Raw genomic sequence first — 288358 nt, forward strand, 5'->3', positions numbered from 1 at the left:
CATCTCTGACCCATAACTCATCTGACCTCAAGAAGTCCTGGGAACAGTGTCCTGCCCCAATTACAGAAACCAGAGTGTGGCTGAGGTCAGTCCCAGGCCATCCTTGCCGGGCCTACTGCCCTGCGGAGGATTCCTGGGGTTGACCACAGTTTAGTTCATGGGCTTCTTCAGATTTTATGAGTATCACTGAAGTAAGTCCAGGCTGTAATGCTCCACAGGTCATGTAACTCCCTCACTCTCACCCCAAGTGGCTTGCTAATTCTTAGATTTGTCTGATGCAGTTACTAAGAAAACCTCATTGGACTGCAGTGGTTCTCCAATGCTTGTCAGAAAACCTTCATTTTGTCCTTACCTTGTCTATATACTTCCCCTCGGTGACCACAGGTATTATGGCCTGGTTAATGTTGAATATTTTGAGCGTCTGGCAAGAGACTATGGTCTGGGGTATAGGTTTCCACCAGTTCGGGTTTTATGGTTAACTCCCAATAAACTAAAAATGTGCCAGGGCTGTTTAACGCCCAAACATTGCCAAATAACAGGCCCTCTTAAACACCTAAAGTGCGTAGAATTTGACTTATCCCACTGTGACCCTGACTTTTTGCAATGAGATAGAGCACCCCAGAGTTTACAGAGATACCACACCCACTATGAAATACTGTGGCCTCAAGGTACACTGTAGATCAGTTTTACAATTTATTGTGCATATGAATCACCTGGGGATTTTTGTAGAAATGTAGATTCTGATCCAGTATATCCGGATGGGACCTGAGATTCTGCATTTCTAGAAAGTTCCAAAGTGATATTAATGCTGTTGTTCTGAGGACCACACTTGGAGTAGCAAGACTCTGAAAGAAGCAGAGCAGGTGGAAAATATTCCAGAACATAATTCTGAATTGTGTCCTTTTATGGACAATTTTCTTGCAGCTGGAAAGGAAGTCAGCTTTAAGACAGACGGAAATGGCCTTCATCCAGTTGGCCACTTTTCCCAGACAGATGATAGTTCTTTGTGAGCAAGCGGAGATAAGGGAGCAGATTAGTGTCAAAAGGAATCCAACCATATGTGAGGCACTTCCACACCACCACACATATACCTCCTCAAATTCAACCTAAACACACCCCATTCCTCACCTACCCACCTAGTGATTCAGCTCTTTAGGCCCTAGGACAGGGCAGAAGAGATGATGTGAAATTGCTCAGTGACTGGATAATGGTTAGTTCTGACAGCTGGCATTTTCAGAGAGGTAACGGGCTTCTTTTTGATCTCCACCTGCTCTCCAGGTGGTGGATGGCAGCTTGCTGGGCACTAGGGGGATCAGAAATAAATTAAGACTATGCCTTGCTCTCTAGACACTTGCCGTTGAGTGAGGAAGACACATTTGGACAAATAACAGTGGAATGATGTGTTAAGGCTTGAGAAGTCTCATGACAAATATCTGTTTTGATCATATTTGGTGAGAAGGTGAGGCTAAGGTTTGGGAAAGGACTCAAAAAAGGCTTCACAGAAGAGTGGCTGGGGAGCTAGGACTTTTCCAGGTGCAGAAGGAAGCACGGGAGGGTAGTCTAACCAGACTATCCTGACAGCCCATCTTGAAAGGAAGGCTAGCATGAGAGGCCATCTCCAAAGAGGAATCCCCAGGACCCAGGTTTTCCAAAGCACACAACGTAGTGAAGGCTCTTGCTTAGTATCAGAAAAATATTTGGTCAGATAGAATTCCTACTGAGGTATGAGGGTTTTCTCTTTTCATTTAAAGGTTTCTCTGAGTGATTTTAGAAGTATTTCCAGTGAAGTTAAAAGTAGATAAGAGTCGGTTGCTGTAATGAAAGGGTATTTATAAGCTTCTCTGAAATCTTTGCCCCAGAAAGATATGCAAGTCAGAACTCGGTGCTCCAGAGACAGGCCTGTTGTCCAGGGCCAGCTGCAACACTGAAGGTGGGGGTGGAATTGTCACCTAGTGGCCCAAACCACAAGTGTGAGCTCAACTGAGGTATCGGGAGTTGCTTCAGGTGTGGAATCATGTCCTCTACAAGTCCTATAGCCTAACCTCCTCTATCCACTTTCAGGGCCTGAACCTTAGTTTGGTTAATGGAGAATATCGATCCAACTCTGAAAATGTCAAATGGGCCATATACACAAAAAATTAATTCATGGTAAAGTGTAAAGAATCACTGAAAAAATGTTGGTGACGGATGCTGCACCTGTGTCTAATTTGATGGAGGAGAGGAATTGTTGGCCAAACCGTGGAGAGTAGGAAAAGCAGGGGTGGGGGTGGGGCAGTGGGTCGTCACTGAGAGAAGAAACAAATACAGGAAGAGGCTGCTGGAGCAGCAGCTGCCTTTGATTTTACTTGTTTACCTTCTCCTGGGATGGGGCAAACAGGAGCTGCTCATGATATTATTTTTAGAGCTATTTTCAAACAGTGTGGCTAGAGAGGGTTGTGCTGTTGTTTGGCTATGAAGAATGTTTAGCCTAATCTCCTTACAGAAGGGCTTTGTTCCCAGGTGCACCAGCATGTTAAATTAAACATCCTGAAGAAAGAATCCTATATTAGTGCTCCCAAATGATGTTTGGTGACTCCTCTAGCACCATGAGGGGCCCTGCCATAGTCTTATTCTGGTGCCAGCTGGGGGCAGTCTGACTTGCTGTTTCCCCCAGGCTCCACTTCTCCAGGGTCCCTTACTATTTGCCAAATTCTTACATTACTCAGAGAGAGCCCAGGGGCTCCTTTTAGCTTGGGAAAAGGGTAATTTCGGATAAGGAGGCTGTAGTGAGGCAGAGCCATTACAGAGCAGGTGAGAGCAAGGCTAGGGAGGCTGCAACAAGGAAGCAGAAGGGCCAGGGACTGGGGATTTGACAGCCAGGCAGACCCCATTCTCATCCTGGCTTCTTGTGACCTGTGTGACCACTTGGGCAAATTAGCTCATCTCTCTGACCTTAGTTTCCTCTTTTAAAAACCGGAGATGAAAAACAGTGAATGTTATTGTGAAGATTTAAAAGAGAAGAATATAAAGCCTAGAACCTAGCACCTAGAGTGTACTCCATCATTTCCTTTCAATGCCTACCTTCAAATCTCCCTTCTCATCGCCCCATTTCCTTCACTATTTGTCTCCACTTCTTGTTGGAAGGGTTCCTCAGTCTCCAGCATTGCATCAAGATCCCTGTCTTCTGCTGCTGCTGCTGCTAAGTCGCTTCAGTCGTGTCCTACTCTGTGCGACCCCAGAGACGGCAGCCCACCAGGCTCCCCCGTCCCTGGGATTCTCCAGGCAAGAACACTGGAATGGGTTGCCATTTCCTTCTCCAATGCATGGAAGTGAAAAGTGAAAGCGAAGTTGCTCAGTCGTGTCCAACTCTTCACGACCCCATGGACTGCGGCCTACCAGGCTACTCCACCTATGGGATTTTCCAGGCAAGAGTACTGAGTGGGGGGCCATTGCCTTCTCCACCCTGTCTTCTAGGAGTTCTTATTTGGTGTGAAACAAAAAGATATGTTACAGCTGAAACTTCTGAGTGCCTCCAGGTGGAGGCTTTCTCCTTTTAGAATGCTCAGCTCCTCTCTGGAATCACTTCCTCCCTCCCAGGCTCTGGGGCTTTCAGGGGCCCCTCAACAAAAAGGGTGGGTGGCTTAGGCTGAGAAACAGATGCTCTTTCTCAGGGCCCTGATTCTTTGGTGCCATTTCCAAATGACCTCTTTTCACCTTCTGAGTGTTCAAACCTCGAGGGTCTAGGTTAAGCATCTTGACTTGAGGGAAAGGTCCCAGACAGATCCTCAGCTACTTTTAGTTTGAGCTGGGATTTCTCATATTTAAGTAAGGTATAGCGCCCCAAGGAAGGGCACTCCCCCACCCTTTCTTGTTGTTCAGTTGCTAAGTAGTGTCTGACTCTTTGTGACCTCATGGACTACAGCATGCCAGTCCTCCCTGTCCTTCAGTATCTCCCAGAGTTTTCTCAATCTCATGTCCATTGAGTCAGTGACGCCATCCAACCATCTCATCCTCTGTCACCCTTTTCTCACCTTGCCCTTAATCTTTCCCAGCATCAGGGTCTTTTCCAGTGAGTTGGCTCTTTGTATCAGGTGGCCAAAGTGTTGGAGCTTCAGCTTCAGCATCAATCTTTCCAATGAATATTCAAGACTCATTTCTTTTAGGATTGACTGGTTTTATCTCCTTGCAGTCCAAGGGATTCTCAAGAGTCTTCTCTAGCACCACAGTTTGAAAGCATCAATTCTTCGCTGCTCAGCTTTCTTTGTGATCTAACTCTCACATCCGTACATGATTACTAGGAAAAGCACAGCTTTGACTATATTGACCTATATTGGCAAAGTGATGTCTCTGCTTTTTAAAACGCTATCTAGGTTTGCCATAGCTTTCCTTCCAAGGAGCAAGCCTCTTTTAATCATGTCTGCAGTCACCATCTGCAGTGATTTTGGAGCCCAAGAAAATAAAATCTGTCACTGTTTTCACTTTTTCTCCATTTGCCATGAAGTGATGGGACCAGATGCCATGATCTTACTTTTCTGAATGTTGAGTTTTAAGCCAGCTTTTTCACTCTCCTCTTTTACCTTCATTAAGAGATTCTTTATTCCTCTTCACTTTCTGCCATTAGAATGGTATCATCTGTATATCTGAGGTTTTTGATATTTCTCCCTGCAATTTTGATTCCAGCTTGTGATTCATCCAGCTTGGCATTTCTCATGATGTACTCTGTGTATAAGTTAAATAAGCAGGGTGATAATATATAGCCTTGATGTGCTTCTTTCCCAATTTTGAACCAGTCCATTGTTCCATGTCCAGTTCTAACTGTTGATTCTTGACCTGCATACAGATTTCTCAGGAGACAGGTAAGGGGATCTGGTATTCCTATCTCTTTCAGAATTTTCCAGTTTCTTGTGATCCACACTGTCAAAGGATTTAGCGTAGTCAATGAAGCAGATGTTTTTGGAATTCATTTGCTTTTTCTGTAATCCAATGGATGTTGGCAATTTGATTTCTGGTTCCTCTGCCTTTTCTAAATCCAACTTATACATCTGGAAGTTCTCGGTTCATATACTATTGAAGACTAGCTTGAAGAATTTTGAGCATTACCTTGCTAGCATGTGAAATGAGTGCAACTGTGTGATAGTTTGAACATTCTTTGGCATTGCCCTTCTTTGGGATTAGAATGAAACGTGACCTTTTCCAGTCCTGTGGCCACGGCTGACTTTTCCAAATTTGCTGGCATATTGAGTATAGCACTTTAACAGCATTATTTTCTGGGATTTTAAATAGCTCAGGTGATGGAATTCCATCACCTCTATCAGCTTTGTTTGTAAGACTGCTTCCTGAGGCCCACTTGACTTCACCCTCTAGGATGTCTGGCTCTAAGTGAGTGACCACATCATCATGGTTATCTGGGTCATTAAGACCTTTTTTGTATAGTTCTTCTGTGTATTCTTGCCAGGTCTTCTTAATCTCTTCTGTATGTTAGGTCCTCACTGTTTCTGTCCTTATTGTGCCCATCTTTGCATGAAATGTTCCCTTACTCTCTTACTGTCTTTAATTTGGTAAAATAGCAATAACATAAAATCTACCATTTAAACCGTTTTAAGTGTTAAATTCAGTAGCAGTAAATGCATTCATATTTTTGTGCAACCATCACCACATTCCTCTCCAGAACTTTCTCATCACCTCAAACTGAAATTTCCTACCCATTAAATAGTAGCTCCCCATTCCTTTTCTTACAGTCCCTCCTAACACTATTCTACTTTCTGTCTCTATAATTGGATTATTCTAGGCACCTCAGATAAGCATGAAAGCATTAGTTACTCAGTCATGTCCAGCTCTTTATGACGCCATGGACTGTGGTTCACTAGGTCCTTCTGACCATGGAATTCTCCAGGCAACAATAGCGGAGTGGATAGCCATTCCCTTCCCCAGGGGATCTTCCTGATCCAGGAATTGAATCTGGGTCTCCTGCATTACAGGTGGAATCTTTACCGTCTACTGTCTAAGCATCATAAGTGGAATTATAAAATATTTGTCCTTTTGTGTATGTACAGGCCTCTTTTAATGAAAAATGATACGTTACAGATTTACTCTGTTGCCTGTTCTGATGTTTCAAACACACACACATGCACACGCACACATACATATATGTATGTGTAAAAGCAGGTATAGAATTGTATGTGTACAGCTCTATTTACAGGTTAGACAATTAGAAAACCAAATCTAAAAATCCACAAAATTTTATATAATTAAATATAATATGAAAGATGATATTCTGCTAAAACAAAACCCCAAAGTTGTTTAAAAATAGAAAAATTTTGGTTTTGGCTCTGTTTAGATTTTTTCTGCATTTTGACTTTATCTTAATACAGAAAATAACTGTTTGCCTAAGTATGTTATAGGGAATGTCACTAGTAACATCAAAGCTTAGTTTGATAGTTCAGAATAATCAGACCACACACTTCACAATAATGATGCCAACAATCAAGTCTTGAAGACCAATTTTAATGAAGTTTTACTGATAATAATGTAAAATTATCTTTTCTTAGAGATAAGATTAACATTGTGATGTTATTGAAATCTGAATTAAAGGAGGCATCTAATCTAACTCTTAGAGTTGGGAACCAAAAAAAATAACTTGTAATTACCTACTATACTTGAAGCTAAAGAACTGTTGCAACTTGGTACATACAAAGATAAGCTCTGAGCAGTAGAATCTGAATATGAAATCATCTGCTCTGGCAAGGACCTCTTGAATCTAGTATGCTTTTAAAACTGTTTCAATCATCTATTGCTACAAAATAAGCTGCTTCCCTGGTGGCTCAGGGGTAAACAATCTGTCTGCAAATGCAGGAGACACAGGTTCAGTCCCTGGGTTGGGAAGATCCCCTGCAGAAGGGAGTGGTAACCCACTCTAGTATTCTTGCTTGGAAAATTCCATGGACAGAGGAGCCTGGCAGGCTACAGTCCATGGGGTTGCAGAGAGTTGGACATGACTGGGCACGTATATAAGTCATCCTTAAATTAGTGGCTTAAGACAGCAGCATTTATTTTGCTTAGAAATCTTTGATTTGGGTTGAGGCTTGGGGAGAGCTTGTGTCTGTACCCTACGACTTACCTGGATTGGCTTGAAGACCAGGGGCTGGAATCATATAATGAAGAGAATGGTAAACCTTTTCTGTAAAAGATCAGATAGTTAATTATTTTTACCTTTGCAGACCACAGAATTTCTGTTATAACTACTAAAGTCTGTCATAGACAAAGAAATAAGACATAGAAATAAACCATTGACAAATAAGTGAGCATGGTTGTGTTCTAATAAAACATAAAAACAGTCAATAAGTCATATTTGGTCTACAGGTCAAAAATCTGCCAATCCCTGATCTGAAAATTTGTTCACTCACATGCCTGGAACTTGACGCTGGCTTCTGACTCTTATCTGAGTCTTTCAGCCAGAATGCCGACATGTGGCCTCTCCATGGGGTCTGAACTGTGTTCCAAAGGCAAGTGTTCAGAAAGCAAGAGCCAGGAAGAAGCTCTATCGTTTTTATGACCTAGCCTGGGAAGCCGTGCAGCATCACTCTGACCACATTCTATTAGTTGAAGCAGTCACAAAGGCCACTGAAGCTAAAGGGGAGGAAGCATAGACTCCACCTCTAGAGGGGACAGAGGCAAGGTTCTGAAAGAGCACGTGAGATCAGGACCACCCGCCATGTGATGATCCGATTCTCCCCCTAGTTTTCTAGGTTTTTTGTTTTCTGTTTTTACATTCAAACCATTTCAAAATCCTCACTTATACAATAAACCCTGATGTCATTTGGGCTTCATTTGTTATGAAAATATTCACTAGCACAACCTTTGGTACTGAAATTTCATGGAGCATTCTAAAAGTCATCCAGATGATTCAGAACAAGCTAAAATTTATATTATCACTAAAATAAAGAGCCAAATTTAAAAAAAAAATCTCAAAGAGATCTTGCGGTTTTCTGAGAATATCTTCTCCATTTGAGAAACACTAATCCAAGACTTAGGCCACAGGGGAAAACAAATTCCTCCCAGCCTTTACAGGATCCAGTCCAACTTCCCAGAATGAAGGTCAAAAGTCCTGTAATCATAAGCTATGTGCATTTGCTGCAAAAGTCCTCTCCCCAGAACTCCCGAGGGAGGCTGCAGTCCAAGGATTTGGTGGTGTTCCCTCAGATACACTGCTAACAAGCCCCTCATTGTTTTTAACCATTTTCACTAGCACTGTGGTGTTTCAGCGGCCTCTTCACAGCAGCGTGGGAAAAAGGTTCTCTCCTTTAATATCAGTTGGAATCTGGATAGATATGCCTCAGCTTTCTGGATCATCTTCCAAAAGTCTTTCTTCAGGTTTTCTTGGTGTCCAACCTGGAGGACTAGACACCTGCTGCAGGTGGTAGAGAAAGCATGGGGACTCTTTCCTGCTTAACCATCTGACTTCTCTTTCTTGATGATCTGAATAAACAGATCTTAATACCACTGCCCATTCTGACAAAGCCTTGCTGAGATCTTCATTCAACAATTTCAGTGGTGGAAGAAGACATGGGAAGCATGTCTTCAGGTCTGGAAAACCCCGTTCAGGGAATCCGAGGTGGGTGGACTGAGATGCCATATCTGAAGTCCATAATAGACCTTAGTGAGCATCAGGCAAGATGGCGGTAACAGCTCATACATCTCCATGTATCTTCATTCTGGGTTGTTGGATGTTGAGCTTTTCACAGTTGGTCCAGGGACTGAGGAAGAGAGGCCCAGTTGGTGTGGGGCTTTGGAGACCTTTACCAAGCATCTGGAAGGGAAGTAGCAGCATATCCTGAAGGTGAGGAGATATTTGCTGCTGCTGCTAAGTCAACTTCAGTTGGGTTTGACTCTTTGTGACCCCATGGACTGTATCCCACCAGGCTCCTCTGTCCATGGGATTCTCCAGGCAAGAATACTGGAGTGGGTTGCCAGGTCCTCCTCCAGGAGATCTTTCTGACCCAGAGATCAAACTTGGATCTCTTAGGTCTCCTTCATTGGCAGGTGTGTTCTTTACCACTGGTGCCACCTGGGAAGCCTGGGGAGATACTTGGTTAAAACTAATTTGCTGTTTCTATTGCATTTGGTACCTGGGAGGCTTAGCTGTGGGCCCTCCCTTTCTCCTGTATGTCTCAGTAAGGGGTCTCTATCTGAAGATGCTTTCCCTCTTTCCTGCTGCTCAATCCCCTACTGAGAGTCAGACCTTCTTTCTGTGACTCATGTAGTTGCTGTAGAGATAATTCTGATGTCAGAAGCAGAGGCCATTGATTTGAGAGGAGGAAAGCAAAGACTATTCAGAAAGAAGTCTCCTCTCATCAAGCAAATACCCCTAATTAAGAAAGCCGGACAGATTCTGTGTCATGGAAACATAATTTCCTTTGACTCAGGGAGTTCCAAGAATTGCTGCAGGCTATCAACATTTCATGATTTTTAGGGGTAAATGTTCTCATCTTTGCTTTGAGTTTTCTTGAACAAAAGTGAATTCAATCTGACATTTGTGAAATACCTCATATGTTCCAGGAGTGGTCCTAGTGACTTTAGAAATAGGTATGAACAACAGAGTTCCTACTCTCAAGAAATTTGCAATGGAACAAATTAATCTTTAAGTGGCAACCCTGGATGCTCTGTGGATCCTGGTAGAAAGCCGAAAACTTTGGATGCTGTTATGGGTTGAATTGGGCTTCTTAGAAGGCACTAGTGGTAAAGAACCCTCCTGCCAATGTAGGAGCCATTCTCTGAATGTCTTTATGTTCTGAGACATAAGAGACATGAGTTTGATCCCGGGGTAGGGGAGATCCCCTGGAGGAGGGCATGGCAACCCACTCCAGTATTCTTGCTGGAGAATCCCATGGACAGAGTAGCCTGGTCGGCTACAGTTCATAGGGTCACAAAAAGTCAGACACGACTCAAGTGACTCAGCATGCGCACATGCATATGTTGAACTGTGTTACTCCAAAATTTGTATCTTGAAGTCCTAACCCCCAGTACCTCATATGTGACCTCATCCGGAGATAGAATCTTTACAAAGGGAATTAAGTTACAGGGAGGTCATTAGGGTGCACACCAGGGAGAGAGGCCTGGAATGGATCTGTCACAGCTCTCAGAAGGAATCAATCTTGCTGACATCCTCATTTTAGACTTCTAGTCTCCAGAACAGAGACAATAAGTTTCTGTTTTTTAAGTCACCCAATCTGTGATACTTTGTTATCACAGCCCTAGCAAAATAATATAGATACTCAGTGACCCCTTTCTGCTTTTGTACAAGCTGGTGAGGAAAACCCTGGATGGATGTGAATTAAATGTTTATAGAGATTGCATTTAACAGACATTTGATAAATTCATTCATTCATTTATTTATTCATCCATTTCTTATCTCTTTACCCCTCAGTTTATTTATTTTTTATTACACTTACCACTATCTGAGAAATTTTACCTTTTGTTGACTTGTTTACTGTTTCTCCATCTGCTTCATGATAGAGGTGCAATAAATATTTGTTGAATAAGAACTTGCCCTCTCTTGTTCCCTTTCCTCTTACTTTCCATTAATACTAAAGCACCTCTTACATCTACTGTGTACACAGCTTTCCATGCTCATCCCTGTCAAAACATAAAGACATTCAGAGAATGGCTCTTGTCTTTGAGGAGTTTGTAATTTCAGATTCTTCAGAGGTGAAGAATATCCACATGAGGGGCTGCACTCCTCACACAGGTGAGTGTAAGCTGGGCGACTGTGGGATCACTGCTGGAGCAGACAGCGGGTGCCATGGGCTGAGATGTAAGGGAAAGCTTCCCAGAGGAGGAGGGACCCACCCACAGGAGATGAAGGGATAGAAAAGGAGAGAGTAGGGAAAAAGAGAATATCTATAATTCATCTATGTTCCTAACCTGTATACTTAGGAAGGAGTCAGATTACTCCAGGACAGGAGTTGCACAGATCATAAGGATGCTCAGCTGGTAAAGAATCCGCCTGCAATGTGGGAGACCTGGGTTCAATCCCTGGGTTGGGAAGATCCCCTGGAGAAGGAAAAGACTACTCACTCCTGTATTCTGGCCTGGAGAATTCCACGGACTTGTACAGTCCATGGGGCCACAGAGAGTCAGACACGACTGAGAGACTTTCACTTTCACTTTCTTTCAAGGATAGAGATGGTGGCAGGACCCAGAAGCTTCTTTCTGGTATGGAGATCAGAGTCAAAACCTGGGTGCTCTCAGCTCTGGCTGCACAAGAAAATTACTTTGGGAACTTAAATACTAATGTCAGACCCTCCCTTGCTCCGAGATATCCTGGAAGTTACAGGCAGGGCTTCAGAGGAAAGAAATCCTTTTAGAATGTGGATGGACAGCAGTGGCTTCTGCATTCACGACCCAGGTCACTAGACCCCGTCACGATACTCCCGTGGTCCCAGAGTGACAGGCATAGCTGCTGGAAATACAACAGCTGGCTGCATTCTCTGGTAGGACCTCTTTTCCTGAGTGTAAACGTACCTGCTTGTGACATCAGAAGACTCCGTTGACAGACCTGCATGTTGTTTCCAGTTCTCCACTATATTTTATGGTGGGAACAGTAGCAACAACAGTAGAAACAATCTGGCTTCCCTCTTTTTTTAGGACCCTCCAGCTTCCTGTAGGTGTTCATAGATGGGAACCATCCAGAGGAGAGGTTTTCGCTGTTGCTGATTTTTGTTTGTTTGTCTGTTTTGAGGATGCTGGGGAAATTGCATCCAGAGTTTTCAGGGATCTTACTACTTGGGTCCTGTTAGCTTAATTTCTTCCAGCATTATCTGCAAGGTTCTATCATAATGCTTGGAATATAGTGGACTCTCTCAACTAACGAGACAGCACAGATCTTCTGCAATGCTAAACTTCAAGTACAGTCTGAGGGAAAAAAAGCTGCCAAATTCCTTTTTGTTTGTTCAAGATCCACTTGATACAAACAAAGGTGAGAACAAAGAGTGAGTTTATCAGTTTTCAAAATAAACCTAGAAATGCTGATTGAGATCTCTGAGGCATTGGGCACTGTGCAAGATGTTGTGGGCATGTGATGATAAATCAGACATGGCTTTGACGTCTGATAACCTAGTTGGAGAGGCAATAAATGAACGTGTGAAAAGTTAACAGTGAAGGACTTATAGAACTGCCCAAGATAATAAATTCTGAGACCAGCTGGAACTGGTCAGGGGAACAAGAGGTCACTTCAGGCTGGGGTGCATAGAAGGAGGGAGAGAGGGGCTGGTATGAACAAAAGTGAGTGTTGAGGAGGGTGCTGGCAAGCTCTGCTTACCATATAGTAAATCCATTTGGTGGGAGACAGGAGGAGAGATTTAAGCAAGTTGAGAATGGGGGAAGGTAGAGCTCCATAAGGGAGGGCCTTGAATCCCAAACCAAGGTGAGAGCTCATCTTGCAGGAAGTGGGAGCAATGAAAGTTTTTCAGCAGAGTGGAGGCTTGGGTTGAAGAGATTGCATGGCCCATTCCCAGTCTCCCCAGAAGCCCTGTGGTCTGCATGCCTTCTAGTCATCATGGGGTTTTCTGCAATCCTTGTCCAGCATCATCTTTTTCTGTCACTTAGAATGCACAACTCTTAAGAAAAAACTTTCAGTCTGGAGGACTGGGTTTGGTCTTTCTAAACAAGGGATTGGCTTATTTTCAGTATCATGTGTGTTTGGCATTGAACTTCCTGAAGCGGGCAAAAGTGACCGGGTAGCTTTAGAAACTTCCCTTCCAGCCTTCAAGATCCTGTTCAATGACTCAGCAATGGAGGGTTTTGCAATAGGCTTACAGAACCAGACAAGCTTGCTTTCCCTAAGGAAACCTTGGTGTCCTAAGAGAACCTCAGCCTAGGTCCCTGCCCTGCCGGGTTGAAATTCCTTCTGTCTTCTCGTAGCATGCATGGAGCACATGCTCTGGGGCATCCAAAAAGGACTCTGGAATCAAATCAGATTTCAGTTAAACTTTGGCTCCATCTCTAACCAGCTAAGTTACTTTGGCTAAGTTACCTAACCTCTCCAAGTTACAGTTTCTCATCTGTAAAACAGAAATCATTAACTACTCTGTAGAGCTGTTTTAAGTCTTAATGAGAGAAGTATTAGTGACACAAAGTTTTACTGTTGTTGTTCAGTCACCAAGTCATGTGTGACTCTTTGTGACCCCATGGACTGCAACACACCAGGTTTCCCTGTCATGTAATAGGTTCCTTGACACATACTAGGCTCCCTACATATTTTTTTCTATTATAAAGGGCATAATATTCTGTAAATGAAAATAGCTGTCTTTTGGCTCCACCCTAATAAAATTCGACTTCCTGACTTTGAACTGAAACTTTCGCTAGGCCTGCTCTAATATTGGAGTCCTGCAGGTGAATGTGTTCCCCACACACAGAGTCTGACCTGGAAGGGGTTCAGGGAGAACTTTCTGTTGTCCTAGAAGTGGGCTGAACCAAAGGGCCATCCTTACGTTCCCAGATCTTTTTAGAAGACCCTTCCATCAGGAACAAATTGAACACAGGAATGGGGATTTTGGTATAAAGCAAGAAAACATATAGAGGCTTTTAAAATATAAAGCTGTATTTCCCAAACAACATTCAAAGACACACATTTATGTAATGTTTACTAGGTGCCAGGCATAGTTCGAATCAATAATTAATATTAATTTATTTAACCCTCAAATCAATAATTAATATTAATTTATTTAACCCTCATATTTATGTGAGGTAGGTGTTATTATCCCAGTTTACAGTTGGGGAAACTGAGCCACAAAGAAGTTAACCAACTTGCTGAAAGTCACACAGTCCCATGGATGACTCTAAGCCCTGGTAGATCATGGGGAAATTTACTGTACAAAATTAGTGGAGAGCCTATTTAAAGGACTTCTTTTGAAAAAGGGTCCAGGCATCATCACAAAGCATTTAAACTTCAGTGAATCAACAGCACGGTTGTTTACTCCAGTTGAGATATCTAAGCCCTGCTTCCCAGGTGACCTTGGCTCTTATGCATGGCCTCCCTGGGGTCCCCCTTGAGACAGTTCTGGCGAGGCCACTCTTGTCTTGATTTCTTTTGACAAACACCTGCTGAGCATCAATGCATGCACCACAGTGCTGGGTGCTGGGGACACGAAGATAATTACAAGTGGCAGGCAGGTAGCTCACAATCTAGTACAGAAATGAATCCATGGTTATGTATCCACTGAAGAAAGGGCTCTGCAAGGATTTCCTGGCCTTCTTCATAGAAGTGGGCCCCACTTTTGCTCAGTTCAGACCAGAGCAGCTTGTTCACTTACAAGAGAGGCAAGATCTATAGACCAAGCTAAGCAGGTACCTCTTGTTCTTTACTTTCTTCCCTCCTTCACCCACTCCAGTATTCTTGCCTGGAGAATCCCATGGATAGAAGAGCCTGGCAGTCACAGGCTGCCAGGGGTCAGTCACAAAGAGTTGGACCTGACTGAAGTGACTTAGCACACATGCTTCTTCGCCGTATCTCCCTCATCTCTCTCTGTTTTCTGGACTTCCTGTCCTCCTGCCCTCCAGACCTTTTCAAGGCCTTTCCCAAGTACTTATTCTCTGAGCTTACATGTCTTGCTAGTATATTTAGACATCCAAAGGTAAGTCAAAGAATGAAAAGGGTTGGAGAGTATTGACCCAGATCTTGTCAAGGGCATAACAGATTATTTTGCATTACGACACTGGCATTTCTTCTCTTTATGACCTCCATGGTGAACTGAACATCCCAAGAAGTTCCCTTAATCAAATGCAGTTTGGCAGGGGGATGCTAACAGCAGAAATAATTTAGGGAGAAAGAGAGAAGAGTGGGTACTGGAGGTGAAGAAGAGCAAAGTTTGAGGGCAATGAGTAACCTCTCTCCTGCTTTCAGTCCCCAAGTTGCCACCTCTGCATTAGACTTCCCTTAACAAAGCCCAGATAGTGTTCCTGGGAAGAGTGCAGCAGCCAGAGAGAACAGAGACACTGTTTTGTTTGGGGCTCTGAGAAAGGGGGAGATGATGCTGAGAAAAATGAGCAGATCTGTCCTCCTGCTAATACTGCATGTAACTTAGTTACAAGCATGGGAGGAAAGCACCTTTAAGAGAACACCTTTATTACAACAACCTTGTTTCTCTTCCATTAACTCTTGTCTCTTTACCTCCCCTACCCTTAAGAGATTTAAAGTACTGTCGTTTTCAGAATTCAGTCACCTCCGTGTCTTTCAGTGATGTTTCTTGCTCTCACCTCATTGAAAAGCAGTGAAGCCAGATGGCCCTGCCTCCCTTTCTGCTGCATCGCAAGATCCATTACAGGTTTTTTGCCTTCCTTTGTTTCCTTGCTTTCCTTGGTTTCATCCATTTATCTGCCCAGAAATCCATCCATCAAACATTTATTGGGTTCATAATTTGTGCAAAGCTCTCTGATGGCTACTCTAGAGGATACGAAGATGCAGAAGACACACTTAGAGCTTTTAGGAAATTGCAGTCTGTGAAGGAGACACATCTAAATATAATAAATACAGACAGAGAAGAGATTTTTGTGCAACCTGCGTTGACTTTTCTCTTTACCACTTTACAAGTGATACAGTTTGGTAAAAACATGCCTCTGACATCTGATGCCACTGTTTCCCCATCTATTTGCCATGAAGTGATGAGATCAGATGCCATGATCTTAGTTTTCTGAATGTTGAGCTATAAGCCAACTTTTTCACTCTCCTCTTTTATTTTCATCAAGAGGTTCTTTAGTTCTTCACTTTCTGCCATAAGGGTGGTGTCAACTGCAATACTTTGGCCACCTGATGCAAAGAGCTGACTCATTTGAAAAGACCCTGATGCTGGGAAAGATTGAGGGCAGGAGGAGAAGGGGATGACAGAGGATGAGATGGTTGGATGACATCACCTACTCAATGGACATGAGTTTGGGTGGACTCCTGGAGTTGGTGATGGACAGGGAGGCCTGGTGTGCTGCAGTCCATGGGGTTGCAAAGAGTCGGACATGACTGAGCGACGGAACTGAACTGACATCTGATGCTCTGTTTTCCTGAGCTCCAGGGAGGCCACTCTGATCCTTTAAGGAAAGAGTGTTTGACCTGGGCCAGGGAAAGGGGCAGACTTTGGGACTGGGATGGACACCTTCAGCCTCAAGATTTCAATCAGCAAAGCAACCTTTCTTAATTAGGTAAGAAACAGGCTGGCTCCATGTCAGATCTTGAGACCAATAGAGACAGGCATAGTCCCAAAGACAGCAGCAGAGGCAGTGTTTCCTTCTCCAGGATTTCTTTGCACCAAGTTTCTGCTCTCTTCAGGACTGTAACAATCAAGAGTTGGCCCAAAGTCATGGCACATACATCCCTTTAAGACCTTCACTGGGTTAGCTGGTCTTGAGTAAAAGGTCCAGGGAAGGAGCTGGTGAGGAGCGTGGGTAGAGGTGGCACACAGAGTAAACAGATTTGGAGAGGGTATTTGGGGGCAGGTAGTTGTGTGCTAGGCACACAGTTTTCCAGCCAAATGATAAATAAGGAAATTAGGATAGATTCTCCATCTTTTCAACAAAGTCTAGCAAGTGTTACAAAGTCAGTCTAGGTAAAATGTATGATAGAAGCTTCTTTACAACCAAGTTTGAAACATGGGCCCCAAAACACCTTTCTTCATTTAACTGGGGGATGTTGTTTTTACCTGAAGGATGCTCAGGAAAGGCTGAGGAGAGAGTGAATGCTCTACCTGAGCCTTGAGGGATGAGTAATTCACAAGGTGCACAAAACAGAGAGGAATTCTAGATAGAAGAGGCATGGAGATATAGATGGGCTGGGCTGGGGGAACTGAGGGTGTAGGAGTGGACAGAGTGAGAGGACTCATATCACACACTACAGAATAGTAGGCTGCTAGTGGTGACGCGCTGAGGGGAAAGGAGCTGAAGGAGGTGAAGCCCAAGCACAGGACCCCCAGTGGGTGGGAAGAGTCAAGGGTCCAGTCTCCTCTACTCACGGGTGTTCCTGGGATAGGAAGCTGCACATGGAGATGTAAGAGGAATCTTACCAGCGGAAGTGTGGTGGGAAATGCACTTGGATCCCACGGTAAGCCAACAGCAACTCTAAGTGCTGCTTTGTTTCCACTCCTTTGGGTGCTTCAGTCTTGTCTGTACCCCTCCTTCCCAGCCCCAAACTACAATTTCTTTTTTTTTTTTTTCCAAACTACCATTTCTGAAGAGACTTGCCTTGAGAGCCATTTCTTTTATTAAGGCATCACTTGGACAGCATACAAATAGCACAAGCAGAAACTTCAAGCCCACACGCAGAATAAATTATGATATTTGTATTTAAAAGTGGACAACAGAAGAAGCTGTGTTGCCAGGAGGGCCTCCTGGTCCAGTGTCTGGAGACTCACAAGGTGTCAGCAGCCAATGAGAGTCCATGATAACATCTTCTGCAAGACTTTTAGAGCCAAATGCTCCCCTCTGGACGTATCTAATTAGGCCCATGCTCCTGCACAAAAGCATGTATACACATGCGGATACACACCCAGGTTAGAGGCAGGGAATAGCCTGTAAACAACTAACTCAGCAACAAATGAAGTGGACCCAGCTGTGTTTTCTCTGTGGCTCTGGCAGCCGACAAGACCCTGGTACTTATCTCTCACCAGCTCCCCGGCTGCTGTGGGAGGTGTGGGTGGGCTCCCAAGGCAGTGAGGCAGTGACGGGCTGCTTACTGAGGCGAGGAGCCCAGTTTTGTCATCCTGGACTGCAGGTTGAGCACACCACAGCTTCCCATGCTACCTTTGCTGTCCAGCCTGCCACACTCTGCCTGCCACTCCCAGAGGAACAAGTGAAGAGATGTGCCCCAGGGAAGTATATGTACTTGGAATCCTGTGAGCTGTGGCCAACTCCCACATGGGCCCCTCTCCAGCACTGTGATGCTGTGGAAACCACCTCCATCCTCTTAAGCCTCATAATCCCCACCTGTAAAATGGGGATGAGAGTACCAACTTCATGGGGTTATCATAAGCAATTACTGATATTTGATATTTCCAAGTGCCATGCTAGACTCAAGGTAAATGTGCAAAATCTGTTTTTTTCCTTATCTTCCCCATTTCTTCCTTTCTATTTTCCTGTTTTCTATTTCCAGGTCAATGTAGCCATCAGTGGTCATGTTGGCCCAGCTGGCACCCTCTTGACCACTAGGGCCTCTCCAACCTCAACAGGGATTGCCAATACATACTTCCCACTACCACAAAACTGCACCACTGGCAGGATCAAAGAAGGGGGTGCCATCCAATGGCACCGGTGCCTCAGGTGCCATCCGAGCCCAGGAGAGAGATCCGGGCTGTCTGACTGTCTCATCAATGATGGTGAGGTGCCACAATGGTGTGAGGACATGAACACAAACTAGAGATGCACAGGTGGCTCTGAGATGAGTCTGACTGGAAGCTGGGACTGAGAGGTGGTGCTGTTCACAAACTTGAGCAGAAACAAACCACCCCCTGCCGAGAGTGGACCACCCAAGCCCATAGGAGATATTTTCCTAGCAGGTTGGCCACCAAAAACCCAATTTGATGAATTACAGTCCACAACTCTGGTTCTGCAGAAATCTTCTTTCCACTTCTCCATCTGTCTGTCCACCCAGCCATCCATCTAGTATATGTAGAGTTTTGTACATTACAGGCTGACCAGAAGACCCTTTGTGCTCATTTAGCACCTTTTTATCTAAAGGGTATCTTTTATGGGCACTCAGCTGGAGTCTCTTACAGGAACGCTGTGAGGTAGTAACAAAACAGGCAATATCCCTCTTTGTGTATATCAGGAAGTGCTAAAGGTACCATGGTGCTCAAATGAGCGCACGGACGCGGAAAGGGCACTGGACTGTTCCCTGAAGGCCACAGCAGGCCACGCTATGGCTTATCCCTACAGAGCCCTAGGTCCAGACTCGCTCTGCTGTTCACACCAGTGTGGGTTTCAAATCATCTTTGAAGTTCACGACAGGCTTCGAGCGGGCCCACAGCTTTTCCCAGGAAGCCCGCGCCCCCGCAGGCTCCGGGTCGGTGTCTGACGAGCCACTGTCACTGGACTCAGAGGAGCTCTGGAAGCAGATCTCGCAGTAGGGCCGGTGGCAGCGGCAGAAGAGCTCGTCTGAGCTGCTGGATTCGGTGTCAAGGTAGCTACTAGGAGAAGACAGGGAGGGGCAGCCTGGGGACCCTGGGGGCTGCCGCTGCCCAGGCAGGTCGGGGGAGGCCCTGGATGGGCGTGGGGCAGCGGGACACAGCTTCCGGCCAGAGCCAGAAGACTTTTGGGGAAAGGATTCGAGGCTCCGTTCGGCTCCCCGGGGCTCTGCCTGGCGCTGTGTGTGGCCCTCTAGGGTGCCTGGCTTGCCTCGAGGAGCAGGGAGTACTAAAGGATTCCCAGAAGAGGGTCTTGCTACCCTGGGATCAGCAGTTTGGGGGTCCAGGCAGGGGCTGTCCTGTACATTTTGCCCAGAAATGGCCCTGTTTACCCGATGCCCCACATAGGAGGGTGCAGCGCCTAGAAAGTGTGAGCGAGCCCGCTGTGCCGCCCGCCTTCTCCTCACCATGGACGGGCTGAAGCCTGGCTCCTTGGAGAGGGGCACCTTCTGGGGGCTGTGGGCAGCGATGCTCTTCCAGGGCTGCTGGGGACAAGACAAGGAAGAGGGGAGGGGAGCCCCAGGGCCCAGGCCCAGATCTTGGAGGACTTCCTGAAGTTTCTCCCTGATCACTGAATTGACTCTTGACCCCAGTTGCTCTGGGGGCCCCTCTGAGTTCTCTACCTGCCCGTGTCTCTGGGGAACAGAGCCTTCTTCACTTTCTATGAGACACTGGTGGAGGGCCATGGGTACCAGGTCTCTTCTTTCTGCAGTCTGGCTTTGCTCAGCCCATGGCTTCTGGCTGCAGCCCAAATGTAAAGGATTAGAAAGGTCTTTCAAGTCAGAAAATTTCTGCTTCTGCCCTGTGGAGGGGCTGGTATCCTTCACAGGCCCCCTGAGGCCTTGTACACTTGAGGCCAGCACTGAGGTGCTCTGGGAGTCCTGGGTGGCCGCACTGGTATCATTCTGAGAGTCAGAGAGACATTCTGAAGGCCCTTGAGGTGCCAGGCTATGGGCAGAGGCTGTGGCCATGATGTCCTTGTGGTGGGAAGAGGCAGGTGGCACAGCCTCCTCTGGGAGGTCAGAGGAGCACCCTGCTGACATCAGTCTCACTAGCTTCTCTCTGGCATTGTTTACTTGTTCTTGCAGGCTTTCAATCACAGCATTTTTCTATAAAACAAAAGCAAAACCATCAACAAAAGATGTTTTCACAGTGTCTCCCATGGAGGAGAGATCTCAGTTTAAATCCATTTCTCCAATACTAGCTGGTGATCTTAAGGTCCTGAGGAGGCACCTTCTTGAAGTGAAATGAGATGATGCATATAAAGGGTTTAGCACAATAAACTGATATATGTTCTCAGTGAAGATTAACTATCCTTTATTGTTATATGATCTTAATCCCCCCATATGTCCCCAAACTGTAGCACTGTCTGCAATAAGAGAGATTGCGGGGAGTGGGGGTGGGGCACAGTCTAGCTGCCTGCTGGCTGCTGCAGACCCTCTCAGGACTGAGGAGGGTGTGAGGTCGCTCTGCAGAACCGCAGTCTAAACAGTGTTTGGGATGGCCCATCTCTGGGTATATCAATCACACTTTTGCAAAATACAGATGACTTTGAGGCATTTGTGAAGGGAATGAAGGACTGGGGAAACAAGCATCCTACCTCTTGCTAAATAGCCTAGAAAATGGGGAGAATATGGAAATGATAGATTCCTGGGCCAGTGTGACAAGACTGGAGCCAGGGGTGGAGCTGGGGTTTAGGGTGGAGTGAGAATATCAGGTTGGTGTTATCACCTGCCTCGGCTGACACATGGGGGTGGGAGGCCAACACTATCATGTGACACTATCAGCTGTTGGTATCACCCAAAGAAGTGCAAGCATCAGAATTACTGGAGAAGCTGAGCTGCCTACCTGCTGCGTGGCTGTTAGTTGATAAATAGGCTGTGCCTAGGATGCTGGCAGGTGACAGCTACAGAGATATGCCATTCTAACTGCAGGACCATGGGGCACAAAGTAGGAGGAGGAGTGTGTGTGCCCTGAGAACCTTCTGGTGCTACAGCAGCTGTGTGCCTAGTTCAGACCTGATGTCCACCTTCTGAAATTTCTGTTTGAAGGCAGTGGAGCAGGAAAGAGATCATCATGGGGAACTGATGGTCTTGGGGCAGATGACACGGTTGAGGGTTTGCGGAAGGGTTTGTGGAAAATTCTTCAAGAGATGGGAATACCAGACCACCTGATCTGCCTCTTGAGAAATTTGTATGCAGGTCAGGAAGCAACAGTTAGAACTGGACATGGAACAACAGACTGGTTCCAAACAGGAAAAGGAGTACATCAAGGATGTATATTGTCACCCTGCTTATTTAACTTATATGCAGAGTACATCATGAGAAACACTGGGCTGGAGGAAGCACAAGATGGAATCAAGATTGCCGGGAGAAATATCAATCACCTCAGATATGCAGATGACACCACCCTTATGGCAGAAAGTGAAGAAGAACTAAAGACCCTCTTGGTGAAAGTGAAAGAGGAGAGTGAAAAAGTTGGCTGAAAACTCAACATTCAGAAAATGAAGATCATGGCATCTGGTCCCATCACTTTGTGGCAAATAGATGGGGAAACAGTGGAAACAGTGGCTGACTTTATTTTTCTGGGCTCCAAAATCACCGCAGATGGTGATTGCAGCCATGAAATTAAAAGACGCTTACTCCTTGGAAGGAAAATTATGACCAACCTAGACAGCATGTTAAAAAGCAGAGACATTACTTTGTCAACAAAGGTCTGTCTAGTCAAGGCTATAGTTTTTCAAGTGGTCATGTATGGATGTGAGAGTTGGACTATAAAGAAAGCTGAGTGCCGAAGAACTGATGCATTTGAACTGTGGTGTTGGAGAAGACTCTTGAGAGTCCCTTGGACTGCAAGGAGATCCAACCAGTCCATCCTAAAGGAGATCAGTCCTGGCGTTCATTGGAAGGACTGATTTTGAAGCTGAAACTCCAATACTTTGGCCACCTGATGTGAAGAGCTGACTCATTGGAAAAGACTCTGATGCTGGGAAAGATTGAGGGCAGGAGAAGGGGACGGCAGAGGATGAGATGGTTGGATGGCATCACCGACTTAATGGACATGGGTTTGGGTGGACTCTGGGAGTTGGTGATGGACAGGGAGGCCTGGCGTGCTGCAATTCATGGGGTCACAGAGTCAGACATGACTGAGCGACTGAACTGAACTGAACTGAACTCCTTGGAAGGAAAGTTATGACCAACCTAGACAGCATATTAAAAAGCAGAGACATTACTTTGCCAACAAAGGTCTGTCTAGTCAAGGCTATGGTTTTTCCAGTGGTCATGTATGGATGTGAGAGTTGGACTATAAAGAAAGCTGAGTGCCGAAGAACTGATGCATTTGAACTGTGGTGTTGGAGAAGACTCTTGAGAGTCCCTTGGAATGCAAGGAGGTCCAACCAGTCCGTCCTAAAGGAGATCAGTCCTGGCGTTCATTGGAAGGACTGATTTTGAAGCTGAAACTCCAATACTTTGGCCATCTGATGCGAAGAGCTGACTCATTTTAAAAGACCCTGATGCTGGGAAAGATTGAGGGCAGGAGGAGAAGGGGACGGCAGAGGATGAGATGGTTGGATGGCATCACCGACTCAATGGACATGGGTTTGGGTGGACTCCAGGAGTTGGTGATGGACAGGGAGGCCTGGTGTGCTGCGGTTCATGGGGTTGCAAAGAGTCGGACACGACTGAGTGACTGAACTGACTGAACTGTTGCCATCCCCTTTAGAAGTTCAGGGTGAGTATTTAGATGTCCATTTATTGCAAGCATGGGTATCCCTGGTGGCTCAGCTGGTAAAGAATCTGCCTGCAATGTGGGAAATCTGGGTACAGTCCCTGGGTTGGGAAGATCCTCTGGAGAAGGGAATGGTTACCCACTCCAGTATTCTGGCCTGGTGAATTCCATGGACCATATAGTCCATGGGGTTGCAAAGAGTTGGACACGACTGAGTGACTTTTACTTTATTGCAAGCATGCTCAGTTACTCAGTCAAGTCTGACTCTTTGAGACCCCATGGACTGTAGCCCACCAGGCTCCTCTGTCCATGGGATTCTCAATGCAAGAATACTGGAGTGGGTTGCCATGCCCTTCTCCAGGGGATCTTCCCAACCCAGGGATCGAACCTGTGTTTCCTGCGACTCCTGCACTGCAAGCAGATTCTTTACCCACTGAGCCACCTGAGAAGCCTATTCATTTGTTATGCCCTAGAAATAAAAGGGTGTTTTCCTTCTTTAGGATTCCTGACACAAGTCACCTATGGACACCTGTGGTCTCTTCTAGAGTAGATATGGAAGAGTTAACTACTGTATAGCACAGGGAATGCTACTCAGTGCTCTGTAGTGACCTAAATGGGAATGAAATCTAAAAAAGCAGGGATATATGTATACATATAGCAGATTCACTTTGTTGTATGGAAGAAACTAACACAACATTATATAGCAACTGTACTCCAATAAAAATTAATTAAGAAAGATATGGAAGAGTTGCCCAGAAGTGACTCTTTGAGGGAACAGTAAATTAAGTAAACTAGTCTGACAGTAGTCTTCTGGCAGCAACTCCAAGAGTGCTTGGACTTATAAGCCTGGAGGTGACTTATAAGCAGGAGGTGATTTTTCTGACTATGGTACTCCCAGTTTCATCCTGATTTAGTCTGCTTCTCTTATCCTCGGGAGAGAGTCCTGGGACCAGTGAGCAACCGGTGAATAAGCGGAAGGACTTCCAGCAGAGCGCCTGCCTGCCTGTTCACCCTTCTCAGGCGCAGAGCAGGGAAGACTGGGCGTTGTCAGGGAAACATAGGTGATTCAAGGACTTGCCAGGAGCAGAGTGGGTGAGTCACAGGAAGAATTCACTCAGGCTCTTCGATAACTGGGTGGTGCCAGGTATCTCTCTGAGTGGGTGGCTGTGCTGGCTGCACTGGAGGTACCCCAACTCTCTTTTCGCCAGCCCTTACTTGTGAAGCCCACCTTCCACATTCTCAGGCTGGCTTCAGGAGGCCTCTGCCGTCTCACAGAATTGGGAGGGAGCCATCAGCTGATGACAACTGCCCCAGCAAGCAAACTGTGCTGCCTTCTTGTGCCTTATTTACAAATTTCTCAGTGTATGGTGTGGCGTGCGCATGCTCAGTTGTGTCCTACTCTTTGTGACCCCATGGACTACAGCCCACCAGGCTCCTCTGTCCATAAGATTTTCCAGGCAAGAAATACTGGAGTGGGTCGTCATTTCCTTCTCCAGGGGATCTTCCCACCTCAGGGATCGAACCCATGTCTGTGGATATCTCCTGCACTGACAGGCGGATTCTTTACCACTTGTGCCACCTGGGAAGCCTGTCACATTATAAGAAAACAGTATACACATTTGATCGGGAGGAATACTCTTCTCCAGCAAACCAAACATCTGAAGCTGGCTGGTGACAGATTTAGAAACAGTCAGCCTAATCAGTAAATCTCCCTTCTTACAGAAAAGGAAGTGGAACTTTGTTTTCACCGTGACTGCATACTAATCAGAGGCGTGGTTTGCCATTGTGAGACCAAAATCTGACAGACCATGGCGGCTGCATTGAAATGAGCTTATTAACAATTACTTTAGGCACACCCAGGGAAGCAAAACATCTGTGGGGATGTTTCATAGGCTGCAGGCCACAAGGAGAAATGGAATATCTTGTTTCTGTGCTTCAAGGAAGAAAAGTAATAGGTGAATTTCCTCTGCTACAGAATGTACAGGGAAGTCCCTCCAGCTCTGGGAGGGTTTTACCTGCTGGCTTCCACACAGCCTGGGAACTAAGGGTGGATGCTGCCCCAAACAGCCTCTGGGGACCCCAGCCACAGGGAAAGGGGGGAAGAATGAGAAAATGAACCACCTAGACCATGGGAAAGTAGGAGGACACCAGGGTGGCAGAGGGGCTGCAGAGGAGGGAAGTGCAGCCAAGAAGCTGGACTCAGGGAGGCAAGAGAGACTCCTGTGTTTATGTCCTGGGCAGGGCTGGAGGTGGGGATGCAGATGCTGGAGCCTCTCCTGGCCTGCCACAGGGCCCTGGGATGGGCTGCTGGTTCTCAGGCCTGTTCTGGAAATATGTTCCAGGTGTGGGGAGTAGGGGGCAGGAGGCCAGCATTTTACTGCCTAAGCATCTGCTCCCTATTATGGCTCTTCCTCTGCAGACTCGAGGCATCTTTCTGGACACAGCAGATTCAGTCACTGCGTGGGAAACAGGGTAGCATGGCAGGAGTACAAAAAGCACATCACAAATTACCATAAGGCTAAAGAGTCAGGCCACTTGGCTGTTCCAACATGAGCTGATTGTGAATGAAAACCATGCTGGGTGTTCTCGCCAAGTTTCTGGCCTTCTGTTTAGCTGGGGGGAGAGGAAAAAAAAAAGCTTCTTTGAAGACTTCAGAGTATCAATGGCAATGCTACTGCCTTGCCAGGTGGGAAGAAATCTGGCTTTGAAAAAAGGTCCTGACTGCTTCATAAATAGTAAAGACATGAAGTATACTCTGATGGATAAAAATGGTCCAGAACAGAGGTAATAGTATGAAAGACTGAGGGGGACCTGGGGAGCTGAATTCTTTCACAGGTTGCATTTTGTAGGTCCCCATCACACCATCCTTTTGCACAGGGACTATTGATACCCAAGTGTCAGTCTAATACAAAAAAGTGTAGTTTCCCAAATAGCATTACCCAGGTATGTTCTGTACTAAAAAAATTATATAGAATATAATTTAGTTAGTATGAAAAAAACTACTAATTCCTCTGGGCCCCATGCCTCCTCAAGTTTTCCCATGTGCTTTCTTCAAGCCCACACCACTCTGCCCAGTTCTGGGAGAGGTGCCAACTTTGGCTCAAGATCAAAAGAAAGAAGGACTAGGGGCTGCCCTGTTCCCTGCTTAGTGCTACTATGATATTCAAAGGCTCTATTCATTCTCTTCCCCATATTTAGATACTTTTTAATTTTCTGGGTTGGTGGGATGACAACGATTTCTAGTTGGTACCTGGAAAAGATAGTAAAGGACCCCAGAGGATCTTGGAAACAAGGGCACCATGCTACGTAAAGAAAGAATGTATCCTACAGAAGACGGTAGCACCTACTACTACTCAGGGACTTTACAATGCTGTTCCCCACACTTGGAATGCTTTTCCCTGCAGTCTTTGCTTGGTCAATCTATAGTTAACTTCAGCTCTCAGCTCAGTGAGTCTTTTCTGACCGCTCTAAATTGGATTCTCCTGTCCTCACCACTCACTACTCTTTCTTCCCACTCTGTTTCTTGCCTTCATAATTCTTATCACCATTTATACCTGTATGGCTACTTGATCAGTCTCTATTTCCTCCACTACACCATGAGCTTCATGAAGGCAGAGACTGTTTTGTTCCTCAGCACTTAGCACAACGCCTGGCACACATCTGTGCAATGAATGAATGAAGTGGGTGAGGGTCAGCAACAGGAACAGTGGCTGGGGAAACACTGAGGTTTTGCTTGTTGCTAAGGGAACCTTATTAAAAAGCAGAGACATTACTTTGGCAACAAAGGTCCGTCTAGTCAAGGCTATGGTTTTTACAGTAGTCATGTATGTGTTAGGTAGGTAGAATAGGGAAAAGGAGTCCAAAATGGCGGTGGCTAAAAGACAAGGAAGGTCAAAGGACGGCCCGAGGACCAGAGTGAAGACTTCAGGCAGAACAAACAGAACAAACAGCACTCCTGGCTAAGCCCAATTTGCATAGGGCAGGACCAGGTGGAAGAAAAAACATATAAAAGGAGGAGCCAAAGCGCTTTCTCTGGGACTCTATCTCCCGCGTGCACGCACACTCTCTCTCTCTCTCTCTCTCACTCTCCTGCTATCTTCTAAATAAAATGGAGCTGTAACACTGATTTGCCTAAGAGCTGTAACACGGTTTGTCCAAGACCCGAGAGCTGTGATACGCCAAGGGCTTTAATGTCCGTTGCTCCAAATCTTTGTTGTGACGAGACAAAGAACCGAGGAACATACACTCGCATGACATATGGATGTGAGAGTTGGACTATAAAGAAAGCTGAGTGCCAAAGAATTGATGCTTTTGAACTGTGGTGTTGGAGAAGACTCTTGAGAGTCCCTTGGACCACAAGGAGATCCAACCAGTCCATCCTAAAGGAAATCAGTCCTGAATGTTCATTGGAAGGACTGATTTTGAAGCTGAAACTCCAATACTTTGGCCATCTGATGCGAAGAGCTGTCTCATTTGAAAAGACCCTGATGCTGGGAAAGATTGAGGGCAGGAGGAGAAGGGGATGACCTTCTCCTTAGATGGTTGGATGGCATCACCGACTCTATGGACATGAGTTTCAGTAAATTCCAGGAGTCTGTGATGGACAGGGAGGCCTGGTGTGCTGCAGTCCATGGGGTTGCAAAGAGTCAGACATGACTGAGTGACTGAACTGAACTGAAGGGAAACCTTGTGCACACCAAGACCCAGGAGAAAGGAGCAGTGACCCCACAAGAGACTAACCAGACTTGCCCGTGAGTGTCCAGAAGTCCCCAGCAGAGGCATGGGTTGGTGGTGGCCTGCTGCAGGGTTGGGAGCACTGAGGGCAGCAGTGCTTGCACGGGACCTTTTGAAGGAAGTCACTATTCTCTTCATTACCTCCACCATAGTTTGGCCTCAGGTCAAACAACAGGGAGGGAACACAGCCCCACCATCAACAGAAAATTGGATTAAAGATTTAGAGAGCATGGCCCTGCCCATCAGAACAAGACCCAGTTTCCCCCTCAGTTAGTCTCTCCCATCAGGAAGCTTCCATAAGCCTCTTATCCTAATCCATCAGAGGGCAGATAGAATGAAAACCAAGATCACAGAAAACTAATCAAATTGACCACATGGGCCACAGCCTTGTCTAACTCAATGAAACTATGAGCCCTGCCTTGTAGGGCCATTCGAGATGGATGGGTCATGGTGGAGAGTTCTGACAAAACGTGGTCCACTGGAAAAGGGAATGGCAAACCACTTCAGTATTCTTGCCTTGAGAACCCATTGAACAGTATGAAAAGGCAAAAAGATAGGACACTGAAAGATAAACTCCCCACGTCGGTAGGTGCCCAATATGCTACTGGAAAACAGTGGAGAAATAATTCCAGAAAGAATGAACAGACGGAGCCAAAGCAAAAACAACACCCAGTTGTGGATGTGACTGGTGATAGAAGTAAAATCCAATGCTATAAAGAACAATACTGCATAGGAACCTAGAATGTCAGGTCCATGAATCTAGGTAAATTGCAAGTAGTCAAACAAGAGATCGACATTTTAGGATCGGCGAACTAAGATGGACTGGAATGGGTGAATTTAACTCAGATGACCATTATATCTACTACTGTGGGCAGGAATCCCTTAGAAGAAATGGAGTAGCCTTCAAAGTCAACAAAAGAGTCTGAAATACAGTACTTGGAGGCAATCTCAAAAATAACAGAATGATCTCTGTTTCCAAGGCAAACCATTCAATATCACAGTAATCCAAGTCTATGCCCCAACCAGTAATGCAGAAGAAGCTGAGTACAAAACGAAGCAGGTCAAAGGCTAACAGAGTTTTGCCAAGAGAATGCACTGGTCATAGCAAACACCCTCTTCCAACAACACAAGAGAAGACTCTACACATGGACATCACCAGATGGTCAATATTGAAATCAGATTGATTATATTCTTTGCAGGCAAAGATGGAGAAGCTCTATACAGTCAGCAAAAACAAGACCAGGAGCTGACTATGGCTCAGATCATGAACTCCTTATTGCCAAATTCAGACTGAAATTGAAGAAAGTAGGGAAAACCACTAGACCATTCCGGTATGATCTAAATCAAATTTCTTATGATTATACAGCAGAAGTGACAAATAGATTCAAGGGATTAGATCCTATAGAGTGCCTGAAGAACTATGGACAGAGGCTTATGACATTGTACAGGAGGCAGGGATAAAGACCATTCCCAAGAAAAAGAAATGCAAAAAGGCAAAATGGTTGTCTGATGGGGCCTTTAAAATAGCTGAGAAAAGAAGAGAAGAGAAAGGCAAAGGAGAAAAGGAAAGATATACCCATTTGAATACAGAGTTCCAAAGGATAGCAAGGAGAGATAAGAAAGACTTCCTCAGTGATCAATGCAAAGAAATAGAGAAGACCAATAGAATGGGAAAAACTAAAGATCTCTTCTAGAAAATGAGAGATACCAAGGGAACATTTCATGCAAAGATGGGCTCAATAAAGGACAGAAATCGTATGGACCTAACAGAAGCAGAAGAGTTTAAGAAGAGGTGGCAAGAATACACAAAAGAACTATACAAAAAAGATCTTCATGACCCAAATAACCACAATGGTGTGATCACTCACCTTGAGCCAGATATCCTGGAATGTGATGTCAAGTGGGCCTTAGGAAGCATCAGTACGAACAAAGCTAGTGGAGGTGATGGAATTCCAGTTGAGCTATTTCAAATCCTAAAAGATGATGCTGTTAAAGTGTTGCACTCAATATGCCAGCAAATTTGGAAGACTCAGCAGTGGCCACAGGACTGGAAAAGGTCAGTTTTCATTCCAATCCCTAAGAAAGGCAATGCCAAAGAATGTTCAAACTACCATACAATTGCACTCATCTCACACGCTAGCAAAGTAATGCTCAAAATTCTCCAAGCCAGGCTTCAACAGAATGTGAACTGTGGACTTCTAGAAAGTTCAAGCTGGATTTAGAGAAGGCAGAAGATATCCGTTGGATCATACAAAAAGGAAGAGAATTCCAGAAAAACATCTACTTCTGCTTTATTGACTATGTCAAAGCCTTTGACAGTGTAGATCATAACAAACTGTGGAAAATTCTTCAAGAGATGGGAATACCAGACCACCTGATGTGCCTCCTGAGAAATCCGTATGCTGGTCAAGAAGCAACAGTTAGAACTGGACATGGAACTTCAGACTGGTTCCAAATTGGGAAAGGAATACATCAAGGCTGTAGACTGTCACCCTGCTTATTTAACTTATATGCAGAGTACATCGTGCTAAATGCTAGGCTGGATGAAGCACAAGCTGGAATCAAGATTGCTGGGAGAGATATCAATAACCTCAGATATGCAGATTACACCACCCTTATGCAGAAAGTGAAGAAGCACTAAAGAGCCTCTTGATGAAAATGAAAGAAAAGAGTAAAAAAGTTGGCTGAAAAGTCAACATTCAGAAAATTAAGATCATGGCATCTGGTCCCATCGCTTCATGGCAAATAGATGGGGAAACAGTGGAAACAGTGAGAGACTTTATTTTTGGGGGCTCCAAAATCACTGCAGATGGTGATTGCAGCCATGAAATTAAAAGACACTTGCTCCTTGGAAGAAAAGCTATGACCAACCTAGACAGCATATTATAAAGCAAAGACATTACTTTGCCAACAAAGGGCTGTCTAGTCAAAGCTATGTTTTTTCCAGTGATCATGTATGGATGTGAGAGTTGGACTATAAAGAAAGCTGAGCACCGAAGAATTGATGCTTTTGAACTGTGGTGTTGGAGAAGACTCTTGAGAGTCCCTTGGACTGCAAGGAAATCCAATGGGTCCATCCTAAAGGAAATCAGTCCTGAATATTCATTGGAAGGACTGATGCTGAAGCTGAAACTCCAATAGTTTGGCCACCTGATGCGAAGAACTGACTCATCTGAAAAGACCCTGATGCTGGGAAAGAATGAAGGCAGGAGGAGAAGGGGACAACAGAGGATGAGATGGTTGGATGGCATCACCGACTCGATGGACATGAGTTTGAATAAGCTCTGGGATTTGGTGATGGACAGGGAGGCCTGGCATGCTGCAGTCCATGGGGTCGCAAAGACTCAGACACGACTGAGGAACTGAATTGACCTGAAGGGAGACCAGGATGGCCAGGAAGTGGAGAAATGGAAAGAGAAGGAATGTTAGCGATGAGGCAACTGGGGCCCACCAATGCATGACTGGAGTTCTTTCTAGAGAAGCCAGTAGGCAGGGGTCTGGCTTACTTCTGTGAGGAGTCTCTCCATGGAGTTTTTCTCTCCTCTAATGTGGCAATTCTGCTCCTCACCATACTGGGTGTGCAAGCTTTTGCTGGGAGTGCTGAAATATTTGGCCATGCGTCTGATTGTTTGGTTTTCCTCTTCAAATGCCTTCCATTGCTTCAGCTGTTAGAGAAAAGAACACATGTTATTTATTTAATTACACACCCAGAAACACATTCTCTTACTGTTTCTCAAAAACACCAAGGAATGACAGTGTCACGGATACACAAATGGACAAATTATTCTCTCCTCAGAGTGTACTTTATTCTAGAAAGTTCACAAACAGCAATAACAGAAGGTTTAGAGAATGTTAAGGTTATAGTGTTTAAGAAATGCCAAAGGAAGATGATGACAGGTTGGTGAAACAGAACAATCTCTGCTGGACCCATCAACTGACCCACTGCTGGACTGTCAGAGAAAACCAGGGCTGAGGCATACTTCTGGGGCCACATTCTTAAGCCAAAGTTCAGGAGCTATAACAAGATTAAGCAAGCTAAACACCATAGGTTTCAAATGAAGCTGGTTTTAGTTGTATGTAGCTGTTCTTCATTATTCTTATTTGTTGAGTGACTGTGCTTACTGCCACTGAAAGCCCAGTTCCCTCTGCTGCTGCTGCTGCTAAGTCGCTTCAGTTGTGTCCGACTCTGTGCAACCCCACAGACAGTAGTCCACCAGGCTCCTCTGTCCCTGGGATTCTCCAGGCAAGAATACTGGAGTGGGTTGCCATTTCCTTCTCCACTAGTTCCCTCTAGAGGACTTCTAACCCAAATTAGTAATCAAAGCTCACACAAAGAGAAAACCACAAATGTCAGTAAAAATCAATAAAAATGACAACATTAGGTCTGTGATCTGACCATCTTTTTTCCTTGACTAATCAAGAAAGACTCAGAAGGAGTTTGACTTGTTTAGGTCCACATGGCTACACTTAGTAGCAGAGTCACGGCTGTAACCAGGTTGCTGTGCCACGTTGCACATTCTCAATGCAGCTGATGAAGACAGATGGTCAACTGTGAGGGTCCTGGGGAATGTTTTCCAGAAGATACTGGTTTTCAGAACTGGTCTACGGATGCACAGGTTGGTTTAGTTTAACAGGCATGGGGCTGAAGAGGACATTCGCTAAGAGGGCTATGCTTCTGAGCCTTGGAGACACTCCTGGTGAATGCCAGTGACATGATGCCAGGGGAGGCCACAGGGCTGGAGGCATCTCCTTTTCCCCTAGGAATTCTCATAACGAAGAGCCCCAGTGATGGGCTCTGGACACTTTGGCACGTTAGCTCTAGAAAGGATGCTGAGGGGTCTGCAGGTTGGCTCTCAGGGATCCTGGGATGTCTTTTCTCGCTCATCAGACATTTACTGAGCTCTGACTTTGGAAGGTAGGTAAGTTTCATAAGTCTCAGATAGGATTCTAAATCCCACCATCAATTTCAATACGATGTTCTCCGTAAGTCCTCTTGGGTCCCCTGTTAACTCAGCATGAGTCCTTCATGGTATCAGAAGTCTATGTGACCTGTGCTGGGTCAGGCCAGGAACCTGCCCTGTCAGATGCCCTTCGTGAATGTCCCCTTCCTAGGGCACTGTCGTCTCACCACTCAGCTCAGGAGTTACTGGAGCCCAGCACTGCAGGGTCACCCTATGGCTGTGGGTGGGTGTCACTGACCTCCAGCGCTGCTCTCCGAGCACTGGCCCTGGCAGTGTCACAGTGTCTCTGTGGCCCCTCAGGGCCCCTCATCTCCCTAGCTTTTCCTTTCTCTCCCCCCAGCACCTCCAGCCCAAGCCTTCCCTGCAGAGCTGCTGGAGGAGCCGCTCAACATTTGTGTAAGGATACTTGCAAGACTTTTGATATGTCTATCCTAAAGGAGATCAGTCCTGGGTGTTCATTGGAAGGACTGTTGTTGAAGCTGAAACTCTAATACTTTGGTCACCTGATGCGAAGAGCTGACTCATTTGAAAAGACCCTAATGCTGGGAAAGATTGAGGGCAGGAGGAGAAGGGGACGACAGAGGATGAGATGGTTGGATGGCATCACTGACTCGATGGACATGAGTTTGGGTGAACTCTGGGAGTGGGTGATGGACAGGGAGGCCTGGCGTGCTGCGGTTCATGGGGTCGCAAAGAGCTGGACACGACTCAGCAACTGAATTGAACTGAACTGAACACCCTAAGCTGGCTGGGTGAAGTCAGGGTGCCCCTGACTAAAGGCCCCTGTCCCTCCAATCTCATCCCCCTTAATCCCCCATTTGTGAAGGTCCTAGTCCTTAAGACCTGAGGATTTCTGAAGTATGGCTATAAATAACCCTTAGGTCACAATTTCAGGACCTCTCCATGGCCCTTCCTTCAGGACAGGCAGTCTTGTTTTCTCAGCATCTGGGCTCTGTGGGTGTGGTAGGAAGAAAATGGCTCCTCAAAGATGTTTCCTTTCCAATCCCAGGCAGTTGTGAATATGTTATCTTACATGGAAAAAGGAATTTTGCAAGTGTTATTGAGTTTAAAATTGTGAGATGAGATTCCGGATCATCCAGGTGGGCCCAATGTAATCACTAAAGTCCTTACAAGAGGGAGGCAGGAGGGGAGATGTGACAACAGAAAGAGATACCTAAATTTGCTGTGCTGTGGCTCTGAAGATGAAGGGAAGAGCTGCAAGTTGAAGAACTCAGGAAAAGGCCTGGAAACAGATTCTCCTCCAAAGCCTCTAGAAGCAGAGCAGACCCACTGGCACTTTGATTCCAGCCAGATAAGACCCATGTCAGATCTCTGACCACCAGAACTATCAGATATTAAATCTGTGTGCCTTAAGGCCCTCAGTTTGTAGGAGTTTGTTATAACAGCAATAGGAAACCAAAATAGTGGGATTAAGCCTCAGGTCTTCAACTGGGTGCCTTTGGACATTCACCCCATGTGCCTCTCTCATTTCCTGCCACTTTACCCTTGTTTGAATTTGTGCTTTGAAAAGAGCAAAGACTTGTGGATTCCAAACACCTCTTCTCTCTTACACCTCGCTGCCTCTGTCACAGGGTTTCCTCCTTGGAAGTGCCACCCACTACCTTCCCCAGTCTGCTCTGTGAACTCCTCTCCTCCTCCAAGAGAGGCCCAAGCACATCATTTTCTGAGGCGGTGTCACCGAGTTCTCAAGACAGCCTGGGGCACCCCTTCCTTGGCATCCAGTAACATCCTTCAACACTTAACTCATGTGTTATTAATCATTTCACATCTGCTCCCAACTAGACCTAGACTGAGGCCATGTTTAACTGCATGTTCCCAACAGTTAATACATGGATGGACAGATATGTGAACAAACAAAGGAAGCTCTCCTTTAAAAAGCTCATCTGTCTGCTAAGGGTGCTGAGACATTTACAGAAGACTGTGAGGCAGAGTAGAAAGTTGTGAGTAACTTCCTGGAGGAGCAGATGAAACACTCTGTGGGTCTAGAAGATAAAATAATGTCCTATCTCAGGACCCGCCTGCCTCTCAAAAGGTGGAGGGAGGGGACAGGGGTGGTTGGAAGGATGGGTCACGTTTAAGTCACAAAAGCAGAGGCTGGCTCACCACTGGTGATGACCTCAGCGTTTGGCATAAACACTCAGGCATTTCCTGAGGGCCTGTGGAGAACGCTACTTGGTCCACTTGCCTCTTCAGTCAGGTCATCCAGCTTTCTAGCATCACCTATCTGCCCTTGAGGAGCCTGTGGCTCTGCCCTCATAAATCCTGATCTCAGGTGGCCTCAGCCTGCAACGGCTTGGAGCAGAGCTTGGGCTCCCAGCCAGAGACTGAGGCTGGACTGCAGCAGTGAAGCACCAGATCCTGGCCATTAGATCAGTGGTCAGTGACAAGGGCCCTGGTCCTTTGGCTTTGTAAAAAAGAATTTCCACAAAGACAGAAAGTAGTGAAGTATTTATTAAGGGAAAAAGAGTACAGTACATGTGGACAGAGACATAGGCAGACTCAGAGGGAGAGTCCCTGAGTTGCACCCTCATGGCAGTTTGAGTTACTTTTATGGGGTATTTCTTCCAGGTTCCCTCTGGCCAATCATTTTGATTTGCCTGGTTCACAGTCTGCATCTGGTATATCTTCCATCACAGTCTAGGCTCAAGGCTCAGGAGCAAGGAGGAAGCTTTCCTATTCCCTCCCTCCGCCTCCCATGTGGCTCTCCTTGAACACTTCTCCAAATTTGCTCAGCCATCCTATGGTCCTGGGAATATCCAGTCTCAGGTCTCACAGGTAGAATCTTCAACCAAAGGCCACCAAGTCAGAAGTGAAGTGAAGTGAAAGTCACTCAGTCATGTCTGACTCTTTGCGACCCCATGGACTATACAGTTTATGGAATTCTCTAGGCCAGAATACTGGAATGGGTAGCCTTTCCCTTCTCCAGGGGATCTTCCCAACCCAGGGATCGAACCCAGGTCTCCCTCATTGCAGGCGGATTCTTTAGCAGCTGAGCCACAAGGGAAGCCCAAGAATACTGGAGTGGGTAGCCTATCCCTTCTCCAGTGGATCTTCCCAACCCAGGAATCAAACAGGGGTCTCCTGCATTGCAAGCAGATTCTTTACCAACTGAGCTATCAGGGAAGCCCCCACCAAGTCAGAGGGGAAGATCAATTCAGGGCACATAAAAATCCCGAAAAACCTCATTACTTTTAGTTCTTTGGCCCACATTTCTCCAAAGAAGACATACAGATGGCTCACAAACACATGAAAAGATGCTCAACATCACTCATTATCAGAGAAATGCAAATCAAAACCACTATGAGGTACCATTTCACACCAGTCAGAATGGCTGCGATCCAAAAGTCTACAAGCAATAAATGCTGGAGAGGGTGTGGAGAAAAGGGAACCCTCTTGCACTGTTGGTGGGAATGCAAACTAGTACAGCCACTATGGAGAACAGTGTGGAGATTCCTTAAAAAACTGGAAACAGAACTGCCTTATGATCCAGCAATCCCACTGCTGGGCATACACACTGAGGAAACCAGAAGGGAAAGAGACACGTGTACCCCAATGTTCATCGCAGCACTGTTTATAATAGCCAGGACATGGAAGCAACCTAGATGTCCATCAGCAGATGAATGGATAAGAAAGCTGTGGTACATACACACAATGGACTATCACTCAGCCATTAAAAAGAATACATTTGAATCAGTTCTAATGAGGTGGATGAAACTGCAGCCTATTATACAGAGTGAAGTAAGCCAGAAAGAAAAACACCAATACAGTATACTAACGCATATATATGGAATTTAGAAAGATGGTAACAATAACCCTGTGTACGAGAGAGCAAAAGAGACACTGATGTATAGAACAGTCTTATGGACTCTGAGAGAGGGAGAGGGTGGGAAGATTTGGGAGAATGGCATTGAAACATGTAAAATAGCATGTATGAAACGAGTTGCCAGTCCAGGTTCGATGCACGATACTGGATGCTTGGGGCTGGTGCACTGGGACGACCCAGAGGGATGGAATGGGTAGGGAGGAGGGAGGAGGGTTCAGGATGGGGAACACGTGTATACCTGTGGCAGATTCATTTTGATATTTGGCAAAACTAATACAATTATGTAAAGTTTAAAAATAAAATAAAATTAGAAAAAAAACAAAACCTCATTACTTTTATATTTTGAGAAACAATTTACGTCCTAAACCTAAAATACAATAGACTATAAAATGTATTTTCTAGTTTCAGATCGTGCTCAGTTCAAGAGGAGGAAAAAGCATGAGAGAGAAAGTAGAAAAGATAGAATATGAGAAAGGAAGCTCAAGACAGTGAGAAGGACTGAGATAGAGAAGGAAAGAGAAAGGCCAACACGGTCCATCTGCCCAGCTCTGGTTCACCTGCCCCAATAATTCCATTTCCACTTCCACTTCAACAAATCAAGCGCTTGTTCTTAGTTTAAACCTGGAAGTCCGATTCCAAACTGAACTTCATCCCGCATTTTTATGTCTGTGTATGAGATTGAAGTGCACCTCTATATCACTGTGTTCCTAGGGGTTGAAGATTTAAACACTGAGGAACGTGGAAATCTTGTGTCTGAGGCTTAGGATGCAAGAGGAGCAGAGGCGAGTGTAGAGAGAGAAACCTAAGTAGGGCCTCATTAGGGAGGTTACTGATTCAGTTTTCAGATGGAGGTTTTGTTTTAGAACAGGAAGGCTTTTTTCTAATAGTTCCCTGGTGATTACTTCTGCTCTAAATTATCTTGTTCTCTTTCAGAGACTCCTATTAGCTCTAAATCATATTTCTAGATCTGCTCTCCATATTTTTCTTATCTAGTCTCTCATTTTTTTCCTGTGTCCTTGTTTTTTGTTTCCTTAAGTTAAGCCACTAATTCATTATTTTGCCATGCCCTATTGCCTATTCAGTGCTTCTACTGGGGTTTTTGATTTAACACAATCCTTTTCATCCTTATTTAATATTTCATGATCTAAGATTATGTCCTTTTCATGATGATTTGCTTTAGTCAAAGACAGACAATATTATTTGAATCTTACTGACAAGACTAATCAGATACCCTCTAAAAGCTTTCTATTTTACTTCAGAGGAAGGCAGCTTCTCTAAATCTTCAGAAATTTGTGGTCCTCTTTTTGTGACCTGCAGAATCTCTTCATAGATTCCTTCCTCCTTACAGTCTTACATGGGGAGAGCTATAGTTTTCTGGTATACTAATACATTCTCTTGGCTTTTCCCTCATTATCACCAGATGGCTGCCATAGCACCAAGCATCACAAACATTCAAGGTAGGAAGAAGGCAGAAGAGAGGTGATGCTTCAACACCCATAGCTTTTTTAGGAAAGCAAAATCTTTCTCAGAAGCCTCCCAGAAAATCTTTAGTGTTCAAAACTGTGTTGCATGGGCACACCTAGCTATAAGGGAGGCTGGCAAAGTAAGTGTTTAGTTCTTTCAGCCTATTGAGTAGAGGCGATCAAGGAAGAAAGGGTTTGGCAATGGATGGATGGGTTACCCGTCAACAATGTTGACCAGAGGGCCTAAGGGATAGGCTTTCTAAAAGTCTCCCCATTCTTTTACCCATGTCACAAGGAGGAACAGCCCTGGCTTTTCAAAGCCCTTTTCTGCTACATCCCAGACAAATAAGACCCAGGTCTCAATGGGTTCCTTCAGTCTAGTTCTGATAACATTAAGATTCAGCAAAAGTTCCTCCAGTTTCTTGCTCAGAAGCAATGCCCATCCTTGACTTTTAGTGCTACTGCTATAGATTTTTCCATATTTGTTTATTCTCTTGAGTATTTTAATGAGAATTTATGAAAGGGAAGAAGAGCAAAGGGCCTCTGCCTGTTTCACATTATCATGTCTCAAAGTGCATGCTTCCCTTTTATAAATACACTGTAACCCTGCATCAGCCAACACTTTCATTACCAGTTAGCTCCCTCATGGAGAAGTCATTCATGGACAACTGGAAGCTGCAAAGGGCATCAGGATGGGATCCTGAGGGAGTTGTGGGATGAGGGAGGCCTCAGGAGGAAGAGAACCAGAAGGGACACAGGAAAAGTGCCTAATGCCAAGTTCATTAACGTCAATGAGCGTGGCTCAGTGGTACCCTGGGGCATAACGTGAGTAATTTAACATCACTTTCCTTTCACAGCCTACGGATTCCTTCATCTTTCTCTCTCTGACTCCTTTTCTTTCTCTTTGCCCTCTGGATATTTCTCCTTCTATCTTCCTCCCTTGTTTGATTTTTTTCTTAATCCTCATAATAAGAAACACATTTTTAATTCTGTTTTTATTTTTCCTTACTGTAAAAAGAAAAGGAATGTTCTGTATTTTCCTCTAATAAAATGAAAGAAAAGGCATTTTAAATTGCATAAAGATCCAAATGTGCTTTTCTTGGTGAATGTGCAATTGCAAACAGGAAAGAAGGAAAGGTTCCTCATTTCCAAGCTAGTATAAGAAATGACATCATCAAGATGAAGGGAGGGTGGCATTAGCTTGGCTCAGTGGTGATGAAGGGAGGACTGGGGCTGCATGAAGTGGCCTGGAGGGTGGGTAGAAAGGCAAGTCTGTGAGGCAGCCCCTCACATGAAAATGGTGCCACTGCTTGGCTACCCTGGTCCGCCCTCCTTGCCCACTGGGGAGGGAAGAACAGAGGGAGCCAGCTCACTAGGATCCCCACCTTCCCTCTGCCTCTCTAATCAAAAGCACCTAAAAACTCTCACTAGGAAACAAAGTAAACAATCTGTCATGCCCAGTGAAATCTCTGGAATGAGGGGGTGAACTGGTCCTCCAAATTCTCCCTAAAGCATACCTGGGGAATGAAGATGAAGCAGTTGATTGTGGTTGTGCAAACAAAGATACCTCCAGACGTGAGTCCGAAGACCAGGTTGGGCCAGGAGTACAAGTATCTGGTGACCACAAAAAGCAGCCCAGCAGCCAGTACCACGAGGTTGACCCCAACCATGATGGTTAAAGACTGATTTACAGGAGGAGAGCTGACGTGGTCAGTCAGGCCAGCCAGGTAGGCCCCATATAGCAGCAGCAGGCCCTGGAGATGGACAGAAGAACCAGGGGTTCAGAGAAGTGAAATACCAGGCTTGGGGCCAAGAGCAATAGGATTGGGACCCATTTCCTCACCTGTCAAAAAGGAATAATAATAACTACCTTAAAGCATTGCTGTGAGGAGAACTGACTAAGATAACCCAAGGGACTACTCTTAGAGTGCTTAACAGCACCACCACTACCTCTTGGTGCTTAATAAATTTCGTTTTCCTCTCCTTCTCTGAGAATTAGTTTATCGGAGGTCAGCAAGTCAACTATCAGACGGGACTCTTCCAGGATGAGGTATAAGACAGGGTGGTACAGGTGGGTAGGAGCCCCACAGAACCAGCTGCCAGGCACTGGGAGGGCAGTGGGTGCACCATGCTACATCCGCTGTGTGGCTCTGCACTGCATGGAGCTGAGAGGCGTGCAGAGGCTGACCTAGCCCTGTGGTCCACTTGTCAAGCATGTGCCATGGCAGGGGCAGCACCAAAGGAAGGGGCTGTTTTTTCTAATTTTCCCAAAGGCACCATCTGCTTGCCAAGCTCTGCACCTGCAAGACTGCATCTGCCCAGAGGGATGCCTTTTTCTGATTTACACAAAGGATCTCTATAGGCTACTAGCAGCTCTGTGCCAGTGGGTGTTTATGGGAGATGGAGAGTGAAAAAAGAAGAGAACAAAGGCTGGCTGGGACCTGGACAGGACCGGGAGACAGGCACAGGCAGCAACAGCCTCATCTATACCCTTCACCCTCTTTGTGACATTCCCTGCCCCGCCCCCAGGAGCCCAGGGCCCTACTCTTTCTTCTTTGTCATGAATGCAAACCTGTTCTCAGATTTCTCATTTGTACTACACAGAAAATGGCTCATAGCTTCTTAAAGTGCTGCTTCTCCTAGAAGGAGCTACATTTAAATAGAAATCAAAGCTTTAATCAATAATATATGACATAAAGATTCAATAATATGTAATATATAGATTCAATATATAGATTTGCTTGATTAGGGGCAAAGCTCCATGCTAGGGGTAGCTGTAGGGAGGGAAATGGTGTTGCCAAGTGGAAGTCATGGTTCTAGCTTTTGAGAAGTTCAGTGTGGTTGAGAGATTTAAGGCAAGCATACAAATACCCATGTTTTTCTTGTTGTGTATTATTTTTGTTTTTTGGCCATGCCATGAGGCATGCAGAATCTTACTTCCCTGACCAGGGACTGAATTCGTGCCCCCTACATTGGAAGCTCAGAGTCTTAAACACTGGACTGCCAGGGAATATCCATGTTTTATGATATAGAATGTGAAGATGCCATGGGGGAGGAAGTGGGTGGGGATGATGGGGATTTAAAGGGAGAACTAATAATAAAAGTAAGGTCAGGTATCAGCAGGCTACCTGCCAGGGACCCTGAAATCACACAATCTGACCACCTCCATCTGTAGGGATGGCCCTAAGACAACTGCTTAGAGGACTGGCTGTGCCTGCTGTGAAGGAGTCAGCTCAGTAGAGATGTCATCTGGTGCCCAAAATGCTCAGTGTCCAAAGGGGGCCAGAGCCCCAATCATGGCCACCCTGAGATCTTCAATGACTAGAGGACACACTAGTCAGCAGGCCAGTAGGGCCTGACTTCTGGATAACTGACATTATCAGGTGGCATTTGGCAGAGTTATACCATTAGCAATTTAATCAAAGGTTAGTAAAATTAACTCTATGGTTTTGAAATGTTCAATCTGATTTTATTAAAATGTTTTAACTCTATTAAAATTCTTGACAAAAAATGAGGTATGAATAAAGCATCTATATGTGCAGGACTTGTGTTTGAGTGACTCACATCCGATATTTGTGTCATTTGCTCTCACTGCTGAGAAGTGTGGGGTAGGGGGCAGTTGGCAGGCTCGGGTGGGGGGTTGGGGGACTTAATATACAGATTTGTGGTCCTCCACTGGAACTGCTTGTCGACCAGGGAGCCCATGGGGTCCTGGCTTAGTCAGCTTCCTGATGCTCAGCACTCTTTTCTCCTTTCTTTCTTTGTCCTATAGAAATATACTGCAGTAAAATAAAATGGAAATGGGATTACATAAAAGGCATTGGAGAAATAAATCAAGTTGAGTCGCAGAGGGAGTTGCTATGGGGGAAGAGCTGAGTTTCTGTGCCAGGGAGGATGTGCTCTTCCACAGGGGCTCAAAGAACGAGAGAGGCACTGTGCTTTCAGAACCGCTGGGGGTTGCAGGGGCAGTGGAAGAATAATAATAAAACATCTACTCATTTATTAAGCTCTACTATGGGCCAGGAGTGGTTGAAAACGCAACATGCATCAACCCTTTCAAAACTCACAACCGTTCTGAGATGATGGTACATCATCCTCGTTTTACATATGCGGGAACCAAGACTCAAAGAGGTTAAATGAGGTTCAGGGTCAGCTAGGAAGGGACTGAGTCAGACTTCGCAGGAATCCCCTCATTAACTCCTGTAATTCCTCTTCATATCCATTTATTGGTAACAGAGAGATAGTATCCTAAGGAGATAAGGTTACCAACCTTGCATCCCAAAATGAGAGCAATCCAGACATCGGAGTACCGGGAAGCACAGAAGTGTGTGCTGGTCAGAGAGCAGGACACGTCTCTCCCTGTCACCTAGGAGGGACATAGGGTCAGGAGGGCACCCACAGTTACATAGCCGATCTTTGTACACATTCTGGAACACACATACACAGCCGATCTTTGTACACATTCTGGATTGTGAGCTCCTCTACAGCTCCTTTAATATGTAAAAACTAATTTAGGTGACTCCATTAGAATCTAAATGAGAGTAACTATGAATTAGAGGAAAAGACAACCAAGTTGGGCTGACATGTGGATGCCTGGGGCCAGGAGGGCTTACTCCTCTTATGTGCTTTACTACCATAGTGATTCAAATCCGTGCATAAAAATTACAAATTATTTCACATCCTGCTCCTGCTATTTGTTAATAGTTGAAACTTCAATATTGAATCTGCATGTCAAGATCCCACTGTATTCTTCAGCCCCTTTGTGAGGCTGAAGACATAATGCTTCCTATTAATTAAACACTATGTTCTGAGCACAGCTGAATTCTGTACCTGTACTGTTTCACTTAATCTTCATCACAGCCCTATGAAATAGGTAGTAGTAGTATTATTACCTCTATTTTACTTATGAGGAAATAGAAACTTAGAGAGGTTAAATAACTTTCCCAAGGACACATGGCTGGTAAGTGGTAGAGCTGGGATTTGAACCAGGGTTGACTGACTCCAAAGAACCCTTCAGAATCCTTTACCTTTCAACAATTGGGTAAGGCAACTCTGTAAGTTCTCATTATTGATAATGTGGAAGTGGAGTTAACTGCCAGGCAGATTCCTGTGTGCTGACATCTCAGCGGATGCCGCAGAACACTTGGGGCAGGAGGAGTAGCGGGAGTAGCAGCAGACCCTGCAGACAAGGGGCGGGTGTTCAGGGCAGCCACAACTCCCGACTTGCCATCCTCTTGGGGTCATTTATCTTCTTGTTGGGAGGATGTCCACACAGTGAATGATCCTGGGAGAATGACCTCTGTGTACTCACAGAAGCCAGTCCCTTCAGTTCAGGAACTAGATTCTCCAGGGGTTGGGTCTCTCACCGTCATACTGACACCAAGAATCTGAAGACACTGGATGGGATCAGTCAGCACCCAAGTCATGAGCAGGATCACATCAGCTATCACCAGGGCTGCCACCAACCCCAGAAGCTGCAGGTCTTTGATTATCTGCAAAAGAGTTAAGGTCATAACTTTCCTTTGCTCACTGGCTATACAACATGGAGTCTAGAGTGTTCTGTGTGCTCTGAGCTAAAGGCTCCTGGGTTAATCTTCCAAATGGACTTCAAAGCCAGCCATCAAAGATGATACAGACATGAAGTGTACTCAGTGATTCTATGTTTGTATAATCATTTTCATTTCTTTGCCCTTTCCATATCCTGACTTTCCCACAAAGGATTCAAGGAATATTATTAAAAAAATACACTATTATTTCTAAATATGTTTATACAAGCACATACAGAGATGCAGAAACTTTCATATACAGAGATGTGGAAACTTTCATATAAAACTATGAACAACCATTAACCTGGAGGGTCAGATTGAGAGACAATGGTGGTGGAGGAGAGACTACTAGCATTTCCTTCAAACATATGTGAATCATTTGATTTAATACAAAGAGACTGTTATTTTTGTGGTTAGAAAAATAAAATTTTAAAAATGTATATAGCAATAGGATGAAAAATATTAGGGAAAATAGATAATAAGGAGAATTATGATGAATGCTCTGGTGAGGAGAGCACATAGCATTCAAGAACTGGGGCAGAAACGCAATTCTGCATTTTTGACAACCAATGAAAAGAAAGAAGCACAACTAGTTACATGATTCATGGTTTTTATAAGGAAAACGAATCAGTTGCTGAATTAAAATGCTCCAAACTAGTGATAAGGAGAAAAATTTCAAATTAACCAGCAAAAAATGACACAGCATGTATAGAAGAAAAAAAATAAGGAAGACATCAGATTTCTCATCAGACACAAGGTCAAGTGAGAAAACAGTGGAAATCTTCAAAAGTACTCAAGAAAAAAAAATTCAACCTAGAATCTTATACTCAGAAAAAGTAACTTTCAAAAACAAAGGTGAAATAAAGACTTTTTCAGATAAAAGCTGAAAGAATTCAGTATTAGCACACCTGAATGAGAATGTGAGATAACTTTGAAGCAAAAGGAAAAAATATCAGATGAATATAGGTATCTATACAAGGAAATCAAGAGCTCTGGAAATGTTAACTTCATAGAAAAATATATGACTGATATTTACTATTTAAATATCCTTAAAATGTAATGGATTGTTTAAACAAAAATTAATAACAAGTGTCTGGGGCTTGTAACATATGTAAAAGTAAAAACAACACAAAGATTGGAAGATGGGGAAATGGAAGCATCCACTGTAAAATACTTATGCTATAAGTAAATGCCAATTACATAATTATACACAAACTCTTCCAGAAATTGAATTGGAGGGAATACTTCCCAATTTATTCTACAAATACTCTGTTACCAAAATCAGGTGAAGATTTTATAAGAAAAGAAAGCTACAGAGCAACATACCTTAAGAAATGAATATAAATATTATAAACAGAATTTTATGAAACTGAATCTAACAACGTAAAAGGATAATACATAATGACCAAGTGGAGCTTGTTTCAGGGATGCAAGATTGGTTTGAGATCCTAAAATTATTTAATATAATTCACCATATGAGCAAAGAAAAAACCATATGGTTAATAGATACAAAAAACACATTTGACAAAATCTAACATAATTCTTTATAGAAACTCAATAAAATAGGAATTGAGGAGAACTTCCCCAATTAGGTAAAGAGCATTATGATAAAACTACAGCTAACATCTAACATAAAGCTAACATTGTGATAAAACAAAATTAACATTAGTTTTGACTAAGATGAATGTTTTCCCCATATGATCAAGAACAACTCAAGGCACTTCTATTAAACACTATACTAGTGTTTCTAGTCAGTGCCATCATAGAGATTGGAAAGTAAATGTCTTTTATAGAAGATATGGTCATCTATGCAGAAAATCTGATAGAATCTACACAAAAGCCACTAGAACTAATAAGTAATTTAGCAAGATTGCAGCAGGTAAGATCAGCTTAAAAATCAATTGTATTACTATTATATACATATATTAGCAACAAAAATTGTAAAGTGAAATGAAAAACAGTAACATGTATAATATCACAAAAATATAAAATACTTAGACATAAATGTGACAAAAGATATGAAAGACCTTCACTGAAAGCTGCAAAAAAAATTGCTGAGAGAAATTAGAAAAGACCTAAATAAACGAAGAAATATATTGTGTTTATGGGTTAAAAGATACAACATTGTTAAGAAGTCAGTTGTCCACAATTTTATCTACAAATTCAATATAATCTCAATCAAAATCTCTGCTGAAACTTGAAGAAATTGGCAAAGTGATTCAAACATTTATATGGAAATTCAAAGAACCCAGATTAGCCAAAACAACATTGAGAGAGAACTAATACTCCCTGACTCAAGATTTAATATAAAGCTACAATAATATGGTATTGGTGTCAAACAATGACATCAATGAGACAGAGTCTAGTAGTAGTTATACACATCTACGGACAAATAGTTTTCAATAAAGGTGCAAAGGTAATTCAGTGAAGAAAGGAGTCTTTTCAACAAATGGTGCCAGAACAACTGGATATCCATACACAAAAAATGGACTTCAATCACATCATATTTCAAAATTAACTCAAAATGAATCATAGACCTGCATGTAAAAAAAAAAAAAAACTCTTAAAACTTCTAGAAGTAAATAGAGAAACTTTTGAGGCCTTGGGTTAGACAAGTTTCTTAAGTCTGATACCCAAAACATGATCCATGAAAGAACAAAGTAGGAAACTGAACTTCATCAAAATTAGAAATATCTTCTGTTTGAAAGACATTCTTAAGTGAATGCAAAGTCATAAACTAGAAGCAAATCTTTGCAAATCAGATGATTTCCTTGTATAGATACCTATATTCATTTGATAAAGGACTATATCCAGAATGTAAAAAGAACCCTCAAAGCTCAATAATAAGAAGAAAATCAACTAAATTAAAAAACAGGTGATTGATTTGAGCAGATACTTCACCAAAGAAGATATATGGATGGCAAATAAGCATATAAAAAGATAGTCAACATTGCATCAGGGAAACGAAATTAAAATACAATGAGATTCTACTACACATACTTATTAGAATGACTGACACACATACCAACAAAGTCTAATGTTGGGAAGGAAGTAGAGGAAAGGGACTCACATAGTATTGATGGGAACATAAAATTGTACAACCACTTTGTAAAACAGTCATGCAATTTTTTTAAAAGTTAAACATATACTTACTATATGATCTAATCACTCTATGCTTGGCTTTTTTAAAACCTTTCTATTTTATATTGGAGTACAGTTGATTAACAATATTGTGATAGTTTCAAGTGGACATCAAAGGGACTCAGTCATACATGTATGTGTATCTGTTCTCCACCAAACTCCCTTCCCATCCAGGCTGCCACATTATGCTTAGGTTTTTAACCAACAGAAATGAAAGTAAGATATGTCTGCACAAAGATTCATACACAAATGTTCACAGAAGTTTTATTTTTAATAGCCCCAAACTAGAAACAAATCCAAACACCTACCAATAGGTAAATGGATAAACCAACGGCAGTTTTATCTACACACTGAAAAATTACTCAGCAATAGTAAGGAAAGAACCACTGATGCAAGTAACAACATAGATGAATCTCAAAATAATTAGGCCAAGTAGAAGAAAGATAAAAATACACACTGTATAATTCCATTTATATAAAATTCTGGAAAATTCAAACTAATCTACAGTGACAGAAAGCAGGTCAATGGTTGCCTGGGTACAGGAATAGGGGATATAAGAATTCGACAAGAGAGGAAGATGACAAGGGTGTATGAGGAGACTTGCAGATTATAACCCATGTTTCATAGTATATACACATGTCAAAATATATCAAATCATACACTTTAAATATATGCGGTTCATTGCATGTCAATTATCTCTAAATAAAGTTATTTATCACCAGATGTGAAGACCTGACTCATTGGAAAAGACCTTGATGCTGGGAAAGATTGAGGGCAGGAGGAAAAAGTGGTGATAGAGGATGAGATGGTTGGATGGTATCGCCATCCAATGGACATGAGTTTAAGCAAACTCCAGGAGACAGTGGACAGGGAAGCCTGGATGCTACAGTCCATGGTGTTGTAAAGAGTTGGATACGACTTAGCGACTGAATAACAACAACAAAGCTATTTTTAAAAAGAGGAATTAGTGTTCTAGAGGCATGGATGTCCTTTAGGCAATGTTTCTCATATGTATGGTTATTCACAGCAGAGTTTTTGATAAATATTCACCACAAAAGATTTGCTAAAAGAAAATCTTGTCAGTCCAGAGAAGTAAACTCCAACTGAATAATATGTTGGATTTGGACAGGATCGATACGGACCAAGGGTTTGATGATCAGCCTTTGAGGTTTGGGCAGCTCCATCAGGAAACAGGATAAAATGAGGGAATGTGGTTAGGATGACACCTGATGTCAGGGACACATAGGTAATCTGGCTGCTGCATAGCTGCTAGGGTTGATTCTGTCTGAATGGATATGTTCTTTCTTGCTTGTTGTTTCAGGCCCATCCTTTTTAGTACAGAGCATGGCCTTCTTGTATGGAAAAGGACTGGCCTCCAAAGACGGGAATAATTGCTTACTTGCTATAGCTTCTCTGTAATCGCTATCCCTCTGCCCACTTTTCAGCTCACACCTGTGCCAAGCAACAGCCCCTCTGGGCATCTTGCTCTCCTTCAGGCTGGTGCCAGATAAGGGCCAGCTCACACATCCCCCAGAGTAGTACCTGGGCCTGGGATGCATATGAAGCAGAACTTTGGTTTAAAGACCTGTCTCCCAATAGCACTGACAAACAGCTTTCCAGCCTTGGAATTTATGAGGCCAAATGACCCCAAGGTTTGAAGTATGGGCAGGAACTTCAGATCATCATAAAAGAGCCAGACCCAGTAATTTGGTACAAGTTTCTCTAGCTTTTAATCAATAATGGAGCTACTGTCTGTGAACAAGCAATGTGTACTTGCTACCTACTTACCACTCTCTTGTCCGGAACCCTCTGGGTAAACACCTTGTAGAGTCGCCAGCTCTTCCCAAGAATGGGGCCAAACACCAGGGAGGTTCCAATGCACAACATGGAGAGTCTTATCTACAGATGGAAATGGACATAAGAAAGAGGCATGAGAGAAACCTTTGTGGTTCTCCATACATTCTGATCTGCAAAGCTTCAGTCCACAGAGGACCTGGGGCAGAAAGTGGACCTCACTAACTCAGGGTTCCAGGGTTTGCCTCTGAAAGAGCCCACACCAAGGACAAAGGTAACCAACACCCACAGGAGCAGATGATTTTAAAAATTACCAAAACTTGCATGATATTCAAAATAAAATTGAAGATTTCACCTACCTGAATGAGACTTTCCATTGAGCTTCCCACTAAAGCACCTTGATTGTGAATCCCAAAGAGGTAAGCACTACTGTAAGTCAGACAACTGCCCAATAAGGTCACAATGTTCAGATTGGGACTGGACATCTTCACAATCCTATGGGAAACCAGGAAGAAAAACACCTACAGTCATGACATTTGTCCTGGGAGTGTACAAAGTTTCCCTGCCAGCAAAATCTCCAGTGCGGTCTCAGAGTAAAAGGTCACTGGGAAGACTGCTTTACAACCCTGTGAAAAATTGTTATGATTTATTTAAATTTATTTTCAGAAAGAATTACATTCTAGCATTTCTTGCTTATATAACTCCAAGTCTTAAAAGAAGGCCAACTTCCCCCAAACAGGTGGTATCACAGAAGAGTTAGAATTTTTCCCTAAAGTTTACGGTTGCTAAGAGACTGCTCTATGCAGCCTAGTGAGTGAATAACTAGCAGGTAGATTCCTAAGGAGATACAGTTTGGAACCTTTAAAAGTGAGCTGTAAGGTAAACTATTAGAAAAAAAAAGCAGACAAAGATACCACAAAAAAAGAGAAAATTATAGGCCAATATCAATGATAAACATAGGTGCAAAAATCCTTAACAAAATACTAGCAAATCAAATCCAACAATACATTAAAAGGATCATACACCATGATCAAGGGGGACTTATCCCAGGGGTGCGAGGATTTTTCAATATCTGCAAATCCATACACATTAACAAACTGAAGAATAAAAACCATACAATCATCTTAATAGCTGCAGAAAAAGCTTCTGACAAAATTCAACATCCATTTATGATAAAAACGTTCCAAAAAGTGGGCATTGAGGGAAACTACCTCAACAAAATAAAGGTCACAAATGACAAACCCACAGCTAACATTATACTCAGTGGTGAAAAGCTGAAAGCATTTTCTCTAAAATCAGACAAGGATGGCTGCTCTTACTTTTTTTATTCAACAATGCCTTGTCAGTCCTAGCCACAGCAATCAGAGAAGAAAAAGAAATAAAATGAATCCAAGCTGGAAGAGAAGTAAAACTGTCACTATTTGTTCATGACATTATACTCTACACAGAAAATCCTAAAGATGCTACCAGAAAACTACTAGAGCTCATCAATGAATTGGGTAAGGTTACAGGATACAAAATTAATACAAAATTAATACATTTCTTTTTTTTTTAATTTGTATTTATTTATTTTTGTCTGTGCTGGGTCTTTGTTGCTTTGCATGGGTTTTCTCTAGTTGCAGTGAGTAGGGGTTACCCTTAGTTGCCGTGCTTGGGCTTCTCATTATGGTGGCTTCTCTTGTTGCAGAGCACAGGCTCAAAGGAAGCAAGAATATACAACAGAAAAAACACAGTCTCTTCAAAGTGCGGTACTGGGAAAATTGGACAGCTACATGTAAAAGAATGAAATTAGAACATTCTATAACACCATATACAATATTAAACTCAAAATGGATTAAAGACCTAAATGTAAAACCAGATACCATAAAACTCCTAGAGGAAAACAGTCAGAATACTCTGATATAAATTGTAGCAATATCTTTTGGGATTCATCTTCTAGAGTGATGAAAAGAAAAAGAAAAATAAACAAACTGGATCTAATTAAACTAAAAAGATTTTTCACAACAAAGGAAACCATAAACAAGACAATTCAGAATGGAAGAAAATATTTGCAAATGGTATAACTGATAAGAGATTAATCTCCAAAATATATAATAGTTCATAAAGCTCAATAACAAAAAAAGCACCCACTCAGAAAATGGGCAGAAGGCCTAAATAGACATTTTTTCCAGAGAAAACATAGGGATGATCAAAAAGCACATGAAAAGATGCTCAACACTGCTAATTATTAGAGTGATGCAAATCAAAACTACAATGAATTATCACCTCACACTAGTCAGAGCGGCCATCATCAAAAAGTCTACAAAAAAAAATTCTGGACAGGAAATTGAGAAAAAGGAACCCTCCTACACCATTGGTGGGAATGTAAACTGGTACAGAAATATGGAGAATAGTGTGGAAGTTCCTTAAAGAACAAAAAAATAGAATTGCCATATGAGCCAGCAATCCAACTCCTGGGCATATACCTGAAGAAAAGCATAATTTGAAAAGATATATGCATCCTAATGCTCACTGCATAGGCTATGGTTTTTCCTGTGGTCATGTATGGATGTGAGAGTTGGACTGTGAAGAAGGCAGAGTGCCAAAGAATTGATGCTTTTGAACTGTGGTGTTGGAGAAGACTCTTGAGAGTCCCTTGGACTGCAAGGAGATCCAACCAGTCCATCCTAAAGGAGATCAGTCCTGGGTGTTCACTGGAAGGACTGATGCTGAGGCTGAAACTCCAATACTTTGGCCACCTCATGTGAAGAGTTGACTCATTGGAAAAGACCCTGATGCTGGGAGGGATTGGGGGCAGGAGGAGAAGGGGACGACAGAGGATAAGATGGCTGGATGGCATCACTGACTCGATGGACGTGAGTCTGAGTGAACTCCAGGAGTTGGTGATGGACAGGGAGGCCTGGCATGCTGCAATTCATGGGGTCGCAAAGAGTCAGACACGACTGAGCGAATGAACTGAACTGAATGCTCACTGCAGCACTATTTATAATAGCCAAGACATGGAAACAACCTAAATGTCCATTGATAGCTGAATCGATAAAGAAGATGTGGTTGTATATACAATGGAATATTAATCAGTCTTAAAAAAGAATGAAATAATGCCATTTGCAGCAACATGGCTGGACCTAAATTATCTCACTAAGTCAAATAAACCAGAGAAAGACAAATATCAGAAGATACAACTTATATGTGGACTCTAATTAAAAATGATGCAAATTCACTTAGATATAAAACAGAAATAGACCCATAGAAATATAAAACAATCTTATGGTTACCAAAAGGGAAAGGAGGGAGGGATAAATTAGGAGTTCAAGATTAATATATATACACCATTATATATAAAATGAGCTTCCCAGGTGGCTCAGCGGTAAAGAATTTGCCTGCAATGAAGGAGACGCAGGAGACATGGAATCGGTCCCTGGATCAGGATGATCCCCTGGAGGACGGCATGGAAATCCACTCCAGCATTTTTGTCTGGAGAATCCCATGGACAGAGGAGCTTAGCAGGCTACATACAGTCCATAGGATCTCAAAGAGCTGGACAGGACTGAAGCGATTTGAGCACACACACACGCATATATAAAATAAATAACCAACAAGGACCTACTGTATAGCATAGAGAACTACACTCAGTATTTTACAATAACCTATAAGGGAAAAGAATCTGAGAACAAATATGTGTAATACATATATATGTGTATGTGTGTGTGTGTGTATATATATATATGTATTTCAGTTCAGTTCAGTTCAGTTCAGTCGCTCAGTCGTGTCTGACTCTTTGCGACGCAGCACGCCAGGCCTCCCTGTCCATTACCAACTCCCAGAGTCCACCCAAACCCATGTCCATTGAGTCGGTGATGCCATCCAACCATCTCATCCTCTGCCGTCCCCTTCTCCTCCTGCCCTCAATCTTTCCCAGCATCAGGGTCTTTTCAAATGAGTCAGCTCTTCGCATCAGGTGGCCAAAATATTGGAGTTTCAGCTTCACAATCAGTCCTTCCAATGAACACCCAGGACTGATCTCCTTTAGGATGGACTGGTTGGATCTCATTGCAGTCCAAGGGACTCTCAAGAGTCTTCTCCAACACCACAGTTCAAAAGCATCAATTCTTTGGCACTCAGCTTTCTTTATAGTCCGACTCTAACATCCATACATGACCACTGGAAAAACCACAGCCTTGATTAGAAGGACCTTTGTGGACAAAGTAATGTCTCTGCTTTTTAATATGCTATCTAGGTTGGTCATAACTTTCCTTCTAAGGAGTAAGCGTTTTTAATATCATGGCTGCAATCATCATTTGCGGTGATTTTGGAGCCCCCCAAAATAAAGTCAGCCACTGTTTCCACTGTTTCCCCATCTATTTCCCATGAAGTGATGGGACCGGATGCCATGATCTTCGTTTTCTGAACGTTGAGCTTTAAGCCAACTTTTTCACTCTCCTCTTTCACTTTCATCAAGAGGCTCTTTAGTTCTTCTTCACTTTCTGCCATAAGGGTGGTGTCATCTGCATATCTGAGTTTATTGATATTTCTCCCGGAAATTTTGATTCCAGCTTGTGCTTCCTCCATCCCAGCATTTCTCATGATGTACTCTGCATATAAGTTAAATAAGCAGGGTGACAATATACATCCTTGACGTACTCCTTTTCCTATTTGGAACCAGTCTGTTGTTCCATATATATATGTACATGTATGTATAACTGAATCACTTTACTGTATACCTGAAACTAACACAACACTGTAAATCAACTATGAAAGTGAAGTGAAAGTGAAAGCTGCTCAGTCGTGTCTGACGCTTTGCAAGCCCATGGACTATTGCCTGCCAAGCTCCTCTCTCCATGGAATTCTCCAGGCCAGAATACCAAAGTGGGTAGCTGTTCCCTTCTCCAGGGCATCTTTCTGACCCAGATATCAAACCCCAGGTCTCCCGCCTTGCAGGTGGATTCTTTATCATCTGAGCCACCAAGGAAGCCCAATCAACTACACTTCAATAAAAAATTACATTAAAAACAAAATGAGCTTTACAGTAAAATGCTACTTGAAATACAGGACTTCCCTGGTGGCTCAGACAGTAAAGCATCTGTCTACAATGCGGGAGACCTGGGTTCAATCCCTGGGTCGGGAAGATCTGCTGGAGAAGGAAATGGCAATCCACTCCAGTACTATTGCCTGGAAAATCCCATGGACAGAGGAACCTGGTAGGCTACAGTCCATGGGGTCGCAAAGAGTCTGACACAACTGAGACTTCACTTCACTTCACTACTTGAAAAATGTCTGGAGAGTTTTTCATGCACTATTTACTTTATTTGACATGTAAACTGTTTTCCTCTCTCTGTTTGACCAAGAAGGGAAAGAAAGAGAAAGAAAGCAGGAACTGAAAGCAGGAAATTTGGGAAGGACTACTTCTCGAGTGATTAAAAAAAAAAAAAATCTTATTTATATATTTATTTTTGGCTGTGTTGGGTCTTAGTTACTGCAAGGGCTTTCTCTAGTTGTGGAGTGGGGGTTCCTCTTCATTGCAGTGCACAGGCTTCTCACTGTGGTGACTTCTCTTGTCATGGTATAGTGGTGCTAGGCTGCTCAGGCTTCAGGCGTTGTGGCTTGTGGGCTCAGAAGTTAGGGCTCCCAGTCTCTAGAGCACAGGCTCAAAAGTAGTGGCACATGGGCTTAGTTGCCCCATGGTACGTGGGATCTTCCCAGAGCAGGCATTGAACCCTTGTCTCCTGTATTGGCAGGTGAATTCTTTACCACTGAGCCACTAGGGAAGACCCTTTAGTGATTTTTGAGGTTTCAGAGCATTTTGAAGATTATAGGGAAAGGTAGACTGAGTCTGAGACATACTCTCAGCACCAATAGAGGTTGTAGAGAAGGTACAAATGAGTGAACTGGTAAACCTAAGGGGAAAACCAGACTTAAACTGGACTGTGATTGATAACAATTAAGAAATAAAAATAACTACTAACAATTAAGAAGTAATGCAATACTTAAGGGTTTTAGTCTAAATAATGTATTCCGTTGTTCAGTCATTCAGTTGTGTCCGACTTTTTGTGACTCCATGGACTGCAGCACACCAGGCTTCCTGTCCTTCACCATCTTCCGGAGTTTGCTCAAACTCACGTCCATTGAGTCGGTGATGCCATCAACCATCTCATCCTCTGCCGACCCCTTCTACTTGTGCCTTCAGTCTTTTCCAGCATCGAGGTCTTTTCCAATGAGTTAGCTCTTCCCGTCAAGTGGCCAAGTACTGGAGCTTCAGCTTCAGCACCAATCCTTCCAGTGAATATTCAGGGTTGATTTCCTTTAGTACTGACTGGTTGAATCTCCTTGCAATCCAAGGGACTCTCAAGAGTCTTCTCCAACATTACAGTCTGAAAGCATCAGTTCTTCAGTGCTCAGCCTTCTTTATGGCCCAACTCTCACATCCATACATGACTACTGGGAAAACCATAGCTTTGACTATATGGACCTTTGTTGGCAAAGTAATGTCTCTGTTTTTTAAAAATGGTGTCTATGTTTGTCATAGCTTTTCATAGTATATTCTGCATAAACACAGTATTTATACTACTAGTCCTTTGGTAATTTTACACTTATTACACTTATAATACTTATTATACTCAGTTGCTCAGTTGTGTCCAATTCTTTGAGACCCCATGGACTTTAGCCTGCCAGGCTCTTCTATCCATAGAATTCTTCAGGCAAGAATACTGGAGGGGGTAGTCATTCCCTTCTTCAGGGGATCTTCCTGACCCAGGGATTGAACCTGAGTCTCCTTCACTGCAGGAAGATTCTTTACTGAGTACTTATACCTTTATTTTAAAATAATTACTGAGGGGGAAAGCATTCTTATCTATGTACCTGGATTCCCTGACTGACCACCTTGAAGACCAGAGCCAAGGCAAAACCAGCTACATACTAGAGCCTATTTTAAAGACAGGCAAAGTATTTATCTGGGAGGCATTAAAAAAACAGTTTAGCAGTGCAGGACTTAAAAACCGTCACAACTACCACCAGCCCAGCTTGATTATTTCATACTCAGCAACATAATTACGCACACACACAAGAACACCAAAACTGCCTGCGACTCAAGCCCCAAGTATAGTCACCATAGGCCAATGACTCTGGTTGAGCTTTACCTAGTCTTAGAGTAAAAACCTTAATTTTTTTTTTCTTCCTCCAAATGTGAAAACAACCTTCATGTATTCCCCTTGTAAATAGGGGATAATAATAATACACACTCTCCTCCTCCCAAACCAAAGAGTTGTGAGGGCTGAGGATTCAATGAGGCAATACAGCCAAGTGTGTGGTAGCATGGACAGGCCCCAGCATGTAGCAAGCATGTTACAAATATAGCTGATAATGTTATTAATCTCATCATCTTCCAGGCTTTAGAAACCTGGGAATCACCTTTTGCTTCTTCCTTTTCCTTCTCCACTTCTTTATCACCTCTACTCAATCGCTGCGTTTCTTTCAGTTGTTATTTCAAAATCTCTCTGAGCTGTCCCTCACGTGCTATTCCTACTGCTGTCACGTTTATCCAGATTACAGTCATGTTAGGAGAAATGGAACTTGAGTCAGGTGTGAGATGGGAATCCTGGCTCAGCCAATCACAGCTATGTGACTTTCATTGAGTCATTTAACTAGTCTAGGTTCCTGTTTCCTCATTTGTGAAATAAAGATAATATCCCCTTTCTTATGTACCTACAGGGTATTGTGAGGATCAAATGAGGTTAGTGCTAAAACTCCTTGAATACTCTAATGCAATGCAAAAACATTAATTGTTAGGTTTTTTGGTATAAGCTTCAGCTCTCTGTAACACCAGTTCTTCCCTGTCCTAATATATCTTGTACATTATTTTCACATTTATCTTCTTAAAATATCACCTTCATCACTTAGCAAGAGAGCTACATGTATAAAGAACAATTTTCTGTTGTTCACCTTAAGTCTCCTGTATCCCCATTTAAGATTTAACCTTATCCTACCTATCCACTTTCTAATAGGTCTACATCCTCAGTCATCATGTCTTTAAACTGTGGGCTGAAAGAGAGTAATTGTCCCTAGTTTCTTTGTCTTTTCCCATAAGGGGGAATATGTAGTGAATGTGCGTGTATGCTAAAGTTGCTTTAGTTGTGTCCTACTCTTTGCGACCCAGTGGACTGTAGCCCTCCAGGCTCCTCTGGCCATGGGATTCTCTAGGCAAGAATACTGGAGTGGGTTGCCATGCCCTCCTCCAGCAGACCTTCTCCACTCAGGGACTGAACCCATGTCTCTTATGTTTCCTGCATTGGCAGCTGGGTTCTTTACCACCAGCACCACCCAGGAAGCTCATGTGATGAATACTGACTACCAAAGTAACAATGATTATCAGCAGCTCCACAAAGCATTTGTTAAGAAAAGCAATACATCAGAGAGACCAGTTCTGACACTGACTTAGAAAACAGAGCACTGTTGGCCAGGACTGACCACGCAGTGCAGCCAGTAGCCTGGGCAGTGGTACAACCACTGGGTGGTCTCCTGCAAGACCAAGAAATGAGGCTGTTCTTCCCCATAGCCTCTTACAATCTCCTAGGCATCAGCCATGAATATCTGACGAGGAGATTTTCACCAAGCCAATGTCCAGCTTTCACAGCCAAACGTATGTGTTGTCTAGATCACTCACTGATTGGTAGGTTTCTTTCTTAACTCGTCTCTGGACCATTTTACGTGAACACCACTGTACAATCAGGTCTCTTCTGTGTAGTTCAGTACTGTATGAATCCTGATTTAGAATTCCTCCCCCTCTTGATTTAGTTAGGAGGAACTCATTTTAGTGTTTTGCTTTAAAACAAAATATACATTACATAGTCTTCACATCTCAAAAGTTGATGCAAATTGATTTTCAAATGGACATGTTATGGACTTATATATGTATGTTTTGATAATTTTCCTAGTTTTACTGAAAACTTACCTCAGGAAAAAAAAAATGAATGGAAGACAATTTATCTGTTTTGTTTGGCCAAGTTAACACCTGTGAAGTCGCTGAAAGGTGAATCAGCTCCAATTCAGCAGGTGAATTATGTAAGTCTGGAGAATGTCTTTGATACTTTAATAGGAATTCAACCACTAATGTCATTTATATTTTTCTATTGAACTAAAAGATAAAGCCTGCATATGCTGAATATTTTAATCAACCACAAACATTAATTTCTGCACGGCAAGAAGATTTAAATATTATCTACCTATAAACAGCCAGTCTCATCTAGATTACCTGTGTTTCATTTATAAAGATATAAAAAGCCCAGATGGGGTTCCTGACAGAAACAATGTGGGAATTTTTTTAAAGGATTTTATAACTATCTCATTACCTTTTTTTTTTCATTTATTAGTTGGAAGTACAAGGGAAGAGTTTTCTCAGTTCTCAAGTAAGGTCTCAGTGCTGCTGCTGCTGCTGCTTCTAAGTCACTTCAGTTGTGTCTGACTCTGTGCGACCCCATAGACGGCAGACCACCAGGCTCCCCCGTCCCTGGGATTCTCCAGGCAAGAACACTGGAGTGGGTTGCCATTTCCTTCTCCAATGCAGGAAAGTGAAAAGTGGAAGTGAAGTTGCTCAGTCATGCCCAACTTGTAGCGACCCCATGGACCGCAGCCCACCAGGCTCCTCTGTCCATGGGATTTTCCAGGCAAGAATACTGGAGTGGGTTGCCATTGCCTTCTCCGAAGGTCTCAGTACATAGAGGTAAATATCCATCTATATCTGTAGAACCTGTATAAACCTGAATTACCATTTCAATAATCTTTAATGAATTTAGATGTATAAACAGCATTCACCAGCTCAGAATATGATGTTTTAAAAATCTTAATCAAATATCCGTGTCTGACCTTGGAGTTTCATTATACTTGGCATTATGGAGACTGATTGGTCATCCTGAGGTTTCTTCTTACTGATGCTAAGGACAGAGTTTGGAAAAATGGCCTGTGAAAGGAGCTAACATTACTTCTGAGCTTGCTGTGATGATCAGAAAACCTTCCTATAATGTCACAGGGCCATGCTTTCTAAAATGCTACATGAATTTACATAAATGGTTTAACTATATCTAAAACCAAATATGAGTATCTTTCCAAAAAGCTTTTTAACAAAACAATTAAGATTAAATTGTGAAATTTATTGAATGTTTTTTTAATCCACTGTTTTTGATCCATGCTACAATGAGATTATAAATCTAACTCATCTGGGTATGTTCCAAGTGACTTTATCATAGTTTTATCTGTTATGTTTCAGCAAATGTGATTGTTTATCTCTAATGTATTAAGCTTAAAATCTGAACCCATGTTCAAACTAATGTCAAACTAATATTTATGTGACTTGTAGCTATTTATAGTCAAACTTTGTATCATAAGGGTGAGAGCAGCCTGGCCCTTATTCTTTCTCTCCTGCTTGGGCCACCATCCTAGGAGACCACCCTAAGAGATATCATTAACCTTTCAATTTTAAGAATTTAAATTCTTTAATTATAACAACTGCATTTTATTCCACTTTCAGATACCCATCCCCAAGGGTCACACCCTGGGTCTTAAGATCATTCAAAATTGTTCCACTTCAGAAAATTTAAACACCAATACTCCACTCTCTGATCTCAATGAGTCCAAAATTTAACTCCTAGTTTTCCTTTCAACCTGTTCTTACATTCTTCCCCATCCCGTTCAGATAATGGCAACTTCATCTTTATATCTGCTTGGACTAAAAATTCTGGAGTCATACTTAACTCTAGCTCACCTCCCACATCCAATCTGTCATGAAATCCTATTAGCTATATCCCTAAAACATATCCAGAATCCAACTATTTCTCACCACCTCTGTTGCCATCACCCTTATCAAACTCTGATTTTGCAATTTGGATTATTGCAACAACCTCCTAACTGGACTCCCACTGATTCTACTCTGGATCCTCCCGAAGTCTATTTTCAACACAGCAGCTATACCGATCATGTCACTTCTCTGCTCAAAACCCTGCAATGGCTTTCTATCTCACTCAGAGGAAAAGCCAAAGTCTTTACCAGTGTCTACAATGCCTTCACATTTGGTCCCTGCTCTCTCTCTACCTCATTTCCTACTTCTTCCCCTTGCCCATCCAATGCCACATACCTCCTTGCTATTCCATGAAAACACCAGGCATTCTCACACTTTAAGGCTTCAAAGTGATGTTCTCCCTGCCTGGAATATTTTAATTCATGTATGTGTGTGGTTCATTCCCACTCTCCTTTCATGTCTTTAAATGTCACCCTCTCAACCTGGCCTATGATGATAATCCCACTTAAAATCACACTCTTACACCAGACTCCAAATCCTTCTTGTCCCACTCCATTCTCTCCAACCCATCCCACCATAGTCGTTTTCACCTTCTAACATGTTACATAATTTACATATTACAACTCTTCTTATTTAACATCTTCTCTTGCCAATTAGGTCTTCCCTGTAGCTCAAACAGTAAAGAATCTGCCTGCAATGCAGGAGACCTGGGTTCGATCCCTGGGTTGGGAAGATCCTTTGGAGAAGGGAATGGCAGGCAATCCACTCCAGTATTCTTGACTGGAGAATCCTATGGACAGAGGACTCTGGCGGGCTACAGTCCATGGGGTCACAAAGAGACACGACTTCGTGACTAACACTACCACTTGCCAATTAGAACAGCTCGTGATGTACTCCCAGCACTGTAACACTACCTCACATACTGAAATTACTCAATAAATACTTGATGAATGAACAAGTGAGTCTCTTGTCCTCAGCCTTCTACTCTCATAAGCTTACATCTAATACATTTGCCCACTGAAGCCTCTGGGCTGCCAGTTCCTTGGTTCCTTAGCTTCCTCACAGTCTCTCTTCCTTTCTCAATTTCAAACCTCTGATTAGTTATCTGAACTGGCTCTCAACAACACTCAATTCCCTTTCCAAATAGGACCTTTTGGTGCAACCTGCTCAACAAAACTCGCATCAAGAGTACAATCCACTGATGTTACTCAGCCATAAAAAGAATGAAATACTGCCATTTACAACAACATGGGTGGACCTAGAGATTATCATACTAAGTGAAGTAAGTCATACAGAGAGAGACAAATACCATATATCATGTATATGTAGAATCTAAAATATGACACAAATGAACCTATCAATGAAACAGAAACAGACTCACAGACACAGAAAACAAATATATGGTTACTAAAGGGGAAAGTGGGGGAGGGATAAATTAGGAGTATGGGATTAACAGATATGCACCACTATATACAAAACAGATAAACAACAAGGATTTACTGTATAGCATAAGGAAATGTATTCAATGTCTTGTAATGACTTATAATGCAGCAGAAACTGAAGCTGTACACTGGAAACTAACACAAATTGTAAATCAAGTATAGTTAAATTAAAAAATTACAATCCATTGTTTTATATCTAGGCAGCTGACTGCTGGGGGAGAATATTGTTTAACCTTGTAGACTGTTGGCACCAAAATCAATCAGCCAAGCTTATTGGACTACCAGTCAATCCTTTTATTTGTTCTATGAGGTATTTCTTCATATTTCCTTTGTGAGTGACTCACTTCACTGGACTCAAAGGAATAAGAGCACGTGCCTGTCTGGATGATGCCCTCAGTCTAGGCTTGGTCCCCTCCTCTTTGTCCTTATACTACCCCAGGATATATGTACACCAACACAATTGTCATATTATATTACTTTTTTGTTTGTTCCACTAGACAATTTCTATTCCTCAAAAGCCAGGCTGTTTCTTATTTGTCTGTATCTCAGTCCCTAGGACAGGCTTTGGAAAAACGGCAAGTATTCCATAACCATTTGTTAGACAAATGAATGAATTCACTGATGGACATGGAAAGTCCATTGTCCTCTTCCTTCATCTCATTTTTCCCTGGCATTTCTCTCCTCTGTTAAGTGGGTGGATGAGGCTCTCATCTGTCTGAAAGTGAGTCAAATGGCTATATAGCAGCAGAGATCCCTGATAGTCAGAGGGAGAGTCTAGAGCTGCTTCAATGTTTGTATGCTAAGATAAGAAGAGTACATTCTGGGTAAAGGTAGGAGTTTTAGGGGGATCCCCTTAGTCCTTCCTGCTGCTGCTGCTGCTGCTAAGTCGCTTCAGTCGTGTCCGACTCTGTGCGACCCGATGGACTGCAGCCTACTAGTCCCTCCTAGAATGGCTGAAAACTCTCTGGCATTACTGAACACAAAAGGGACAAGATATTTTAGGTGCTATGGACTTCCACAGACAGGGTTTTAACCGCTTGGCAAATCCCAGATACCAAACCCTCATGGAAAAGCCTAGTCATCTGGGTGAGCCCCTCCTCAGCTTTCCCTCTCAGTATGATGCTGAGGGAGTCTAAAAATAAATGAGAGAAAGGATCCTAATGGGGTGCTTATAAAGCTTTTTGCTCTCCCATTCTTTGTTTCTAGGAAAGTGTAGCATCTTGGAGGTGTGTATACGCACACAGGCACACACATGTGTGTTCACTTGTCTCCAATGAAATCAGGCCACCTGAAAGATTCCTTTCCATTGGCTGACTTCCCCCAGGAAATGCTTTTGTCCGATATATCTCTTACATCATGTGTCGAGAGCCATGTAGGCCCAGTGATGTGATGATAGCCCTTGTCGAGCAATTGATGGATAAGACCTCATCTTCATGACCACACAGACTTACAGGATCTCAGCTGACATCTGCTCAGAGGTTAACAACACGCATACCATTCTGACTTCAGAAAATCTGCTGATCTTGATTTGCTGCTGTTTCTAGCTAGGCTGCAATGCATGCCTTCTCTTTACATCCTTGCAGGCAGTCAAGGGTGTTTTGTCATGAACTGAAACACTCAGCCCTGCTGCTTCTCCTGAGTAAGCCTGGCCTCCCTAAATCTGCCTGCTTTCCTGTAGTCATAAGTGCTTCCAAGCCTTGTTTCACACAGAGAGAGCAAACTCCCTACCGATGATTCTGTCAATTCAGCCCTGTATTCAGCACTGAAGCTAGAGAGGAACTGGATAAATAAGGACATCCTGCCTGCAGAAGAGCTAAATGGTTAGCAGTGCTTCAATTTGATGAAATCTAAGGCCCTTTCCAGTTCTTCCTTCTCAACTTATTCCAGAAGCAAACTTCTTTTCCCTGCTTCTGGCTTATTAACATATCCAGTCATACTTTGCATTTCTGCTTCTCTACCTTAAGTAGGAAAAATAGGCTGACCTGGTTACCAAAGATGCATTAGAATTTACGTCTCAGTCAACCAATCAAAATATTTAGCTATTAAGTGCAAAAGAAAACTTGGTAAATATCCTGCCCCCAAATTTTCCTTTAACAGATGACCTTAGTGTCTCCATGTTTTATTCATTATTATCTTCTTAATGAACTTTCTGCATCAGACACTTATTCAACAATTCTTAAATATCTACTTGTCAAGGTATGAAGAAGAATTGGAGACAAGAAAGCAAATGAGATGTAATTTCTGTCCTCAGCTCATTAGGACTCCACCTCTCTGGTTTCTAATGCTTTCACTGCAAAGACAATTTTCATATTCTGTCATCTTTTAAAATAGAATAAGAATTTAATAGTATCAGTTATTTTCTCAGTATAGATTGGGACATTTACAAAACCTATGTATATGAACACATGCTTATTATGGATATTTTTATGTACTATGAATATAAATTTCTAGAATACAAATTTCATAATGCATAGCTCTCTGGGACTATAAACAGGCCTAAAGATTAATTTTAAAATACAACCTTACAAACATTTTTAAAGCTGAAATGTGGATTTTAGATATAAGACTCAATGTCTGTTAAGTACTTCATTATACCAGCTCAAGTTTAGGTCAGTGGTGAAAATGCATACTGATAAATTCAAGGTAAGTTGGTGATGAGAGGAAAAAAGGGTACCAAAAAGTATCCTTACTAGAAGGGAGCTTGAGTGGCTTTAATTAGGAGTATCATGGCCACATCACGTAGGTTTTAAAAAAAATTAGTTTCCATGTCTCATGTAGTTATAATATATTTAAAATGTATTTTTAAATGCCACGGAGGCAGGGAACACTAGAAACACAAAAAATTCTCTTCTGTCAAATACCTCAGACTTGAAAGGGTAGGCATGTGTTATAATTTATGAAGCAGAGATTTCAGCTTCCTATCTCCCCTTAGCTGTGGGAAAGGTCTTGAGCAATTCCTAGCAGAAGACTTGTAGCACTTCTCAAAGGACAGAGCAGATGCCCTGATTTTAAGTAGAGCAAAAAGCACAAGCAGAGTTGGCCACATGAAACACCAATCACAGGGCATCTGCTGTGAACCAGAGTATTATCATTTACCAGGTGACATGTAAATTGATCTCTCTGAGGCAGACTCACCTGCACTGCTTGGGAGTTTTCTCTTCCCTCCTCCCCTTCTTTCTAATCCTCAGGTTTGTGGTATGAGAACTTTGGGCCTTAGTGAATCTGAGCAAAATCCCCACTACAACTGCTAGAATCAACCCTGCTGGGCCAAGATCTGGGAATTCATGATGCTGGGCTGGGGTTTTACTCAGCTTTGCCTCTAGCACTGTTTATAGAGCTCTGAACCAAGTAGAACCCTACTAAATGTCTGTTATTCTGGATAAATCATGAGTCTTGTAAGGGTACTCCAAAAAGAAAAAAAAGGAGACTTCTAGAGGCAAGACTTGCTGCTCCCCACCACCACCACCACCCCAAATTGCTTAGGACAGGTTTTGAGTCTCAGGGTTCTAAGGAACATGGCTTAAATTAATGAGTGAACCCAATTCCTTCATTTTAAGATGAAGGGATCTCTATACAATTTTACAGCCAAATAGGGACCACACAGAAACAGCTAATCCAGAAGTCCTGATTCTTGGCTTCTTCCAGTGATCTTTCACTTACCTTCAGTCTATCCCAGCCACCTGGGCCCTGAGGCCCTCCTACTGATCAACAAAGTTCTCCTAGGGCCTTCTTGACCCTGATTTCAAAGGTCCTGCAGGAGCTCTGGCTGCCCCAGGGTTTTCACCTGTCTTCTCACCTTCAGCTGGAATTTACCATACAGAGGAGACAGAGCGGAAGTCTGAGCCCCTTGGAATGCCTTCAGCTGGGGCACTGCCTGCATCTTCCAATTCTGATTGCTGGCCTGGACCTTGAGCCTTGGCAGGGTTCCCTTATGACTCCTGGCTCGACCTACTGGCTGGAACCCCAGACTGAATTCTTTTGACAGCTGGCTTTGGGCTCTTGGTTTCCATCATTGTCTAGTGTCTCCAAGTCTTGGCCCCAGCAATGGCCTGGAAGTGTTTGCCCTAGGCTGTGACAGGAGTTGCATTTTCTGTCCTGTAATCTGATGTGAAAGGAACAACTGTTAGATAGGCTGTGTGTGTGTTTAAGCAGCTTTCATGGATTCACACTAAGGTTAATACCAAGGTAACATAATGTTGTGGAAAAGGCTTGGAAATCAGACTGACTAGATGGACTAGTTATGTGTGACGGGTGATCTGTTAACCAAGGTGGGGTGGCTTCTTCATGTCATCTGGTGAAAATAATGCTTATCCTTCTGAGTGCTATAAGGGTTAGAGATAATGTATCTAAAGTAAAAAGCAGATAAGAAACCAGTGATAGAAAGTAAAAACTATTATTTTTATGTTAAATTATCTGACTAAATGCTGATTTCATGTTTGAAGTACTGAAGGATCATGAAGCACCTCACCTCTGAATCATCAAAAATTACATTATGGTCAGAATCATCTGAATACATATTTTCTCTACTTCTTAGAACATTGATAATTATACAGAATAATATTAAAAAGAGTAGGCAATATCAATTATATATTTAATATGTGCTAGGCTGTGCTCACTCTATACTACCTAATGCAATCTTCACAGCATTCTGAGATACATAGTATCATTACCCTATTTAAAATATTTTTAAAAACTTATTTTCATTTTTTGTCCATGTCACCCAACATGAGGGATCTTAGTTCCCTGACCAGGGAACTGCACCCCCTGCAATGGAAGTACATAATCTTAACCACTGGACCACCAGGGACGTTCTAGAGGTCAACATTTCTTAATCCCACTCTCCATTTCCCCACCTAGGTCTATTGAGGAAAGATTTTCCTCCCACCCTCCTTGGGTCCGAAACTGCTGAGGAATAAGCTTTCACCTCCCTCTCCACCCCAGTACTGACTCTTCCCCAAGCAAGCAGGAGTCCATAGTCAGGCTGGAGAGAAGCGAACAGGCCCAGGCCATGTTCTATCAAGTGGTCTCGAAGGCAATTTCCACTTCACATCCCTCCTTTCCCATCTCTACTGGGCAGTGAACTCTCTTTCCTCCCTGGGTCCCACTTTAGTGTTGTGTCAAGCTTTCTAATTTAGCTTTCACCAGAAATCCCTGAATTTCTTTTTCTCAAAAGACTTTTTCTCTTGAAATTATTTGACTCACAGGGAATTGCAAAACAACAGAATTTCTGTGTACCCTTCCCCCAGCCTTCTCCAAAGATAACATATTATATTACTAGAGTATATTATCAAAATTAGGAAATTGACACCGGTGCAATACTATCAACTAAACTATACACCTTATTTGAATTTTACTAGTGTTTACACGCACTCTGTGTGTGTGTGTGTATCTATGAAATTGATTACATGTATAGATTAATGTATTTACCACCATAATTAGGATACAAAATTGTTTCAATATGCAAACAAAACCAAACCTCCTTCCAACTACCCTGTTTAGAGTCACACCCTTCCTCCAACCAGAACCCATGCAACTTCTAATCTGTTCTTCACTACTATAAATTCATCTCTTGAGAATACAATATAAATAGATTCTTACAGTATGTAACATCTTTAGATTGGCTTTTTTTCTCTTGGCATAACGCCCTTGGGGTCCATCAACACAGTTGTTGCATGTGTTAACAGCTTGTTCCCCTTTATTGTTGGGTAGTGATCCACTACATGGGTGTACCACAATTTGTTTATCCATTCACCTGTTGAAGGATGTGTGGGTTGTTTCTAGCTTTTGATTATTACAAATAAAGGTGCTATAAACATCTGTGTACAGGTTTTTGTGTGAAGATAAGTTTTGATTTCTCTAGTAAATACCCAGGAGTATGACTGCTGAATTACGTAGTTAGTGTATGTTTGATTAAGTAATAGTGCCATTTTACCCACTAGCAATGTATGAGACATCCAGTTTCTTTGCATCCTTGCTGACTCTCGCTCTTGTCAGTATGTGTGCTTTGGGCACATGCGTGGCACATGTCAGCCTTTAGAGTAGAAACTCTGGACACCTTCTGAATATCAGTGCTGTGTGTCTCTAGGCACTCTTAACTGGACTGAATCCTGGAGGGGAGTAGAATATATTTTAGGTTCTGAATTCTTATCAAGCATCTTCTGTATGCCAGACACTGTGGCAGGTGCTAGGAAATAAACAAAAATTTTGTATTTGAATTTGAGAGCTCAGTATGAAGCAGAGGATATAGATAAGTGAATAAGTAAATAAGATCATGAAACAATGTAGTTAAGTACTAAGAGTACAGGCAAAGTGCTTCAGGCATTGATAAAGGAATTGTGCCTTAGAACAGTGGTTCTGGAAATTTTAGAATGGATAAGAATCACTTAAAAGAGTTTGTTTAAAGTACAGTACTGGTCATCATCCTCCTGAGTGTCAGATTTAGTAGGGTCTATGGTAGGGCCCCAAGAATTTATATTTCTAACAAGTTCCCAGATGCTACTGATAATGCTGGTCCAGGCCCACATTTTGTTGGACTAGAGTTTGTCTTAAAGAATGAAAAGGAGTTTATCAGGTGAAAAACGAGAAGAGTCATGAAATAAGGAAGAGCATGAGCAAAGGCCAGGTGATGAAAATGTAACCCTATTTAAAAGGAATAAACAGAAATTGTAGATTAAAGCTGGATTACAAAAAAAATGCTTACCTTAGGAGTTAAGTAGGCAATAGAGTCTATGTTTGAAAAAATGCTGACAAGGGGGCAGAAGTTGAATTGGAAATGGACAAGACCAGTTAGAGGGCTACTGCAAGAATTTAGATAAAAAGGAGATCAGGACTACATGTGAGCAATGGAGATGGATAATAGGAGGCCAATTTGAGAGACATTTCAGAGATTAAATGTCTAAGACCTGGAGACTAACTGGATTGCATAGGGAGACAAGGAAATCCAGAAAGAGGAATGGATGGATAGTAGTGTGATTAATTGAGATAAGAAAGACATGGAGGTAGAAAAAGATTAGTGGTAAGGTGTGAATCTGGTTTTTGGTCACCGAATCTGAATTGACTGAGGAACATCCATCTGACAATATCAACTATGAAGTTAGAATGTGGGGTTTGAAAAAGGCAGGGGCTAGGGATATGTCATTGGAGAAGGCGCTGACACCCCACTCCAGCACTCTTGCCTGGAAAATTCCAGGGACGGGGGAGCCTGGTGGGCTGCCGTCTATGGGGTCGCACAGAGTCGGACATGACTGAAGCGACTTAGCAGCAGCAGCAGCAGGGATATGTCATAAGAGGGATTAAGGCCAGGTGAGGAGTAGAGCATAAGAAGTAAGACTGATACACAGGATGATGGGCTTCCCAGGTGGCGCAGTGGTAAAGAAACTGCCTGCCAATGTAAGAGATGCAGGTTCGATCCCTAGTTGAGAAGATCCCCTGGAATAGGAATTGGCAACCCACTCCAGGATTCTTGCCTGGAAAATTTCATAGACAGAGGAGCCTGGCAGGCTGCAGTCCATGGGATCCCAAAGAGTTGGACATGACTGAATGCATGCACACACACCCAGGATGATAGCAATCGTGAATGGGTAGGTAGAATACAGGAGCCAGTGACAACACCTGGTAAGAAGCAGAGAGGTAAAACCAGGACAATTAGGTATGGTAAAGTTAACAACAGAGAAGGTTTCAGAGGAACAGAGGAGATAGTTAAGTGTTATGTGGCTTGAGGCTAAACAGGATGATGTCTAAAAAGAAATAAGTTGATATAACGACCTTGTCAAGGGTCATTTCAGTGGAATTAGGACATGGGTTGAAGAAAGAACTGGAGATAAGGAACTGGAGGCACCTAGTGAAGACCACTCTTTTAAGAAGCTTGGTGGAAATAGGAGGGAGAGGGCTGGGGCAATAGCTTCAGAGAAAGGCATGACCAAGAGGAAAATTTCTTCTGGAGGCCTTTAAAAGCCTCAAGAGGAATGTCAACTGTTCCCTGTGGCTAATCAATATTTATTTGTCTACCTGACCTGAAATACACAAAATACAGAAAACTATTTGATCAACTACTACTGGTCCATTTACAGGAGGCAATTTGAGTGTAGTAAGCACTCTGGTATCTTTCTCAATAAATTCAGAGGCACGTAATTAGTTTAGACTTATTGTTTTTGGTCTCTGAGCACTCTCTGTGCCCCATTATTAACAGCAAAAGATCTGACTGTTATTCAAGCTCTTTCCTTTTAATAGATTTAAATAATCCCTTTATGTGTTTTGGACTCTCTTCAAAGGTGCTTCTCAAAGTCTTTTTTCCTATTTTGTACCTAACCAGACACTCTGTGGGCTCCCTGATCTCCTCTGGGTAGCTTTTTACATTCTTTGAGAGATGTCTTTTTCCCTCCACAATAGCCACTATGACTGTCACATTTTTTAAGTGCTTAGATTTTTTCTTTTTTTAATTCTCAGTTACTCTTTTCCTACACTTCTAATAAAATCTCTTAAAATAGTCTCCAATCTTCTTATGACTTTTCAAAAGCCCACTTTTCAATTTTCTCCTAGCTAATACCTCAAATTTTGTCAGTTTCCCTTTGAACCCTGGATAATTGAGACACTTTTTTTGGCTTATGGATTGAATGTGTCATGATAACTCATAATAATTGGCTCACACATGGTTACTTCCTAAAACCAACACCTGGTCACAAGACAAGAACCAGAGCCAGGACATTCTTCTAACTGTAGGTGGTTTGAATTCTTCTGTTATAGTAAAGTTCATTCCAGCAAAAATATTTGTTAAAAAGCTCTCTTCTATCTCTTGACCTGATTAAGCTTTATAATTCACATTTAGTTCAGTTTTTAATATCTGGCATAATTTCTAAGTTTCTAAATCTTTACCATTTCTATATTGGTATCAACGGCTTGGTTACCTCGTCTTAGGCACTGGTTTTCAAACACTGAAATCATCTGGAAAGTTGGAAAAAACTGCTGCTACTGTCCCACCCCTAGACATTCTCATTTAACTAGTCTAGGGTGCAGCCTGGGCATCAAGATTTTTAAAAGCTCCCTAGGAGATTCTAATATATTCCAATCACTGGTTTAAGTACATTCCTAAGACAAATAATCTAATTTTAAAAATAGTGAAAGGATTTGAATGGACATTTCCCCAAAGAAGATGCACAAATGATCAATAAATACATGAAAAGACGCTCAACATTATTAGCCATCAGAGAAATGCAAATCAAAACCACTTTTTACACGCTAGGATGGCTAGAGGTAAAGAAGAGAGATAATAACAAGTGTCAGCAATGATGTGGAGGGAACTGGAACCCTCAAAAATTGCTAGTGAGATTGTAATAAGCTACTCTGGAAAACAGCTTAGCACTTATGTAAACATAGAGCCACCATATGGCCCAGAAATTCTACTCCTAGATATACACCTAAGATAAAGGAAAACACAATGTCCACACAAAAACTTATACATGAATGTTCATAGCAGCATACTATTCATAATAGCCAAAAAGGGAAATAACCAAATATCTATCAACTGATGAAGGGATAAACAAACTGTGGAACAGCCATACAACAGAACATTATTTAGCCATAGAAAGGAAGGACGTGCTGCTTCATACTACAATATGGATGAACCTTGTAATAATTATGCTTAGATTATGCTAAGTGAAAGAAGCCAGATACAAAGGGCTACATATTGTATGACTTCATGTATATGTATTGTCCAGATCAGGCAAAATTCATAGAGATAGAAGGTAGACTAATAGTTGCTAGAGGCTAGGGGAGGGAAGAAATAAGGAAGAACTGCTAACAGGCATGAGGCTTCTTCTCAGGGTAATGAAATTATTCTGGAATTAGATAGTGATGATTATTCAACCTGTGAATGAACTAAAAACTACTGAACTGTACACTTTAAAAAGATGAATTTCATGGTATGTGAATTATATCTCAAAAGAATAAGTACAGTCTTATTGTTATGTGTTTGAGGAATTCTTACCCATGGAGTAAATCCTCTCCTTGCCAATAACATTTCTATGTTCCTATTGTTTGTTGTATATCTCACACCTCCTTCCCTTTCTGGTGAGAATCAAAAGCCAAGGTAAAGTCTCACAGATTGCCAGAACAAAACATCTGGCGTTGGTCACCATTACTAAAGAAGGATATGAGAAAAATAAAATCTGGGGAAGGAAAGCCGAATGGCAGAGTCTCTACAGAATGAGGACAGACCATTCTGCAGTCTGCAGAGGGAAGACCAATGGGGATGTGATTTAAACCTATTTAATCACAAAGAGATCTCGTGTAAAGTGGAGGGAAATTCTGGAGTACTTGAAAGAGAGTACCATTTAAAGTTTCAGACATGCAAAATTAGGACATGAAAATAAAGTGACAACTTCACAAAACAGGTAGTGATCTAAGGAAGATACTTCTCACTATTCCCCTGAGAGATACTCTGGGCAATAAAATACAGTTTTAAAGAAATGGTCCCATAATAGCATATTTTATCAAAATAAGTCACTACTAATAGGAACTTTTACTTTTTGGCTTAAAATTTAGAAAATTTTTAATTATGTTAAAATGGAAATAAAATTACACACAATAAAACAACATAAAAGTTATCATCTTAACCATGTTTAAAGTGGTTTAACCATGTTTAAAAGATGTTTAAACATCTTTAACCATGTTTAAAGCTCAGTAGTATGGAGAAGGCAATGGCAACCCACTCCAGTACTCTTGCCTGGAAAATCCCATGGACAGAGGAGCCTGGTAAGCTGCAGTCCATGGGGTCGCTAAGGAGTCGGACACGACTGAGCAACTTCACTTTCACTTTTCACTTTCATGCATTGGAGAAGGAAATGGCAACCCACTCCAGTGTTCTTGCCTGGAGAATCCCAGGGATGGGGGAGCCTGGTGGGCTGCCATCTCGGGGTCGCACAGAGTTGGACACAACTGAAGCAACTTAGCAGCAGTATTAATTATATTGATGTTATATAAAAATCTCCAGAACTTTTTCATCTTGCAAAACTGAAACTCTATATCCATCAAACAACAATCTCCCATTTCTCCCTCCCTTCACTCAGCCCCTAGCAACAATCGTTCTATTTTCTATTTCTATGAGTTTGATTACCCTTAATATCTCTATGAGTAGATGCACATAGCATTTGTCTTTTTTGAGTGGCTTGTTTTACTTCATGTCCTCAAGATACATCTGTGTTGTAACACAGGTCAATTTACTTCCTTTTTAAGCTGACTAATACTCGATTGCATGTATATTTCATGTTTTGTTTATCAATTCATCTGTCAATGGACACTTGGATGGCTTGTTTTTTTGGGTGAGGAGTTCGGGGTGGAAGATGGAGCCAAACACTAAAGTTGATATCCAGAGGATTAACCTGTCTTCTAATAAGGTGCTTAGTATCACTATCAGAGACAGAAAGATGGTCAGAATTGGGGCTCAAATGGTGGCCAAAAGTCAGACCAGAAGAATTTGAATTCAGGAATCTAGGCAGATGTATAAGCTTAAGACACATAAACCAGATACTGGGAACATGAAAGGAAGAACAAGCAATAACTTAGGGATTGAACATGTAAGAATGTCTAAAATCAGAAGAACATTTTGAGGAAGATAAATACAGAAAAAGTCAACAAAATAGTGAGCTGTGCATGAGACTCAAAGTCAGTCAAGCCAAGTCAGGAAGTTCAGAAAATTAGGAGAGGACCCAGTGAGTGAGGGGTGGTACCAAAAAGGGAGGGTATACTGCAGGCTAGTGCAGGTATCTATGGGAGAGGTCTAGGATTCTGGCTAGCAGTGCACCACCAGAGAGGAATGAACAGATTATGAACAGGAACAGGCTGCTCCCCCTTGGCCTCTGCTCTAGGGTATGCTGATTTGATAGAGAGATGGGGAAAATGAAAATAGATAAGCCAGACCCAGTAAATTCTGGAACTGACTTCCAGCATCCAAAATGGTGTGGCTACTCTGATTTCCATTCAGGCTGGTGCAAATATTGGGTTGGATTTGTTGAGGCTTTAGGGATATCTAAAGGACGGCAAGAAGTGCAAGCGCAGCCGCAAGAAGAGCTACTCTGTGTACGTGTACAAGGTGCTGAAGCAAGTCCATTCGGACACTGGCATCTTGTCCAAGGCCATGGGAATCATGAACTCCTTCGTCAATGACATTTTCGAGCGCATCGCTGGCGAGGCATCGCGCCTGGCGCATTACAACAAGCGCTCAATTATCACATCCAGGGAGATCCAGACCGCCCTGCGCTTGCTGCTACCTGGGGAGCTGACCAAGCATGCCATGTCCGAGGGCCCTAAGGCTGTCACCAAGTATACCAGCTCCAAGTAAATATAACGGAGAAGGCAATGGCACCCCCACTCCAGTACTCTTGCCTGGAAAATCCCATGGACGGAGGGCCTGGTGGGCTGTAGTCCATGGGGTCGCTAAGAGTCAGACACGACTGAGCAACTTCACTTTCACTTTCTTTCACTTTAGGGATATCTACACACTGGGGTTTCTTGGACTTCAGATACTGTTAGTTACAATCTGAAAGCTGTTAGTGGAAGCTGCTATAACACGAACTTGGTATTAATCTAGAGCACTTATTTTCTTGTGCCTAGACTCAAAGATTGCCTAGATTCCAGGGCTAGGAACAAATTCAAAGTAAAGGGCGGGGGGGTGGGGGAGGGCGCGGGGGGGTGGACAGTTACAAAAAGAAGGGTACAGAAGTTAGAAGACAATCAGTTCTTTGCAATCCTACGAGCTCTATGGTCACGTTACTGGTCCACTGTGAAATTTCTCAGGATGAGACATAATTGTTCAAATGTTACATAAACAATATTACCAGTTTGTTTTTCTTTTCTCTCTGTCTTCTTCTTTTAAAGAGTTTAGCGAATATAAGTAAGATGTGCAGAAAAATACATGTTTCTATAAAACGATATTCAGAGATAAGCTTTTTAAATTTGCCAGTTCTTCTCTGCTGAGGCATGTTTTCCAGCAAACAAAATACATTAATAAATCTATCAGGGGCAGAGAGGCAGTGGGGGACAGCTGCAGCCGCAGCATCCAGGAGTGACAATGATTAATTCCTACATCTGCTCAGCCAGATAGAAACAAAGGTCACTGTGCATAGATTAGCATCCTGATCACCACTTCCTCCCAACACGTGCCCACACACATGCGCGCTGGAAAGTGGCATCTTTTTTCATTGATCATGGCAAAATTCAAAATTCCTAAAAAATGCTTACTATCTGAAAATCTCCCTCCCCTCAGAAAGCAAGCTCTTTAGTAGGAAAGAGTGGAATAGAATAGGATCAGCAACTGATTAATGTCAGATTACTGTCTAATCTTATTAACATCCAAATTAAGTGAAAATCTGATGCTCAGCTACATTTATGAAAGCAAAGAGAACAGGAAGTTTAAGAACAAATCCTGATGCAGTAATTTGATCAAAGTAAGAAAGGCTATTATGGTGAAACAGTTGAACACATGTGGACATCTGGCCTTATGGAAGGAAGCTGATTCATTGTCCTCCTGTTCAACATTCCCCTGAAGACACTGCCACTTCCTATTCGTGACTCCTACACTTGTAGATCCCTGAAAGGTTGACTTTTTAAAAAAAATAATCTTGGGCTAGGAAAGGTATTTTTTAAGTGCACATGTTATAAATGTTTAGCTTAGTGAATTATCATAAAAGACATCTATGTAACTATCATCCAAGTCAAGAAGAACATCTTAATACCTCAAAATCTTCACTCATAATTATTACTCTTTCATTCCTCCCTAAAAGTAAACCACTGTCCTGCCTTTTTTCTTCACTAGCTTGACTTTTAATACTATAGTTATGCCTGCTTTTAAACTTTATTTAAGGGGAATCATAAAAGAATACATGTTCTTTTGTGGCTGGCTTTGTTTGTGAGATTTGGCTACGTTTCTGGGTGTTATTCATTTTCATTGCTGAATAGTATTTCATTGCAAGAAAATACTATAACTTACTTATTTCTTTTAATACTAAAGGACGGTTAGGGTGACTATAAAATAATGCTACTGTGAATTTCTTTATACAACCTTTTGCATAAATGTGCATACATTTCTCATGGGAATACTTTTGACTGGATTTTCTGGGTCACAAGGTATATGAATTGCTAATTTTAGAAGATACACCATGTAAGAAAGGTTCTAGAGATATAATGTACAACAAAATAAATATAATTAACACTGCTATGTTACATGTGAAAGTTGTTAACAGAATGACTCCTAGGAGTTTTCATCACAAGGGAAAAGTCTTTTTCTATTTCTTTAATTTTTTATCTATACGAGATGATGGAAAGTGCTATACAACTTATACAGTGATGTATGTCAAATATATCTCAATAAAACTGGAAGAAATGATATTTGGCAAATCTAATACAGTTATGTAAAGTTTAAAAATAAAATAAAATTAAAAAAAAAAAAGAATTAAAAAGTAAAAAAAAAAAAAAATAAATAAAGTAAATGTAAGATAAAAAAAAAAAAAAAAAAAACTTTTCATAGGAAAAAAAAAAAAGACATGCCAAACTACTTTCCAAAGCAGTTGTACCAGTTTGCATTCTCATCATAATCAGATAAGAATTTCATAGCTTCACATCTTTATCTTAACATTATCTTTAAAAATTTAAGGCATTTGATGTGTATCTCAATTTTAATTTTCTTTTCTCCAGCCACAGGCAACCACTAATATACTTTCTGTCTCTATACATTTGCCTGTTCTAAATATTTTATATAATGGAATCATAAAATATATGTTCCTTTTCTCAAGAAGAGAAAGAAATCCAAACATAACATTAAAGAGAGTCTTCAAATCAAAAGGGAAGTGAACAAAAGAAAAAGGAACAAATTTAACTAAAAACCCCCAAAACAGTTAACAAAATGGCAATAAGTGCATACCTATCAATAATTACTTTAAATGAAAATGGACAAATGATCCAATCAAAAGACAGACTGGCTGAATGGATACAAAAACAACACCTGTATATATACTGTCTATAAGAGACTCACTTTAGATATAAAGACACATACAACTGAAAATAGGGGTGGAGAAAAGGTATCCCATGCAAATATAAAGTAAACAAAAGTTGGGACAGGAATACTTATATCCAAAAAAAAATAGACTTTAAAACAAAAACTGTAGCAAGAGACAAAGGAGGTCATTATATAATCAAGGGATTTATCTAAGAAGAAAGTATAACAATTATAAATATATATGTGCCCAACATAGGAACACATATAAAAGATTTTATATAATATATACAATAAGACATTATAAGACATATATATATATATATATATATATATATAATAAGACATTCCATTTCAAATCAGCACAATACACAATCTTTTCAAGGGCACATGGACTATCTCCAGGATAGATCATTTGCTAAGCCACAAAACAAGTCTCAGTAAATTTACTTGATAAGAAAACTGAAGTCATATCAAGCATCTTTTCTGACCATAATACTATGAGAATAGGAATCAATTATAAGAAAATAACTGAAAAATACATAAATATGTAGACTCTACACATATACTGCTAAACAACCAATGTATCACTGAAGAAATCAAAGAAGAAATTTTTAAAAACCTGAAAACAAAAGAAAATGAAAACACAACAATAAAAAAAAACTATGGGTTGCAGAAAAAGCATTTCTAAGAGGGAAGTTTATAGCAACACAAGCTACTTTAGGAAACAAAAAAATCTTCAACAAACAACGTAACATTATACCTAAAAGAACTAGAAAAAGAAGAAGAAATAAAATCCATGTTAGTAGAAGGAAATAAATCATAAAAGATCAGAGAAGAAATAAATGGAATAGAGATTGAAAAACAATACAAAAGATCAATGAAACTAACACCTCATTCTTTGAAAAGATAAACAAAATTGATAAATCTGCTGCCGTCCGTGGGGTTATACAGAGTCGGACATGACTGAAGTGACTTAGCAGCAGCCAGACTCATCAAGAAAAAAGGAGGGCCCAAATCAATAATATCAGAAAAGAAAAATGAGAAATTACAACTGACACCACAGAAATACAAAGGATAAGTGACTATTATAGGAAACTATTTTTATGCCAGTAAACAGACAACCTAGAAGAAATGGACAAATTCTTAGAAATGTATACTCTCCCAACACTGAACCAGGAAGAAATAGAAAATAGGAACAGAACAATTACCAGTAATAAAATCGAATCAGTAATTTTAAAACTCTCAACAAGCAAAAGTCCAGGACCAGATGGCCTCATAGGTGAATTCTTTGCATTTTGAGAAGAGTTGACACCCATCCTTCTGAAACTATTCCCCAAAATTGCAGAGGAAGAAACACTTCTGAACTCATCCTGTGAGGCCAGCATCAGTCTGATACCAAAAACCAGACAGATACCACAAGAAAAAAAAAATTACAGGCCAATAATACTGATGAACATAGATATAAAAATTCTCAACAAAATACTGTGCTTAGTTGTTCAGTCGTGTCCGACTCTTTGAGACCCCATGGACTGTAGCCCACCAGGCTCCTCTGTCCATGGGATTCTCCAGGCAAGAAAACTGGGGTGGGTTGCCATGCCCTCCTCCAGGGGATCTTCCCAACCCAGGGATTGAACCCATGTCTCTGGCACTGCAGGTGGATTCTTTACCATCTGAGCCACCAGGGAAGCCCCAATAAAATACTAGCACCAAATTCAATAATACATTGAAATGAACATACATGATCAAATGGGATTTATACTACTTTTAAATGTAGTGAAATCCATAAAAATTTTGAATCACTATTTTGTACACCTGAAACTAATATTATAAAAGAAAAGTGCATATAAGTATACAATTCAGAGAATTTTTGGAAACTTGACACACTTGTGTGAACAGTATGCAAGTCAAGAAATGAACACTACTAGTGTGCTAGAAGTCCTCTTGCTCCTTTCTGTGACTATGCTCCCCTAACTCTCCCTTCAACCTCCAGAGCTATCACTATCCTGATTTCTAACATCATAAGGTTGTTTTTTTAGAATAAAGAAGTAATATTTATATTCCATAACTAAGAGATTTTTTTGTATTTAGCCATTTTTAATTGTGCTAATTACATTCACAATGTTATGCAGCCACTTCTACTATCTATTTCCAAAATGGTTTAACCCTTAAAATTTTTTTATTGGAGGGGAGGGAGACAGAGGGCAAAAAAATTTTTATTGGAGTATATTTCATTTACAATGCTGTGTTACTTTCTGCTGTAAAGCAAAGTATATCACTTAGACATATATCTACTCTTTTTTAGATTTTTTTTCTCATACAGGTCCAGAGATTGGTTTTGCCTGATTTCATATTTCACATTAAGTGGAATCATATAGGGTACAATCCTTGTGCGTGGCTACTTTTGCTCAACATTATTTTTGTAAAAGTCATCCATATTGTTGCATGTAACTATAGATTATTGATTCTCATGGTTGCTTATAGTTAAGCAGTGAATATACCATGATGCATTTAGACAACTGTTGATGAACAGCTCAGTAGTTTCCAGTTGGGGCCTATTAGAAATAGTGCTGATAAGAACATTCTAGCATACGTATTTTGGTGAGTCAGTTTAGTTCAGTTCAGTCACTCAGTTGCGTCTGACTCTTTGCAACCCCATGGACTGCAGCACGCCAGGCTTCCCTGTCCATCACCAACTCATGGAGCTTGCTCAAACTCATGTACATCGAGTCTGTGATGCCATTCAACCATCTCATCCTCTGTCATCCGCTTCTCTTCCTGCCTTCAATCTTTCCCAGCATCAGGGTCTTTTCAAATGAGTCAGTTCTTTGCATCAGGTGGCCAAAGTATTGGAGTTTCAGCTTCAGCATCAGTCCTTCCAATGAATATTCAGGACTGAATTCCTTTAGGATCAATGGGTTTGGTCTCCTTGCTGTCCAAGGGACTCTCAAGAGTCTTCTCCAACACCACAATTCAAAAGCATCAATCCTTTGGCACTCAGCTTTCTTTATGGTCAAACTCTCACATCCATACACGACTACTGGAAAAACCACAGCTTTGACTAGATGGACCTTTGTCGGCAAAGGTCTGCTTTTTAATATGCTGTCTAGGTTTGTCATAACTTTTCTTCCAAGGAGCAAGCATCTTTTCATTTCATTGCTGCAGTCACCATCTGCAGTGATTTTGGAGCCCATAAAAGTAAAGTCTCTCACTGTTTCCATTGCTTCCCCATCTATCTGCCATGAAGTGATGGGACCAGATACCATGATCTTAGTTTCCTGAATGTTGAATTTTAAGCCAGCTTTTTCACTCTTCTCTTTCACTTTCATCAAGAGGCTCTTCAGTTCCTCTTCATTTTCTGCCATAAGGGTGGTGTCATCTGCATATCTGAGGTTATTGATATTTCTCCCTGCAATCTTGATTCCAGTTTGTACTTCATTCAGCCCAGCATTTTACATGATGTACTCTGCATATAAGTTAAATAAACAGGGTGACAATATACAGCCTTGAGTACTCCTTTCCCAGTTTGAAACCAGTCCATTGTTCCATGTCTGGTTCTAACTGTTGCTTCTTGAGGCAGATAAGGTGCTCTGGTATTCCCAACTCTTATAGAATTTTCCACAGTTTGTTGTGATCCACACAGTCAAAGGCTTTAGTGTAGTCAATGAAGCAGATGTTTTTCTAGAATACTCTTGCTTTTTTGATGATCCAACAGATGTTGGCAATTTGATCTCTGGTTCCTCTGCCTTTTCTAAATCCAGCTTGAATATCTGGAAGTTCTCAGTTCATGTACTGTTGAAGCCTAGCTTGGAGAATTTTGAGCATTACTTTGCTAGCATGTGAGATGAGTACAGTTATGCAGTAGTTTGAATACTCTTTGGCATTACCTTTCTTTGGGATTGGAATGGAAATTGACCTTTTCCAATCCTGGGGCCACTGCTGAGTTTTACAAATTTGTTGGCATATTGAGTGCAGTACTTCAACAGCATCATCTTTTAGCATTTTGGTGAAAACATATATGTAATTTTTGCTAGAATTGCTGTGACAAAGGACATGATTATGTTCATGTTTGGTAGATTCTGAAGAGCTTTCTAAAGTCATTATAACAATGTGTAAATTCTTACAACAATGCATAAGACTTCCAGCTGCTCTCCATCCTTCCCAACACTCGTGTTTTCAGTCTTTTTAAAATTGTAGACATTCAAGTGAGTATACAGTGTTATCTCATTTTGCCTTTACTTTGCATTTCCCAAATGACTAAAGAGGTAGAGCACTTTTCATTTGTACATTGGCTGCCTTGATGTAATCTATTTTGAAGTGGCCACTATTTATATCTTTGCTCATTTAAAAGTTGTTTTCTCTGTGTTTTTCTTATTGATCACAGTTTTTTATTCTGGATAAAAATCTTCTGATGATATACACATTATGAATATATTCTCATTCTATGGCTTGCTTTTTTCCTTCTCAAGGGTGTCTTTTAGTGAATAGAAAATATTTTTGATACTTATATAAACCAATTTAATAGTCTTTCTTTTATGAGCAATACATTTTGTGTTCTATTTAAGACATGTTTTCCTGACCCAAGTTCATGAAAATATTCTCCTACATTATCGTCCTGACGCTTGTTTTATATTTAGATCTACAGCCTGCCTGAAGATGATTTTGTTGAGGTAGGATTCAAGTTGCCTATTTCCCCCATAGCCAACTGACTTAGCATCATTTATTAAAAAGTGTCCATACATGCTTGGCTCTGAGTTCTCCCTGTTCTGTTCCACTGGTCTCTGTTTACCCCTGCCCCCAAAGCAGACTGAGCCTGTTATTAATTACTAGCTTTATAATAACCCTTAACATTCAAAAGAAGAAGTTGTCTCACCTTGTTCATTATTTCCGTGCTATTTTTGGCCTTTTGAATTTTCATATAAATTTGAGAATTGATATGTTGAGTCTCACCAGAAAAGAAAAAAAGTTCAGAATTTTTATTGCAATTACATTGAAACCATATACCAATCTGGGAGCAATTATATCTTGACAGTATTGGACCTTCTTATATCAAAGATAATATATCCTTTACTTATTTAGAACTTAAATTCTCTCAAAATATTTAATGATTTTCCATGTAGAGATACTGCATCTTTCCCTAGTGTATTAGTCAGGGTTCAGAGAAACAAAACTAGTAAGTGATATATGGATTTGTCAGACAATTGGTTTTTGCAATTTGGGGGACTGATTCAGCTTAAACTCCATTTTTAGCCACTTCTGTTCTTGAATCAAGGTATCCCAAGGAGCATGCTTTTATTTAAGGGAGTGCTATTGTTGTTCAGTCGCCAAGTCATGTCAGACTCTTTGCAACCCCATGGATTGCAGCACTTCAGGCCTCCCTGTCCCTCACCATCTCCCAGAGTTTGCACAAGTTCATTCTATTGCATTAGTGATGCCATCCAGCCATCTCATCCTCTGTTGCCCTCTTCTCCTTCTGCCTTCAATCTTTCCCAGAATGAGGGTCTTTTCCAGAGAGTCGGCTGTTTGCCATCAGGTGGCCAAAGTATTGGAGCGTCAGCTTCAGCATCAGTCCTTCCAATGAGTATTCAGGGTCAATTTCCTTTAAAATTGACTAGTTTGATCTCCTTACTGTCCAAGGGACTCTCAGGAGTCTTCTCCAGCACCACCGTTCAAAAGCATCAATTCTTTGGCACTTTGCCTTCTTTATGGTCCAACTCTCACAACCATATGTGACTACTGGGAAGACCATGGCCTTGACTATACAGATCTTTGTCAGCAAAGTAATGTCTTTGATTTTTAATACACTGTCTAGGTTTGTCAAAGCTTTCCTGTTGAGAAGCAATTGTCTTCTAATTTCATGGCTGCAATCACCATCCACACTGATGTTAGAACCCAATAAAAAATCTGTCACTGCTTCCACCTTTTCCCCTTCTATTTGCCATGAAGTGATGCAGCCAAATCACTTAGCTCTTTAATATTTAGTTTTAAGCCTGGCTTTTTCACTTGCCTCCTTCACCCTCATCAAGAGGTTCTTTAGTTCCTCTTCTCTTTCTGCCATTAGAGAGGTATCATCTGCATATCTGAGGTTATTGATAAAAGAATGCTATGGGTATTTTTAAATGTTAAAGGTCTATTCTCAGTAGGGCCGCCAGTTTTCTTGTTAAATATAAGTCAGGTCATGTCACTCCTCAGTCCCAAACCCTACAATGACTCTCTATATCACTTGAAGTAAATGCCAAAGTCATTTGACCTACAAGACCCTACAGGATCTGGCCTCTACAACCTCTCTGACTTCTATTTACTGCCTCATTTACTCTGCTAGAGTCACATTGGCCTCCTTGCTTTCCTTGAACACTGGGTATATTCCTATCTCAGGGCCTTTGCATATTCTGTTCCTTTTGCTTGAAAAAGTCTTTACCTTATAACTTGTTTTCTATGTTCTTCAATCCATATTTAAAGGGCTTCCCAGGTGTCTCAGTGATAAAGAATCTGCCTGCCAATGCAGGAGAGTCAAGAGACATGGGTTCAATCCCTGGTCAGGAAGATCCCCTGGAGGAGGAAATGGCAACCCACTCCAGCATTCTTGCCTGGAAATTTCCATGGACAGAAGAGCCTGGTGGGCTACAGCCCATGGAGTCTCAAAAGAGTCAGACATGACTTGGCAACTCAACCACAAAACAATTGTGAGATGGCTTTTAAAAGTTCAGAACTCTGTGGCCAACAGGGCATTAAAAGCAGACAGATTTTAGTGATATGACAAAGACAAAAAGGGTAGTTCAGAATGAAGGGCCACAACCAGGAGAACTGGAAATCTGAGATTTTGGATGTCACTCCCTGGGCTCCTGGAGGGATCAACCACCAGGAGAGAGAAAGAACAATGGAGAGCACTTGCTTATCTATGGCACGATTTAATATAGAATTGATAACGTACTAAAGTTAAAGAATGAAGATGTCTGTCTTCTAAGAAGTTATCTTTATCACCATAGTCTATATTCTAGGCCATTTAATTTGTTCATTAAGAAACATGGAGTATAATCCAGGCACAATGAAGATACAAAGATCAATAAGATATGGTCCTAAAGCCAAGGAGTTCATTATCTGGTAGGAGAGACAAAGCCCCCTCTTCATCCCAAACCAGTAAGTTGTGATTGGATAACTATGTACCTATCTATAATTATGGGTACACAAAGGAGGGTGTGTCTACTTCATCTGGTGATGATATTTTAGGCCTGACTTCAAGGAGGATAAATAGCATGAAAGGACTTTCTAGAAACTACTCCTATGCATTTATCTTGATTTTTCCTCATTATTTTCTGCTGACTCACCCATAGCTGGTACCCAAAGAAGATGCCATCTCTGATCACAACCCTAGATTTTTTTTCACTTCATTTCAGCTTTGCACCTCTTTTCCAGCACTATTTCTGAAATCCAGTGGCTTCTGACATGATACACCACCTATTTTTGATTCTATGCTCAATCCTTTGGATGTGATGACTGACATAATTTTTCCCAGCTACAAACTTTACCTCTCTTTTTGGTAAGGCTTCGTAGGATCTGTCCCTGGTCACTCTGCCTCATTCATTCATGGCCCTTGACACACTATCCCCCAAATGAGCTATATGGGTGGTATTTATTCTAGGCCTACCTGGCTCTCCTTCCTTCTTGGCCAATAACCATCAAATTGAGTATTATAGAGAAGATCCCAGAAATCCCTGTAGGGCATAGTATGAAAGCAAACTTTGTTGAAGCCCACAAGATCAGTACTGCCTTCTTTTCTTGCCAGTCACTTCCCCTTCATCTCTAATTATTCAAACCACTCAGAAAACAGACCTGAAACAATTGATATGAGAAGAGCACAGTTCCCATCTCTGCCACAAAGCATTATTTTTTGAAAAGCTATTTTAAAAAACAGAATGTACTTTTTGGACTTGCTTGTGTTTTTCCACCCAGGTGATCCCTTTGATGTTCCCAGGAATCCTTAATCACATTTTACACAGTATCTTGAGCACAGTAGGTGTTCAGTAAACATTTACTATTGACATTGATAGATAAAACTCACTAAGGTGATAATACAGAGAGCTCAGGGATGCAAAGGATAAGGAAAAGTTGAGGATGAGTCTAATCCTTCTCAAAAGTGTGGGGATACTGAGGTCTTTTCATGATAATGAAAAATAATGTGAAACCTGGGGAGTCAGAGAGATTCTTAGAAAGGCTAAACAATAACATGCTTGAGAACCATGATTCATATTGTAATTGGACTTTCTGAAGGCACAGAGAACAAATAGAGCAGGGTACAAGAAGTAACTCATGAATGAACTGCCTGAATTCACTGAATGTTGAATGTAATTCAACTCTACTAGATTCTGCCAGAGGACCTGTATGAGGACACTACTCAGGAAGGAGATATGGTAGAGTGAGCAGGCCACAGGGATGAACATATTCCAGCCATTTACCAGCATCTGGGTCTCTGGCTGCCACTCCAGCCCAGGGTACAGACAGAGGTAGCAGATGCCTCCATGCAGGGTTCCCAGTGTTGGGACAGGCAATCTGCCATGTGCATGAACAGCTCCGCACCTTCTTGCTGGGTATGCCCACAGGAAAGGCCCTGACTGCTCTTTACCCAGATGATTTTGCAGGGTTGTGTCTGCAGTGAGCAACCTTGAGGGATGAGTTAATATACCCTCCCTTCCAAAGAACAGGCTTGTTATGACTCACTATAAAAGTGATGAATTCCCCAGGCTTAGGTTGCTTTCCTTTAATGGCAGCCCCCTGAGTGTGCAACATCATCCATCATGGGCCCTGAATCATCCCCATGGGACCAGGGGCATGGGAACCAGCACAAAGTCAACATGAGGCTCTCCCGACTGCTTTTTACCATGAGTAATGAACTACTTTGTTTCTGACCCAAGAGTCTCCTGTCTTTTAACATAAAACAGTAACAGGTTAAGTTGTTAATTTATAAATAGGGCAAAATCTCACACCCATACTCACACTCAAAATCTCACATTCAATCCTCAAACTTCTTGTTATCTCAGGAAGTCAGACCCCAGACACTAGGGATTATTAGAGGAATGTTACTTTTGATTCTGAGAAGTAACAATACGTCAGTAACTACCATCAACAATCATTATCACAAATGACAGTGAGATAAGGTTTTAGAATAAAAGATAGACTTTTAATTGAACAAGTTTAGCTTCATGCAGAATTTATAACATTGCCCTTATATTGTGCATTTCAGAAGAGGCACCAGGAGAGCCTTCCTTTGGAACTGAAAGATCTGCTTTGCTCCAAGAGTTAATTTGGTCCTTATTAAACTGCATGAGGAATCTAGAAAAAAAGAATGCATTCTTCCACATCAGTCATTAATATCTAGCACAGTTATCAGCTGGGTTTTAGGTTACCTAGCAGGGCTCTTTGGAAAAGGACACCAAATATGGTATACTTTTCTCACTCATGAGAACCTTCTCAGATAAATAAGAATGCTTCTAAATAAGAGTTTTTAATAGCTTTATTGATCACAACAAACTGTGGAAAATTCTTCAAGAGATGGGAATATCAGACCACCTTACCTGCCTCCTGAGAAATTTGTATGCAGGTCAACAAGCACAGTTAGAATGGGACATGGAACAACAGACTGGTTCCAAATCAGGAAAGGAGTACGTCAAGGCTTTATATTGTCACCCTGCTTATTAACTTATATGCTGAGTAGATAATGCAAAATTCTGGGGGATGAAGCACAAGCTGGAATCAAGATTGCAGGGAGAAATATCAATAGCCTCAGATATGCAGATGGTACCACCCTTATGGCAGAAAGTGAAAAAGAACTAAAGAGCCTCTTGATGAAAGTGAAAGAGGAGAGTGAAAAAGTTGGCTGAAAACTCAACATTCAAAAAACTAAGATCATGGCATCTGGTCCCATCAATTCATGGCAAATAGATGGGGACACAGTGGAAACAGTGAGAGACTTTATTTTGGGGGGGCTTCAAAATCACTGCATATGGTGACTGCAGCCATGAAATTAAAAGATGCTTGCTCCTTGGAAGCAAAGTTATGACCAACTTAGACATCTTATTAAAAAGCAGAGACATTACTTTGCCAACAAAGGTCTGTCTAGTCAAGGCTATGGTTTTTCCAGTGGTCATGTATGGATGTGAGAGTTGGACTATAAAGAAAGCTGAGCACTGAAGAATTGATGATTTTGAACTGTGGTGTTGGAGAAGACTCTTGAGTGTCCCTTGGACTGTAAGGAGATCCAACCAGTCCTGAATATTCATTGGAAGGACTGATTGTGAAGCCGAAACTCCAATACTTTGGCCATCTGATGTGAAGAGCTGACTCATTTGAAATGACCCTGATGCTGGGAAAGACTGAAGGCAGGAGGAGAAGGGGACGATGGAGGATGAGATGGTTGAATGGCATCGCTGACTTAATGGACATGAGTTTGAGTAAACTCCAGGAGTTGGTGATGGACAGGGAGGCCTGGCATGCTGTAGTCCATGGGGTCGCAAAGAGTCAGATATGACTGAGAGACTGAACTGAACTGAAATAGCTTTATTGAGTGTAACTGACATACAATAAACTATGAATTTTTTAAAAGTACATGACTTGTTAAGTTTTGATATATGCCTGTGAAACATTCACTACAATCAAAGTATGAAACATCATCCCAAAAGTTTCCACATATCCGTTGGTCATTCTTCCTTCCTACTCTTCTGTGCTACTCCTAACCTGCAAGGCAACCATTCATCTGATTTCTATCACTACAGATTAGGTAATAAGATTAGTTTTCTAGAATTTTGTAAAATTGACATTACATAGTATGTAATCCTTTTTGCCTTCTTTCACCCAGTATAATTATTCTGATACTCATCCATGCAGTTCCAAGTATTAATAATTATTTTAAGGTTGAGTACTATTTCATTGTATTGATATACCATACTTCATTTATCCATTCACTTGTTGATGGATATTTGCATTAATTTGCATTATTTCCAGTTTGGGGCTATTACAAATAAAGTTGTTGTGAACATGGTACACAAGTAATTATACAGACATATAATTTCATTTCTCTGGATAAAAACCCAGGAGCAGAATGACTGGATCTTACAGTAGCCATATGATGAACTTTTAAAGAAACTTCCAGACTATTTTCCAGAGTGATTTTACCATATTACTTTCCCATCAGCAGTATTTCCAATATTTAATTTAGCTAGTCTTTTTTTTTTTTTTTAGTTTTTAATTGAAGGATAATTGCTTTATAGAATTTCATTGTTTTTTGTCAAACTTCAATATGAATCAGCCATTGGTATACATATATCCCTCCCTTTTGAACCTACCTCCATCTCCCATCCCATCCCACCCCTCTATATTGATACAGAGCCCCTGTTTGAGTTTCCTGAGCCATACAGCAAATTCCCGTTGGCTATCTATTTTACATATGGTAATGAAAGTTTCCATGTTACTCTTTCCATACATCTCACTCTCTCTTCCTCTCTCCCCATGTCCGTAAGTCTATTCTCTATGTCTGTTTCTCCACTACTGCCCTGTAAATAAGTTCTTCAGTACCACTTTTCTAGATTCCATATATATGTTAGAATACAATATTTATCTTACTCATTCTGACTCATTTCACTCTGTAACATAGGTTCTAGGTTCATCCACCTCTTCAGAACTGACTCAAATGCATTCCTTTTTATGGCTGAGTAATATTCCATTGTGTATATATACCACAACTTCTTTATCCATTCATCTGTAGATGGACATCTAGGTTGTTTCCATGTTCTAGCTATTGTAAATAGTGCTGCAATGACCCATGGGATAATGTGTCTCTTTCAATTTTTGTTTCCTGAGGGTATATGCCTAGGAGTGGAATTGCTGGATCATATGGTGGTTTTATTCCTAGTTTTTTAAGGAATCTCCATACTGTCTTCCATAGTGACTGTATCAATTTATGTTCCCACTAACAGTGCAAGAGTATTCCCTTTCTCCACACCCTCTCCAGCATTTATTGTTTTGTAGACTTTTTGATAATGGCCATTCTGACCAGTGTGAGGTGATATCTCACTGCAGTTTTGATTTGCATTTCTCTAATAATGAGTGATGTTGAGCATCTTTTCATGTGTTTGTTAGCCGTCTGTATGTCTTCTTTGGAGAAAAGTCTGTTTACATCTTTTTGATTGGGTTGTTTGTTTTTCTGGTATTGAGTTGTATGAGCTGCTTGTATATTTTGGAAATTAATCCTTTGTCAGTTGTTTCACTTGCTATTATTTTCTCCCTTTCTGAGGGTTGTCTTCTCACCTTGCTTATAGTTTCCTTTGCTGTGCAAAAGCTTCTAAGTTTAACAGGTCCCACTTGTTTACTCTTGTTTTTATTTATATTACTCTAGGAGGTGGGTCATAGAGGATCTTGCTTTGATTTACGTCATCGAGTGTTCTGCCTATATTTTCCACTAAGAGTTTTATAGCTTCTGGTCTTACATTTAGGTCTTTAATCCATTTTGAGTTTATCTTTGTGTATGGTGTTAGGAAGTGTTCTAATTTCATTATTTTACATGTAGCTGTCCAGTTCTCCCAGCACCATTTATTGAAGAGGCTGTCTTTGCCCCATTGTCTATTCTTGCCTCCTTTTTCGAAAATAAGGTACCCATAAGTGCATGGGTTTATTTCTGGGCTTTCTATCTTGTTCCATCGGTCTATATTTCTGTTTTTGTGCCAGTACCATACTGTCTTGATGACTGTAGCTTTGTAGTATAATCTGAATTCCTCCAGCTCCATTCTTCTTTGTCAAGACTGCTTTGGCTATTCGGGGTCTTTTGTGTTTCCATATGAATTGTGAAAGTTTTTGTTCTAGTTCTGTGAAAAATGCCATTGGTGATTTGATAGGGATCCAAGTGAATCTGTAGATTGTGTTTGGTAGTACAGCCATTTTCACAATATTGATTCTTCCTTCCCAGGAACACGAAATATCTCTCCATCTGTTTATGTTGTCTTTGATTTCATTAGTGTCTTATAATTTTCTGTGTACAGTTCTTTTGTCTCCTTAGATAAGTTTATTCCTAGATATTTAATTCTTTTTTTGCAGTGGTAAATGGGATTGATTCCTTAATTTCTCTTTCTGATTTTTCATTGTTAGTATATAGAAATGCAAGTCATTTCTGTATATTGATTTTGTATCCTACAATTTTGCTAAATTCACTGATAAGCTTTAGTAATTTTCTGATACTATCTTTAGGGTTTTCTATGTATAGTATCATGTCATCTGCAAACAGTGAGAGCTTTACTTTGTCCTTCTGATCTGGATTTATTTCTTTTTCTCCTCTGATTGCTATAGCTAGGACTTCCAGAACTATGTAGAATAATAGTGGCAAAAGTGGACATCCTTGTCTTGTTCCTGATCTTAGGGGGAATGCTTTCAGTTTTTCACCATTGAGAATAATGTTTGCTGTAGGTTTATCACATATGGCCTTTACTATGTAGAGGTAGGTTCCTTCTATGCCCATTTTTTGAAGTTTTAATCATAAATGGGTGCTGAATTTGTCAAAGGCTTTTTCTGCATCTGTTGAGATTATCATATGGTTTTTATCTTTCAATTTGTTAATATGGTGTATCACATTGACTGATTTGTGTATACTGAAGAATCCTTACATTCCTGGAATAAACCCAACTTGATCATGGTGTATAAGCTTTTTGATGTGTTGCTGAATTCTGTTTGCTAAAATTTTGTTGAGGATTTTTGCATCTATGTCAATCAGTGATATTGGTCTGTAGTTTTCTTTTTTTGTGTTGTCTTTGTCTGGTTTTGGTATCAGGGTGATGGTGGCCTCATAGAGTGAATTTAGAAGTATTCCTTCCTCTGCAATTTTTTGAGAGTTTTAGAAGGATAGGCATTAGTTCTTTTCTAAATATTTGACAGAATTCTCCTGTGAAGCCATCTGGTCCTGGGCTTTTGTTTTTTGGGAGATTTTTTTATCACAGCTTCAATTTCAGTGCTTGTAATTGGGTTGTTCATAATTTCTAATTCTTCCTGGTTCAGTCTTGGAAGATTGAACTTTTCTAAGAATCTGTCCATTTCTTCCAGGTAATCCACTTTATTGCCATATAGTTGTTCATAATAGTTTCTTATAATCCTTTGTATTTCTGCATTATCTGTTGTAACCTCTCCTTTTTCATTTCTAATTTTGTTGATTTTATTCTTCTTTTTCTTGATGAGTCTGGCTAAAGGCTTGTCAATTTTGTTTATCTTCTCAAAGAAACAGCTTTTAGTTTTATTAATATTTACTATTGTTTCTTTCTTTTCTTTTTCATTTATTTCTGCTTGGATCTTTAAGATTTCTTCCCTTCTACTAATTTTGGAGGGGTTTTGTTCGTCTTTTTCCAGTTGTTTCAGGTGTAAAGTTAGGTTGTCTATCCAATGTTTTTCTTGTTTCTTGAGGTAGGATTGTTTTGGTATAAACTTCCCTCTTGGAACTGCTTTTGCTGCATCCCATAGGTTTTGAGTTGTCATGTTTTCATTGTCACTTGTTTCTAGAAATTTTTTTATTTCCCTTTTGATTTCTTCAGTAACCTGTTGGTTATTTAGGAATGTGTTGCTTAATCTACATATGTTTGTGTTTCTTATAGTTTTTTCTTGTAATTGATATCTAGTCTCATAGTATTGTGGTTGGACAAGATGCTTGATACAATTTCAATTTTCTTAAATTTACTGAGGTTTGATGTGTGACCCAAGATGTGGTCTATCCTGGAGAATGTTCCATGAGCTCTTAAGAAGGTGTATTCTTCTGCATTTGGATGGAATGTCCAGAAGATATCAATGAGATCCATCTCATCTAATGTATCATTTAAAACTTGTGTTTCCTTCTTCATTTTCTGTTTTGATGATCTGTCCATTGGTGTGAGTAGGGTGTTAAAGTCTCCTACTATTATTGTGTTACTGTCAATTTCTCCTTTTATATCTGTTAGTATTTGTTTTATGTACTGAGGTGCTCCTATGTTGGGTGCATAGATATTTACAATTGCTATGTCTTCCTCTTGGATTGATCCCTTGATCATTATGTAGTGTCCTTCCTTATCTCTTATAATCTTCATTATTTTAAGGTCTATTTTGTCTGATATGAGGATTGCTACTCCAGCTTTCTTTTGTTTCCCATTTGCATGGAATATATTTTCCCATCCTTACACTTTCAGTCTATATGTGTTTTTAGGTCTGAAGTGGGTTTCTTGTGAACAACATATATATGGGTCTTGTTTTTGCATCCATTCAGCCAGTCTGTGTCTTTTGGTTGGGGCATTTAATCCATTTACATTTAAAGTAATTATTAATATATATGTTCCTATTGCCATTTTCTTAATTGTTTGGGGTTGATTTTGTAGATCTTTTTTCTTCTCTTGTATTTCTTGACTATGTAAGTCCCTTTAACATTTGTTGTAAAGCTGGTTTGGTGGTACTGAATTCTCTTAACTTTTGCTTGTCTGAAAAGCTTTTTATTTCTTCATCAATTCTGAATGAGATCCTTGCCTAATTTGGTTAGTCTTTTAAAATTTTAACCATTCTAATAGGTGTGTGAAAGTATTTCATTTTGTTTTAATTTGCATTTCCCTTATGACTCTCTCTTCACATGTTTATTTGCCATCCATATATCTTCTTCAGTGACATGTCTATTCAAATCTTTCACCCATTTGTTGTTGTTGTTGGATTATTTCTTTTATTATCAATTTTTAGCATTATGTATATATTCTGGATACAAGTTCTTTATCAGATACATGACTTGCAGATATCTTCTTCCACTATGTGGCATTCTTTTTAATTTTCTTAAGATTCTCTTTAGAAGAGAAGATGCTTCTAATTTTGATGAAGTCCAATTCATCAGTGTTCTTTTTTATGGATTTTACCTTTATTGTCGTATCTAATAAATCTTTGATTATTCCAAGGTCACAAAATGGTTTTCCTATGCTTTCTTTGTGAAGTTTTACAGTTTTAGATTTTATAGGTAGATTTTTGATCCATTTTGAGTTAATTTCTGAAGAGTGCAAGATGGAGATCAAAGTTCATTTCTGCATATGGGTATACAATTGTTCCAGCACCATTTGTTGAAAAGATTGGCTGTCCCTTTTCCACTGAATTGTCTTTGCACCTTTACTGAAAAGCAGTTTCCCATATATGCATAGGTTTATTTCTGGATTCTATCTGCTCTATTGATGTATATATCTATCTTTCTGTAACAGTTAGTGATTCAGTAACTCACTGAATGCATGCATGCTCAGTGTTGTATGACTCTTTGCAATCCCTTGGACCCACCAGGCTCCTCTGTCATGGGGTTTCCCAGGCAAGAATACTGGACTGAGTTGCCATTTCCTTCTCCAGGGGATCTTCTGAACCCAGGGATCGAATCGTGTCTCCTTTATTGGCAGGTGGATTCTTTACCACTGAATCACCAGGGAAGCCCTCCTTTTTAAATTAGGTGGCTTTTATTTCTTTTCACACTCCACTGTAGAAGAGAAGTGATGAGAGCAGACATCTTGTTTCTGGTTGCAATGGGCAAGCATTCAGTCTTTTACCATTAAAAATGGTGTTAGCTATTGGTTTTTCATAGATTCATTAATTAGGTTGAGGGCGTCCTTTTCTATTTTAGATTGTTGAGGCTTTATCAGGAATGTATGTTGAATCTTGTCAAATACTCTTTCTATGTCTACTGAGATGATCATATAGTTTTCTTTTTCAATTGGTAAATATAGTGTATTATATTGATCTTTGGATATAAAACACAACTTTGCATTCCTGGGATAAACTTCACTGTCATGATGAATTATTCTTTTGATATTGGTTGTACTCAATTTAGGCAGAGGAAACAGAGATCAAATTGCCTTTTCTAAATCCAACTTGAATATCTGGAAGTTCTTGGTTCAGGTACTGTTGAAGCCATGCTTGGAAAATTCTGAGCATTATTTTGCTAGCGTGTGAGATGAGTGCAACTGTGTGGTAGCCTGAACATTTTTTGGCATTCCTTTCTTTGGGATTGGAATGAAATGTGACCTTTCCCAGTCCTGTGGCCACTGCCAAGTTTTCCAAATTTGCTGGCATATTAACAGCATCATCTTTTAGGATTTGAAATAGCACAACTGGAATTGACTTACCTGGTGGCTCAGCTGGTAAAGAATCTGCCTGCAATGTGGGAGACCTGGGTTTGATCCCTGAGTTGGGTAGAGCCCCTGGAGAAAGGAACAACTACCCATTCCAGTAATCCGACCTGGAGAATTCCATGGACTTATATGTATAGTCCATGGGGTTGTAAAGAGTTGGACATGATGGAGCGACTTTCACTTTCAACTGGAATTCCATCACCTCCACTAGCTTTGTTAGTAGTGATGCTTCCTAAGGCCCACATGACTTTGCATTCCAGGAGGTCTGATTCTAGGTGAGTGATCACACCATCATGGTTATCTGGGTCATGAAGATCTTTTTTGTATAGTTCTTCTGTGTATTCTTGCCACCTCTTCTTAATATCTTCTGCTTCTCTTAGGTCCATACCGTTTCTGTTCTTTATTGTGCACACCTTCGCATAAAATGTTCCCTTGGTATCTCTAATTTTCTTGGAGAGATCTCTAGCTGAATTTAGAAAAGGCAGAGGAACCAGAGATCAAATTGCCAACATCCATTGGATCATCAAAAAAGCAAGAGTTTCAGAAAAATATCTACTTCTGTTTTATTGATTACGCCAAAGCCTTTGACTGTGTGGATCACAATAAACTGTGGAAAATTCTGAAAGAGATGGGAATACCAGATCACCTTACCTGCCTCCTGAGAAATCTGTATGCAGGTCAAGAAGCAACAGTTAGAACTGTTAGACATGGAACAATGGATAGCTTCCAAATTGGGAAATATGTCAAGGCTGCATATTGTCACCCTGTTTATTTAACTTATATGCAGAGGACATTATGTGAAATGCCAGGCTGGATGAAGCACAAGCTGGAATCAAGATTGCAAGGAGAAATATCAATAACCTCATATATGCAGATGACACCACCCTTATGGCAGAAAGTGAAGAGGAACTGAAGAGCCTCTTGATGAAAGTGAAAGAAGAGACTGAAAAAGTTGGCTTAAAGCTCAACAATTTAGAAAACTAAGATCATGGTATCTGGTCCTATCACTTCATGGCAAATTGAATAGGAAACAGTGGAAACAGTGACAGACTTTACTTTTTTGGGCTCCAAAATCACTGCAGATAGTGACTGCAGCAATGAAATTAAAAGATGCTTGCTCCTTGGAAGAAAAGCTATGATAAACCTAGACAGCATATTCAAAAGCAGAGACATTACTTTACCAACAAAGGTCCATCTAGTCAAAGCTATGGTTTTTCCTGTAGTCATGTATGGATGTGAGAGTTGGACCATATAGAAGGCTAAGCCGAAGAATTGATGCTTTTTAACTGTGGTGTTAGAGGAGACTCTTGAGAGTCCCTTGGACTGGAAGGAGATCCAACCAGTCAATCCTAAAGGAAATAAGTCCTGAATATTCATTGGAAGAACTGATGCTAAAGCTGAAGCTCCAATACTTCAGCCACCTGATGTGAAGAACTAACTCATTTGAAAAGACCCTGATGCTGGGAAAGATTGAAGGCAGGAGGAAGAGAGGATGAGAGGATGAGATGGTTGGATGGCATCACGGATTCAATGGACATGAGTCTGAGAAAGCTCTGCAAGTTGGTGATGGAGAGGGAAGCCTGGCGTGCTGCAGTCCATGGGGTCAAAAAGAGTAGGACAGGACTGAGCGACTGAACTGAACTGAACTGTACTCAATTTGTTACAACTGTGTTTAGAATTTTGGATCTATGTTCATTAGCCTATGATTTTTCTCTTCTAATGTCTGTTAGATTTAGATATCAGGGTAATGTTTTCTTCATTAGAATGAATTAGGAAATGCTACTTTATTTTCAGTTTCTTAGAAGAATTTTGTAGAACTGGTAATATGTTTGCAATACAGGCACAGTTTAGCGGGGTGCCTCTGGCTCAGAGTCTCTCACAAGTATACCTCTTGGTGAGCCATGGCTGTAGTCCTCCAAGGGGAAAATCTGCTTCCAAGCTTATTCACATTGTCCTTAGCAGACCTCAGATGATCTATTTTCAAGCTCATTGACATGCCTGTTAGTAATCCTCAAGTCCTTGCTGACTACAGACTAGAAACACTAGTTCCTGGCCATGTAGGCCTCTCCACAGGCCAGCTCACAAAATGGAAGGTGTATTTCCTTAGAGTGGAAGAGAAAGAGTGAAAGGGATCCCATACCCTTTTTGTAACCTTATTCCAAGTGATTAATAAGCAAATCAAAAAGTCCAGCCCACCCACAAAGAGAAGGGATTTCACAAGAGTGTGATAACTAGGAGGTAGGCCTTATCAGAGAACATTTTAGAGTCTGCCTACCATAGTTGTTCATGACAGTAACTTATTATCCTTCTAATATATATAGAATCTTTAGTGATGATAGCTCTCTCTTCCTTACTTAGGTAATTAATCTTCTTTTTTTCCTGACCTAGAAGTTGGTCAATCTTATTGATCCTCATAAAGAGCTTTTGGTTTCACTGTTTTTGTTTTTTCCTGTTTTTTCTTTTATAAATTTCCACTCTAATCTTTATTATTCCTTTCCTCTGCTTATTTTGGGACTCATTCACCCTTTTTTTCTGTTCTCTAAGATAGATCTTTCTTCTTATAACATAGAGTTTACTGCTCTAATTTCCCCTAAAGTATTACTTTAATGGCATCCAACAAATTTTGACATGTTGTGTTTTCACTTTCATTCAGTTGAAAATACTGTCTAGTTTCCTTTCTGATTTTGTCTTTGATCATGGGTTATTTTAAAGTGCTAACAAAACAGCTGGACATGACTTAGCGTTTAAACAACATTTAGTTTCCAAATATTTCAGAATATTCCAGAGATTTCTCTGTTATGGATTTCTAGTTTAATTCCATTGTGGGTCAAAGAACACACTCTTTATGATTTGAATCTTTTTAAATTTAATAAGACCTTTTCTATGGCCCAGAAGATGATTTATCTTGGTAAATGTTCCATGCATACTTGAAAAGAATGTGTATTCTGCTGCTGTTGGGTGTAGGATTATACAAATGTCAATTAGGTCCAGTTGGTTGATAGGATTGTTCAAGTCTTCTATATCTTTACTGATTTTCTCTTGTAGACTACATTTAAAAATGTTATAAAAATGCAATATCAGTGACAGAATTTGAACATTACTAAACTATTTTTATTTTATTAAAATGTTTTTCTTACTCTGGCACATACAGAAGCACAGGCAGAAATTTAGAGACCACAGAAATGGAATGAAATGAGACATGTAACTGTGATGCTGCACCTCTGAACAAATTTTGCTGTTTAAGAAAGTGCTCTTGAAACTGGGTTATTTTATCTTTCCCTGTCTGACCTTGTAAGCTACCTAATTGTGAAATGTGTTTTTATTCACAGTGTCTCTTAATATTTTATTCTTTATGCCAAGTCATGCGCCTGCTGCAGGCAAGACAGGCAACAAAACCTTCAACAGAATGAAGGAAATATAGGTGCTTCTAGCATAACACTGTTTATAAGTGTTCCTATTTTGACAGGACATATAAATGCTTCTAAAAAAACCTTGCATTCCACAAAACTGTGTATAAAAATAATGGGTTATAGGGAAAATAGTATGGGACCATAACATTTGAAACACATTTAACTTTGTAACCAGAATACTAATAAAATAATAATAATCTCAATTAAAATGTTAGTATTCAGTAGATGTCCACTACCACTTGTACCCAGGATCACAGTTGATTTTTATAGCCTTAAATCTGCAAGAGATAGGTCCTTAAGGGCATATACCTCCAATAGATAACATTGTCATCAAAATCTAATTTGAATCTATGTTGTCTTCAACAGCACATTGTTTTTAAAAACAAGAGAAATGTCTTTTCCATGTCTTCATCTGCTCCCACAACTTCATCAGATAGGGTCACACTGTAAGGTAGAATACCAGTTCTTCAAGTCATTAAACCAGCCACTTCTTGCACTGCCACAATATTCTTAACTTAAGGCTTCCTTCTTTAACTTAAGAAAAATTAGCACTCAATTCTTTAAACTATTGATTTGCTGGGGGAAAAAATTATATATGAACCAATGATGTTATTTTCTTATTTGCCAACTGGGCACTAATTTGCATTACAGAAATATGTTGCAGCTGAAAACAGGATACTCCACAGTTTTCTAACCTTGAAATGTGTGATTTTCCTAGTCATTTTCTTGGCAGCAGACAGTGCTGGGATTTAAATCCAGGATGACTGAAAGCATATTTTGTTGTTGTTTAGTCTCTCAGTTGTGTCTGACTCTTTTGCAACCCCATGGGTTATATGCTTCTAGTTTCCTCTGTCCGTGGAATCTCCCAGGCAAGACAACTGGAGTGGGTTGCCATTTCCTTCTTCAGGTGATCTTCTCAACCCAAGGATTGAACCCATGTCTCCTGTACTGGCAGACAGATTCTTAACCACTGAGCCATCAGGGAAGCAAATGCATATATACTGAGCATTTATATGTTAATATAAATACTTAGAACTCCTGTCTGTTCTAAGTACTGGAGACAGTGGTGAACATGACAGAGAAGGTTCCTGTGTTCGTGGGCTTTCCATTCCGGTGGGTGATACAGACAATAAACAGGTAAATCGACAAATATGGTAATGTCAGAGAGTGAGACTTGCTGTGAAGAAAATAAATGAGTGATAGGATATGGCATGAGGTGTAGAGGCTGGGTGGCCATTCTGTAAAGAGGTAACCTTAGATAGGATGATCAGGAAAGTCTTCTCTGAAAAGATGACTTTTGAGCCAAGACCTATCAGATGAAAAGGACTAGTCATGGGAAGATCTGGAGAAGACTCTCAGGCAGTGGGAACAGTAAAGGGACAGTAAGTCAAAGGCCTTAAGATGAGAGCAGGCTTAGTGTATCTAAGGAATAGAGTGAAAAGTGGCTGGGGAAGCTTCAGGGGTACCCCCAGGGCTGAGTGCCATGCCTCATGGCCATGCTGAGGTTGACCCAGCAGATCAAGCCACTTCTGCCTAACAGTTTCACATCCTCCATGCCTCAGATAGCCAGAGGCACCCCAAACACCTACAGACAAATCCAACTAAATGACCCTCATGTGAGTGCCAAGCCCAGGCAATAGAGCAGAACACACTGATTACCACAAAATGTCAGGCTGGTATGGAGCCAGATGAGTTTGGCATCTCCGAGGGAGTTGCTGAAATCTGACAACAGGATCCAACCAGAAATGGCCTGTGGGCCAGGAAGAGAGGGCTGGAGCAAGGCTTCTTGGGAGGCAGCCTGGGACAGCTGGAGCAGAATGACGGCGCAGAACGGGAGAGATGGGGTGGGTCCTGAGGGAACGACTGATGGCAGTGAAGGAAAGACTCTTCAAGTTCCTTCTGTCAGTCTTGGGTGCCATACACACTTACCTGGATGAACCGGTGACTTTCCAACTAGTCTAGCAGAATAGCCAGGAGCAGGGCTTCACTATTTTTGCAGAATCTTAGCTTACCCAGGCTGGTTCCAATTCTGCTGCCATAAACTTTAATGTTGCTTTGGAATATTTCTCTACATGATCTCTGTTTTTAATACAAATACATCTTCTCAGAAGGATCTCACCTTCCTTCATGAAGAGAAACTTTTCATTTGCTTTTTTGATATTGTAGTTAGCACAATACTGGGAAGATCTTTCACCTTCTCAAGATGGATCTGTACTGCAAGGCCAGGCCTCCGTCAGGGGGAGCGTCTCACATAGCTTAATGCCACAGTAGGACACAAGCTTTTCTGACGCCAGCCAGCAGTTCATGGTGCCAAAATGACACCAACACTCTGGGTTTTATGTTTCAGGTGATGAAAGATGAGAAACTAGGCATGCTGCTTACCTGTTCTTCCTGCAGCGAATTGTGAAGCCAAGAAAGAAGGCTATGAGGAGAAGTCCACAGCTTAGGAAAGTCCAAACAATACCCAAAAGGGCAGGAGACAATGAAGAAATGGTCTTACTGCTGTGGTGGGAAGAGGTCTGAGAACAGAATGAAGAGAGGCTGTTAGAAATGAAGCTCTTCTATAGGTCAAACATGAACTGCCCCAATTACCTCCAGAGTTGGGACACAGGTGTCCTGCATAAACATCTACCCCTCCCACCTCCACCACCACTCTCATTAACAACAATAACAACAACAACATGTATATCTAAGCAGCAGCCCTGACACCCCATGGCTGCTCACTTACAATTGTAGTTCTGCAGAGATCATGAAGGGGTCTACGTTCCAGCTCCTGACCAGAAAAACCATCACACAATTCAGAGCAGTTTATTTCAGGCTCCATGTCATCATATGCCCCTCTTGGTATGTGCCTATTCACAGTCTTGGTTACCCACTTGTAGGTAACCAGCAGATCTTTGACTAAAACACAACAGCAACTCAGATCTTTCCTTCAGAGGCGCCATTTTGGAGCTGGATCCTGGCTCAGAATCTTGGATGAACAATCCATGCAGGTGGAAGCACAGAGTTATTTCACTAGGCTCCTACATCAGACACCTTCCAGGCTCTCCTGGTCCCTTGCTGCCAGTGCAGACCACATGAGTCAAGAGTGGACATCTTAGTAACCATTAGGTCACACAAAGCGATGATTCTAGCTTGCCACCAGATGGCAGTCACTGCTCCAAGTACTCTCACACAGGTCCTGAAGGAGAGGAAAGCAATTAAACCTGTTAATAAATAAATGTTTTATTTATATACATATAATTTACTCAAATAAACACAAACACATACATATATATAAATGGATTATTACAGAGGTTTTAAAATATTTTATACATTTAACTATAATAGCTATATTTTTATTAGATATAGTTATGTATAATACATTCTTATATATAACAAAGGTTTAGGCGAGCGAGCAAGTGAAAGTCACTCAGCTGTGTTTGACTCTGCAACCCCATGGACTGTAGCCTACCAGGCTCCTCTGTCCATGGCATTTCCCAGGCAAGAATACTGGAGTGGGTGGCCATCCCCTTCTCCAGGGAATCTTCCTGATCCAGGGATTGAACCTGGGTCTCCTGCATTGCAGACAGATTCTTCACCGTCTGAGCCACCAGGGAAGCATATTTTTATTTTCCATAATTATACATAATACATTCTTATATACAACAAAAGTTTAAAATACAATATATATTTAAATAAATATATTTCAAAACCTCTTTAATAAACAATACTTTTAAAACAAAGATAAAGCACATCTAACAATTTATAGATACAAAGCTCTACAGTCCCTCTTCAGATCCTTTCATGGCCCAGCACTACAAAAATTTTAGTTTACATATGTGAGCACATCTTCCCTTTTATCCCTACTAGGAATGCCCCCTGGCCTTCCAAGATCTTTCTATGCACCTCAGGGATTAAGCTCTGTCTGGTCCTGGCTGACAGTGGGCTCAGCTGCCCCATAGTGTCTGCATACATTGTCTGTTGGTTGGTCCTGTGATGATCTATTCACTCAGCGAATGGAGGAACATTCTGTCTAGTCAGATGAAATCTCAGGATACGCAAACACTTTATCGAGTTTTTTACTCATTTGTTTTTAAAACTGTCAGACTACTAGAAAGGCTACTCAGGTAGTAAGTAGGGAGAGAACCTGAGGGTTCTAAAAATTCCCACAGAGTGAGCAAGTACCCATCTTTTCTCAGAAGATGACTACAATATGAACACTGTGATCTAAAAACAAGCTCTACCTTGCAGAACAAAAGTTGAAATGCAGAGAGGCTCAAATTAATCCCAGTAGAAAAGGCAGACACGTCCCCAATTCTTTAAAGCACCTATCTCTTAAGAAAAACAGATTTGAAATTCTACCAGTGGGAATTTTAAAGAGGATGCCACTCTGGTTTGTGTTTCTGGGACAGCTTAGCACATTTTTCTTTTACTATGGAGGAAAATTGGAAGAGGAAAAAATATCAATTATTTCAATAGCCACTGAATATAGGACTTGTGTTTAAGACAGAATAATAGTGACAGGTGTAGAATGCCATCTTTGGATTCTGCATACTTAGACATGAACAATATAGCACCAGGTGCTGCCCATATATTGGCCTCTCATATATTCCTGAATTATTTACCAGGCTCATTACAATGAAATCCCAAAAGAACTAAAAGCCACTACCTCCTGTCAAGACATTTAAATTCTTGTGCAGACTGGTCAGATTACTGAATGGAAAATTAAGAAGTATATATAAAAACATGACTGCTGCTGCTGCTGCTAAGTCGCCTCAGTCGTGTCTGACTCTGTGCAACCCCATAGATGGCAGCCCACTAGGATCCCCTGTCCCTGGGATTCTCCAGGCAAGAACACTGGAGTGGGTTGCCATTTCCTTCTCCAAAAACATGACTATTTGCATCTTAATTTAGTTGAAATTTTAACCTGAAAATTTAATTTTAATTAATTAAAATTTAATTAAATTTTAATTGTCTTTTAATTGAAAAGACAATTTTTTTTTCTTTTTCTTAAAAGCTAGACATCCCCTACTATGTCTTCTAGCATACAGCAATATTAGAAGCCACAGGAAAGACTATACTGCATGATGGATTAAAAGAGACATTTTTCCTATATCACCCTTTTAATCATACTTGCAAATAAGTACATTTATATTTGAACCATTATTAAGTTCTTGTTTGTGTATCCTTATATCATACAGATGTGTGTTTATACATAAAACCTCATTTTGCTCTTGCAACTGTGTCATGTGAAGTAAACAAGACCATTCCTCATTTTCACAAAAGGAAACTTAAGAGCAGAAAAGTGGAGAAACTTGCTCCAAATCTGCAGAGATAGGACTCAAATCCTGGTGTTTACATTGCAAGGTCAATGTCCTTCTGGTATACACCCTGGATGGGGCAGACATCCTGGACTGAGCTCACCCAAGAGGACACCAATGTCCTATTAAGTTTCTTTATGTTTAGTTCCTAGAGTCTCATATCTATGGGTTCTCTGGAGTGTGGCACACGACATCATGTGTATACCAGTGACTCTCAACTAGGGCAATTTTGCACCTCCAGAGGCCATCTGGCAGATGTGGTTGTCAAAACAGAGGAGGGTGCTAGTGACATCTAGTAGGTAGAAGCCAAGGAGGCTGCTAAACATCCTACAATTCACAGAATGGTCCAAATAACAAAGACTAATCTATTCCCAAATGTCAATAATGCTAAGGTAGAGAAACCATGGTCAACACTGTGGATCTCAGAAGGAATAACAACCTTAAGCCCAAATCATCTTTGGGAGATTTTGTGAACATGATGGAATTGTCCATTTGAACAGATTTCTGAGTACATTCTAAAGGTCACTTGTGGACAGACTAACACAATGGTATGGAAATTTGAGCACTAGCCCCCCCTACAATCAATGGCTACCCAGTGTCGGAGCTTTATAAACCATACTAGGCTCCACCATGGGGCAGGCTTTCAACTTCAATATTAGCACACATTCACAAAGATTCACACATGAGGAGCTGGTGAAACAGTGAATGGCTTAGTCACTGAAAGAAGAGAGTTGAATGATTTCAAAAACGTATTGAATGATTGGGAAAGTGGGTGGGAAGTGGTGTGTCAGAGGGGATAACAGTAAGGCATCTGACCATAAAATAGATAAAGAATCCAAGGCACAAAGAGAAAGGTGTGCCAGGCTCCTCCAAGAACACCCCCCTCCCCTGCCTCTCCCACTAAGTCTATAGACGTAAACTGTCTCGTTCACAGACAGTAGCAGATCCAAGACCATGGCAGGACTTTCAATTTAATTGACTGAATGTAGAATCCTGCCCAGTCATTAGGAAAACAGACACTGCATCAGCTATGCTGCTCCCAAGAGCAAGACAGTGCTTTATAGGTTTACAACTCTCAACCGCTCCCACATGTGTGTGTATTAGTCACTCAGACGTCCCCAACTCTTTGAGACCCCATGCACTGTAGCCCACCAGGCTCCTCTGTCCATGGGATTCTCCAGGCAGGAATACTGAAGTGGGTTGCCATTTCCTTCTCCCCAACAGCCCCCATATCTTTCCACAAAAATCTGCCCTATCCTTTTACACATTATTTCTGGCTATTGAAAAACTAGTCCTACAATTATTGTCCTTTAAAAAGTGGTTTTGCAGTTGGTAGAACTTCTGCTTCTGTTCATGAAGCATTAACTGCTATTGGAATTGCCTTCCTGCTATAACCAACTCAAAAACCAGATAAAATATCCGAAAAGCTCTTTTCAGATACTGGATAACAGATTTCACAGGACTTTGGAAAACAAATGAGGTGAAACTACAATTGACTGACAGAAAACAAAATATAAATAAACATTATCCCAATGACTATAACTGACCCCAAGTTACTGCCTGAAGGAAGTTTCCAGGCCAGGGTACAATAAGAGAAACTCAAAGAGAGCCTAGAAGTCTTGCTAAGGTAAGGAGAATAGACTGGAGTTATGGACATCAAGGCAAACAAATTTATGAGGCCGAGTAACAAAGAAGAGGGAGATACCAAGAAAGAGAGTGCTTTGGAAATCTGCTGGGGGACCCTCTCAGTCTTTTTCTGAGTATTGATCTAGGCAAAAGTGAGAGGAAACTATCTGAAGTGAAAGAAATAACCACTGATAGACAGTAGCTGAACAATTCCTGGAGTTCACACATGGTTGAAAATACTTTGTGTTCCCACCAACCAGAGCGGACAGATCTCATGATATACAGGATATTAGATAAAATTCTCAGGAAAAAAATGGAGCGAATAAACCCTAGACTAGAAACTACTCTAGACCTTCCCTCATAATGTTTAAAAGTAAGTCTTAAAAAGGATAAAATTTATCTACAAAAAACTTAACTGCAATCTAGAACAAAACCCAATGCTCATTAAAGGACTACAACAAGATCCAGCAATCAATAGCATAAAATTCAAAATGTCCATCATCAGTAAAAAATTACCAGGCATGCAAAGAAGCAAAAAGAAAAAAAGACCTATAACAATACATTTTAAAAAGTTTAATAATAACATACAGGAATAATAGAAATTATATAATTGGCACACAAGGACCTTAAAGCAACTATTATAAATATGCTCAAAGACATAGAACAGAACATAAACAAAATGAAAAGAGAAATGGAGAATATAAAAAATAGCCAAATAGGATTCTAGAGATTAAAACACAATTGTAAAATTGAAAATACAGTAGATTAGACACTGCAAAAATAAAACACTGCTTAGCTTAAAAACAAAAGAAATTATCCAAAATGAGGTATATAATTGATAAATACGGAGGTAGCCTCAGTGACATACTGAACAATAGAAAGTGGTATAACATACATGTAATTGGAGCTCTGGGAAAAAAAAGAGGGGAAATATTTGAAAGCAATAATGACCACACTTTTTAAACATTTAATGAAAAGGGTAAACCTACAGATTCAAGAAGCTCAACCAAACTCAGGCAGAAGAAACACTGAAACACCCAAACACACATACACCAAGACACATTACAATGAAATTACTGAAAACCAAAGATAAAGATAAAAATCTCTGATGCAGACAGATTTTGTATAGAGGAACAACAGTAATGCTTACAACAGATTTCTAATTTGAAATTATGTAAATCAGAAAAGAGTGGAATGAAAAAAGTCAATCCAGAATACAATACCCAGTGAAAATGTCTTCAGGAAATCAAGGTAAAATAAAGATATTTTCAGAAAAAGAAAGTCTGAGTGACATGCACTACAAGAAATGTTAGAGGAAGTCCTTCAGGCCGAAGGAAAATGATACCACATGCAAATCTGGAATAAAAGGTGCTGGAAATGGTGAGTGTATGGGCAAATAAAAAAGAATTGTGTTTCTTAATTTTTTAAGTTATGCTAATAAGGATGTGCCTATTAGAAAAGCACACACATACCAAATTCTTTACATTCATTATCAATCACCTATACTGCTACTGCTACTGCTAAGTCGCTTCAGTCGTGTCTGACTCTGTGCAACCCCATAGACGGCAGCCCACCAGGCTCCCCCGTCCCTGGGATTCTCCAGGCAAGAACACTGGAGTGGGTTGCCATTTCCTTCTCTAATGCATGAAAGTGAAAATTAAAAGTGAAGTCACTCAGTCATGCCTGACTCTTAACGACCCCATGGACAGCAGCCCACCAGGCTCCTCCATCCATGGGATTTTCCAGGCAAGAGTACCAGAGTGGGGTGCCATTGCTTTCTCTGATAAGGGGATGATGAATACGTAAGTGCTGAACTTCATGGTTACACATTCCCTTTTCCTCCAAAACTCCACTGCTTTCAATATCCATTCACTTAATAAATCTTTTAAGAGTACTAACAACATGACTGGCACCATTCTAGGCTCCTGAATACACTGGTGAACAAAAAAAAAAAAGATCCCTACCTTTAAAGAATTTATATTACAATAGGGGAATCAAACAGTAATCAGTGGACATAATACATACATACATAGAATTTAGAAGATATTAAGGACAATGGAGGAAAAGGCAGATCTGGGCAAGAGTGTTTGGGAATGCCAGAGGAAGAGTTACGCCATTTTAAATGAGAATATCAGGTTTGGCTACATAAACCTAAAAAAATTAAAGTCTAATTCTATTGTGAAAATTATGAGAGCTTTCCATGTTAACCTCCCTCTTGTTATTGCAGGGAATGAGTGGTTTTGAGGGTAAAAGAATGGCTCTATGCAGAGTCATCCAATAATGATCAGTTAGGCAACTAAATTCGGGGAGGATATGCATCTTCCATTCTCTTCTGCAATTTCTCATATTTTAGGTAACTGTAGAGCTCTCTGAGAGTAGAGTACTGAGAGCTCTCTGTTTAGGCCCATCTCTATCATCTATTTTTTTTTTTTTGAATGTTGCATTTTAAGCCAGCTTTTTCACTCTCCTCTTTCTGCCATTAGAGTGGTATCATCTGCATAACTGGGGGTGTTAATATTTCTTTCCATAATCTTGATTCCAGCCTGTGACTCCTTGAAAGGAAAGCTATGATAAACCTAGACAGCAGATTAAAAAACAGAGACATCACTTTGCTAACAAAGGTCTATCTAGTCAAAACTATGGCTTTTCCAGTAGTCGTGTACAGATGTGAGAGCCAGACCATATAGAAGGCTGAGCACCAAACAATTGATGCTTTTGAATTGTGGTGTTGGAGAAGACTCTTGAGAGTCCCTTGGACTGCAAGGAGATCAAAGCAGTCAATTCTAAAAGAATTCAACTGTAAACATTCATTGGAAGGACTGATGCTGACTTGAAGCTCCAGTACTTTGGCAACCTGATGCAAAGAGATGACTCATTGGAAAAGACCCTAATGCTGGGAAAGATTGAGGGCAGGAGGAGAAGGGGACAACAGTGAATGAGATGGTTGGACGGCATCACCAACTCAATGGACAGGAGTTTTTGAGCAAACTCTGGGAAATAATAAAGGTCAGGCAAGCATGGCATGCTGCAATCCGTGGGGTCGCAAAGACTCACACATGACTTAGCGACTCAACAAAAACAACAACGACCACCTATAGAAGTTTCCCATGTACATACTCACCTAAACCTTCCCTCTTTGATCTAATTCCATTAAATGTTTATAGCTCAGTGATTCCTGAGTATTTTCCTTTGTTGCTGTGGTGTGAAGTTGTATTTAAACTTATTCTTTAATTGATAGTTTTGAAACTCAGAAAAGTACATGGAAGAAAATAATAAGCATCCAAAATTACACATTAATACCTTGGCATATTCATTCCAATCTACCTGTCTCATTCTAGTACCCTCTCGCCTGAGAAAATCACCCTACTGCTTTTCTACAAATAATACTTGGTTTATAAAAATGAATAATAGCTCAATTCTTTAAAAAGAATGAGTAAATTTCTATATAATATGATTTCCAAATCACATGGTTTAAAAAAAGGAAGATGCAACAAAATGTATATAGTATGCTGCTTTTTATGCAAGAAAAGGGATGAAACTCATTTAGGTCATTGGCTCATTTTCAAAAAGAAACAATGGAAAAAATAAAAGCATTACCAGCATTACCTATAAGAGAAGGAAAAGAACAACAAGGAGAAGACAGAGAGGCAAAACAGATCTCTCAATATTTATAGTTTTGACTCTGAAACCATATAAATAGTTTACTTAGTTTAAAAACAAAATTAAAAAAAGAAAATTGATGTCTAAACTTAGGAAACAAACTGAAACAAATTAACCTATCAACAAGTTGATGATAAAACCACATAAAGAAGAGTTAATTTGAAAGTGTGAAGTTGCTCAGTCATGTCCAACTCTGTGACATCATGGACTGTTGCTGCCATGCTCCTCTTCTTCAGTCAAGAATACTGTAGTGGGTAGCCATTTCCTTCTGCAGGAGATCTTCCCAACCCAGGGACAGAACATAGGTCTCCTGCATTGCAGGCAGATTCTTTACCATCTGAGCCACCAGGGGAGCCCAGAATTAATTTAAAGAAGAGTATTTTGATTATACATCTAAGGACAAAAAATAACCACAAAGAAATCTTAAACAACATGAAGTGGATATTGGATATTGTTCCTATTTTATAGAGATGGATATACATACATATACATATAGACACATCTATCTACTAGGTAAAGCAAATATATACATATACATTATGTATATACATATACATACATACACATATAGACACATCTATTTACTAGGTAAAGCAAATAAGTAATTACGTTCATGTCACTGGAAACTAAGATTTTCAAAGTAACAGAAAAAAGATAAACATATAAAATAAGTAAAATCTTTCCATCTATTATTTAAGTGGGAAATATAACTATGGAACCAAAGTGTTCTTTTCCTAAAATATTCATATTTCCCAGTTTGTCAACCAAAGTTCAGAAATAAGTACAATCTGTAACAATAAGCCCTCCAAGTGCCCAGACTGCAATCTCTCAAAACACTTTCACTAAAAAGGAATCAGTTTTCTTTAGTGAAATTGCCAGTTTAAATTACAGAATTGGAAATATCCGAGATGAAACTGGGATATTTTGCCATGCTAGAAAATAAAAAATTATCAGACTACAGAGACTACAGAATCATGTCAAATGGATGTAGGAGTCAACAGGCTTCTTGTCAATGACAAGATAATATAAGTATCAAAAAGAAAAATCCATTGGATCTTTGGAAAAGAGAATTCCAGAAAAACATCTGCTTCATTGACTACACTAAAGCCTTTGACTGTGTGGATCAGAACAAACTGTGGAAAATTCTTAAAGAGATGAGAATACCAGATCACCTTACCTGCCTCCTGAGAAATCTGTATGCAGGTCAAGAAGCAAGTTAGAATTGAACATGGAACAGATCAGATCAGTCGCTCAGTCGTGTCTGACTCTTTGCGACCCCATGTATCGCAGCACACCAGGCCTCCCTGTCCATCACCAACTCCTGGAGTTCACTCAGACTCACGTCCATTGAGTCAGTGATGCCATCCAGCCATCTCATCCTCTGTCGTCCCCTTCTCCTCCTGCCCCCAATCCCTCCCAGCATCAGAGTATTTTCCAATGAGTCAACTCTTCGCATGAAGTGGCCAAAGTACTGGAGTTTCAGCTTTAGCAGCATTCCTTCCAAAGAAATCCCAGGGCTTATCTCCTTCAGAATGGACTGGTTGGACCTCCTTGCAGTCCAAGGGACTCTCAAGAGTCTTCTCCAACACCACAGTACAAAAGCATCAATTCTTCGGCCCTCAGCCTTCTTCACAGTCCAACTCTCACATCCATACATGACCACAGGAAAAACCATAGCCTTGACTAGACAAACCTTTGTTGGCAAAGTAATGTCTCTGCTTTTTAATATGCTATCTAGGTTGGTCATAACTTTCCTTCCAAGGAGTAAGCGTCTTTTAATTTCATGGCTGCAGTCACCAGGTTCCAAATTGGGTAAGGAGTACGTCAAGGCTGTATATTGTCAACCTGTTTATTTAATTTATATTCAGAGTACATCATGCGAAATATAGGGCTGGATAAATCACAAGCTGGAATCAAGATTGCCAGGAGAATCACCAATAATCTCAGATATGCAAATGACATCACCCTTATGGCAGAAAGCAAAGAGGAACTAAAGAGCCTCTTGATGAAGGTGAAAGAGAAGAGTGAAAAGGCTAGTTTAAAACTCAACATTCAAAAAAGTAAGATCATGGTATCCGGTCCCATCACTTCATGACATATAGATGGGGAAACAATGGAAACCGTGACAGGCTTTATTTTCTTGGCTCCAAAATCACTGCGGATGGTGACTGCAGCCATGAAATTAAAAGATGCTTGCTCCTTGGGGGAAAAAAAGCTACGACAAACGTAGACAGTGTATAAAAAAGCACAGACATTACTTTGCCAACAAAGGTCTGTTTAGTCAAAGTTATGGTTTTTCCAGTGTCAGAGTTGGACCATAAAGAAGGCTGAGAGCCAAAGAATTGATGCTTTCAAACTGTAGTGTTGGAGAAGACTCTTGAGAGCCCCTTGGTCTGCAAGGAGATCAACCAGTCAATCCTAAAGGAAATCAACCCTGAATATTCATTGGAAGGACTGATGCTGCAGCTCCAATACTTTGGCCACCTGATGCGAAGAGCTGACTCATTTGAAAAGACGCTGCTGCTGGGAAAGATTGAAGGCAGGAGAAGGTGATGACAGAGGACAAGATGGTTGGATGGTATCACTGACTCAATGGACATGAATTTGAGCAAGCTCCGGGAGATGGTGAAGGACAGGGTAGCCTGGCGTGCTGCAGTCCATGGGGTTGCAAAGAGTTGGACATGACTGAGTGAACAATAACAAAAAATAACTAATACAGTAACACATATATGGCACATAGAAGACACACAATAAATGATTATTGTATAAATGAATTTAGCATCATAGGTATTAGTAAAATATTGCTGAAGGTGTGGTCGATGACATTGACTTGGTGGCTCCTCCATGAAAACCAATGGTTTAAATTTCTCTTTTTTTTCAAATACCAGGAAAAGTTATCTTTTTCTGGAACATTTTAATGTCATGAATAGTATGTTTCTTTCTCTTTTGGCTGCCGGGATGCTTGGAATCAAATATGTGGTTCACTTACAGCTACTGCGCAGTGTTAGGCATTTCTGGCTCATTTTTATTATCCTATGACTAATTTCCTTTTGTCCGGATTTCATTACCTCTTCATTTTTCAACCCATTTCACGCTTTATATTAAAAACAGGAGAAGGGACAACTGAAGTAATAGGGATATTTCCACCCAATGTGAACAAATAGATACATTGTTTGAAGTATCTCAGCCTCAGATTATCCACTAAGAAGAGGTAAGTCAGAACCACATGCAAATTAATAAAAAATTATTTTAAAAAATTAAATAAAAAATTGACTATAAATTAATATTCAAATCACCACCAAGAGCACTGTTGTTTAGTCAATATGTGGTTTACTCCCTAAGTAGTGACCTACTCTTTTGCAAATCCATGGACTATAGCCCCGCCAGGCTCCTCTGTCCATGGGATTTCCCAGGCAAGAATACTGGAGTGGGTTGCCATTTCCTACTTCAGGGGATCTTCCTGAACCAGGAGTCAAACCCGTGAACCTGCACTGGCAGGTGGATCCTTTACCACTGAGCCTCCAGAGAAGCCCCAATAGTATTGTACTAGATATTCACTAACGTTCCTTCTGGCACTAACCTTCTGGCGCTAATATTGTCTGAAGTAGTACCTCCCCATTAACTATGTTAATGTAGGCAGCAGATACTTGGATAATTATAAACAGCAGGGAATGCAAAATGCATTTTAGCTGTTTTTGATTGCACTGTATTGCATTCTGCTAGCAGATTTACAAACATGCTGAATATGGGTCACTTACATTAGCAGTAAAATTCATTTCTATTTCCTGAACATACAACGGCTCTTCGTGAGGACAACAGGCAGGTACAAGCAGGGCAGAAGAGATTAAAGCTCTCCTAAAGATCACACGCCACACAGATCTACAACACAGAAGATGGCTCACTGTTGTAAATTCTAAGAGAGCATGAACATGAGATCATGATGGGAAAATATTCCATGTATGTGAACAGACAGTTCAGTCAGGGAAAGAAGGCTGGAGCTGGAAGCAATCTTAGACATAATAAAGTCCAATCTCTTCATTTTATGGGCCAGAAAAGTGCTTCACAGAGGTTGGGAGGTTCAGGATCACCTTGTGAGTGTAGGAACAGAGCTCTGGTCTCCCAACTTCAGCACTTTTTCTATATTACTTTGAAAGTGAAAGTGAAAGTTGCTCATGTCTGACTCTTTGCAACCCCATGACCAGAATACTGGAGTGAGTAGCCTTTCCCTTCTCCAGGGGATCTTCCCAACCCAGGGATCGAACCGGGGTCTCCCACAATGCAGGCGGATTCTTTACCAACTGAGCCACAAGGGAAGCCCAAGAATACTGGAGTGGGTAGCCCATCCCTTTTCCAATGGATCTTCCCAACCCAGGAGTCAAACTGGGGTCTCCTACATTGCAGGTGGATTCTTTACCAACTGAGCTAAAGGACTTTAAAGGAAACTATAGTTAGCCTTTCATGTATATGGAACATCTGAGCAAAGGCCTGGACTTGGGGAAGGGAAGATGGAGAGTGTGTGTGTATATGGGGAGTACCAGATGGGAATGGTGACCAGAAGGAAGGCAAGTTTGATTTGAATACACAGAATGTGTGCAGGACCAGTGTAGGCAATTGGAGAGGCCGGGCCACAGGGATAACAGCTCTAGGGCTGTAGACATTTGTGGAGGAAGTCTGAGAGAGAAAAGGAACAATGTGGAAGACGAAAGACCATTCTCCTGGGACAGTATAAGTTTGGGAACATGCACGTTTTCTCCCCCAAAATGTAAAATGGACTGAATTAATCTGCTTCACAGATTTGCCTTATAAAAGAGGGTGAAATGATAAAAGTTCCCTTGTAAAGCCTTTGAAGTGCCTCCAATTAAGTTTTCCACATACTTGCATGGTTTCTGAGTAATCATCCCTAGGACCCTGAAGCAGGGCTGTGCAGGGAATCTTGATTCACCAGAGGGAAGAGCAAGGGGAGAAGAGACGGCTGCTTCAAACACATCCCTCTTAGGCGGCTTTAGAAGCAGAAGGGAATGACTGGATGTCCTTGGCAGAGGTGGGAGGTGGACAGGATGGGAGGAAGAAGAGTGGACTTGATTCACCACTGTAATTTGAAACTTAGCGGAAACAAAGCTTTTGGATCATGGGGCTCTGTATTAATTCTTGGACCACACCACCATTCTTTCCTAATCCCTGTGTTATAAAGCCTCTCCTCTCCAGGGCTTCCCAGTTCATAGTCAGTGATTTCTCCACAATCTGGAGAACATTTTTGCTCAAGATTAACAAAGAGCAGAAGTTAACAAACAGCAAAGTTGAGAAGAACATACTCAACTTTTAAATTTGATATTAACTTGTAACTTTTCTTCCAGTGAACCTGATTTCTCCCTTTGCTTACAGTGTTTAAACATTTCTGGCTTCTTGGTAGAATTAGAATGAATCAGACTGGCTATTGGAGTGGGTCCCCCATAGGACCTGAAAAACACTGCTGTAAGCACCAGGTTTGCTGTAAACAGTAGGTCAACTGAATGCAGGGCACACCCCAGGGTCCCTGGGCCAATTCAGCCTCCATCTCAGTACATGGAGTTTGGCTTCATTTCACACATCCTTGGACTACTTGGAATAATGAGTGATATTACAATGGGCAAAGCCAAGGCTGAATTTAAATCTCAGCTCCATCATTTTCCATCTATGGTGCCTTAAGTTAGTCACTTAACTTCAATTCTTCAGCTGCCTCCTCATAGGTTTTGTTGATGATTAAGTCATATGATATCCAAGATGTTCGTAAACATAACTAATATACTAGACTGTCAATAAGTACTGGCTTCTTTCATCTCCAGAGTAGAGGAAAGGGTCATCTGTACAGAAGACTTGGGTCATATAATCAAGGTTATAGATCTTTCTTGTTATAAAGTTTCTAATGGAATCCTGAGTTCTTAATCATTGTTTCTTCTAACAGGAAGAGTAATGATCTTTGTATTTTATGTAAAATCAGATTTTGTAAGATGAAATTATAGATCCCTGATAGTAGAGACCATGTTCAATAATTCAATAAATATTGATTGATCAACTATTGTGTCCTGGTCACTATGCTAAGAGCTAGGAATGCAACAGGGAACAAGACAATGAGGTTTTGCTCTAGCACCTAACACAGTGCCTGATACTTAGCAGGTGATCAGTACATATGTGTTGATGTGAACCCAGAGATGTTTAGAAAACTCTAAACTTTATAAGAGTACTATACTCCTGGGAACAACCCTCAGGACATCTAGATACTACTATAACTCAGCAGAAACAGGTTTGATTCATACAGAAGGGCTGGAAAATCCCCCTGACTACTGTAGGAGCATCTTCTGCTCCTGCCCTGATGTGGTTTGCTGACTTTTTTTGAACTCTTGGGTATAAACTGGCACAACCACATGAACTGGGCGTGAGTCACCACTGTTTTATAGATGGATCTTAGAGACCTGTTAATATTCCACACTATTGCCAGGGACTGGAGTTGGGAATTAAAAAAAAAAAAAAAAGCAACATACTAAAACCCTCACCAACTTCCCAGAGTTGCACTGTTACCTAGAAGGTACTATTATGCAAATTATACATGCATGATTTCCATAAAAACCAGTCACAAATGTCAATTAGTGCTCATTAATATGCAATAAAATTCTCATTTGAAAACTACTAAGAGCCAAGAATGAATTCCACTTGGCTGCCCTCCTTTAATGAGAACTGCTGTGAAGTGCTCTATGCTATTTCTCATCAGCGAAACAGTAAGGTGTCATACAAATCAAGCTTCAGGCAACAGAAGGACCAGACGGAATGATCATTTGAAGGTTTCAGGGGCTGGTTTTGGATGGCTCAAGTTTTATGCTGCTATAGCTGAAACCTCAGCCCTTTTGGGTATCCAGAACATAAGCTGTGTGAATTCATTAATCTACCTTTCAAATAGAGCCATGGTAATACTGAACACTCCTTCAAAAGAAGTTTGTGAAGGTGCCACACAGCTGTGAAAACAGTGAGGTTCAGTCTATTGAGAAAGCAATGTCCAATTCCTCAAAAGAAGCAGAGGTCCAAGGCTCTTGGAATTAATGGGACTCATCCCTGAAAAGTCTTTTTGTTAGAATTTCTGTGAGTGAACTTATATGCTGTGGGCTTCCCTGGTGGCTTACCTGGTAAAAAATCTGTCTGCAATGCAGGAGACCTGGGTTCAATCCCTGGGTAGGGAAGATTCCCCTAGAAAAAGGAAAGGCTATCCACTCCAGTATTCTTGTCTGGAGAATTCCATGGACAGAGGAGCCTGGCAGGCTATAGTTCTGCTGCTGCTGCTAAGTCACTTCAGTCGTGTCCGACTCTGTGCGACCCCATAGACGGCAGCCCACCAGGCTCCCCCGTCCCTGGGATTCTCCAGGCAAGAACACTGGAGTGGGTTGCCATTTCCTTCTCCAATGCATGAAAGTGAAAAGTGAAATTGAAGTCGCTCAGTCGTGTCCGACTCTTAGCGACCCCATGGACTGCTGCCCACCAGGGTCCTCCGTCCATGGGATTTTCCAGGCAAGAGTACTGGAGTGGGGTGCCATTGCCTTCTCCGAGGCTATAGTTCACAGGGTCGCAAAGAGTCTGACAAGACTAAGCAACTAACACTTTCACTTTTCACTTTATATGCTGTCTCTCCAAATTCCACTTTAATCTAGACACTGGATTTCTCTGAAATGTTGTTCAGTGTTGTTGTGCAACCCAAGACACTGTGTAAGAGTGATACAGGCTCTCTGAGGATAAAAAGATGGAAAATGCAAGCTATTAACAGCAGACTGTTCATTCTGCTGCTGCTGCTGCTGCTAAGACGCTTCAGTCATGTCTGACTCTGTGCAACCCCATAGACAGCTGCCCACCAGGCTTCCCTGTCCCTGTGATTCTCCAGGCAAGAATACTGGAGTGGGTTGCCATTTCCTTCTCCAATGCATGAAAGTGAAAAGTGAAAGTGAAGTCGCTCAGTCGTGTCTGACTCTTAACGACCCCATGGACTGCAGCCTACCAGGCTCCTCCGCCGTGGAATCTTCCAGGCAAGAATACTGGAGTGGGCTGCCATTGCCTTCTCCAGTCTGCAGCCACTTCCTTATCAAAATGTCCTAAATTTGGCTTGGAAGCATGGGGTACAGAATAGGCTTTTCTAAGAACAGTTTAACCCAGTGGTTATCAAACTTTAGTGCACATCAGAATCACCTAGAAAATGCCTTTAAAAACACTGATTGCAGGCCCTTATCACCAGAGTTTCTGATTCAGTAGGGCCTGAGAATCTGCATTTCTAGTGAGTTCCCAGGTGATGCTGCACCTGTTGATTTGGCATTCATACCATGAGAATCTAAGTCTACTTGAATTTGAATTATTCACTAAAAATTAATCTCAGAGACATACTACTGAGAAATTAGACACCTAGAATAGTACTCAATTTATTCATTCTTCAAACCATAATTCTTAAATAGTTCTTTGGACATGAAATACTGATGAAAACTATTGACCCTCTTCTGAAAAACATGTACAAATATGTAATATTTTACATATAAAATCAGAAGGGGGAATCATAGCCCATGTCAACCTCTCCTATAAACCCCATTCATGTCCAGTGAGGAGGCTCATTTCAAATCACAACTCAGGTGAAGCTAGGGATAAAACTTTTTTTAAATTAAGGTTTCTATTTATATTGTTCTCATAAATCAAATACTTGTGGCTACCCACAAGTAAAGCATGATGCATTAAAAGGATGAAAGCTATGAAAAACTCTGTCACCAATTAAAATATTTTAATAATCCTTTTTAATATGTCTACTCTTTATCTAGTACAATAATCTGTCTTTTAGTTGGAGTATTCTATTTATTCTTATGAATTACTGACATAAACGAGTTAAAATTTATTATGTCACTGTTTTATTTTCCCAATCTGTCCTATGTTCTTTTTTTGGTATTTTAAAATATTTTGCAATTGTATTTTATCCCATTTTCCTATTAGCTTTTAAACAGCTCTCTTGAGGTATTGTTGTTGTTGTTTAGTCACTAAGTCTTGTCTGATTCTTTTGCAGCCCCATGGACTGTAGCCTGCCAGGCTCTTCTGCCCATGAGATTTCCCAGGCAAGAATACTGGAGTGAGCTGCCATTTCCTTCTCCATTATTGAGGTATAAATTACATTAAACTGCAAATATTTAAAATGTCAATTTGATAAATTTTGACATATCCATACACCTGTGAAACCACTCTTGAATTCAAAATAAAAAACAAGGAGTGATAATCCTTCAATTTTGTTCCTTTTTTGAAAGTTGTTTTGGCTATTCTAGACAGTGCACACTTTCCAGGGAATTTTAAAATGAGATTATCATTTCTATAAAACGGTCATCTGGGATTCTGATTGGCATTATATTGAATCTATAGATCAGTTAGGAGAGAATTAACATCTTAATAATAATGTTCTAATCCATTGTCTTTCAGTTCACTTGCTACTTAAAAAATGCCATAGATTAAAAGTGGTTTATAAACAACAGAAATTTATTTCTCACAGTTCTGGAAGCTTGAAGTTCAAGATCATGGTGCCAGCATGACTGTGTTGTGGTAAGAGCCCTCTTCCAGTCTGCAGATAGCTGACTTCTTGTTATACCCTAACATGATGGAAAGAGAGCTATTCAGCTCTCGGGCCTCTCCTTATAAGGGCACTAATCATATTCATGAAGGTTTCCCTATCCTTCTGACCTAATCATCTCGCAAAGGCCCAGTCTCCAAATATCATCACACTGGGGACTAGATTTCAACTATTAATTTTGGGGAGGACACAAACATTCAATCCATAGCACCTGTGAACAAGATGTATCTCTCCGTCTATTTAGGTCTTCTTAAATTTCTCTCAATAAGGTTCTGTCACACACTGAGGTGGGCCAACTGCTTTATTCAGTTCACTAATTCAACTGCTAATCTCTTCCAGAAACACTCTCACAGATATACCTCCAAAATAATGGGCGATACAAAGAGACACATGAAATTAACCATCAGTGTTTTTCAGGCCCTTCCACTTTGGTGGACCCAACACTCCCATTTTAATCTCCCCAGCACAGTAAGATTGCACTAGCTCTGATGAGTTTAGCTTTTTAGCATTGCTTTCTGTTTGGCTTTTTTTTAATCCTTGGTCTGTGCTACTTGGGCTCCTCGGGTGGCTCAGACGTAAAAAATTGCTCTGCCAATGCAGGAAATGTGGGTTCAATCCCTGGGTTGGGAAGGTCCCCTGGAGAAGGAAATGGCAACCCATTTCAGTATTCTTGCCTGGATAATCCCATGGACAGAGGAGCCTGGCAGGCTACAGTCCATGGGGTAGCAAAACAGCCTGTCATGAGTTAGAGACTAAATAACAACAACTGTGCTACTTATACATTGGCGAATGACTTGTAAGGAAAATGGCTCAAATTTATTGCACTAATTCCTCTGAGTCTCTTTTCTTTCCATGATCATGACCTCTATGTCCCAGCTCATTTAGTGTCCTTGAATTCCCCCTTTTTTCCCTCCCCAGCTCTATCAGGCTGCAGAATGTTCTGCTCAGCTTCTTTGATTCTCAGTAGCTTCTTTTTGCTTGGGTTCTTAGCTTTTCCTCACATGCTACTTAACAAATGGCAAATGTCTCAAGGAAAAATGCAACCCAGAATGTGGGGCACTCAATGAATTTCTCTTCTTTCTGAGGTTTTAGATCTCAAGCAACGCATTAGTAGGTCTTTTATGCCTTTAAACAGATTATGGAAATCTGGATTTTCCAGGTGTCCCCTGTGGGAGCAACAGTCTACTACCAGATGGTTCATTATGGGTAGAAGCAGATGCTTAATGTCTTATAATATGTTTCACCTTAATTTTTTTTTTTAACTGAGGAGACAAACTGTTTAAAGATAATCTTTAGAGATTCAAATCACAATGAAAACAGTATAAAATATAACTATCCTACTATTAACTCTGAGACCAATTAAGATACATTATAGAATCCCTAAGTTATGAGACAAACCTATTATAGTGACTGACTATAGTCAATTATTAACTATCATTTTTACTCCATCAGTACATATCTGAAAAGTTGATGAAAAAGTATGTATTAATACAAAGAATGATGCTTATTCTTCAGGTTTATACATGTCCAAATGAAAGTTAAAATTTCTTCTTAGAAATTAACGACAATAACTTCTATTCTGGTTTTCTTTTCTTTCTTTAGTTTTCAATCTAGGACATAAAAATTCATTTCAAAGCTACCAACCAAAAATTGCAGCATGTATTATAGAAGCCAACAGAAAAATGTCTGTCACAGGACTTAATAATTTTGAAGTCATCTAGGATGACTTAGCTAATGTTTGCATTCTGAACACAGAATTAGAGGATCACAGATCTCCATAGCATGTCCAAGAGCTCATAGACCCACACAGCAGCCTGCAGCTGAGGATTTAAAAACCCCATATACTTCTTGCTACTTTGGCAGTTCATTACTTACATTTCCCTTGTTCATACTCACTGGCTTCCCTTAATGCTTCTCTGATATTTTCTCTAGCCCTGGTGTGGTGAAGAATCCTGCTCCTTTCCAGTCTTGAAAGCTAGACTGAATTTTCACATGCAAACAAGAGCAAAACTAAAAATGAAAACCAAGTAGTCCTGGGAAGCTCACTACTCATACCAGGCTAAGTAAAATCACTTGTTTAAAAATGTTTACATCTGTTGAGTGGCACTGATCCTTAAGGTGTAAGACCCCTACCTTCTCAACTAGTTATCCTCATGTCAAGTAATCAGCTGAAGTTGATTGACTATATACTCATAAAAATCCCCAAATCCCTCAAAATAGAGGGAGAAGACTGGGATGGAATCAAAGAACTTTTCTCAATCCAACTATTAAGGAAAGGACATAAAAACATAGCAGATTTGGCATTGTGAAAAAGCACTGTAACAACCTTTTCTCTCTGAAAGCGCCTCCCTCCCCACTGATTGGGCTGCTCCTGCCACAGATGAAGACCATGGATAATTCCTCAGCATGGAATAAATGAACAAGGGGAACTGTAAACAGTCTAGCCAACCAGAAGCAATAGACACACAATGCAACCAAGACACAGCAGACCCTGCTCCCCATCGAGCTGATATAATCCACACTTGGCAAGGATGAGTTCTCACTGCAGGGCTCTCCTGCCTACATACACAGGCTCCCCTGAAGAAATGCGGTGGGAGAGTGGAGAGCAAGACAAAAGGAGGGAGGCTGCTGGAGCGGAGACCCACAGTGAGCAGGAAAATTGTGTGTGTTCCATTTGACCCAGAAATGCCAATCTGGGGAATTTTCCTATGGAAATAAAAACCAAAGTGTAAGGATAAATGTAGAATATTTATTGTAGCATAATTTGTTTTGTTTAAAAGAAAAAACACTGGAGGATAACCTAGAATATCTATCAATACAAAAATAATGGGAAAAATTATGTCTCCAAAGGAATATATGTAGTTGTTAAAAATTGGATCAACTATATGTATGTACCTATAGTAATGTACTTAATATAATAAATAAAATGAAACATAAAGTCACTGGTATTATATGATCCCATTTACATATGAAATAGAAAATACCTAGGTTTGAATGTAGAAAAGGACAGAAGAAATTTTTTTTTTCAGGAAGACGGAGGGGAGAGTAGGTGGAGATTAGTAACGTTTTCTATATTTACTGTTATTTACTAGACTTGTTATAATGAGTATTACTTTTATAATTTAAAAATGTAATAAATTTAAAATATAAAAAGAATTTATTGAGACTATTATTTACAAGTAATGCCAGTGGATGGTACAGTTCTCCAGCATTTGCTTTAAATTGATCCTGGTACACAGAGGTAGGCAGCAACTTTTGTTCCTGGAGAGAGGCCTCACTACCTGTTCCTCAGAAGGAGCCGATTAAAGCACAGACTCGACAGTGTCTCTGGAAAAGGCCAGTGGTTGTGAAATGAAAAGTACATCCACCTCTCCAGAAGCTCAGCCGCAGAGGTTCCCAAGAGGCTGCTCGAGTCAGTAAGCTGAATGAGAGAAGAACAGTGTTTTGTCTGGAAAAATCCCACTACTCCAGCTACTGACAGCTTTTGTTGCCTCCAGTTTCATATTTCAGAGATGTGATGTATAAGGATGGCCTGGCAGCTTCAGGAATAAATATTAAACTCTAGGAAAGATGCTGCTGTCCAGTTGCGAAGTGCTCTGTGTTAGCACCTTGGTGGACCACTGGAAGCCGATTATGGGACTTCCAGTTGTCGCCCAGAGAATGGCATTAAGGCCTTGAAGGTGTGACATTTGGCAGAGTGTTGGCAATTTGGCTTCATGCTGATAAAAGCTTCCAGATCCTTGGCGGGGGTGGGGGTGGGGCAGCAAGAAATACATGATATTCAACAATGAACAAAAAATATGCAGAAGTTAGCAGCCTGAAAGTGACTATACACTCCACTGGTATTACTTGTAAATGATAGTCTCAATAAATTCTTTTTATATTTTAAATTTATTGCATTTTTAAATTATAAAAGTAATACACACTCATTATAACAAGTCTAGTAAATAACAGTAAATAGAGAAAACATTACTAATCTCCACCTACTCTCCCCTCCGTCTTCCTGACAAAATCACTTCTGTGATTTTCATTCATTTTCCAACATCTTTTTTCTATTCTGGTAAAATCCTAACTGTCCTCCACGTATGCCTTTTCTTCTTTCTTCGTACTGAGTCCCTTGAAAGATTATTTTACTTAATGTTTTACTGAGTATCATAGAAATCCATGCTTATAATAGCAATCATGGGAAATACAGATAGAAAAAGAGAAAAATAATCATTCATAATCCCACTGCTGCTAATATTTTAGAATGCTTCTTTATACTTACTTTTTAAAGTAGGTCTGCATTTGTATATCTTTACAAATATCTCACATACATAACTAATATTATAAATGAATATGAGAGAACGTGATGGAAGTGTGAAGGGGTTTGGACAGTATATTACTGCTGGGATCTGCATGGTTGTGGTGTGGCTATGTGTATTAATATTCCTCAGACTGACTGAGAGCAGCCTCATGTCTCAGCCCTTCTTTTCTCTTCACAACTGACTTTGGCAGTCAGCAATATTTGCACATAAAGATTCCCGTGGGTGGTTATTTGATCTTCTTTTGTCCCAGTCTTTCACTTGCAGATAATCGGGTACCCAGGACCCCAGCCAGTCACTACTTTCTTCCCTTTCCTGTCTCCTGCCATCATCTTTCCTGTTCCCTTTTTACTCCAATCTCCAAACAACATCCAAAAGCAGGCCAGGGAACAACATACAATCACTGAAATGTCCATTACGAGAAGGCACTCAGTTAAGCATGAACCCTCTTCACCTGTTCGGAGGAAATACACAGCAAACATGGCCCTTGGGAGATTTCACTTCATGCAGAAAACTAAGAATGTCTTAAATATTGAAGGATATTGTTAGTCTGAAGTCTTGTTATTTCCCTAGTTAAGACTTTCGCTTCTGCCTCCTCTCTGAGGGTCTTCCCAGTTACCCTGGGAAAATCAGGATGGGAGCTGACAGTGCTGATTGAGAGGCTGACATTCCAACATAGGCAGAAGGCAATGGGAAGGCCCAGTGCATTCTCTTCTGGGTGTTTCCAATGTCACTCTGGAACATGTACCCACCACCGCAAGAGAAAAGTTACAAACAGCAAGACCCTGGGCAGAATCATGAAGTTTCTCTATGGGGTCCTCCATGCCTTTTTCTGTCCTCACACCAAGAAATTGCTTCTCCCCATCAGAATTCCAGAGCTCTGCAGCTAATCTACACATAGGCAAAGTTCCTCACTGCTGCGCTGAGGACTGACTTCCCCAGGACCATCACTTCTACTTATCTCTTCTTTATCACAAACATCATAAAGCGAAGATGATGGAGAGGTTTCACACCCCTTCCTCCCTCCCTATTTTCATTATTCATTAAAATAAACATCCTGAGGCACTTCTGAATAGGAATCTGAAGGGAACACATGTGGTAGGTGGCCGAACAGTCCTGTCTATGGGTTGTCAATCTGCACGGCCTCAATCCTCTGTTACCAGTTGCCTCTCTAGTCACTGCCCAGTAGCCGGGTCAAAGCAAGTCTGAATTCTGTAGCGATGGTGTGCCTGTCTCATCACTTGGTCCTCTGTTGCCTGCAACCCATCAGAGGATGCAGCATACAGCCTATGAATTCAGTTTGACTTGGAGTATTTGTGTGATGGATGAGACCTGTTTCTGGCTAGTCCCAGGAGTATACTGAATGAATCTGACCTCCTTCTGTTTACATCCTTTAGAGTAGATTTTACAAAGGCTCTAGACTGGATTGGACGCAGCAGAATATTCTGGAAGTGCCTTGGACATAAGCAGACCTCAAGGCCTTGCTTGGGCTAGAGGCACCGCTCAAGAATTGCTCAAAATCTGACCTAATCAAAAGTTACATGATTCCCTTCAACAAACAGACTAAAGTCCATGCTCCTGTGTCCTTTACAAGTTGGCTTTTAGCTCTCCTGCTTTATCTCTTACTGCAAACCTGCCCTAACCCTCCCTGACACCCCCTCTTCACCTTACTCAGGCCACACCAGCACTACAGCCCTGACTCGAATGTCTGCTCAAGTTACTCTGTCTGGAAATGCCCTCCCACGCCACACAGCTGCCAGTCAGAGAGCCATAACTCCTTCAGAACTTGACTCAAAAAGCACTTCTTCCTTGGAGAAGAAAATAACAATTTCTCCTGAGATAGCTAGTTCTCTCCCCCAACCTGGAAACACTCGCTAGCCTCCACTCCTTCTCCCATATTTTCATAGCAGGTGTGATGACTTAATTATAGCACTCAGCATAGCTATCTTATACAGGCCTTGTCTACCTTGGTGTCAAAGGAACTGTGTCCTTTAAAGGCTTATTCCTTTATTCTTCTACTTGGGATGAATGCATTCCATCTAAAATAATCGATTCCTCCTCATGCTGACAAGCTCCTTTCTACCATCCCTCTGGGCTCACACCCTCAGGGGAACTCCATTAACAGACTCTGCTTTTTCCAAGTCACTGTTGTCAGCCTGTCTCCTGGTCCAGATACTATTAATGCCCATTTTTCTGTATGCTCATTCTCCCCCATCCCTAGAAAGCAAGGCACTCTGCAAGATGGGTTCAGTATTACCAATGTTCTCTGGCTGTATCATCTATCTCTGTCTGAGTAGCTCATGATTATGACAAGTGTCTCCGAAAAACACCTTGAGAAGCCTAGATGAAAACCAATGCCCCATGGAAACACATAAATATTTTATCAGGCTCTGAACAAGACTCTTACTCTTAAATATTTAAACCTCTTGAGAGCAGAATGCTCAGTGGCTGATTAGAGTCAATTTGTACTGGGATGGGGAGCTGAGAGGAGGCAGGGAATACAACAGCAATGGCAGCAGCATTCTACAGTCTCTTTTAGGGACTGAGAAACACTGAAAGCATGCTTGAGGGCTCCCCAATTTGCCTGGACACGCATTTTTCAAGTGCTCCCCCTCTGCAGTGGGAGAGAGATCAGCACCCAGTGGGGCTGTCTGGAGAAGGCGCTTGCTGGGGTACAGGCAGGTTCCATATTGGGTACAGCCACCATAATCTTGCCATCTTTCTCTCAGCACTGGTGGCATGAAGATTTTCACATAAAGTACATAGGACTTAAAATGAGGCAGACTCTATAAAATGTTCAAGGCAGCTTTGTTCAAAATACCCCCAAACTGGAAACAACCCAAGTATCCATGAATAAGAGAATGGGTAAATAAAAAGTAGATATTCATACAGTTGAATACCATCTTGGAATAAAAAGAAATGAACAATTAATATACAACCACAAGGATGAATCTCAAGACACTGTGCTGAGAAAAAAGAAGGCAGACATAAAAGTACATACTGTGTGAATGCATTTATATGATGTCCAGGAACCAGCAAAACTATGATAAAAGAAATCATAACAAAGGTTGCTTCTGGGGGGGGGTGGGTAACTAGAAAGGGGCATGCAGAAAATTTCTAGGATTGAAATTTTTTATATATTGTTTGGGATGAGGGTTTGTCAAAACTAGCGCAGCTTCTAACATAGGATTCAACTTCAAAGCACTGTGGGGATAAGAGTGGCTACTTATCTCCAGGATCATCATTTACCTATAAAATATTGATTAACCTGAATCACTTACAAGGACTTCTAGTATTTTACCAAGGGTTATGCCACCCTTATGGGAGGCAATGTCTTATCTGTGTCATTTAATTATCTAATTAATTCGACAATTATTTATTAATTTATTAATTGCTTACAATATGCCGTGAATAAGACAAAAAATTTCTTGTCCTTATGAAGCTTACATTTGAGGGGTGGAATATAGAGATGATTAATAAAGAAAGAGACATACTATTCAATGCCAGGTAATGGTAAATGTAGTGAAGAAAACTAAAGTAGGGTCAGAGGACAGGGAGTGACAAAGCGTGGTTTTGGATTAGGTGGTCAAGGAAGACCTGATGGAGGAGGTCACATTTGAAAAGAGCGCTGAATGAACTGAGGAAAGAAGCAGTGTAAATATTTGAGGGAAGAGTGTTCAGGCAGAAAAGAGCAAGGAAGACAGTAAAGTGAGGGGAAAGATATGAGGTCAAAGAGGCCAGATTCATAGGGTTTTGATAAGTCCCGGTAGAGAGCTGGATTTTATTAAAAGTGTGAGGGATCTTATTTCACTGGAGAATGTTAAGCAGAAGAGTGATATTATCCAACTTATGCTTCCCTGGTGGCTCAGATGGTAAAAAATCTGCCTGCAATAAGCGAGAACCAGGTTCAATTCCTGGGTTGGGAAGATCCCCTGGAGGATGGCATGGCAACCCACTCCAGTATTCTTGCCTGGAGAATCCCAAGGACAGAGGAGCCTGGCAGGCTACAATCGATGGGGTCGCAAAGAGTCAGGCACAACTGAGCGATTAAGCACACACACGTTTTAAGAATGGGAAAAAGGAAGCAATGAAGAGATATGCCTAGAATTCTTAGGGAAAAGTCAGAAGAATAAGATCCTTTCCTCCACTACTCAAAATGTTAATATCCTTCACACATCTGTTTCTTGACCACCTTTCAATTTAAGTTCTGTATGTCTGAAGTTTTTCACAATAAAATGTTGGAAGGGAAAATAAAAGAGAAGTAGAGACTTGAATCCCTTATCAAGCAGAACTCATCAGTAACTAAATAAGAATGTCATGGTTCTCAATGCCTTTCTGCATAATAAAGACTCTGATTTTCAACGAAAATGGAACATTCTTTTCAACTTTCAAATCCAACTTCTGGGCCCAAGTCAGTCCATGGTCCATTGTCTCTGTGGGAAGGCAGAGCCTCACTGCTTCTTTCTTCTCTCCCCCACTGTTCCCACTTACTCTCTAAAAACCTACAAGGGAGTAGAGAGAAATGCAAATTTGGGAGAAGGAGGGACTTTTCAGAGTTCTATACTCCCCCAACCCCATCTGGAAATGCCCTTATGGTCAAACAACAAAAAAGGAAATATTAAAACTCTGAGCAGGAAATAAACTGTTAAGCACCTACTGTCCACCTCAGAGAATCTCTTTCCTTCTGTCTTTATCACTCTGCCACTATTTTGAGAGTCTTTTAGGCTGGAAGTCTAGGCAGGAAGTTGCTTCACCCTACCCACCCCAAGTCTCCCCCGGGCCACAATTCTGCTTTCACTAGACTTGGAAGTTCTCTATCCCGAGGCCACCATAACTCAACGTCTGCCAGGCTCAACCCTGGACTTTACTGGGGAACAGGGAGAAGCTAAAAGCTGGAGTGAGAGAAGAGGAAATACAGGGAGCAGTCTAGAGACAGTGATGGCCCTGAAGTGGAATTAGGTTGGCAAATTTGGGACCAGAGAGCTACCACTCGCCTCCCAAGAGATCTCTAACTCAAGCAAAGCCTGCCAAGGCATTTTATTCTCCAGACTCAAACTGCCTTGCATTGTGTACTACCACATCCTCAGCCATTTATCTCCATATCCATTCGCTCCAACTGCAGCAAAGGAAGAAGCTACTGTTTTGCAAGCCTGGCTGCTACCCAGCCTGCAGGGAGGCCTTCTATGCTGCATTTAGCCATTGGTAGGAGAAGGCAATGGCATCCCACTCCAGTACTCTTGCCTGGAAAATCCCATGGACGGAGGAGCCTGGTAGGCTGCAGTCCATGGGGTCGCTAAGAGTCGGATAGGATTGAGCGACTTCACTTTCACTTTTCACTTTCATGCATTGGAGAAGGAAATGCACTGGAGCAATCCACTTCAGTGTTCTTGCCTGGAGAATCCCAGGGACGGGGCAGCCTGGTGGGCTGCTGTCTATGGGGTCGCACAGAGTCGGACACGACTGAAGCGACTTAGCAGTAGCAGTAGCAGCAGAGAAAAATTAGTTTTCCTTTGCAGGCCTAGCTGCCTCATACAATTACATCACAAATTTTCCAGCTTTTAATCCACACCACGTAGGTATGGAATAATTTGATATTACCCTCCATACCCTGGTTAAAGGACTACACCAGGAAAGATGTTTCATTACAGGCTAGGACATAATTTGCCTATTATTCATGCACGCAGGTACCTAGGAAACCAACAAAGGGAAGAGTTAGAGCATGCCATGAAGTCTTTCCCCACAGATTCTTATTCTAAAATGATAACAATAAAACTCAAATTTAAAGAAAAACTTCAAAGTTCATATTCCGCAGCGCCACAAGTACACCAAGATATCCACCATTCAAACACCGAGCTAACAAGTGGCCTCTAGTTTCAGATAGAGTTACAAGGATGCTGCAGCTCCCGGGCGACTCTCTGCCCAGAACAAGGCAGTTCGACAGAAAGCAGAGCAATAAAACGTTCTGTATTCAGGACTTCACAACCCTCGTGAGGGAGTCCACCCTACTCGCCACCTGGCACCCTTAGGGTGCACTTCCCCCCCACCCCCCGACAGGCAGGTTTGGGGACAAGCCCCGTGAAGAGCCTCTGGAGGGTCTACATGCCGTTCTCGGATCCCTCCGTTTCAGGAGGCTATCGCCTGTTTAACAAAACAGAACAGCCGCAGCCCCTCTTCCCGACAAATACCAGTAGGCTTCTCTCCTCAGGAAACTGCCACGGGCATCCCCGGTCAGTGACCCCGGGCTCGCCTCCAGTTTCTAAGATAGTTTCTTCACCGTTTCCAAAGAAGCGGCCCAGATTCTGCAAAGCAGAGAAAGCCCTTCCCCCCTTTCCACTTTTTACTCCAGAATTTAAGTCTTTGCCGTTCTGTGGACATACCTTGCCCACAGAGCGCTCCTACAAACTCCCGACTATGGGATCCTCCAGGGCGCGCCGCTCACCTCACCAGGTCCTGGACCGCCGAGGAGCGCCAGGCCCGCGGCTGGCGGCAGAACGCCGGCGGTGCCCGGGTCTCTCGCGGGTTCGCGGAGCCGGAAGGGACGGGGAGGGGCGGGAGCAGTACCGCAGGGCGCCGCGCCCATCACCGCGCTGGGAGCCGGGAGGCGGCCGCGGAGGCGGCGGGACGGCGGCGCCCGGCTCTGCTGTCTGCGCGGGACGTCGGGTGCCTCAGGGGCCACCCGGGCCGGGCTCTGGCGGGGCCGCGCCTCCCGCCCCTCCCCTGGCACCGCCCCGCGCGCTGCGCCGGACCCCGCGCTCGGCCGCTCCCGGCCGTGCGGACCCGCGCCCCGCGCCTCCTTCGCCTGAACCGGGCTGCCCCTGGGGGGTCTCGGCGGCGGAGCGGCAAGAAAGACGCCCATGCTCCAGTTCCCAAGAGCAGGAATTATGTCTGAGATTTTGCCCTGGACTTTCCCCGGATCTCTCATTCTCTACAGCCAGACCCTTTCCTGTGGAACATACAGAAAGTGACAGGGACCAACTTGATCATTTTATTTTACCTCAGAATCTCTCCCTTCTTTTATATACAGCCCCTGTATATTCTGCAAGATAGTGGGATTTTTCTCCCAGCGTGGTTCCCACTTTCAGTTCCATTGTTCTCTTTCTCAAATAGGTGTATCCCCAAGCCCTCAGCTGCCAGGCACAAAAGGTTTAACATCTTCTACCAAGGCCTGCCCTATTTACCTCAAAAAGGTTTGTAGAATCTTTCTCCTTTCTCTGCATTCCCATATTGCTGCTCTTGTTAAACTTGATTACCTTGGCCCGAATCATTTTAAGTTTCCTAACTGGTGTTCTTGTCTCCTGCCTCTTCCCACTCCCAAAACAGAACTAAGAATGCTGCTTTCCTGAAAAAATAAACACACAAACCTCCGCGGCCGCCCCCGACCCCCACCGTAAGCCCCCTCTGCAAGTGGAATACAGTCTGAACTACTTTCACAGTTGGAAACCAGCTTACCATTCTAACCTTCTATCTGCTCAACACCTGTGTTCCAGTTATACTGTGTTGGGCCAATTGCCGTTCTTTGAATATATCCTGGGTGTTTAATGCCCCTGTGTGATTTGCTCACTCTGTTCTTTTATTCTGGATTTCTCTTCATCCCCATCTTTACCTGTTGAATTGTTCCCAGACCTTCAAGAGCCTACTGAGATGCCTTCTCCTTTAACAATGTTCTTCCAGAAATTCCCAGTCAGATCTGAGAGATCAATTAACTTCTCTTTCCCAACACTCGGTGCTTCTGTTACAACACTTACTAAGTTGGTCTGTATGTTACAGCTGGCTGGGTCCTCTTGGTTCCCCACTGTCATAGCCTGCAAGGCATAAGATGTTTCTGACTCAACTTAAATCCCATGGCAATTGGCAACATGCGTTTTAAAATGAATAACCATCCTTTAGTTGTATATAAACTTTGCTTATTGTAAAAATTCAAATAAATGAAAGTATAAGGAAGGAAATAAACCCCCAACACACTGAAATAACCACTGTTAATGTTTTGATGATATTTTCATGTATATATTTATGCATATGTCCATCCATCATTTATCCACGAATGGAATTATCTCATGTATGTTATGTTTAGGATACACCCTTTTTTAGTCTTCTCTTTTCTTACCTGACTCTTCCCTCACTATTCCCCCTCTCAACCATTTTAAAAAAGTTAAGCATGCTAATATAACAATATATAGGTGTATTTTACAAAGTGAGGAATCGTAGTGTAAACCCTTCTCTGCTTCTTGCTTTCCTCATTAAACAATGTCATAAAAATCCTTCCAGTTTAACTGGTATAGCACTGATTCATTCTTTTATTTTAGAGGCTGCATAATGTTCCACAGTATGGATGTACCAAAATTAACTCAATTCTTAAAAAAAAAATTTCCACTGGCACCAGTGTTTAAATAAATATCCTTTATGTGTATCCAAATGCCCTGGTAATTTAATTTCTGAGGGACTGATTTCCAGGTATGAGATTGGTCTATTTAAAATGTTACTAGATTGCCTTCTAAAAGACCATAACAATTTACTTTGCTTATTTTTAGCCATTCTGCTAAATGAATAGTGATAATTTGTTGTTCCTTTAATTTTTATTTCACTGTCTACTAGTAAAGCTGTTTGTTTTCTGTTTCCCCTTTTGGATATTCTGTTCTATGAATTGTTTATTCATATACTTAGTTCACTTTACTTTTTGAGTTATGGGTCTTTTTCTTTTCTAAGTGTAAGAATTTCCTGTATGTTACATGAGATCAGACAAGATTGGGAGCGTTCAGGGTGGTATGGCATTAGACATAATATAGATAGTAACTATATATGTATGTCACAGGTTAACATGTCATGTGATTTGCAAATACTTTTCCCAATTATTCATTTACTTTTTATTTGTTTAGAATTTAAAAACCAACTACAACTTATTCCAGTTTGTGGCAAGTTAATATCACATGCCTTAATTTCACAAGTCAACATAGCACTTGGAAAACTAAAATAGACTTTAAAGTTTCAAACTTCTTAGGGAAATCAATCTTCTATTTCAGTATTTAAAAAATTTGACATACCATCTTACTCTCTTATCCTTATCCCATACTCAGTCACTATTAATCCAAATTGCCCTATTCACAAATATACTTCTGTTTATAGTATAGTATAAATTTCTATGTATTATTATCTGGCAGAGTCACATTAAATAGACCATTTTGATTCTTTAATATTCTGGTTAACAAAATGTTAACCCATTTAGAGGTCATCACCTATTTATTTTTGCCCAAACCCACTTATTTGGGAAAATGCCTCCCATGCAATTCTAAAGATCTGCCAGGCTAGGAACTCCTCTTTTGACCGTAATGGTGGGCATGACCCACACTAGAACAGACAGACTCTATGCTCCAGGTATTTGAATCCTTAATTTTAGACTGACACTGTCTTAAAATGACTATCCTTAATACAAACCACTAAAATCCTCAGCTCTGCCTTGTTTCTTTTGATTGTATATATTTTTATTTGTTTAGAATTTAAAAACTAAAATTTATTCTCTTCGTGGGTGCCCTGGGCATTGTAATTAACATCCATACCTAAAATAATCTAATTTGGAGTAATACCAACTTAATTTCAATAGCATACAAAGCTTTGCTCCAGTGTAACTCCATCCCCTCCTCCCTCTTTTGTGATATTTTCACACAAATATTATTTGTATCCTTCTTGCACTATAAGCTCATCAACTCACTTTTATAATTAATTACTTTTTCATTCAGTTTATTTTAAAATCAATTAGGAGAAGAGTTACAAACAAGAAATCAATTTATAGTATTCTTTTGTATTTATCTACATAGTATGTTTACCAGTGTTCTTTATTTCTCAACGTGGATTTGAGCTACTGCCTAGCTTCCATGGTGGCTCAGACGGTAAAGAATCCACCTGCAGTGCAGGAGACACAGGTGTGATCCCTGAGTTTGGAAGATCCCCTGGAGGAGGGAATGGCTACCCATATTTTTGCCTGGAGAATTCCAAGGAAAGAGGAGCCTGGCAGGCTACAGTCCATGGGGTCGCAAAGAGTTGGCCACGACTGAGTGACTAACACACCGCTGCTGCTGCTGCTGATTCGCTTCAGTCGTGACCCTAGTGCCCTCTTATTTCAGCCTGAAGGACTTCCCTTAGCATGTATTGTGGGCAGGTCTGCTAGCCACAAACTCTTTCAGTTTTTGTTTCCTTGTAATGGTTGAATTTCTTCCTCATTTATATCCAATTCTGGATATAGAATTTTTGGTTGATAGGTTTTTCCTTTTAGTACTTTGAATATATTATCCTACTTCCTTCTGGCTTCCATAGTTTCTGAGGAAAGTCAGTTACTAATTTTACTGATGATCCCTTGGATGTGAAGAGCTGTGTTTCTCTTTCTGCTTTAAAGTTTCTATCTTTGGTTTTCTAAAGTTTGACTCTAATATGCTCAGTTATGGGTCTCTTTGTGGTCATCATACTTACAGTGTGTTGATCCTCTTGGATACGTAAGTTAATTCTTCTCATCAAATTTTGGAAGTTTTAATCTATCATTTTTTCAAATATATTTTTGTCCTTTTCTCCCCTTCCTCTCCTTCTGGGATTCCCATTATGCTTATGTCAGGACACTTGATGGTGTCACACAAATCTCTGAGGTTTTCTTTTTCTTTTTTCTTCTTTCTATTCTTCAGATTGCATTATCTCAGTTGACTCATCATCAAGTGTGCTGATTCTTTCTTCTACCTGTTAAATCTGCCATTAAACCCCTCTAGTGAATTTGTTATTTCACTTATTGTAATTTTCAACTTCAGACTTTGAACTTCATTCTTTTGTAAAATAATCTCTTTATTGATATTCTAGATTTTATGAGAAATCATTCTCATTCTTTTTTAAAAGCTCTTTATGTGTGATTTCTTTTAATTCTGTGACTATGTAATAGCTGACTTAAAAACCTTTAATAGTAGATAAAAAATGGATTGACGTTAGCACTGGAACTCTGACCAAGTTAAGCTCCTAAAGCTCCCCCACTGCCTGTCACTCATGCTAATCGTTCTTAAAAAAAGATAGCCTCCATACTTCACCCTCTTGTCTCTTCATCTTGACTCCCTTTTAATTTTGTTCCACTTGTAATTTAAAAGAAGGCTTTTACCTTGACATTGACTTGAAAACCATTAGAATTCTCAGACTTCCCACTCTTTACCCAACTAGTAGCATCAGGAATTGAGACTTAGCACCTAGCTCAGTTTCTTAAGATGCTCCATGCCTAACCTCAAATTGACCTTCTAGTGTTGGCTTCAATTTGCATTACCAGGTAGAAAGCTGTGACAGGTTAGTGAATGGTACATTCTAGAATGGACCATTATCAGAATGGCATACATACTTTTGTTATCTATCAAATGTAAGAGATAACAACCCCTCCCTTTCCATGATTTCTTGCCTTGGTCCAAAACATAGTTCTGCTTTCTCAGAAGTATTAAGGAGAAAGCATCAGAACTTTTTGTTCTTTCACCTCCCAGTGTTTCTTATGGGAAATACAATGATTTGTGCGATTGTTATTTTAGAAAAAGGTTCACTGCATATAAATAGCCATGTTCTTCCTTCACTTTCTGTGGAATGATCTTACCCACAGGGGATATGCAGTCTTCTTGTCTTTATGCAGTAGACTAGCTAGAACAGACTGCATCTATATTTGTATAAGTTCTGCCTGTTCTTGGGTGGTTTGGTTCAATTTGAGATGAAGGAATGTGAAAGGTATATTTTGACTTCTGAACCAGGCTGTGTTCTCCAATCTAACATTTCCATGAAAAACTGATACCTGGGGAATTCCCTGGTGGTCCAGTGGTTAGACCTCTATGATTTCACTGCTGAGCACCAGGGTTCAATTTGAAGAGAAAACTAAGATCCCACAAGCTGAACAGTACAGCCAAAAAAAGCTGGTATTTGGATTATAGTCTGATTCCTGGATTTATATTTCTATTGTTCAGAACTCAGAGGCAAAAGGGATGATTCTCCTTCTAGCATTCCAATTATTGGTGTTTATTTTGTGCAATGTACTGCTAAGAGCTATGAGAAATTCAAAGGATTATGTACATGATCCTTGTCCTTTAAAAATTTGCATTTTTATGGTAGAGTTAAGACATTTAAACAATAACAGTTCAAATGAGAATGTCATCATCAGATATTTTGGAATCATTTTCTGTTTTAGTTTTGCCATCAATACTAAAGATACAGATGTTATGGTTTCTGTTTTCAAAGACCATATAGAACAGGGAAAGAAAAGGGAATGTGACTTCATTTAAGAAGGATAAGATTTCAAAGGGCAAATGTGGGAAAAGATATTCCAGGTAGAGCAAATAACATGAGCATGAACTTAGAGGCAAGGCTTTTCAGGTGCCAATGCAGGAGACATGAGACACAGGTTTGATCCCTGGGTCAGTAAGAGCCCCTGGAGGAGGGCATGGCAACCCACTCCAGTATTCTTGCCTGGAAAATCCCATGGATAGGGGAACCTGGCAGGAAGGTCTCACAGAGTTGGACATGACTGAGCAACTGAGCACGTGTGCACACACAAACTCAGAGGCAAGAATCAAGGTAAGCAGTTTACTTTTGATAGAACTGGAGGGATCTTTGAGGAAAGCAATGAAGATAACTGGACAGGTAGATTGGAACTAGACTGTGTGGTTTCTTGATTTCTGGCCTAATTAGAGGCATTAGAGCCTAATGGGGTTAAGTGTCAGGTAGAAAAGAAATCTCCCAATAGAAGATGAATGTCTTAAGAGGGGGAAAATTGTCCCCCAAATAAATACTTTCCTTTGTAATTTACTTGTTATACAGTTATAGAATATCAAAACTGGCAAAGACTTTAGAAATATTCTAGTTCAAAATTCTTATTTTTAAAATGAAGAAGCTCAGAGAGATGAAGTTAATATTCATACCAAAAAACCTTAAAGGTGATGCTAATCTGAGAAATCTACTCCAAGAAATAAAAACTGCAACAGCATCATTTTTGGAAAAGAAGGGAAATGCTCTTCAGAATTCCAGTAACACAACAGGTAATTGTGGTGCTGGAGAAGACTCTTGAGAGTCCCTTGGACAGCAAGGAGATCAGACTAGTCAATTCTAAGGAAAATTAACCCTGAATACTCATTGGAAGGGCTGATGCTAAAGCTGAATACTTTGACCACCTGAGTGATGAGCCGACTCATTGGAAAAGACCCTGAAGCTAGAAAAGATTGAAGGCAAGAGGAGCAGGGGGTGACAGAGGATGAGATGGTTGAATGGCATCACTGACTCAATGGACATGAGTTTGAGCAAACTCTGAGAGATAGTGAAGGACAGGGAAACCTGGCATGCTGCAGTCCATGGGGTCATGAAGAGTCATACACAACTTAGCAACTGAACAACAACAACAAGAACTATTTCAGCAACACAAATTGAATAATTTCATATAAAGCAAGTGGGAAGATTTCTGGTCCTTACATGTATGGATACTGATCTTGAGTGAAACAGGAGGACTGAGTCATAGTAATTAGTAGATTATTTTTTCATGTTACAGTCATGTCCCTAAATGACGCTTAGGTTAACTTTTCAATCCCCAGCAAGTCTTTAAAGGTAAGAGACATCTTTTGTTGGTGCTTGCTGGAATGATGGGAGGCCATTGGAAAGGGCTGCCATTATGAGTCTTAGCAGGGAACCTGTCTCCTAGGCCTTACTTGTCAGTCAGTTCCATGGGACAGGCAGAAACAAGATACAAAGGGGAACATCTGTGGGAAACAGAAGTAAACATCATATTAAGAATAATTAAATTAATAAAATGGACATTCTCCAAACCACTTTCGTCACCAAATGCTTAATGCACTGTGGCCCCACATAGCCAGAGGGAGAGTTTTAACGTGTATGAGACTCCCTGAAACTAGATGTCCAGAATCCAAAAAAGTTGATGCAAGCTGCCAGTCCTTTGAGGTTGAGAAGCTTTCTCGTTGTCCAGCCTTTCTTGGGGATAGAAGTTGAGAAGGGCAGCTTTAGTGCTCTTAAGCAAATGTTTTTCTGTTTTGCTTTTTTAAGAGACAAATTTGTTTATTCATGTATGATACAATTCACCAATTTTAAACTTTACAATTCAGTAGTTTTTAATATATCCACAGATATGCACAACCATCATCATAGTCAATTTTAAAATAATTTTATTACCTCAAAAAGAAACCCTAATTGATGAGAATGAAATGCAGAATTACTATATAACAATTGCAATTCTGTGTATATACCCAAATGAATTGAAAGCAGGAATTCAAACAGATATTTGTATACTCATGTTCATGGCAGTATTATACATGAGGCAAAAGGTGGAAGCAATCTAAATGTCTATGAACAGATGAATGGATAAACAAAATATTGTATAAACATACAATAGAATATTGTTTAGCCTTAGAAAAGAATAAAAGTATGACACATGCTATAACATGGACGAAAATATTATGCTAAGTGAAATAAGCCAGTTACAAAATGACAAATACTATATGATTTTATTTATGTGCAGGGTCTAGAATAGTCAAATTCATAGAGACAGAAGTAGAATGATGATAGATGCTCTGGAAATGTTACTGAAACAGTACAGAAATAAAAAATTTAGAGTGTATTTCATAATTTCTCCATACAGGTATATCTTCATTTAAGAATATATCATGACATTTTTCATGTTAGCTCACAGGAATTTATTTCATTGTTTTTAACAGTTGCTTAGTAGTCCATTACATGAATGTGCCATTATTTGTTTTAGTATTCTCCATTGATAAAATTTGAGTAGTTTCTACTTTTTCACTGAAATGACACAATCAAGATATTTACACTGTTTCTTTGTGCTAGTATTTCCTGGAAGTGGAATTTCTGAGTCAAAGGTTATGGACATACAGTGTTGTGTAATCTGCTTTTTAAAAAACCCTATTAATATATTATGAACCTCTTTTCAGGTCATTAAATATTTAATTTAGCTGCCTAATATAATTTATGGAGGTATTAAAATTTATTTTTCCAATCTCCTAACATAAGGAATTATTTCTAGACGTTCACTAGATTGTTTCATTATAAACAACTTTGCATTAAACATTAGTTAAATCTTTGCATGCACGCTTAAAATTATACTCTTAAGATGAATTCCTAGATATAGAATTGCTCTTTCAAGGAGCATGTATATTAAAAGTAATAACTTTTATTGTTTTTCCTTATTATAGAAATAATACATAGTCATCCTAGATTAGAAAAATATAGATAGGTAAGAAAATCAAACACGAATAACGTCACTATCCAGAGGTAACCATTGGTAATGACATGGAGCTGGTGGTGGTTGGTGGTTTAGTCACTATGTTGTGTCTGACTTTTCTGACTCTATGGATCCCTCTGTCCCTGGAATTTTCCAGGCAAGCGTACTGGAGGTGGTTGCCATTTCCTTCTCCAGGGGATCTTCTCAACCCAGGGATCAAACCCGTGTCTCCCACATTGCAGGCAGACTCTTTACCAACTGAGCCACCAGGAAAGCCCCACTGCTAACTAGTCTGTCTGCATACTTTTTCTTTACACAAATGCAAATATAGAGTATATGCTGCTTTGAATCATCTATGATAAGCATTGTTTCAATTATCTCCATCACCACTTTTAACATCTGTACAATATTCTGTCTTATAAATGCACCAGAATTTATTTGCTAAGTCCTTATTGCTGGGCATTTAGGTTCTTAATGTACATATTTTGAAAACTTTTCAGGTGAATGCAGCATACGTGTTATGTTAGCTGCTCAGTTGTGTCTAACTCTTTGTGACCCCATGGACTGTAGCCCACCGGGCTCCTCTGTCCATGGAATTCTCCAGGCAAGAATACTAGAGTGGGTTGCTATTCCCTTCTCCAGGGAATCTTCCTCACACAGGGATCAAACCCAGGTCTCCTTCATTGCAGGCAGATTGCCTACCATCTTAACCACCAGAGAAGAACATATGGGAGAAATCATCTCCCTGTCAAGAAGCCCTGAACAAAAGTTCCTGCCTGTTTGTGGACTGTGGGCCAGGGGGAGGGAGAGAGAGAGAAGGGCTAAAAGTAAAGAGATACTGAGTCAAAGCAGAGAAAAGTGCCCAGAGTTCAGTCAAGGCCCCCAACGAGCAGGACTGAGTGGAGACATCTAGGTTAGGAATGGAACTATGTGTATGAGCATGGCTGGCTGGATTAGGGAGAAGGAAGACTGGGTCCTTGACTGCAACTCCCTCCAGAAACTTGCAATGGATTGGCAGTGTATAGTCTGGTGTGGGGAGGGCAACTTCTGTCCATGAGGCCTGCTAGGCAGAGCCCTGCAATTTTCAATGATCAGTTCTAAAATATCACACATAGGATTTTGGCCTGGAGCTGAACTCTTCAACAAATAAAGACAAAACTTGCCCAGCATCTGTCCGCGCCAGAGTATGCAAAAGTGCCAGTAGAAATGGAAGTCTGTCAGGGACTTGGTAGAGAAGACTGAAATGATTTCTTTTGTGGTATATAAACTGACATCTGTGGGCAGGACAAAGAATTCCAGCATGACCAGACAACTGAATGAGCCTGAAAATCCTAAGTGGGCTGAGCCAGGATATGATGTAATGGGTCCCCTCCTTTTGGGAGATGAGACTGAGTCATCTTCATTATCCACTCAGCTGAGGGCTCTACTTTTGGAGTGAATTCTAAGCACATGTTGTGTGAATGCTTGACTCTGTTCCAAGACCTCAGAAAGTTATAACAGCCTAAATTTATTTTTTCTTAAGAAATAATCTATTTTGGCTTGTCCCTCTTGAATTTCCTCTAAACCTTTTGGATATTTTTAGCTTTCACTGTTTCACTGAGTAATGGATTCTCTCATTCCATTTCCCACTATATATACTGCATGTATTCAATTTTTCTGCTTCAAGATTCAAATACTTTGAAATGTAATGGAGAATAAGCATTCTTATCCTTATGATCCTTCATGATTTAAGAAAACTTTTATCCCATCTCCTTTCAGTCTTCATTGTTTTGACCTGGTTTATTCCTCTTTTTAAAAAAATGTGTTTATTTTTTATGTATTGGCCACACAGCACTGAAAAGTTAGTTCCTTGACTAGGGATCAAACCCAGGCCTCTTGCATTAGAAGCCCAATCTTAACTACTGGACCGCCAGGGAAGACCCTAGTCTATTCCTTCTTAACCCATTAGATGGATGATTCTCAAGCCTTCTGACTACCAGAAGTGGACATCCATTTCACTAAATTATTATTGTGATTACTACTACCACTGTTATTATTTTAGTATCTGTCATAGGGAAGCACGATTATATGTTCTCAGAGAGGGACACATAGTTGAATAATGTATGGTCCCTGATGAACCTACTATTCTCTTCCCTTGACCTATAGAAGTAGCCCACTGGACCAAGTCTTTTGAGCAGAGATACATAAGACATTCCAGGTGGACAATCTCTTCACTAGGCCACAGGGTTGTTTGACTCTTCAGTAAGGAACATAGATAAAGATTAATTTTCTTAACTCTTTTTGTCATGGAAGTAGGTTCCCATAAGGGTGACTGTGGTTAGACCTCACAGTTCTAACTTTTGCCTAGAGATTCTCCCTCAGTGTAAGAAGTTCTGACACCAACTGCTGAGAGTTAGGCCAAACTTCACAGGTTAAGGGCACAGTCCTCTGTAAGACTGTCCTACTGCAAACACCAGCTGCAAGTTCAGTGGTCTCCAGCCCACCTTCTTATTCACTGGCTGCAAATTTAGGAGTTTCCACTGTCCTCTCAGGATTGATAATATTCTGGAATGACTCACAGAATTCAAGAAAGTGACATACTTACAGTTATAATTTTATTATAGCAAGAGGATATAAATAAAAATTAATGAAAGGGAGAGATATGTAGAGCAAAGTTGGTGGTGGTGTTGGTGGTTTAGTTGCTAAGTTGTGTCCGACTCCTTGCCTACCAGCCTCTTTGTAGCCTACCAGGCTCCTCTGTCCATGGGATTCTCCAGGCAAGAATACTGGAGTGGGTTGCCATTTCCTTCTCCAGCGGATCTTCCCAACCCAAGAATCAAACCAGGGTCTCCTGCATTGCAGACAGATTCTTTACCAACTGAGCTACAAGGGAAGCCCCAGGGCAAAGTTGGAAGGTTTTTAAAAGCAAAACTTCCATCATCTTCAAGGATGCATTGCCTTTCTGGTCAGCACATCATTGTGCAACAGTATATAAAACAAAATAAAACTCATCTGAACTTTGGTTCCCAGAGTTTTTACTGGTGTTTCCTTATGTAGGTATGATTGACTTAAATATCATTCATGTGGCTGAACTCAATCTCCAGACACTTCTCCTACCTGAAAGTTGAGCTGATATAATTTAAAACCCAATCCTCTAATCATATGGTTAGTCTTTCTGGTATGTGAAGCCCACATCCTGAGCCACCTCATTAGCATAAACTATCAGATATGATCTGAGGGGCCAACCACAAATAATAAAGACACTTATCACTGAAAATTTCAAGAATTTGGAGGTAATCACCCAGGACCTGCAGACAAAACCCAGTTAAATATCTTATTATACACCCTCCTAAGTACCTCAACGTTACCCTCACAGGGTGCTAGCTTCTCCTCTACTCTCCAGCATTCACAACAGATCCATTGCCTTCTGATAGTACCTGTTCTCAGAGCTGACAGAGGCAAGACATACTCTGTAGCTAATTATTAGAAGTCAAGTATATACACATAAAATAGCCCAACATCTACACAACAAATAATCATATGATAGCAGGGAGATTGGGACTCTGTATTCCCAGTTTGATTTCTTTTTCTTCCTGCTCCTATAGAAGACAAAGTTAACTGAGAAGCTTGGTTCAACCAGGAGCTTTGATCTTCAGAAATGTTGAAGGGAGACTTCCCTGGTGGCCCGGTGGTTAAGAATCCTCCTGCCAATGCAGGAGACATGGATTTGATCCCTAGTCCAGGAAATTCCACATGCCATGAGGCAACTAAGCCCGTGGGCCACAACTACTGAGCCTGTACCCTCGAGCCTGCACTCTGCAACAAGAAAAGCCATCACAATGAGAAACCCGCACACCCCAAATAGAGAAAGCCCAAGTGCACCAATGAAGATCCAGCACAGCCAAAAATAAACAAATAAATAAACTTTTTTAAAAAAGAAGAAGAAACGTTAAAGGGAATGTTAGGGAGGTTTTGGCAAACAGGCATTCCCATTTGCTGTTGATGGTAGTGTACATCAATATAACCTTTTTGGAGAGTAGTTTGTAAATAACTAAATGCATGTAACAAGAAATTGAGAGGGACTTTTTCCTCTTCCTAAATTGCATTTTAAACCCAAAGTTCATACTATTGGACACTAGGTAAGAAAAACTACAGATGTATACATTTTCAAGACAGCCATCAGTCACCTTGAGATGGGAGTCAAATACTTTCCTAGGGCTTCTGGAAGGAAGCAAAACTGGGACTCCTATCATCAACATACCTCAACAACATGCTGAGTCAATTTAAGAAGACTCAGAAAGAGTGGGAGGAATGGTCACTGGTGGTCTTGTGAGAAAAGATAACCATGATCACCGTGACCAGCTTTTCATTCTTATTTGTGAGGGAAGGAAGGATGTTCCCTCCTCCCTGAACCCAACTGAATGTAACTCCAAGGGTGGCAAGGACACTTGGTTGTTCTATGGGTTGAGAGGACCCTACAAAAGGTTTCTGGGCTTAGATTATCTTGCCAGTACTTCATCTAAGAAGGTTACCCACTCAGCGAGCAACAGCTGTAAAGTGGACCTCCGTGGTCCAGTGGTGGGTGCTCAGGAAGAGGCTGAACTACAGCCATGTTGCCCATATTGGGGATCATGCAACAGAGGAGGCCTCATGAGACACCTCCACAGAACTAAAGATCTTGATGCCTGCCACTCAAATAGCATCAACCATCCACCTGGTCAGCCAGAGAAACAGCATAGCCAACAAAAGATGTTTAAAGTCAAGAAGAGTTTGCTTTATTCCCACCTCCATTCCTCCTCTGTTCTATCATTGAAGGAGTCCTTCCAAGTATCTCAAGGAAAAAGGAGAGCTTTGAATCAGCTTTGAAGTTTTAAATGGACTAGAAAGTTATGGAATCTGCTCAAGACGCCCTTAAAAGCCCGAAGGGTGTTCAAAATAACACAGTTGAAAATGATGGTTTGAGAAACAAAACTATTTCATGTTTAGACTCTACAAAAAAAAGTCTTTAAAATAAACGAGTTACATGCATATGCCCTTTGATCCTAGAATTCCACAGTTAGGAACTGAGACTAAAGATATAGTAATTAACATATGACATATTATATATGCAAGGATGGTTATGGCAGCATTATTGGTAATAGAAAAAACAGCAGTTACAAAAAGAAAAAAATAATAGCAACAAAAAGTTAGAAACAATATTATACTATCAATAGGATACTTGTTAAATCAATTATCTTATAAACACACGTTTAAAAACAACAACAAAAAATTGAGGTAGAATTATATGTGTTGACATAGAAACAGTTCCAAGATATTTTTTTAGGTAAAAAAGCAAAGGCAGCACAATGGGCATAAATCTTTAAAATTAAAAAATCTGCTTGTATAAATATTTTTAAAATATACAGTACATATTGTATATTGTTGTTTTTTAGTGGCTAAGTTGTGTTCAACTCATTTGTGACACCAAGGAATGTAGCCTGCCAGACTCCTCTGTCCATGGGATTTCCCAGGCAAGAATACTAAATGGGTTGCCATTTCTTTTTCCAGGGGATCTTCCCAGCATAGGGATCAAACCCATGTTTCTTGCACTGGCGGGCAGATCCTTTACCACTGAGCCACCAGGGAAGCCCCATATACTATATATACTGATATATAAATTAAAAATAATTCTGGAAGGATCCACAAGAAATATGAGTGATTTCCTTTGGCACAAATGACAAGAGACTAATTTTTCATTTGATACCTTCAGGTGCTATTTGAATTTACTAATTTTTTTAATGTGAAAATTAAATAGGTTGTACAACAATGTGAATGTACTTAATGCTACTGAACCGCACACTTAAAATGGTTAAAGTGATGTTTTATGTCATGTCTATTTTCTGCAATAAAAATGTAAATGAATGTAAATTCATTTTAAATAAAAGAAATATCAAGAGGAGGATAAGGAGCTGTAAGAAGAGAAAGAATGTGAGAAAGCTCTGAGCTGGCAATAAAAACAAGTCCAGTGGCTTGTCTTGGGCTCTCACTGAAGGCTCCTGCACATGAGGCCTCCTGGGGCTTTCATGGAAGGGGTTTCAGAAAGGAGCCAGGACATAAATATTTGTCTGGAGTAAGTTAGGGAGGGGAATCTGGTGATTTTTCATTTTCATAGGAGTTGCGGTTACACTCTGCACTATTGTATGAAATTAAAGAGCAGGAGGATTTATTGGGCAGCGTGACCAGTTTTCTACCTGAGTAACCAAGGGTTTGACTTACACAAAGTCCGGTATAAAACCGGGGCTGGATTCATCATGGATGAGACACTGCCCTAGACTCACGAGCTCCTAGAATATCAGTGCTGGAAAGGGCTTCGGGTGGACCCTTCTTTTACTTTAGGACACTGAAACCAGGGAGTGACACATCCTGGTCCAAGTCACACAGAAGCTCAGTGACTGGACTAGGATTCTAACTCAGATCTCTGGGCCCTTGGTCAAGCACTGTTTTTCTAAAAGTGATACCAGCACTGTTCTAGTCGACTTAACTTGTTTCACTCAATTTCTCTTCCTGTTTATTACCACTGCTCCTCAGATTTGAAGGTCTGGTGTTTGGTCATTATTACTTTGATGCATTGCAGGATTCTCATTGCTGATGTTCTAGAATGTTTACACTGTATTCCATATGTGAGATTATGGGTTTGCACTATTTTTCTTCAAATTTGTGATGCATATTGTTTCATGCTTTAAATCTCTGAAATCAAGGTGCCACTGACAATTGCCATAGGCCAGGCCTAAGTTGTGACACAGCTGTTACTGCTGTTGCCTGTGTGAACTTGTCTGAAACCTTCCATTGACACCTGCAGCAAGAGTAAGAAAGAAGTGGCATCAAAATTTGCCAATGTCAGCATTTTGGGCGGAGAAGGCAATGGCACCCCACTCCAGTACTCTTGCCTGGAAAATCCATGGACAGAGGAGCCTGGTAGGCTGCAGTCCACGGGGTCGCGAAGAGTCGGGCACGACTGAGTGACTTCACTTTCACTTTTCACTTTCATGCACTGGAGAAGGAAATGGCAACCCACTCCAGTGTTCTTGCCTGGAGAATCCCAGGGACGGGGAAGCCTGGTGGGCTGCCGTCTCTGGGGTCGCACAGAGTCGGACACGACTGAAGCGACTTAGCAGCAGCAGCAGCATTTTGGGGGTAAAAAACCCAGAGACAGCAATGGACCCTTCTCTGGAGAAAGGCAGTATTACCAATGCTTTGTTGATGGTATAGTATTTTACAGAAAACACAGATATCATCAGCTTTGGATTGAAAAGTGATTCAGAAGAGCTTGACTCTGAATATGAAGACCTTCTTTTTTATGATACACAAGAGTGATAGAAGATAATCTTTTAAAATAAGCCTAAATTTGAGTAAATTCAAAATAAAAATTCTAAGTCCTAAGTGTTTTTGTTATGGTACATAAAATTTTGCCATCATTGGCATCTTAGATGAAATATGTCAACTATATCAAGCTTTGATATTAAATCTTGAATTGAAGAGTCCTATTTTTTGCTCTAGGTTTTGACCATTTAAAATACCATAAGAATTAACTAAAGGTCAACTAAGGCTCAACTATGAATTCCATGTAATCCTGGGGTCTTTCCAATGCAAAGTTTTAAAGTACATTTCCAGATTTTCTGTGTGAGGTGGTCTATTTATATTTATCTTAGTTTAGGATCCATTTTGGTAATTTGTATTTTTACTAGAGAATTTCCCATTTTATCTGGGATTTCAGTTTGTTGCCATAAATTTCTTATGCTTTAAATTTCTCCTCCTCTGTCCTTTTCTACAGAATTCTTTTTTTCTTTCTACAGAATTCTTAATTTTATCTACTTTTGCTCAGCTTCATTTTCTTAATCAGAGTGGATCTTCCTCATCTTTTGCAGAGAAAGGATTTATATTTATTTGTAGTATCTACTTTTTTTCTATTTGTTTAGCTTTAATCTTAATTCCCTCTTCCTAATTTCTTTTGGTTTACTTTGTCACTCTTCTCTGCCTCCAGTTTCTTAAGATAGAAACTACCCATATTTTTTACATTATTTTCTTTAATAACTAAAACATTTAAGATATAGATTTTCTTCTAAGTACAGTTTCTACTGTGACATTTGGGTTTTGGTATAACGTGTTCTCTTTTTCACTACTTTATACTTTCCAATTTTGTTCTGATTTCCTCTTTGTATGGTTTTTGGTCATCCTTACATTATTTGTTTTCAACTTTATTAATATCAGAGAATGTGGTTTTAGAATCTGTTAAAGTTTTCTCTGCAGTCAAATGAATGATTTTTGTAAATATCCTATGGGTACTCAAAAATGTTTTGTTGCTGTTGTTCAAGGGATATTAGATTCTTTACACAGGTCTGACATTAAATTTAATGATTGTACTGTTCAACTCCTATGTTATCCCATATTTTTTATATACTAGATTTGCCTAATTCTGAAATAAAGTATTAAAGTTTCTGCTATAATTGTTTTTTGAAATTCCTCTTGTATATCTTATAACTTTTTATGATTTCATAAATCATGGCTAAGGTAACTAGAGTACTTAACTCTGTTATATTTATATCTTATATAACAACATTTTGCTGTTATATTGTTTGGTATCTACGTTTATACATTCTCAGTCTATGATGATCTCTATTTTTTACATATATCTCTATCAGTTCAGTTCAGTTGCTCAGTCATGTCAGACTTTGCAACCCCACGGACTGCAGCACGCCAGGCATCCCTGTCCATCACCAATTTCTGGAGCTTGCTCAAACTCATGTGCATCGAGCTGGTGATGCCATTCAATCATCTCATCCTCTGTTGTCCCCTTCTTCTTCTGTCTTCAATCTTTCCCGGCATCAGGGTCTTTTCTAATGAGTCAGTTCTTTGCATCAGGTGGCCAAAGTATTGGAGTTTCAGCTTCAGCATCAGTCCTTCAGGACTGATTTCCTTTAGGATGGACTGGTTGGATCTCCTTGCAGTCCAAGGGACTCTCAAGAGTCTCCTCCAACACCACAGTTCAAAAGCATCAATTCTTTAGCACTCAGCTTTCTTTATAATCAAACTCTCACATCCATACATGACTACTGGAAAAACCACAGCTTTCACTAGACAGACCTTTGTCAGCAAAGTAACGTCTCGACTTTTTAATACACTGTCTAGGTTTGTCATAGCTTTTCTTTAAAGGAGCAAGCGTCTTTTAATTTCATGGCTGCAGTCACAATCTGCAGTGATTTTGGAGCCCCCCAAAATAAATCTCTCACTGTTTCCATTGTTTCCCCATCTATTTGCCATGAAGTGATGGGACTGGATGCCATGATCTTAGTTTTCAGAATGTTTTAAGCCAACTTTTTCATTCTTCGTCTATATTGATCCATTATCCTAAGTTTTGTTGCTCACTACCACCTCCTTCCTTCTTTATCACCTCATGCTCTCTGTTATGGCTAATCTGTTTTTTGGCTGGAGCCTTTTCTGAAGTATTTTTGTTAGTGGGAAATGTAGCAGTTAGTTCTGACTTCTTACATATCTTTACATATCCTTACATATCTGCAAGGATCATTTGTTCACCCTGACAACTGAATGTTGTCTTGGGTGGTCATGGATCTCAAGTTGCAGTCCTCTTTTGTCAGATGTTTGTAGATGTTAATTCTCTAAATTCTAGCTGCTGGTAATAAGATACAATGTCTGATTCTATTTTCATTATAATAAGGGGCCTATTTTTTCTATATGGAAGCTGGTAAATGTTTCTTTCCTTCCTTAGATTTCAGGAATCTTATCAGGATATTTGTGTGTGTGTGTGTGTGTTTTCATTATTTCAGTTAAGACCATTCAATCTATAGGCTGAGGCTATTTCTTGTTCCAAGGAAATTTTCTCCTTTTCTGTATTTGATTACTGCCTTTCCTTCATGTGCAGCTTTTTCGTCATCCTGATGTCCCAGTATTATATGCTAAGCCTCTTGGAGCTCAAGAGCAGAGCCATTCTCAAGAACAGAGCTATCCTTCTCGTCTATTCTCTCATGAGTTCAATTACATTTTATCTTTGCTCTGTGCTTTGAGGTACTTTCTCCATACTTTCTCTTCTAGCCCACTAATTTAGTCTCAACAGTGACCATTCTTTCCTTTCATTCATGCACAAAATTAAATTGGAAAAAATGTTTTCTTCCCTTTCTCTTTCTTCTACCCTCCTTCTCTCCCTCCCTCCGTCCTTTTCTATTTTTTTTCCCTCTTCCTCCCTCTCTCCCTCTCTTTCAGCTCCAGAGGCCTTTCTTTTTTCCAGCATTTCTATCTTTCTGATATATGCTTTGTCTGTTCTGACTGATCCTCCTTTCTGCTGCTATTGTTATGTCCATTTTTTACTCAGCGGTGCTCAGGGCTGGCATTGAGTTTCCTCAGAGGCTGCAGCCTTAGATATTGTGGAAGGCAAAGTGGTCTCTCTTTGAACTTCCTGTGTGGAGAGAAGCTGTCCACAAGACTCGAGTGAAGCAGGGAGGGAGATGTACTGTTTTCCTGTTCTTCATAGATTCTCTCAGCCTCAGAGGCAGGGGAGGTACAGCTCACTATTCAATTCTTTCTTGCCTTCTTCAGACCAGAAAAATCAACCTTCATCCTTAAGATCGACAAGATCTCTCAGAGCCAAGTTTTCCCTAGCTTTATGAGTTTATTCTACCCTTGGGCATTTCCAATGGTGGTCTCTCTTATTTATAGTCTTTGATAAGGGGATCCTGGCACCCTATCTTCCCTCTGAGACTCATTCAAAGCCTAACTTTCATTCATACACTCATAGTCTTAGCTGCCACTCAACAAAAATATCAGAGTTGCCAGTTAAAGAGAAGGCAACTCCACTCAAATTGCTATCTTCTCAGTGTTCCAAATCTTAATTACTTACTAAGCTCTTGGAAGGCATGACTGCCTCTTGTGTCCTCCATGTCTAATCCTGTGACCTACACATCACTATTATAATCAAGATGGAGAAGGAGAAGGGAGAAGAAAAAGAGGGGGAGGAGAAAAAGAGAATGAGGAGGAAGGAAAGCAAGATACAAGTACTAAAAATCTTCAGTAATACAGCTATCTTTTGGAGATTAGTTCTTAGTGCCAAGGGATTTCCTTAAATCACCATTTTCATCTTCATGCCCTTCCCACTTTCCTAAGTGCCCAATTTTATGACAGCATATACCCATGGGGCCTTGTTTTCCTGGATCTGCTAGTATGAATGATTGCCTAATCCTGACTTGGTGTTCAAGCATAAAGGAAAGAGATTAGATGCTGACTGTTGCTGCTGTTTAGTCACTAAGTCATGTCAAACTCTTTGCAACCCCATGGACTGTAGCCTGCCAGGCTCCTCTGTCCATGGAATTCTCCAGGGATGGAGTGGGTTGCCATTTCCTTCTCCAGAGGATATTCCCAACCCAGGGATCAAACCTGCGACTCCTGCTTGGGAGGCAAATTCTTTACCACTGAGCCACCTGGGGAGCCCTAGGTGCTGGATACCCGAGACTAAAGGGCGTATGTAGGAAAAGCACTCTTATCAGGGGAATAGGCTCATCAATGACAGGCAGGTCCCCCCAAATCTTGATTTGAGAAAAAGGGTATCTGCTTTATGTTAGATCAAGTACTCAGCCTTTGCTCTAAGATGGCTTTGGCAGTGCATTTCTCAAGGAGAAAAAAAATCAATAGTACCACACAGTGAGCCCAGTGCTGTGTGTAGTGTCACTCAGCAGCTCATTTATTCCTCTCTGGTCCGTGTGGTAAAGTGAGAATGACAGGCACATTCTGCAGTCTGTGCTCAATGACCAAACTTCAGTCTTTGGGTGTGCATGTGTATGTTTGCATGAGGTATGTGTGTGTGTATGTGGGGTTAAGGATTTGGACTTCTCTGAATGTAAATACTGATTTGACCCAAATCAAGTTCCTCTCCTTAATGGTATCTTAAACAGATTATATTTACCTGAGAGTACAAAAAACAAACAAACAAAAAGTAAAAGAGTAGATCTTCTCTTTGGGATAGTTTATAACAATTAACATGTTCATAGACACATATGATTTATATGTATATAAATAAACAATCTCACTTTGGTTCACACATCAGTCACCAACCTTCATCACAGGGAGATCCATGAAACACTCAGGCAAGTGTCCTTTTTTCCTTCTGTATACATCAACTTCTGTATCTATACTAGTCAGTCTGTTTCCTAGTCAGGAACACAAGTCAGGGAGATTCTTGCAAGGGTCACTGTCAAGAATTCTCTTTTCTCAACTCATCATAGCTTTATGTACAATTCTTTTATTATTGGATTTATGTCTCATCTGCACAGAACTGTGATCTTGCTGTTCTTTCATTTTTCTCTTTCTAATAGATGTTTCACAAACACTTAAAAGGCAGGAACTGTTGGAAGTGTGACTCCTTTTATAGCGGTGGGAGTTTTGGACTGGGAGAAAGGATAGAGAGAAGGTACCTAGAGGAAGGGAACAGCAGCATTTGGGAGCCAGGCAAAGGCTCTAGGACAAAACAGTGCACACAGGCGTGTTCACAGACACACACTCATACAACACATTCTGGTCTTACCAGTGTCATTGTGCCTTTCTGCTGACATAGTTTAACAGTTGCCAAAGGGGTACCTTCAGAGACTGCTGCTGCCAGTGCTCCTGTCCCCCCGGTGAGCCACTGCTGACCTGCACCTCTGCAGTATATCCTCCAACACTAGCAGAGGAAAGGCTGTGTGAAGACATAGTGAGAAGAAGCTGCCTGCAAGCTAAAGAGAGGAGCCTCATCAGAAACTAGCCCTGCTGGCAGCCTGATATTGGACTTCTAGCCTCCAGCACTGTAAGAAAGCAAGACTCCAGCTTCCCTGACCTTCCCTGAGTTCAAAGAGCAGATTCCAACAATTGCTAATCAAGGAAGGCGCAGGCACAAAACCACTTGAGGCAAGATTAAAAGAACCGAGAAGCTCAAAATTGGGAGACTACCACCTGAGACCCTGCAGGCACCCTAATCTCGGCAGTAACCCCACTTTTTTGAAACTGCAGAACAAAGAATGCAAGACTGTCATTGCCTTGATCCTTATCACACACCCCTTTCTGACTAACCTTTCCCTGTTTACCAGGGAGGGGAGCAGAGTTCTTGAGGCACTAGCCTACTGTGTTTCCCCTTTGCCTGGCAAAGGAATAAAGCCACTCTTCCCTCCCCTCCCCCGAACAGTTTGACAGATGCTTTCATATCAATCTGGCTAGCACAGATCACAAGAACCTTAGGAAATACTTCCTCTAGTGATAGTTGCTAAACTTCAGAACTGCTACGTAAGTAAAATTTTCTCTAAGGTATTTAAAAATAGGATAGGTTCTTATCCTGATGGTTGAGCTGTCCTCTGCGTAAAGTGGTCTGATCAAGACTTCTCAAACTCTGTCAAATCTTTGATTCTGCAATCACTTAGAACCACAGAGAAATTCATATAGTAGGCCACAGTTAAAAATGTAATTACAGTCATGTCAGAGCTTAAGTCATAGGGATCTAGCAACCATCTGATTCATTTTTATCCACTGGTCATTTACACATATGCCTTTCTTTTATGAGATGCTGCCCTCAGCAGAAATAAAAATGATTGTTTCAAAGCTGCCTATTGACTTGTCATCCACTACAACAAACCCTTAGAAGTGATATAAAGGGTAGAATTTTAATTGCAGAGTCAGGGGCAAAGTCTTCATTACTCCACTAACACTGCCGCTGGCTGCATGTACACTAGTTTAAGAGGAAAGATTAAAAGACCTAAATAGAGGTGACTAAAAAGGGTGTGGTAAGGGATGCAAGAACTTACAAATATTTGAGAGCTACAAAAATAGAAGTTTTGAACACAGATAATTGTAGACTCAAAGTTAGGAAGAAACTCAGAGATCACTGTTGAACTTACAAACAGGTTAACATTATAAGTGATGACAAATTTCAAAAATTAGTTTTCTAGCTGTAACATAAGTTTAATTTCCAAGAAGTTAAACTTGTTTCACAAATCTTTATTTAGTTCAGCTCAAAAAAAAAAACCCCAAAGCAACATTAAATCCAGTCTTTATTTACAGAAAATACCCACAGTAACATTTTAAGAATAGTTTCTTTTCTTTGCATTTCCATGGCATCATGAGCAAGTTTACTCTTCCATTTAAATCTTCCAAATAACTAGATATTTTAAGATTGCACTATTTTTCAGATTTAAGTAATAAAATAATCATGTAATATCATAGATCTAAAAGAAACTAAGGGTAGAAATTATGCATAGTGTTTATAAAAGTGTGTAGTTGGGTTGAACATTTCTTACTGTTTCCTAGCAAGAGAGTTTATATTTATGGATGATCTATAGGGTTTTTATGTAGGCAGATAGCTACATTTTAAAAATCTTACAAAAAGTTTCTTGGTATTGTCAACTTCATCCCTGCTGCTAAGGATATTAGCCACTTATTTGTGTGCACGCTCAGTTGCTTCAGTCATGTCGGACTCTTTGGGACCCCGTGGACTGTAGCCCGCCAGGCTCCTCTGTCCATGGGATTTCCCAGGGAAGAATACTGCAGTGGATTGCCATTCCCTTCTCCAGGGGATCTTCCCAACGCAGGGATTGAACCTGAGTCTCTCATATCTCCTGACTTCACAGGCGGACTCTTTACCACTAGCACCACCTGGAAAGCCCCAGCCATTTGTTTACCTGTGGTCAAAAGCAGCAGTGCATGACTCAACGAGGTTTTCCTTACCCATGGAAAGGCTATCTCTTGCTTTGTGACTTTTAACTTGAAACATCTGACCAAGTCATCCTTTTATGAAGGTTTCTGGTCACACTGATGTTTTGCTGCTTTTGTATTCCACGATTCAGCAGATATTGTTAATTGAGGCTGGCTTCAATCTGGCCAATCCACTTGAATATATCATCTTAAAACCACAAAATGCTTTCAGTTCAGAAAAGAAGTAACTGACAGGGAGAAGCAAAGGGCATTGGATTAGTAATCACTGCTTGGTCTAAAGTAGCTGCTGCTGCTACTGCTGCTAAGTCACTTCAGTCGTGTCCGACTCTGTGTGACCCCATAGATGGCAGCCCAACAGGCTCCCCCATCCCTGGGATTCTCCAGGCAAGGGTCTAAAGTAGGCATTCAATTAAAACATTTTTTTTCCAATAAATGGATTCTAGCCACAGCTCTGTCACAATTAAGATATCTTAAGAGAATCTGGGCAAGTCACTTTATCACTCTCTCCCATTTCTTCATCTGTAAAAATCCTAGTTCACTGATCTCATTACCACAAAGGGACTTTCACAAAAGAGTAAGCACTCTTGCCGTGTAACTGAGTCATGGAGAAGAGCTTCTATAACTATTGATGCCCAGACTCCACCTCTAGAGATGAGGTTTCAATTAGTCTGGTGATAAGGCCCCGTACTTTTGTGTATTTTGTAAGCTCCCATGGTGGTACTGTATAGTCCATGGGTTGCAAAGAATCGGACATGACTGAGGGACTTTCACTTTCACGGTGGTTCTAAAGCGTAACCAGGGTTGAGAACAGATGCCCAGAAATCTTTTTACATCTTTTCCTAATTGGGCAGCATTTGACCTCCTTCAGATCTGTGGTGTTCAGTCAGTCTCATGAAATGTTATCTAAGGGTACAGGACCCATGCAGGGGAATCTGAGTTTGGTTTGTTATACTCGTTAAGGAGAGTAGAAATTCAATTCTGATTTGATAAAGCTAAATATCCCTTTCTCAAATCTATGTCAATTTCCTGATTTCAGACACAGATAAGGGAAAGGGCATGACAAACCCATACCAACAAACTTCACCAAACCTAGTCCTACCTCAGTGTCATGAAGATTAAACAAGGCAAACTTTTGAATGTGCTTTGTAAACATAACAAGCCACCCAAGTATTTACCCTACCAGTAAAAATATAAAATTCTGAAGTGATAGTGCAAAATCTTGTTTTGTCACACAACAGAGTACATATTAATTAAACAAGGTAGCATACTGTAATGCAGACAGCACTGACCTGGGAATCCAGAGGCTTAGATTTAAGATTCAGTCATGTGAAGTCTTGGACAAGTCTCTCTGGGCTTAAACTTATTCATCTCTCAAAAAAGCAAGTCAATTTCAGATCTCTAAGATTTCGATACCTGATGTTCAGATGAGACACATCCAAATCTCACACAGCCTCTGGAATGTTCGGGCTCTCTCTGTGGTACAACAGAATTAGATGAGCCATTAAGACCTTTTTCTTTTAACACTTGCTGTAAGGAGAGTATCCTCAACTGGGCAGGTTAGGGAGTTTTACCCTCAGGAAAGATCAGTTACAACTGACATTTTTTCTCTTGTGCCCTCAAATTTCTAAGCCCATCTTTATCTTAGAAGACTAAGTCTTCTTATATACCAACCAGGTAAAGTGCTCTAAGCCTTTTCCATTTCAGCAAATTCTAACCAATGGCTGTTTTACGAAGTGTGTGTCTTTCCTACCCAGTTTGTTTACCATAACTCACAACCAATCATGATACTCTTCCAAATCCCAGAATCCAGAAATATGTCAGTTGTTCTACAGTCAACCAAAATAACGGCACTGAATAAGTACTGTAATATCAATGTGCTCTGTTAATGCTATACTACTTTGCATTAAGATTGCTTGGTTCTGGACTAAATGCAAGAAATAACTGACTTTCCACTAGCAAAACGACCTCACCAATTTCATTTTAGAGTACGCATGTGTAAGTCTGTTAAGATTGTGGAAGGAGGAGGAAAGGATCTGGTCTAGTTCATCTTTCATCCTTTGCATCTGGCACAGAGAATATAAATGCTTATATACGCTTAATGTATTATTCATAGATTGAAAAAATTCAATGAATAGATGAGAAACGGCACAGCAAGTAATCAGGCAAAAACCAACAGTATAAGAGTTTTAAGTAAATGCTTGTCAATTAAAAGACTTTTACTTTTCCAGAATACAGAGTTAGATTCCAACAAAACACTTTTAACAAAATAAGGCACAATGTTTGATAAGGCAAAATTCACACAGAGGGTTAATGTTAGATCACATTCTTTTGTGTGTCCTGGGTGAGGGGAAAGGAGGTATAAAATTGAATTAGCTTAAATATTCTGATTAAAGCATTTACCATTACAGGTAATATATAAATCTGATACAATAAACTGTAACTTGTTTTGAAAATAAAATGTAATTACTGAGTCACATTGCTTAGTTACACTGTTACTACTGTTTTAAACATCTGTATACCTATAGATATATTAATTCACAAGATTTCAAATACAGAAAATTAAGAACTCAGATGATAAGATGTAATTTAAAGTAAAAGTACATTTATTTTCAATATCCTTTGTTGATACTTTAAAATCTCAAACTTTATAAAAAGTTAAAATACTGGTTACATAAAATATTCCTCCCATTATATTTTTGTTTCTCAGGAATACAAAGTGGGCTCAGAAATGCAACAGATACCAATTACAGACACAAAAGTCTTTCCATGACTGTTGTAAAGTGATTGTTGAGGTTAATACTCCTTTTCAATAACATATCAATGCCAATCATTTAAGTTAGTGAAAGAATTCTCTTCAAACACTAGTTGCAGACAGAACTAATCAATTTAGTAATGTTTCTGTTGAACCAGCAATAGTGATGCCAATCTTATCCCCGGCTTCTTCCTGTAACTGGAATTGAAAATACAACAATTTTACCCAGTTTATTCACAGCCAAAGGAAGAAAGTAACTTCTGGTAAATGCAGATAGTCTCTCCAACCATGGCTTTCTGGTATAATGGTATATAACCTTCATTATACTAACAAATTTAATATTAAGTAGATTGAATACTGTCTCTTACAATAAACTGAGACTGATAAACAAGTTCTAGTTAAAAGTCTAGTAGCACCCAAATCAATATTACCCTGTGAATGTTTGATAATGTGTCATGTTTGTTGTTAGTCAACTGTTATTTTCTACATCAATTCTTAGCAAATATGAACCAAGAGACAGAAAAAGAACACAGATATCTACATATAATATTAAAACACACTCCCCCTTTAACCTGGTATAACAAAGAAAGCAAAAAATACACTAATAATATCTTTATATGATGCTATTAATATCTTTATATGATGTTATTAATATGCACTGGCTAGGAACTGGCAGCAGATGTATTTTCTTTATAAAGTAATATGAAAAGAGAATATACTTTTTCACTGATTTTATTTCAGGGACCCTAATCCTTCTGTGATAGTATGCCTGATTAGGATTCCATCTCCAGAAGCCCTAAACTCATAGGCATTAGGCCTGGTTTTAGGGGAAGAAGCCCTTCAGGATCACAGTCATTCTCCTTTCACTCAAAAGCAAGCGGTCACAAGACTGTCACATACAACTTAATGACACAGTTCCCCAAACTTTGGCTCTAGAAAGGGAGATTTAAGGCACACACTTTCTAAGCACAACTGAAGGCACTGCTACCTTTAAAAAGACCATGACTATAATAAAATACAAAATTGGATGCTATTAAATTCATCAGATTAATGTTACACAGACTATAGTGCTTAATACAGAAAAGTGAAGGTCAAGTACCTTTCTAAACAGTGGAAATAAGAACTATGGATCCCAGGTCATGTTGCCTAAAACCTACTCAGCAGTCTTTACTGTTGTTAAATACTCAACACAACTTCAAAAATATTTTGGACTAAATGGGGAGAAATATTTATACTGACATAATAAAATCTCTACTTTGGATTAGAAGACCATTTCTTCTCATTCAGGTAAAAATTAGGTATTTCTAAATAAATGCAGCTTTACTAATTTTATATACTACATATATACACTATGATAACAAGTTCTACCTACAAAGGGTCTTATTTAGAACAACTTTTTATATAAATAGCTACCGCTAAGATGCTTTGAAAGATCAAACTTTACTTGCACTAATTATTTGCCTAGTATCTTTTCTCTTTTATATAGTGAAAAGGTAAACATTAACCAAGTTACCACAAATTCCAGGTTAATGAGGCATTACTTTCTCCCTTTGGAAAGACCAAGGTTAGCTGTAAGAAAATCCTATTATTTGCTGGCCCTGCATTATGGGGGAATGTAGACAATCTCCTACTAGCAGAAGCTGAAGAAATTTTGTGATAAAGTCTTCCAGATGGTAGTTAGTGGGCCACTTAATTTCAAAATTTAATCTTATTTTAAAGAACTTTCTTGGCTCAAGGATCTCCCTAAGTGACTTCTCTTTCTCTGTCCTTTGTTGTTTTTAAAGATTTCTTTCACTTAACACTTCAGCAATCAGCCTTCTTGTCTTCTGTTTGAAACTGGCATTTACAATGTATGGGAGACTTGGTCTGCAGTGTTTCCGCGCACTAGCGCGGACTGCTTTCAACTCGGCATTTAACACAAAAATTTCTCAAATTTGAGGTACAGTTTATAATGCAAGTCTTTACTTTTAAATTTGTTAACTTAAAGTTCCAAATATCAAGAATTTTAGAGTAAGAGACTCTTCCTAAATCAGCAAGCATTTAGAAGTAAAATACGAACAGTAACCCTCAGATCTACCTCTACTACACAAATACAGGGAATGCTGAGAACCCTGACTGGCTTGTCCTTTGGTCAGCCAATCCCTGGCACCATGGAAGCAAAACATTCTATTACTTAATCTTCCTATTTCCTAAAATCCTAGGACTATTTCACCAGCTCAGTTTGGTGACACTTGAGAGAACTGGATTCTAGGAATAAAGATGACTGAGAATGTTCATTTCAATTCCAAACCTGCAATGAAGAATTCCATTCTAAACACATTAATGTTCATCCTACCCTCTTCCTTCCCCCGCTGTGAATGCTTTGGTTAAGTAGCTTTATCCACGTTAAGTTTTGGTCATTAAAATTGCCCAAGTGGAGCAATATCAAAAACTTACACAAAAACAAGTGACTCAGCACCTAGAGACACTATCAATTTAAATATGCAGTTAGCTATATGACTCTGGAACTGTATTTCACTCCTGGTTAATTTTTATAGCCATCAGTTACCAAAACAAGGAAGACAGAGAAAAGAAACAGAGAAAAGCTTAGAAATTATTAGCAGCTCTTATAAAAGATTAAGTCAAGATTAAAAAAAGGAGATAAAACTGACAGCTAAAATGTAGATTTCAGTAAAAGTAACCAAAGACAGCTGTATACTAATCAGAGATTTTCAAATATACATACTAATATAACATTTTGCTGTAAGACATCTTGCTATATACAATGTATACATCTATATTGTGCAACAAAGACTAGACACTGTTTCTGGTTGGACTGAGTTAAGTCTGTAAAAAATCAATCAGAATATCTTCTTTCCTGGAAGCTGGCAAGGTTAAGTACCATATCTACATTAGAAAATTATCCAAGCTGTTACTTAAATCAAACTGGTAATGAATTAGGAAGTAAACCTAAAGCATTTCAGCCAGAAAAATTTTGTTCCTATCAATTTTAGTCTTTTACTATGAATACATTATTTACTTTCTATGAAAATATTTTATGAATCTTACCTAAATCACTTACTTACAGAACACTTTGGCCTTGCCACTTGGGCACTAAGTCATCTTTATCTTTCAGTTTTGTATTAACAGTATGTCGTTTACGTGCATGTTAAGTCGCTTCAGCCCTATCAGACCTTTTGCGACCCTGTGGACCATAGCCCACCAGGCTCCTCTATCCATGGGATTCTCCAGGCAAGAATACTGAAGTGGGTTACCATGCTCTCCTCCAGGGATGGAACATGCGTCTCTTTTGTCTCCTGCACTGGGAGGTGGGTTCTTTACCTCTAGCACCACCTGGGAAGCCCAGTTGTGTGGCTCAAATGGAAAAGTAAACAAAGACTTTTTATTACTTCCATTTTATGACATAATCACCTATGTACTACTTTGCTAGGCAGTGGAAATATACTACATTACTCTATAAACATAGATAATTTCTGGATCAAAAGGAAAAAGGAATCTTATTACAACAGAGTGAAGGGATTCACTCCATAGCAGCGTTTCACAACTGCAGTCATGAAACTTTCATGATGTTTCATGAATTAACATATAACAAACAAACTATCCTATGGTATATTCTCTTCTAAAATTAAAAAAAATATATATATATATGACAAAAACCTAACATATGTACATATCATTATTATACAACAACCTGCTTTTAAGAAAAGGTGTGCCCAGTCATGAATGCCAGAAGTCAGAAGGGAGATCATCTGATGTTCCAATGTGTTTCAGGACTGTGTCTTACTCTACAGGTAATATTCTCCAACAAACTATTATGTTATTACAAGTAAGTTATCTAATGATTGCTAGTGTGTGCTGTGTATTTTATATTACAATGTCAACTTATAGTTGTACTATTAGTTTTTACTGTATACTGCTGCTAAGTCGCTTCAGTCATGTCCGACTCTGTGCGACCCCAGAGATGACAGCCCACCAGGCTCCTCCGTCCCTGGGATTCTCCAGGCAAGAACACTGGAGTGGGTTGCCATTTCCTTCTCCAATGCATGAAAGTGAAAAGTGAAAGTCGCTCAGTCATGTCCGACTCTTAGCGACCCCATGGACTGCAGCCTACCAGGCTCCTCCATCCATGGGATTTTCCAGGCAAGAGTACTGGAGTGGGGTGCCATTGCCTTCTCCATTTACTGCATACTAGTTAATAAAAATTTGGTCATTTCTACTGGCAATATGTGAAACCATTTCTCTGCTATATTTTAAGGCTGTATTAATATATTTAAAATATTTTATCAATGTATTATTTTCAAAAAGTACTCCATGGTTAAACTTGTTTTAAAAACTGTTCTACTGTGTAAAAACAATGACTGCTGTGCCCAGTTTTGTTTCACTTGTTGTCATGTTTCTCTAGTTTTTCTTTAAAATTGGAGGAAGTTACAGTTCAGTACACACAGGCAAAGTCATATCCGACTCTTTGTGACCCCATGGACTGTAGCCGACCAGGCTCCTCTGTCCATGGAATTCTCTAGGCAAGAATACTGGAGTAGGTTGCCATTTCCTTCTCCAGGGGAATCTTCCCGATCTGGGGATCAAACCCAGGATCTTCTGCATTGCAAGCAGACTGTTTACTATCTGAGCCACCAAGAAAGCCCTTTCAACACACAGGCAAAGGAGCCACAGTGGACTCCTAAAACCTTTAAAATCATTCTCCTGTTCCTTTAATGCAAGATATAAAGAAGTTTCCTATCTAACAACTCTTTTCTGTTGAAAGAAATTGGATAGATTTTTCCATCAAAACCTATTATTCTTTCTTAAGTTCAAGCTGGTTGGCTCCCCATTAAGTATAAAAGTGATTTGTTTAGACAAAAATGAAGTTAAGGTGGCTATGAGCTCAGATGTCAGATATACATTTGTTTACCTAGCTTTGTTAAAGCATATTTTAAACCATTCTGCATAGTATGTCAGGTTATAGGCTGCTCTGGCATCATTTCTTGAATAAATTTCTAAGTTCTTGTTATGATTAAGGCACTATTACAGTCACTGCTGGATTATACAAGGATAACAACAATCGCATAGAACAAAGGAGCAGAACTGAAGAGTTTTACAACCCCACATAAGAGTTATATCCCTTCCTTTGCAATCAGTAGCTGAGAAAGGTTTAGGTCCTATGTAACCATCTGTGCGCTTATCTGAAAAACTGTAATCTAGACATATGGGCAATACAAGAAAGGAGGGTTAATCCTGTTATGGTATAGGTTCAACCTAAACTCAGGACAACACTGGTAAAAATTACAGCTGCGATAATTTCTACCTTCATGTCAACTGTCACAAGCCAAAGCACTGGTGGTTTATTATAGTACTGCTCTGCAGAATGTTCCATTCTGCTGTATGATTCATGCAAAGCCTGCAAACTGCAAACAATCAGCTAAATTTGAAACTGCCATTCAGAGCGAATTATATTCCAAGAATCCAAACACGGAACTGGGCTTCTTCCTGCTGAATGGCGAGAAACACAAAATCTCCAACTATGTCATGGACATTTAAGATACAGTTTCTAGTGAACCTCAAAGTCCATCCTCTTTTCTAACCACCTCTGCTCAGTCTTTTAGTGTTTCAACCACCCTGCACCCTTTTCAACCAAGAAGAACTTTCTGCATTCTGTGTGCAGCCACACTAGCTTCATCTTCTGAGTCGGATTCGCTCTGGGATGTGGAGCTGTGAGAGGCAGAACTGCAAGGGGAAGAGCATTCTGGCGAACACAGGTAGTGCATCAGAGGGAGGCGGTATTTCCCACAGAAGTCCACAAATTTAATTTGTCTAACGCAGCAATCAAAGTAGACTCCTGGAGAGAAGGAAGAATAAGTACAAAGTAATCATTACAAAGCAAAGCAAAGAGCCACGGTTTCTTTTGTAATCCTATATTCATCACTCTGAAAAAATATCTTACAGTCTTCTTTTTCGAGAATCTTAAGCAGAGGTAGTGGCTGCTTCCATAGTTGTTAATAGAAATACTGGAAGGTCTTAGAGATATCCATCTGACTGCAAAGAAAAGGTCAGGAGATTTACTTTAAAGGGAGCTGGCATTAAAAGGACACTGTTGACTCAGCTTGTTGTCTCTGGTGACTTGGTGGACAGTGGCTGATGGAGATTATGGATACCTAAAGTGCCCTTTCTCCATCCCCCAAGCCACTCCGTGGTACTACCCTACAGTCAAGGAACTTAAAAAAGGAAAAAAAAAAAGAAACACACACACACAAAACTCCTTTGATAATGATCTTAAAGAATTAATTATTATACCCAAAATTTGCATAAAGGAGATGATTTTTGGTACCCCTGTCCTTATATAATGAGAAGGAAAAATTAAAAGTTAACCAAATGCCATCATATCTCCACAGGGTCTAACTATACAGCTTCAAAGTTGTTTCACTACCGATCTCACCTGACTTTCATGCTATTATATACTGTGACACAGACTGAAACTAGTAATTAGCTTTTCTGATGCCTAATTTAGTGCTCCTGATTTGTGGCCCTTCAGCTAAGTAAAAATACAGCTAGTGATGACAGGAAAGCAAGGCTGCTGTGCCGTGGGCTTCCAGCCGCTCCTCCTCCTGCACGCCTCTAACTATGAAGGCTGCCACAACAGCTGCAGTATAACTGAACACCTAGAACCCCGGGTCCCACCGCCTCTCTGGAGAAGAATCTCAACCTTTACACTCTACCTAAGATTCCTCTGACACCAACTACTCTGTGTATATAACATATGGGACCAAAATAAAAAGATATGGTCCAAGCAAAGGATAACTTTTCTCCTATTTATTTTTCTTCTGTTATTTCTCCATTGACTTTCTGATTTTGTGATCCTGTAGTAAGTCAGTATAACTGATAGTTTAAAAAGGGAAATTCATAGTATGTTACTTTGAACAACATAGGAAAGTGGACCAATTCTGTAAACTGATTAACCAATATTAACAATAAGTCCCCATAATGTGCTAGCTTCTAAAACAGATAGAAGTAATAAAGCCTTTATAAAATTAAGCATTATAGAGTTACTGTTGTTTAGTCACTAAGTTGCATTTGACTCTGCGACCCCATAGACTGTAGCCTGCCAGGTTCCTCTGTCCATGGGATTTCCCAGGCAAGAACACTGGAGTGGGTTGCTATTTCCTTCTCTAGAGGTTCTTTTCCACCAAGGGACTGACCCTGCATCTCTTGCATCTCCAGCACTGGCAGGAGGATTCTTAATCACTGAACCACCAGGGAGCCCATTATAAAACAGTATAATACTATCTTGTCATTTATAAGATCTCCAGACTATACAAAGACAAATTATCTCACAAAATGAAAAATTACTTTTGTTTATGAAAGCGAAAGTGAAGTCACTCAGTCGGGCCCGACTCTTTGCAAATCTGAGGGGGGAAATGTCAACGGTTCATTTCAATTATCTTAAACTTTAAGCTAATAATGTAAAAAGTATTTTTGTTCCTAAGATAAATAACATAGCAGTATACTAAAGAACTCATTAAGAAGATATTTAAGAGAGATAGGAGAATTCTTGTAGAGGTCAATTTCTAGAAAAGAAAGAAAGTGAAGTTGCTCAGTCATGTCCGACTCTTTGCAACCCCAGGGACCGTAGTCTACCAGGCTCCTCAGTCCACGGGATTTTCCAGGCAAGAGTACTGGAGTAGGGTGCCATTTCCTTCGCCAGGGGATCTTCCTGACCCAGGGATTGAACCCGGGTCTCCTGCATTGCAGGCATACGCTTTACTATCTGAGCCACCAGGGAAGGATAAAATCAGAGATTAGATACAGACTATTAAGCCTGAGGGCCTGGTGTGAGTGTTGTCTCTTGCCACTGTTAAAGTCAACTTGGAAAGGAGAACCAGAGAAAACCAAAAGCACTTCTAACTTGGAACAGCAATCTCTACTTCTAAGAATAAGTGCCCAGAAATGGCCCAAAGCAGTGTCATTTCTCTTTTTTTAAACTATTAGTATCCTTTTGACCTTTAATATTCTTTGAGAAACTTAAGTCACCTTCTTTCTTTTTAACCTTGTAAGTTTTCAAGGCATAATAGGACCTTGAGAGCCGGGGGAAACCTCAGCTCTGATCATATTTATGCAGCATTTTCCTGGCACCCACATTTATCCTACAATAATAAAAAGCTTCCTGTACCCCTATTAAGTTGGATTTTTTAAAAAAACAAGTCTTTTATGAGGGAGACAAAATAAACTGACCTGCTATCATCTACAGATTCCACTCCACACACCCTGGCGCTTCAGGCCCTTCATAACCTGGCCTCAATGTACCTTTTACTCTTCTCTCGTTACTCCTTTAACTGTACATTTCAGTCAAATTGTTACTCATCCGACATTTTTTTGCTTTTGTTCCCAATTTTACTCTCTCCAGCTGAAAAGTTTTCTATCCTCAATCAAACCATATCGAAATTCAACTCATGTTTCAAGAACTGTCTCATCTTTTATCTAATAAAGGTACTCTCTCCCTTCTATGATTTCCAATAGTATTTTGGATTCCTACTTTACTCTGAGTTACATTACATTATTCAATTCTCTCCAAATGCTCTAAACTCAAGAAATTTTGAATCATGAATTTAAAAGAATATGGAATTCCAAGATAAATTCTGAAATTGGGACATGTTCATCCTATTCTCATACATTTTGAATTATACTTTACAAAGGTACCTGATACTCAGAATGCTGAGTCTAAAAAAATGTCCTTCAAATAAATATGAAAGGTAGCTAAACATTTTAGAGACTCTTCTAAAGCATTTAGAACTATTTATGTTTTGTGTTTCCCCTCTTATTACCAATTTAGCTTATCCTATGATAGTTCCATGACAGGGTAAGACTTTTTTGCCTTGTGTATGAATTTGAAAGTACCATGAAAAGAAGAAATAAGAAAAGAAAGAAGAGAGGGAGGGAGGAAGGAAGGAACACAGAGAGGGTGAAATGTCTCACTATCTGGTAAAAGGGTGAAAAGATAAAGCAAACAAACAGAGACAAACTACCTTTTTCTGAAAGAAGACAGCTAATTATAACAACATTTAGATCATTAATTTAAAAGTAACTAAATGAATGGGTAACAGGACACAATTAACTTACCTCCACACTTTGGGTTTGGACAATTGCTGGCTAAACTCAAGTATCTAAGAAGATTCCCAGGAAGATCATAGGGAGTGTAGGAAATATTTCGAATTTTAATGGTCCGTGCAGCTAACTCCAGGAGAGTTGGAGGATCATAGGTTAAATCTCTAACAAAACGAACAACCAGTGGGTTCCCTCGCAAACTCAGTTCTTCCAAATGAATAAGGTTGAGGATCTCTCGAGGCAGGTATGTCAGCAAGTTATTGTGAAGACTAAGGGAACGAAGTGAATGCAACCTAGAATGAAGGCAGTACAAAAATCAACAGCCATAAGTGAGGTCACTACTCAGAAAGTTAAGTGAAGAACTCAATGTCCCCATAAGAATGAGCCATTAAGGTTAGTATCAATTCAACTAAAATTAAAAGATGCTGAAACTAAATTAGAACCCAAATTTGTGTATGTCATGGAATCTTAAAAAGCTCCAAATACTTAGAAAGTATTCTGTGTTAGCTGATATAAATACTAGATGTGAAGGCTTTTTTTTTTTTTTGGCATGCTTTATCATTCAGATACCTAAAAAAGCAAAGATTTCAAATGCAACAGGAATCAAGCTCCTTCACATTATCTCACTGGGTGTGAATGCTACATAGCAAATATGAGTCAACAAAATTCCATAAAACCTTGGGGAACCTATGCCAAAGTAATACCCTATTTTTGATTACAGAAGAGAGGCTCAACAACTATGGAAAACAGCATGGAAGTTCCTCAAAACATTAAAAACAGACCTGTAATATGATCCAGCAATCCCACTCCTAAACATATATTCAGACAAAACTATAATTCAAAAAGATACACGTACTGCTATTTTCACAGAAGCACTATTTACAACAACCAATATGTGGAAACAATCTAAATGTCCATCCACAGGTGAATGGATAAAGAAGATGTACACACACACACACACACACACACACACACACTGGAATACTACTCAGCCATAAAAAGAATGGCATAATGCCTTCTGCAGTTACATGGATGGACCTAGATTATCATACTAAGTGAAGGAAGTCAGGAAGAGAAGGATAAATACCATATGATATCACTTACATGTGGAATCTAAAATGTAACACAAATGAACATATCTATGAGTCAGAAACAGACTCACAGACTAGAAACCACACTTCTGACTGCCAAGGGGAAGTGGAGTAGGGGAAAGAAGGATTGGGAGTTTAGGCTTAGAAGATACAAACTGTTACATACAAGATAAACAATAATGTCCTACTGTATAGCACAAGGAACTACATTCAATGTCCTTTGATATACCATAACAGAATATGAAAAAGAATACATACATACGTATAACTGAATCACTCTGCTGTACAGCAGAACTTAACACAACACTGTAAATCAACTATACTTCAATAAAATTTTTAAAAATAATAAATTTTAAAAAGAGAAAAGAGGCTGAGTAATTTTGAGGAATATGTCAGAGCATTCAAAAGTAAAATTAAAAATAAGCAACCCAATTCACAGCATACCTCAGAGCTTTCTGTATCATTTACTTTGATAACACTTAATTCTTTTCCACATACAAACCATGTGGGTGAATGCTGGACAGTAATTCCTAAGCACAGATGTGTGTGTACACATAACTCCCGAAAATACTCACTGTGAAAGCTGAGGAGGCACACTCTGGATTTTGTTGTCACATAATACCAAGTAATTTAGAGAAGGCAGATTTCCTAATTCTGGTGGTATTTCTTTGATGAAGTTTCCTCCCAGATATAAACACTCTAAACTGCAAAAAATAAATGAAAAAAAAAAGTTGGACAAGTACCTCATTGTCTTTATTAAAATGAACACGTAGCATTTATCCATTCAGCAAATGTTTTATTCAGGATTTGTCTATACAGTCTTTGAAGGAAGAATGCAATCTTCAGGGAGCTCCTATTATAGGTAAACAGACAAGACACACCAATGTGAGATAGTATTATAATTAAATGCAAAATAAGGCATCAAATAAACATAACGTGATTAAAATACCAAAATGAGCAGACCAATCCATAAATGATATAAGTAGAAAAACAATAAAAGGTTTAACAAGTAGAGAAATAATAAAAGGACATTAGTTTTGATTAGAAAGGCTCCCAAAAGTGTTGTGACTTCAGCTGGATTATGAATTTAGCCCATTTAGGATAGCAGGAAAGGGGAACTTCAGGTTGGAAAGAGGGTTTTTACGGGATAACGAGTACACCTTTTGACACATAAAAGAATTCATGTTGAGGAACCCAGAGTACAGCTGGAGAAAGGCCATATTACAGGAGCCCTGTATTCTATGCTGGTGGGTTTGGATTCGATACATTATCATTCCACTCAAGAATGGAAAAACACACTTAAGTTTATATTTCTTCTTTGCTCTTATTATAGCAACTGTAAACTTCAGAGGCTAACTAAACAAATTATGTAAAACTGAACCACTGTTATGAAATTAAAGTTCCAGTTAATCATCTAATAATGCTAACAATATTTTAGACACAGCATATATTGCACCAAAATGTACTGCTACTCCTTGTGGTGATGACTGGTAGACAGACTCTCTCCAAAACTTTCTGGAGCAGGGGGAGCAGAGGTAGCAGAATCAGTTCTTACTATATACCTAAAATGTATACATACAGAGCTTTTCCATTACTATTTTGTCTTCCTGCTATATCTGCTAACTCAGTAGACACTATCATTCTTTTAAGACAACTTTAAATGCAGGGAAAAATAAGTCTACTCAACTGTTACCCAAATTTCCAGGTTAAGAATTAACTTGGATACTTTTAAAGCTTTAAAAGCCAGACCCCATTCAGATCCACTAAATCAGAATTCCAGGGGAAGGACCTGAGTAGTGGCAGATTTTAGGGTATAAGCTATAATGTTAAAAGAAAAAACCAAATTACCCTGCAGAGTTATAGTGAATTACAATCTAAATTAGTATTTAAGAGCACTCATTACCCTACAGCCCTGCCAATACTTACTATCATCACCTGCTTTATCCCTCTTTTTTTCCTATTTAATATATATTTTTTATTACTTAGCCGGTGTGAAAAATGATACCATTCTGTACTTGTAATCTTCTCTCATTATTAGTGAAGTTTAGCATCTTTTTGTGTTTGGAGCCATTTGTATATCTTTAGAAAACAGCCTGTTCCTATCCTTTACCTGTTTTTCTCATGGGTTATACGGCTTTCTCTTATTAATTTGTTGGGAGTTTTGTTGTTGTTAAACATATGTTCTGCATAACCTTGTGCTTCTGTGGCCTAGAGCATTTGTTCACATTTTATATGTGTAAAAAGAATGTGGAGCTATTAGGATTGAGCTTGTTAATTGTGCAATTCAAATTTTTTATAGTCTCTCATGATTTCACCTTCTTACTCCGATGGTTAATTTTCTATTAGAACCATGGTCTTTCTACTTCCCTTTAGTGTGAGCATCTTACATGCATGCTAAGTTCCTTCAGTCATGTCTGACTCTCTGTGATCCTATGGACTGTAGCCTGCCAGGCTCCTCTACCCATAGGATTCTCCAGGCAAGAATACTGGAGTGGCTTGCCATATCCTCCTCCAGGGGCTCCTCCCGACCCAGGGATCGAACTTGAGTCTCCTCTGCACTGCAGGCAGATTCTTTATCACTGAGCCACCTAAGAAACTTCCCTTCAGAGTTTTGTCAATTTTTGCTCTCTTTCTCCTCAAAATATGGAAGCTGTACTGAAGATCCATTCAGGTTCATGACTATTATAACTTCTTGTTGCATCATTCCTTAACTCACATGAAGCATTTCTCATTCTTCCTTCTAATCCATTTTGCCTTAAAATCTACTTCCTCTGATTATCAATACTGTCCACCAGTTTTATTTTTGTTAGTATTTATATCATTTAATGGATGTGAGAGTTGGACTGTGAAGAAGGCTGAGTGCCGAAGAATTGATGCTTTTGAACTGTGTGTGGTGTTGGAGAAGACTCTTGAGAGTCCCTTGGACTGCAAGACGATCCAACGAGGCCATTCTGAAGGAGATCAGCCCTGGGATTTCTTTGGAACGAATGATGCTAAAGCTGAAACTCCAGTACTTTGGCCACCTCATGTGAAGAGTTGACTCATTGGAAAAGACTCTGATGCTGGGAGGGATTGGGGGCAGGAGGAGAAGGGGACGACAGAGGATGAGATGGCTGGATGGCATCACTGACTCAATGAACGTGAGTCTGAGTGAACTCCGGGAGTTGGTGATGGACAGGGAGGCCTGGCATGCTGCGATTCATGGGGTCGCAAAGAGTCGGACACAACTGAATGACTGAACTGAACTGATATCATTTAATTGTAGCTCCTCCATTTACCAGTATAAGAATTTGTGCCCATTACTTAATCTCATTATCTCTCAGTTTCCTCTTTAAAATGGAATCACATTACTATATAATAAAATCAACAAATATGAACTAGGCACTGACCATGTGCCAGGTCCTGTTCTGGGTATACAGTGTAAATAAGACCAAGTTCTTGACCTTAAGAAGAAGTAAATCAATAAATGTATACATATTATGCCAGACAGTTTTAAGTGCTATGAAGAAAAATGGAGGTAATCAGACAGTGATGGAAGTGATACTGCAGATGCTATTCTTATTGTTTATAGTCACTAAGTCGTGTCCAACTCTGCAATCCCAAGGACTGCAGCACACCAGGCTCCTCTGTCCAAACTCACGTCCTTTGAGTTGATGATGCTATTTAACCATTTCATCCTCTGTTGCCCCTTTCTCCTTCTGTCCTCAATCTTTCCAAGCATTAGGGTCTTTTCCAGTGAGTCAGCTCTTAGCATCAGGTGGCCAAAGTATTGGAGCTTCAGCTTCAGCATCAGTCCTTCCAATGAATAATCAAGGTTGAATTTGTTTAGGATTGACTGGTTGGATCTCCTTGCAGTCCAAGGGACTCTCAAGAGTATTCTCCAGCGTCACAATTCAAAAGCATCAATTCTTTGGGACTCAGCCTTCTTTATGGTCCAATTCTCACATGCGTACATGACTACTGGAAAAAATCATAGCTTTGACTATATGCACCTTTGTCGGCAAAGTGATGTCTTTGTTTTTAATATAGTCTCTAGCTTTGTCATAGCTTTCCATCCAAGGAAGAAGAGTCTTTTTAATTTCATGATTGCAGTCACGATCTGCAGTGATTTGGGAACCCAAGAAAATAAAATCTGTCACTGCTTGCACTTTTCTCCCTTCTATTTGCCATGAAGTGATAGGACTGGGTGCAATGATTCTATTTTTTTTTCTTTAATGTTGAGTTTCAAGCCAGCTTTTTCACTTTCCTCTTTCGTCCTCATCAAGAGGCTCTTCAGTTCCTCTTCACTTTCTGCCATTAGAATGGTTGCATATCTAAGGTTGTTGATATTTCTCTTGGCAATCCTGATTCCAGCTTGTACCCTGCATATTAGTTAAATAAACAGGGTGACAATATACAGCCTTATTGCATTCCTTCCAAATTTTGAACCAGTCTGTTGTTCCATGTCCATTTCTAACTGTTGCTTCCTGACCCATGTACAGGTTTCTCAGGAGAAAGGTTAGGTGTCTGGTACTCCCATCTCCTTAAGAATTTTTCACAGTTTATTGTGATCCACACAGGCTTTAGCATAGTCAATGAAGCAGAAGAGGATGCTTTTGTGAAATTCCCTTGCTCTTTCCATGGTCCAACAATTGTTGGCAATTTTATCTCTGGTTCCTCTGCCTCTTTGAAACACAGCTTGTACCCGTGAAAGTTCTCAATTCACATACTGCTGAAGCCTAGCTTGAAGGACATTAAGCATAATTTTGTGTAATGAGCACAACTGTATGGTAGCTGGAACATTCTTCAGCACTGCCCTTCTTTGGGACTGGAATAAAAACAAACCTTTTCCAATCCTGTGGCCATTGCTGGGCCTTCCAAATTTGCTAACATATTGAGTGCAGCACTTTCATAGCGTCATCAGCATCATCTTTTAGGATTTGAAATAGCTCAGCTGGAATACCATCACCTCCACTAGCTTTGTTCATAGTAATGCTTCCTGAGGCCTTCTTGACTTCACACTCTAGGATGTCCGGCTGTAGGTGAGTGACCACACCATCATGGTTATCCAGGTCATTAGGACCTTTTTTGTTCTTCTGTGTATTTTTGCCACATCTTCTTAATCTCTTCTGCTTCTGTTAGGTCCTTACCATTTCTGTCCTTTATCATGCCTATCCTTGCGTGAAAAGTTCCCCTGATTTTCCCCCAATTTTCTCAAACAGATCTCTAGTCTTTCCCATTCTATTGATTTCCTCTATTTCTTTACATTGTTCCTATAAGAAGGCGTTCTTATCTCTCCTTGCTATTCTCCAGAACTCTGCACTCAGTAGAGTACACTGGGTGGCCAAAAAAGGTTTACCTTAGGAGGTGACACTTGAATGGAGATCTGATTGAAATGACTGAGGGAGTACAAATCTCTGAGGTGGAAAAAAGCTTGGGTGCTGTGAAAGAGCAACAGAGCCAGTGTGGGTACATCAGGGTGACAGAGGGGGGTTAGTGGAGGTTGGGGAAGTCAGAAAGGTAGCCTGGGAAAGCCAGATTACAGAGGACCTTCAGGCCTTAGCAAGGATTTATCCTAGGTAGAAGGGGTGTGCAGAGAAGGCGATGGCACCCCACTCCGGTACTCTTGCCTGGAAAATCCCATGGACGGAGGAGCCTGGTAGGCCACAGTCCACAGGGTTGCTAAGAGTTGGATACGACTGAGAGACTTCACTTTCACTTTTCACTTTCATGCATTGGAGAAGGAAATGGCAACCCACACCAGTGTTCTTGCCTGGAGAATCCCAGGGACAGGGGAGCCTGGTGGGCTGTCGTCTCTGGGGTCGCACAGAGTTGGGCACGACTGAAGCGACTTAGCAGTAGCAGCAGCAACAGGGAGATGGAATTAAAGTAAGACAGACTGGTTCATAAAGATGCAGAAAACAGAAAATAAGAAAAACACAGAAACATAAGAATCATACACTTCTGGATTGAGAAAGTTGTTTTCCTGAGGTAGCATGTCCATACTATATCATTTTCAAATACTCACCACAGGCTTTTGAAGTACATTATATGTTCAAAGGCAAAAACACAAATGGAGGAATCATTTTTTGGTATTTGCCCCAGACTATATGCAGATCAGGAAGCAACAGTTAGAACTGGACATGGAACAACAGACTGGTTCCAAATAGGAAAAGGAGTACGTTAAAGCTGTATATTGTCACCCTGCTTATTTAACTTCTATGCAGAGTACATCATGAGAAATGCTGGGCTGGAAGAAGCACAAGCTGGAATCAAGATTGCCGGGAGAAATATCAGTAACCTCAGATATGCCGATGACACTACCCTTATGGCAGAAAGTGAAGAGGAACTAAAAAGCCTCTTCATGAAAGTGAAAGAGGAGAGTGAAAAAGTTGGCTTAAAGCTCAACATTCAGAAAACGAAAATCATGGCATCTGGTCCCATCACTTCATGGGAAACAGATGGGGAAACAGTGGAAACAATTGCTGACTTCATTTTCTGGGGCTCTGAAATCACTGCTGATGGTGACTGCAGCCATGAAATTAAAAGACGCTTACTCCTTGGAAGGAAAGTTATGACCAACCTAGATAGCATATTGAAAAGCAGAGACATTACTTTGCCAACAAAGGTCCATCTAGTCAAGGCTATGGTTTTTCCAGTGGTTATGTATGGATGTGAGAGTTGGACTGTGAAGAAAGCTGAGCACCAAAGGATTGATGCTTTTGAACTGTGGTGTTGGAGAAGACTCTTGAGAGTCCCTTGGACTGCAAGGAGATCCAACCAGGCCATTCTGAAGGAGATCGACCCTGGGTTTTCTTTGGAAGGAATGATGCTAAAGCTGAAACTCCAGTACTTTGGCCACCTCATGTGAAGAGTTGACTCATTGGAAAAGACTCTGATGCTGGGAGGGATTGGGGGCAGGAGGAAAAGGGGATGACAGAGGAGAAGACGGCTGGATGGTATCACCGACTCAATGGACGTGAGTCTGAGTGAACTCCGGGAGTTGGTAATGGACAGGGAGGCCTGGCGTGCTGCGATTCATGGGGTTGCAAAGAGTCAGATATGACTGAGTGAGTGAACTGAACTGAAGGCATTGAAAGAAAGAAGTCAGAAGGAAGAATTGAGAGCCAGAAAAAACTCAGTATGTGACTCTAAATGGGGTAAAGAGCTTTGATTTAAATTTTACTGCATTCTATTTATCATCTGGTTGAGTCATCTCTTTTGTAAGATATCAACCTATTGCATGGTAGCTTCAAAACATTCCAGGACATTAATATTTAGTTTTTATTTCTATCACAATTCTCATATTTTTAATTTCTAAAGCCACCTGGAAAAGGTCAGTTTTCATTCCAATCTCTAAGAAAGGCAATGCCAAAGAATGCTCAAACTACTGCACAACTGCACTCATCTCACACACTAGTAAAGTAATGCTCAAAATTCTCCAAGCCAGGCTTCAGCAATACATGAACCATGAACTTCCAGATGTTCAAGCTGGCTTTAGAAAAAGCAGAGGAACCAGAGATCAAATTGCCAACACCTGCTGGATCATCAAAAAAGCAAGAATTCCAGAAAAACATCTATTTCTGCCTTATTGACTATGCCAAAGCCTTTTGATTGTGTGGATCACAATAAACTGTGGAAAATTCTGAAAGAGATGGCAATATCAGACCACCTGACCTGCCCCTTGAGAAACCTGTATGCAGGTCAGGAAGCAACAGTGAGAACTGGACATGGAACAAAGGACTGGTTCCAAATAGGAAAAGGAGTATGTCAAGGCTGTATACTGTCACCCTGCTTATTTAACTTATATGCAGAGTACATCATGAGAAACGCTGGGCTGGATGAAGCACAAGCTGGAATCCAGATTGCTGGGAGAAATATCAATAACCTTAGATATGCAGATAACACCACCCTTATGGCCAAAAGAGAAGAAGAACTAAAGAGACTCTTGATGAAAGTGAAAGAGGAGAGTCAAAAAGCTGGCTTAAAGCTTAACATTCAGAAAACTAAGATCATGGCATCTGGTCCCACCACTTCATGGGAAATAGATGGGGAAACAGTGACACATTTTATATTTGGGGGCTCCAAAATCACTGCAGACGGTGACTGCAGCCATGAAATTAAAAGACACTTACTCCTTGGAAGGAAAGTTATGACCAATCTAGATAGCATATTCAAAAGCAGAGGCATTACTTTGCCAACAAAGGTCCGTCTAGTCAAGGCTATGGTTTTTCCAGTGGTCATGTATGGATGTGAGAGTTGGACTGTGAAGAAAGCTGAGGGCCGAAGAATTGATGCTTTTGACTGTGGTGTTGGAGAAGACTCTTGAGAGTCCCTTGAACTGCATGGAGATCCAACCATTCTAAAGGAAATCAGTCCTGAATATTCACTGGAAGGACTGATGCTGAAGCTCCAATATTTTGTCCACCTGATGCGAAGAACTGACTCATTTGAAAAGACCCTGATGCTGTGAAAGATTGAAGGCAGAAGGAGAAGGGGATGACAGAGGATGAGACAACTGGATGGCATCACCAACTCAACTGACATGAATTTGAGTAAACTCTGGGAGTTGGTGATGCACAGGGAGGCCTGGCGTGCTGCAGTCCAGGGTTCACAAAGAGTCAGACCTGACTGAGCAACCGAACTGACTGACTGACTGACTGAAAGCCACATCAGGCAGATAGTGAAACAGGTCATGGTCAAAATAAGAATTAACCTACTTAAGAACAAAACCAAGTTTGTCCATATATTAGCTGAACAGTTATACCTACTTGTTGAATAAGAACTTCATATTTTGATGGAAAGAATCTACATCCACAACCTCATGATTCACACTGAGCCTAATTTACTCCAGGGGAATGAATTTAATCATAAAAACATGATTTTCACCTTCTACTTATTTGTTATTCTTCAAAGTCATCTTTCAGAAACCACTTTTTAAAAACTGTATCACTAGGATCAACTGAGTATAGGAAACACACATCAAGATAACCTGCTAAATCTGGAGGGTCAAATCCACCAATTAAGCCAGGACTACTTACTTGTTATTCCTTCCTGGAAGGATGGAAGGTGGGGAAAAAGGGAACCTTTACATGGATTATACACTCTGCATTATTTTTTAAATTGTTAAAGAGGGAAGATATATTCCAAGTATCCAGAAACACCTCATTTGGTTTTAAAAGCAACTTAGCCCAATACACAAAATACATCAAGGTTACCAATGAGGTCGAGGGAGCCCATGTATATTCTAAGAGAAAATGGTGTTCTTGGGCAGGTACTTTAGTTAGGGTTTGAATAACCAAACCTCTGCCTCTCCTTTTTTGAAACTTTAATATATTATTTCAGTAGTAAGTAGTAAGCAGTCTACGAGGACTGAACCATATGAATCTCACTGTCACTATTTGGCCTCAAACAAATCACTGATACTAAGTCTCAGTTTCTTCATCTGTAAAGAGAACAGGGTGAATCAGGCCAATTGCCTAGGCTGTCTCTTCTTCTAAGAGTATATATAGCATTTCTACATGACCCTTTCAGCCTACATTCAACTAGTGTCTATATTTGCGAGATTTTAATTATGAGATTTTAATTGTGAGACTTAAAAAGCATATTCAGAGGACCTACCACAAGGTCTGCTGCATTGTAAGTATTAAAAAAAATGGGACTTTTGCCTATCTTTTTCCCCATGTGATGGAAATAATATTTATCCTGAGTTTTCCTTAGTATGTTTAAAAAAATTCAGATGAGAATGTTGCAACTACATAACATCAAAATTAGAAAGAACAACGTCTGACAATTTTACATTTAAATTCCTCTCCAACTCTTCTATTTCTTACTACGTCTCCTAGCATTACCCTAGTATAAGCTACCATTATCTCTCATTCTACTAGAAGAGACTCCTTCCAACCAGCCCTCAAAGTCTCTTCTTGGCTCTCTATTTGTTCCCCACTCTATTCCTGCACAGCAACAAGACAGCCCTGCTTTTATAAAACTCAGGTGTACTTCAAATAAAATCCAAGCTTTACCATGGCCTTCAAGTTATGACATGGCCTAGGATCTGGTCCAAATTTATATTTGCCACCTTTCCTGTTGCTTACTTTCTCACTATGCTCTAGTACAATGTCCTCCTTTCAATGTTTCGGCCTTCAGTCCTTCTTGCCTCTGGGTTTTCATGTGCACTGTTCCTACAACCTGGACTGATCCCATCCCATCCTCTCCTGGTGAACTCCTGGTTCATTTCAGTTCAGTGGCTCAGTCATGTCCGACTCTTTGCGACCCCATAAATCGCAGTACGCCAGGCCTCCCTGTCCATCACCAACTCCTGGAGTTCACTCAAACTCACGTCCATCAAGTCGGTGATGTCATCCAGCCATCTCATCCTCTGTCGTCCCCTTTTCCTCCTGCCCCCAATCCCTCCCAGCATCAGAGTCTTTTCCAATGAGTCAACTCTTCGCATGAGGTGGCCAAAGTACTGGAGTTTCAGCTTTAGCATCAGTCCTTCCAAAGAACACCCAGGACTGATCTTTAGAATGGACTGGTTGGATCTCCTTGCAGTCCAAGGGACTCTCAAGAGTCTTCTCCAACACTACAGTTCAAAAGCATCAATTCTTTAGTGCTCAGCTTTCTTCACAGTCCAACTCTCACATCCATACCTGACTACTGGAAAAACCATAGCCTTGACTAGATGGACCTTTGTTGGCAAAGTAATGTCTCTGCTTTTCAATATGCTATCTAGGTTGGTCATAACTTTCCTTCCAAGGAGTAAGCGTCTTTTAATTTCATGGCTGCAGTCACCATCTGCAGTGTAACTCTACCTTTAAAAGCTCACCTCAAACTTGACTTGCTCAAACCAAACTAAGTTACTTCATTTCAACGCACTCCTACTTCTTCACAAAACTTGTAACAATTGTAATTAGATAATGCAGTTAACAGCTGTTTAACCTCTCCTCTGTTACAATGCCCTAGGAGGGCAGGATCCCTTTCATCACTGTATCCCCAGAACCTAGGACAGTGCCTGACACAGGGTAGGCACCTCATAAAAATCTGCTGGTGAGTAAACAAAGGGACATCTTGTCCAAACGCCTTCCTTTGCAGATTAGGAAACTGTAGTCAGGATATGTTAAATGACTTGCCTAAACTTGGGACACCAAGAGTTCTTATTCTCACGTCAATGTTTTTTCACTACACTGAACTCTGAAGTCCCTCTGACTCTGAGCTCTAATATCTAGTTATCTCAGAAAACTCAACAAAAGATGCAAAAATACTTTACAGATGGTAGTTACTTTTCTTTCACTTTGGACAAAACACTTACTCTTGCTTTATTTCTCACTTTATTTAAGGGACTTTTGTTACTTCTCTGCTTCCTTCTTCCATTTAATTCAACATATATTTACTGAATAATCCAGTCAATGAGGCAGATCTGTAAACACGGAGGTATAATCAATAAGGTTAAGTGCAATGGCAGGGTGCATGACGTACAAAACAAGTACAGTTCAGACAATAACTCATTGTTGTCCAGGAAGCAGTAAAGGAAGGAAACAAATGGCCTTCAAAACAAGTTTTGAAGGATGAACAGGAGTTTGCCAAAGTGCAAGCAACATTCCAGACAAAGGGAACAGCAGTACAGAGGGACTGTACCCATTCAACACATATTTAGTCAGTGCCTACAAGGTAAAGCGCACAGATTAGTGAACTCCACAAATATTGGAATACCACAAAACCACAAATGGCTGGTATCGCTACAGAGAGGACGGATGGAGCAGGAAATGTAGTGAAAAGCAAGGATAAGCTCCGAGTACCTGGTATGTCATGCTACTAAACACAAACATTGGTTTATAGGCATGGAAAACCACCCAAGACTTCGGAGTAAAGAAGTGATAACCGCGGATTTACATTTGTTAAGAGTGTGTGCTCGGTTCGATCACTCCCCAGACCCCAGAAAGACGACAGAAAAACTGTCTTGAAAATCTGCACAGGACAAACACAACAAATCAAACGCTGCTGTCACACCCATGACCTTATTAGATCTTCACTCCAACTCCACGAGTTGGCAGGGCAGTACTCGCAGTTAAAGAGTTCAAAAAGAGCCTGGACTAAGATGAGTACGTGACCCCACGGCGCCAAGACCAGGTGGGGGACTCTGGAGCTCCCGGACCCCGTCCCGGGCCTCCCTACTCTCAGGAAGGCACCCGCTCACCTCCTCAAGTTCTCGATCTCGGCCGGGATGCTCTGAAGCTGGTTGCCGCCGAGGCTGAGGGTCTGCAGCGCGCGCAGCTCCAGCAGCGAGGTGGGCACCTCCTGGAAGCAGTTCCCGCTGAGGTTAAGCACCTGGAGGCTGCGGCAGAGCGGCGACTGAGCCAGGCCCTTGGGGAGGGCGCCCGGCCCGCCGAGCCGGTTGTTCTTGGCCAGCAGCGTGCGCAGGCCGCGCAGCGCCAGCAGCTCCGGCCCCAGCGCGGTCAACGCGTTGCCGCTCACGTCCAACAGCTGGAGGTGCGGGAAGCCGCTGCCCAGTGCCCGCGGCAGCGACACCAGACGGTTGTGCGGTAGCAGCAGCCGCAGCAGCGCCTCCCGCGCCCCGCGCCGCTCCTCGCCCCGCGCCTCCAGCTCCGACTCCAGCGTCTCGAGAGACACACTGAGGCGAGACAAGTTCAGTTCGGCCTCCCCGGCTGTGGCCACAGCCCCTCCAACCTCCTCCATCCCGGCCGCCGCAGAGGGCCACGCTCAACCCACAGGCCGGGAGCTCCGCGGCGCCCCGGAACCTGAACCTCGGGCTGCGTCGGAAGTGGCGCGGGCGGGCGCTAACCCCGCGCGCCCCCGCCGAGTCACGCGACGCGAGGCGGCGGGGTGCGCGCGCCGCTCGGGGGCCAGGCTCCGCCTCACGCGGCACGCGGCGCGCGGTGCGGTCGGGGCGCGCCGGACAGGGGCGGAGACCCGGCCTCCTCGGCGCTACCTAGTTACCCTAGGAATCCGGCAGTGTGTAGACAGCCACGCTTTATAGTCTTTGGCGTCGGCTGACCTGCCCCCGGGGTCGAGGACCGCCTCAGTAAACAGCCCGAGGACAGTTGTTTCGCTTTGAGGGTTCGCGCGTCACGGTGCACCGCTTTCTCGGTTCCTACCCAGTTTAGCAGTGGGGGCCCTGGTCTGCGGGATTCAGCGAACGCGCAGGAATGTAGTCGTGATTCAGCTCCGTGACTGCAAGGCCCAGGAATTTCAAGTCCCGGGATTAACCAAGACGAATTTGAAGGGCGGAGGCAGCTGGTCTAGAAAATCAGAACTCTTTAGGTTCTTACCTGGGGTTCAGCTTTTAAATAGACTTATTTCCTCGGACAAGGGATTTAATTTCAGTTTCTCCACCCATAAAATATGGATAATCCTTTCCCTCCTTGTCCTACAGCATTTTTTAATGGAATGTGTATCAGATAAGGGCCTTTCGCCATTTTAGCTGTAGAAGTACTTGGTTTTTTGGTTTAAGTTGAAGTGGCTGGAAATGAATCTGGGAGCCATGGAGGAATTTTAGTTAATTCCAGACAGCTCGAAGTAATTGATCAGTTTAAGAACGCGGAAAGCATTGTGGATTGCCATTTCCTTCTCCAGATTGATGTTTTACTTCAGGGCAAAAACCACAATTGAACTGTGAAAATCTACACTCTGGCTCTAAGTCAGTATTTCTAATTAGCATTTTCTGCCTGGCCCTAAACTCAATCTTTTCTGAAATTGCTTTTTATAATTTTGGAAAGTCATGAATAGAAATAAAAATATTTAGTGTATTTTTTACAAAGTTTATGCATAAAAGTGTTAAAAGATTGTGTATAACCAATTCCATTAAATTGCTTTCTTCCTGAAAAGGAGGATAAAGTAACTTTTTTCTTGCCAGTCATTTGTGTTTTTAAAACCTAATGAATTTGAAACCTGTTTCGAAAGGGCCCTTTTGAAAATTAGACTGTCCTTACTTTGGATCAAGATTATATTACGGCAGGAACCTAATATGTGAAAATTGCAAATATTTAATACAGTTTTATGCTCTTAAAAATGTGAATGTGCCTGTGATAAAAATAAACTTACAGGAATGTAATATAAAATGAGGAAAAATTCAAATATGATTCAGAAATAGAGTTAAGATCACAAATCAGTGAAATTAAGGAGGGAAAGACGAAAATAGTCTCAGAGACTGAAACTACCTGGTAGAAAGTTTTAAAGCTATGTTGAGAGTAATGGAAGGATCCCCCTATTGTTCATAGTAAGAACTCTATCTCAGGTGCTTTGTTGAAGCCAAATAGGTCTAAATAAAGCAGCATCCCTCGATAATCTAGTGGGTCTTGATACTGTCCAGTCAACTTGGAGAGTTCTGAAAACTCCCTGGGAGGTGAAAGAGCTTTAGTGGTTTGTGAACCTTCACAGTGATGGAGGCAATGGGGACCCCAGGAAATGTGAAGGGAAAAGGAGGCAGCATGGTCAGCATGGTGCATTATCTAGGGAAAGAGAGATGGGTTACAGGGAGCTGAGAAAAGGCATGGCATGCTTGCCCACTTAGCAAAACTTCACCAGCGAGTCACTTTTGGGTCAAATTGACAGTTTCAGGATAAGTCTCCTGACTAGAATTTTACTGGGAAAAAAAAGGGGGGGAGACTAAATGAAGAGCTCTTTCTCCCTCAGCCACCCTGTCCAGGTTTCCTGAAGGCAGGAACTGTGTCTGTTTACCTTGGCCCCACACCTGAGACATAGTAGGCACTGGGCAAGTGAATGAAATACATACATGTATAGGTTTTGGCATACCTGACTAGGATGGCTGCTATTGCCTAACTGTAGAAGAAACAAAAAATAATCTGAAGAATCATTTTATAAACCATACTTGCTGGGAGACCATGTCCTAAAGTATATAAAATGTGGACTTTGGCTTTTATCAGATACAGGTTTCAAGTCTCACCTCTGGAAATCATGTTTCCTTAATCTTGATTTTGTTACTTAATCTACTTAAGCCTTGATCTTATTATCTGATTATTATCTATTTTGTAGGGTTATTATAAGGGTTAAATCTAAAAGGTTTAGCTCATTGTGTAGCATAAAGTAAATAATCTGTAAGCAGTGGCAATTATTACTACTAATAATAGCAGTTATTGTTATGCCTATTACTCTCTCCCACTTCTTAGTTTATGATCAGGGTAAAAAGAAATAAAGTTGAGGACAATCTTTACTCAATTTTCTGCATAAATGGTGGTTTTCTCTTCTGGACCAGGCAATGTTTTAGAGATTAGAATTTGAGAGATTTGTCTGAACTCTCCTTGCCCTTGATCTTGACACCCAAGATATATGCTTATTACCCTATCTCCAAATTATATCAAAACCTCATACCTCCTAACCTTCATCCCAGCTACCTCTGATAAGCAGTACTTTCATTATTTCAAGCTATGTATCAATCTGTCTCCCTCCTCTCCTAACCCCATGTCTCTTCATTCCTTATCTGATGAAGGTCAGTTGCTTAGCCTGGCATGCAGTATTTTGGATTATTTCCATTGCTGAGTCACTCTGAGGTTGGCTTATCCAGTTTGGCCTGGGATGATTTAAAGTTCTGACATCTTACCAACTGTAGTCCAAATCTCAAACAACAGTTACTTTCTATTTAAGGCAGCGTAGAAGGCAGAGGGAGCTGTAATCTTTCAATCCATTCTGAGGAGGAGTCCGCCTCTATGTTTACAGGAGCCTAGAGTGAGTCTGCAGCCAGTTTTGTAACTTAAGGTCTGCAATTTGGTTACTAGCAATTTCTTCCTCTGCCTGAGTGTATTCTTGCTGTAGAATGGATAGATCAATACTAATTGGTAGATTAAGATTTCCTCATTGCCTTTCCCCAAATGAATCTTTACTGAAGTATGGGATGTCTTTACTCTGAAGATTCAAATAATGACATGACGTTTTTGCATCTGGGTGGCTTTGACTAAGAGCTGTAAAAGCATCTTCATGACTACTTCCATTGAATTCACTTCATATAGGGGTTTTCTCACATCTGGTGAGGTGTTTTCCTTGGTAATTGGGGAATTTGAGTGGCTATGCATGTTTTAAATTTTATCCACTTGTGAAGTCTATGTTCCTATAATTGGGTTGTTTTACCTTTTCATAGATAGCTATTCATAAACAACTATAAACAAGCTAAAATACTTTTAGTCCCCAACTTATTCATTCATCAATACTTATCTCATGTGTAAGAAACTGAACTATACATTGGAGATGTATAGAGATAAATGAAAAATAATGGCTAACATTTTTTTTCCTCAGTGCCAGATACTTGGGCCAGGTACCTAGGCTACTGAGTCCTAGGGGCTTTGTAGGCATTATTTTATTTAATCCTCATACTCATTCTGTAAGATATTATCTCCATTTTTTAGAGACAAAACTGAAGTGTGGGAAAGTTAAGTAACTCGCCATGTCACGGTTATGAAGGAGTTGGATACCAACATAGTAGAATGAGTCCAAAGTTTATAATTTGGTCCAAATACAATCATTGGTATCAAGAGATTTATAGAAGTGTAGCAGATTAAAGGGAATCCAGAAAACCCGAAGTAATCCAATTTAAAATTGGGCAAGAAATCGAATACATAAACCCATAAAACCCCAAATAATCCAGTTTAAAATTGAGCAAAACACCTGATAGACAATTCTCCAAAGAAGACCTACAAATAGACAAAAAGTACATGAAAAGATGCTCAACATCATTAGCAAATGCAAATCAAAACCACAAAGCGATACCACTCACACCCACTAGGATGACTAAAACCAAAAGATAGATATAAACTCATGGAGAACCTGGAATCCTCATACACTGCTGGCAGGGATGTAAAATGGTGCCGTCTCGTAGTTCCTCAAAAGGATAAAGAGAGAGACTTCCCAAAAGGATAAAGATAATGACCCAGCAATTCCACTTAGGTGTCTATCCAAGAGACCTGAAAAAATATATCCAACAAAAACTTGTGCACAAATGTTCATAGCAGCATGGTTCATCACAGCCAAAAGTGGAAACAACCCAAATTTCTATCAACTGATGAATGGATTTTAAAAATGTGGTTATTTATCCATATAGTGGAATATTATTTAGGAATAAAAATGAATGAATTATTGATATGTGTTACAACGTGTCAATCTTTAAAACACTATGAGAACACAGGTGACTAGAAGAAACTAGTCACAAAAGACCACATGATGTAAAATTCCATTTACATGAGATGTCTCACAAAACAGGCAAATCTATAGAAACAAAAAGGGCTTCCCTGGTGGCTCAGACAGTAAAGAATCCGCCTGAATCGTAGGAGACCTGAGTTTGATCTCTGGATCAGGAAGTTCTCCTGGAGAAGGGAATGGCAACTTGCTCCAGTATTCTTGCCTAGAGAATTCCATGGCCAGAAGAGCCTGGCAGGCTACAGTCCATGGGTTCACAAAGACTAGGACATGACTGAATGACTAACACTTTCACTTTCATAGAAACAAAAAATAGATTAATGATTATCAGGGGCTGGAGAGAGGTGGGTATGGGGAGTGACCGTTAATGGCTACAGAGTTTCTTTTTGGGGTGATGAAGATGTTCTAAAGTTGATTGTGATGGTTGTACATATAACTCTGTGCATATACTAAAATCATTGAATTATACATGTTAACTAGATGAATTGTATAATATGTGGATTTTATCTCAATAAAGCTGTTACAAACCCAAAGCAATTAAAATATTAAGTAGCATTTGCTAACTGTCGTATAGCGGCATAAACAAATACCAAGAGAATTCAGAGGAAAGAGACAATCTCAGGCTTCTGCAGTTAGGAAAGCCTTCACTGGGTGGTGGGGTTTTGGTAGAGATGGGATGAAGCATAAGAAATTAGGAAAAGAATGAGGAAGGTATTTCTTGAGAAAGAATGGCAAAAACGAGAAGGAAAGCTTGTGTCTAGGAAATGGTGAAGGGTCTGATTTGGCTGATATGCTTTGTCCTGGTGGTTATGATAGCCCAGTATTGGTGCACTTCGGAGAATAATGGGAGAAAATATTTTAAATTGTAACTTTGTCCCCCAAATCTAAGGTGTACTGTTATTATATCATACAAAGGAGGGGTAATGTTTGTAATGATAAGTTGATCTAGATCATGCTGGGAGAGGTATGGATATCAGGTGAGGAGAGCATCTCTGATTCATTTCTTCAAAAATCCCATTTCCTTATTAGCTCATGTAGACATATGTGAAAAACTCCTAGATTTGAGGGTGTCTGTGGGAGTGTGGCACCTATAGAAAGAGCTTTGTCTATGGGGACAAAATATTCTTCCTCATTTCTCAAGACTGTGGTAGTAACATCAGGATGTTTCTCCTCTGCCTCAGAGTGGAAATCAAATGTAGATCAAGTCTCAAGTCCTGTAGTGGGAATTAGAGAGAAGTGATATGAACTGGGGAGAAGGCAATGGCACCCCACTCCAGTACTTTTGCTCAGAAAATCCCATGGAAGGAGGAGCCTGGTAGGCTGCAGTCCATGGGATCGCTAGAGTCGGACACGACTGAGCGACTTCACTTTCACTTTTCACTTTCATGCATTGGAGAAGGAAATGGCAACCCACTCCAGTGTTCTTGCCTGGAGAATCCCAGGGACGGTGGAGCCTGGTGGGCTGCCGTCTATGGGGTCGTGCAGAGTTGGACACGACTGAAGCGACTTAGCAGCAGCAGATATGAACTGATCACAATTATTTCATTCTATTATGTTCCATTCCACAGTTGTTTTATTGAGCAACTGTGTAAAAGGTCTATGGTAGATGTCGTAGGAGCTTTTAAAAAAAAGACATTCCTCAACAGTTCATGTTTGTTATTTTAAGTTTACTTCGAAACTTCATAGGTCTTTCCTTTACTCAACCACTAAAGATGATTAGAGGAACTGAGAGGTGCTGGAGATGCAAGGGGAGGAACTAACTGCTTCATTCACAGTCAGAAGGGGTCAGGGATCCAAGGTAAAGATGCCTCTGGCACGGATCCCCAGCAGGAGGCCTGCTGTTTATGTCTTTGTCTTATTTGCCAAGTGTTTCTTCAAACCCTTGTCTGTAATTAACCTGCATCTTGTGCTGAGTATAAGGACTAGGGCAACCCAGTTCAGACTCAGTAATCCATTTGCTGTGGATTACTGTGGATTGCTGTGGTGGGAGAGGGAAAGGCACCCTAATAAAGAGCAGGCCACCACTGAACTTGAATTTAAAGGTTAATCAGAAAGACTTTAAACAGGAGACACAAGCCGTACTCATTCCTAAGAGGAAGAGAATGGAGATAAATCTCATTTGCTCTCTTTCCTGTACTCTGTCTGTACCACATTATGTGTGTAAATTCTGTTTGTCCTTTTCATTAGTTTTTCAGCTATAAAGTATTTATTACAATGTAAATATAAAAGGTCATTACAGAAAATTCAGAGATGTGTAATAAAAAACAACTAAAAAAATCACACATAATCTCACCATCCAGAAGTAACCACTACTGAGTTTTTAATGTATTTCCTTCCTTTTCTATATGCACACCTTTTTTTCCCTCACAAAACTGAAATAATACATGTGTATAAACATATGTTAAGTTTTGTATTTTAATTTTGTTCACTAAAAATTGTATAGTGAGCATTTTCCATGTTATTTAGATATTCTTCAAAAATGTGATTTTTAAAAGTTGGGTGCAGAATGATTCTCCAGTATTGGACTTGATGGTGTTCTACTAGTTCCACTCTTCAGCCATAATGCCTCGCAAGCACTTTTTTTTTAAGTCAACAAATTTTGCCATGAGACATATTACATCTCACAGAGCTCTTTGCTGAGCTTTTGCTGCAACAGCTTGATAATAACAGTATCACCAAGCCCTCTCCCTGAGGACTGCCACACAACCATTCCTCTGAAGACATGCTGACTCCCATCTCACTTGCTTCTCACCTAGCTGATCAGAGGGACCAGCTGTGATACAGGTAAGCTCTTTCAATAAACAGACTCTTTGGGACAATTATAGGCCTTGATTGTGAACTGGAGAGCCAAATGATGGATAACATGCCTGAATTATTTAGGTATCTACTCCAACTGTATGTGGTCCCTAAAGGGGACCATGTATGCCTGTACATCAAGCTAGTTCATAATCTTCTCATAGGCTTTCTGTAAACGAGAGGTGAAAAGGGTACAAGTCCTAGAGGCAATACTGGGGTACACTGCTAGAGCTTCTGCTTTGGCACAGTTGACGCTCATCTTCAGTAGTGTATGAATTTCTTTTTTCTGCTTTTTCCCATTATAGAATGAAAATTTGTAAGAATATTACACTAAATTAAATTTAATTTAATTAAGGCAATAAATACATATTGGGTCTCTGTGACATGTGGAACACAGTTAAGGAAATATGGAAGAGAGGACCTAGGCAGGCCCTTAGGAGGCTTACAGTCTAGTAGGGATGATAAGATATGCACATACATAACTATAAAAAAGAGTAGACCAGATTGTAGGAATTTTAATGATGAAGAAATGATCATGAAACAGTGTCATGAGGAAATTTAAACTGCACACTAAATTGTATACAAATTTAGCTCTCTTAAAAAGTACACATACTGAGTATGTGTACATATTCCCAAAATGGTAGTAGTGGTTGTCTGGGTGATGGACTTACAAATGATTGTAATATTCTTCTTTATTCTTTTCCATTTTTCTAACATTTTAAAGCAATTAAAATGTGTTACTATTAGAGTCATTAAAATATCCTCTATTAAATGTGTGAGAGCCCTATATAGAAGTACAAAATATGTTGGAAGTATGGAAGAATGATTATGTCTAACCAGGTGAGGGAATCAGGATGGCTTTAGGATTTATATCTTTAATAATGATGAAAAACTTTTAATCTTGAAAATAGATAATGAAATTTCATTGAGTTGAAAAGGCATTTTATATTCCTACAACTTTTTATCTTTATGACATTTGACTACAGTCTCTATTAACTATCTGTAGCTCTAGTAACTGCTATCTGACATATTATCTTTTATTACTTTAGATCTATCTTAAAAATTTTTGCTACATACACCATGGGGAGATGTTTCTTAAATCAGTAGTTGTCACTAGTCATATTCCTAGTCAGAGTATATATTTTTAGCAAAGACTCTTTCCGCTTATCCCACTGACCCCAGAAATGCTTTATTTAGACATTTACTAGCAAGGGCTGTTTCTTTACCCTCTTGTTCTTCTGAAGACTTCTGTATCTTTAATATTCAATGCACAGAGCACATATTCTCCAGGGTCCAATAGGCTTCTAGCGAAAAGACTCCACAAACCATCTGCTTCATCAGCCATGAGCTTCCTGTTCTTTTGGTGGAGACCCTAGGTGATGAGACATCCCGAGGTTTTCAGTGAAAGTGCAGGGATTATCAGGACAGAATTTAGGTGACATGACAGGCTTCAACTAACCTGAAAAATGAGCATCTTGGTTCTGTGTAACCCTGATGAATTATTTACCCTCTCTATGCCTTAGTTTCCTCACTTATAAAATGGAGATAATAAAGAAGAGGAAAAAAATAGAGATAATAGCAATCATTTCACAGGCTTATTTTGAATATTAGATTTGGCATTTGTTAATATTTGATATATATATTTGCCCTTATTATGATGTATCATAGACCTGGGGGACTGTGGAGTTCTATTTTTCTCCTGAATAGATGATAGGAAGTGGTGGAATTTTGAATAACAAGTGAGTTGTGGAGGGCAGATGAGGGTGGTGGTGATAGAGGATGTGCCAGGCAAGGAGGGTTGGAATAGCACCATGACTTAGGGATGCTACTGGTGGAACCTCCGGTGTAGGGGAATAGTGAGAGACGAGACTGGAGAGGGAGACTGGATCCAGGCCTTTACTTGCTGCAGATGTACATTTATGTCAGTTCAGTTCAGTTCAGTTCAGTCGCTCAGTCGTGTCCGACTCTTTGTGACCCCATGAATCGCAGCACGCCAGGCCTCCCAGTCCATCACCAACTCCCGGAGTTCACTCAGACTCACGTCCATCGAGTCAGTGATGCCATCCAGCCATCTCTTCTTCTGTCGTCCCCTTCTCCTCCTGCTCCCAATCCCTCCCAGCATCAGAGTCTTTTCCAGTGAGTCAACTCTTCGCATGAGGTGGCCAAAGTACTGGAGTTTCAGCTTTAGCATCATTCCCTCCAAAGAAATCCCAGGGCTGATCTCCTTTAGGGTGGACTGGTTGGATCTCCTTGTAGTCCAAGGGACTCTCAAGAGTCTTCTCCAACACCACAGGTCAAAAGCATCAATTCTTCAGCGCTCATCTTTCTTCACAGTCCAACTCTCACATCCATACCTGACTACTGGAAAAACCATAGTCTTGACTAGATGGATCTTTGTTGGCAAAGTAATGTCTCTGCTTTTGAATATGCTATCTAGGTTGGTCATAACTTTCCTTCCAAGGAGTAAGCGTCTTTTAATTTCATGGCTGCAGTCACCATCGGCAGTGATTTTGGAGCCCCAAAAAAGTCTGACAGTATTTCCACTGTTTCCCCATCTATTTCCCATGAAGTGATGGGACTGAATGCCATGATCTTCGTTTTCTGAATGTTGAGCTTTAAGCCAACTTTTTCACTCTCCACTTTCACTTTCATCAAGAGGCTTTTTGGTTCCTCTTCACTTTCTGCCATAAGGGTGGTGTCATCTGCATATCTGAGGTTGTTGCTATTTCTCCCGGCAATCTTGATTCCAGCTTGTGTTTCTTCCTGTCCAGCGTTTCTCATGATGTACTCAGCATATAAGTTAAATAAGCAGGATAACAATATACAGCCTTGATGTACTCCTTTTCCTATTTAGAACCAGTCTGTTGTTCCATGTCCAGTTCTAACTATTGCTTCCTGACCTGCATACAGATTTCTCAAGAGGCAGGTCAGGTGGTCTGGTCAGAGCTTATTAAAGAGGCTGAGTATTCCCCGAGCCCTTTCTACCCGCTCCAAAGATGTCCCAGGCTTGTTCATACCATTCCCAGTAAAGTGCTGCCCTGGCTAGGCAGATGTGTTTAGTACTGTCTCTTGTTATTTTTCTCTGTTTGGGAAGCATCAATCCGTAACTTTCAGACGCACCTGGATATCTACTAGTCATATTTCCCCTACTGCTGACTTCCCCCAAGCAACATCCAGAAAGACCAGTGACAATTGCTCAGGAAGCTGTCACTGATCTGTCAAACATCATCTTAGGGCTAACTCTGATTCAGAATAATTCAAATGTAACTCGCCTATAGAGACAGACTTGCATATTGTAGAAATAGAGTTCCAGGTTCATATAGCAAATCAAACAAACTGTCTACGATCAGCCTGGGTGAACTTGACTCAGTGGACAATCTCACACAGAATACTGACGTGCTGGAAGCCTCTGTCAGCTGAGTGCATCCGGTGGGTGTGGGGCTTGACAGTGGTGTCTGTGGGGGCCTTTCTTGGACCCAGTGGGGTGGCGGCTGGGTTGTGCTGGTTCACATTCTTTCTTAGCTGAAGCAAATTTTCTGCTTTTCTTTCTGTTCCTTATGGAATGTCTTTCTTTTTGGTGACTTTCAACATACTTCTACTTATTCATAATGTAGGTGAGTCACTTTTCAAAAAATCTTTATGGATAGTTCTGAAACAACTTGGGATAGTGAGGGAAATATTGATTTGGAGGTTAAAAAAGAAACAAACAAATGACTTAATCTCTCTGAACCTCAGTTTTCTCATTTTTTTAAAGATGGTATTAACAACGCCCTATTTGTTTACCAGGAAATGGTGAAGAACAGATGGGAAAATCTAACAAACCCAAGTAGTAAAGCATTATTGTTTACTCTGTTTTCATGTTTTTAAATGAGAAAAGCCTTGCCGCCTGCACCGACAACTTGAATTGCTCATTCGAGGCCATATCTGGATAATTACACTTATTTACATCTATAATTCGAACTCCTTCAATTAAAAAAAAAATCTGGACAGTCCTCCCCACTTCAAGTGCCTGATTAATATTGATTTAGAGTATAGCATCACAGAATATTTGAGATCAGGTCTGTCCTAAAAATTCTGGATGGGCAGTCAACACAGAGTTTGTATAAGTTTTTATATTCAGTTCTTCAAAAATGTTGAGATAAATAGTATATCAGATCAGATCAGTCGCTCAGTCGTGTCTGACTCTTGGCGACCCCATGACGGTGAAAAAGTTAATGTAATTCAGCTATCCAAAAACATATATGCAAAAATTTCTTTAAAAAAATCACATGTATCCAAAACCTGCAATATAATTACTTGAAAAGTGATCAAACACATTTATAGATTTCAGATACATTCAGTTTCTCAGGGACCTTCAGCAGCTCTGCCAGTCTCTTAAAGCTGGCAGCAGTGGAAGGCATCCTTAGGAGATGCAGCCAGGGATCAAATCAGGAGTTAGTGCAAGGCCAGGTCCACCCAGATTACATTTACTGGTTCTTTTCTTTGGATGCTTGGCTACTGTGTGTGTGTGTGTGTGTAGAAGGGAGAAGTAAGGCAAAGTGAAATGGTAATCCATTCATAGTTAGGAACAACCCAACCAAATAAATTAAAGGAAAGGGTATATATGTAAGTGAAAAAGAGAAAGCTAATAATGTATTTTTAGCAACAGTGACAGTCTAATACAAGGTGCTTTAGATATGGTATCTTTCAGCTGAGCTTTTGACTCAGTTTCTTGGACCTTGGGAAGCTAAAGATACAAAGGCCTAGAAATAAAACAGATTGAAATAGACAAAAGGGTTACTCGGATTCAAGTAGGACCATCTGCAGGCAAATCAGTCAGAGCTTGGCTTTTATATTACCAATTACATCATCGAGAGTTCCTGTTTCATGATTCTTTGACTAGAGCCTTTGGATTCCTGAGTCTAAGACCTTTTCCCTTGGGGCTAGAAAGTATACAGCTGTAGCAAGACCTCCTGGATATAACCTGAGAAGCTAGAATTAAGGACCTTTCATGAGTGAACTGCACATTTTTATGAAAGAGACTGGGAAGAGCGGAAGCTTACTAAGGTATCCATCCATCTGGTCCACTCCTTCTGTCCCTCTGGAAAATGATTGAACCTTGTCATATAAAAAGTGTCCCTAAGATCCCAAGATCCCTCAGAAGAAATGGAGTAGACATCATGGTCAACAAAAGAGTCCGAAATACAATACTTGGATGCACTCCTTCTGTCCCTCTGGAAAATGATTGAACCTTGTCATATAAAAAGTGTCCCTAAGATCCCAAGATGCCTCAGAAGAAATGGAGTAGCCATCATGGTCAACAAAAGAGTCCAAAATGCAGTACTTGGATGCAATCTAAAAACGACAGAATGATCTCTGTTCGTTTCCAAGGCAAACCATTCAATATCACAGCAATCCAAGTCTATGCCCCAACCAGTAATGCTGAAGAAGCTGAAGTTGAATGGTTCTATGAAGACGTACAAGACCTGTTAGAACTAACACCCAAAAAAGATGTCCTTTTCATTATAGGGGACTGGAATGCAAAAGTAGGAAGTCAAGAAACACCTGGAGTAACAGGCAAATTTGGCCTTGGAATACCGAATGAAGCAGGCCAAAGACTAATAGAGTTTTGCCAAGAAAATGCACTGGTCATTGCAAATACCCTCTTCCAACAACACAAGAGAAAACTCTATACATGGACATCACCAGATGGTTAACACCGAAATCAGATTGATTATGTTCTTTGTAGCCAAAGATGGAGAAGCTCTATACAGTCAACAAAAACAAGACTGGGAGCTGACTGTGGCTCAGATCATGAACTCCTTATTGCCAAATTCAGACTTAAATTGAAGAAAGTAGGGAAAATCACTAGACCATTCAGATATGACCTAAATCAAATCCCTTATGACTATACAGTGGAAGTGAGAAATAGATTTAAGGGCCTAGATCTGATAGAGTGCCTGATGAACTATGGAATGAGGTTTATGACATTGTACAGGAGACAGGGATCAAGACCACCTCCATGGAAAAGAAATGCAGAAAAGCAAAATGGTTGTCTGGGGAGGCCTTACAAATAGCTGTGAGAAGAAGAGAAGCGAAAAGCAAAGGAGAAAAGGAAAGGTATAAGCATCTGAATGCAGAGTTCCAAAGAATAGCAAGAAGAGATAAGAAAGCCTTCTTCAGCGATCAATGCAAAGAAATAGAGGAAAACAACAGAATGGGAAAGACTAGAGATCTCTTCAAGAAAATTAGAGATACCAAGGGAACATTTCATGCAAAGATGGGCTCAATAAAGGACAGAAATGGTATGGACCTAACAGAAGCAGAAGATATTAAGAAGAGGTGGCAAGAATACACAGAAGAACTGTACAAAAAAGATCTTCACGACCCAGATAATCACAATGCTGTGATCAGTCACCTAGAGCCAGACATCCTGGAATGTGAAGTCAAGTGGGCCTTAGAAAGCATCACTACGAACAAAGCTAGTGGAGGTGATGGAATTCCAGTTGAGCCACTTCAAATCCTGAAAGATGATGCTGTGAAAGTGCTGCACTCAATATGCCAGCAAATTTGGAAAACTCAGCAGTGGCCACAGACTGGAAAAGGTCAGTTTTCATTCCAATCCCCAAGAAAGGCAATGCCAAAGAATGCTCAAACTACCGCACAATTGCACTCATCTCACATGCTAGTAAAGTAATGCTCAAAATTCTCCAAGCCAGGCTTCAGCAATATGTGAACCCTGAACTTCCTGATGTTCAAGCTGGTTTTAGAAAAGGCAGAGGAACCAGAGATCAAATTGCCAACATCCGCTGGATCATGGAAAAAGCAAGAGAGTTCCAGAAAAACATCTATTTCTGCTTTATTGACTATGCCAAAGCCTTTGACTGTGTGGATCACAATAAACTGTGGAAAATTCTGAAAGAGATGGGAATACCAGACCATCTGATCTGCCTCTTGAGAAACCTGTATGCAGGTCAGGAAGCAACAGTGAGAACTGGACATGGAACAACAAACTGGTTCCAAATAGGAAAAGGAGTACGTCAAGGTTGTATATTGTCACCCTGCTTGTTTAACTTGTATGCAGAGTACATCATGAGAAACGCTGGACAGGAAGAAACACAAGCTGGAATCAAGATTGCCAGGAGAAATATCAATAACGTCAGATATGCAGATAACACCACCCTTATGGCAGAAAGTGAAGAGGAACCAAAAAGCCTCTTGATGAAAGTGAAAGTGGAGAGTGAAAAAGTTGGCTTAAAGCTCAACATTCAGAAAACTAAGATCGTGGCATCCGGTCCCATCACTTCATGGGAAATAGATGGGGAAACAGTGGAAACAGTGTCAGACTTTATTTTTCTGGGCTCCAAAATCACTACAGATGGTGACTGCAGCCATGAAATTAAAAGACGCTTACTCCTTGGAAGGAAAGTTATGACTAACCTAGATAGCATATTCAAAAGCAGAGACATTACTTTGCCAACAAAGGTGCATCTAGTCAAGGCTATGGTTTTTCCAGTGGTCATGTATGGATGTGAGAGTTGGACTGTGAAGAAAGATGAGCGCCGAAGAATTGATGCTTTTGAACTGTAGTGTTGGAGAAGACTCTTGAGAGTCCCTTGGACTGCAAGGAGATCCAACCAGTCCATCCTGAAGGAGATCAGCCCTGGGATTTCTTTGGAAGGAATGATGCTGAAGCTGAAACTCCAGTACTCTGGCCACCTCATGCGAAGAGTTGACTCATTGGAAAAGACTCTGATGCTGGGAGGGATTCGGGGCAAGAGGAGAAGGGGACAACAGAGGATGAGATGGCTGGATGGCATCACTGACTCGATGGACGTGAGTCTGAGTGAACTCCGGGAGTTGGTGATGGACAGGGAGGCCTGGCGTGCTGCAATTCATGGGGTCGCAAAGAGTCGGACACGACTGAGCGACTGAACTGAACTGAACTGAACTGAAGATCCCAAGGCATTTCATAACAACGCTGGGACAGATGTTCCTACCCTAATTATATGTAAGAGAACTATAGCATAAGAGAGATTGACTTGCCTAATTACAAATGACTAGTAAAGAAAACTTAGAACTAAATTTAAGTTTAGCAACTTAGTTCTTAAACTTAGAACTTGGATTTAAAATCTAAGAAGAGTTTTTACAGTGTAATTCACTGCTTCTTGATGATAACCATGTCAGACAAATAACGATCTGAGCAGGAAGGCATTTCGTTTTCTTATATGCAAATCCATCCTTCTAAAGGGCAGACAAGTGGTTTCTCCCTGACTCCTTTTTCCATTGTCATCTGTCTTTCTTTATATTCATTTGATCATTTATTTCATTAGTCACTTTGTTTATTCATTAAACTTAGAACGAGTGCCTATGGTCAGAAAGCAATAGTTAGAACTGGACATGAAACAACAGACTGGTTCCCAATAGGAAAAGGAGTATGTCAAGGCTGTATATTGTCACCCTGCTTATTTAACTTATATGCAGAGTACATCATGAGAAATGCTGGGCTGGATGAAGCACAAGGTGGAATCAAGATTGCAGGGAGAAATATCAATAACCTCAGATATGCACACTGGAGAAGGAAATGGCAACCCACTCCAGTATTCTTTACTGGAGAATCCCAGGGGTGGGACCCTGGTAGGCTGCCGTCTATGGGGTTGCACAAAGTCAGACATGACTGACATGACTTAGCAGCAGCAGCAGATATGCAGATGACACAACCCTTATGGCAGAAAGTGAAGAAGAACTAAAGAGCCTCTTGATGAAAGTGAAAGAGGAGAGTGAAAAAGTTGGCTTAAAGCTCAACATTCAGAAAACTAAGATCATGGCATCCAGTCCCATCACTTCATGGTAAATAGGTGGGGAAACAGTGGAAACAATAGCTGACTTTATTTTTTGGGGCTCCAAAGTCACTGCAAATGGTGATTGCAGCCATGAAATTAAAAGACGCCTACTCCTTGGAAGGAAAGTTATGACCAACCTAGACAGAGTGTTAAAAAGCAGAGACATTACTCTGCCAACAAAAGTCGGTCTAGTCAAGGCTATGGTTTTTCCAGTGGTCATGTATGGATATGAGAGTTGGACTATAAAGAAAGCTGAGGGCCAAAGAATTGATGCTTTTGAACTGTGTTGGAGAAGACCCTTGAGAGTTCCTTGGACTGCAAGGAGATCCAACCAGTCCATCTAAAGGAAATCAGTCCTGAATATTCATTGGAAGGACTGATGTTGAAGCTGAAACGCCAATATTTTGGCCACTTGATGCAAAGAGCTGACTGATTTGAAAAGACCCTGATGTTGGGAAAGATTGAAGGCAGGAGGAGAAGGGGATGACAGAGGATGAGATGGTTGGATGGCATCACTGACTCAATGGACATGAGTTTGGGTAGACTTGGTGGCTCAGAGGTTAAAGCGTCTGCCTGGAATTCAGGAGACCCAGGTTCGATCCCTGGGTAGGGAAGATCCCCTGGAGAAGGAAATGGCAACCCACTCCAGCACTCTTGCCTGGAGAATCCCATGGAGGAAGGAGCCTGGTAGGCTACAGTCCATGGGGTCGCAAAGAGTCGGACACGACTGAGCGACTGAGCAACTTCACTTTCACTTTCTTTCAGGGAGTTGGTGATGGACAGGGATGCCTGGAGTGCTGCGGTTCATGGGGTCGCAAAGAGTCAGACACGACTGAGTGACTGAAGTGAAGTGAACTACTGTTAGAAGATAGAACCCAGTTCAGACAGAGAGCTGTGTGGCCAGACTATTGCGGTCTGAATCATAGCCCTATTTCTCACTTGCTGTGTGTCCTTGAACAACTTACTTCACTTCACTGTGCCTTGGTTTTCTCAGTAGTACAATACATTGAAGATAATAATAGTATCTACCTTGGTGTAAGTATGCAGATTAAATGAATTAGATCAGGAAAAGCTCTTAGAATATGTCTGCTGCTGCTGCTGCTAAGTCGCTTCAGTCGTGTCTGACTCTGTGTGACCCCATAGACGGCAGCCCACTAGGCTCCTCTGTCCCTGGGATTCTCCAGGCAAGAATATTGGAGTAGGTTCCCATTTCCTTCTCCAATGCATGAAAGTGAAAAGTGAAAGTGAAGTCGCTCAGTCGTGCCCAACTCTTAGTGACCCCATGGACTGCAGCCTACCAGGCTCCTCCATCCATGGGATTTTCCAGGCAAGAGTACTGGAGTGGGGTGCCATTGCCTTCTCCGGAGAATATGTCTAATGCATGGTAAAATTTAATAAATGTTACCTGATATATTAGTTAGAGTTCTCCAGAGAAACAGAACACATAAAATCTATATGAAGAGATCAAGTGATTATGGAGGTAAGAAGTCCCCAGATCTGCAGTGGCTAAGCTGGAGATTCTGGAAAGCCCATGGTATATTTCTCGTCCAAGTCTGAACGCCCATGACTCAAAAAAGAGCCTATGTTTTAGTTCTCAAATCGGAAGTCAGTTTAGAGTCTAAAGCAGAAAAGGACCAAAGTCTCAGTTCATTCCCTTCTTTGGACTCATTTCTCTAGCCTTCCAATGATTTTATAAATGTCTAATTCTCTGTACTAAACTCCTTTGTGCTTGAAATAGCTAGAGTGATTTATTTGATCTGTTGTTAAATCCTATGTGCTGCAGTGTTCGCTGGGCTTTATAAATGCTTGACTAGCTTCATTTCTTCTTTGCTGTCCTCAGTGTCTATAGGAGAGTTACGGGCCCATCCTTCCACTGATGTCACTCTTTCCTGTCATTTCTTCTTTGTGGAGGGCACAGAAAATCTTGAGTTTGCTTGGAAACGAGAAGACATCAAAGAGGAATATGAGGTAGAGGATGAAAAAGAATATTACCAATTTTTCAGGTACTATGATTTTGTCGAAGTTTTCTCTCAGTTGCTTTATCAGTTTAGCAATAACACCGAGCAACTAGAGGAACAAAGCTTCTTGTATGAGGGAAGAGTCTCTGTGGATCTGGAGGAAATTTCTGAGGGGATTCTATCACTTTTATTAAGAAATGTGGATTTCATGGATGAAGCTGTCTACAAATGCTCAGCCATCACACCAAATGGAAGAGGTCAAAGTACAAATAAGCAAATAGTAGAAGGTAAGGGAATTATTGGATTAACTTGGTTTCAAGCTCTGCCTCTGTTCACAAAGATAGACCTACAAATTTTTTCTTCTGATGTTCTTACTTTTTCTCTTCTACTCAAATTATTATACGTATTTCTTATTCCCATGATGAGAGTTAGGAATTTAGAATGTCAGTTCATCTTATCTAAAAATATTGCTCTGAACTGCAGGTATTACATCCACACCTGAATACATCATTCATTCATTCAAACAAGCAAACAAAACATAACAAAAACATTGGTCCTATCCCAAACTCATCAAACTGTAACACTGAAAAGCCAAAATGTTTCATAATACCTACGTGAAAACTCTGAGATATGATGTGTGGTTTGGGGAGAATAGCCCTGTGTTGGGAGTCAGGAGGCCCAAGAGGTAATTCTATGACTCTGGTCAAATTATTTAGATTTTCCAGGCTTCATTTTCTCACTCTTCTCACTATTAAAATGTAAGATTGGACTGAACCAGTGGATCTCTATAGTGCCCCAAGGCTCCTCACTCTTTGCAGGATTATATGGAGAGTGGTCTCATGAAGGTGGAGGGAGGCATGGCAGAATTCCTCAGGGCAAGAATTGGAAGAGACGGGAAAGTGGTGCTGATAATTATTTGCTATCTTCTGTGATTCTCAGCAGGGTATCTGAGGGCGGCAGAGTCTGAAATGAATCCCCTCAAGTAGGGTAAGTTTCCAGAAATAAAGACAGCAGTGGTAGATGAGACCGGTAGTGGTAGATGAGGGCAGGAGCATGTGTGTATCCTGATATCCTCTCACTGTGCCTGGATCAAAATTTCAACTATGGTGAACCTCAAGATGTGTTGCCTATATAAGGGTTAATGGAAAAACTCAGGGCAAGATTTCTGCTAGCCTGATCCTCTTGTGGCTGAAATTAAAAAAAGAACTAATTGTTTTGTTATTTTTTCCAACCAGACTCTGAAATGCCCAGGTGCAGTTTGATAAGATTGATGATGAGGACGTGGCCACATGCGTCTCCAAGGGCTGGTACGTCATGCCCAATGTCACCTGGTTGGACCGGGCAGAGAGGGACCTAAGCAACCGCAGTACAGTGGAGGTCCTGGAGGAGCAGATGCATGGCTTCTACAGGGTGTTCTCTGTCCTGAAATACCCTGTCAAGTTAAATGAGAAATATGTCTGCCACACAACAAAGACAGATGTGAACAACCAGCCCTTCAGAATCATCCGCAAGTACCTGAGTGAGTTCAAGCAGGATGTATTTCTCCACAAAGAAGCCATCATTCAGTAATATCCACCAGAAGCCAAATGTATCAGTCACTTCTGGGCACTTTGGAGATTTAAAGAAACTCAGGAACAGAAGCCTATAACTTTTGGGTAAGGGAGAGTGATGAGGTGGAATCTCTCTGGGTTTGAAAAATGGCCACACTGACAGCTTTCATCCAGATCAGTGTGGCTGTTACTACTGGTGAGGCTTCTTTCCCTCTGGTAAGGACGTCAGCTTTATGATGTGACAGTCTGAGTAGGCATAGCTGCCGTTTATCAGCCTCTCACCCTGTGCCTGGCACTCTACTTACATCATTTTAGTCATTGCCCTGAACCTGCAAGGTAATTGTTAGTGCTGTCCCCCTCCTGTGTGAAGGGACCAAGATGGCAAATGGTTTGACCAAGGACATGGCTAATAAGCATATGAGTTAGAATTCAAATCCATTCTTTCTGAATCCAAAATTCAGGTACTTTTTTTTTTGTATGTGCTTAGTCTCTCAGTCATGTTCAACTCTTTGTGACCCATGGACTGTGTAGCCTTCCAGGCTCCTCTGTCCATGGGGATTCTCCAGGCAAGAATACTGGAGTGGGTGGCCATGCCCTCCTCCAGGAGATCTTCCCAACCCAGGGATCGAACCCAGGTCTCCTGCATTGCAGGCATATTCTTTACCAGCTGAGCCACCAGGGAAGCCCAAGAATACTGGAATGGGTAGCCTATCCCTTCTCCAGAGGATCTTCCTGACCCAGGAATCAAACCAGGGTCTCCTGTATTGCAGGTGGATTTTTTACCAGCTGACCTCCCAGGGAAGCCCTTATTTTCTTATACCACCTAGCATTTGTGTATCTAAGATTGTAGACTCTGTGAACAGATTTAAATCATCTGAGAAGGGGAACCCATGTGCGATAAGCAATAGGCTAGAAATGAAGCTGCTGCTCCGCTCGTGAATCCTGGAAAGTCTTAACATTGCTATCTAACTGTGCTCTGCTGAACCCTGCAGCTCCTTGAGGGAAAATTTGATGGATAATTTTTTGTGTGTCAGTTCTATTTCTTCTAAACTGTGTCTGAACTCTTTAAGGAAGGGTTCAAGGTCTTTATAAAGCATATAAGAAAAGGAACATAGTTAGGGTGGACCCAGGTACCTTTCCATACCTCTGTTGCTGTTGTTCAGTTGCTAAGTTGTGTTTGACTCTCTGTGACCCCATGGACTGCAGCATGCCAGGCTTCCCTGTCCTTCACCATCTCCCAGAGTTTGCTCAAACTCATGTTCATTGAGTCGGTGGTGCTATCTAACCATCTCATCCTCTGCTACCCACACCCTCTTCTCCTTTTGCCCTCAGTCTTTCCCAGAATCAGGGTCTTTTACAATGAGTTGGCTCTTTGCATCAGGTGGCCAAAGTATCATACCTCTGAGGTAGATGCTAATATTACCCCATTTGGCAGAGGAGGAAACTGAGGCTGAGAGAAGATAAATTACTGAAAGCTACACAGCTGAAAGTGATAGAACCTAGGATTTGAATCCAGACTTAACTATTTCAAGGCTTGAGTACTTTCCACTCTACCATGGTTGACTCAGGGGAATTAAGGTCCTTGTGTTGTACTATCCAGAGCCTCAGGCAGAGTGACTACCTTTGTGGCCCCATGGGCCTCTCCTTCCAGGAGGAAAATGATGGTAATGAAGACACTTGCACATGAGCTAATTCCTTCTACTTTCCTTGGAGGATTAGATCTGGCAGGGACTTCTGCCATTCTCTTCTAGTAACCAGAGCATGTGAGAGCGAGGAAACAGTAGTTCAAAGAGTTGGGGTATTTGTCCAAGTGTGCACAGCTTCTATATAGGAAGTAATACATAGGCAGAAGAGTCCTCAGGGCTTTCTGAAGAACTGCTTCCTGGGTTATAATTCTCAGTTTGGCTTGAATAAAAATTTCCATTTCTTTTTTAAATTGAAGTATAGTTATCTACAATGCCATCTCTTTTCAGGATTGACTATTAATTTGTTTCATTGACACTCCCATTGAATTGTCTTGACATCCTTGTCAAAGATGAATTGACCATAAATCAGGGCTTATTTCTGGATTCTCAATTTTGTTTTATTGTATAAACTCTGGGAGTTAGTTGGTGATGGACAGGGAGGCCTGGCGTGCTGCAGTCCATGGGGTCGCAAAGAGTTGGACATGACTCAGTGGCTGAACTGAACTGAACTGATGTATGTATTCACATGCCAGTTCACACTGTCTTGATTACTGTAGATTCTTAGTAAGTTTTGACACAGTGAAGTGTGAGTCTTCCAAGTTTGTTCTTTTATGAGATTGTTTTGACTGTTCTTGTTTTGACATTTCTGTATGAACTTTAAGATCAATTTGTCAGTTTCTGCAAAAACAGCACCTGGGATTTTGATAGAGAATGTGTTGAGTCTATAGATCAACTTTGGGAGTACTGCCATAATAACAATATTGTCTTCCAATCTCTGAACACGGATGTCTTTCCATTTATTTGCTTTTTCTTTAATTTCTTTCAGTGATGTATTTTAGTTTTCAATGTATCAATCTTGTACTTTTGTTCAATTTATTCCTAAATATTCTAAACCTTTTCATGCCTTGTAAATGCAATTTTCTTAATTTTATTTTTGGAATGTTCTTTGCTAGCAAAAGAAATACAGTTGAGTCTTGTACATTGATTTTGTACCTTGCAACCTTGCTGAATCTGTTCATTAGTTGTAATAGTATTTTTTTGTGGATTCCTTAGTATTTTCTATTTATAAGATCATATGATCTATGAATAGATACAGCTTTATTTTTCCTTTCCAATCTTGATTACTTATATTTCATTTTCTTGCCTAACTGTCCTAGAACCCCCAGTACATTGCTGACTAGTAGAAGTGATAATAAACATTCTTGTTTTGTTCCTAATTATAAGGACAAATTTTTCAGTCTTTCATTTTTAAATATAGTTTTAGCTGGGGTTTATTATACATGGACTTTATCAGGTTGAGGATGTTGTCTTCTGTTGCTAATTTGCTGAATGCTTTTCACCAGAATGAATTTAGGATTTGTCAAATGTTTTTTGTGCATCTCTTGAGATGATCCTGTGGTCCTTGTCCTTCATTCTATTAATATGATATATTACACTGATTGATCTTTTATATATTGAACTGATCTTATATTCCTACACTTAGTCACAGTGTATAATCATTTTTGGGCTTCCTGTGTATCTCAGCTGCTACAGAATCCACCTGCAATGCAGGAGACCCCAGTTCAATTCCTGGGTCGGGAAGATCCCCTGGGGAAGGGATAGGCTATCCACTCCAGTATTCTTGGGCTTTCCTGGTGGCTTGGATGGTAAAGAATCCTCCTGCAATGTGGGAGACCTGGGTTCAATCCCTGGGTTGGGAAGATCCCCTGAAGGAGGGCATGGCCACCCACTCCAGTATTCTAGCCTGGAGAATCCCCAAGGACAGAGGTGCCCGGCGGGCTACAGTCCATGGGGTCGCAAAAAGCTGGACATGACTGAGCAACTAAGCACATGGCACACACATAATCTTTTTTATGCACCATTTATAGGTATTTTTGTGAGGATTTTTGCATATTCTTTTTTTTTTTTTGACCATGTGGCACATGGCATGTGCGATCTTAGTTGCCCAACTAGCAATCTAACCCGTGCCTCCTGTAGTGGAAGCCAGGAGTGCTTAAACACTGGACTGCCAGGGAAGACCCTGCATCTATATTCTTCAGAGATATTTGTAGTTTCCTCCTCTCATGATTCTTTGCCTGATTTCAGTATTAGGGTAACACTGGCCTCACAGAATAAACTGAATGTGTTCCCTTATTGTCTATTTTTTTGTGTGTGAAGATTTGTGAAGGATTGGTATTAATTTTTCTTCAATCTTCAATTTTAGTTTTATTTCTCTATTATTTTTCTATTCTGTAATTTCTCTTTCCATAAGTTAATTTCTCCTTCCATAAGGAGATAAATACTTTGACTTCAGTATAATTTCCCTCATGCTTATTTTGGGTTTAGTCTGATTTTCTCTATAAACTTAAGGTAGAAGTTTAGATTATTGATTTGAGAGCTTTCTTCCTTTTTAATATGAGTATTTACAGGAGTAAATTTCCCTCTGAGCACTGATTTATCTGCATCCCATAAGTTTTGGTATTTTATGTTTAATTTTCATTCATGTCAAAGTATTTTCTAATTTCCTTTAAGACTTCTTTTCTGGCCAATTGGGTTATTTAGGATTGTGTTGTTTAATTTCTATATATTTTTCATCCCCTAAGTTTTATTCTGCTATTCTATTCTAATTCTATCCATTTAAATAAGCTTTGAAGATGTAAAGTGTGAGTTCAACTTCATTCTTTTTTTTGGCTATCCTGCTTCCCCTGAGTTTCCATATAAATTTTATGACCAGTGTGTGAACTTCTGACCAAAACAGAAGCTGACTTTTTGGTAGGGATAGTGTTGATAGGCACTATAGTGTTGATAGGTTGATAGGCAAAAGATAACATTGCCATTTTAATGATATTAAGTCTTTTGACCCATGAATATGTGATATCTTTCCATTTATTTAAAGGCATACTTTAAAAAAATATATAAAATAAAATGTAGAAGCTCTGAGGTTAAGTGAATTTGGAGGGGAAAAAGACTGGTGTGTGACACACTAGAGAAGTGAAATCAATATTAATTTTGTTACTGTTGTATTGTTGAAGGGTGTAATGACTCATCCACCCTACCTCAAAAAAGATAAAGAGGACAAAAATGAGGAAGAAAGAGGAAGGAAAGGAAGAAAGACGAAAGAGAGACAGAGGAATGGAGGGAGGGAGAGAATGCAACATGCATTGGTAAGTTAGACAATAAAGACAGAAAATGTTTACCTCATTTAGCACCTAGCAGGTCTTTTGTGACCTCGGCAAGAGGTGCTCAGTGGAGCAATTGTCCAGCAACCAGAGCAGAAAAGATTGAGGATTGAGAACAATAGTATTTTTCTCCTGGCATTACTGTAATAATGAAAAGAGTTAGTGAAGCTAAAAGTTCCTAGCATAGTTCCTGGAACATTGTACACCTAACACTTCTTATTATTTTTATTATATCAACATATTAAAAGGGCTTGTCTTTAAGAGGGTAGGATTATAGACTGTGCCCTTTATGCATTGCTTCTGAGCCATAAAATCACTGACTAATAATGGGCAAAATTTAAAATAAAAATCATGCTCTAAATAAGCTAACCAGGCATAATTGTCTCAGTATAAAAAGACAAAAAAAAAAAAAAAAAGAAAAGAAAAGGAAACTCCAAAAAAAAAAGCAGATGCTTATTTTACCTTTTATATGTACAGGTTATGAAACAATCAGACAATATTGCAAGAGGAAAGAATAATCCATTTTCCTCCCTATGAGTTTATTATAATAAACATATTTTTCTAACTAAAGAAAAAATAAAATGTAGAGGAACCATACAGGCTTTAGAGAAAAGGATCAGGTTCATACAGTAATAGTTCAAATAATTATAACCTGATCTTAAGAAGAAAAGATTAGAAGATTATACCATTTGGGCCTTAAATATTTAAAGGACCTTTATAAAATCACTGATTTGCTGTTCATGAGATTCTCTTAGGTTGACGATACAACCTAAGGAGGAAATAATAAAATGGAAGTCATAAGTTAAGATAAGAAGATTTCAAAATATCATTTAAAAATTTGTCAGAACTGGACTAGGCAACTGAAGAAGTGTTACTATATAGCCAGGTGCGTGTATGTGTGTGTGTGTGTGTGTGTGTTGTATCAGATCAGATCAGATCAGATCAGTCGCTCAGTCATGTCCGACTCTTTGCGAACCCATGAATCGCAGCACGCCAGGCCTCCCTGTCCATCACCAACTCCCGGAGTTCACTCAAACTCACGTCCATCAAGTTGGTGATGCCATCCAGCCATCTCATCCTCTGTCATCCCCTCTTCCTCATGCCCCCAATCCCTCCCAGCATCAGAGTCTTTTCCAATGAGTCAACTCTTTGCATGAGGTGGCCAGAGTACTGGACTTTCAGCTTTAGCATCATTCCTTCCAAAGAAATCCCAGGGCTGATCTCCTTTAGAATGGCCTGGTTGGATCTCCTTGCAGTCCAAGAGACTCTCAAGAGTCTTCTCCAACACCACAGTTCAAAAGCATCAATTCTTTGGCGCTCAGCTTTCTTCACAGTCCAACTCTCACATCCATACATGACCATTGGAAAAACCATTGCCTTGACTAGATGAACCTTTGATGGCAAAGTAATGTCTCTGCTTTTGAATATGCTGTCTAGGTTGGTCATAACTTTTCTTGCAAGGAGTAAGCATCTTTTAATTTATGGCTGCAGTCACCATCTACAGTGATTTTGGAGCCCCCAAAAATAAAGTCTGACACTGTTTCCACTGTTTCCCCATCTATTTCCCACAAAGTGATGGGACCTGATGCCATGATCTTCATTTTCTGAATGTTGAGCTTTGAGCCAACTTTTTCACTCTCTTCTTTCACTTTCATCAAGAGGCTTTTGAGTTCCTCTTCACTTTTTGCCATAAGGGTGGTGTCATCTGCATATCTGAGGTTATTGATATTTCTCCCAGCAATCTTGATTCCAGCTTGTGCTTCTTCCAGCCCAAGGTTTCTCATGATGTACTCTGCATAGAAGTTAAATAAGCAGGGTGACAATATACAGCCTGGACGTACTCCTTTTCCTATTTAGAACCAGTCTGTTGTTCCATGTCCATTTCTAACCGTTGCTTCCTGACCTGTATATAGGTTTCTCAAGAGGCAGGTCAGGTGGTCTGGTAGTCCCATCTCTTTCAGAATTTTTCACAGTTTATTGTGATCCACACAGTCAAAGGCTTTGGCATAGTCAATAAAGCAGAAATAGATGTTTTTCTGTATATTGCCACATACATATGCCAAAAAGAGTTGAACTACTTACCTGAAATTTGAATTTAAATGGGTGTCCTATATTTTATCTGGCAACCCTACATTGCAGAGTTGGGGAAGCTGAAACTCAGAAATGATGGGGTGGCAGCATACAAACTTCACTGGAAGAAGAGAAAGGAAAAAACTACAGAACTGTCATTCCTGCACATTCTCTGCGCTTCTTTGTAGAAGACAGGGGACTGGAACCATGGTTTTTGGAGATCCCATCCTCACTATGGGGTCACAATCCTCACCATTGTACTTTCTTTGGGAAGCCAATTGGAGTCATTCATCTATTAATTCGAATATCAGTAGAATGCTTAGTCAGGTCCCGACATTGGCACTGCACCATGAACCTCAAGATAGATGCAGGTCCTGCCCTTATTCAGTGGACGGGTTAATGGAGAAGACACAGGTTAAATGAGTGAACTGCTAGGGGAGGTGAGATGCTCAGAGCTTCCTCCACTGTGAGGATGGGGTGTCAACCCTTCAAGACCAGGTGAGGAGAGCAAGGCTTCTGGCTCCTTGCTCATTCCAGGAAAATAAGACTAACTAGACAGACACAGTGAATTAAATATCCTATTTTAGCGTTTTTCTTTCCTTTAAAGGAAAGAAAAGAAGCAGTTGCTTATTCCCCATACTATTAAGCCTTGCCCACGCATTTAGGAGTAGAGGCCTTTGACCCACAATGGCCACAGACTCTCTTTTGAGACACTACGATAAATTATGAATGAGCTGACTTTCAGGGAGTCCTTGTTTCATGTATCCCTAAATTTCAACACTTAAAAAATTACTGGAAGTGCCTAAAAGGCCCCCAAGAGTTTACTTTTCTTCATCTCCTTTCAGGAACCTGTTTGCATACAGCCTTTTGAGATCAGGCATCTGCCTGTTTTTCTAGTCTCCTAGGTTTCTGTTTTTCAATACAACACCTATTGCTCATTGCTCTCAGTTTACTGACTCCTTGTGGTTTCTAGATTCTGTTTACTTTTTCATTCTGCCAAGCCTTTGGAGAGACTCTGCCTGAGCTTGGAATGCCTTTCTTGGACTGCCTCGTGGACTCTGCTCATCCTTCAAGATTTCGTTCAGACTTCAAGTCCTTCTTAACTCTCCTACTCTCATTTCTGTTTGTCTGCTATTTCATTCATTTATCAAATATGAGCAGGATTACTGTTCTGTGTCAGATATTCTTTTAGGCTTTGGGGATGCAGCAGTGAAGGAAATGAATCCCTACCCTCATGGAGCTCACGCACTAGTAGTGGGGCAAAATAAGCAGGAAATAAATAGATTATTGCAATACGTGGTCTGTCATGGTTTGAGTCCATTTATAAGAAATACAGAGGCCAGCAAAATTAATCCATGCTGTTAGAAGGCAGGATAATGGTTAGCCTTGGAGTGTGGAAGAGGGATCTAACTCTAAAAGCTAGAATATGGGAGGATCTGGAGGTGTTAATAATGCTCTTTTTCTTGATCTGGATGCTGGTTAAATGGTTCATTCAGTTGGTGAAAAGCAACCTAGATGTCCATCAGCAGATGAATGGATAAGAAAGCTATGGTACATATACACAATAGAGTATTACTCAGCCATTAAAAAGAATACATTTGAATCAGTTCTAATGAGGTGGATGAAACTGGAGCCTATTATACAGAGTGAAGTAAGCCAGAAAGAAAAACACCAATACAGTATACTAACGCATATATATGGAATTTAGAAAGATGGTAACAATAACCCTGTGTACGAGACAGCAAAAGAGACACTGATGTATAGAACAGTCTTATGGACTCTGTGGGAGAGGGAGAGGGTGGGAAGATTTGGGAGAATGGCATTGAAACATGTAAAATATCATGTATGAAACGAGTTGCCAGGCCAGGTTCGATGCACGATACTGGATGCTTGGGGCTGGTGCACTGGGACGACCCAGAGGGATGGAATGGGGAGGGAGGAGGGAGGAGGGTTCAGGATGGGGAACACATGTATACCTGTGGCGGATTCATTTTGATATTTGGCAAAACTAATACAATTATGTAAAGTTTAAAATAAAATTAAAAAAAAAAGAAAATAAAATTAATTGAGCTGGACACTTATATGCAGTTTACTGTATGTATATTTCAAGATAAAGTAAATATTTGTGTAGTATATCAGGTGGTGAAGAGTCAAATAGAGGAAAGAAAGCAGGGAAGGAAGACTAGGAAGAGGGGAGTAAGGGGTGGGGAGGAGGGTTCCAATTTAATATAGGCAATCCAGAGAATCAACCCTGAATATTTATTGGAAGGATGATGCTGAAGCTGAAGCTCCAATATTTTGGCCACCTGATGCAAAGAGCTGACTCACTGGAAAAGACCCTCATGCTGGGAAAGATCGAAGGCAAAAGGAGAAGAGGGCAACAGAGGATGACATGGTTGGATGGCATCACCGACTCAATGGATATGAGTTTGAGCAAACTCCAGGAGATAGTGAAGGACAGGGAAGCCTGGCATGCTGCAGTCCATGGGGTTGCAAAGAATTGGAAACATCTTAGTGACTGAACAACAACAACAATCCAGAGAAAGCCTCACTGCTCAGTTAAATTTTAACAAAGATTTATAGGAGATGAGGGTGCTAGGCCTTGAGATGGGCAAAGGCTGGTGGTTTGAGGGGCAAAAAGGAGGCCAGTGGTTGAAATGGAGAGAATGCAAGGGAAAAGTGTAGGAGAGAATATCAGAAAGATAACAGGAGGCTGGACTGTGTGGCACTTTATAGATGATTGTAAGAGTTTTGACTTTGCTCATACTATGCGAAGAGATGGAAAGCTACTGGAGGGTTTTGAACATAGGAATGAAATCATCTGTCTTATATTTTAAAAGTATCTTTCTGGCTGCTTTTGAGAAAAGACCCAAGAGAGGCAAGCATGGGAGCAGGGTGACAGTTGGGCAATTGTAATAATCCAGGAGAAGAAGAAGATGGCTTGGTCCAAGGTGAGAGTAGTGGGAGTGGTGAGAAGAGAGTGAGTTAAGTATACATTTTTGAAGGTAAAGCAGATAGAATTTGTTGACAGTTTGAATGATGGGTGAGAAGGACAGGGGGAAGTCAGTGATGACTAAGGTTTTTGCCCTGAGCAACTGGAAGTATGATATTGCCATTTATAATAATCAGGGAGTCTGGAGTTTGATTTGGGATGAGTTAAGATAGATATGTCCATTTCATCAGACATTTGAGGGGCCAAGTTGAGTTGAGGGTGGTTGGATATGAAATTTGGGCTTAGAAGTCCAGGGTTGAAATGTAAACCTGGGTGTTGTCAACATAGAGATGGTATTTCAAATTATGGGATTAGATGAGCTCACCAAGGGGACAGTCATAGAGATGAGTAGAGTCCAGGGACTGAATCCTGGAGCTCTCCAGCATTTATAGGTCAGGAAGGTGAAGAGAAACCAACAAAGGAAGATTAGAAAAAAATGGACAGTAAAGTAGAAGGGAAACTAGGAAAGCATCATGGCTTGGAAGCCAAATGAAGAAAATGTTTCAGGGAGAAAGGAGTGATGACCTGTGTCAAAAGCTGCTGAAGCGGCTTCTCTGGTGGTCTAGTGGTTGAGAATCCACCTGCAATGCAGGGGACACAGGTTCAATCCCTGCTCTGGGAGGACCCCCCATGCCACACAGCAACTAAACCCATGTATCACAACTACTAAAGCCTGTGCACCTAGAGCTTGTGCTCTTCAACAGAAGAAGCCACTCCAATGGGAAGCCTGTGCACCACAAGGAAGCGTGGCCCCTGCTCACTGCAGCTAGAGAAAGTCCGTGCTCAGCAATGAAGACCCAGCACAGGCAAAAATAAAGGAAGAAATTAAATAAATCTTTTTTGAAAAGTAAGATAAGGACTGAGAATAGATCCCTGGAGAGGGAACATGGAGGACGGTTTGCTTCAAAGGGGAGCAGCGGAGAAAGGAGAAATGTGTATAATGGAGAAAGGTAGAGGGTCTCATTTTTCTTTTTTTAGATGACAGAAGTAACATTGTGTATGTTGATAAAGAACAAATGGGGAGGGTAAAGTTGATGATGCAGGAGACGGGGAAGAACTACTGAGTAATGCCTCTGAGTAGGCAGGGGGGATGGGTCTAATGCACATACCTAAGGGTTTGCCTTAGGTAGGATTATGTAAAAGGGTGGACAGAGTATGGGGACAAGATGAAGGTAGGTAGATACTGTGGTAGTGGGAGCTTGTGGAAATTCTCCTCTGCTTGCTTCTAATTTTCTCAGTGAAACAGGGGACAAATCATCAGGTGACTGTGAGGCTGGAAATGGTGGTGTTGAAGGTTTGAGAAGAAAGAAAGAAATGGTCCACTAAGACAGCAGGAGAGAATAACCCAAGAAAAGTAACAGGCATCCTGGGCAGTACAAAAAGCACATTTGAGCTTGTGGCTGGCTGGCTAAGTGTAAAGTGAGAATGCTCAGCATGGTTGTGTGTTATTCTCTAGCCTCATTCAGTTGCTTGTGTGTAGACACAGAATGGGAGGAGAGTCAGGTTAACCAGATGCTGGGATTTGGCCATGCAAGTATGACAAAGAAAGACAGATGAGAGCTAGAAAATGAAAATAATAATCAATTATGGTATCTAAGCTAGATTAGAGGGTGACAGATGTGAAGCATGGGAAAGACAGTGAAAGAGTGGTAAGATAATTGGGTTTGGGGTCTTAATGGCTTCCAAAGTATTTTAGACTTGGGTACAAGAGATAGTGAGTGAGCTGGAAGGATAGAGGTGGTGGTTGGAGAGTTTCAGTGCTTGAAATTGAGGTAATAAAGTGGTTTGGTTATTGCTAATGACAAAATCTAAGTCCCAACTATGGGGAGGGTGGTTAAAGTAAGATGGAAAATGGGGTCCTTGGAGGAAAGGAGGTTCTGGTCCAAGAAGGTCTATGAATGTATTATACATGAGATAGTAACACCAAGAATTATGACAGAACTAATGTTGGCAGCTTGACAAAGCCAGCAACTAAAACCAAGGAATGGTGGTGGGGAGCAACAGAAGATTGGAAGGGTGGTGAATTAAAGTCTAATGGGATGAGATTTTAAACTGAAGTGTACAGAGAGTAAGGGCTTCCCCAGTGGCTAAGCGGTAAAGAATCTGCCTGCCAATGCGGGAGACATAGGAGACTCAGGAGATCTTCCTGTCGAAGATCTCCTGGGGGAGGAAATGGCAACCCATTCCAGTATTCTTGCCTGGAAAATCCTATGGACAGAGGAGCCTGGCAGGCCACAGTCCATGGGATCACAAAGAGTCAGACATGACTGAATGACTGAGCATGCCCACACACAAGTACAGAGAGGAGGATAGGAGAATGATGTGAAAGCCATAATGAGAATAAAGAAATTCCCTTACCCAGATGTATAAGGAATGTTAGAAAACCAGCACCACTTGAAAGGCCTATATGGGAAGAAATGTCTTTAGCAGAGTCAAATTTCAGTTAGAGGCAGAAGGTGAGGGAAATGTTAACAAAAGTTGAGAACAGAAGGGGTGTGCTGATGATTGGTAGCAAGTTTCAGAGAGCACAGTTTCAGAAGTTTCAGAAGTTGGGAATAGGTTGGGAGTAGGTTGGAAATGGGGTCAATAAAGGGAGAGTAAAGAGCCATGTGGGGCTCAGATGCACTGAAGGCCTTGGTGTATCTTGTACATACATGCTTAGCCGCTCAGTCATGTCTGACTCTGTGCAGCCCCATAGACTGTAGCCCACCAGGCTCCTCTGCCCATTGGATTTTCCAGGCAAGAATACTGGAGTGGGTTGCCATTTCCTCCTCCAGGGGATTTTCCCAACTCAAGGATTAAACCTAAGTCTCTTGTGTCTCGTGCATTGCAGGCAGATTCTTTACCGCTGAGTCGCTCAGTTGTGTCTGACTCTTTGCGACTCCATGGACTGTAGCCCTCCAGGCTCCTCTATCCATAGAATTCTCCAGACAAGACTACTGGAGCAGGTAGCCATTGCCTTCTCTAGTGGATCTTCCCAGCCCAGGGATCAAACCAGAGTCATCTGCATTGCAGGCAGATTCTTTACCATCTGAGCCAGCAGGGAAGCCCAAAAGCACAGGCTCAGTAGTTGTGGTGCATGATCTGAGTTGCTCTGTGGCATGTGGGATCTTCCCAGATCAGGTATCGAATCCATGTCTCTTGCATTGGCAGGTGGATTTTTTACCACTGAGCCACCATGGAAGTGGTGGTAAACATAATTTGGGAATCAAACCTGATGAGATTAGATATGGTCGGCTCAAGGCAGACTCTGATGGCCTAGCTGTGACTGTTATCGAGGGGAAAAATGTGAGGGTGTTATCAGGAGCACAGAGAGGTCTGAGCTCTCTTTATTCTCTGTGACGGAGGTGTGGAGGCCAGGGTGGAGCAGATTTAGCTGGAACACATGGAACTGGGACTCCCTTTTGATTCTTGTGGGTAACAACATGGAAGTTGGAGAAAGAGAAGCAAGATGGCTTAAATTGTGTATGTTACAACTCAAGAGTGCTCCATGGACATAGACTCTAATGTGCCTGGCACCCCTGGAGAAAGGCAGCATGACTGCCCTGGAGAAACACACTCTTTAAAGCACCTCACTGTATGTGCAAACTTATTGCCTTGCTGGAATTCAGTATTATTCATCTTGTCATAAGACTTTGAAACCCTCCAATCAATAGGGTTGTTCCTTTTCTCAGGACACCCTGGGAACATCCTCCCCCCTCCTCCCTTTTTAAGCTCACAAACTAATAAGCAGACTCTGCAGTCATTCCTTGGCCTGGGATGTGCTCCTTCCAATGTATATTGGAATGTGGTGGGATCTGGTGACGGATGATACTGGTTCTTCTTAGATGTGTCTCTGTCCCACAAACCTAACAGACACAGGAGTACTATTCCAAAACCCTGAGCCTATTTTGCTTGTTTCCCTTCACCTTCTGCAAGTTGGTGGGAAATATCCCATTCATTTTCCTTTTTCTTTTTGCTCCTCTCATTTTTCCACTTATGTTATTCTTGAATTCATGAATTAGTACATTATTAATGAATGAGTAGCATTATTGTTGAATGAATGAATGAATAAAGCAGAATTTTGCCTTACAAATGAAGGAGAGTTGCTGGTGGTGAATGAGTTCTTTGAGGGCTACTGGTCTTAGGAGGAACAGAGAACTCATTTTTCACAACTGTTCTTTCCTGTGTGTCTTTCAGGAATGCATTGTAGCTGAATGCAGGTTTTGCCTCTAATAGACAACTGCAGTCTACCATGTTTTCTTCTTCTCAGGGAGAAAGTATTCCCGTACATATGACTACCATTAAGAGATTTGAATAAATCTACCCAAGGACCAAACTGTCTTGCCTTTAGCCATTGGAGCTCCTGGCTTTCTCTTGTGAACTATATTCTCTTTGTCCTAGGCACCTATCTGTCATAAACATAACAAATTAGGAGGTAACAGGCCCAGGGTACTGGATGTTGACTAAAACTATAGGCGATCCCGTTTTATCTCTTGTAGGTCTGTAGATTAATAAAGTCTTGTTTCTTTATCTCTAATTATCTTATTTATAAGATTTACTTTTATTTGACCTCATGCCTCTCACACGTCAAGTTCTCTGAATAAAATGTTACAATCTTTTCTGTGAGATGAAAGATGATCAAAAACCTCATGAATGTTCTGCTCTGTGTATGATTCACCGACATGGCGCTGCAGTGACAGATGATTTGTTGGAGACTCCAGGGCAGAGCAGGTTTTCTCCAAGCCAGAATTTTGGGGTTTTGGTATTGATGTTATTATATGGGCACTCTACCAATACAAAGTTAAGAGAAAGACATCTTCCTAAAGGTGATTATGGACAGGAATTACTATATCTGTAAAAGCCTTCTCTGGCATACCTGAACAAAGGCTATGAAAATCATAGAAAATCAAAGGTGAGGTCAACTCTTGAACTTTTCTGATTTGTCCAGTTGATTTCAGAGTCTCTATTATTCTTAAAATTCAGTTTCCAAATCTCTCCTATCTTTATGCTTTTTGTACAGAATCTCCTCCTTTGTTCCTTTTGGAAGGAGGTGGGGGTGATAGCTTTCCTGGGTCTTGTAGGAATCAAGATTAGGTTATGGGAAAGAGGAGGAAAAGGCATGTAAGAGAAAAGGAAATTCAGAAAATCATCCAGGAACCAGAGATTTTAGTTGGCTTGAAACCCAAATTTTTTGAATTACTGGATTCAGTGATAAAATAGTTTTGAAGGGGATAAGACATATGTCTGCTTCTAACACCTCCCCATAGACTGTCACAAAAGGAGGCACATCAGAGAGGTTTACCCGGCCAAACCTCTGAGGTGTGCACTGGAGGTTGCTGGGGTCCCACGCTGGCTGCTGTGACTCCTGGATGCATCATCTCTGGGGAGACCAAGTTGGACTAGGGGGTCATGCTTCAGGGAACTTAAGAGGCATGGTCTGTACTCACATATCTACTTAAAAGTGAGAAGATATGCAGACAGTTATTAGAACTAAATGAAAAAATTTATTAATTACTAAATGTGCTCAGCGATTACATAGAAAACATTAATGATGAATTTGTGGTTCATACTGATGTAATAATTCTTAAAATAAAGGGAAGGATTATGGCAAGGTAAAATGACTAAGAGAGGGATGCAGATTTGAAGCTCAACTCTGTTCTTTGCTAATTGTGAGCTCTTACCTAAGTTCCTTAAACTTAACAAACTGTGTGTTCCTCATCTGTAAAATATCTTTTTCACAAAGTCATTGTGAAAATTTTAAGACTGTATTGTAAAATAGATTAAAATAATTGTTGATAAGGATGGTATTTGACACTTCACAGCACTTTTATGTACCAAAGACTATTTGAAAAAATCACATACAATACCTCACTGAATACCCCAAAAAAAAAGAAAAAAAATGAGGTAGGTACTATTGTTATGCCACTTCGAGAGGAAACTGGGACACAAAGAGGTAAAGAGCAGGGGAAGGATCAGGATATAAACTCAAGATGCCTGGTATTAAACATTACATTATATTGTCTCTCAGTAAGTTACCAGTCAGGCTTCTCTGGCGGCTCAGTGGTAAATAACACACCTGCCGATGTGGGAGATGTGGGTTTGATCCCTGGGTTGGCAACATCTCCTGGAGAAGGAAATGGCAACCTACTCCAGTATTCTTTCTGGGTACTTCCATGAATAGAGGAGCCTGGTGGTCTACCCTTTGGCAGGGTCACAAAAGGGTCGGAAAGAACTCCGTGACGACACAACAACAAAAAAGTCATCAGTCACAATGAGAACAGTGTTGTTACGATACAGGTCAGTTAGCAAGAAGCTGAAACATGAGATTAAAAATGGCATTTACAACAGACAAAGAATATGTAAAATGATAAATATTACTGGCTACCTGGTTTAACTGTGGAGTCTGGTGGAAGAACTTTTAAGCAGGCATTTTGTTTTGAGTTGTCACTGCTCCTTGGAAAATGACAAATTCTGCTAACTTATATAATTTAAACGAGGCTAGGCCTACAAGGATAAAGTCCCTTCTCTTCTGTAGGACAAAATTTCCTTTCAAATGTTTCATCCTCCTGACAATTGTGTACGGGTTTCCTGGTTAAATATTTTATTTTTATCCATTAACAACCTTGTCTCTTATTTTCCTGGCAATACATTCTTTTTACAGGTCCTGACATTATCAAGTTTCCTAAGTTTCTTACCTGACCATGGCAAGTCAGTTAAGACCTATGCATTCCAGGGGTCATGATCTGGGTGCATTTCCTGTTCCTATTTCCTAAATTTATTTAACCGGTTTTCTAACGAGTTGTGTTACTTCCCTTCATATATTCACAGTGGTTCCTTCTGAGTTTTGACCTGTCTATAGAATCCCTATCACCATTGCCCATCTGAACTTTCTACATGCTGTATTTTCATGTATGAATTAAACCCATTGTACCTTTCTTCTGTGTACACTTTTTGTTAATGATGCCATAAGGAAGCAGGAGAAATACATATATCCAGAGTTACTCAAAAAGAGTCTCTGTCTTTATTATAGACTTTCCCAACTCAACACTGTCTTTTCTTTTTCCCCCCTCATTTGATATATTCTCCATAGACCATTTTGTCTATACAAAGGAATATTATCTCTATACTTTTCCAAAATCTTTATCTCTAGTCCAGATCTCTTCCCAAACCTTCCTATTCAACTACTCACAAGATCTCTCCAAACTCAGACTCAATCTGTGAAAAACTAAATTCATCTCCCATTCCTTCCTCCCTTCCCCAGCCAGTGGGTTTCTCCTGCTCTCTTACCAACCCCAAGAAATGGCACTTTATCTACCAAGTCATCCAAGTTGGAACCTTAGGGTCATTCTTGACCATTGCCTCCTCAACTCCCATAGCCAGTCATTAGCCAGCTCTTGTCAATGTTACCTCCTTAACCTTCTATTAGTCCCCCAATGCCATTATCTTAATTCAAGTCACCATTATTTCTCACCTCATTCCTGAAGTAACCTTCTAATTGATCTACTACTGCCATATCTTGCCACCCTCACAACAAAGAGCTAATAATAATTTATGAAGAACTATTACAAAGCAGTAAGAAAAAGGCTAACAATCAATAGAAAATGAATGAAGGGAATGAAAGAAAAGAACAAGGACCAACATGGAAAGATGTTCAATCTCACATAAGGAATAATATAATACATTAATTAAAAATAAGGCAACAACACTGGTTATAACTGTGATTTCTTTCCCTTTAGAAAACAAAGCATTCAGCTTTTTCCAGACTTTACCATGCAAGAACTCCTGGAATTCTTGAGCTAAGGAGTAATATAATCAAAGAGGTGCTTTAGGAAGGTACAGGTTGAGGGCATTGGAATAGTAGAAAGGGAAGAACTAGGAACAGAGATAAGTTAAGAGGCTATTGCTGTCAGTCATTGAGAAGAAGGTCTGAATTAGAATAAAAATAGAAATAATAATGTGCTTAGTTTAAGGGATGTGTCTACTCACAGCTTAGTCATAGATATATGCATTTATATGCTTTCATGTAAATAGATATTGTTTTTGCAAGGAGAGAGAAATTTACATAAATAGATGTGCATTTCTCTGTGTTACCTTTGTTTTTCACTGTCTGTGACTGTATCGTTTTCTTTTTTATTCAGCAAATACTTACTGAGCCCTGATTTTGTGCAAAGCAATGTTCCAGGTACCATGGTAGAACATGAACATGAATCAAACACAAATCCAATACTTGAGGACTTACAGACCAGCAAGAGAGAAAACACATTTGTCAAATAGCTAAAATGCAAATTAATGAAGTGATAAATATCATAAAGTTAGAAAGTTCAGAAGAGGAAGTCATTACCTCGCTGGAGAGATAAGGGAGAAGATGGCATTTGAATTTGGTTTTAAGGAATTAAGAGGATGATAGAGTTACCATATGATCCAACAATCCCACTTCTGAGCATATAACTGGAGGAAAATCTAACTTGGAAAGATACCTGCACCCCAGTGGTTATAGCAGCACTATTCACAATAGCCAAGACGTGGAAGCAACCTAAACGTCCACTGACACATGAATGGATAAAGATGTGGCATATATACACCACAAACACACACACACATATCCATACAATGGAATATTACTCTCCAGCTATTCTCCAGCACCACAGTTCAAAAGCATCAATTCTTCAGTGCTCAGCTTTCTTTACAGTCCAACTCTCACATCCATACATGACCACTGGAAAAACCATAGCTTTGACTAGACGGACCTTTGTTGACAAAGTAATGTCTCTGCTTTTGAATATGCTATCTAGGTTGGTCATAACTTTCCTTCCAAGGAGTAAGCGTCTTTTAATTTCATGGCTGCAATCACCATCTGCAGTGATTTTGGAGCCCCCCCAAAATAAAGTCTCTCACTGTTTCCCCATCTATTTCCCATGAAGTGATGGGACCAGATACCATGATCTTAGTTTTCTGAATGTTGAGCTTTAAGCCAACTTTTTCACTCTCCACTTTCACTTTCATCAAGAGGCTTTTGAGTTCCTCTTCACTGTCTGCCATAAGGGTGCTGTCATCTGCGTATCTGAGGTTACTGATATTTCTCCCGGCAATCTTGATTCCAGCTTGTGCTTCTTCCAGCCCAGTGTTTCTCATGATGTACTCTGCATAGAAGTTAAATAAGCAGGGTGACAATATACAGCCTCGATGTACTCCTTTTCCTATTTGGAAACAGTGTTGTTCCATGTCCAGTTCTAACTGTTGCTTCCTGACCTGCAGATAGGTTTCTCAAGAGGCAGATCAGCTGGTCTGGTATTCCCATCTCTTTCAGAATTTTCCAGTTTATTGTGATCCACACAGTCAAAGGCTTTGGCATAGTCAGTAAAGCAGAAATAAATGTTTTTCTGGAACGCCCTTGCTTTTTTGATGATCCAGCAGATGTTGGCAATTTGATCTCTGGTTCCTCTGCCTTCTCTAAAACCAGCTTGAACATCAGGAAGTTCACAGTTCATGTCTTGCTGAAGCCTGTCTTGGAGAATTTCGAGCATTACTTTACTAGCATGTGAGATGAGTGCAATTGTGTGGTAGTTTGAGCATTCTTTGGCATTTCCTTTCTTTGGGACTGGAATAAAAACTGACCTTTTCCAGTCCTGTGGCCACTGCTGAGTTTTCCAAATTTGCTGGCATATTGAGTGCAGCACTTTCACAGCATCATCTTTCAGGATTTGAAGTGGCTCAACTGGAATTCCATCACCTCCACTAGCTTTGTTTGTAGTGATGCTTCCTAAGGCCCACTTGACTTCACATTCCAGGATGTCTGGCTCTAGGTGACTGATCACAGCATTGTGATTATCTGGGTCGTGAAGATATTTTTTGTACAGTTCTTCTGTGTATTCTTGCCACCTCTTCTTAATATCTTCTGCTTCTGTTAGGTCCATACCATTTCTGTCCTTTATCGAGCCCATCTTTGCATGGAATGTTCCCTTGGTATCTTTAATTTTCTTGAAGAGAGCTCTAGTCTTTCCCATTCTATTGTTTTCCTCTATTTCTTTGCCTTGATCGCTGAGAAAGGCTTTATCTCTCCTTGCTATTCTTTGGAACTCTGCATTCAGATGGGTGTATCTTTCCTTTTCTCCTTTGCTTTTTGCTTCTCTTCTTTTTGCAGCTATTTGTAAGGCCTCCTCAGACAGCCATTTTGCCTTTTTGCATTTCTTTTCCATGGGGATGGTCTTGATCCCTGTCTCCTGTACAATTTCATGAAACTCTGTCCATAGTTCATCAGGCACTCTATCAGATCTAGTCCCTTAAATCTATTTGTCACTCCCACTGTACAATCATAAGGGATTTGATTTAGGTCATACCTGAATGGTGTGAGTGGTTTCCCCCACTTTCTTCAATTTAAGTCTGAATTCGGCAATAAGGAATTCATGATCTGAGCCACAGTCAGCTCCCGGTCTTGTTTTTGCTGACTGTATAGAGCTTCTCAATCTTTGGCTGCAAAGAAAACTAGCCAATCTAATCACATGGACCACAGCCTTGTCTAACTCAATGAGTAAAATTTAGTTCAGTTCAGTTCAGTCCCTCAGTCATGTCCAACTCTTTGCGACCCCATGAATTGCAGCACACCAGGCCTCTCTGTCCATCACCAACTCCCGGAGTTCACCCAAACTCATGTCCATAGAGTCCATGATGCCATCCAACCATCCCATCCTCTGTCGTCCCCTTCTTCTCCTCCCCCAATCCCTCCCACCATCAGAGTCTTTTCCAATGAGTCAACTCTTTGCATCAGATGGCCAAAGTATTGGAGTTTCAGTTTTAGCATCAGTCCTTCCAAAGAACACCCAGGACTGATTTCCTTTAGAATGGACTGGTTGGATTTCCTTGCAGTCCAAGGGACTCTCAAGAGTCTTCTCCAACACCACAGGTCAAAAGCATCAATTCTTCAGCGCTCAGCTTTCTTCACAGTCCAACTCTCAATGGGCCTTTGTTGGCAAAGTAATGTCTCTGCTTTTCAATATACTATCTAGGTTGGTCATAACTTTCCTTCCAAGGAGTAAGCGTCTTTTAATTTCATGGCTGCAGTCACCATCTGCAGTGATTTTGGAGCCCCCAAAAATAAAGTCTGACACTGTTTCCACTGTTTCCCCATCTATTTCCCATGGAGTGATGGGACCAGTTGCCATGATCTTAATTTTCTGAATACTGAGCTTTAAGCCAATTTTTTTTCACTCTCCTCTTTCACTTTCATCAAGAGGCTTTTTAGTTCCTCTTCACTTTCTGCCGTAAGGGTGCTGTCATCTGCATATCTGAGGTTATTGATATTTCTTCTGGCAATCTTGATTCCAGCTTGTGCTTCTTCCAGCCCAGTGTTTCTCATGATGTACTCTGCATAGAAGATAAATAAGCAGGGTGACAATATACAGCCTTGAGAACTCCTTTTCCTATTTGGAAACAGTCTGTTGTTCCATGTCCAGTTCTAACTGTTGCTTCCTGACCTGCAGATAGGTTTCTCAAGAGGCAGGTCAGGTAGTCTGGTATTCCCATCTCTTTCAGAATTTTCCAGTTTATTGTGATCCACACAGTCAAAGGCTTTGGTATAGTCAGTAAAGCAGAAATAGATGTTTTTCTGGAATATCCTTGCTTTTTCGATGATCCAGCAGATGTTGACAATTTGATCTCTGGTTCCTCTGCCTTTTCTAAAACCAGCTTGAACATCTGGAAGTTTACATTTCACATATTGCTGAAGCCTGGCTTGGAGAATTTTGAGCATTATTTTACTAGCGTGTGAAATGAGTGCAATTGTGTGGTAGTTTGAGCATTCTTTGGCATTGTCTTTCTATGACTAAAATTAAGACAGCTTAAACCTCATCAACTGTAATGCGCTCTTCTGGAAGCCAGAATTAATGGTCATGGGGAGTGAATGATACCTGTAAGAATCATTTGGACAGGCGGTTGGAAAATAAGTATTGGTCATGTGTCTCCAAGATGGTATTGATCAGACAACATGCAGTCCACTTGGAAATGTTTACTCCATGGGATGCACGTGTATCAGGTAAATAGCCACTAAGGTTAGTCAACCAGATCTTCACAAGCTTCCTATGCCACGTTCCCAGGTTTGTTTGACTTCTCATACAAGTTTACCTGTAATCAGCCTTCAGTCTCGTCAGATTCTTGGCAGCTTTAGGAGTCATTTAGTTTAACCTCTTCTCAAAGAGGAATGTTCCCAGAGTTCTCATCATTTCTTATCCAGACCCACCATCAGTGATTTTTTTTTTTTTTTTTAATCAACTTGTTTTATCAGTCCATGAGCAAACCTTCCTGCCTACAGCTTCAGTCCCAAGATTAAGATAAACTTTTCAGGCCTCTTTTAAGCCTCTTGAAACTCAAATTCACTTTTATAAGGTAAATGGTTAACGTTCTTATAACTTTCTCTTTCTTGCTCCATGCTGAATCACATCTGACTCTTGGTGATGCTTTGGACTACAGCCCGCCAGACTCCTCTGTCCATGGAATTTCTCAGGCAAGAAAAGTGGAGTGGGTTACCATTTCCTACGTCAGGGGATCTTCCCGAACCAGGGATTGAACTTCCATCTCCTGCACTGCAGACGATTCTTTACGACTGAGCCACTGGGAAGCTCTCTCACAACTTTATTTGGCCTTAATTGAGGGGAAGGGAAATGACACAGTTATTGTTTTAATTTCTTTATTTATCAATAGTATCCAAAAAAAGAATCAAGAGTTACAAAAACAAGTTAAATGCAATATGGAAGCCTACTAAATACAAATACATTTCACAAACACACAGGCAACAGAAACCTGTCCAAATTTGCTTCTTGAAATTTGACTATTTAAAAACATAAATGTAAAGGAAAGACATTCAGACAGGTCCAAATGGTCTTATTAGCAGGTGGTGGAGCCCTGCTTTCCAAAAACAGTGATGGAGTCCAGAGCCATGGCATGTGAGAAGGTTTCCATGGACACTGAATCTTAACAGATGCTATAATGTCTTTATAAAAACCATAGACACACAGAGAAAGCCCAAGGAAGCTTGCAGTCTAAGCCCTGTGCTTTTGGAGAGCTGGAGGAACTGAACCTGATTTAATTCTGTGTATTTGCTCCATGCAAAGCTCTATGCAAGACTCCCCAAACTAGGCTATTTAGCAGCTTTCTGTGAATGATCATCATCACGTGACTCTATGGTGCCGACAGTAGCTTCCCTATTCACAGGAGGAATGCAGGGTAGGGTCAGCATCGCAGGGTAGGGTCATCTTGGATGGCAGCCACTGACCTAAAGGTAACAGGTGAGGAGACATTCTGCCTTCTTGCTTTAAACAGACTGGTACTCCCGCCCTCTCTTCTGGTGTCCAAGGGCTGGCAAAACTTGGTCAAGATGTGCTGTTGGGAGCTCTCCAAGGCACTTTGACATGGAGGTGCATTTCAAACTGTATAAGTTGGGTTGGAAGAGAGCTTTTAAGTGGGATGATTTACAAAAACTCAGAATTCTGAACAAAGTGGAATGTTCTTCTTTCAAAGGAGACAAAGGAAACCTGGTTAGAAGGAATTACATTTTCAGCACAACTTTCTCAGAGTTGCCTGTGCAATACAGCCCCCATGATTTCCCTCTGGTGGTCTGTAATCTGCTTTCTGAAAATGAGATCTTATGTCAAGTTTTTAATTTTGTTATTCCAAATGCATCTTAAACATGGTATTGAGTGGGGTTAATTATCACAAGGGTCAAAAGACACAGAAATGACTGACTTCTCCCCAGTCACACTTTTAGGATTTGATTCCACTTTTTTCCCTGTCTTAAAATGTAAACCTTCTTTTCTCCTCATCTCTAAAGGGAGAATCATTTTTCTTCCCAAGAAGGTTAAAGATGAACTGCAAAAGCGAAGACAAAGAAGTGGTTCTCTTTCTCACTCTCTTCCTGGGCAGGCTTTACTTGAGGGCTCTACATCATAGCACAACCCATGGGGCCATTCAGACCGAGGTCAAATTTGGTCATCTTGTTTTTGGTCATCTGATTCTTACATAAAAACAAGGTTTCATTTATCCTAAGGAGGAGAAAAGTCATTTTCTCCTTCTGGACCTATTACCAGAATCACAGAATTTACAGTTCCTCAAATCAATAGTTTAATGCATTCCTACCTGTTCACTGAGGAAACTAGGGCCCAGAAATAGGAAGAGATGGGCCAGAGTCACTCTCCTACTTAGTGCAGGATCAACGAGCATATTGATAGGCTGGCAACATCTAAGTCTTGCTTAGCTGCGCCTGTCTCCATCCTTTGAATACTGATTTGTATGGCTCTATCAGAATAAATGAAAACAAGTTAGCGTTGTGGATCTTAAAGGCTTTGTGTGGGGATACTTCTCATGGCTTCTGTCTGAGGCACCCCCTGCTCCTCTGGCAGACTGCAGACCCACTGGAAACCACAGGAGAATTCCAGGCTGCATGTGGCAGGGTGGGGAGATGTCTGGGTGATAGCATCTCTGCACAAGGAAGAACCCCAAACTCTCCCATCTCTGAAATGCAGGACTAATGAAAAATAATTACAAAAGCTTAATTTCTAGTTAAGAAAATAAAATATTAAACAACAACAATAATATAATGATAATAATTGAAGAATGAAATCAACTTGCCAAAAAAAGTTTACAGAAAAATAGCACCTTTGGTAAAAAGTATTTTAAAAATTTGGTTAGATCTCTAAAGGGCTCAAAGTCTACAAGTATCTGCATCATTTGGGGGCACCCTCTCTCAGACACTGGGGAACTAGCAGGATGGCCGTGTGTCTAGAGCCAGCGGCTGAGGCCTTGAGGAGAAGCACAGATGCTAGAGGTCTGTTACGCTGATGGTGGCAGGAAGGGCTGGAAGCAGAATGCTGTCTTCTTCTCTGAGTTTCCCAATTCCCTCCTCTGGGGACAGCCTGCTCAGCTCTCTCTCACTGCCTGCACTCCCTGCAGCATGTCCACAGCCGTGCTATACTCAGAAGGGTTCCAGATCTGGGTCCACTCTCCCAACCCTGATGCAGTTGCCTTACTTGCCTCCGGGCCCTGAGCACCACTGACAGCTTCTCCCAAAACACTCCTAGAAATGAAGGCTCTGGCCTTTCCCCTCCTAGCCAGCCACCCCCATTTCCTTTATTGCAAAACAAATAGACAAAATAAAACTCATTGCTATATAAGCAAATACAGGTGATTTGGCGGTTGTAGCAGACACTTGCATATACTGGACTCAGCGCTGAAATTGAAGAGAAGGTGCCAGGCTCCGGACACCATTCCCAGATGCCTCCTCATTAGATCTCTTTGGTGCTCACTCTCTTGGACTTTTCAGCTGTTTCCTTTGAGAGGCAAGAGAAATAAACATAATGAAATATTTTTAAAAATTATTGGCATTTATCTAGTCTTCAAGGCCAGCATTCACAGAAACATGCTCATGCTGAATTTTGGTTCTGTTTACTTGTCTATCTCCTCCACAGATGATGAACAACTTGAGGGCAAGGATCATGTCTTACCATGACACAGTTGCATAGGACTGTGGCTAAATTAAGAGCTGACTCTAAACTCCTATGAAACAATAAGGTCAGACATTATTATATTCATTTGAAAAATGAAGAAAGGATGCTACATGGAAGTGCTACAAAATGTTTTGAATCCAAGTTTAGAGAAGCATTGAGAGGGACAAGCTCTGGAGGCAGACTGCCTGAGCTCGAATCATGGCTGTGCAACTTTCTGGGGGACTCGGGCATTATTATGAAAACTTCTGAGCCTCAATGTCTTCAACTACAAAATAAGGGTAATAAAGTAAATACTACCTCTTGTAACAGTGGCAAATGTCTCCAAAGAAGACATTCTTACAGCCAAGAAGCATATAAGAAGACGCTTGACATCATTAATCATTAGGGAAATGAAAATCAAAATACAATGAGATGTCACTTCACACCCACTAGGATGTCTAATAAAAAATAACCACAATGAAAAATGATGGTGAGTTTGTGAGAAACTGGAATATGACTGGTTAGGATATAAAATAGTATAGTCACACTTTGGAAAACAGTCTGGCAGTTTATTAAAAGATTAAACACAAAGTTACCCTGTGATCCAGCAATCCCACTCCTTAGGTACATACCCAAGAGAACTGAAAACATATGTCCACAGAGAAACTTGTATAAGAATGTTTACAGCAGTATCATTCATCACAGTCAGAAAGTAGAAGCAAACTAAATATATACCAACTGATGAATGGATATACAAAATGTGGTATATCTATCCATGAAATGTTTATTCATAAAAAGGAATGAAGTCTTGATTCACACTACAATAAGGATAAACCTTGAAAACAGTACACTAAATGAAAAAAGTCAGACAGAAAATGCCATGTATTGTATGATTCCAATTATTTGTGTCCATAATAGGCAAATCTATAGAAACAGAAAGTATAATAGTGGTTGCCAGGGGCTGGGAGAGGAGAGAATATAAGTGATTTCTAATGAGTTTGGTGTTTCTTTTGGGGATGATGAAAATGATCTGGAAATAGACAGTGGTAATGGCTGACAATCTTGTGAATATATTAAAACCCATCTGATTGTATACTTTTAAAAGGGTGAGTTTTATGGTATGTGAATTACATCTCAATAAAAAATTAAATAGGGAATAAAAAACAGTGTTTGGCATCTAGTAGGCACTGTCAGCGGAAAAGGCGATGGCACCCCACTCCAGCACTCTTGCCTGGAAAATCCCATGGACGGAGGAGCCTGGTGGGCTGCAGTCCATGGGGTCGCTGGGAGTTGGACACAACTGAGCGACTTCACTTTCACTTTTCACTCTCATGCAATGGAGAAGGAAATGGCAACCCTGGCAACCCACTCCAGTGTTCTTGCCTGGAGAATCCCAGGGATGGGGGAGCCCGTTGGGCTGCCGTCTATGGGGTCGCACAGGGTCGGACATGACTGAAGCGACTTAGCAGCAGCAGCAGGAGGCACTGTCAGTGCCCCATCCATAGCCCTTGTCTTCAACATTTCAGTACACTGGCCTGGCTTCTTACTGCCAGCACCTGCATCTTTTTGCCTGAGGCTTTCTCTGGCTGCTGAAGCCTGCTCTGCCCACACACGCTGACAGGCCAGAAATGCCAGGGAATTCATGTTTGCTGGTGGCGGCTCTCAGCCAGTGGCTGCTGGGAGCTCATGCAGGCACAGCCCGGCTCCCTGCCCCCTTTGCACTGTAACTGTTCCCAGAGTTCTGTAGCAGGACTAAGCTCCACTTGCCCCCATTGGTAATGTGCCAGAATACACACTCATTATTTCTTCCCTCCTTGGGCTCACTTCCCAACTCCCCTTCTGGTGTTTCCTGGGGACTTCCTCCCAAATAAACTGTTTGTACTTGAGTTCTTATCTTAGCCTCTGCTTCTGAGGCAACTGACATAAAACGGACAAACTACATAATGTTAGCTATTATAACTCACTCCCCACTGTCTACTCTGATCATTTTTCCACCCTAGATGAAAGGAATTCCTATTAAGTGCTTTTTGCTTTTGTGGGTTTATACTAATCTGGAAGAAGCTCAAGGCTGCTGAAATATGAAAAAGCCAAGGACTAGGAGCTTCTGCATCTGTTTAAAAAACTGACATGAGGTTTCTACACTATCAGTGACAAAATGCACATGAAAAACCATCAATAAATATGAGCAATTACTATTAATACAAATAATTTTTGATTCTCAAGTCACATATTTCATCTCAACAGTTCCTGTGAGCATTACATTGCTTAAAAACTTATACGTCAGAGAGAAGGCTTGTATTACCAGACCCAGTTTACAGACAGATGATTCAAGGAGCAATATCCTTTGTTAGGACTACAGGTAAACCAGTGGAAAGACAGTCCTAGGAGTCTAGCTCATCTAGATTTTCTCTCTAGGCCCTCAATAACATATTTCTCACCAAGAAGGCCTTCAACTTAATGACATAGAACCTGAACAGAATTCTTATTATCCTTTCAAGTCTCTAGGAAACAGAATCTCTAAGTTTTCAGGCTGTGTTCTAGCCAGCTTGGCATTTAACAAATCCTTTCTGCTTCGGTCTAAATCCACTAATTTCATGCTCCCTGAGAGCCAATTATATACAGCAGTGTTCATAAGTTCATAAGTGAAAGTTGCTCAGTCAGACTCTTTGTGACCCCATGGACTATACAGTCCATGGAATTCTCCAGGCCAGAATACTGGAGTGGGTAGCCTCTCCCTTCTCCAGGGGATCTTCCCAACCCAGGGATCAAACCCAGATCTCCCACATTGCAAGCTGATTCTTTACCAGCTGAGGTACCAGGGAAGCCCAAGAATACTGGAGTGGGTAGCCTCTCCCTTCTCCAGGGGATCTTCCCAACCCAGGGATCAAACCCAGGTCTCCTGCATTGCAGGCAGATCCTTTACCAGCTGAATCACCAGGGAAGCCCAAGAATACTGGAGTGGGTAGCTTATCCCTTCTGCAGTAGATCTTCCTGACCCAGGAATCGAACCAGGGTCTCCTGCATTGCAGGCGAATTCTTTACCAACTGAGCTATCAGGGAAGCCCATTATACAGCAGACCCTGTGCTAAATGCAGGGCTATACTGGTGAGCAGGTCACAGAGCCTGCTCTCAAGGAGCTCACAGTCTTTGGGTCTAGGCACTGGTCATGACAAGAAATAGGAATGCTTCTTTAGACCATGCTTATTTGCAAACCACCACCCACCTGATTCTAACTTATAAAGCAATTTACCAAGTTGTAATTTACATCTGCTGGGGCATATTGGCTCTACAAGGACTCTGTCAGGGAACTATCTGTATCATGATCTGCATGGCACAGGTATATAGGTGTGTTGTTCGGGATCTACTGTATGGAACAGAGCACATGTCCTTGGTCACCTGGGGCATTAGGCAGTGTCTGCGTGGAGGACGGGCCTGGTGGTGACAGGGCTACCTGAACCAGCAACTTACCTGGTGCTTTTGAAGCTCCTGGACATATCTAGTCATTTCCTCCTCTGCCTGGGTCTGGGCCCCCTTCTGATTCTTTCCTATAAGAAGAATCAAGGCTCAGAGCAGTGGTGGCTGTTAGAGATCCCTCCAATACCTACCTTTTAGGCTCTCAATTTCATCTCCCATTTAACTTATGGAAGGAGAAATGAAATACCCACATTTCTCTGAATATAAAGTGTCCCAGGGAAATGGACACCTCCAAAGTAACATGCTTGGGTAGTAAGTGACTGGGCCAGGGCTCAAATCTAGGCTAAGTGGGGAGGGTGTGGAGCTAGAGTTCTAGAAACCTTTTCTGAAAGATCTCTTGGTAGAACGGTGCTAGTGGTGATGCTGGCTTGGGCACTGCTCCCCCTTCCCCAGATGTCTGATGTCTCCCAACCTGCCCTGCCCATGTCTCAACTATTTCAACTTTCTCTTTTTTTAGGCTAACCCAATCCTGCTAATTCAAACATGCTTATGAACATGTCTCCTTTTCCTGCCGGGCAAGGATGGCAAGAAGTCATTTTGCCTTCCAATCACCTAAGTCTTTGACATAGAGGACTTCCTAAGCTGTCATAAGGATTCAGTGGGTTAATGTGTAAAGTGCTTAGAAGAAATGCATGCATGCGTGTGTGTGTGTGCGCTCAGTTGTGTGTGTGTGTGCTCAGTTGTGTCCCACTCTGTGTGACCGCGAGGGCTGTAGCCTACGAGGCTCCTCTGTCCATGGAATTTCCCATGCAAGAAAACTGGAGTGGGTTGCCATTTCCTACTCCAAGAAATGCATGTAATTCTCACTAATAAGTGTTTGCTTTCCTTACTACTTTTACCACTCTAATCTCTTACCAACACTGATCTTGCCCTGGGTCTTGAATCTTTCTTATTCCCAACCTCTGGAGTGACTTTCTAACATAGTGCATCTAGCATAAGTGCTGTGCCCTCAGGGCTGCTCTCTGGGAGCCCTGATGGTTCAAATGTGAGTGGGTCTCTTGCCCTCCAGTTTCTTTTCTCCCAGCTGCTGCACTCTTCCCAGCATCCCCACCCTGACTTCTCTCATGGTGTTTCATGAAGACAGCACTCTCCCTGCCGTCCCTTCTTTCTCACCATCACAGGTCATGGCTGTGCAGACCCAGTTTCCACAGGCACACACACAGCGGTTACAGTCCACCTCGGTCTCGGCTCCATCGGCATACGTTTCATCCTCCAGGGCACACTCTGCGAGACCAGAAATGAGGGGCAAAGGTTTAGGGTGAGGGTGGAACAGGACACCCTGGCTACCATCTGTGCACCTTACCACCTTCCAGATAAGACCTGCTTGTCCCTCAGAGGCACGATAACTGAACAAATGCCTCTGTCAGCCCAAAGATTTTCAGGCCTGAACCTCAGCATGGAGATGATGAGCTGGGGCCCAGTCTAGAATCACGGAAAGGAATTTTCTTGGTAAGCTCTGGAGAGTTCCAGTCTCCTCTATCTTGGCCCCCTCCAAATACCCCCAACTCCCTACAAGCCGTTATTTCTTAGATTAGGCATACTCTTCTCTGGAGGGTTGAAGGATGGGTTGAGGCACTTGAGGAACTCTTGGAAGCTTAGTTTCCAGTCAGCATTTTCATCAGACAGTTCAATGAGAGCATCAACACAGAGTCCTCTGAAAAGAAAACACAGGAGAAACGTGTTGGCAAGACCTCAGCTTCCCTCCTGAAGGAATCAAGCATCAGGATTACATACACCTGGGCCTCTGAAGGTGGCCCAAGAAACTATTTAAAGAGAAAGTTTCTACACTGACCTTCTATAACAATCATGTATCCTGACTCCAGTAAGCATCCAACCTTTAGTTTATTATATGGGATATCAGATCATTCAAGTTTTTCAAATGATACTCCCAAGATGACTGAAGCTTCCTGGATGGTTTTGTCCACTTGGATTGACAAATGTTTCACCATCTGCACATACCTTCCACTATCAATTGCCTCCCCTGTTCCAGGTGTAATGTATCAAGTCAACCCAACTAGAAAGATCAAATAAAAGTGGTAGGAACAGATGACATGGAAAGAATGTGTGATTTGAAAGAATATGAGTTTGAAACCAGCAGCACCACTATCATCCTTTTATTATACAAAGAGATCTTTCAGAAGTTTTCTAGAACTCCAGCTCCCTCCCTCTCCCCTTGGCCTGGGTTTGAGCCCTGGCTCAATCACTTACAACCCAAATGGCCTTGAGCTAGTTATTCAACCTTCCTGCACCTGTTTGCTTATCTGTGAAATGGGGACAAGAGGCCTTCCTTCACTGCAGTGTTATAAGGATCAAACGTTGAATTTGTAAAACATTATCTTATTGCAGGTCATCAAAATAAGAAGGATTTACAGGTATTATACTTCAAGGCAATAAAAAGTAAAAGTTCAAAGCTCAGTCATGTCCAACTCTTTGTGACCCCATAGACTGTAGCCCGCCAGGCTCCTCTGTCCATGGGATTTTCCAGGCAAGAATATTGCAACGGGTTGCCATTTCCTTCTCCAGGGGATCTTCCTGACCCAGGGATCAAACCCAGGTCTCCTGCACTGCAGGAACACTCCTTACCATCTGAGCCACCAGGGAAGCCTTAAGGCCATGGGTTATCATTAAAAAGGAACCCTAGAATCTGGGTTTCATGCTTTGCATTCTTCTGAACAAACAGGTGTTCTCCTGTTTTCCCTCAGTTGTGTCTGACTCTTTGTGACCCCATGGACTATACAAACCATGGAATTCTCCAGGCCAGAATACTGGAGTGGATAGTCATTCCCTTCTCCAGGGGAATCTTCCCAACCCGGGGATTGAACCCTGGTCTCCGAGATAGCAGGCGGATTCTTTACCAGCTGAGCCACCAGGGAAGCCCTTCCTATTTTTAATTCTTACCAATATACTGGAGCCACAGTTAATTTAGGGATTAATTTTTATTAATTCTTAGGGGTTAACTTTATTAATATTTACTTAGGGGTTAATTTTTATTAATGTTTACTCTGGAATAATACCAGAAAAGGAGAGGAACGTGCTCCCATTTGTAACAATTAGGGTTCTCTACATGAAATAGCACTTATTATCTTAAAATCAAATCTAAAGCTATTTTAGACTTATCATTAAATAGAACATTGAAGTAATTCCTTAAGAAAATGAACCATTAAAACATCACCCACAACACTAAGAAACAACTTTGCTCTGATGTGACCATTAATTTTAAAACTACTTTCTTCTATTCCTTGCAAGTTCTGGCCAAAAACACTAACTACTTGATCAGATATCAGTGGTGCTCAATGTATTAGTTCATAATGTTCATGGAAGAGATCAGGACAAAACCCTATTTCGCTTTTTACTTCACATTGACTTTGACACTGGAGGCTCCTTGGCAGGTAGGAAGGGGTTCAAATCCCTTCTTATACACCCTCCCCTTGTGGGCCTTTCCCTGACCCCCTTATTCCACTCACCTGAGAAGCTTGTTGTTCTCCTGGTCTGCATAGGCGGTGATGTTGATGGCGGTTTCATTTTGCTCCACAAATTTCAGAAATTCGCTGGAGTCCAAGCGAGAGTCACCATTATCAAAGTTCTAGAAAGGAGATGAAGAGATCTTTCTGGAACGTTTTGTAAAACCTCAATTCTATCATCCCTCCACTCAGTTTGGCCCATCTCTGGTTCATCTTGTTTTTAACACAGTCCAAACCTGCTCTGCCCTTCAAGCAAAAAAGCCTCGAAGCCCTAGGGCACCCAGAGAAGGCACCTGTGCCCCAAGATGAGAGGCTGAAAGTATCTGGGCAAAGGCTACTGAGGGCCTTTCAATCCCAGACCCTGCTAAGGAGGGCAGCCTGAACCCAGGCCTTTGCTGTCAAGGAGCCTGGGGGTGCTTTAGAGGTCTCTGTAGCCCCATCCCTGGCCCTATCCTCCAGACATTCTTGAATTCACTCCATCATACCATGTTCTCAAACCCTAACGATCATGGAACAACAGACTTGTGATCAGAATCAGTGTTGGAGCCCAGGATGCATATTTCTAACAAGTTGCTTGTGAACAGTGATGTAGGCGACCCTCAGAGCTCACTCTGGGAACCACAGGATCATTTCTTCCTGCTTGATTTCCAGCCTTTCTGGCTAGCTCTCAGTGCTTACCTCTCCCATTGGTACCATTAGCCGACCTCATCAAAGACAAAGGCCCCTGTACGTTATCCACATGTAAAAACCTGCCTTGTGGAAGTGGTGCAAAGCCCCCCACCCTGCCGCCCTGTGCTGTGGGCCCCACTGTAGACAGTGCAGCCTGTCCTCGTGATCCAGCTCACGTTCCATGAGCACAAAGCAAGGTAGAGTGAGCTCAACATTATGCTCCCTTTAGCAAGATGGTCAACTGAGACCTTAGCCACCTGGGACCATTCGGGATGCCCAGGCCCTTGCTGCAGGTGGAGGGCAGCAACTTCAAGGCTCTGATCAAATTCTAATTTAGATACTGCTGCTCTCCAGAATATTTCTAGTGGAAAAAAAATATTTTTTTCAAAATTCTTTCCCTAGGCTGCCTCATTCTGCTACCCTGGGAAATAATCAGCACCCCATGTTACTTTCAAGGTGGCTCTCCAGATGGTGGAAGAGTTTCTGGAAGAAAAGTCTGCACAGGTTTCCAGGTAGAAGAGAAAGATACAGCTACTGACTCTGATGCAGGACTATCACATATCATGTATATTCTACTCTAAGGCTGTCAATCTTCTAGTGGCATGTATGACAGTTATGTATAAAACAACTCTAGGGGCCCTTGCTTAATACCTATTTATTATTCTTGTCCTAATTCCTAGGAAAATATCTCAGATGCTCTCTCGTCACTATACTTTTACCCTGGCTCCAGTTTCAGCCCTGGTCACCAGGAATTCAGGGTGTGTGTATGTGTGTGAGAGAGAGAGACAAGATCATAAAAGGCTCTGTGGCTCTGTGTGTGTGTGTGACATGGTCATAAAAGGCTCTTTCTACCCGAGGCCTTCCCCTCTTTACTCTGTTGGGCTTTTGTCTAAAAAATAATTACTGAATCACCAGTTCAGATGGGAGCCTGATTTTGGTCTCATTCAGATTCCGATTAGATTTCTTTTGCAACTAATTTTGATGTAAGGAATGTCAGCTGGGCTGGAGGGTAATTCACTGGTTCAGAAACAGTCTCTGTGAAATACAGATCGCTTAGCAACAGGCAGCTGTTTGCCTAGTGGGGAGAAGCCTCCCTTTGAAGATTGTACCATATGGTTCTTTGATGATCATCAAGTAGATTGTGAAAACCCTATTTTCTCGGAGGACACTTGGAAGAGCGAGCATTGTGTTTGTCACTTATGAGCAAGCTTTCTTGGTTAGGATGAGAATGCTCTAGAGAAAAGGTACTTTCTCCAGAGGCCTTGCAGTTTTTAGACAGGCACCTATGAGAGAAAGTTATTGCCAGAGGGGGTGGAGATGTGTGGGGCCCTGGTCCTTGCTGCTGCTACTGCTGCTGCTGCTGCTAAGTCGCTTCAGTCGTGTCTGACTCTGTGCGACCCCATGGACTGCAGCCTACCAGGCTTCTCCATCCATGGGATTCTCCAGGCAAGAACACTGGAGTGGGTTACCATTTCCTTCTCCAATGCATCAAAGTGGAAAGTGAAAGTGAAGTCCCTCAGTCGTGTCTGACTCTTAGGGACCCCATGGACTGCAGCCTACCAGGCTCTTCCGTCCATGGGATTTTCCGGGCAACAGTACTGGAGTGGGGTGCCATTGCCTTCTCCCCCCTGGTCCTTAGGAATCAAATTAATAGCACCTTCCAGTGATGCCCAAGGCATGTTCCATCAAGGGGCCACTATGAACAGTTATAAGGTCCCAAGAAGTCTCCTGGAAAATGTCCTGGGCCCCATGGCTCCTGAGCTGTAATGACCAAGCCGAAGTCACTGCTCACGACAGACCCAGCAGGTGCTGTTCACTTGGCTTTCAAAAAATCATTTTCTTTAGTTTCTCCTCCTGTCCAAATCTCCTGGCTCAGCAATGCGTGTTTTTCTGTAGATAAGGAACTACCCCTGCTCCCAGAGCTCCCGGATATGGGAGTGGCTGAGACAGAAGACAGAGAGGGCTGTGCTTTCTCTTCTCAAGCCCCTGGAATCCAGTGACCGACTTTCTGCCACAGTGAGAAACTTCTACTTAAATGAAGTCCTAGATGACCAATATCCTATTTCAGTCCAACACCATATTTCTCCATCTCTGGGCAGGGGGTCCATGATGTCAGTTAACAAGAGGAATCCACAGACGAGGCTGGTGTTGACCACACTTAGTGGCCACAGAGCTGCCTAGAAGTCCCTCATGTGTGTGGGCTGCTTCTGAGTCTGAGCTGGTCGAGCCTAGGACACACCATGGAGGTATGTGAGGGCATCTGAGGATGAGCCTCGGAGGGCCTCTACCCAGAGATGTGACTGTCTGTAAGTGATGGGGGCTTTCGTGGCTATGCGGGAACGTGGGCGCCTGAACATGTGTCTGTGTGTACGACAGTCTCCATGTGGCATGCACACCTCTGCATGTGATGGTGTGTTTCTGTATGTGGTGTTTATCTGAGTGTGATGTACATACGTGTGTATGTTCTTATCAATCAGCTGGAAGAGCGCCCTTAACTGCTTCTTTTAACAACTGTCTCAAGCTCTCTGAAAGATCTCTATGGCATGGCTGCCCTATTCATTGATAAATACTGTTTCCTCCCTCATTTTCCTTTTGGAAAGCAGCATCTCTCCTCCCCACAAGTGGAACAATCTGTTACTTCAACCAAACACGATGGGAACATCAGTTTCTAGGTTCATGAAGAATCCTGGACCCATGAAATATGAGTCCATTGACTCTCCTCAGATGAAGAGAAACTCTGTAAGCCACAGAGGGTCAAGTTAAAGACTTAGAGAAAAGCCAAACTGGGTGGGAAACAGGCTGAAGTGGCCTGGGTCTGGGAATAGGCAGCCAGCTCTGTGTGCTGGGTTACCTTAAAGTACTTGTCTAGGATTTCACTGTAGTTGCTGCCTTTGGAGAACCAGCCGTCTGGAATGATCTCTGCTTCCAGCCACTGGATGATGCGACGCCGGAGCTCATCGCGGTTGGCCTGATAGCAAACGACTGCAGGAAAAGGGGTCGGCTGAGCAGTGAGGACTCCAATGTCACCCAGCACCCCTTAGCTGGTGGGCTCAGTGCCTGGGGATCTGCATGTGTCATCTCATTGAGTTTTCACAGCAATCCAGGGAAACAGGATTATTACACACATTTACAAAGGAGTCAATCCAGGATACTGGATTGTATCTAACCCAGGATTCAAGTGCATGTCTAAAAAATTTATAAAGTTTGAGATGGTTGAAACAGAGATTATGCTTAGGTGAGAAAAAAGTAAAAAGAAAAATAAAGGATATTTTCACTAACTTTAGAAAGCCAAGAGGGAAAAAAAAATCAATCAATCAATCAATCAGTAAAACAGCTCTTTTGGTTCATAGATGAGCTGAATTAATAATGAATAAGAGAGAACATTACAATTCTTTATGCCACTGGATTTTTGATTCTTTCTATATAGCTTTTCCCTCTCTCCCACTTAAAAACTTCTCCCATTTAAAATTTTATCCTATATTATAAACAACAGAAAATGAGGTTGGGGAAGGGCATGTTGAAGCCCTGCTCTGGACAGCTGTTTGTTGTAAGCCACATGGCAACAACAGGTGAGGCTGAAAGTCTAGTGCGCTGGGAGGCAGAGAAGGGAAAGCTTTGGCAAAAGGGAATTCCCAACACGTGTCGGGATGTGAAAGGGCACTGAGCCAGGGAAATAAAACTGTGGGCACTTTTCCCCACTCTGGCACTTTCTGGCTGTGTTACTCAGGGAAATTCACTTAACCTCTCTGAGTCTCAGTTTCCTCATCTATAAGGTAATTATAGTAACTACTTCACAAGGTTACATGAGGATCTAAGGAAAAGTATGTGCTAAAGGAGTCTGTAGCTATAAATCGATGAAATCTTAAATTTGTATTCATTGAAAACCATGGAAGAAGATCTGCCATTTCCAATTATCCCCTTTCCAAACCAGCTGTGCCTCCTGATTCTGCTTGTCCCGTGACACCCACAGGTCTCACAGGGCACTGAAGGAGGGACTCAGCGGCTTTTCCATCCTTGCAGTTCAATCATTACTCAGCAAAAATGAAAAACACAGCCAACACTCTGATCCAATCAGCTGCTTTCCATGGCAAGTACCAAAAAATGCAGTATTGCAGCTTTTCTGAACTGTGTTGAGGAGCAACCAGTTCTGGGTTACAAGCTCTGACACATTAAAGATCTTGTGAGCTTTGCAGGTAGGGATTGTGGAACATGGAATTTCCATCATGAAAAGAATTTCCTCCCTAAATGCACACTGTAGGAAAAAAGAGGTACTCACCTGGGCTGGCAGAAGGACTTACAGATTTCTTCTCTGTAAGACAAAAGGAGAAAATGGATAACATAAAGTGAAGAAAATTCTGTGTATTGCTAGGGTTAAAACTGCCCATATTAAGGGGCCACTTATATCTTTTCATCATTTTGTCTTGAATCCTTGTCTCCTCTCCTTCCAAGTCCCAAGTATGGGGATCTTTTCTTTCTTGCTTTGTTTGAATTTTGAGGCCACTGAGCTGCCCTCCTGATATCACACCTCCTTTTGTTAGATTGAGGGGTGGGGGGCTGCTGGGACTTTGAGAATTCATACAGAATCATTACGGACAAAGAAATGCAGTAGAGACCAACATGTGGGAAACAGCTTCTTTCTCCAGAGAAGTTCAAGGCTAGGCAGGAGGCTGGTGTCTAATTAGCAACAAGCTTAGAATCCCTTCCCTCTTACTCTGATACCAGTGGTTTGAGTGTAAATTAGAGGAACTATATCATCAGGGCTGAAAGGTACCCAAATTTAAAAAGCACAAGATATGTGAAATTACCTGCTTTCTAAAGAGGTACAGAATTTAGCTAAATACTACCACACTATTGATTGTTGATGTGGTCCATATGCACTATCCTTCTCCAGACAGTGTGGGAAGCCACCTGGGGGATCTGAGGCAGGAAGGGCAGGGTAGAAGCAGGGCCACCCAGGGCAAACCCAGCAGGCTCATGAGCACCAAGGGGATGCCTCTCTAAGCAACTGGGTGGTCCCCACAGCTTTGGGCACTGTGTTCGGGGTGGAAAGAACTCCAGGAAGCCAGGCCACACTGCTCCTTCTCTGGCTCCCTGGCTGGAGCTGCAACATGGGATGAGAGCACCACTTACCTTTGCAGTGTCCATCATAATCGACCTGGATTTTGGATCCCGTGAGGCAGGCATCTCTATGCAGCTCACAGTGGTTGAGGTAGGTCTTGCCATTGCTGCCACACACAGGCCTCTTGTGAGGTTTGCATTGCTGAAATAGACCGTGGAGGATGCTGGTACAGTCAAGGCTGAGTCTGTGTGTGCGCCACACACACACACACACACACACAGCCATCTTGTGAGGCGTCCTCCCCAGCAGAGATGACTTCTACCCTGCCAGGGCACAGGGAGCCTCAGCTCTGGCATCAGTGACCCTACCCTACTCAGTGTTGGAGGGATTACATCACCTTGCAGTCCCTCATGGTGCTCTGTGCCGATCCTGGCCCTGGGTCATCTCTTCTATTCAGTGAAAAGAAATACCCACTCCTTGACCCCAATCCTATCAAATTAGCAGGAAGGGCATTTTGTCAGAAGTCAGGAATCTGGATTATCTGTCACTTTATCACTTTGTAGAAAGTCATTCAATGTCTGGATATTGAAAAACCCCTTAAAATTCCAAAATTTTATGACACAAAACAGCCAGAGCTAGAAATATGGAAACATTGAAAGGAATGTTTCCACAGCCCCCAACCCCCATTACCCCAATTCTTCAATTATTTCAGGGTCTAGCTATAAGAATCTTTGCTCTGTTGCTTTATTTAGTATTTTGTTTTTCTCCTAATCTCACAACGGTTGTTTTCAGGCAGGGGGAGGGGGTGCCAGGTCTTTGTGAAGTGTGACAGAGGATCCTTCTGGACCAGGAAATGGACTAAAGTTCACTTGGCAGCTTGATTCTACTTTGGCTATTAAAGTGCCACAGTGACAGGCAAGCTTAGTTTCTTTACACTTCTGTGGTTTTTGAAAGGGGGAAGGGGTAAGCAAGTTCTGCTTAGACCTAATAAAGACATTAAAACAAAAAATAGTAGATGTGGTAAAAGAACACAGGACCCTGGAACTGAAGGCAGGTCAACCTCTCCAATTTATAGACTGGAAAACCAAAGCCCAGAAAGACAAACTTCACTTAACCAATATTTATCATTGGGTTATTAAGATAAGCAACTTGGGCCCTGAGCAAAGCCAAACATCGTCGGTCTTCAGGGCATCCAGCGGCAATTAATTTGCTTAAAATCACACAATGGTATGTGGCCAAGTTGAGGTTAACCTCCAGGTTTCTGGACCCTAAATGGCCACAGAGTGGCCAGGTACACCACTAGTGAGGACCTTCCAGAATCCTTAACAGATGTGGTTTGCAAGTTTTTGAGTTGAGACTTCCTTTCTGGGACAATGGGTCGGGATCCTTCAACTGGTTACTAAAGTGGGTGAATTAACTTGCAGCAATACGGATGAATCCAGTCTTGGGTTCTTCTGACAGAAAGAGGGGAAAAAGGCACACATCCAAGCTGTTTATGTTCACCAAGAGAAAGAATTCTGCCTACAAAAGAAGTATTTCTCAAAAGCTCACTTTGTTTTTTAAATTTCATTAAAAACAAAACCAAACCTGAAAAATCTGCATTCCAGCTAGTATTTTAAGATGCGCATATCCTTGACCTAGCAAGCCTAGGACACAACCTAACAAGTGGGACTCAATCCTACAGAAATAAAGGCAACAGCATGTAACAATATTTGGCCAAAGACATTACTCTTTACAATGGTAAACAACCTGAACGTCCATCTGTGGGAAAATGATTACATAAATCTGGTTCTTTTATATCACTAAATATAACTGAGCTATTAAAAAATGAGAACTATATGTGCTGACCCATAGAGGGTTGTGTTACATATTAAAGAGTACAAGACGCAAGTTGCATATATCTAGATCTGTCTACATTATGATCTCATTTTTGCATAAAATAGGGGGAAACTATATATTTATAGTGCAGAGAAACAAAGAAAAACTATGTGGAACAAATATACACAAACTGTTAACACTGATTACCTCAGACTAAGGGGATTTGAAAGTTATGGGGGGAGATTATTAACTTTATGTTTGCATAAATGTCTTCTGTATCACTTATAAAAAGCAATTGTTAATTTTGTAATTTGAAAATCTTATAAAGCTAAATAATTTTTAAAAGGAAAAAAATCCCTACATTCACATCTGATTTTTAATCTCTGAGATAAAAAGTTCACGTCTTTCAGAGAGTCAAGGTGTGCTTTTATAAAGATGACAAAATCTTTGGCTCTGCTCTGTAGATGGGTAGCTCCAGTGAGGTAACCACATGGCCTTGGCCACCATCCTCTGGCTCTCGCCCGCAGTTCTTACCTCGATGCAGAGGCAGGTAGGCTCTCCTTTCTCTGTGACTGCACATTCCCGGCCAGCTCCACAAAACACATTGGCACAGATCTTGGATTTGCTCCTTACTTGCTCCTGAAACACAAAGCCATCAGGGAAACACGGTCCATGGGAGGAGCCTGTCTCTGGATGAGTCAATGGTGGTGATTATCTCTCAGGCTTGGGTGTGGTCCAGTCGAGGCTCCTGGTGCTGAAGGGTCCTGCACAGCCAGAAGTTCTCCCTGACAGCCAGCATCAGTCTTGTTAGCACTGCTCCTGCCCAGGCCCAGCTGCCTATGAATCCCTAAGACTGTTTCTCAAAGAGTAAGTGCATCTTTCTAGCAAGCTTCCTTTCTTCTGAAAATGTTTACTGAACACCCATTAAATGCTAGTACTAGGCTAACGGCTGGAGATATAAAGGCACAGTCCCTGTCCTCAAGAAGTTCCAGGGCTATCCAAGGAAACACAATAAAGAGACATCTAGAAAGCAGTGGGGAAGTGTAACAGGAGGGCAAGACTCAAACAAGGCTTTCTGAAGACAGGTTGCCTTCACTGACTCCTAAAGGATGACAAGAATAAGCCAGGCACAAGTGGAAATGCTTGAGAGAAAATATAGGTATCTGAAAGACCAAAAATCTGAGTGGTGTTCAAGGCACTGCCATCTCAAAGGCAAAAGAAGGATGGCTAAGCCATAGGAAACATGCATCTGCTGTTATTCACATGGTCTCATGCAGCCCCTGTCCAAGTCTGCCTCCAACTTTAAGATCAAGAGGGCTGAAGAATCACCTGACAGAGAGAATTGTTCTCAAACCACTTGTGGTCAGACATTCATGTTCAGACACATGCAGCAGAACTGACAAGGCAGGGAATGGTCCCAGTCTATGCCACTGAGAATGTGGATGTCCATAGGCACTAACCTGTCAGTGACACAGTCCTTCCCCCATATTAATTGGTGGCAGAAAGCCAGCCCCACCTCATCTGCCGCTCAGGCCAGTGGTAGTGGAGGCTGAACAAAGAAGTACGTGATTTCTCTAGCCCTTTTCCTGACTGGCTGGGCAGGCAGTCATTAGGGCCTCCAGGCTCCTGTCCATTGGGGTAGCACTGGCTGTGGAAGAGCCAACAAAGATGGCAGAGGTTGGGATGGGGTTGTGGGACTGGCTATAGTAAAGGTGGGGGGTGGAAGCTAAGATTCCATCCTTCGGGAATCCGTCTGCCGCGTCACGCAGAGAACTCACAACCACAAAGCTTATAACTGGAAAATTCTTAGTTGGTGAATGTTCTATATCCAAAGCAATAAACAAAAGTGGATGATGACAGCGGAGAGGCTATGTCTAATACAGCTGGTCTGCTGCCACCTGGAGGCTGCTTTGCAAATTCCAAGTTATTTTCTCTCAGCCAGCTTGCCCATGATGCAGGGCTCCCATTGGTCTAGAAGCTCTTGCCTTGCTCTCATTTCATTGGTTCACAGGTTGTTGCTAAACCCATTCTTTTTTGGATGTTGCTAAGGAGAATTCAATAAAGCTGGCAGGGAGAAAAGAAAAGAAGTAATTCCCAGAAGGCTGGGAGTACTGGAGAATTGTTATTTCCTAAATCAGGAGTGGTATATAAAATTGAGTCTATTTGAGTATATTCCGGCTAAGGCCCTCTTGGAAACTGTGCCTGGGAATGGCAAGCAGGTAGAAAAATGAAGAGGAAAAAGGCTGTCACTGACCAGTGTGAAAAAAAAAAAAACTCCCCCTCTTCATGAAACAATATGCTAATTGAGGAATACAGACAAATATATACCCACAGCGAGTATGTCACATGAATAAAAGACACACTAATGCATAAAAAAGCATGCTTAGACACATGCCTACACTCAAAGGCACACCAGCAGATAGCCCCACAGGGAAACACCCACAAGACTTTACCACTTACAGGGTTCTTGCCTGGAGAATCCCAGGGATGGGAGCCTGGTGGGCTGCCGTCTATGGGGTCGCACAGAGTCGGACACGACTGAAGCGACTTAGCAGCAGCAGTAGCTGTATGTCTGTAATTAGTCACTTTAATTCTTTGAGCCTTGGTTTCCTCATCTGTAAAATAGGGGTAAATACTAGCCCTGCCTTGTGAAAATGAAGAGAGAGAATGTATTTGGAATTGCATCATAAGCTGTAAAGCAAATCTGCCTGTTAAGTATTATTCATGTTAATGTTTATAGAGCTTCCTGCAGAATAATCTGTGACATTTACAGAGCCTCTTTTTATCTTATGTTTGCTTTTAGTGAGTATAAAAAGTAAAAGCTTTTACTGATAGGTCAAATTCAACCCAAGTCATTTTTCAGAAATAATTATCAAAAATCCGTTTGAAGAAACAGATACTGTTTACTTAAAATATAATGACTAACATTTGAATGTTGTTGTTTAGTTGCTAAGACCCCATGGACTTTAGCCCACCAGGCTCCTCTGTCAATGGGATATCCCAGGCAAGAATACTGGAGTGGGTTGCCATTTCCTTCTCCAAGGGATTGTCCCAATCCAGGTATCAAACATGCATATCCTGCTTTGGCAGGCGGATTCTTTACCACTGAGCCACCAGAGAAGCCCAATGTCTGAATAGTACTATTTACATTTACAGCATTTTCATGCCTAAAATTTCATCTTACTGTGGACAACCCTACAAAAACATGCATATTATTAACCACATTTTATAGAAGAGGAAACTGAAGATGGGAAGGTCGAGTAACTTGTCAAAGGTCCCACAGCTAAAAATGAGGAGCTAGTGCCCAGATCTTCAGACAGTAGATGTCTAAGCTCCCATTTATAAATGCCTGGCACCCTGCTAAGTGATTTTCATTACACATGATACATTATGACAACATCATAGACATCATAACCATCACCATTTTACAGATGAGGGAACTGTGCCTTAAGATGTTAAATAAATAGAAAGTGACACAGCTAGGATTCTAGCCAACCAAAGAGAAAACCGTTCTTTAATATTTATTTTCATACCTAGAAGATTGGAGGTTAAGGAAATTATGATGGGGAATTGATTTGCATAATTAGCAAATGTCAGGAGAAAGTGCTTAAGAGTATGACAGAGAGTTAGATTTGACTTCCACCTCAATCCTCTGTTCCTTACTTGCCAAGGTTGTAGGCAAAGTACTCTCTGTAAACCTCAGTTTCTGGTATGTAAAACGGGAGCACTGATCTCTGTGAGGACTGGGAGGGTCATACAAGACATGCTGCATACAGCAGAGTGCCTGCCATACATCAGAAAGCATCCATAATTACAGTGGGCAACTGATGTTCAAACAGTTTTCCCACTGAGATGCCATCATCACCGTGGCTGTCAAGTCTCCACCCATCCTTCCTTACAAGGAATGGTAATACTGAGAACCGCACTGAATGGATGGAAAAATCCAAGGACCTAACAACCCCATTATCCTGTTTGAAGACCACAGAGAAATGCTAGTTACACAAGCATTTCTCTTTGCAGGTGGCACATCTGTCAATAGGTGGCAATCTCTCTCTTTGTCTTGTGGAGCCTGGCACCACTTGGAGCCGCAATGCAGAAGTGCAGCTTTGGCTTCAGCAGCTCCTCGCAGCTCTGTCCTCTCATGGAGATGTGGGGAAGGCGGCTGGGAGAATGGGCAGGTGCCCCTTGGGCATCAGGACACTACGAACCAGGAATTTGCTGACTTGGGGAAAAATGTCTAACCTGTAGCCCTCATAGCACTCCTGCCCCCTAATTCTGTCCATTCACAGGCATGCTGTAATGCAAGAATCAGTAAGGAAGAAAAACTTTCTTTAGAGAAGGGGTCTCTCTGTGTTATTAAAAGCCTTTCTCCAAGCCCTATCATCTCTGGGAGTAGGGGTGTCAGGACCACCCTCAAGGCTTCTAGAAAGTTTCTGAGATGGTAGGTAGTCTTGCCCATCTGCTGATTCTGAGTGGCGGGGCGGGGGACACCTTGAGAGGGGATAATCGTGGCATGAACATGCTCATAGCACAGGACAATGGCTGCCTTGTGTGTGAGTGGAGGAGGGCGTGGTGAGGGAGAGATGAGTTGGGGTGGCAGGTGGCAAGGGGCAGGTCTTGCCAAGTAGTCTAGGGGGCTCTCTGCTGAATCTGATGCACAAAGAGGACCCTGGGAGGCTTGGGACAGGTGTCATGATGAAGGTGGTACTTTCAGATATTATTTCTGGTCCCTTCCAGCTTGGAAATACAGACTCAAAGTGCAGGGCAGCCTGGAGAGAAGCTGCAGGCAGAGAAACCTGCCAGGTATAAGGCAGTAAATCTTTTGGGAGTGACCAGGGCCTGGGGCTAGTATTAATCAGAGCACTTGCAACTGAGTGAGGCTCTTCACAGATCTCTCTGTCCTCACAACATCTTGTAGGTTTCCATATTTTTAGTCCCATATAACAGAGAGGGGGCTTCTCTTGTGGCTCAAATGGTAAAGAATCTGCCTGCAATGTGGGAGACCCAGGTTTGATCCCTGAGTCGGGAAGATCCAGAGGGGAATTTCAGATTCAGAAAAGCTCTGTGATGTGCAGAGACCACATTAACTAGCGAGAGCTAAGTCAGGATTGGAACACAAGTCAGCCTGACCCCAGAGCCTCGACAGTCCCTTATTGGGAACAGTTGAGGACATGAGCTGCAGGGAGAGCGTACAGCTATAGGAGCTGGCACAGGGAGAGGTCACAGGTTCCGTGCAGCTCTCACAACTGAAATAGATTTGTCTGCTCTACCACCAGAGCAATTTTAGGAACTGGGTTCCAGGGCCGTATGAGAATTTCATCTATGCAGAGGCAACCACATTGGCATAGGAATATTCTCTGGGAGTGTGAGCTCTCAGGTACATGAACCCATAAGTCTGAATATATACCTGTGAGAGTGTGACTGAGTAGGGAGATGGAGTGTGTTCTGGAAGGGTGGACACCATGATATATTGAGAAATATCAACAAAATATCTGCTCCCTATGGAGAGATATATCAAGTTCTAGCTTTATCCTTCTATATCATTTCCCTCACTTGCTTTTATGTTGTTTTCATTATGTGTTGTATGCCAGGCTCTGGGGGTTTGATCTCATTAATTTGCACAATGCAAATTCTCCTTGGAAAAAATTGACCAGAACATTGCTGACTTTTACCAGGGAAAAACTTCTCTGAACCTCTGCATGGTGATAATGACACTTTCTTTTTAAAAAAAAATTTTTATTGGAGGATAATTGCTTTACAATATTGTGTTGGTTTCTACCATATATCAACATGAATCAGCCAAAGGTATACATATGCCCCCCCCCCTCCTGAACCCCACTCCCATCTCCCTCCCCATTCCACCCTTCTAAGTTGTCACAGAGCACTGGGTTGAGCTTCCTTCGTCACACAGCAAATTCCTACTTGCCATCATTTTACATATGGTAATGTATATGTTTCTATGCTATTCTCTCAATTTGTCCCGACTTCTCCTTCCCTCACTGTGTTCATAAGTCTGCATATCCACTGCTGCTGCTGCTAAGTCGCTTCAGTCATGTCCGACTCTGTGTGACCCCATGGACTGCAGCCTACCAGGCTTCTCCGTCCATGGGATTCTCCAGGCAAGAACACTGGAGTGGGTTGCCATTTCCTTCTCCATATATCCATATCCACTGCTGCCCTGCAAATAGGTTCATCAGTACCATCTTTCTAGATTCCATATGTAAGTGTTAATGTACAACATTTGTCTTTCTCTTTCTGACTTACTTTACTCTGTATTATAGCCTTTAAGTTCACCCACCTCATTAGGACTGACTCAAATGGGTTATTTTTTTAAAGCTGAGTAATATTATATTATATATATGTAGCCCAATTTCTGTATCCATTCATCTGTTGATGGACATCCAGGTTGCTTCCATGTCCCAACTATTCTAAAAAAAAAAACCTCTCCAGAAAGTAGGCATAACCCAGGTGGTGCTAATGGTAAAGAACCCACCTGCCAATGCAGGAGACTTAAGAGATGCAGGTTCGATCTCTGGGTTATGAAGATCCCCTGAAGAAGGAAATGGCAACCCACTTGAGTATTCTTACCTGGAGAATCCCATGGACAGAGGAGTCTGGTGGGCTACAGTCCATGGGGTCGCACAGCTGGACATGACTGAAGTGACTTAACATGGCATGGCACCTCAACATAATAAAGGCCACACACAACAAACCCATGGCAAACATTACTCTCAATGGTAAAAAACTGAAATCATTTCCTCTAAGATCAGGAAAAAGACAAGGATGCCCACTCTCACAACTACTGTCAACATACTTTTCGAGGTCCTAGCCACAGCAATCAGAGAAGAGAAAGAAATAAAAGGAATCCAGATCAGAAAAGAAGAAATAAAACTCTCACTCTTCGTAGATGACATGATACTATACACAGAAAACTCTAAAGATTCTACCAGAATATTACTAGAGCTAATCAGTGAATGTAGAAAAGTTACAGGATATGAAATTAACACACAGAAACCCCTTGCATTCCTATACACTAACAATGAAAAATCAGAAAGAGAAGTTAAGGAAACAATCCCATTTACCATTGCAACAAAAATAAAATACCTAGGGATAAACCAACCTAAACAGACAAAAGAGCTGTATGCAGAAAACTATGAGTCACTGATGAAAGAAACCAAAGATGACACAAACAGAGATATACCAAGTTCTGGGACTGGAAGAATCAATATAGTGAAAATGACTATACAACCCCAAGTAATCTACAGATTTGATGCTATTTGTACAGCAATTTTAACTAGTTTGTAATTTTTACTATTGCCTTTATTCTCAAAACCTCTTAGGATAGGAAAGAAGGGGTTACCTCTAAGGTCGCTCCAGATGTAACAGCCTGTGATAAAGAAGAAATGGAGGCTCACAGCTGTATTGACAGTTTCAAGACCTCGTGGGTACAGAACTGTGTCCTGAACCAAGGTCTCCAGACTTTAATTCCAGCCCTCTTTCCAGTAAACCACTTTGACTCTTTATAAATCAGAGTTAGAAAAGACAAGGATCCAAGGTCTAAAAAAAAAATCGGCAACAATTTTTGCAATTGAAAAAGATTCTTTGCAAGCAAAGGGAAAACCAAGTAGAGGTTTGCAAAACCACCAGTAGAGGTGATAGTGTGTCTGAGTCTCTGGGTCGAACAGCATTAAGTCTGAACATAAAGTATGCTTTGAATGTTTAAAAAAGTCTTCTGAAGTAAAACAATTTCTGGAAGAACAGTGTGCTTTGGCAGGGGTTGGAAGCTTATAAGCAAAGCCATAAAACTGTCAGCTTAATATACCATCATTTCACTAATGTGAACTGGGTAGGCTCTGTCCCTCCATCCCTTTACTTCTTCCCAACTTTCTTGTTGAAAAAAGAAAAAAAAAGCAGCCCTACATATGCCAAGGTGGAATTTTGGCTCCCCTTGCCACTATTCTGTGACAGAGCGGCTTTGTTGACATGAGAAAGACTCTCCCTGCATTGCCAGAATTAGTCATGGAAACTTCACAGGAATACGAGGGCCCCTCAGATACGCAGAGCACCACGGAGTTGGGGACAAAGGAATTCACAGAACTGGGGGGTGGGGGTGAGCAGGAGGAGACCTGGGTTGGGCACAGGGTGGAGGGCTGTTCTGGAATGGAGCCCAGTAGCACAGGCCGGAGAAAGCCAGGGGAAAATCCAAGCCACTTCAGGACCTTGAAACCTGGCTGGGGCATCATGTGACTTTGCTCAATTCTCTGCGATTCTTCTCTGAAAAGTTGTGTTGCTGCATGCTACATATTCTAGGGAAGAGGAGGAAGGAGTGATTTCTAGCAGTTGCTCTGACATGCTTGGCGGGAGGCACTTTGTTTGCAGGGACTGCGCCCCACTTCGTGTGTGCTCACGACCAATCCCTTATCTCCAGGTTTAGGCACCAGAGCCAGACCTTGGTTTTGCGGGGCCTGCAGCTTAAACAATTTGATGGGCCCTCCTTATGAAAAAGAATACATATGTAAAACTGCAAAATTGGGCACAGGGCTTTGGAAGGGGCCTTACAAGAAAAAGGACTGAAACTGAAGCTTAATTAGCTTCTCAGTTGATCTGACTCGCTATATACCCTGTATTTTCTTCATAAACAAGGAGGCTTTGAGGCCTTCAATCTATTAGTCAGAGCTCTATTTAATATTTTATGCACATATAGCTTATCTCAAGTAGACTAAACGCCTGCACACTGTGGCTTCCCACAGACTCACCACATTGTCTTGCCAGAGAAAATGCTCAATAAAAATATATATATATTTTTACATTAAGTGTCATTTGGGGTTTTTCAGGTTGATGTCAGTGTCAGTGGCTGGTGACAATGCACTTGGATGTTTAGGGGAAAGCGTGGCTGAGCTTTATGATATCAAAATAAGGGCTGCGCCAACCCCAAGAGGATTAGCCTTAAGATTAAAAAAAAAAAAATCTCTATTATGGATCTGTCACTCAAGAATGACCTAATTTTTCATTATATTCATTTTGTTTTTAAAAAAAGTATTTATTTATGGCTGTGCTGGGTCCCCCTTGCTGCGTGCAGGTTATCTCGAGCTGCAGGGAGCAGGGGCTAGTCTTTGTGGTGTGCAAGCCTCTCATTGTGGTTGCTTCTCTTATTGCGGAGCATGGGTTCAGTAGTTATGGCTTAGTTGCTCCACAGCATGTGGGATCTTCCCACATCAGGGATAGAACCCATATCTTCTGCATTGGCCAGAGGATTCTTAACCACTGGTTACATTCAGCTTCTATCATAGCTTATGGGATAGCACATTTTCTACTCACGATGTGATTATGTGCCCGGAAATGACTACTTTCAAATTTCAAATGGGACAAGGCTGTTTACCTTAGTCACTGTCTTTATTATTTTACAGATTCTGTCACATTCTCTGAGTGCTGGCCCTGTCAGACAAGGATCTACACTGCCACCTTCATATGGAAGCCCTCCCACTTTCCCAGCTGCTCACACGATCTCTGGAATTGCCTCCCCCTTCATACGTTTCTCTTGACGTGGCCCAGATACAGCATGGCCGACTGGATGTCTGGTTTCTATGTAAGTTCAGTTTTCGGTCTCCAGTCAGAGCACAAGTACACAGCAGCACTGAGTAAGCACTTAAAGAGTTAGAAATACGCCAGGCCCTTTCACATAAACTGAAAACAACCTCACAAGGATCTACGAGGTTGGAGGATTCATCCCTGTTGGCCATGAAAAGACTGAATCTGAGTTGTGACTGAGGTAAGAGTCAGCCCAGGAGGCGCTTCTGCTCTCATGCCTTCAGGCCATGGTCCACCACAACGAGCTGCAGTCTTTCTGGGAGTGCCACGCTGTCTCCCCGACTCAGCACATCCAGTGACTCCACTCTGACACACAGGGGCTACTAACAGTCTTTTGGACTCTGTGGGAGAGGGCGAGGATGGGATGATTTGGGAGAATGGCATTAAAACATGTATTTCATATGTGAACCGAATCGCCAGTCCAAGTTCGATGCATGATACAGGATGCTCGGGGCTGGTGCACTGGGATGACCCAGAGGGATGGTATAGGGAGGGAGATGGGAGGGGGATTCAGGATGGGGAACACGGGTACACCCGTGGTGGATTCATGCTGATGTATGGCAAAACCAATACAATATTGTAAAGTAATTAGCCTCCAATTAAAATAAATAAATTCATATTTTAAAAAAGAAAGAGAATTCCAGAAAAAAAAAAAAAAAGAGTCCTCAGAGTGACCCCTGGGGATTCCCAAGATCACGTGTCAGTTGTACTAAAGAGTGTTTTTTGTAAGTTCCCTAGTTTCACCATTCCATCCTTCAGTTTCTTCAGAACGCTGAATGGAAACTTTTAAGCCAGACCACTCTCCACCCTGAATTATTAGTCTGTTGAACATGATATTCCTTTTCTGTTTCCCAACCGTCTGCCTGAGACTTTTCCACTTTAAAGCACAAAGCAGAGGGTATGGATAATCTCCTAGTCTTCTTCAGTGAAGATCAAGGCAAGGAGTTTAAACCCATCAGAAAGCATATCTGACAATGCCTATAACAACAAACAAGAAGGAGAGTGACCTGTGACCGGCACGGCACAAGTTGTATGGTATATACTCTAAAAGCATATAGGATGTGGCCTTCGCCTTCATAGGAGTGTCTAACCTAGCCCAGGAGATGAAATTATCACAGACACTAATGCAGTCCTGAAGTAAATGGGGCTGACTTTGGGAGATGGGTATTATGAACGAGACGGGACTTGAGCCAAGCCCTGAAGAATACTGGGATCTAGACAGAAAAAGTTGTTGAGCAGGAAGGTTTTAAGAACAGTTGGGTGGTGGTATATGGGAAGAACTAGGTAAAGAGGAGGGGCTTCCCTGGTGGCTCAGACGGTAAAGCGTCTGCCTGCAATGAATTGCAGGCACATGGAAACCAGCTAGAGAGAGTCTGGGGTGATGAGTCTCATTGAAGGTGGTGACATAGATTTAGACAAAGAAAGGAAGCCAAGAGAAATTTCTAAGGAACAAGGAGATCTGGCAGCACATTGGACAGAGGAGAGCAAGGAGAAAATCCAGGGAGCTGCCAATATCTTTGGCTTTGAGGGCCTGGAAGGCTGCTGGTGGAGATGGAGCCCTGGGAAGGGGCTGAATGGAAGAGGGACAAGCAATGATGAGTCAGTTATGGACATGAGTCTAAAAGGACAGTAAGATAACCCACTGACAGCTGAAAATAAAGAGCTGGAGGTACACAGCTGGACATCATCTGTGTAGACGATGAGAACAAACGAGCTCAGGAGGAAAGGGTGGGAATGGAGGGCTGAGGGCGACTGAGAGAAAGGGACAAAATGAACACCTAGAGGAGCAAGGAGGAAGGCAGGCTGCCCATGGGGGCCTTGTGCAAATCAGAAATGGTGTCTTCTCCTTTGAGCAGATGCAATACTGGGCCAGGTTACCAGGCTTGGCAAGTAGAGGGCAGGTTGGAATTTAGCCCCCCAACTGTATGAGGACTCTGAAGGCAGACCAGCCAAGCAAGCAAAGTAGACACATTCAGAAAACTGGGAGCTAAACCAGGAAGTCTAGAGAGCTCCAAGAAATGGATGATGAATGGCACTGCATGAGAAATGCTTTAGCAAACACTGGGAAGAAGTAGCCAAAAAAAAAAAAAAACTTTTAAACTTCTGCTAAAACCTGAATCGGTAACTCAAGGGGCAGACCAAGCAGAAGCAGTGAGGTCTTATGTAAAGAGAACTGGTGTAAGAGCCTGGAGACAGGCCCTGGACATGTCTCTGCCTCTAACATACTGTGTGATTAGGGCAATGTGCTTGACCTCTGTGGGCCTCCAATTCCCTGTCTATAAAATCAAGTCTTGTTGATGATACCACAGCCCCTTAAATTGTTAGAAATCTCTTAACTAGTAAGCACAAGAACTTAACATTTCAGATATTCCTGAATATCAAACTTCAATCTCCCAAGGAAACTAACCTAAGTGTCCAAGCTAAAGATATTGGTTATGTATAGACTCTCGTGAGGGTTTCAGGGTTTTTGCTGGGCTTTGGTGGGGGAATTAACGTTAGCTTTCATAGTCAAAGGATTTTCATAAGCAATGCTTTTGCATTCCCTCCTGGATCATGGCAGAGGAAATCAGGGGAGCAGTAATGGGACCCCAATTGAGGGGCCTGGTTTCACTCTTAGTTAACTGGTTGGAACCCTCTACTCCCCTAGAATGCCATTAATAATGTTTTTATTCTATTTGTGTTTGCCTTGCAAGAGAAAAAGGGAGAAAAGAAGGGAGAGAATGGCTAAAGGAAATTCACATGAGATTCACAATTCTTCATTCCTGCCAAGAACCTGTCACTGAAATATGTCTGGGACTGCCAGGACTCACATTTACTCAGCATTCATGCTCTAATTATTTCCACATGTAGTTCAAGGAAAATGGTTGATTAAAAGTAAAAAAAAAAAACCCACACACCTAAATCCCAACTCCCTCAACTAAAGAGGAGAGATAGCTCTAGGGCAGCTCAGGGAGAGTTCCGAGAGCCAGTTTTAGAAGTGTCCCCTGCAGTGCAGGCCACATCTGGACCAACATCCCCACACATTCCGGGCACTTCATCCCAAGCCCCGAACCACATAGAATTCACATTCTTTGGACTTCTGAGTGGAATATAGGATTTATTCCTCTGCTCTGGTGGAAGGCAGAAGAGATACAGATACAGACTGAGAGCTCTAGCTCTTCTGACCGGGGCTCTTCTGAATTTAGGTAGTTCATGATTTCAGGAGGGCTTCCCTCATAGCTGTCAGTAAAGAATCTGCTTGCAACACAGGAGACCTGGATTCAATCCCTGGGACGGGAAGATCCCCTGGAGCAGGAAACAGCAACCCACTCCAGTATTCTTGCCTGAAGAATCCCATGGACAGAGAAGCCTGGCAGGCTACAGTCCATGGGGTCACAAGAGTTGGACACAAGTTAGTGACTAAAACACCACCTTCTGGGCTCCAAAATCACTACAGATGGTGACTGCAGCCATGAAATTAAAAGATGCTTACTCCTTGGAAGGAAAGTTATGACCAACCTAGATAGCATATTGAAAAGCAGAGACATTACTTTCCCAACAAAGGTCCATCTAGTCAAGGCTATGGTTTTTCCTGTGGTCATGTATGGATGTGAGAGTTGGACTATGAAGAAGGCTGAGTGCTGAAGAATTGATGCTTTTGAACTGTGGTGTTGGAGAAGACTCTTGAGAGTCCCTTGGACTGCAAGGAGATCCAACCAGTCCATTCTGAAGGAGATCAGCCCTGGGATTTCTTTGGAAGGAATGATGCTAAAGCTGAAACTCCAGTACTTTGGCCACCTCATGAGAAGATTTGACTCATTGGAAAAGTCTCTGATTCTGGGAGGGATTGGGGGCAAGAGGAGAAGGGGACGACAGAGGATGAGATGGCTGGATGGCATCACTGACTCGATGGACGTGAGTCTCAGTGAACTCCGGGAGTTGGTGATGGACAGGGAGGCCTGGTGTGCTGCGATTCATGGGGTCACAAAGAGTCGGACATGACTGAGCGACTGATCTGATCTGATCTGATATCAGAACACTCCTAAGGAAGGAATCCACTGTGGCAGAGAACTTGGTCACCTTCCCTGAACTGTGTCCCCTTTCCAGCACCCCAAATTTTTTGGCTTGTCTTGTGGGACATTCTCTACCTATCTGAAGGTTAAACATGCCTCCCCCTAAAACTGAAAGGTAAGCCACTGTTCTCCAAGGTGGTTCACACGACTTGGCACCAGTGCCAACGCTGTCATCTACTTGACCACATTTAACCAGATCTCTGGCACGTGGCTCAGTTTTCTTCCTCTCTCCTGGGTGACTTCATTGTTTATTTGGCCTGCTCACCTCCAGGAATCCTCATTTCTACAGGCACTTCAGGAGGTGTCTGTGAGTAGAGCAGGTGGCCATAGTAGACTAAAATAAAGGGGATGGGGCTTCTGAGGTTCTACATTTTGAAATGAGAACTCATTACTCTTTTAAAATGTCAACACATAAGGCATTGTTAGCTGCTTCTTTAACCTTCAGATAGGTAGAGAATGTCCCACAAGACCAGCCAAAAAATAATGTTACCACCTGGGAAATCTGATTTATCGTCTGAATTACCCCAATTCTTCTGTTCTTCAAGGCTTAGTTCAAGTTATTATACACCACTCCATCTTCAGTGACTTTTTCCTTTTGGTTGGTTATGAATTCCTTCTTCCTTCTCTGAATGTTCATTCCTGTCTTTATGAACTCCTTCTGATCACTTTTTAAAAATTGACTTTGCAGATTTTGCCTTCCTATCTGAACTAAAAGTTCCGAAAGGACAAGGATTATGCTTAAAGTTCTGTCATAGGTCCTGGCATAGTATCCTGTGACACTCAATCAACCTTTGTTGAAAGTAGGAAAGGGGGACTGAACCCCACCTCCCTAAGGACTTGGAACAGGGACAGAGAGACAGCTCCTATGCCAGTTCCTCTCCCAGCACTGCCCACTTCCAGGGCCAGTCTTTTTGGGGAATAGCCTCAAGACCCCACTCTTTTCTCTACCAGGCCATAAACAGCTTGGAATTTCACTAACCAGAGATTGTCTTAGACCCACAGAAAGACGCTGGGGGGTGTGTGTGTGTTGACGAAGTGGACAGGAGAACACTACAGGACTGAAATGGCTCTCAGTCACGCCCTTTGTTCACAGTTAATGTATAACCTAGTTGACATGCTGGGGGAATGAGAATTTTGGTGGAGGGAAGGGGTGTGGAAGATGAGGTAACGTGAGAATGTGAGGTCCCTCAGAGGAAGGCAAAATTTGGTGAGACTTCAGAGTGTAGGGTACATGCCACCCAAGAATAGCCCCACAAGGTGGCAAAAATGGAGAAGATGAAGAGAAGCACATGAGAGGAGGCCAAGAGAAATTGTGAAAATGGGCTTATTATCAAGGCAGCTGTTTTGTGTTCCCTCTTCTCAGGACCCTCACCCCAACACTGCTCTATGAGGTAGAAGGAAGGCAAGATGGTCAGTCTCTCCCTAGATGAGAAAGAGATGCTTCTTGCCTTATTCTACCCCTCCTCCAGCCCCAGAATGTCTCCAGCCACTCCCCTCCAGCTCATCCACTAGGCTGACCCAGCAGTGGCTTGGAAGACACTGAAATGTGAGTTGCCAGAGAAGGGCAAAGGCTTAGCTATGCCCAGGTGATTTATTTCCCCTGGGGCTTGGGGGCCTTAAAAGGAACTGTGATGTCCAACCAAATCCTGAGACAATCTGACTGAATGGAGGGGGAAATAAGGTGGGGGGAAAGCAAAGAATTCAGGGCTGACTGGAACAACATAGAACAGAGAGACCCAGAGACTCAGCATAGCAGAGCAGCGTGAGTCTCCTCTTTATAAAGACATAGACAAAGCCCTGGGAATCTTTTGGGGCAGTGCAGCTGAAAAGTACTTGTCAAGTTTCCAGATACTGGCAATTATTCTCCAGTCTAAGGAATGAAGAAGGGGTTAAAACCCAGCAAGAAACTCTGGGTTAAATGAAGTCTCCATATGTGTGGCTCAGTATGGTTCCAGGAGAAACAGACAGATGTAATTAGAAGTTCTTAGACATTGTGTTGCCATGGCAACTGCCAGCCCCTGGAGTGGAGGGAGTAGGGGGAAAACCTGGAGTCCGAGGAATACAGTCTTCCAAGGAAATGCCCGAGGTGGGTGGCAATCACCCTCAGGCTCTACAAGCAGGGTCTGTTTCTCTATCCTACCCACTCTCAGACCCTTGAGGACCCTTCCCAACCAGTTTCTCCTCATCCTCACTTCCCACTACCCAGATACACACTTAGAGCAATTCCAAATGCCAATGAAGGGCTCCATTCAGATGGCACCCAGAGAAAGTCAATTCTTGGAGGAAAGTTTGTGCAGGTGATAATGTCCTCTGGGCAGTCTCTGGCCCTAGGAGCTTTCTGAATCTGAGTCTGAGGATCAGTGAAGGAAGCTGCAGGCTTAATTTATATATCACTAAGGAGCCCAGTTCCTCTGTGAGGGGGATGCTGGATAAGTGCTGAGGGCAAGTAGGGGCGTGTGAGCTTGAGCAGGGAGGGGGTACACTTGGTCATAGGAGGACAACAGCGTATGTTATCAGTCAAACTGGGACATATCTGAGAGTAGAAAGCGAACTTTCAAACAGATATACTTGTGACACATGGTCACCTTAATCAATAGGCTGCCTCAGTGGAAAGTGTTTCTTTCCATTTTATGATGTGGGAATTCTTACCTGGTGTCTATGAGACCCTAGAAATCCACCTATAGATTTGGGGACTCAATTTTCCTAGGGTATAATCTAGGAAAGATGAAAAACCCCAAAATGTACCGCTTTAGGGATGAACCACCTCTTGCAGCTTTAATCTCCCTTGATTCAACTGCAACATAAAGCTATTCAAGGGGGTCTGCTGCTGCAAAGCTGGGGAACCCAGGCAGATGAGACCACTTTTACTTCAGAATCCTTGTCATTACAAATCCTTCTAACTACTTCTCTAAAGAGACAGCGATTTAATACATCATTGCCAAAAGGAGATGGTTCTCAATGAATATATGGCAATAATGTGGTCAATGGAGGGGGATCATTCCACAGCAGTGAGACCTAATAAATCTCCCCTGAAGAGAGGTTTCCAAAGGTGCTTTCTTACACATTCCTTAGCAACCGAACCAAAAAACAGTGGCTCAGGGACCCTGTGGTCACAAAACCCAGGGAAAGGTCAGACTCTCCCAGGGAACCAGAAAAAATGACTGTATTTTAGGTACTATATAGCCAGCCTAGAAATTATGAGCATGTGGTTCAGCCACAACCTCAGTCACAAAATTGTAGGATGTTTAAAGGGTAAGGCCCACCCAGGGTGCATCCCCTGGTATTTTCTCAGGGACGCTGGGAATCACAGCCATCTAGTCAGAGTTCCTGGCAGTTACTTAGCAACCATGGCTGGTGGTTAGCCCTCTTCTTTCAACTCTGCTGCAGGGTTGGGAGCCACTGGGGCTAATGAGTTTTATTTACCTGGACTTATATCCAGACAGATACTGGAAAATGGGGCACAAATCTCTGAGTTTAATGTGGAGCTTCCCAAAAAATTGTGGGTGCCAATTTACAATCTTTAACTATCAATTAACACTGTTGCTCTCTGCTGGGCAGGAGTGTCAGGAAGTTCCAGCACCTACTGCATGTCTCCTGGGTTTTAACAGTCCAGTTTAGAGGAATGTTAATCTCTCTGGAACAAATTAAGAATTACATAAAATCAATCCTTTTGAAAAAAAGCTACACTCCAAACACAATTTAATCTGCATTTCCTTATCATTGTCCAAAGTGGAATTGGACAAAAACCTATTTTGGAGAAAGTCAGCAAAATATGGGACAATCAAGCAACAGAATACCAAACATTATGCTAGATGCTGGGGACTAAAGGAACAATAAAGCATAGTCCATATTCCTCAGCTGCTGACAGTTTGGATGAGGAGATGGGGTATAAATACGTAAGGGTTTTAAATAACAAAAATATAAGCTAACAAGAGCAACCTCAAGACGCTGTGAGGCTAAATGCAACGTCTGGTGAAGTGACAATTGTCTAGAGCAGTGCTGTCCAATAGACACCAGTCTCACAAATGAGTTAAAATTTTCTAGTAGCCATATTTTAAAAGTAAAAAAAAAAAAAAGATAAAATTATTTTAAGAATTTATTTAAACCAATATAGCCAAAAGATGACCATTTCAGCACATAATCAATATTACTGAGACAGTTTACACTCTTTTTTCATACTAAGTCTTTGCAATCCAGCATATATTTTATATCCACAGCACATCTTAACGGGACTGGCCCCATTTCAAGTGCTCAAGGGGCACTTGCGGCTCGTGGCTTTTTCTACTGAACAGCACAGCTCAAAACAGTAAGTTCCGAGTTCTGATACATTACTGAGAACTAAATCAGGGAGGAGGGTTTAGATAGAAAAATTAAGCCTTTAACTGGGAATGTTTTCGAACATAACTGAAATCGACAGATGTTATCTGATAACATAGGGAAGGCAGCACGCTGGCTGCCTCTGGGACTAGGAAACTGAAATACCTAGTCCTGTGAAGATGAACAGGCATCACGGGCACTTACGCCTAGTTCTGACCCAGCTTTCAGTGCCTGTGGGCAAGTCACTTCACCCATCTGGTCTCCTCTATGAGATAAAATGCTTGCTATCTCCTATTTTAGGACTTTGTATGGCTTATTTCATGAAAAAATAAGGGGCTAATTAAATTACGTATTTTGAGCCTTCTCTTAACTACTTAAAGATACTTTTTTGTTTTGGCATAGAAGTTCATGGACAACTTTCACAATGACGTAGATATTTCTCAAAACTCTTTTTTCATTTTTTTCTGCTTGACTGATAGACTTACTCTGTTGCTGTCAGCTTTCAATAATCTCTCTCTCTTTCTCTCTCACATACACACACACACTTTTAGTGCCTTGAGATTAAAGTCAATGAATACATGCACATTCTATTCCTCTTGAGACTTTCCTGCCTTGCATTCTTTCCTTGGAGCAGTTGGAAGGTCACAGCTCAGGGGGAAGGAACTGTAAAGCCTACTTCTGCCAGTCAGGTCTTAGCTGACAGTAGACCCACCAATGAGAATCTGCCGGGTATCCGGCTCCACTGTAGTGAAACACCCTATTTTTGCAGATTAAAATCCTATGAGACCTTTAAGCTATACCAGCAATGCACAAATACCTCCTTTTCTGTTCTTTTTGTTTCCCCCAAGGACCGTATTAGAAACTCTACCCCAAAACCCACTAGTTTAGTAGCTACACACAGATTATCATTTGCAGTAAAAAATTCCCAAGTATTATGTGGGAGTATACTTCTTAAAATTCTGTTCTCCTTCATTTTTAACTGACCAACCACTAGAGACTCTTGAGAGTCCCTTGGACTGCAAGGAGATCCAACTAGTCCATCCTAAAGGAGATCAGGCCTGGGTGTTCTTTGGAAGGACTGATGTTGAAGCTAAAACGCCAATACTTTGGCCACCTGATGCGAAGAGCTGACTCATATGAAAAGACCCTGATGCTGGGAAAGATTGAGGGCAGGAGGAGAAGGGGACGACAGAGGATGAGATGGCTGGACGGCATCACTGACTCAATGGACATGAGTTTGGGCGGGTTCCGGGAGTTGCTGTTGGACAGGGAGGCCTGGAGTGCTGCGGTTCCTGGGGTCACAAACAGTCGGACATGACTGAGCGACTGAACTGAACTGAACCACTAGAGAAATGTCACACGTAAAACTGGCTCCATTGAAAGGCAGAGCAAGATGCTGTGGAAGTCAAGAACTTGGTTTGTGGGTCATCTGGAGAGCTTAAAGAGAGTAAGACTGCAGATAAGCGGAGGTGGTCTGTTCCCTGGGACTCTACTCACTGCTGACTGTGCCTCTGCTGGAGCTTTCCCAAGGACATAAGACTTCTCTGAGATTTAATGTGTAAGTCCAGAAATATTGTTTTACCCACACTGGGGACATCATAGGTGCCATTCAAATGAAACAGAAGGAAGAACAAAAGCTTTAGGATCCCAGAAAGCAAAGGTCTCAGCAAATGGTGAGGTCAGAAGACAGACTGACCAGAGGCTTTGGGGCAAAGTATCACCAATAACAGAAATATAATGCTTTATTTTACATTCCTTTGGGACATTTGCTTACTCTAGGAATGATGCCCAGTTAAATCAGAATTGCTGATCATGGAGAAAAAAAATAAAAATATTTACTATTCAGTTAGTGTCTGTGTAAATTCCAACTTTTCCTGGAGCTGAGAGAATCAGGTTTCAGACTAACTAAGCCCAGCATTACTACCAACTCCAAAGTTAAGCAAAGTATCGATGGCACATGCTATCAACCACCTTCCCAGGTGCACAATATTCTTGCAGAATCCGGCACAGAGATGACTGAGGTAGACAGGATACTATGCATCTTCTTATACTGCAGATGACATATTTTGGTGCACTGAGCAATGCATTTAGCCAGTGGATTAATCCCACAAATTACTTACTGAGCACCTACTATATATGCTAAGCTCAGTTCTAAGGGCCTGGGATTCACTGGTGAAGGAAAAAGAGAAGGGCTCTGTCCTGAAGAGTACATATTCTAGAGGGAGGACAGTGAATAAACACAAATAACAAAATCATTTTGGATTGTGATGAATGTTTACAAGAATATAGAGCATGTCTCACAAAGCAATCTGGAGAGAGGGCACCATTTAGATCTAGTGGTTAGGAACCATTCTCTTGAGCTGAGATCTGAAGGATGAATGGAGCAGTTCAGACAGAGTGAAGAAAAGTGTGAAGGTTCTGAAGCAGGGTGGAACTGGTCATGTTCCTGGAACAAGAGAAAGCCCAGTGTGGCTGTGACACAGGGCCCAACAGGGAGAGCAGTGAGAGGTGAGCTGGGAAAAGCAAACGAGGGCTGGAGCATGTAGGGCCCTGGAGGTGCTGGCAAGAAGTTGACATTTTATTCTTAATGAGACGAAGGCTACTAGAGGGTTTTACATAAAAGAGTGCCAAGAGTGTATGTGCTTTATGAAGATGACTCAGGTTGCTGTGCAGAGAAGCGGATGGAGAAAGCCTAGAGGGCAAAAAGAGCAGCTAGGATATTACTGCAATAGTCCAAGTACAAAATGATGGTAGCATGGACTAAGGTGGTGGTGATGGAGACAGAACAGTCAATGGAGAGGTAATAGATTCTGACAAAAGAGCTGAGAAAATCTGCTGATGGACTGACTGGGTATGGATGGGGAAAGTGAAAAATAGAAAAGAAGACACCTGGATACTTCAAGCTGATAAAAAAAAAAAAAAAATCCCAGCCAGTTCTAGGTAGGTATAGATATGGCCATGCCAATGGTCCAGTCTAGAGTTAGGCTCAGAAGAATCTGTTGGACTGACCCTAGGATCCAGATGAGCCCCATGCCCTCTTCATAAAACTGAATTAGTTTAGGAAGTGAGTTCAGCAAGCTCACTGAGAGCCGGGGGTCAGATGTAAACAGACTCTGCTTATGGAAATCTGGAATTGACCCATGTTTCCAAACTGTCCCACTAGTCTTTAAATATTTACGGTATTTTTTGAAATTGCTTTATGTGGTGATATGTCTGGAAAACATTGCTTACTTTTGTTTTAGAGAGGAAAATAAATAATACATATGAACATTATAAGGCTCTGAAGTCTTGCAACAAAAACCCTTTTATCTGAGCACATAATATTAACATCAATCAGTATTCAGTTTGAGAAACATGGGTTTAGGCTCTGTATGTCTCTCCCTGTAGTTCTACTCTCCCCTGGAATTCAAGCAACAGAAAGAAGATCAGATTAGATTAGTCGCTCAGTCGTGTCCGACTCTTTGCGACCCCATGAATCACAGCACGCCAGGCCTCCCTGTCCCTCACCAACTCCCAGAGTTCACTCAGATTCACGTCCATCGAGTCCGTGATGCCACCCAGCCATCTCATCCTCTGTTGTCCCCTTCTCCTCCTACCCCCAATCCCTCCCAGCATCAGAGTCTTTTCCAATGAGTCAACTCTTAGCATGAGGTGGCCAGAGTATTGGAGTTTCAGCTTCAGCATCATTCCTTCCAAAGAAATCCCAGGGCTGATCTCCTTCAGAATGGACTGGTTGGATCTCCTTGCAGTCCAAGGGACTCTCAAGAGTCTTCTCCAACACCACAGTTCAAAAGCATCAATTCTTTGGTGCTCAGCCTTCTTCACAGTCCAACTCTCACATCCATACATGACTACAGGAAAAACCATAGCCTTGACTAGACGAAACTTTGTTGGCAAAGTAATGTCTCTGCTTTTGAATATGCTATCTAGGTTGGTCATAACTTTCCTTCCAAGGAGTAAGCGTCTTTTAATTTCATGGCTGCAGTCACCATCTACAGTGATTTTGGAGCCCCCCAAAATAAAGTCTGACACTGTTTCCACTGTTTCCCCATCTATTTCCCATGAAGTGATGGGACCGGATGCCATGATCTTTGTTTTCTGAATGTTGAGCTTTAAGCCAACTTTTTCACTCTCCACTTTCACTTTCATCAAGAGGCTTTTGAGTTCCTCTTCACTTTCTGCCATAAGGGTGGTGTCATTTGCATATCTGAGGTTATTGATATTTCTCCCAGCAATCTTGATTCCAGCTTGTGCTTCTTCCAGTCCAGCGTTTCTCATGATGTACTCTGCATATAAGTTAAATAAACAGGATGACAATATACAGCCTTGACGTACTCCTCTTCCTATTTGGAACCAGTCTTTTGTTCCATGTCCAGTTCTCACTGTTGCTTCCTGACCTGCATACAGATTTCTCAAGAGGCAGATCAGGTGGTCTGGTATTCCCATCTCTTTCAGAACTTTCCACAGTTCATTGTGATCCACACAGTCAAAGGCCTTGGCATAGTCAATAAAGCAGAAATAGATGCTTTTCTGGAACTCTCTTGCTTTTTCCATGATCCAGCGGATGTTGGCAATTTGATCTCTGCAGCTACTATTTATTGAGCACTTACCTTATGTAAGGTACTTTATATCATTATCTCCCTTGCTATACACACTATATACAGGTGCTGTTTAAATTTACAGCTTGTATGTTATCCTTTGCTGTTGTGATGAGACCATACATCCATCTAGCAAAAACAGTCACCTTTCTTTTCGGGTCATATGTATCAACAGTGCTCACTCACAGTATTTCCTCACAAAGCATTCATGATAAAGACCAGATATTCTTCATTTTATCACCTCTTCTTCATTTACTTACCCAACTACAGCTAACAGTAAGAGATTCCCACCCCCACCACTGCCTCCCTCGTCTTCCTGTAGTCTTCCCCATCACTATTTTCCTTCTTCCTATTTACTCCACCCATTTCTAAACAAGAAACTGTTTTAGGACAGTTCTCATGCTTTCGATCTTCCCTGGTGGCTCAGAGGGTAAAGGGTCTACCTACAATGCGGGAGATCTGGGTTCAATCCTTGGGTTGGGTAGATCTCCTGGAGAAGGAAATGGCAACCCACTCCAGTATTCTTGCCTGGAAAATCCCATGGATGGAGGAACCTGGTTAGGCTACAGTCCATGGGGTCGCAAAGAGTCGGACACGACTGAGTGACTTCACTCACTCACTCACTCACTCATGCTTTCAACACCCTTGGCTTTAGAATCCTTTGTCTCTCCCTCAAAGACAATGCCATGGCTTTCCAAATATGGCTGTTGTCACATCTAAATCCACAGACTGGTAATCTAGAGCCCATAATAGTCCTCAGCTGCCTGGGAACAGGCCTCACTCCCCCCCACACACACTTGTGTGTGTGCACTCATTTCACCAAACCTGACAGAGAGAAGACTTTCCCAGATTTAAACAAGAAATCATTGGGGAATGAGAAGGTCTTTGCATTCTAGGCCACTATAACATGAGTAATTATGGTCACTACATGACAATGCCATTTACACTGGGCAAAATAGTGATAACGCTACCCGGAAACATAAGCAATCACCAGCTGAAATATAGCCCCTGGGGAGGAACCCAACCTGCTCTCTAATCCACACAGCAGGAAATGAAGAGCCTGCTGTTTAATCAAATGTGTAAAAGGAATTTAGAGGGAAAATGCAATTATCTAAGCTGTCAAATGGCCAAACAGTGGAGTCAATAAACCTCAAGCATTAGTTTTTCTTACAGGATTTCATATCACCTTCATGGTTTCTTTATTTTTATGTAAAAAAAAAAAGAGAGAGAGAGACAGAATGCCTAGATAGGGTATATAACAAAAAAAATAGTTTATTATCATCCAGGTTATATTTAACACGTTTTTTCATAGAAGACAAAAAACCACAGACTCTTTTCCAATTGTATTTCTCAGAGAGAAAACTGTTAACTTTGAAACTATTATTTAAACAATATGGTCCACAAATAGCTGAGCAAGTTTTATTAAAAAATAAGTCTGCAGTGAGTACTGAATTTATTACACTCGACATTTAGCAAAGACTTGAATGTCTGGCCTCTGCTCAAAACACTTCCCAATCCCATTCTCCCTTCTAGACATCCCCCAGGAAAGGAAATTGAGAAACCCCAAACGAACTCACACCTGAAGTGGATATCCTTGTGCTGGGGTTCTTTTCTTTGATCATTAGCCAGCCCTTGGTGCATGCAGAAAATTACTCTTTTGTTGAACATGATACAGACACCAATTAATGCATAAAGTGAAAGGTTTCACCCTTAAAATAAATAGCTAAACCAGGAAGTCTGCTTCTTGGCATGTGGCTGCTGGCAAGGCCAAGGCCACACAGGCTAAGAAAGGAAAGAAAACAGAAAATGCCAAGGACAGAAGAGGGGTAGGGAGAACAAAGCACAAATGAACAGATTTCCTGAAAGATTCTTAGGACTCCGAGGAGAAGCCAAGTAAACTTCCTGCTTCTGATGTAGACATCTGCTTCAATTAACGATAGCATTGCAATTATAGCACATGGTGAAGACCCAAGGATGGGAATGCCCTTGGGAAAGTGAAGGTGAACGTTCTGAGCACTTGTGAATTCTGCCTCCATTTCCAAGCAGGTTTTGTGAGCTGGGCTGGGCCACCCAGAAGCCACACCCGGGTCCTCCTGATAGGGACCCTGACAATGAAGGGGACTCTGGTTACGTCTGAGTCTCAGCTCAGTGAGGGAATCCTGCTTCAAAAGTTTTAGCTGTTCTAATAGAAATTCCACACTGGTGTGTCAATTTTTCACTAACATCTACATGAGCCAGGTATGCTGGTGAGTCACCAGGAATTTTAAGTTCTCCATCCATTATATTTTTCTCTGTTGCAAATGTTATGCTATAAACTTGGGTCCTTGTCCATAACTGAGAATATGCCTAGTTAGTGTAACCCTGACGGAAACTAGTAGGACATGCTAGCTATAGGATTTGAGAAGGAAAACATTCTTCTTATTCCTGGAATGAGGTAGGGAATGAATGAATGAATGACATATATTAAGTTAATGTTCATTAACAAGCAAACTTCACAACCACAAGTACTGATCTATATCCCTAGATTCAGATAGAAATCAGGACAGTGTAACAGAAGTTAAATACCAAACTAGAACAAACATAGCAATCGAATTAAGGGAAATTTAGTAACATATATCCTTCTTTTCATTAGTTTCCACAGGAATTTGTTTTTGTGAGGGGAGTGTATTTGAACTATAAGTAGATGGTCACATTCTCCAAGTAGTGAAACTTAAGTCAATTAAGCAGTAAAATTTATGTGTGTGTCTGTGTATATAGTCTACCCTGGAGCACAGCCAATTTCAATTCAATTCTGACACTACAAGTGGCCTTATTAGGAAAGCCACAGACAACACTGGGCTGGTCCCCCTTTCAGAACCAAAAGTCAGCACAATTTACCATACTGAGATTGTCTAGTGGGATTCAGGAACTAGAGGGCAGTTAAGGCACCAGGCATTAAGCAGGACTGAAACATCTGCATTGGCCTCTGCTTCCTTACTGGGTTCACCCTCTCAGGTCACTCGATTTAACCACCGAGGTCAAGGCCCTCAGCTGTAACAAGAGCCCTGAACTGATCTAGAGAGAAGGCATGGGGACCCAGGCAGGAACTTCATCAGTTCCTGTTGAGGAAACCCAGAATCTGGTCATGGGCCAGGCAACATGGTGAGAAAGCAAGATGAATTCCAGAAAACAAAATAGGGTCCGTGCAACACTTTCAGACAATGATTTTTGCAAGCCATGAACATTTACGAAGGTCAGAAGGAAGTTTTGTTTTTGTTTTTTTGGTAAGTTCAGCAAAAGCTCAAGTGGCACATTTTGGAATTTCGAGGTCTTTCATTAAGAAAAAAAAAAAGATTCCTTGCTCAACCCCAAGAGGACCCAGCATCCTTCATTTCTTGCCCAGTGTTGTAGAATAGCTACTTTCTAAAGTGGAATAATCAAGTGATTCCTTTCTGTAGAATAAACAGCAATTGGAATTTCTGGGCATGAAGACTGTTCGGGTGCCACAGGATGTACTGGTTATATTTCAGTCAATGCACACAGGAGGAAGCAAGGGACACAACATGACTTCTGCTTTTACTTGTTCTCTGTTCCCATTCCCGGGCCAGCTTCTCTTTCAAACTCCTCCTCTTTGGGCCATGAGTTAAGAGCTAATCAAATATCCTAACTCCATTAAGTAAATACCGTGACAATCCAACCTAAAACGTCTGCCTTCTTTTATATGGATAGGATTTCAGAGCTGAGTTTGAGAGCTCACCTGCTCTAACCCCTGTATTTTATAAATGAGGGGCCCAGTGACTCACCCAAGTTCACTCCACCAAGGACAGCATAAGGCTCATTACCGGGGTGCCACTGTCAGTCCTGGGTTCGCTCCAGCCCATCTCTGGCCAGTAAATGGAGGCTGACTGGAAGCTGGCTCACATCAGGGATCACTGCAAACCCAGCCACAGCTGCAGCCAGCGCTGCTGATATTTTCTCATCTCTGAACCCCTCAAGACTGCTGAATCCTCATGGTCTCACAAATGCATTCACCTGCTGCTTATATATGCGGCCAGTACCCTGAGACAGTTTAAGGCTAACTAAGAAAATGGGGTGAGGGTGGGGATGAGTGAACAGAGGCAACTGAAGTCAGAGCTGCAGAACTGTGCAGATTGTGCTGCAGAGGCTCACTGCCAAGCAGACACTGTCTAGACTTTAACTGGCCTCTCCAGGGTCGGGGGTGGGGCGGGGAGGACCGGGAGCAAGGCCGGAAAGCCTGCTTGCTTTTTGTTCAGCTAATGCAAACACATGACACAACCTCTGACGGTTCCGGGCTGGGAGTTCACTCTGTCTAAGGCATTTCTTCCTCGGAGCTGGAATTCAGCTGTGGGCTGAGGGAAGTTGTGCTAATCCAGCAATCAGGGGGAAGCTAGGAATGCTTTTCTCAATTCCTGGGGAATCATAGTTCCCCAACTAGATTGAGTTGGACAAGAGCCAAAAGCAGCACATTTTTGGTTGCAAAACAACAGATTTTTTAAAAATTTCCATTTGTATCATCTTAGGTTATCCATAAGGAAAATCCACAAAAACAAAGAACTGGCTTTTGATGGAGGCCAGTTATGAAAACTTTCTAAGACCCTAAAATGATATTGATTTACAAAATGTATGGAGGAGAAATGGCCACCACAGTCCAATAAGCATCACACATCTGAGAGAAAATGGTGGGTTTGGGGAGCTCTGCACATCGGTTAGAAAAACGGTGACCCTCTGGGAGGTCAGAAAAGCCCCAGGACAGGGCATAGAGACTGGTAAGCAGAGCACAGGATAGGGTCAGCCCAATTTGCCCCCTTGGCCAGCCACTGTTATGCAGTCAACAGTGTGGACAATCATACCCAGACACTTAGCTGGAGATTTACAGCTGTCTTACCATTTGGTCTTTTTCAATGTGGAATAGTTCTGAATACATCTGAAGGACAAGGACACTGCTATAAAGCATCTCCTGAGTCACTGACCATTATGCAGCAAGCACTCTGATGGGACATCTATACTTCACTGTGGTTCAAAGAAGCACCTGGACATGAACCAAGCTGAGGCCATGTCTATGCTGATGTGGCCAGAATGACCATGACCAGGCCTGAAACATTGATCCAGGCACTTGTAGCTGATAAGAGTGTGAAATGGTAAATGACAGAGCTTGGGCAGCTGTTTTTGAGTTCAAGTTACCTAGAGAAAAGGTCTTTGCTTTGTTTTCAAAGTCACTTTCATAAATAAAACTAAGACGACCTTAAACACACTTGAACACAGAGTATTTGCATTGAGAATTGAAGTCCTGGATTTGTATCCTGGCTTTACTATTTATTTACTAGGTGGCTGATTTGGGGTGACTAACTGAATCCTCTGAGCTATGGTTTCTTCTCTGATAAATGAAGATTATAGTAACAGCATCATCCTGTTGTGAGCATTAGATAAGGCTCTTTGCGTCTCCCTGCTGTTGTCTGGCTAACACCACTCATATTTGGGGCTCAGCTTGGGGACACACCCTCTCTGAGGCCTTCCTGCAACCCCCAGTGATGGGTTAGGTTGTCAGCCCTGTCCTAGCACTTACCACGGTGGGTCACCGTGTCAGCCTCCCCTACTGGCCTGCAAGCTCCTTGGAGACAGGTCTGTGTCTTAGTCACCAGCACTAACTCAGAGTGTCATAGAGAATAGGCTTGTGATACTTTCTACTTGCCTTTCTTGAGTTTACTCGGAGAAATGTTACTTTGTCCCAGATGGATGAAGCAAAACAATGCATCAAGATTGTGTGAAGTTTTCTTTCTGTATGAGATGTGAGCCTGGTGCTCTGTGCATGTTTTGGCAGCTCCTAAGGCAGCCCAAATACTCCACGATGACCTCTCTGTTATGGTGGAGGAAGGAGATGAGAAAGAAGAGGAAAGACAAGAAAGTAGAGGGGAAAAGATGAAGTGAGCAACACAGGGAGCAATAAAGAGACAGGCTCCGGGGCCTGGGAACCGGCAACCACGTGAGGCTGCAGTCAGGGCTGGCTGCCAGACACAGCAGTGCCCAGCAGAGGATTCAAGTTTGTGTGCAAAACACTGCAGCACTGCCTTGGTTCCCAAACAGACAAATCAGCCTGCTCCAGCAACACTGCCTACCCTGTCTTTGAGAGAAGGTATTTATTTTTCAAACAGTGAAGGCAAAGGGTTCTATTCCTCTGCCTGATCACATTTTCTAAACCCCAAATTTAGCATCTGTGGCCTGGGAACAGGCCGTGCTATGGGGACTACAGCAAGAACATATGTAAATGACAAATCCCACAAAAAACGGAAGCTATCTGGTGGCCACCTCCATATGTCAGAAGGTGGGACACAGGAAAACAACTGGATCTGCAAAAATTCCACGGGAGTTTTATTACCTCTTTTTTTTGCCTTTTCTCGCTCTTCTTCCCTTTCCAGTTCTCTGCCTTATTCACTCAGTCTTCAGAGAGAACCTGTGCTGGCTTACACAGCTCACTGCCTGCGCACAGGAGGTTGATGAGTCCTTAACTCTTTTCTCAGAGGAACGATAGAATTGTGGCTCTACAGAGGACATGCTGGAAGTCTGAAGGCAAGACTGGCTAAGTCTAAGTGGAGGCAGGGTTCTGATATGAACTCTGGGTGACAAAGCATCCACTGAAATAAATGCTCTAGTTGTCTTTTAAAAGGTGATCCTTAATCCCTAGAGAGAATAAAGGAGGCAAGGGGAATTCTGCCAGCCATGAGCACGTGCGAGTATGCAAACACACACACATAACACACACATACACAGCTTTGAAGTTCTTTCAATAAGTAGAGATGCCACAAGGTTGATAATAATAGCTAACATTTATTGCACTCTATGTGCCAAACCACTCTTCTAATTGCTTTACATGGAACAGTTGTATTCTCACAGCTAACTTATGGGGTGAATACTCCATATTAAGCCCATTTTATAGATGAGGAAAGAGAGCCAGAAGGTCAAGTAACTTCCCCAGGTTCACAGAGCTAATAAGGCCTAGGATTTAAACTCAGGTAATATAGCTTCAGGGTTTCCCAAGGGGTGCTAGTGGTAAAGAACCCACCTGCCAATGCAGGAGATGAAAGAGAGGTGGGTTCCATCCCTGGGTCCAGAAGATCCCTTGGAGGAGGGCATGGCAACCCACTCCATTATTCTTGCCTGGAGAATCCCCATGGACAGAGGAGCCTCGCAGGCTACAGTCCATAGGGTCGCAAAGAGTTGGACACTACTGAAACGACTTAGCAGAGCACAGTACAATATAGCCTCAAAGCCTGAGTGCTACACCATTATGCTATACTTCCTCTCAAGGATAAATCAGTAAACAGAGTAATAACCTGAGCTACAGCACAGGCTGTACAAATGGAGACAATACCTTGTGAATGTCAATGTGTAAACTGAGAATTCTCTCATTGAAATCATGAGTCAAAAACATTCTGGGAAGGGGCACTTCAGTTTTGCAAATGTTTGGCGTTGACTGTGTGCTATGAGGAGAAGGCTTTTCTATTATCTAATTGATTGACTGGCAGGACAGATGGCCATTATTCATTTTACAAATGAGGAAAGTGAGCTCAGGGAGGTTAAGTAACTTACTCATGGTTTCACAGCTCAGCAAGGCCAGAATTCAAACCTGGTTCATTACCTCAAAGCGCTTGCTCTTAACTGAAGCTGCAAGTCAGAGATATTAATTAGGTGGCTTTAAAATGGTAATATCAGCAAGAAAGGGGAAGAGCAGAACTAAGTCAAGGACTCTTCCATTATTTTATAAGGTTCTTTTCAATCACAAGGAGTTTTGTAACAGGATCCACATAAAAGATAAAACTTGAAAACACCCAGATACAAGAACAAGAGAAGAGAATGAAGAAAGGAGCTCAGTGGATGGCTCAAGTGACAGGAAACTGGGAAATAAAAGCACCAGCCCTCGAGCAACAGACAATTTCAGATGAAGTTCCACACAAAAAGCTGCCACCTACTGGACAGACTGGTCAAGCGGGCTAGATGAACAGGCTGAAAATGGCCCCAGCAGCTCTGCTGGAGCCTCTTCAATTCTGAGAAGGCATCCATCCCACAGCTGCATTGCAAAGACTTCTGCACCAGCAGCAGGAGACGAGGAAGGAGGCGGTGTGGCTCCCTAATGGCCAGGTCCATTTGAGCTGTACAGCAGCTATGGTGGTAGCAGCTACTTCAGAATAGGGACCAATATGGTACTGCTTTTTAGTTCCACACTATTCTTAATAGAAGCATATGTGCAGACTGACTGGCATAATGCCTGGCACTGCTGTAGGAGATCAATAAATTATATTCATACACTATCATTGAAGGGCAGAATGACAGACTGTGAGGGAAAAGGCAAATTTTGACTCAGACTCAGGATTTTATCCTTGAATACAATAAAAGGTAGAAAACAGAGACATTTTCCCCACCTCAAGCCAATTCAAGCCAATATCCCATGCCACACACATTATAAACCGTGTGTGCATCATATCAGGCTTTTGCCATGTGTCACATGACTTGTTTTGGCAACAGCTTAGTTGGTCATATATAGTGTCTGGGATTATACAGGAAACATTTTAAAGGTCATAAATTCAGACAATCCTGGGAACAGCTTACTGGTGATGGCTTCCAAATGAGCATATAAAAAGTCTGTGAAGAGATTACATGGAAATTCTCCAACCATAGCAGAAAATGCAGATTTACAGGATATATTTTGTACTCCAACTACCCAAAGAGCTTTCCATTAGCATGTTCTTGCCAGGAGGCTGTTATCTATGACAACAGCAGTTCTTAGAGCCTTAGCAAGAGCAACTATTTATTCCACCAGAAGAGCCAAGACAACTCTCATATTTTTGTTGATGGCCAATGTTAAAAAGTTTGCCTTAGGTTTTAAGATGCTCGGATTCATCTAAAGAACTTAGAAGCTTGAGCTAGGAACAAACTACTGTTTTCCTGGCATTTTCATCCATTTCATTTGCAACCCTAGGTCTATCACCCCATGTTGTCTTTGTTTCACATAGTCCCAAACTCTGCCTTCTAAATCATCTTAATTCTGGCTAAAGACATAGCACTATCTGGATTGACTTCCAAATTGGATTGACTTTTCCAACAGAAAAAGCAAGTATCTTTTTATCTCACACACAGACTAATGGATTGCTAGTGGCTACCTAGAGCACTGGGGCTTCCCTGGTGGCTCAGTGGTTAAGAATCTGCCTGCCAAGGCAAGGGATGCAGGAAATGCGGGTTTGATCCCTGGGTCAGGAAGATCCTCTGGAGGAGAAAATGGCAACCCACTCCAGTATTCTTGCCTGGAAAAATCCCATGGACAGAGGAACCTGGCAGGCTACAGTCCATGTAGTCACAAAGAGTCTGACAGGACAGAGAGACTGAGCACGCACACGTACACTGCATTCCTGAGAAGGATTTTCTAACTTCCTCCAGCCTCAGAAGGGAGAATTCTATGATTGATTAGCAAGGCCTGTCGTAGGTAAGGGAGAAGGCAGTGGTGACACACACATCCTGTTTGTTTCATCTCTGCAGGCCATCTATCCTACTGTTGCTCTGCTTAGTCTCCCAGTTGTGTTGGACTCTTTGTGACCCCGTGGACTGTAGCCCGCCAGGCTCCTCTGTCCATGGGGATTCTCCAGGCAAGAATACTGGAGTGGGTTACCATGCCCTCCTCCGGGGATCTACCCAACCCAGGGATTGAATCCAGATTTCCCACACTGCAGGCGGATACTTTACTGTCTGAACCACTAGGGAAGCCCCTTATCCTAGTGTTGGGAGGTACTAATTTTCATTACTTGTAGGGTCTAGTAGGCACATCACACACATCTGTTAACTGACTGATAATTTCTCTAAAAGGAGGGATGAAAGGCTAGTTTAAGTTTAGGTGGTAGAAGTACAGGCAACTTTATTCTTTGCTCTAGTTTTTTCTATATTCCCTGAGCTTCTTATTAACATATTTCCGTATTTTATCAGAAAATAATACTACTTTTTTATTTAAATAAAATAGGATGTATTAGGAGGATAAATTCCTCTTGGAAAATGTGAGATGTCACAAGAATCCTCATGATGGCTTTTAAGACATTTTGTCATCAGTTCAGTTCAGTCGCTCAGTCGTGTCCGACTCTTTGCGACCACTTGAATCGCAGCACGCCAGGCCTCCCTGTCCATCACCATCTCCCACAGTTCACTCATACTCACGTCCATCGAGTCGGTGATGCCATCAGCCATCTCATCCTCTGTTGTCCCCTTTTCCTCCTGCCCCCAATCCCTCCCAGTTTCAGATTCTTTTCCAATGAGTCAACTTTTCGCATGAGGTGGCCAAAGTACTGGAGTTTCAGCTTTAGCATCATCATTCCTTCCAAAGAACACCCAGGATACTTCTCTATAAATTTTTACATAGGTGTGAGCATAGGGCATTGGTGTGGGGAGTGTTCTGCTTTTTAATTTAAATCACAATAATTTGCTAGAGCCTTAAATTTTTGTAAACATAACTTTTACTGGCATATATTGCTGTTAACTCTTAACTCTTCTCTTGTAGTAGGTTTAAAGTTTTTAGCTTTCAGAATTAATGTGATAGGCATCTTATGTAGAGTCCCTTTAAAAACAATACTGACCAGGGCAAAGTGGTCAAAGGGAATTACTTGAGTTTCTATCCTTGGTTTAGTTTCTCAATGTAGATTATATTGAGCCCTGGAATATCTATTGGCAAAACAGTCAAGTCAGCTCCCCTAAAGCCTATACAAAATGTGCTCAAATGAATTCATGTCAACAAAGACTGTATTCAACTGTGTTTGTTATGTTTTTGTAGCTAACAAGGAAAACAATTTCCTATTGAAAGCACTGTTATCTATAAGTTAAAATGCTTAATATCCAAATCTCATATGGAGAGGGTTCGTTTACCTTTTCATTAATTATTAAAGGTTCATTTAATTCATTGTTAAAACATGAATTAAAACTTGCCAAAAAACTTGTTAGTAGGGCCAGACATTAAGAGATTGGACTAATTAAATGATAATGATCATCAAGTGATGAAATGTAACCTTGATCATATCTATTCCTCACTTTTTTCATTGCAACTGTTTCCACACACCCCGTGTTTATGGCCTCCTTACTGCATCAATTCCCTCAGTCTTGATTGGGTGGTATATTCATATGTAAAAGTTCTTCAAGCGATACATTAAAAATGTGTGCACTGTATTAATGTAAAGGAACTTTAAAAATCAAGGGATGTCCTCTGTTAATGTAAAAAAAAGCAATAATAGTAATAGTGAAGATACTTGTTCATCAGGTAGTAATAATCTTACGTATTTTAGCTGCCATCGTTTAAATCTCCTGGCGCACCATTAAATTGTAAGCAACCTGAGGGCAGAGACCATGTCCTGTACTTCATCCACGACTCTGCCCTATGTAGGGCATGCTCAGCCTGCAGCAGGGAATACTGCCTGATGGGCACCAGGAAGGCAAGGTCTGTGCTGTTGATGACTCACTCCTAGAGAAAGTATCCCACACCAAAGTCACGCATGACAGAAGATGGCACCTTAAGAGAAAAGTATACATTTGACCTGCAGGACATCAGTCACCTAGCTTAAAAATGAACCCATCTAAAGATAAGTTGTTTTTTAATCCTATAATATCTGGTGTCCTTAAGCTAATACTATTTGTGGCTACTAGATATTTCTGTCTGGATGTCCATTTATTTAAAAGGAGTAGGAAGAAGACACCATGACATTTTCAATTCTCTGTGTGTGACCACTGGCATTTACAGATCATCCTTTACTTTCTCTGTTCTCCTGGAAACATGTATCTTCTTGCCTCACTGAATTTGAAGACTTTATTTCCTTCTTCAAGACATTACATTCATAGCAGCCATGCCCCCACCTCACAGCTCCTCCCAAACTCATTCCTCTGAGCTTGAGAATGGACCCCTGCTTTCTGTTTTCCAATCCAGAGACTTCTATGGGAATTGTGACATGTTCCTTCTAAAGATGTTTTCAGTATCCAAGGCTTCAATTTGCAGGGTGCTTGTCCCTCTGTTTTGGCTATTCAGCAGAGTCCCTGCTATATTTTAACATCCCATTTTCTAACAATGACCTCCAGAATCACAGCAAGGAGTTTCTTTGCCAAAGGATAAACAAACAAGAGATTATTTTAGTGGTCAATATACAAGATAGATATCAAAATCCTAGCTTTTCCTGTAGAAAACGTGGGGAAAATCAAGGGAAAATGGGGGGGAAAAAAAAGTCAAACCTTGGCCCACCTGAATCCACTATTAGAATAATTCTCAAGAATATAAGGGAGATCTCACATTGGCCAATAATACCCCTGCTGCTGCTAAGTCACGTCAGTCGTGTCCAACTCTGTGCGACCCCATAGACGGCAGCCTACCAGGCTCCCCCGTCCCTGGGATTCTCCAGGCAAGAACACTGGAGTGGGTTGCCATTTCCTTCTCCAATGCATGAAAGTGAAAAGTGAAAGTGAAGTCGCTCAGTCGCATCCGACTCTTCGCGACCACATGGACTGCAGCCTACCAGGCTCCTCTGTCCATGGGAGTTTCCAGGCAAGAGTACTGGAGTGGGTCGCCAGTGCCTTCTCCAAATAATACCCCTAGTGGTTGATTAACTGTATGTTGATAATAGGGCATGAAGGAGGTAAGAAATCTGGCTTCAGAGGAACAATGCACTAATAATCTTCTTGCCTATCTGTATAATTGCTGTTATTCTTGTCACTATTATCTTAAGCGATGCACTCACAGTTCATGGGTTAAGCATCCCCTCCCTGGAATAAGTGTTCTGATTTGTGAATCAGTCTCCTGTACTTGTGACTTATCGTGTGACCTGTGAATTTATAGACCTGGAATGCTGGAAATCAGAGTGCCAGCAGACATAACCACCAGCAGAGAGTGGAGTGTGCTTGGGCACTTGCCAAGGCTGCCTTCTGGAAGCAGGCAGTTGAGCCACAGGGTCCCCTCCAGCCTATGGTGTTGGACTCAGACCCACCCACTAAGACTCCAGGGCACGAGCACTAATACCTGACTTCTCAACCTTTCCCAGCCTCTACTATCCACACTTCTCAGTGAATTGTAGCAATTCTCACTGGAAGAGGGGGTGGTAAAGGAGAGTGAGCAGGTCCATACAGCCCCCTCCCAAAAGGTTCTGAAAAGAGGTAGTTTGCTCTGTGCTGCCACTCCCCGGTCCTCATCCATAGCAGACACTAATATATCAAGAGACATGGCTCATCAGGAGACATGTGCCAACACCCCCTTTAAGAAGACTCTAATGAGCACATGGGAGTGAGCTCAGCTGAATGGGATGGAATTTTGATGGAGGCTGCCTGAAGTATTGAGACAGAAAGACAGAGAGGAAGCAATCAAAAAAGCAACCCTGAGGTGCCAATAAGAGACCATGGAAAACATTCAAAACAGAACACTTTGTTTAACGAGATTTGCTAATAGTTTCTTGAATCCAACCAAACAGGATTTTTACAGACTGACACTGATAATCAAGACAACTACTTTTCTCAAGCTTGGCACTTGACTTCTTCAAATATCAACATAATTTGTTGTACAATCACATGCTTTAAAAATATGCCGAATTGAATCCTTGTGCTTATACTAAATCAAAAAGGAGCAAGAAAACTCTTTGTTTTTTAAATTTCATTTTAAAAGCTCAACAATATTTGTATAATTTTAGCCCTAAAGACTACTAAAGTGGAATTCAATAAAGACAGTAAATTATTTGGCTTTGTTTGCTATATGTTATTATAGCTAACAAGGAAAAAAATTTCTACTGCAAGCACCATTAACTACATGATAAAATGCTGAAAGTAATATCTAAACTGCTAATGCTAATTTATCTTTTCATTAATAATTTAAGGTATGTTATTATTAAAATGTGGATTAAAGACTTGCCAAATGTTACCAGGTCCAGACACCAAGAGATTGTACTCATTAAAAAATAATCCTTAATAATCTGGGGTCATGAAATGAAACCTACATCATACCTACTCTTCACATACCTTGAGTTCACAGCCTTCTTTCTGCAGCACTCCTTTCCTCAGTTTTCATGGCTCAGCACTTCTTGATTTTGCCTCTCTCCCCTCAGATTTTGCCTTGGGAATTCTGTGAGAGTATTTTCTGCTCTTCCACCTCAAGCAGGAAATTGCTGCTGAGGGAACTTCCTATGAGGGCTAAGCTTTTCCCTGCAATGCACTGGGGGGAGGGGGTGTAGTACAAACAGCTTCTGAGAATAGATCCCAGACCTTGGGCTACACAGCCTTGTGACGAGTGAACCTATGGCCCCCTCACTCCTCACACTTGCATTCCAGTTCACAGAGCGATTTCACACACTAGCTGGCAATTCCTAAACCTGCAGTAAAACAAATCAGGGATTCTCCTCAACCATCAATGGACTGTGGCTTTTGCCTTTTCTAGGCAACAGCAGGGATGCAAGGGTGTTCCTTAGCTAGGACTAAATCAGCCAGTGAAGAAGGGTCCTCCCTCAAACTCAAACCCTGGAAAACAAAATGCATGAGAAACTGATCTGGAGTTCAAGATGAGCTCTGTCAGTGGAAAGAGCTGGGTTCAGATCCTTCTTCAGAACTAACTAGCTGTGTGTGTGACCTTGGGCAGGTTACCTAATCTCCTGGAACCCGTTTCTTCCCCTGTAAAATGTGGATAACAAAAGTGACCCTACAAGGTTCGGGGAAGCTTTAAATGAAATGATGTATGCAGCCCAACCAAGGTCTGCTCTATGCCAAGAAGTACACGGCAAATATGAAGTCCTTGTAGGAGGTAGTGGTTAAAAGCCTGGGGTGTGATGCCAGACTGTCTTCAAATCTCACTTCTACCATTTAACAATTTAGGACTCTAGATGAATAATGTGACCTTTCTGACTTACTCTCCCCATCATTCAAATGGAGTTTTATTACAACACAAGTAGATATCCAAAAGAATTAGCTCTTTGTAATTTAATATAGTACTAGTTGCTCAGTCGTGTCTGACTCTTTGCGACCCCATGGACTATAGCCTGCTAGGCTTCTCTGTCTATGGGATTCCCCAGGCCAGAATACTGGAGTGGGTTGCCATTTCCTTCTCCAGGGACTCTTCCCAAACCAGGAATCGAACCCAGGTCTTCTGCACTGTAGGCAGAATCTTCACTGTGTGAGCTTCCAGGGAAGCCTGACTTTTAATTTCATTGTGAGTAAAAACAATTCCTATATCCAGATCAACCAACAATGTAGTAGTGAATTAAATGAGAGTTCAGTAAAATGTGCATATTTTTTTAAATCGTGAAGACCTTGCAGGCTTTTATGACTTTTCTGGGCAGAAAAGCTGTGATGCTAAGGGTGGGGCTAAACTGTAATATGAAGAAAAAAATTCAAAGAGGGAGAATAACCACCCACCAGGGAACTATTTCTTTTGTAATGTACATTCCATTTCTTCTCCCTCATGCTTTTTAATTCCTTCCACATTTCCTGCCATAATTATCAAATGTTTGCTTTCTGACCTCACTTTTCTGGAGACTAGAGCCCAGGGAACTTAGAATTGTTTATTTTCTGTCCATAAACCTTTGAGTTAATAGAGGGGCTTGTGAGTGAAGGGTTTGTTGGTTTGTTTGTAGTGTTTCAGGAAGGTCACTGGAGTTGAAAAGAAAACATTACCCCAAAAGCGCTGAAATACTTTGACTGGAAACGCGGAGCCCTCAAAGAGCTGAGCAACGGATTGCTCATACTTGCGCAATGCCCAGTTTAGGAAAAAAACTGAGATTTTTAAAAGGCCGTTATTTGGCTCTGATTAGTAACACAAAATCCCAGGGCACTTTACAAAGAAAGAAAGAAAAAATCAGAGAATCATAACCTTACTTTATAAAAGAGGGGGAAAAAAAAAAAATATATATATATATATATATCCCGCCCTAAAAGAAGAATCTCTTGAGCTCCTCGGACCGCCCCCCATCCCCCAGGAGACAGACTCGGAAGGGAGAAGGCTCCAACTATTCTCAGATTCCTCTCAAGTGAAGGAAAGAACTCAAGCGCCTTTTTGAACTCGGCTCCTGCTCGTGTCGCCGCCTCTGTCCCAATCGGCCCTGCTCGTCCTCACTCCCCCTCCCCACTCTCCCTCCATATTAGCCTTGGTGGGGCTCCAGCTTACGGCCCAAACTACTTTTCCTGATTTTTCAGGTTTAAGTTTCCTAAGTAGCATTTCTGCTCCGAGCGCCCCCTCACCCGGCGGATGGAAACTCCCAGTCCGATCCGGGGAGAGCATCCCCGGGGACGCACGCACCGCCCGCGCCACGCGCAGACCCCAGTAGCCCCGGCGCCCGAGTTCGGAACGGCTCAGAGGCTCACCTACCTCGGCGTGGACCCAGGCGACCGCCACCAGCGCGAGCGCGAGCCAGCGTCTCCACATCTGCGGAAGAGAGAAGAGCCAGACTGAAGGCTCCGGGCCCCGTGCCGACCCCGGAAACTTCCTCGGGTCCCGGCCGCTCGCCCCCTCCGCCCGGCCACCCTCGGCCGCTCAGAGGGGTAGCACCAGTGCGTTCGGCTTCGCGCCACGCACCCCGCTCTCACCATGGTCCCGTCCCGGTCTCCGGAGGGCGCGGGGCAGGCGGCTGCAGCGAGCTCTAAGGGAAGGTGGGAGCTTCGCGGATCGCCAGCCTCAGAGGAAATCCGACCTGGGCTCGCCGCCCCTTAAGACCCCTCCTTCCCCGACAGCCTGCCCCCCAGCTCCTCCCCATTCTCCTCCCCCTTCTGCAGCAGCGGCCCCAGCGGCTCAGGCTCCGCTCCCTCCTCCCAATCCCTAGCTACCTCGAGCCCGCGAGCGTCCGAGCGCTGCTGAGCCCCTTTTCCCACCAGGCCCCTAGTTTAGCACCTTTCTGACTCCCAGGACGTGGAGACAGAGTGGGGGGGTTGTCCTGGGGGGGGGGGCTGCAACAAAGCGAGTGTGGAAGGGGGAGCCTAAACCCCACCCCCGGGAGGGGCCGGTGGCTTGCGGCAGCTCGGGCTGGCTGCGGGCGCGGGCTGGCTGCGGCGGTGGCCAGGTGCGGCGGTGCTGGGGAGGACCCCGGCACTGACGGGCGGCAGGAACCTGGAGGGAAAAAACCCTGCGGCGTGGGGAGCTGGAGTCGCCCCCTACAGCTGATAGAGGGACCCCTGCAGCCCGTGGTCCGAGGCGTCACTGTCGCCAGAGCATGAGGAAGGGGACTCAGGGCCCAGAAGACACAGGCCAGCCTGAAGAAAGCTGCTTTGGGTCCAGCTGTGGATTTCCTGGGGGGCGGGACAGGGGAGGGAGGTGGAAGCCATCCTCCTCTGCTGACAAGATCCTGATTCCAACCTTTTGCCAGCCGCCTCATCCTGCCCTTCCCTTCAGTCCAGGAGCGACCGGTGTCCCCTTGCTCTCCTCCCAGCTTCACCTATGTCCCTATTCCCACATCCCTGTCATCCCGAGTCCTCTCCATGTTCATGCTTCACATCTCCACCGCTACCCAGAGGCTTTCAAATGTGTGCTGCCTCTTTGTCGATGTTGGTTCCCCAAACTGCTCCCAACCCTAACTTCTTTCCTAGCCTGTGCCCGGTGTCCTTGGTGCCAAGAACAAGTCCACTTGAGACCTCAGATTTAAGGTGATCAAGGCTGAGACCTGGACGTTCATTGGAAGGGCTGATGTTGAAGCTGAAACTCCAATAGTTTCGCCACCTGATGCGAAGAGCTGACTCTTTGGAAAAGACCCTGATGCTGGGAAAGATTGAGGGCAGGAAGAGAAGGGGACGACAGAGGATGAGATGGTTGGATGGCATCACCGACTCGATGGACATGGGTTTGGGTGGACTCCGGGAGTTGGTGATGGACAGGGAGGCCTGGTGTGCTGTGGTTCATGGGGTCGCAAAGAGTCGGACATGACTGAGCAGCTGAACTGAACTGAACTGAAGGCTGAGACCCACTTCTCACCAGCTCTGGGCATGCTCATCTACGTTTTTCTGAGTGGTGCCTGAAAAAGGTATCTCCACTTCTCGAACCCCAGTTGTGACCATATCCTGGCACTTTTCCCTTGATCTCTCCTGTTCGTCCTTTCACCCCAGTTCACATTTCCACTTCCCTGGACCAGACCTTCATCCTTCCTCACTCAGGAATTCTAGAAACCACTTCTGGCTGCCCTTCAGCTCCTGGTTTTCCTCCCCTGGCCTTCACTGCAGCCCATTGATAATAAGGCAGTGGATATTGCCATATAGAGATATCTATATAAGCAATAGAGATATCTACATAAACACTGTCTTTCTCCTGCTCTTTCCCTGCTCAGAAACTTGAGCACTCTTCCCACATCAAAAACAAAACTCTTTCTTGTAAGTCATCCATCTAACCTTACAAGCTACTTATAATAGGGCTTCCCAGATGGTGCTAGTGGTAAAGAACTTGCCTGCCAATGCAGGAGACACAAGAGACGGGGGTTTGATCCCTGGGTCCAGAAGGTCCCCTGGAGGAGGGCATGGCAACCACTCCAGTATTCTTGCCTGGATAATCCCATGAATACTCACAAAAGCTACTTATATGTTCTCTACTCAAATCAGGCCGTCTTCTCATTGTTCTCTGAACTTGTCATATTCATTCTTTTACCATGATTTGTTGAATGCATACTGTTGCAGTCTTAGGGGTCTTCAGATAACACCCACAAGGCCCATCCAAGTTCAAAATCCATCGAGATAGCTGCAGGAGTCAGACTGGTGGAAAACAAAATGTCAGCTTTGTCCTTGGGAAAAACTGGAATGGTAGCCGTGGCTTTTAGATCCGCAGGGATAAAGACCGCTTTGTACTTCAGTCCAGAACTGAACATATCCCACAATGGAGATGTGGATTTGATCCCTGGGTTGGAAAGATTCCCCTGAGAAGGAAACAGCAACCCACTCCAGTATTCTTGCCTGGGAAACCCTGTTGACAGAGGAACCTGGTGGGCTACAGCCCATGGGGTGTCAAAGAGTCGGACACAACTTAGTAGACTAAACAACAACAACAAACAACACCAGTCACAAGCAGAGTTGGAAAGTCTGCTTGTAAAAGCTGACTGTAGTTTTGCAACTTCTGGAAAAGCAGAAAATACATGCTTCCTGGGTTAGGCCTGCTTTCCAAACTTGAGGGTTCAGAAGGACACAATGCCAGTTCTTCCTTCAAGCTCACTAGACAGGCAGTGTACTCCTGCTTCCTCCTCGTGGAAATAGAAGTAGGGAATAGGCACCCCCGACCCAGTAGTTACCCTGTCCCCGTCTCTGTGCTTGGACTGAAGGGCACTATGTTGTACAAGTTTTCCTTCTGCCCTCTAATAACTCACAGTACTTTTCATCCCCGGTATATGCACTGTACTCCTTCAGAATCTGGCAGGGTGTCCTCTCCACCTTCCTCCTTTTGTCTATTAAAATTCTGTCTTTTTCTTTTCTCTTTTTCTTCAGGATCCAAGTCAAGTTTCATTGCTTTTTCTAGCATCTTTTCTGGCAATAAATTGACATAGTGGAAAGCACGTGAGGTCTAAGGTCAAATGAACCTGGCTTTCAATATTACATGGACAGACCATGGGCTCACAGAGTCAGACTCGACAGTGTCTAGTGTCTAGTACACTTTCAGTATTGTTGCCACCTTATACCAGCTGTGTGACTTTGTCAAATTACTTGAGCTCCCTGAACCTAGATTTCTGCGTCTGACAAATGGCAGTAATAATGCCTTGCAGAGGCTTGTGGAATTTAAATATGGTGACTTAGAGTAATGCCAGGCAGGTAATAGACCTCTATAAATGGTTCAGTTCAGTTCAGATGCTCAGTCGTGTCTGACTCTTTGCGACCCCATGAATCGCAGCACACCAGGCCTCCCCGTCCATCACCAGCTCCTGGAGTTCACCCAACCCCATGTCCATCGAGTCGGTGATGTCATTCAGCCATCTCATCCTCTGTCATCCCCTTCTCCTCCTGCCCCCGATCCCTCCCAGCATCAGGGTTTTTTCCAATGAGTCAATTCTTCGCATCAGGTGGCCAAAGTATTGGAGTTTCAGCTTCAACATCAGTCCTTCCAATGAATACCCAGGACTGATCTCCTTTAGGATGGACTGGTTGGATCTCCTTGCAGTCCAAGGGACTCTCACGAGTCTTCTCCAATACCACAGTTCAAAAGCATCAATTCTTCAGCGCTCAGCTTCTTCACAGTCCAACTCTCACATCCATACATGACCACTGGAAAAACCATAGCCTTGACTAGATGGACCTTTGCTGGCAAAGTAATATCTCTGCTTTTCAATATGCTATCTAGGTTGGTCACAACTTTTCTTCCAAGGAGTAAGCGTCTTTTAATTTCATGGCTGCAATCACCATCTGCGATGATTTTGGAGCCCCCCAAAAATAAAGTCTGACACTGTTTCCACTGTTTCCCCATCTATTTCCCATGAAGTGATGGGACCAGATGCCATGATCTTCGTTTTCTGAATGTTGAGCTTTAAGCCAACTTTTTCACTCTCCTCTTTCACTTTCATCAAGAGGCTTTTTTGTTCCTCTTCACTTTCTGCCATAAGGGTGGTGTCATCTGCATATCTGAGGTTATTGATATTTCTCCCAGCAATCTTGAATCCAGCTTGTGCTTCTTCCAGCCCAGCGTTTCTCATGATGTACTCTGCATAGAAGTTAAATAAGCAGGGTGACAATATACAGCCTTGATGGCTATAAATGGTAGCTGTTATTATTTTGTTGATGTGCTCTGCTTATGAATTGCAATTATTATATGCCAGGTGCTAACTACAAGAACCAGGTCTTACTTTATTTAACTATCACAACAAACTGAAAAGTATTTTTTCATTGCTTCCACTTTCCAAGTAAGGAAACTGAAACTCAGAAAAATTGGGGTACTTTTCTGAGGTTAACAGTTGATTATATAGGGGCTTCCCAGGTGGCACAGTGGTAAAGTATCCACCTGCCAATGCAGAAGACTCAAGAGATGAGAGTTATATCCCAGGGTCAGGAAGATCCCCTGGAGGAGGGCATGGCAGCCTACTCCAGTATTCTTGCCTGGAGAATCCCATGGGCAGAGGAGCCTGGCGGGCTGCACTCCATAGGGTTGCAAAGAGTAGGACACAACTGAAGCGACTGAGCACGCGCTCATACATAGTGTCTAACACTTGTTTGTTTAGTTGTTGGTTTTCAGTTAGATTTTAAGTTGCTGATGGCATAAACATTGTTTTTCATGTCTTTATTCTTTCCACATTTGGGGCACAATTGATCACATTGATTATATAAAAACTAAAGATTCCTGTTAATTGAGGGCACCACAGAAATGTGATAGATTAGAAGATGTTCAATATCTAAAGTGGACATAACTTCAATATGTGACCCCTGAAAATCAATAAGAAAAAGACACCAAACTCAACAGAAAAATGGGCAAAAGGTATGAACAGGTAGTTTCTCAAAAAAGGAGTCCTAAATGGCCAATAAATACAGAAAAGATGTTCAAAGTAATTGGTACAATTTAAACTATCCATCAACCTTATAAAATCAGCATTATCTTATTACCTCCATTTTATAGGTAAGGGAACTGAGACACAAAGAGTTTAAGTAACTTGTCCAAAGTTACATAAGAAATAGTAAATATTACTTTATATTCATTATAGTTGCAAAAATGAGAGAGTCGGACAACACCTAACTATAGTATGTGAGTAGTGTAGTCTTTGCCTTGGTAGTAAATTTTGGCTTTATTACTTACTCAGTAACCTTGGGCAAGCTACTTATCTCTGGTCTCAGTTTCCTCTTTTGTAAAATGGGGATAATATAGTGCTACTAGGGGAATAATTGAATGGAAGGACCTTGCAGTACTGATGATAATTCTATCCTCAGAGTACAGTTAACTTGACACACTATAATAAACACTAAATAAAACAAGATTAATCAAAAATGATAACAAAACAAAAAACCAAAAGAGTTGATAGCTGTATCATGAGGAATTTTCTGGTTGCAGATGATAGAGAAGCCAACTTGACTAAATGGCTTATGCAATTACATAGAATTTATTCACCTACTAGCTAAGAAATCCAGGGGTAAATTTGACTTCAGGAAAGCCTTCAGCTGGAGCTCAAATAAGGTCACCAATGATCTAATTTCTTGCCATCTCTCCCCTTTACCTTCAGCATCTTTTTTTCATCCCTGGATTCCACATGGTGGCTACTGGGAGTTCCAGTCTATGCTCTCACTGTGGTAACTGGCTGCAGTGCCAGTCTTATCATGCCCATGGACTACCCCCATCTAGGTGAGGGAGAGAGTCTCTTTTGGGTTCACTTTTGTTTTGTTTTGTTTTGACTGCCTTATGGAATCTTAGTTCCCTGACCAGACATCAAATGTGGACTATGGCAGTAAAAAGCACTGCGTTGTAACCACTGGACAGCCAGGAAATTCCCAGCATTCACTTTTTTTAAAAGAAAGCCAAAATTGAGTTTCTTGACATCTCCATACCAATCACTTTGACGGGGGCTGGACTGGGCTGACTGGTTTAAGCCAATGAGGATCTACTCAGAAGAAAATCAGGGTAATGTTGACAGGAAAGGCAGGAATGAGTGCTGGGACCAAGTCAACAATGGCCACTGCAGCAATGAATCACCAACCTACACTGTGAAACCAGCACTCTCCAAAGTTGGGGTGCCCCTTTTCCCAGAGGGTATGGGAAAAGAATATTAGAATGTCTATGTTTACTCATTTCCAATCTAAAAATAGAAATTACCTTTGCAAGTAGCAGACAGGCTCTGTTCCTCATATTTGGTCTCTGTGTCAGACAGTCATGGATTACACCCTATTGCCAAGCACCATTGCCAAGAACAGCAGGCATTCTCCCCACAAAGGGATGGCTCCAGCCAGCTCCCTTTAATATATTGTCATATACTGTGGTGTGCCCCCTTACATGGATTTACATAGTATACAATCTAGTTTTAACTAGATTAAAAACATTTTAGCTACAGAACCATAAATTGAGGATAAACCTTCCTATTAATAAGAAAAGGGTAGAGCTGACATATTTTCTACTTCTGAAAACAGGTCACTGACTGCCACATTAACAAGGTAAAAACAAATGACTTAATTAGATCTGATGAGTCAAACTCAAAATAACAATAAGACTATTTGAAATGTGGATTCATATTCATTATTATTGGTGATATCTTCATCCTTAGTATGTTTTGAGTTACTCAGTAGGAATACTTGGAATTACCAAGAACTTTAGAAACCATAAACTGTGGAAAATTCTGAAAGAGATGGGAATACCAGACCACCTGACCTGCCTCTTGAAAAATTTGTATGCAAGTCAGGAAGCAACAGTTAGAACTGGACATGGAACAACAGACTGGTTCTAAATAGGAAAAGGAGTACATCAAGGCATATTGTCACCCTGCTTATTTAACTTCTATGCAGAATACATCATGAGAAACGCTGGGCTGGAAGAAGCACAAGCTGGAATCAAGACTGCCGGGAGAAATATCAATAACCTCAGATATGCAGATGACACCACCCTTATGGCAGAAAGTGAAGAGGAACTCAAAAGCCTCTTGATGAAAGTGAAAGTGGAGAGTGAAAAAGTTGGCTTAAAGCTCAACATTCAGAAAACGAAGATCATGGCATCTGGTCCTATCACTTCATGGGAAATAGATGGGGAAACAGTGAAAACAGTGTCAGACTTTATTTTTTGGGGCTCCAAAATCACTGCAGATGGTGATTGCAGCCATGAAATTAAAAGACGCTTACTCCTTGGAAGGAAAGTTATGACCAACCTAGATAGCATTTTGAAAAGCAGAGGTATTACTTTGCCAGCAAAGGTCCATCTAGTCAAGGCTATGGTTTTTCCAGTGGTCATGTATGGATGTGAGAGTTGGACTGTGAAGAAGGCTGAGTGCCAAAGAATTGATGCTTTTGAACTGTGGTGTTGGAGAAGACTCTTGAGAGTCCCTTGGACTGCAAGGAGATCCAGCCAGCCCATTCTGAAGGAGATCAGCCCTGGGATTTCTTTGGAAGGAATGATGCTAAAGCTGAAACTCCAGTACTTTGGCCACCTCATGCGAAGAGTTGACTCATTGGAAAAGACTCTGATGCTGGGAGGGATTGGGGGCAGGAGGAGAAGGGGACGACAGAGGATGAGATGGCTGGATGGCATCACTGACTTGATGGATGTGAGTCTGAGTGAACTCCGGGAGATGGTGACGGACAGGGAGGCCTGGCATGCTGTGATTCATGGGGTTGCAAAGAGTCGGACACGACTGAGCGACTGAACTGAACTTAGAAACCATGTATCTGGAACGTAAAGACATTAAGACAGATACTTGTTTTTGGAGGGTGATATTTGCAATACTCATTTCAGTACTTTAGAAAATTTCACTGAATTTGATAATAAATAGAGACACTCAGGTTTCTTACTTAATAGCAAAGGACATACCTTGAGGGAAAACAATTATCTTCCTGCTCTAATTAAGAATAGTAGAAATAGTACATGGGAAACAATATGATGACAAGCTAAAATACATTTTTGGTCAGGATACACCATTGGAATTGGCAAAAAAAATATACAAAAATCATATATATATATATATATGGTTTACACATACACACATCTGAAAATTAGCAGGAAAAGCAAGTATTAAAGCAAGTTACACCATGCAAAGTTACTACATCAATTCAGTTCAGTTCGGTCACTCAGTCGTGTCCGACTCTTTGCGACCCCATGAATCGCAGCACGCCAGGCCTCCCTGTCCATCACCAACTCCCAGAGTTCACTCAGACTCATGTCCATCGAGTCTGTGATGCCATATAGCCATCTCATCCTCTGTCGTCCCTTTCTCCTCCTGCCCCCAATCCCTCCCAGCATCAGAGTCTTTTCCAATGAGTCAACTCTTCACATGAGGTGGCCAAAGTACTGGAGTTTCAGCTTTAGCATAGGGATGAAAATATGGATGTCTGAATGTTTCTCTTCTTAAAGATTGACTATATTGTTTCAATAATGAAATCAACAAGGAACTGCTTTTTGTGTGTAAGCAACTACAGAAAGCTGTAGTTGGAAAAGATAAATTCCTAATAATAAACAACTTCTTTAATGAACTCAGTATCTTCTGGAAGAACTATGTAAGTAAAACCGAGGAGGAGTGGCTGCTTTGAACAGAGCAGAAAGACTCAGGATAACATTCCACAGCTACCCTCACAGATGGAATCCTATGCCTGGCAACTCACAGATGAGCTACAAATGAGTTACTGCAGCAAGGATACTGAGGTCAGAGCTGCATACCATGGCATAGAAAGTCATTGGTGTGGTTAATTTTATAAATTAACATAGAGCAGGATATTTTAATATTTAGTATTGATATGGAAAGTGACCATGAAAATATTTTGTGCCACACAGAGGTCACAGATTGTCTTGAGACACAGGCCATAAATGTTTTTGAACTTGAAAACACAAATCTTTGCCTATAAAGACTGCTGTTCCAAATTTGTTGGCTTTTTATGTGATAACATAAAAATAGAATGCTACCTATCAGATTAAAAAAATAACCCACATACAATCTACCACTACATGGAAAATTTGTGATGCTAATGAGTGAGAAAGTAATTGCTCTTTGAAATAAACATGCTGTGAAAAAAAATATTTCGAAATTGGATATTTGGAAGCACTTCACTGTTAGGTGATTTTGTTGTCCCAAACAAAAATGGTGTGGCACCCATAAAAACTCTCATGTATGCACATTTAAAAAACTTTAACAAAATTTTCTAACCCTGTTTAAAAAGCTTCCAACAAAGAGATTTAGTAGTTTATCTATGCATTTGTAGAAAGTTAAAGAAGGTAACTTGCAATTAATTTGAAGAGCAAATGATTTCCAGAGGAGATGGAAATTTACTAGCTGAATTTTGACAAAAATTTTTTGCATGATTGGTTTATAGTGCTGTCTGGAGTAGGAAATGGCAACCCATTTTAGTATTCTTTCCTGGAAAATTCTATGAACAGAGAAGCCTGATGGGCTGCAGTCCACGGGGTCACAAAGAGTCAGACATGACTGAGTGACTTAGCACAATCTTGTGACTGGGCCATTGATACACATCTGCCATCTAGATCTGTGAATGTTGGGAGTGTATTAGTCTGCTAGAACACCACAAACTGGTGGCTTACCCAACAGCAATTTATTTTCTTACAGTTCTGGAAGCCGAAAGTGTGAGATCAAGGTGTTGGCAGCATTAGCTTCTGGTGAGGTCTCTCTCTTTGGCTGGCAGATGGGCACCTCCTTGATGTGTTCTCACGTGACCTTTTCTCTGTGTGATGCATCCCTGGTGTCCTCCTTTTCTTTTAGAGAGAGCAGTCGTATTGGATTAGGGCTCCACCCTTCTGACTTCTTTTAACCTTGTGTGTGTGCAAGTCATTAAGTTGTGTCTGACTCTTTGTGACTCCATGGACTGTAACCCATCCGGCTCCTCTGTCCATGGGAGTCTCCAGGCAAGAATACTGGAGTGGGGTGCCATTCCCTTCTCCAGGGGATCTTCCCCAACCAGGGATCGAAGCCAGGTCTCCTGCAATGCAGGTGGATTCTTTACCATCTGAGCCACCAGGAAAGACTTTTAACCTTAATTACCTCCTTAAAAGCCCTATTTCCAAACACAGCCACATTGGTGGTTCAACATGTGAGTTTTGGGAAAACACAATTCTGTCTATAAAAAAAAGTTGTCTTTTTTACTTCTCAGAGTCTAAAGCCAAATATCAAAATAAACTGGACTTAGGATCAGACCTTCAATTTTCTCTGTCACAAGATATTAAGCAAATATTTTCTAAATAAAATAAAAACACCACTCTCACTAAATTTATTATCATTATTTTTCCCAGAAGAGCATAAAGGTTTTTTGACCATTGATAAGTAAAATGATGTGTTTTTTGAATGTTGATTATCTTTAACTTGTCTTCTTATTTCATATTTCCTATATGTTTTATAATATATTTAGTCGGTTCATTGTTATTGGTGGAGGTATGTCACCAAAAAGTTTGAAGACCACTGCTATAGAAAACTAAATTTCACACTTAGGCCAAAAGAAGATTTCTAGAAATGAATACAATATTTACTATTGTTAATCACATTCATTGTGACATTAATCAAATTCATTGTGACATTTTGTTTAATCATTGAGAGCACCTGTGACAAGATGCTTTCATCAGCAACTTGGGCAAATATTTGGTACATATTTCTGTGTTTATTTACTTACACAGAACAACGTATAATTTATATGTATGCCTATTCTACCCTGTCTAAAGGTGCTAGATCCACACAATCTTCTCCAAGCTAATTTCTGAAAGTTCTGTAAATTGGTAGTATAAATTATCACGTTATATCCACAAAACTATGGTTTATGATAACAATCTCTCATACACTTGGCAAGCCTATTCATTTGAATAAAGGAATTTGTACCCTGAAACACTCCAATATTTAGTATACATTTATTCCTTTTGTGGCCAGCGTGCTTTCACCCCACTTCAGGTAACCATGCTGCATTTCCCTCTAGAATACCACTCTTCTTTCACTCTTCATCCTTGTGTTCTACTCCACTCTAGAGGTAAAGCAACGATCTCTAGGGTAAGCAAATCACTGCCTTTCATTCCTCTGACCACAATTTAGCAGTAGGCATCTGGCAGGAGTCAGACCAACTGGGCCAATGAGATCTAATTTCAGGATTTTTGTTCTACCCATCCGGGAAATCTACTTTCTCTTCCACTGGTCAGGGTACAAGACATGTGAGTTTGAGACTGCAAGGGGCCACCTCCTGGGACTTGAGATGCTGCCAACGTTAAAGAGACAGAGCCAAGAGATGGAGCCCAATAATATCATCAGAGCCTCAAACTGAGAGGTACCTGATTAGCCCCAGACTTTTTAGCTTTGTTGTCTGCTTGGTTTTGCTCAAGCGTCTTATGTTGAGTTTTTTGATCACAATTTCTGAAAGTCCCAGCTGATCATCAGGCCATAAATATAATTACACAGTGTTTAAACCAATAAAATACCTAGCATAAGCAAATGCAACAGTCCTTTAAGCCTTATCTGTGTAAGAGTTATGAAACATCAAAGCTGGGAAAAGGAAATTATTTTCTCAAACTCTTGCAAAAGAACAGATGTTCTGTCTATGGTACCAGGCTGCCTCCTCCATTTCCCAGCTTGCTGCAGACACAGGCATGTATATTATTTAAGATACCTTTAATACAAGTGACTAACTCAACTTAGGGTAGCCTAAGCCAAGTGTTAGTTACTCAGTTGTGTCTGACTCTTTGTGACCCCATGGACTATAGCCCATCAGGCTCCCCTGTTCATGAGATTTCCTAGGCAAGAAAACTGGAGTGGGTAGCCATTTCCTTTTTCAGGGGATCTTCCCAACCCAGGGATAGAACCCAGGTCTCCTGCATTGCAGGCAGATTCTTTACCATCTGAGCCACCAGGGAAGCCAGGAAGGAACTCATTGACTGGTGATGATATATGGCGTTGAAGGAAGAGCTGCAAGAAATAAGGTCTCGGGGATTTGAATGAGACATGTAAGCAAAAAAAAAAAAAAAAAAAGAATGCTTCCCCAACTCCCATCAAGATATACTTACTTCCTAATCTCTGGAACCTGCAAACATTACCTTTTATGCAAAAGAGTGAATATTACTTATATGGCAAAGATGTGATTAATTTGAAGATCTTGAGAGGAGGAGCTTATCCTGATACATTGTTATAAGAGAGAGGTAAATGGATATTCTATACAGACAAAGGAGGAGAGGAGACACAGAGACAAGGTGTTATGAAGATGGAAGTAGAGGTGGGAATGGTACTGGCAGTCCCCAGAAGCTGAATGAGGCAAAGGACAAAGTCTCCCCCCGAGTCTGCAGAGAGAGCACTGCCCTGCCCACAGCTTGAGTTCAGTCTTCTGGTCTCCACAACGAGGAGAGAATAAATTTCTGTGGTTGTAAGCAATCAAAGTTGCAGTTAATATTTTATGGTACCCCAGGAAATGAACACAATATTCAATACTAGAAGTACTTGCTCTTTCTGTCTCTCTCATCAGTGCATGTGCTGAGTCACTTCAGTTGTGTCCTACTCTTTGTGACCCCATGGACCGTAGCATGCCAAGCTCCTCTGTCCATGAGATCCTCCAGCCAAGAATACTGGAGTGGGTTGCCGTGCCCTCCTCCAGAGTATCTTCCTGACCCAGGGATCTAACCCACATCCCTTATGTCTCCTGCATTGTCAGGCGGGTTCTTTACCACTAGCACCACCTGGGAAGACTCTCTGCTTAATCTGTTGTTTTAGTTTCTCCATTTGGCTGAATAGATGGCTAGTACAAGTGCCCAGATTGCATCCTCTCAGCTTTGGTATTGCAACAAGAAGGGAGTGTTTACTGATGTTTTCCCAAGGTCCCTACATCCAACCTGGGGAAGTTTTCTGATTGGTTCTGTTTGTATAATGTTCTGCACCCCACCCCCATCAACATGTGTTTGGACAAAGCATACTGTCAACCGGGTGGTCCTTTTCTTGGCTGTATTTTGGTTGTGATACCATCCCTGTAGCAGGCATGACATGCTGATTAACAACTTCCTAAACCACATGGGGCTAGAGGTTTTTCCTAAGAAAAGAGACGAGGTGGACTGAAACAACAAATATCCATAACAAGGCATTTGGCCAGATTCCTGGATTCTTTCCTAACTTGGGACACCATGAGGCTGTGTAGGGTTATGGGCAGAGGAACAACAGCCTTGTCCCTGGGACACGGGCTACTGGATATTCCTTCCTCTGATCCAGATGTATGGGCTTCCCTGGTGGTTCAGACGGTAAAGAATTCGCTTACAATGCAAGAGACCTGAGTTCGATCCCTGGGTTGGGAAGATCCCCAGGAGAAGGGAATGGTACCCACTCCAGTATTCTTGCCTGGAGAATCCCATGGACAAAGGAGACTGGCAGGCTATGGTCCATGAGGTCTCAAAAGAGTCAGATACGACTGAGTGACAATCACTTTCACTTTTTCACTTTCAACCCAGATGTAGGTATAAAGAACTGCCTTTGGAATTTATGTGGAGATCAGAAAAGCTGCATGTTTGATCAAAATGTTGGTCCCACCCTCCTATAGGTTCCAGTCAGAGTGGGACTGGTCTAGGCTGGATGAGAGGGTGGCCTCAGTGGTGCCATGAAGTTAATAGGCAGTAGCAGGTTATGGATGGGCTGGGCCTCTCCTGAGAGGACCCCTGGGGATAGGGATTTTCATGGC

At 41.6% G+C, this 288358-nt stretch overlaps 4 protein-coding genes and 1 long non-coding RNA gene across 11 annotated transcripts in view; 1 reads left to right on the top strand and 4 right to left on the bottom strand.

Moving 5' to 3' along the window:
* Positions 1-7602, bottom strand: part of LOC112584683 — a 10949-nt gene extending 3347 nt beyond the window's left edge. Inside the window, exons 1-2 of the long non-coding RNA XR_003109051.3 lie at positions 7383-7602; positions 7097-7156 (exon numbers count right to left, since the gene is read on the bottom strand). This is a non-coding gene — a long non-coding RNA (uncharacterized LOC112584683). The remainder of the gene's footprint in view (positions 1-7096; positions 7157-7382) is intronic.
* Positions 7603-17199: 9597 nt separating this feature from the next.
* Positions 17200-127236, bottom strand: GPR156 (G protein-coupled receptor 156). 7 transcript variants are annotated; one of them, XM_006057595.4, is made up of 10 exons: positions 127041-127236; positions 98830-99282; positions 98484-98620; positions 48708-48843; positions 48343-48453; positions 43234-43359; positions 42138-42233; positions 39385-39621; positions 31106-31264; positions 17200-20245 (listed from the first exon to the last, which is right to left on the bottom strand). In XM_006057595.4, exons 2-10 carry the CDS (start codon positions 98923-98925, stop codon positions 18917-18919), a joined length of 2427 nt encoding a protein of 808 aa, XP_006057657.2. In that variant the 5' UTR covers positions 98926-99282; positions 127041-127236; the 3' UTR covers positions 17200-18916. The 7 variants fall into 7 exon arrangements, with proteins under 7 accessions (XP_006057657.2, XP_045021526.1, XP_044798199.2 ...); XM_045165591.1 differs by having other exon boundaries at positions 126979-127236; XM_044942264.2 differs by lacking the exon at positions 127041-127236 and adding an exon at positions 118194-119198.
* On the top strand, positions 126701-127944 carry LOC123332952 (translation initiation factor IF-2-like). The gene is made up of 2 exons (XM_044940445.2): positions 126701-127562; positions 127709-127944. The coding sequence occupies exons 1-2, from the start codon at positions 126701-126703 to the stop codon at positions 127942-127944; spliced, it is 1098 nt and encodes a 365-aa protein (XP_044796380.2).
* A 29742-nt stretch (positions 127945-157686) lies between these two features.
* Positions 157687-176385, bottom strand: LRRC58 (leucine rich repeat containing 58). Its single transcript, XM_006057594.4, has 4 exons — positions 175636-176385; positions 164039-164167; positions 162388-162665; positions 157687-159112 (listed from the first exon to the last, which is right to left on the bottom strand). Exons 1-4 carry the CDS (start codon positions 176133-176135, stop codon positions 158904-158906), a joined length of 1116 nt encoding a protein of 371 aa, XP_006057656.1. The 5' UTR covers positions 176136-176385; the 3' UTR covers positions 157687-158903.
* A 41895-nt stretch (positions 176386-218280) lies between these two features.
* Positions 218281-274827, bottom strand: FSTL1 (follistatin like 1). Its single transcript, XM_006057593.4, has 11 exons — positions 274682-274827; positions 274464-274520; positions 236101-236205; positions 233820-233949; positions 232966-232998; positions 231541-231671; positions 228024-228142; positions 226101-226213; positions 225673-225783; positions 224554-224630; positions 218281-220929 (listed from the first exon to the last, which is right to left on the bottom strand). Exons 1-11 carry the CDS (start codon positions 274682-274684, stop codon positions 220885-220887), a joined length of 924 nt encoding a protein of 307 aa, XP_006057655.1. The 5' UTR covers positions 274685-274827; the 3' UTR covers positions 218281-220884.
* Between the last annotated feature and the right edge of the window lie 13531 nt (positions 274828-288358).

Source organism: Bubalus bubalis, chromosome 1 (assembly GCF_019923935.1).
Source record: "Bubalus bubalis isolate 160015118507 breed Murrah chromosome 1, NDDB_SH_1, whole genome shotgun sequence".
Classification (NCBI taxonomy): Eukaryota; Metazoa; Chordata; class Mammalia; order Artiodactyla; family Bovidae; genus Bubalus; species Bubalus bubalis.

Coding starts and splice junctions, on each gene's coding strand:
- GPR156 (XM_006057595.4), bottom strand. CDS start 98,925: ATGGAGCCTGAAATAAACTGCTCTGAATTGTGTGATGGTTTTTCTGGT. Junction 48,844..98,483: donor ATTCGCTGCAGGAAGAACAG/GTAAGCAGCATG, acceptor GGTTTCCCATAG/GATTGTGAAGATGTCCAGTC. Junction 48,454..48,707: donor CAATGGAAAGTCTCATTCAG/GTAGGTGAAATC, acceptor TTCCATCTGTAG/ATAAGACTCTCCATGTTGTG.
- LOC123332952 (XM_044940445.2), top strand. CDS start 126,701: ATGCCGTTCTCGGATCCCTCCGTTTCAGGAGGCTATCGCCTGTTTAAC. Junction 127,563..127,708: donor TCCTGTGGAACATACAGAAA/GTGACAGGGACC, acceptor TTTCTCAAATAG/GTGTATCCCCAAGCCCTCAG.
- LRRC58 (XM_006057594.4), bottom strand. CDS start 176,135: ATGGAGGAGGTTGGAGGGGCTGTGGCCACAGCCGGGGAGGCCGAACTG. Junction 164,168..175,635: donor GAGATCGAGAACTTGAGGAG/GTGAGCGGGTGC, acceptor TATTTTTTGCAG/TTTAGAGTGTTTATATCTGG. Junction 162,666..164,038: donor GTGCCTCCTCAGCTTTCACA/GTGAGTATTTTC, acceptor CCTTCATTCTAG/GTTGCATTCACTTCGTTCCC.
- FSTL1 (XM_006057593.4), bottom strand. Junction 232,999..233,819: donor TTATGATGGACACTGCAAAG/GTAAGTGGTGCT, acceptor TTTGTCTTACAG/AGAAGAAATCTGTAAGTCCT. Junction 225,784..226,100: donor CTTCAACCCTCCAGAGAAGA/GTATGCCTAATC, acceptor CTGGTCTCGCAG/AGTGTGCCCTGGAGGATGAA.